Source organism: Manacus candei, unplaced genomic scaffold (assembly GCF_025592945.1).
Source record: "Manacus candei isolate 608988 ecotype Guabito, Panama unplaced genomic scaffold, ASM2559294v1 h1tg000129l, whole genome shotgun sequence".
NCBI lineage: Eukaryota > Metazoa > Chordata > Aves > Passeriformes > Pipridae > Manacus > Manacus candei.
In genome coordinates this window covers 21,693-310,050 of record NW_026138177.1, presented here as the reverse complement: position 1 = coordinate 310,050, position 288,358 = coordinate 21,693, and the positions used below count along the sequence as shown (strand labels likewise).

At 46.9% G+C, this 288,358-nt stretch overlaps 2 protein-coding genes and 1 pseudogene across 2 annotated transcripts; 2 read left to right on the top strand and 1 right to left on the bottom strand.

The window, feature by feature from the left end:
- The first annotated feature begins 80,996 nt into the window (after nt 1-80,996).
- On the top strand, nt 80,997-265,352 carry LOC127462511 (Friend virus susceptibility protein 1-like). The gene is made up of 2 exons (XM_051771157.1): nt 80,997-81,047; nt 263,316-265,352. Exon 2 carries the CDS (start codon nt 263,752-263,754, stop codon nt 265,309-265,311), a length of 1,560 nt encoding a protein of 519 aa, XP_051627117.1. The 5' UTR covers nt 80,997-81,047; nt 263,316-263,751; the 3' UTR covers nt 265,312-265,352.
- LOC127462518 (NADH-ubiquinone oxidoreductase chain 2-like) lies at nt 151,448-152,487 on the bottom strand (annotated as a pseudogene).
- LOC127462516 (uncharacterized) lies at nt 258,717-274,728 on the top strand. Its single transcript, XM_051771169.1, has 2 exons — nt 258,717-260,298; nt 273,812-274,728. Exons 1-2 carry the CDS (start codon nt 259,230-259,232, stop codon nt 273,919-273,921), a joined length of 1,179 nt encoding a protein of 392 aa, XP_051627129.1. The 5' UTR covers nt 258,717-259,229; the 3' UTR covers nt 273,922-274,728.
- Nucleotides 274,729-288,358: the final 13,630 nt, after the last annotated feature.

The window sequence follows — 288,358 nt, the reverse complement described above, 5'->3', positions numbered from 1 at the left end:
TATAGACTTGTAAGCCAAAAGGTTTCTGTCATTTGTTGATTCCAAATAATTCTTGCCACTTGCTGTAACACTACCGGGATGAAACACATACAAATATGAGCACTGCAAAACAATCAGTGTCTGATTTAGAATTCCCAAACCACACCGTTCTGCCTGATCTTCACAAACATCATTGGTGTGGCATGAATAGCACAGAAACAGATCATTCTATACAGTGATGACCATTAGGCTTCAGGATGTTACAAGTTTTATAGTTTTCCATTGTCTTCTTTCCCCCCTTAATGGCACGTCTGCCCCATCCCAGGAGACAAAACCAAGTACAATTGCAGTCCCTCTGCACACGGCATCACATATGTCCTTCACTTCTTGAAGCCAGGGCTTAGCTTTAGCCTTTACCTTTAACACTGCTGCCAGAACAACTTGGCAGCACACTGTTCAGGAATAATATTCCAATTCTGATTGTTGCTTACCAGTAATACAAAACGAAGCATACAGATTGTTGGTGCAACTCATCTAAGAAATATAAAACTTCTTATCTCTGGAGCAGTAGATCCAGGGATCTATTGGGACACGAGACTTGCTATGCAGGAAAGAATAACCAATCCATCTTGTTATTCAAGATACATGACCTGCACTGAATAGGCTAATGCAGGAGTAATCATGGCTTTGGTAGCTATAGCCTCCCAGCCTCTGGCCAGGACATTGACATTGTTCATTACATAAATCACAACATCAGGTGTGGACAAGACACACGAGAGACAGGTACACGATAACTGAGTCATTACACCAGTTAGCAAAAGTTAGTAGACACAATTAATTATATTTAGGATATGTTTTTCTTCCATGTGATATTCGGGCTGGTCTTGTGCTGCTCAGCATTCACTGATCTCTGTCCAGAATTCTTGCCGCTCATGATAAGGTTTCATCAAACATGCTGGAAGCCAGCAGGGTCCTGTGGGAGACAAAACACAAACAACTCCCCCCTTCCAAATACTAACAACTTAATATTTACTTGAGGTATCATATTACCCCTCCTCATTACAACAGTATCAAGTTAAGGTTTTGTTCTGTGGGTGGGAGGCCTGGAAGGTCACCAAGTTGCTGCAACCTCTCTATGATCTCTTCTGTGGGTGCCCCTGAGTTAGACACTAACAGTGGAATAATGTATGGTTTCCAGGGTACAGGACAGCCTTCTAACAATTTGTTTCGCATTACTGGAATTAAAGGCTGTTGCATGTAAAGTTCAGGGCTTTGCAGCTCAATAGCTATTTTCATTTCTTCCCCCTTTAATATTTTGATTGCTTGATGCAGAGTTACCCAGGATGAACTTCCATCCTGCCATGATCCATCATTAGTAAAACGGTCACTGAGACCTTCAGCAATAACTGAAACCAAAGTTCTATCAACTCCTGGTGTTCGTCTTAAACGCCGAAGGGCATTTTGTACGTATACATCATTAGTTAACCCTAAAAACTTCGTGGCATCAACATCGTCTATTATCACAGAGTCAGCCCCTTGCCCTGTGTGCCAACTCATCTGATGTTGATAACTTCTCTGAATTTTCTATAAAATCGTCCTCATCAGAATCATCACTACTACTCTATATGTTACTATCCCACTTCTCTGGATCTCAATCAGGGGAAGTGATTAGAGCTCGCACCCCTGGTCCCCGATCACTTGGGTCTATTTTCCTTTGCCTGTGCCGAACAGTTCTCACAGCATATTTCTCAGCTAAAGTAACACATTTATCTTCTACCCTGTTCTTTTAGGCCTGAAGGTCAAGTAAAGTCTGGCGTTGTACCAGCTGAGTGGCTCTTAGAGCATTCAGCTGCTCCTGCAGTTTTTTGCATTTTTCCACAGTTAACTTGTATGCAGTAAGCAGTGCACCCCCCCATTCGTCCAGCCTGTTCCAGATGACTGCTTGATTTAGTAGTAGGGGTAAACTGCTCCCACTATTGCAATACCTCCATTGGGGTCTGCTGCCCCCAATACTCAAGAGGAATCTTTGTACATGCTTCCCACTTATTCTACAAAGTAATCTATGGCTCCTGCCCCAATTCTATTAATTCACGGGGAGGAGCTTTCTTAGGTTCATTGCCGCCTGCGGCTGACCCTCCTAACCACTTTTTCATCTTAATCTACTAATGTTCTCACTAACAGAACAATGACAAAAGATTCTCAATTTTTAAGCTAAACACAATGAGACACACTAATCCACAAACTATGGCTCTTACATCACAAACAAGCCTAACTACACATACACATCAAATCTAAAATCTTTATATACCAACCACAAAATACACACTCTACAGTAACTCTAAATGAATCCTCAGAAAGACATATCTATGAGTGAAACAACAATAAAACCTAATCCACTGGGTATCTTCTAGGCTTTGATTCGCTCCACACCGAATACAATAAAAATTTAAAGTCCAATCTAGCCTTATCTCCTGGCTGCCTCTACGTCCCAAGATATATTTATTACAATTAATACAACAAAGTCGTACATATAAACAACAGTTGCAAAAAAGGACAAATCTTAATTCTAGGTCTCAAGAAGTGTGGTATACTCACAATTAATTGCTCAGAACTACCTCCCATATGCAAAAAACAAACAAAGCATATAAAACACAAGCATTGCCACCCATATAGTAACTTAATCAACAAGAACAACAAAAACCACTTTAAAACAAAACAATTATAAGATATGAACCCAGACACTGGCACTCACGGCACCCACACAGAGTTCACCACACACACAGGGACGCGGCTTCCCAGGCTATGCTCTCCACCTGAGAATCTCCCTTTTACACAACACACACGGGGACGCGGCTCTCCAGGCTGTGCACTCCACCTGAAGATCTCCCACCAATACACAGGGACACGTCAGCTGAGCACTCCACCAACGAATTCCCTGGGGCACTGCTTATTCCTCCATGTATCCTGCCGACTAAGCCAATTTATGTAGCAGTACGTTCGGATACATGTCCGGAATAAAGACAAGTGCCAAAAATACTCAAGCACACAAAATATCTTTTATTACAGTGAGAATAATAATACTAGTAATAAACTTAACAAGAGGGATTAAAAACTAAAAAGAAAAAGGGATACAAAATAACTATCTTATCGGGTGGCATTAAAACAAATACTACGAACAGCATTTAATACAGTATTAACTAGTGAAAAAGGGATACCAAAGAAGGATCTTAACACAATATTATGGATAACACGATATTGGTTAGTAAAAAGGGAAAACTAAAGGAAAAATACTATAAACATAAAAGGAGAATTAAAGGAACACAAAAAGGATATTAAAAAAGTTTGTTCTCTCAGTTGCTTCCTATCAAAAAACTGTGCTTACCCACACAGACAGGCCAGGGCTGTCAGGATCTGCAGCAGCTGGTCGGTACCCATGCTTAGCGGGCGTCCCCGCGGAGCAACACAGTCTCGGTGGTAGGATGAGTATCGCTCAACTCAGCAACTCCGACACCCCATTTTTATCAGTTCCACATTACACTACGTAGGGCCAGTACGCAGTATAAGGTGATGCCTGAATGGCAGCCAAACACCGCCTGATCATTACCTCATGGCAGCAGTCTGCGTATGCCCTACTTGTAGGGCAAGGGGCGAGCGACCCCTGCCCACATAATCTTCCTCCCATCATCATCTTTCTCACCCCTATGGATGACCTCTACCATTGTGTTTCAAGGGTAGATGTATCTATCTTGCAATATGTAGCAAAACCAAGGAAGAACTCAGCTCTGATAATAGGGGATATCAGGCTGACTTGCTGAAAAGCACAATGGACCTTACAAACTGACTTGTTGAAAAGCACAATGGACCTTACAATTAGCTTGTGCCATGACGTTACATTGTACCATACTCTAGCTGGTTTCACATCCTAATATGATTCCGTTCTCACGCCTCTATGCTCCATTGATCATCTAATTCAAAAGTACCCCCCTTACATACCACCGCGTGATCAATGGTAGCAAGAGGGTGATAACGAACTACTCAAAATTGCAATGCATTTAGCCTGGCGTTTATCATTTGACGTACGCATGTTAGTATACAGGGAATCATACACAATATGCATGTTATTATACATCCAACTATTGACAAGCCTATTAACGCTTTTCGTAACCAGGACCATCCCCATTTCCAATCACCAAAGAGGTTCCATTCATCATGAACATGTAATTGTTGAGTAAGGGCTTTTAATTTCTGGATGCTAGCATGAACAGATTCAGAATGATCACTTAAATTCATGCAGCACATGCCCTCAAAATCTTGACAGCCATGTCCCTGGGCTAACAACAAAAAAAAAAATCAATAGCAGCTCTATTTTGTAAACTTGCATGTCTAACAGAGTCTACATCTGTGAGCAATGCACTCAAAGCAGCAGAAGTAGCATTAGCTTCTTTAGCCAACCAGCATCCTAGTTTATTTAGAGAAGCCAAAGCATGAGCAGTCCCTATCTGAGATATTACACTAGCAGTTATTCTTTCAGCCTTATTCCAAAACTCTACATCAGAGTTACAGTCTGGAGTAAACCGCCGTGTGCTATGTCTGCGTCTTCTTAGTTTAGGCAAGGTTACGCTGCGAGGATGAAAAAAGGTTAATCGTCCAAAGGTACAAGGGCCTCCTACAGCCTTTCCCGGAGTACCTTTCCATGCTCTTTGTCCACAAATGAGAAACAGATCATTTGGGAGACCTATTGCATCGGATCCAGGAATAAATCGTTTTTGCAGAGTCTCATTGCACCAAGCTGATGCGTTCTGGTATATATCTCTAAGAAGAAATGTCAACTCCTGGATATGTGCAGTTTGCTAACATGGTCTCATTATATAGAGTTCCCCACCAGTAGTTATCAATGGGTATTCCAACCAGACAGGTGCGAAAAGGACTCGTGGGAGTTACCATGGACACACATATCATGTCCATCTTCGTCACGTTGGCCAGGGTGGTCCACACATTGACATCTAAAACAGAAGTCAGCAAAGAAGCAAAGTATAGCTGATATCTTTCTGGAAGGTACAGTTGGGTCTGGAAAAGGCCCTGCTGCTCTGCACCCTCAGGGGAGAAACCAGCTCCTGGCGGCTGTTGGATTCCATCCCACCGCGTGGTCCATGGTTGGACCATGACACTGGTGAATGACTCGAACAGTGTATTGATGAAGTGTCATTTCTAAAAATGTAAACAACATAACAACTGAGTAACAGTGGAAATACAGACAATAATATAATCATGTCTATCCCCAGTGAGGAGATCTAAGTGGATTACAGTGGTCATTTACTTGGAGTCAACAGTACTTGAGATAATCTTTTCCCGGTTGGCAGACCTAGTTTCCAAGTTTGGACAGGTGAACAGGTGTGTCCAATCGTATGGGCTCGGACAACGCAATGAATCTCAGGAATTTCTGCAAAATATAAAGTCTAGTACAACAGAACTTCTCATTTCAGAATTTTATAGTCTGGATTCATCTTTAACTCCTTCCCTTACTAATGAATCCCCAAGCTAAACTAATCTCCACAATAAGCTTACTCCTAGGAACCTCAATCACAATTTCGAGTAACCACTGAATAATAGCATGAGTCGGCTTAGAAATTAACACTTTAGCTATTCTTCCATTAATCTCTAAAAGCCACCATCCACGAGCCATTGAAGCCTCTACTAAATACTTTCTAACTCAAGCAGTCGCATCTACGCTACTTTTACTCTCCAGCATGACCAATGCATGATTCTCTGGCCAATGGGACATCACCCAACTAACCCACCCCATATCATGTATACGACTAACTATTGCAATTTCAATTAAACTAGGCTTAGTCCCATTTCATTTCTGATTTCCAGAAGTTCTTCAAGGCTCAACTATAACAACATGCCTCCTACTAGCCACAGTCACAAAATTTCCACCAACCACACTATTCTACCTAACATCCCCCTCACTCAACCCAACTCTCCTATCTTCGATAGCTATTGCTTCAGCAGTCCTAGGTGGCTGAATAGGACTTAACCAAACCCAAACTCGCAAAATTTTAGCTTTCTCATCTATCGCACACCTAGGACGAATAACTATTATTCTCAACTATAACCCCAATCTGACTTTAATTACGTTCTATCTATATACTGTAACAACTTCCGCCATCTTCTTCATCCTTAACACAACCAATACCCTAAAACTATCCACTGTTATATCCACATGAACCAAAATTCCATCACTAACCACAATCCTTATGCTCACTCTCCTCTCCCTTGCAGGTCTTCCTCCCCTAACGGGATTCCTACCCAAATGGTTAATTATTCAAGAACTCACAAAACAAGAACTAACAGTAGTAACCACAGCTATTACCCTACTCTCTTTACTTGGACTTTTCTTCTACCTACGACTGGCCTACTGTGCAACCATCACACTACCCCCAAACTTCACTAACTACATAAAACAATGACAAACTAACAAACCAACTAACACCCTAACCACAACCTTTACCTCCTTATCAATTATACTCCTACCACTATCTCCCATAGTACTCACAATCCCTTAGAAACTTAGGTTATTTAAACCGAAGGCCTTCAAAGCCTTAAACAAGGGCTAATCCCTCTTAGTTTCTGTTAAGGTACACAGGATACTAACCTGCATCTCCTAAATGCAACTCAGATGCTTTAATTAAGCTAGAACCTCCCCCTAGACAGATGGGCTTTGATCCCATAAAATTTTAGTTAACAGCTAAATGCCCCAACCAACAGGCTTCTGTCTACTAGATCCCGGCCCATGTTTAATGCACATCAATGAACTTGCAACTCAACATGAACTTCACTACAGAATCGATAAGAAGAGGAATCAAACCTCTGTAAAAAGGACTACAACCTAACGCTTCTACACTCAGCCATCTTACCTATGACTTTCATCAACCGTTGACTATTTTCCACTAACCACAAAGATATCGGCACACTTTACCTTATTTTTGGCGCATGAGCTGGTATAATCGGCACAACCCTTAGTCTCCTCATTCGAGCAGAACTAGGACAGCCAGGCACCCTTTTAGGCGATGACCAAATTTACAATGTAATCGTCACCGCACATGCCTTCGTTATAATTTTCTTTATAGTAATGCCTATTATAATCGGAGGGTTTGGTAACTGATTAGTACCATTAATAATTGGTGCCCCCGACATAGCATTTCCACGAATAAATAACATGAGCTTCTGACTACTTCCTCCATCCTTCCTACTTCTTCTAGCATCTTCTACAGTAGAAGCCGGGGCCGGAACAGGATGAACAGTATACCCACCCCTAGCCGGAAATCTAGCCCACGCCGGTGCATCAGTAGACCTTGCCATCTTCTCCCTTCACCTGGCAGGTGTCTCATCCATCCTTGGGGCAATCAACTTTATCACCACAGTAATCAATATAAAACCACCTGCTCTCTCACAATACCAAACCCCTCTATTCGTTTGATCCGTCCTAATTACTGCAGTTCTACTTCTCCTCTCCCTACCAGTCCTCGCTGCTGGCATTACAATGCTTCTAACAGATCGAAACCTAAACACTACATTCTTTGACCCCGCAGGAGGCGGAGACCCAATTTTATATCAACACTTATTCTGGTTTTTTGGCCATCCAGAAGTCTACATCCTTATCCTACCAGGGTTCGGAATTATTTCCCATGTTGTAGCCTACTACGCTGGTAAAAAAGAACCCTTTGGCTACATAGGCATAGTCTGAGCCATATTATCCATTGGTTTCTTGGGCTTTATCGTATGAGCTCACCACATATTTACAGTTGGAATGGACGTAGATACCCGAGCTTACTTCACATCCGCCACCATAATTATTGCAATCCCCACTGGCATTAAAGTCTTCAGCTGACTAGCAACCCTACACGGTGGAACAATCAAATGAGACCCGCCCATACTATGAGCCCTAGGCTTTATTTTCCTCTTCACCATTGGTGGACTAACAGGCATCGTTCTTGCCAACTCCTCCCTAGACATCGCCCTGCACGACACCTACTACATAGTTGCACATTTCCACTATGTATTATCTATGGGGGCAGTATTCGCCATTTTTGCTGGCTTCACACATTGATTCCCACTGTTCACTGGCTACACCCTTCACTCTACATGAGCTAAAGCCCACTTTGGAGTAATATTCTTTGGGGTCAACCTAACATTCTTCCCACAACATTTCCTAGGCCTAGCTGGTATACCACGACGATACTCAGACTACCCAGATGCTTATACCCTATGAAACACCCTATCCTCCATCGGCTCCCTCATCTCCATAGTAGCTGTAATTATACTAATGTTCATTATCTGAGAAGCCTTCGCATCCAAACGGAAAGTAGTGCAACCAGAACTTACCTCCACAAACATTGAATGAATTCACGGCTGCCCTCCTCCCTACCATACCTTTGAAGAACCAGCTTTTGTCCAAGTACAAGAAAGGAAGGAATCGAACCCTCATAAGCTGGTTTCAAGCCAACCGCATCAAACCACTCATGCTTCTTTCTTATGGGTTGTTAGTAAAATCATTACATAGTCTTGTCAAGACTAAATCACAGGTGAAAACCCAGTACATCCCATCCCAACTCCATGGCCAACCACTCTCAATTTGGTTTTCAAGACGCTTCATCCCCTATTATAGAAGAACTTATTGAATTTCACGACCACGCCCTAATAGTCGCACTAGCCATTTGTAGCCTAGTCCTGTATTTACTAGCTCTTATACTTATAGAAAAACTATCCTCCAACACCGTCGACGCACAAGAAGTAGAACTTGTCTGAACAATCTTACCTGCCATTGTCCTAATTATACTAGCCCTCCCATCCCTTCAAATCCTCTACATGATAGACGAAATCGATGAGCCTGACCTCACCCTCAAAGCTATTGGCCACCAATGATACTGATCCTACGAATATACAGACTTTAAAGATTTATCTTTTGACTCTTACATACTACCAACTATGGATCTACCACTCGGTCATTTCCACCTCCTAGAAGTTGATAACTGCATCGTCATTCCAATAGAATCCCCGATTCGAATTATTGTTACAGCTGATGACGTTCTCCACTCCTGAGCTGTTCCTAGCCTTGGTGTAAAAACCCATGCAATTCCAGGACGACTGAACCAAACTTCCTTTATCACAACCTGTCCTGGAATCTTCTACGGTCAGTGCTCAGAAATCTGTGGAGCCAACCACAGCTTTATACCTATCGTAGTAGAATCAGCCCCTCTAACACACTTCGAAAACTGATCTTCACTTCTAACATCCTAATCATTAAGAAGCTATGAACCAGCACTAGCCTTTTAAGCTAGAGAAAGAGGATTATTCACCCTCCTTAATGACATGCCCCAACTAAACCCCGCACCTTGACTTTTTATCATACTAACTTCATGATTCACTTTTTCTCTTATCCTTCAACCTAAACTCTTACTATTTACCCCAACTAACTCACCCTCCAACAAAACACTACCCACTATAAAAACCCATTCCTGAAACTGACCATGAACCTAAGCTTCTTTGATCAATTCATAAGCCCAACCCTCCTCGGAATCCCCCTTATCCTCATCTTGCTGTTATTCCCAACCCTATTACTTCCTTCTCCTGGCAATCGATGAGTTACAAATCGTCTTTCAACTCTTCAACTCTGATTTCTCCATTTAATCACAAAACAACTAATAACCCCATTAAACAAAAAAGGCCATAAATGAGCCCTAATCCTATCATCACTCATAATTATACTTCTAACAATTAACCTATTAGGCCTCCTACCTTACACATTCACACCTACTACCCAACTATCAATAAACCTAGCCCTCGCCTTCCCTCTATGACTTGCCACCCTGCTAACAGGCCTACGAAACCAACCTTCAGCTTCCCTTGGACACCTCCTACCAGAAGGCACCCCAACACCTCTAATTCTTGCCCTCATCATAATTGAAACAACAAGCCTTCTCATTCGCCCTTTAGCCTTAGGAGTTCGCCTCACAGCCAACCTCACAGCAGGACACCTGCTCATCCAACTCATTTCAACAGCCACTACCGTCCTCCTTCCCATTATACCTACCATGTCCCTTCTAACTAGAACAATTCTACTCCTCTTAACAATTCTAGAAGTGGCCGTGGCAATAATCCAAGTGTATGTCTTTGTACTTCTTCTAAGCCTTTACTTACAAGAAAACATTTAACCCTTAATGACACACCAAGCCCACTCATTTCACATAGTAGACCCAAGCCCTTGACCCATTTTTGGAGCAGCAGCCGCCCTCCTCACTACCTCTGGGTTAGCCATATGATTTCACCACAACTCTATCCAACTCTTACTCCTAGGCCTACTCTCTATAATCCTAGTGATACTCCAATGATGACGTGACATCGTACGAGAAAGCACATTCCAAGGCTACCATACCCCTACAGTCCAAAAGGGCTTACGTTACGGAATAATTTTATTTATTACATCCGGAGCATTCTTCTTCCTAGGATTCTTCTGAGCATTCTTCCACTCCAGCTTAGTCCCCACTCCAGAACTCGGAGGACAATGACCTCCTATAGGAATCAAACCTCTCAATCCAATAGAAGTCCCCCTACTAAACACTGCTATCCTCCTAGCCTCAGGAGTCACTGTCACATGAGCACATCACAGCATTACAGAGGGCAATCGGAACCAAGCTACCCAAGCCCTACTTATAACCGTCCTATTAGGATTCTACTTTACAGCACTTCAAGCAATAGACTATTATGAAGCTCCATTCTCAATTGCCAACGGAGTCTATGGATCAACCTTTTTCGTCGCCACAGGATTTCATGGTCTCCACGTAATCATTGGATCCTCCTTCCTCTTGATTTGCCTCCTCCGCCTCGTAAAATTCCACTTCACATCCAACCACCACTTTGGCTTTGAAGCAGCGGCCTGATACTGACATTTTGTTGACATTATCTGACTGTTCCTCTACATAACAATCCATTGATGAGGATCTTGCCCTTCTAGTATATTAATTACAATTGACTTCCAATCTCTAAAATCTGGATCAAAACCAGAGAAAGGCAATTAACATCATCCTCTTTATATTCACAATTTCTCTATCACTATGTATTATCTTAACTTCACTAAACCTTTGATTAGCTCAAATAAATCCAGATTCAGAAAAATTATCCCCATACGAATGTGGCTTTGACCCACTGGGCTCTGCCCGCCTCCCATTTTCAATCCGATTCTTCCTTGTCGCAATCTTATTCCTCTTGTTCGACCTAGAAATTGCCCTCCTACTGCCCCTCCCATGGGGTACTCAACTCCTCTCCCCCCTTACTACCTTAACATGAACCTCCACAGTCATTCTCCTCCTCGCACTAGGGCTAATTTATGAATGAATTCAAGGGGGCTTAGAATGAGCAGAATAACTTCAGAAAGTTAGTCTAGCAAAGACAGTTGATTTCGGCTCAACAAACCACAGTCCTACCCCGTGACTTTCTCAATGACCTTTCTGCATTTAAGCTTCTACTCTGCCTTCACCCTAAGTAGTCTAGGACTAGCCTTTCACCGAATCCACCTAATTTCTGCCCTGCTATGCTTAGAAAGTATAATACTATCAATATACATTGCCCTCTCCATATGACCTATTCAAACCCAAACAACATCCCCCACCTTAATGCCCATTCTTATGTTAGCATTCTCAGCCTGTGAAGCAGGCACCAGTCTAGCAGTCCTAGTAGCTTCCACCTGAACTCACGGATCGGATCATTTACACAATCTAAACCTTCTACAATGTTAAAAATTATTCTCCCCACAGTCATATTACTCCCCATAACCCTCCTATCTCCTCCAAAATTCCTATGACTCAATGTCACCTCGCACAGCCTCTTAATTGCAACCGCTAGCTTACAATGACTTCCTTCAACCTATTACCCTAGCAAAAACCTATCACCATGACTTGGAACTGATCAAATTTCATCCCCCTTATTAGTTCTATCTTGTTGACTTCTACCTCTTATAATCCTGGCAAGCCAAAATCACCTTCAACAAGAACCTCCCACACGAAAATATATTTTTACCATAACCATAATCCTCACCCAACCATTCATTATCTTGGCCTTCTCAGCCTTAGAACTGATATTATTTTATATCGCATTCGAAGCTACCCTAATCCCTACCCTAATTCTAATCACACAATGGGGTAGCCAACCAGAACGTTTAAGTGCTGGAATCTACCTCTTATTTTATACACTAATTAGTTCTCTTCCCCTATTAGTAGTGATCCTCTATCTTCACACTCAAAACAGGAACTATACACATCACTATAATAAAACTTTCACACTCATCTCTTACAAACTCCTGAATAGGCCTCATATCAAGTCTAGCCCTATTGCTCGCTTTCATAGTGAAAGCTCCCCTTTACGGACTACACCTATGACTCCCAAAAGCCCACGTAGAGGCACCAATCGCAGGATCCATACTTCTCGCTGCGCTCCTTCTCAAACTTGGGGGATACAGCATTATGCGTACCTCAATAATTACAAACTCCCTATTAGACTACCTCTACTACCCATTTTTAACCCTAGCCTTATGAGGGGCACTAATAACAAGCTCCATCTGCCTACGCCAAATCGACCTTAAGTCATTAATCGCCTACTCCTCAGTAAGCCACATAGGTCTAGTCATTGCCGCAACAATACTCCAAACCCACTGATCCTTTTCAGGGGCCATAATCCTAATGATTTCACATGGAGTCACCTCTTCCATACTATTTTGCCTAGCTAATACAAACTATGAACGCATACATAGTCGTACTCTCCTTCTAACACGAGGCCTACAACCCCTTTTACCTCTAACAGGAATCTGATGGCTCCTAGCCAACCTAACAAACATAGCCCTTCCTCCTACCACTAACCTGATAGCTGAATTAACTATCATAATTGCACTCTTCAACTGATCCACCTTCACCATTATCCTAACCGGAACCACAACTCTACTAACTGCAGCCTATACCCTCTACATACTCCTTATAACCCAACGAGGTCCAACTCCAACCTATATTACAACCACCCAAAATTCAAATACACGAGAACATCTCCTTACAACACTTCATATCCTACCCTCCCTCCTCCTCATCCTAAAACCAGAGCTAATCTCAGGAATTCCCACATGCAAGCATAGTTTTAACCCAAACATTAGACTGTGATCCTAAAAATAGAAGTTAAACTCTTCTTGCCTGCCGAGGGGAGGTTTAACCAACAAGAACTGCTAACTCTTGCATCTGAGCCTAAGACCTCAGCCCCCTTACTTTTAAAGGATAATAGCAATCCACTGGTCTTAGGAGCCATTCATCTTGGTGCAAGTCCAAGTAAAAGTAATGGACTTCCCATTAATCCTCAACACCTCTATATTCTTGACCCTGGCTACCCTCTCTATACCCATCCTACTCCCCCTCCTATCCAAAAACTACCTAAACTCTCCAACAACCATCATACACACTGTTAAAACTTCCTTCATAGTTAGTTTAATTCCCATAATCCTCTCCATCTACTTAAATATGGAAAATACCACTTTCTATTGAGAATGAAAATTTATTGCGAACTTCAAAATCCCTTTTAGCCTTAAAATAGACCAATACTCCTTAACGTTTTTTCCTATTGCACTATTCGTAACATGATCTATTCTTCAATTTACAACATGATATATAGCCTCAGAACCCCACACCACAAAATTCTCTCTTTACCTTCTAATCTTTCTCATTGCAATACTCATCTTAATCATCGCTAATAACATATTCCTCTTATTTATCGGCTGAGAGGGAGTCGGAATTATATCCTTCCTCCTGATTGGATGGTGACACGGTCGAGCAGAAGCCAACACCGCTGCACTTCAAGCCGTACTTTACAACCGTATTGGGGATATTGGACTAATCCTCTGCATAGCATGACTGGCATCCTCAATAAACACTTGAGAAATTCAACAGCAATCCTCCCCAAACCAAATATCCCTTCTCCCTCTCTTAGGGCTCATCCTAGCTGCCACAGGTAAATCCGCCCAATTTGGCCTGCATCCATGACTCCCAGCAGCTATAGAAGGGCCAACCCCTGTATCTGCCCTACTCCATTCCAGCACAATAGTAGTTACCAGAATCTTTCTACTTATTCGCACTCACCACATATTATGTAACAACCAAATTGCCCTAACTATGTGCCTTTGTATAGGTGCCCTATCCACCCTATTTGCCGCTACATGCGCTCTTACCCAAAACGACATCAAAAAAATTATTGCTTTCTCTACATCCAGCCAACTAGGACTAATAATAGTCACTATTGACCTAAATCTACCTCAACTAGCCTTCCTACACATCTCTACGCATGCATTCTTTAAAGCCATACTCTTCCTTTGCTCTGGGTCTATCATTCACAGCCTTAACGGTGAACAAGACATTCGAAAAATAGGAGGATTACAGAAACTACTCCCTACAACTACCTCATGCCTGACAATCGGAAATTTAGCTCTCATAGGAACACCATTTTTAGCAGGGTTTTACTCAAAAGATCTCATTATCCAAAGTCTTAACACCTCCTATCTAAACACCTGAGCACTCCTCCTAACCCTCGTAGCTACAGCTTTTACTGCAACTTACAGCCTACCTATAGCCCTACTAGTACAAACTGACTACACCCGGATTCCCTCCATTACTCCCATCAATGAAAACAACCCAGCAGTCACAAACCCAATTACTCGTCTCGCTCTCAGAAGTATTATAGCTGGTCTATTAATTACCTCTTATATCTCCCCTACAAAAACCCCTCCTATAACCATACCACTGGTCACAAAAACCACTGCTATCATTATTACAACATTAGGCATCATTCTGGCATTAGAACTATCAAAACTCACACATACCTTCTCTGCCCCCAAACAAAATATCACTATAAACTTCTCCAGCACTCTAGGATATTTTAACCCCCTTATACACCGCCTCAGCTCTACTAAACTCCTAAACAGAACATTGCATCCCATTTAATCGACCTATCCTGATATAAAAAAATAGGCCCAGAAGGACTAGCGACCCTTCAACTCAAAGTATCCAAAATCTCAACTACTCTACACTCCGGACTAATCAAAACCTATCTAGGATCCTTCGCTCTATCTATCTTAATTATAATCTTATTTACACGGAACTAAGAATTAATGGCCCCTAACTTACGAAAACATCACCCCCTTCTAAAAATAATCAACAATTCTTTAATTGACCTCCCAACACCACCAAACATTTCCGCCTGATGAAACTTTGGATCTCTTCTTGGCATCTGTCTAACAATCCAAATCACCACTGGCCTCCTACTAGCAATACATTATACAGCGGATATCACCCTGGCATTCACGTCCGTCGCCCATACATGCCGAAATGTTCAATTCGGCTGACTAATCCGAAACCTCCATGCAAACGGCGCCTCCTTCTTCTTCATATGCATTTACCTACACATTGGACGAGGATTCTACTATGGTTCCTACCTATATAAAGAAACCTGAAACACAGGAGTTATTCTCCTCTTAACTCTAATAGCAACTGCCTTCATAGGATATGTCCTCCCATGAGGCCAAATATCATTCTGAGGCGCTACAGTAATTACTAACCTATTCTCAACAATTCCTTACATTGGCCAAACACTTGTAGAATGAGCTTGAGGAGGATTCTCAGTTGACAACCCTACACTTACCCGGTTCTTTGCCCTCCACTTCCTCCTCCCATTCTTAATTGCAGGTCTCACCCTCATCCACTTAACTTTCTTACACAAAACAGGCTCAAACAACCCCCTAGGTATTTATTCAGACTGCGACAAAATCCCATTCCACCCCTATTTCTCAATAAAAGATATTCTAGGCCTTTTGTTCCTCCTCATTCCTCTAATAACACTTGCCATATTCTCACCCAACCTCTTAGGAGATCCAGAAAATTTTACACCTGCAAACCCATTAGTAACACCTCCCCACATTAAACCTGAGTGGTACTTCCTATTTGCATATGCCATCCTACGATCAATCCCCAACAAATTAGGAGGAGTCCTAGCCCTAGCCGCCTCCGTCTTAATTCTATTTCTAGCCCCATTCCTCCACATATCAAAGCAACGAACTATAACCTTCCGACCTCTCTCCCAACTTCTATTCTGAATCCTAGTAACAAATCTTTTAATCCTTACATGAATCGGTAGCCAACCAGTCAAACATCCATTTATTATCATCGGACAACTCGCCTCAGCTACCTACTTCACAATCATTCTCATCTTATTCCCCATTACTAGTCTCCTAGAAAATAAGATACTCAACCTCTAACCACTCTAATAGTTTATAAAAAACGTTGGTCTTGTAAACCAAAGACTGAAGGCCGCCCCCTTCTTAGAGTTTTCCAAAAAATATCCAAGCACCCCCCAACTTTCCAATCAACACGTACATCAAGGGGAGGGGCCCCCTCTCCCCCCATACCCTACGGTATGTATTACTTTGCATAGCATCCTCCACCACATTAGACATAACATGCATGTAGGAAAATCTGACATACTATTATTGCAAAAACCATCCAAATTTCCATACTATCTCCCATACAATCCAAAACTTGTCATTCACAGATCTAGGCACATTCCCACACAAGGACATAACATGTCATGGTCTAGGAATAATCCCGCCAAAGGAACTAAAACCTAAGGCTGCTAATTTTTGCATAAAATCCTTCTCAATACGAGGAACGTCACAGAACCTAAAATCCATGGTCCATGGACCACTCACCACTTAACCTTGCTCTATGTACCAACCAAGAAGTGCTGGGTTATTTATTAGTCGTACTCCTCACGAGAAACCAGCAACCCGGCGCTAGTAATGTTTATCATGTCCAGCTTCAGGTGTATTCTTTCCCTTTCCACCAATAACCCACTCTCATAACTTGCTCTTTGTCGCCTCTGGTTCCTCGGTCAGGGCCATAACTTGCTTAATTTTCCTAAACTTGCGCTCTGTTACTAATGGTTGGGGACGCTCGGCCAACCTGGACCTCATGATCACGGCATTTTCTCTCTTCTAAACTTTTGGGGTTTTTTTTGGGGGTAGATCTCAATAAACCCTTCAGAGTGCTCCGCCAGGGGGCTCCCATATATGGTTGACATGGACCCCTTATGGTCGGCGAGCGGTTTTCTCACTTTCGCGTGAAAATTAATGATATGGTTTCAAGTGTTATTCGGTCTCATACTGTTGCACTGATGCACTGTCACGTGCTGTTGGCTTAGTTTTTCCATTACGTCTCTCATCAAGTTGCAATTTAATTAATGCACGCCAGACATATTTTTTGTCATCAATTTCACAAAAAATGACAAAAATTTTGTCATTTTTTGCAATGATCTAGGGACTTTCCCTCTATTCATCATTAATTTTTGTTTTTAAATTTTTTAACAAAAATTTCAAATTTTACAAACTTTCCATTCCCCTAATTTTCCAATTCAGACATTTGCATCATCAATTTGTTAAATTTTTTTAACACACTTTAATCTACCCCATCATTTCTTTCATCATTCATTTGTTCATTTGTTTGTTTACACTTTAATCTACCCCATCATTTCCTTTCATCATTCATTTGTTCATTTGTTTGTTTACACTTTAATCTACCCCATCATTTCCTTTCATCATTCATTTCTTCATTTGTTTGTTTACACTTTAATCTACCCCATCATTTCCTTTCATCATTCATTTCTTCATTTGTTTGTTTACACTTTAATCTACCCCATCATTTCCTTTCATCATTCATTTCTTCATTTGTTTGTTTACACTTTAATCTACCCCCTCATTTCCTTTCACCCTCTTACCTCCCCAATTAATCGCCCCCACTACTCTAACTAATATTCCACCCACATACACCTTTAACAGTTGGTCCCAAACTTTTTTCCAACCCTTCAGAAAAAAAGGAATCAAACCTTTATCACCAACTCCCAAAGCTGGCATTTTCATTAAACTATTCTCTGAACCACATCTCCTTAAACCGCCCGAATTGCCCCACGAGACAACCCTCGTACAAGTTCTAGCACAACAAACAACGTCAGCAACAGACCGAGCCCGCAATTAAAAATTGTCCCACCCCCCAAGAATAAAACATAGCCGCTCCCTCAAAATCCAACCGAATAGATAAAACACCCCCACTATCCACCGTGTTTATCCCCAACCACTCTAACTCAGATAGCCCTATAATAAACACCCCACTCCCCAACACTAAAACTAACCCAGCACCATACCCAACAACCTGCCAGTCCCCTCAGGTCTCAGGAAATGGATCTGCTGCCAATGAAACCAAATACACAAAAACCACTAACATCCCACCTAAATATACCAGAAATAACACTAGTGATACAAAAGACACCCCCAAACTCATTAACCATCCACACCCTACAATACACGCCAACACTAACCCCACTACTGCATAGTATGGAGAAGGACTGGAAGCAACTGCTAGTCCTCCCAAAATAAAACTAACACTTAAAAATAGTATAAAGTACGTACGTCATAACAATTCCTGCTTGGCCTCTATCCAAGACCTTTGGCCTGAAAAACCATCGTTGTAATTTCAACTACAAGAACATAAAACCTTAACAAACCCGCCCACAACACTACAATCCTGCCCCTTTCTACTCTTCTAACTTCTCAACAACACATTCTTGTTATCCACTAGAACTACTTCTCCAACCACTAAACAAATCCTAAATCAATATCAACTATTACTACAACTAAAACAAGCACAAATAATAATCACTATGCCTATAACAGCCTTAGTCCTTGTAGCTTACAATAAAGCATAACACTGAAGATGTTAAGACGGCTATTACACATACCCAAGGACAAAAAAGACTTAGTCCTAACCTTACAGTTAGTTCTTGCCAAATATATACATGCAAGTATCTGCATCCCAGTGAAAATGCCCTCAGCACCTTAAAAAGACAGCAGGAGCAGGCATCAGGCACACCTCTCCAATTGTAGCCCAAAACGCCTTGCCTAGCCACACCCCCACGGGTTTTCATCAGTAATTAATATTAAGCAATAAGTGTAAACTTGACTTAGTTAAAGCAACTTACCAGGGTTGGTAAATCTTGTGCCAGCCACCGCGGTCACACAAGAAACCCAAATTAACTTTATACGGCGTAAAGAGTGGTTTTTCATTATCACTTCAACTAAGACTGAAATGTAACCAAGCTGTTATAAGCACAAGATGCATCCAATACTCCCATAGAAATGATCTTAGCTTCATGATTAACAAAACTCCATGAAAGCCAGGACACAAACTGGGATTAGATACCCCACTATACCTGGCCCTAAATCCCGATGCTTTCACCACTTAAACATCCGCCTGAGAACTACAAGCACAAACGCTTAAAACTCTAAGGACTTGGCGGTGCTCCAAACCCACCTAGAGGAACCTGTTCTATAACCGAGAACCCACGATACACCCAACCATCCCTTGCCAAATCAGCCTATATACCGCCGTCGTCAGCCCACCCCTAAACTGAGGGTTTAACAGTGGGCACAACAGCAACATCCCACTAATAAGACAGGTCAAGGTATAGCTCATGAGATGGTAGAAATGGGCTACATTTTCTAGCATAGAATACCTCACGACAAGGAGTGTGAAATCACTCCTAAAAGGCGGATTTAGCAGTAAAGCAGGATAATAATGCCTCCTTTAAGCTGGCTCTGAGGCACGTACATACCGCCCGTCACCCTCCTCACAAGCTAGGATTAATTTTATTTATAATAAACCCTTAAGCTAGAGATGAGGCAGGTCGTAACAAGGGAAGTGTACCGGAAGGTGCACTTAGTCTACCAAGACGTAGCTATAACTAAAGCATTCAGCTTACACCTGAAAGATATCTGTTCCATATCAGATCGCCGTGAAGCCTAACTCTAGCTCTTCTACCAGATTACATAGAAACTAAGTTAATACTACCCATTAAATCAAAACATTCTCTCACTCAACCTAGTCTAGGCGATAGAAAGGTAAACTCAAGACGCAATAGAGATCATGTACCGTAAGGGAAGAATGAAATAGTAATGACAAACCAAGCAATAAATAGCAAAGACCAACCCTTGTACCTTTTGCATCATGATTTAGCCAGAACTACCCAAGCAAAACGCCAATTTAAGCTTGCTTCCCCGAAACCCAAGCGAGCTATTTACGAGCAGCTATCTACTGAGCAAACCCATCTCTGTTGCAAAAGAGTGGGAAGACTCGTTAGTAGTGGTGAAAAGCCAATCGAGCTGGGTGATAGCTGGTTGCCTATGAAATGAATCTTAGTTCCCTCTTAATTCACCTCCCAGGACTACACTCAACCCACATGAAGCGAATTAAGGGCTATTTAAAGGAGGTACAGCTCCTTTAAAAAAGAATACACTCTCCCCTAGCGGATAAATTTAATTACAGCTTAATTGTGGGCCTTCAAGCAGCCACCATTAAAGAATGCGTCAAAGCTCCTCACCTAAAAAAATCTAAACTTCCTCATGACTCCCTCTTCCCCAATAGGCCAACTTATATTAAATAAGAGAATTTATGCTAAAATAAGTAACTAGGGATCCCCTCTATGGCGCAAGCTTACATTACAACATTATTAACAATCCACAGGATATTTTTTAACCTTAACAAGACCTTATACTCAAAACTCTGTTAACCCACCTATGGAGCGCCCCCAAAGACGATTAAAATCTGTAAAAGGAACTAGGCAAATCCAAGGCCCGACTGTTTACCAAAAACATAGCCTTTAGCAAACCAAGTATTAAAGGTGAAGCCTGCCCAGTGACAATTCGTTCAACGACCGTGGTATCCTAACCGTGCAAAGGTAGCGCAATCAATTGTCCCATAAATCGGCACTTGTATGAATGGCTTAACGAGGTCTTAGCTGTCTCCTACAGATAATCAGTGAAATTGATCTTCCCGTGCAAAAGCAGGAATAACCCCATAAGACAAGAAGACCCTGTGGAACTTTGAAATCTGCTACCACTCCCATAAACAATACTCACCCACAGGACCTACTCCCCCGGGATTTTGCTGGTGTGCATTTTTTGGTTGGGGCGACCTTGGAGACAAACTTAACCTCCAAATATCAGACAATCCATCTTAACCAAGAACTACCCATCAACGTGTTAATAGTAACCAGACCCAATATAATTGATTAATGAACCTAGCTACCCCAGGGATAACAGCGCAATCTCCTTCAAGAGCCCACATCGACAAGGAGGTTTACGACCTCGATGTTGGATCAGGACATCCTAGTGGTGCAACCGCTACCAAGGGTTCGTTTGTTCAACGATTAACCGTCCTACGTGATCTTAGTTCAGACCGGAGTAATCCAGGTCGGTTTCTATCTATGTTACAACTCCTTCTAGTACGAAAGGATCGAAGAATGAAGGCCTATGCCAGAAGCACGCCTTCGCACCCAGTAATGAACCCAACTAAATTACTAAGAGCTCCACCATAACCCCCTCCTAGAAAAGGACCGCTAGCGTGGCAGAGCTTGGCAAATGCAGAAGGCTTAAGCCCTTTACCCAGAGGTTCAAATCCTCTCCCTAGCTCCAACGCAAACCACATGACAATTCACTTAACCCTCACTTACTTTATTATATCAATATCCTATGCTCTCTCCATCCTCATTGCTGTAGCATTTCTTACCCTAGTTGAACGTAAGATTCTAAGTTATATGCAAACCCGAAAAGGGTCTAATATTGTAGGACCATTTGGTCTCTTACAACCTATAGCAGATGGAGTAAAGCTATTCATTAAAGAACCAATTCGTCCATCAACTTCATCCCCTTACTTATTTATATCTACTCCTATCTTAGCCCTTCTCCTAGCAATTACAATCTGAACACCACTTCCCCTACCCTTTCCCCTTACTGACCTAAACCTTGGCATACTCTTCCTTCTAGTTCTATCTAGCTTGGCAGTCTACTCAATTCTATGATCAGGGTGAGCCTCTAACTCAAAATATGCCTTAATTGGCGCCCTCCGAGCAGTCGCACAAACTATCTCTTACGAAGTTACCCTGGCCATTATTCTCCTATCCGTAATTATCCTTAGTGGTAACTACACCCTCAATACCCTAGCTACAACTCAAGAACCTCTCTACCTCATTTTCTCCTCCTGGCCCTTAGCAATAATATGATATATCTCCACTCTTGCCAAAACAAACCGCCCTCCATTTGACCTGACAGAAGGAGAATCTGAACTAGTCTCAGGGTTCAACGTAGAATATGCTGCAGGGCCATTCGCCTTGTTTTTTCTTGCTGAATATGCTAATATTATACTAATAAATGCACTCACAACCATTCTATTCCTAAACCCCAATTCACCTAATCTCCCTCAAGAACTCATTCCCCCTACTTTAGCTACAAAGCCCCTCCTCCTTTCCGCAGGATTCTTATGAATCCGCGCCTCTTACCCTCGATTCCGATATGATCAACTCATACCCCTAACATATGCCTATGGCATACCAGCCTTCCTATCTCCTATGCAGGCCTACCCCCCTACCTAAGACACTCAAGGAAATGTGCCTGAATCCAAAAGGGTTACTATGATAAAGCAAACATAGTGGTATACCAATCCTCTCATTTCCTAATTTTAGAAAAGTAGGAATCGAACCTACACTAAAGGAATCAAAATCCTCTATACTCCCTCTATATTATTTTCTAGTAAGGTCAGCTAATTAAGCTATTGGGACTATACCCAGAAAATGATGGTTTAACGCTACCTTAAACCCCAAACCGTAAACCCTAAAACCTAAAGCCTAACCCTTGCTAACCTTAACCCTAACCCTAACCCTAACATCTCATAGCAGAGGGAGGGAGGGGCCTGATTCCTCATCAGATATATCAACAGTCAAAAGCCTGTAAGCTCAGCTCTTGCCTTTTCAGGGCTTCACACCGTCAACACTGGAGGGAGGGAGGGGCCCAACTGCTCATCAGAGGTATCATGCAAGTCAAAAGCTTGAAAAGTCTCCTAGAATGCATAAATCATTAACCATTTCAGTCTCTGACAATTGGTCCACACAGTAACTGCAAGCTATGCCCAAAGCCTGTTCCCTAACCTTAGAAGAGAGACTGCAACCCTCGAGATGTTGGAGGCTCGAGGCATGGTCCGTGACACTAATCATGGCTATAACTCATAACTTCTTGGAGTATGGGGACTTCCCTCCTTCACCCCCGGCAGATCAAGGCCACCACTTCAACTGACAGACATGGAAGCTTTGCTGGACCCTGTGGGCGGTGACTATATACATCTGTCCACTCTCAGCTTTTCTTTCTCTTACTCTCCCTTGCTCTTATCCTGCCTTTCTCTCCCCTATGCATTTTCTTTCCCCCCCCAAAGGTTATCTCTGTGTCACATTGTGGTATGACACTACCCAAAGTGCTAGCATGCCTGTTGATACAGAATTGTTAAAATAAACCTTGCCAGTATATGTTTTCAGACACCGATTATTTAGTGTCGTTTCACTTTAATCCACCCCAAGGGAATTATTAATAAAAACCTGAGTTACCCCCTCTCCCCTTTTCCTGGGGCGGGTTGTAACACCAATCAGCACTGACTCCGCCCAGTAGGCGGAGCCAGTGACGCAGAACAATCAACACGGACTCCACCTCTTGACTCCACCCAGTGGGCGGGGCCAGTGCTCTATAGAAGCAGAGTACATACCGGACGGCGGTGGGTATTCTGCCAGACACGCAACAGAACAGCAACAGCAAAAGCAGAGACCCAAGAGAAAAAGCAAAAGATTCTGACAGCAGTGGGCACTCAATCAGGCTTATAGCCCGAGAGGGGTTTACTGGGCAGCACTGCGTTCCTGGAATGGGGTAAACCCGCGATAGCTAGATCGCACATTGAGACAGATTCTGACTAACCCTAACCCTAACCCCAACCCTAACCCCTAACCCTTACCCCAACCCTAACCCTAACCCTAACCCTAAACCCTAACCCCAACCCTAACCCTTACCCTAACCCTAACCCTAACCCTAACCCTAGTAGCTTGCAGTCTCTTTTTTAAAGTTAGGGTTAGGGAACTGGTTTTGTGCATAGCTTGCAGTCTCTTTTTTAAGGTTAAGGTTAGGGAACAGGGTTTGCACATAGCTTGCATTCACTTTTTTAGGATTAGGGTCAGGGAATCGGGTTTGCACATAGCTTGCAGTCTCTTTTTTAAGGTTAGGTTCAGAGAAAAGGGTTTGCGCATAGCTTGCAGTCTCTTTTTTAAGGTTAGGGTTAGGTAACAGGGTTTGCGCATAGTTTGCAGTCTCTTTTTTAAGGTTAGGGTTAGGGAAGAGGGTTTGCGCATAACTTGCAGTCTTGTTTTTAGGGTTAGGGTTAGGGAAAAGGGTTTGCACATAGCTTGCATTCTCACTTTTAAGGTTAGGGTTAGGGAAAAAGGTTTGCGCATAGCTTGCAGTCTCTTGGTTAGGGTTAGGGTTAGGGAACAGGGTTTGCGCATAGCTCCCAGTCTCTCTTTTAATGTTGGGGTTAGGGGACAGTGCTCTATAGAAGTAGAGTACATACTGGACGGCGGTGGGTATTCTGCCAGACACACAACTGAACAGCAACAGCAAAAGCAGAGACCCAAGAGAAAAAGCACAAGATTCTGACAGCAGTGGGCAATGAATCGGGCTTATAGCCTGAGAGGGGCTTATTGGGCACCGCTGCGTGTCCAGAATGGGCTAAAACCGCGATTGTTAGATCGCGCACTTAGACAAATTCTTCCTAACCCTAACCCTTACCCATACCCCTAACCCTAACAGTAACCCTGTCTTTTGCTAACCCTAAACCTAACCCTAACCCTAACTTTTGCTAACTCTAACTCTAACCCTAAATTTCCTAACCCTAACCCTAACCCTTTCTAACCCTAACCCTAACTCAAAACCTAACCCTAACCCTAACCCTAACCCTAACCCTAACCTTAAACCCTAACCCTAACCCTAACACTAAACCCTAAACCAAAAGGAAACTTCCTTTGCTATGCCTACTGGGCGGAGTCAGTGCTGATTGGTGTTACAACCCGCCCCAGGAAAAGGGGAGAGGGGGTAACTCAGGTTTTTATTAATAATTCCCTTGGGGTGGATTAAAGTGAAACGACACTAAATAATCGGTGTCTGAAAACATATACTGGCAAGGTTTATTTTAACAATTCTGTATCAACAGGCATGCTAGCAGTTTGGGAGTTGGGCTATCAGTTGGGAGGCATGGCTGAAAATAGGAAACAACAGCCCTAATTCCCAGGAAAGAAAGCCTGGAAGCTTTGGCTTTGTGGTGCAGTTGGTGGGCCACACTGGGCACTCCATGGGCAGGTAGCAAGAGTTTTCTGGATCTGGGAGTCAATCTGGGGGCCTCGGAGTGTTTGAGGGGAAGTTGGGAGTGTCCTGTGGGACCAGGATGGGATTTGAGGGCTCCTGGAGGGGCTGGGACGGGTGTATACTGCGGGCATCGTCTAGTATTGATGGGGGTAATCAGTGAGCTGACTGTTTCATAATCATCCAAATTTTAACACACAATATGATTATTAGAATAAAAAGCAAAAAGGTAATATCAACAAAACAGTAACAGGGTGAAGCTCTTAGTTGAAGACTGGTTTCTTCTTTTTCTCCAGTGATTTTAATTCTTTTTTGTCTGGGTTTTAATCCCATCTTTGGCATTTTGCTGCGAACATTTTGTCCCCATATCCATTGGAAATTGTATTAACTGTTGATGAGAACAAAGTGGAATCCCAAGGTATGTGATATATTGATAGGATTTCACTGGTTGGCTTTTAATTTGTCCAGGTTTATCGCCATAATGCTTCTGCTCTTTAACCACTTGAATCAGAATGAATTGAGTTGTTTTCTGGGTCGGGTTCTCTTTTTGAGTCCAAGGTTTTTTAGTGGATTCAGTATCAGGCACAAAGGAAATTGAGGGAGGTAAAGAATAATCTTCCCTTTGTTCATTATCACAGGGATCACTCAGTCTATTTTCATTAATGTGAGGAAAGCTGGGAGACTCTAGAAACATCAGTTGAACTTCAAATTCTCCTTGTTTCTTTCTCTCCTGAGACTTAGAATCAGGGTTCTCTGTGGTTTCCCAAGTCTCAATGCCAGGGTAAGACACTGGTTTATGAAGTTGCCTGACCAAACCAGGAGCCTGCTTTTTTAGCAACAGTTTTCTCTCTGCACTCTGGCGCAACAAGACTTTGAAGGTGGTCAACCTCAGTTTGAAGCAGCTCATTTTTAGCAACAAGTTTATCCGATTTTTCTCCTGTTTCCCTCTCAAAGGCTAACGATGACTTCAGCACCACATTTTCTGATTTCAAAACAGTAGATTCAACATCAGAAATCCATTCATGACTTCCCTGTCAGCACTCCATCCAAATGTCTGTGCTCTCACTTTGACCTGAGAGAAACCTCAGGCAGGTGGAAAAGGGCAGATAAAGAAAAAACAGATGGGTCCAGCAGAAGTGATGCTGCTTCTGTCAAAAGCAGAGCAGAGACCAAAAGCATTTTAGGAAGTTGCTTACAGAAGCACTTGTGCATTCCAGGTTACAGCTCAGGAGTCTCAATGACTTGTCCAACATGAGAGTTTCTTTTCCATTTCTCAACCCCCAGATTCCTCAGGAGTAGGAAACTGGAAACACTGACTGAGAAAAGCTCCATTCCTTCTTAATAATTGTGCTTTGTCCTTCCCATTTGACAGTGCTCTTGGAAATGTGCTGGTGTGATCTGGATCTGTGAGCAGCCCTGACCTCCCAGAGCACTCATCCAATGGCAGGAAGACCCCACGTGGCTCCTGCTGGGGTTCTTGCCACCACGACCCAGTATGGGTCAATGGAATGGGGAGCAGGGTGGTGGGACCAGGAAGGACCAGTTAAGGGGGTTGGGGGCACTTCAGCATCTCCATCAAGGTCAGACCATTATAGACCAGTATAGACCAGTGTAGACCAGTATAGACCAGTATAGACCAGTACAGACCAGTAAAAAGCCAGTACGGACCAGTATGGACCAGTATGGACCAGTACAGGTCACTAGAACAGCGAGCAGGGTGGTGGGACCAGTAAGGACCAGTTAAGGGGGTTGGGGGCACTTCAGCATCTCCATCAAGGTCAGACCAGTACAGACCGGTACAAACCAGTATGGACCAGTATAGACCAGTATAAACCAGGGTAGAGCAGTATAAACCGACATAAACCAGTACGGGTCACTGAAACAGGGAATGGGGTGGTGGGATCAGTAAAGACCAGTTAAGGGGGTTGGGGGCGCTTCATCATCTCCGTCAAGGTCAGACCAGTACAGACCAGTATAAACCAGGATAGACCAGTATAAACCAGTATGGACCAGTACGGGTCACTGGAACGCGGAATGGGGTGGTGGGACCAGTAAGGACCAGTTAAGGCAGAACTCAGCTGGGACTTAGTGGTTTGGGGGTGGGCGTGTCCCTTCTTTAGGTGGGCGTGGTCTCTCCCTGGTGGGCGTGTCCCATCCCAAGGTGGCCATAGCCTCTGCAAGTGGGCGTGTCTTTTGCATCCTCTCCCCCTCCCTGAACTGGGAGCTCAACTGGGACTTACTGGGGTTTGGGTGGGCGTGTCCCCTCCCAATGATGGACCCACTTTCAGCCCCTCCCCCCACCTTTAAGGGCCCCCCCAAAGCCCCTCTCCCCCTTCCTGCACCTCCCCAACCCTCAGGGTCCCTCCTGTCCCTCCCCCACCCTCAGGGTTTCTTCCTTCCCCTCCCCCCAGTGAACCTGCTACCCCTCCCCCACTCTCAGGAGCCCTCCCTGCCCCTCCCCCACCTTCAGGGGCCCTCAGGACCCCTCCCCCAACCCCAGAGACTCTCCTGCCCCTCCCCCACCCTCGGGGAACTTCCTACCCTTCCCCCACCCTCAGGGACCCTCAGGGCCCCTCCTTCACTTTCGGGGTCCCTCTCTGCCCCTCCCCAACCCTCAGGACCCTCCTGCCCCTCCCCCCACCTCGGGGTCCCTCCTGCCCCTCCCCCACCCTCAGGGAACCTCCTGCCCTTCCCCCACCCTCAGGGACGGTCCTGCCCTTCCCCCACGCTCAAGGACCATCCTGCTCCATCCCCACCCTCAGTGTTCCCTCCTTCCCCTCCCCCCCCCACTGGGGCCATTACTGGTCCCTTACTGGTCTGTACTGGGAAGGGAGAGGGGAGGGGCCGCCCCCTCGAGGCCCCTCCCCCCAGTGACGTCACCGGGTCCCAAAAATAGCCCCGGGGGCCCAAACTGGAGGGGGGACCTGGAGCCGCTCCCAGTGGGACCAGTTCAGGTACTGGGAGGGACTGGGAGGGAACTGGGAGGGACTGAGAGGGACTGGAAGGGGGCAGGGCTTCCCCCCCTCCCCCCCCTCCGTGTCCTTGGGGTGACCTTGGGGAGGGAGGGGGATGGGCCGCTCCCAGTGGCTCCCAGTAGCTCCCAGTAACCCCAGTAATGCCTCCGGTATCTCCAGTGACCCCCCCAGTAACCCCAGTGACCCCCCCAGTAGCTCCTAGTAGCTCCCAGTAACCCCAGTGTCTATCCCAGTAGCTCCCAGTAACTCCCAGTAATCCTAGTGTCCACCCCAGTAACTCCCAGTAACCCCAGTGTCCACCCCAGTAGCTCCCAGTAACTCCCAGTAAGCCCCCCAGTAGCTCCCAGTAACTCCCAGTAACCCCAGTGACCCACCCAGTAGCTCCCAGTAACCCCAGTGTCCATCCCAGTAACCCCAGTGACCCCCCGAGTAGCTTCCAGTAGCTCCCAGTAACTCCCAGTGTCCCCCCCAGTGCCTCCCAGTATGTCCCAGTTTAACCCAGTTCCCCCCCCCGTGGGCCCTGGGCCGGGTGGGGGAGGGGCTGGCTCACATTTCCATGGCAACATCCCTTTCCCTCTGGCCCAGTTTCTCCCAGTTCCTCCCAGTTTAACCCAGTTTTTCCACATTTTTCCCCATTTTTCCACATTTCCCTCATTTTCCCCATTTTTCCCATTTTCCCCCATTTTTCCACATTTTCATGAATTTTTCCCCATTTCCATGAATTTTTCCCCATTTCCCCCCCATTTTCCAGATTTTTCCCAATTTTCCTACATTTTCCCAGATTTTTTCCCATTTTTACCCCATTTTCCCAGATTTTTCCCCATTTTCTCCAGATTTTCCCAGATTTTCCCCCCATTTTCCCACATTTTTCCCCATTTTTTCCACATTTTTCCTACATTTTCACACATTTTCACACATTTTTCTCCAGATTTTCCCAGATTTTTTTTCCCATTTTTTCCACATTTTCCCCGATTTTTTAGCACATTTTTCCCAGATTTGCCCAGATTTCTTCCCCCATTTTCCTGGATTTTTCCCAGAATTTCCCATATTTTCCCCATTTCTCCAAAATTTTTTTTATCTTTCCCCATTTTTCCCCATTTCCTGGATTTTCTCCCATTTTTTCCACATTTTCCCGGATTTTTCCTCATTTTTCCCAGATTTTCCCAGATTTTTCCCCATTTTTCCCAGATTTTCCCCAGATTTTTTCCCATTTTTTTAAATCTTTCCCCATTTTTCCCCATTTTCTGGGATTTTTTCCCATTTTTCTCCATTTCCCCCCATTTTTCACAGAATTTCCAGCATTTCCCCCCCAGTTTGTCCCCATTTTCCCAGATTTCTCCCAGATTTTCCCAGATTTTTCCCTATTTTTTCCCCTTTTTCCCGGATTTTTCCCAGATTTGTCCTCCACTTTTCCCAGAATTTCCCACATTTTCCCAGATTTTTCCCACATTTTTTCCCATTTTTCCCACATTTTCTCAGATTTTTCTCCAGATTTTCTTCCAGATTTTCCCAGATTTTCCCAGATTTCCCCCCATTTTTCTTGATTTTTCCCGATTTTCCCCATTTTTCCGGATTTTTTTCCCATTTTTTCCCATTTTCACACATTTTTCCTCATTTTCCTCCATTTTCACGGATTTCTCCTCATTTCCCCCATTTTCCCACAGTTTTTCCCAATTTTTTCACATTTTCCCAGATTTTTCCCCATTTTCCCCATTTTCCCAAATTTTTTCCCACATTTTCCCAGATTTTCTCCCTATTTCCCCAGATTTTTCCTCATTTTGCCCTTTTTTTCCCAGATTTTTTCCCAATTATTTTCCCCATTTTCCCAGATTTCCCCCCTTTTTTCCCACATTTCCCCGGATTTTTTCCCAATTTCCCCCCATTTTCCATGATTTTTCCCACATTTTTTCCACATTTTCCCAGATTTTTCCTCATTTTCCCCCATTTTTCCCAGATTTTTCCCCATTTTTCTCACATTTTTTTCCCCAGATTTCCAGATTTTCCCAGAATATTCCCCATTTTCCCCCAATTTTTTCCCTATTTTCCCAGATTTTTCCCATTTTTTCCCCTTTCCCCCCCATTTTTTCCACATTTTTCCCAGATTTTCTCCCATTTTCCCCAGAATTTCCCAGGGTTTTTCCCAATTTTTCCCCATTTTCCCAGTTTTTTCCCAATTTTTTCCCCATTTTCCCAGAGTTTTTCTCGATTTCCCCCCATTTTCCCAGATTTTCCCCCCATTTTTCCCACATTTTCCCAGATTTTCACACATTTTTCCCCATTTTCCCCCTTTTTTTCCTCATTTTTCCATATTTTCCCATATTTTCCCCCATTTTCCCCAGAATTTCCCACATTTTCCCCCATTTTTCCCCAGTTCCCCGGATTTTTCTCACATTTTTCCCAGAATTTTCCGCAATTTCCCCATTTGCCCACATTTTCCCAGATTTTTCACCATTTTCCTGATTTGCCCCCCATTTTTCCCACATTTTCACAGATTTTTCTCCAGATTTCCCCCCCATTTTTCCCCCATTTCCCCACATTTTCTTGGATTTTTGGGTCCCCAGTTTTCCAAATTTCCCAAATTTCCCCAGTGGGAAAAAATGGGGGGAAAAAACCAGGAATTTTGGGGAAAATGGGGAAAAATTGGGGAAAAAAGTGGGAAATTTGGTGAACACGAAGGAAAAATTGGGAAAAATGGGGGAAAATTTGAGAAAAAAGTGGGAAATTTGGGGAAAATTGATAAAAATGGGGAAAAATGGGGGGAAATTTAGGAAAACTGGGGGAAAATCTGGGAAAATGTGGACAAACGGGGGAAATTTTGGGGAAAAAGTCAGAAATTTGGGGAAATGGGGGATTTTGAGGGGAAATGGAGGGAAAACTGGGAAAAAAGTAAGAAATTTGGGGAAAATGGGTGAAAAATCAGGAAAAATGGGGGATAATTGGGAAAAATTAGGGGAAATTTAGGAAAAAATTGGGAAAAAATGGTGGAATTAAGGGAAAATGGGGAAATTTGGGAAAAATGGGGTGAATTGGAAAAAAAAAGGGGGAATTTGGGGAAAATTGGATGAAAAATTGGGGAAAGTTGGGAAAAATGGGGGGAAATTTGGGGAAAATGGGAAAAAATGGGGGAAATTTGGGAACAATGGAAGGAATTTGGAAAAAAAATGGGGAAAAATTGAGAAAAATGGGGAAATTTGGGAAAAATGGGGGAACTGGGGGGAAAATTGAGGAAAGAGTGGGATATTTGGGAAAAATGGATGAAAAACTGGGAAAAATGAGGGGAAATTTGGGAAAAACTTGGGTGTCCCCACCAGGTTCGGCCCCGCCATGGCCTCGATAGCCCCGGGATCAGGTGAGACCCCTACCCCATGCCCTGACCCCTCCCCCTCCCCGAGGTCACTGCCCTGGCCCCCCGAGTCCAGGCTGTCACCCCTCCCCCACCCCGTGGCCCCTCCCACACTTTATGGCCCCTTCCCCATTCTGTGGCCCCTACCCCATTCTGTAGCCCCTACCCCACTCTGTGACCCCTCTCCCACTTCATGGCCCCTCCCCCACTCTCTGACCCCTCCCCCACTCTATGGCCCCTCATCCACTTTATGGCCCCTTCCCCACTCTCAGACCCTTCCCCCACTTTATGGCCCCTCCCCCACTCTGTGGCTCCTCCCCCACTCTCTGACCCCTCCCCCATTCTGTGACCCCTCTCCCACTCTGTGGCCCCTCCCCCACTTTACGGCCTCTCCCCCACTCTGTGACCCCTCCCCCACTGACAGCTTCTCCCTGCAGAGAGAACAGCCAACACACTATTTCACTTCTCACTTTAACAAAGCTCTTTTCTCCTTCAAGCCCCTCAAAGGCGACAAGGCCACATAGGAGGCCACACATAAACTGTACCCCTCTTCCCACTTGACTACGCCTTCTCCCTCACTGTTCTACAGGGAACACCAGGAATCTGCTCGCAGAGGCCTCTCCTTTCCCATCAGTAGCTCAGCACAAGGAGTTAAAGGAGCTCAAGCCTTAGGCCACAAGAGCTGACAGCGAGGAAACTTGGGGAGCAAACTAATGCTGCTAACACGGACCCAACTGAATCCAGCACACAATCACAGAATCCAAGAGTCCTTCAGCTTGGAAAAGACCTCCAAGCTCACTGAGTCTTGTGCAGCCCCTCCCCGACCGCCTGCAGGGACTGGATGATGCTTTGCACAAGCACCAAAAGGAATGTTGTGAAAGCCATGACCTGCCGGAGGACACAGAGATAGGCTTGGTTGGGGCTGGGAAGGAGGGAGCTGGCGCTGGGGGAGCGGGGATGGAACCTCGGGGATGTGGCGCAGCAAGGACAGGGGCCCAGGCAGCTGGCAGGCGGCAAGGCCTCACCCCCTGCCCCAGCAGCAGCACCAGGCCCTGCCCAAGGCGCTCCTGCCAGGGGCTGGGCCCTGCAGGCAGGGGCAGAACCCACTCCCTGGGGCGGCCTTGCTGCCCCGGCCCTCGTCCGGCCCAGCCTCTCCCTGTGTGCGTGCTCCCCACAGCACAGGCTGCACTGGGCAGCATCCCCTGATGGGCCCTGCCGAGCTGCCCCACGGGGACACTTCCCTTTTATGTCACAGGTGCCACAGCCTGTCCCAGCCAACCCTGCCCATTGTCCCCACCCCGGCTCAGTGACTCACAGTGGCCCCTGGCAACCAAAGAACCAAAGCCCCACACCCCCAGAGTGCAGCCCTACCCATGTGCCAGATAGAAAACTGGGGGACGTGACCCTTGGATGCTTTTAGTACAGAGGTACAAGCTTTTCTTGAATAATGGAGGGGGGCACTTTTTTATTATTAATATTTACAGTTATCCATTTGGGGACAGGATGTCCTACAGGCTAATGTGGTGTCACATTTGGAGTGAAAAGTACTTTTCAAAGAAACCCAGGGTGCATGGGTGATGCAGAGGAAGCTGCCAAGTCACCCAATGTGAAGCTCAACACTGCTTTGCAACAGCACTGCCCTTTCACACACATCTTTGGCAAAGACAAAGATGTCAGGCTTTAGTTTCTAAATCAGTAACACTTGACAAGACCTCTTTATGAACTGACAGCAAAAGAACTTAGGAGCAGCTTACGGTTGGCAAGAAGAGAAGGGCTGATGGGTATGTCATGAACACTGACAGCTGGGTGGTCGTGGAGCTGACCAAGGACTGCCAGATACAAAAGACATCACCTGCTGGACTTGGTCCAAACACCAGCCCCTCCTCTCCCTTCTCAACCACTCAACCACAGCCTGCACACACCCACACCTGCCAGGGCCAACTGGCTGTTTCTCTTCTCTTTTCTGCTTGGGGGCGAAGGAAGGACAGGGAGGGCATTTGCCTTCGGGCCAGAGGGAAGGGGAAGGAGATCCCCCCAAATCCATCCCTGGCAGGATGGGGGCTGGAGGAGACATTGGGGGACCCCCAAGAATATTTTTGAGGGGAAGAAGGGATGGGGGCACCCACAGGGGGTTGGGGGGGGGGAGGGACCCAGGAATCTCGTGGTGGGACACTGGGGAGTTCCCAGTAGTTTCTTGGGGGGGTGGACCCCCAGCAGTCCGGGGTGGAAAAATGGATGGAGGAATCCGCCGTAAAGAGTTGGTGACACCCAAAAGACTCTAGGAGGGGGTCGGGAGGGGCCCCGGAGTCCTGAAAAGTGTTTGGGGGTCCCCAGGAGGGAGTCTGGGGGTCTGAGGTGGTCCCAGGAGATTTTCAAGGGTTAAGGGGATGCACAGGAGATTTGGGGGAGGAGGGGGAAAGGCGGAGGGTCCCCAGGAGTCTTGGGGGGGATCTGGGCGGTTCCCGAGAGTCTTGGGGGAAATTCGGAGGGGTCACCAGGAGCCCCCGGACCCCCTGAACTCACCCCACACCACCATGGCCTCGTTGGGGCTGCACGTGAAAAACAGCATGGCGGGGGGAGACCCTGGGGCCGGGATCGATCGGGACCAATCGGGTTCAATCCCGATCCTCCCCTCCCCCGCCATCACCGCCCCGCTCCCGGCAGCCCCCGCGGAAGTTTCGACGTTCTATTGGGTGACTCACCGGCACAAGGACAGGGGCCCAGCAGAATTTGGCAATGACGTCATTCCAGCAGAGCCGTTCTATTGGTTGCGACCCACAAGGGAGCCCCAAAACCTGTTCATGGCTTGGGGGGAAAGGACAGCCGGCACGGCCGGGAACGGGGGTGCAGAGGGTGTTCAAGTGCCCAGGAAAGGGGTAAAAAACTTTCTCCTCTCCCTCCCAGTGCCCCCTCAGCCCATCCCAGTGTCTCCCCTCTCTCCCAGCGCCCCCTCAGCCCATCCCAGTGTCTCTCCCAGTGCCCCCTCGACCCATCCCAGTCTCTCCCCTGCTCTCCCAGTGCCCCCTCAGCCCATCCCAGTCTCTCCCCTGCTCTCCCAGTGCCCCCATCCATCGAGGTCCCAGCCCGGCCCTGCCCCTTGCTCTTCTCCGGCCTGGATTTCTCCCCTGCAGGGGCAGCTGAGGTGGCTCCAGGGCGGGCGGGAGCTTTCGGGGCAGGGGGTGGCTCCTGACATGCTGCTGGAACCGCCCCTGTCTGGGCGGACCCGTCAGCCTGGGGCACCTCCTCACCCGAGCCTGGGGGACGGGCCGGCAACTGGGAGGGGCTTTGGGAAGGAATGGGGAGGCTGAGAAGGGGTTGGAGGTCGTGGAGGTAACTGGGAAGGTGTTTGGGGGAGTTTGGGGGTTTGGGAGGGAGGTTGGGGAGATTGGGGCAGCTGTGAGGGGTTTTGGGGAATTGTCGGGGATGTGGGAAGGAACTGGGAGAGAGTTTGGGGGCATACTCAAGGGGAAGGGGGCAACTAGGAGAGGGTTTGAAAGGTCCTGGGAGGGCTGGAGGTAACTGGGAGGGGTTTGGGGGCATCTTGTGGGTTTTTGTGGGTCTGGGAGGCAGTCTGGGGGCCTCGGAGGGTTTAAGGGCAAGTTGGGAGTGTCCTGTGGGACCGGGATGGGATTTGAGGGTTCCTGGAGGGGCTGGGAGGGCTTTATGCCTTTATACTGCGGGCATTGTCTAGTATTGATGGGGGTAATCCGTGAGTTGACTGTTTCATAATCATCCAAATTTTAACAAGACTTTGAAGGTGGTCAACCTCAGTTTGAAGCAGCTCATTTTTAGCAACAAATTTATCCGATTTTTCTCCTGTTTCCCTCTCAAAGGCTAACGATGACTTCAACACCACATTTTCTGATTTCAAAACAGTAGACTCAACATCAGAAATCCATTCATGACTTCCCTGTCACCACTCCATCCGAATGTCTGTGCACTCACTGTGGCCTGAGAGAAACCTGCCTGTTTGCAGCGCACTGACTGGGCAACTTTTCTTTTTGCAGGTGGAAAAGGGCAGATAAAGAAAAAACAGATGGGTCCAGCAGAAGTGATGTTGCTTCTGTCAAAAGCAGAGCAGAGGTCGAAAGCACTTTAGGAAGTTGCTTACAGAAGCAGTTGTGCATTCCAAGTTACAGCTCAGGAGTCTCAGTGACTTGTCCAACATGGGAGCTCCTTTTCCATTTCTCAACCCCCAGATTCCTCAGGAGTAGGAAACTGAAAACACTGACTGAGAAAAGCTCCATTCCTTCCTAATAATTGTGCTTTGTCCTTCCCATTTGACAGTGCTCTTGGAAATGTGCTGGTGTGATCTGGATGTGGGAGCAGCCCTGACCTCCCACAGCCCTGACCACACACACCTCATCCAACGGCAGGAAGAACCTGCCTGGCTCCTGCTGGGGTTCTCACCACCCACCGACAGCTTCTCCCTGCAGAGGGGTGGGTAACTACCCAGGCAGGATGAGACCTGACCCCAGCAGGCAGCAAAGTCCCTGCCCTGGCACAAAGAACCCCGGAGCACAGGGACCCTGCTCTGCAGGACAGCCCCGGGCACCCCTGGCTGCACCCCCACCTTCCCAGCCCGCAGCCATCCCTGGGAGAAGGAGCCCACCTGCGCTGTCCCTCTGACGGTGCTGCAGGGAAGGCCTGCCCTGGAGAACATCCTCCTCCGGCGCAACAGAGAAACTGGGAGAGTCCTGACAGATGTGCAAGGCTGTGGCATGTGGTAGCTTTAGGAGATTCCTCCAGGAACACAAGCGACATTGCCCTGCACCTGTAGACTCACTCTGCAGAGGAGTGTGAAGTTGTGGAAGGAAGTCTCAGCTGAACACCTGCCATCTTTCTGCTGCCTTTAACCTCCCTTTGCCTTTCTTCTCTTCTCTCGTGCCTACAGGCACGACCCTCGGCCCTGCTGGGCTGTGCAGAGGAGCTGCTCCTGGGCAGAGCTGTCTCTCTGCAGTGCTGCCCGCTTGCCAGGATTTCCCTGTGTGCCAGGAGCCCGGCCCAGCTGAGCAGCACAGCAAGAGCCAAAGGCAGCCCTTTCTCTGTCCCTCTGGGTTCCCCGCAGGTGTCCCTGGGGCTCCAGGGGAACCTGCTGTGGAACAGACTGAAGGAAACAATGATGTTCCCTCTTCTCACCTCTTCAGTGACACTTCTTTCCAGCAGTGACACTTCTTTCCAGCAGTGACATTTCTCCTCTTAGAAAATTACCAGGGTATGATGATCACCTTTTCTAGTTTCATCATTACACAGGACACCAGGAGGGTGACAGCAAAGGATCTGGTAACTCCCTGGCACAGCGGGGGTTTTCCTGGAGTCACACAGAGAAATGTGTCAGGGCTCTGAGAGGTGTCCAACCCTGAGCTGGACTGATGCACACACGGGGGTGTTCAGAGACACGAGTCCTTCCCTGGCACACACACAGGCAGTTCATTGCAGCAGGGGCAGTGTCTCCCTGGGCTCCTGCTACCACTCCCAGAGCCTGGAGCCACCTCAGCCCTGTAATGCTCCCACCCTGCCCACTCCTACACTTCAGATGAACATTGGGGTTTTCTACTCACTGGAACTGCCCAGACCAGCCCCTCCCTGGTCCCCCCATCTCCCTGCCCCGCCCCAGCCCAGCAGAGCAACACAGTCGTTTCTGGTCCTGCAGCAAGAAAGGGAGGCAATAGAGGACAGGGACAGTGACTGCATGTCTGGACTGCTCAGGAGATCATCAGCTCAGGCGGCAGCTCCTGCAGCCCCAGGGCCAGACCTGCTTCCCAGTGGCCCAGGCAGCTGCTGCCACGTGGGCACAAGCTCTGCTGCCCAGGAGGGTCCTGTAGTGAAGGGCTTTGCAGATGGCCACGTAGCGGTCATAGGACATGATGGTGAGAAGGGCAAGCTCCACTGTGATCAAGAAGAAAAGCAAAAAACACCTGTGCAGCTCATCCTGAGTAGGACATGCCCCTGGTGTTCCAGAGGGAATTGGCCATGGCTTTGCGGAGAGTGGTGCAGATGCAGCCCGGGTGTGTGAGGGAGAGGTGGAGCAGGAAGAAGTCCCTGGGGGGTGTACAGGTGGTGGTGGCAGGCTACGGCGCTGAGGATGAGGCCGTTGCCCAGGAGGGCAGCCAGGGAGATGCCCAGGAAGAAGCAGAAGTGCAAGAGCTGCAGCCAGGAGGAGGAAGTGGGGGATGGAGCTGCTGTTGGACATGAGCTTCCTCCGGGCATCAGGAAATGTCCAAGGAGGAAAAGGCAGTGAAAACTTTGGGACAGGTTTCCTAGATCAAACCCATGAATTCCTCTGAGCATCTACCCTCATCCCAAGTATCTGCAGTCACACATATATAGATTCTGGACTGTAGAAGACAGGCTTAGCATGACTTTAAGATGATTTCTTCTCAATTTTTTGATTTATTTTTCTACTGCCAGGTCTGAGAGGGGCATCGTGGAACCAAAGGAACCCTGAGACATTTCAGAATCCCACATGTGTTCGGTCTGTCTGAGCTGGAGTTCATTTTCTCACTGCAGGCGTCACAGTGCTGTGCTTTGCATTGGGAGCTACAAAGGGGTTAATCACACCAGTGCTTTGGCAACTGCTGAGCAGGGCTGGTGCAGCATCTGCATTGTCAGCTTCGTCCCCTGAATCGGGGGCAAGATCATGGGAGGCGATACAGACAGGTCAGTTGAGCCAAATGGACCAAAGGGACATTGCAGAATATATGGCATCAGCTCAGCTACAAGAGCTCAGGAAAGGAACAGGAAAGGGGGGAAATCCATTTTTTTACAATACATGCCTTCTGAGCGGCTTCTCTGTGTGGTGAAGCCCTGCTTCCCATGAAGTGGCCAGGTATCGCTGCTGACAGGAAGTAGAGAGAAAATCTTTTTTTTCCCTCTTCACTTTTGCATGCGCAAACTTTGGCTTTTGCTTTAGTAAAGTGCCTGATCTCAAGGTAGAAATAATTTTCCATCTTATTCTGTCTCTTCTGTCTGGCTGGGAAGGGCAGCAATAGAGCAGCTTGGTGGGCACCTGGCATCCAGGTAAGGTCAACCCACTGCAACATTGCAGAGTCTCATGGAACCAAAGGACTGCTGGGAGACTGGGGGAACTCACGGAATCAAGTGGTCGTTGTGGCACTGCCCTGCATCATAGAAGCAAATGTTCCCTGGGAAACTACAGAAACCAGGGACTTAAGGGACATCATTGGGATGTGCGGGACCTCATGGAATTAAACAAACCGTGGGATATCTTTGGAACTTCATGGAATCAAAGGGATAAAACAAAAGAATTAAACCCCATAACCAGAAACCATTGGATCAAACATTTCTTTAATATGCCAGCTGGGGATTCATGGGTGTACTCTGCCATGCATGAATCAAAGAATCAGTATAAATTTCGGAGTATAAATACAGTGATACTTGAAAGACCCTCCCCTTCACAAGCAGTCCAAAATTCTCTTCTGATTTTAGGGTCAAATAGCCTCTTGGATTTTATTCGTGGAGCAAGACTGCCATCTAGCGTCCATTTCTTCTGGGAGGGGCAGTCATTTTCACAGAGTGGTCTTCTCCCTCAGCAGGCCTCGTAGCATCTCTGATTGAATCAAAGAATCAGTATAAATTTCAGAGTATAAATACAGTGATACTTGAAAGACCCTCCCCTTCACAAGCAGTCCAAAATTCTCTTCTGATTTTAGGGTCAAATCGCCTCTTGGATTTTATTCGTGGAGCAAGACTGCCATCTAGCGTCCATTTCTTCTGGGAGGGGCAGTCATTTTCACAGAGTGGTCTTCTCCCTCAGCAGGCCTCGTAGCATCTCTGATTGAATCAAAGAATCAGTATAAATTTCGGAGTATAAATACAGTGATACTTGAAAGACCCTCCCCTTCACAAGCAGTCCAAAATTCTCTTATGGTTTTAGGGTCAAATAACCTCTTGGATTTTATTCGTGGAGCAAGACTGCCATCTAGCGTCCATTTCTTCTGCGAGGGGCAGTCATTTTCACAGAGTGGTCTTCTCCCTTAGCAGGCCTCGTAGCATCTCTGATTGATCTATCCGACCCCTAACTCCTAAACTAAATGCTTTAGGACCACCTAAGACGTGTCTTAGAACTTCCCATTTGCTTAAACAATGTAAGACTTTCTTCTTAACAGAACAATCTCTTATTAAACAAGTTTTCTGAGGCCTGTAAGCTAATTTCTTGAAGATGGGCATATGATACACTCTCTATTAGTTTCCATGTATCATCTACATTCTCTCTCCTACAACTAATTGTAGTCTTAAAAGAAAAGAAAAGACTGCTACCATGCCAAGAAAGCAAACCCCTTTGTTGATTAGGATTTTTATCTAAGAAAAACTTCTGATTTACGAAGCCATTAAGGATGGAGATCCTCTCTCATTTCAGTGCCATTGTGACAATATGGGGCCTCATGTAACACATGGAACACAGAACACTGCACATTCCCAAGCAATCAAGGGGCCATTGTAACACTCCAGGGCCTCATGGAAGACGGAGGCCCCGCAGAGAGACCTCAAATCAGAGGTTTGGGCAATCCTCAACCAGAGGAAGTTCAACAAGGGGAAGTGCCAGATTCTGTCCCTGTGATGGGGCAACCCCGAATGTCCGGACAGACTGGGAATGATATTCTGCATAGCAGCGCTGGAAAATGACCTCTGGGGTCCTGGTGGATGGCCAGTTGGCCAAGAGTCAGTGGTGCTCTAGCGGGGGCTCACTGCTCGGTCACAGGAGGGTTTTCAGACACACGAGTCCTTTGCTTGCACACAGACACAGACAGTTCATGGCAGCAGGGGGGTATCCCCTGGGTTTCCTGCTGCCACGCCAGGAGCCTGGATGCGCCTAAGCCCTTGTGGGGTGCCACCTACTCTGCCACTATCTGAGATGCCCCACCGCCTGAGAGACGGAAACGCGGAGCTCTGTCCAAGAGAAGCACATCCCAGAGCTGCACGCATGGGCTTTGCCAGGATTTAGAACCGTAAATGCAATGTGACACCGAGACACTCTTTGTCCCACATAACTTCAAGGTCTCCCCAGGAGGTTGATGGCAATTGTTCTTGCTCAGGGTCATCTCCCCACACCAACAGCAGGTGTGTGCTCAAGACTTGTCTGTGCAATGCAAACAGATACACCCTGTCTAGTTCTTCTGGTCTCTCCAAGGAAGGCAAAAGAATCTCTGTGTGCCGGGTGAGTTGTGGTTCTATTGTGTGTACCAAGAGCGGATGGCAGGTCTGTGATGAATGCCCTGAGGAGATGACCTGGGTTTTCCAGTGCACATGGCAATAGATCACACCCTGTTTTGGTGGTCATTTATGTCCTACGGAGGTGACAGAGATGAGAAAGAGAATGAAATTTTTGAATGTGCCTCTGAGTGCCCCTCAACTTGCTGCAAATGTGCAGATTCCAGTACATCCAGTTCAGGTGTGAGAGGCTGTTCCCTGGTCCTCTGAGCAAGAAGAGCTGGACGAGGGACACAGCAGAACTCGCTTACTGAGCCTGTATCTCCATGAATCCCAAAGCAAGTGCGAGGGGTTATGCCACGTCCGAGTTTTCTCAGGGGAAGGTGTTTCTCCCATGCACTGCCTCCCCGTGGCACTGGTGCCACAGACCCCGACAAAACCACAAGTGGTCTTTGTCCCTAGCAATAGTGCTCCTGCTGCTAGCCTGGATGATCCACTGGAAAGGTCAGGAGAGGTTGAGTCCGGAGGGCACTGAGCCCGGAGGGATGTTCTGCCTCTCGTGCCCCTCGACCATTCTCGCAAGCCCAGCCCGGCCCCGCCGGTTCTACGGTGCTGAACACGGACAGCTGCCGCGCTGCCGCCGCTCTCTCCTGGCCTCCGCCTCCAGCCAGCACCCGAGGAGAGCCCGAGAGGCGCCGGCTCCTGTCCCAGCCCCGGGGCGGATTTGTCGGAGGAGGACAGGGGAGGAGGGAGAGGAAGGTAGAGGAGGCGGAGGCGAATTGCTAGGAGCAGAGAGTCGGGGCTCGCGGGGGCAGCGGGGCGCCGGGAAGCGGATCGGCGGCTGCGGCGTTGTCGGGGAGCGGGGCTGGCGGCGCTGGTCGCGGTTTTGTTCTGTGCGCAGGGCCGGTGGCCGGAGACCGTATCCATTCCTACCGGCAACTCCCGGGTCACAGCTCCGATCTCCTCGTACGCGCTGCTAAATGGTCCAGAGAGCTGCGGACGCCAACGGTGTGGCTGTTGGTGACGGGAGACGGTCTTTCCGCCGTCCTCTGGCTCTTCGGACCCCATCATGGGAAGCGGCTCTGTATTCCTGGGCCCTGGCGGGCACGGACTCATTGACACTGTCGTCTTCAGAGATTTCAGGGGATTCTCTTAGAAACAAAACTCGGTTAATTGGTTCTACGGCAGAGCAAATTAGCACCCTTATGAAAACATGGCTTTTCATTCCTATACAGAGCGCAGGCTTGCGACAGAATGCCTGAGTGCAAAGTGATTTATACAGCACAGGGCAGTGCAAATCTGGGCATCCTGCAGTAAGTTGTCAGGTGTGTCCCTACCTTCTCTTGAGGCATCGTCTCCTGGTTACTTTGATCCACTCCAGGTAGGAACCGCGATTCCCTGGTTCATGAAGATCTTTCTCTTTGGATAGGAGGAGGGGTTCTTGCCTTGCCTGGAGTGTGGAAAAGACAGAGAGAAAGGGTCCGCAAGATTTGGAGTGTCACTCGTCAAGGATCTGAACACTACATCTCGGACGTGTTCTGAAGTAGCTGTGAAGGCAGACAGTGCGAAAGGATTGAGGTGCAACCAAGCCAGACCAAGCGTTAGATAGAGGTGGTGAGAGAGGAAAGCAAAACAGTAAGAAAGGAGAGACCTCCAACCATATGGCCCTGGCCTCAGGAAGGGTGGTTGCAGGACCATCCTTCATTAGCCTCTCAGTAAAAATGCAGAATTCTCAGCTTCCTCTAAATGTGTTATCTCTCCTCTGATATTTAAGATGGTAGAAAATTTTCAGGAGCACACAGGCATAAGGAGGGTGAACTCGATAATGCTCTTCCACCTGGGAAGCATGTGAAAACCTCTGTTTCCTGTGGTGTGATGGGTGCCTGGGATCCCTCTGGACTTGGTTTAGGGAAGGGGTTGGGTGTAAGGGTCTCCATCTGCCAAGCCCCCAGACCTTCAACTGCCCTGGGTGGGCCAGGGCTCTCCTAGCCCCACCACTCGCAAGCAGCACTCTGGTAGTTGCCCCATGTGCTCCCTGCATGTGCGTCAGGGTCTTCATCCTGTTCCCTGCTCATCCCTCAGTACATTCCCTAGGGCATATGCTCTCCTTGCCATCGCTGGAGCTGGGATATCCAGCAGCCCTGCTGGAGCCACGTTCCTCTCAGACTTTGCGTTTTCGCAGAAGAGAAAGGCAAATCTAGAGACACTGGGCTGCTGCCCAGCAGGGCTCATCTCCCTTTCCCGGGGAGCTGGGAGAGAGGCATTCTTCCCAGGCAGATGAAGAAGGACAGGAGAAAAGCCACAGAAGCGGAGGAGACACGTGTTCTCCGAGGAAGCTGCAAGCAGCCCAGAGAGCTGAGGACAGCACGGGAAGATGTGAAAGGTGCAGAAGGGTAGAAGCCGGGAGCTCCCAAAAGCACATCAGCGGGTGTGCAGCAGAGCAGGTGATTGTAACTGGGGATGGGAGGACTGCACTGCGAGCTGACCGGGAACAATCTCTGCTCATGAGTGAGACCCCAGAGCCAGGCAATGCTCAGAATGCCATCGGCTGGGGGAGCCAGACGGGCTGTTGCTTGGGGAGTGAGAAACCCAAAGAGAGCATTTGAGGTACTGAAAGTACAGTTCATTTCTCGACCCTCCTGCTTCCTTTGCTCCCCCTCTAAGAGATTCGTTTCTGGCAGCTCTCTTCTCTCGGCACAGGGTGGAGATTTCTGACACTCTCGGCAAACAGGCAGGTTCGTCTCAGCATGAATTTTGGCTACCTCGACGTCACTTTCTACCTGGTACACCTCCTCTCTATATCCCAGCTTTTCATAAATGCATTCTTTTTCCTCCCAGGAAATAGTCAACTGCCTTTTCAGGCCCCGTGGGGGAATACAACTGAATAGAGAAACATCGCTGCAGATCATGTACTTGCTGTCCTTCATGTGTTCACTCCAGGCGATCTTACTTCTCTAAAGAAATAAAGAGGGAAAGAAGTGAAAGCTCAGGCCTCCTTCTATCTCTGCTCGCCACTTCAACTTCACTATCCCTCTCCGTCTGTCCTCTCCTCCACATGCTACCACCAAAAGATATCTCGGCTCTCTCTGCAGTCACACATTTCTCCTTTTCTAAAGAAAATGAGATCATTCCAAAGCTGCTCCCGGTCTATCAAACTCTCATCTCACTAACTTTATTAATGCATCCCTTTCAACCTGTAGGCTGCCTCTGGCACGACTTCCAGTTTTCCCCGGCTGGCAACATATTCAAATCTCTCTGTTTGCAGTGGGCCATGGCTTACGGGGACTGCGATACACCGGGAGACCGATCGACGTCTGTGGGGAGCGGAGCTGTCAGCAGGAGCATTTCTGCTGGAGACAAATAGCACCTTAGTTTTAGACTTGGGCTGTGGCACCAATTCTACACTGAAGTAGTGAATGGGTGAAGCACCTGCCCATGAGAAATCATGGCATGGCATCTCCCAGCCGCTTTGGACCAATGGAGATACAGTCTCCGTGATGAGATCCCAGTTGTGTCACTTCTCCGACTCAGAAGACTAGGGAACACCTGAAATATGTATGCTTGTCCTGAAAACAGAGAGCTCTAACTATTTGGGCAGCCTGGAGAAAACTGGAGGTCGTGCCAGAGGCAGCCTGGAAGCAGAATCTGACGCATTATTAAGTTTAGTGAGATGAGGATTTGATAGGCCAGGGCTAAATTCAGTGTTCTAGCACTGGTGCCTCTTGCACTGCGCTGTGCTTTTTACGTCACTTGGCACCCAGGTACTCAAACCTGTTCTCTTTGTATGGCTGAAAACCCTGTTTTAATAGAAGCGCTAATACCCAACTCGTCTCCATGACGGTGCCCGGAGAGCCAGAGGATGGTGGAAAGACCATCACCCGTCACCCACAGCCGCCCCGTTGGCGCCCGCAGCTCTCTGGACCATTTAGCACCGAGAAACTCGGGGCTGTGACCCGGGAGCTGCCGGTAGGAATGGATAAATTCACCGTTTCGTATGTTGGCGTGTGAGCACTTGGTGATTTCACTGCTCCCGCTGGTCTCTACCAATGGGTCCTGCTGCACCTGGGCTCTACCTGCAGACACGGGCAGGGAGCTGAAGAAAAGCCGTCGGAAGTTGTTTTGCACTGGATGTTTTTGCCCAAAACAGAGGGCACAGCAGCAGTCAAGCCAATACGGAGAAGAATTTTAAGAGGATATAAAGGTGTGTAGTAGTTGAAATGTCCATTAATATTTGCTGGAGAGAGGTGAGCGGAAAAGAGAAGTGGATTGGTGAAGTCACTGAAGAATGGAAAGCTGTGGGATTAAGCCAAGCGAAGAGAGGAAGAGAAGAAGGAAAGGGGAAGGACGGACTGCACGAATTCACTGAAGGACAGAGAGTAAAGCAAGGAAAGAATAACGAACGGCTCTACAAAGAAAAAAGCGATGAGTGTTCCCAGGGAATACTTTATGGACCAGAGGGAGGGAGGGCTGGGAAGATAGTTCGGGAGAAGAACTTTGTGAAGAACCTACCAGACAGGAGGGCAACCTCGAGGAATATGCACGTCCACCCCAGGAGGCTGCCCCCGCCCTTACGGTCTCCGGCGCCAGCCCTGCGCACAGATCAAAACTGCGGCCAGCGCCACCAGCCCCGCTCTCCGACAACGCCGCAGCCGCCGATCCGCTTTCCGGCGCCCCGCTGCCCCCACGAGCCCCGACTCTCTGCTCCTAGCGGGTCGCCTCCGCCTCCTCTGCCTTCCTCTCCCTCCTCCCCTGTCCTCCTCCGACAAATCCGCCCCTAGGCTGGGACAGGCGCCGGCGCCTCTCGGGTTCTCCTCGGGTGCTGGTTGGAGGCGGAGGCCAGGCGACAGCGGCGGCAGCGCAGCGGCGGTCCATGCTCCGCACCGTAGAACCGGCGGGGCCGGACTGGGTGGCAGGGGTGGTGTTTGGTATCGAGGATCTTCAGATTGACAGACCATGTGCTTCTTACACCGCCAGCGTCTCTTCCCTCACATCTCTCTTTTGGCACGTAGAGACTCCTGAATTGTCCTACAGGTTAAGCGCTTGCCGGAATGGTCGAGGGGCACGAGAGGCAGAACATCCCTCCGGGCTCAGTGCCCTCCGGGTTCAACCTCTCCTGGCCTTTCCCGTGGAACATCCCGGCTAGCAGCAAGAATACTTTTGCTAGGGACAAAGACCACTTGTGGTTTTGTCGGGGTCTGTGGCACCAGTGCCACGGGGAGGCAGTGCATGGGAGAAACACCTTCCCCTGAGAAAACTCGGACGTGGCATAACCCCTCGCACTTGCTTTGGGATTCATGGAGATACAGGCTCAGTAAGCGAGTTCTGCTGTGTCCCTCGTCCAGCTCTTCTTGCTCAGAGGACCAGGGAACCGCCTCTCACACCTGAACTGGATGTGCTGAAATCTGCACATTTGCAGCAGGTTGAGGGGCACTCAGAGGCACATTCAAAAATTTCATTCTCTTTCTCATCTCTGTCACCTCCGTAGGACATAAATGACCACCAAAACAGGGTGTGATCTATTGCCATGTGCACTGGAAAACCCAGGTCATCTCCTCAGGGCATTCATCACAGACCTGCAAGCAAAGGACTCGTGTGTCTGAAAACCCTCCTGTGACCGAGCAGTGAGCCCCCGCCAGAGCACCACTGACTCTTGGCCAACTGGCCATCCACCAGGACCCCAGAGGCCATTTTCCAGCGCTGCTATGCAGAATATCATTCCCAGTCTGTCCGGACATTCGGGGTTGCCCCATCACAGGGACAGAATCTGGCACTTCCCCTTGTTGAACTTCCTCTGGTTGAGGATTGCCCAAACCTCTGATTTGAGGTCTCTCTGCGAGGCCTCCGTCTTCCAGGAGGCCCTGGAGTGTTACAATGGCCCCTTGATTGCTTGGGAATGTGCAGTGTTCTGTGTTCCATGTGTTACATGAGGCCCCATATTGTCACAATGGCACTGAAATGAGAGAGGATCTCCATCCTTAATGGCTTCGTAAATCAGAAGTTTTTCTTAGATAAAAATCCTAATCAACAAAGGGGTTTGCTTTCTTGGCATGGTAGCAGTCTTTTCTTTTCTTTTAAGACTACAATTAGTTGTAGGAGAGAGAATGTAGATGATACATGGAAACTAATAGAGAGTGTATCATATGCCCATCTTCAAGAAATTAGCTTACAGGCCTCAGAAAACTTGTTTAATAAGAGATTGTTCTGTTAAGAAGAAAGTCTTACATTGTTTAAGCAAATGGGAAGTTCTAAGACACGTCTTAGCTGGTCCTAAAGCATTTAGTTTAGGGGTCGGATAGATCAATCAGAGATGCTACGAGGCCTGCTAAGGGAGAAGACCACTCTGTGAAAATGACTGCCCCTCGCAGAAGAAATGGACGCTAGATGGCAGTCTTGCTCCACGAATAAAATCCAAGAGGTTATTTGACCCTAAAACCATAAGAGAATTTTGGACTGCTTGTGAAGGGGAGGGTCTTTCAAGTATCACTGTATTTATACTCTGAAATTTATACTGATTCTTTGATTCAATCAGAGATACTACGAGGCCTGCTAAGGGAGAAGACCACTCTGTGAAAATGACTGCCCCTCCCAGAAGAAATGGACGCTAGATGGCAGTCTTGCTCCACGAATAAAATCCAAGAGGCTATTTGACCCTAAAATCAGAAGAGAATTTTGGACTGCTTGTGAAGGGGAGGGTCTTTCAAGTATCACTGTATTTATACTCCGAAATTTATACTGATTCTTTGATTCATGCATGGCAGAGTACACCCATGAATCCCCAACTGGCATATTAAAGAAATGTTCGATCCAATGGTTTCTGGTTATGGGGTTTAATTCTTTTGTTTTATCCCTTTGATTCCATGAAATTCCAAAGATATCCCACGGTTTGTTTAATTCCATGAGGTCCCGCACATCCCAATGATGTCCCTTAAGTCCCTGGTTTCTGTAGTTTCCCAGGGAACATTTGCTTCTATGATGCAGGGCAGTGCCACAACGGCCACTTGATTCCGTGAGTTCCCCCAGTCTCCCAGCAGTCCTTTGGTTCCATGAGACCCTACAATGTTGCAGTGGGTTGACCTTACCTGGATGCCAGGTGCCCACCAAGCTGCTCTATTGCTGCCCTTCCCAGCCAGACAGAAGAGACAGAATAAGATGGAAAATTATTTCTACCTTGAGATCAGGCACTTTACTAAAGCAAAAGCCAAAGTTTGCGCATGCATAAGTGAAGAGGGAAAAAAAAGATTTTCTCTCTACTTCCTGTCAGCAGTGATACCTGGCCACTTCATGGGAAGCAGGGCTTCACCACACAGAGAAGCCGCTCAGAAGGCATGTATTGTAAAAAAATGGATTTCCCCCCTTTCCTGTTCCTTTCCTGAGCTCTTGTAGCTGAGCTGACGCCATATATTCTGCAATGTCCCTTTGGTCCATTTGGCTCAACTGACCTGTCTGTATCGCCTCCCATGATCTTGCCCCCGATTCAGGGGACGAAGCCGACAATGCAGATGCTGCACCAGCCCTGCTCAGCAGTTGCCAAAGCACTGGTGTGATTAACCCCTTTGTAACTCCCAATGCAAAGCACAGCACTGTGACGCCTGCAGTGAGAAAATGAACTCCAGCTCAGACAGACCGAACACATGTGGGATTCTGAAATGTCTCAGGGTTCCTTTGGTTCCACGATGCCCCTCTCAGACCTGGCAGTAGAAAAATAAATCAAAAAATTGAGAAGAAATCATCTTAAAGTCATGCTAAGCCTGTCTTCTACAGTCCAGAATCTATATATGTGTGACTGCAGATACTTGGGATGAGGGTAGATGCTCAGAGGAATTCATGGGTTTGATCTAGGAAACCTGTCCCAAAGTTTTCACTGCCTTTTCCTCCTTGGACATTTCCTGATGCCCGGAGGAAGCTCATGTCCAACAGCAGCTCCATCCCCCACTTCCTCCTCCTGGCTGCAGCTCTTGCACTTCTGCTTCTTCCTGGGCATCTCCCTGGCTGCCCTCCTGGGCAACGGCCTCATCCTCAGTGCCGTAGCCTGCCACCACCACCTGTACACCCCCCAGGGACTTCTTCCTGCTCCACCTCTCCCTCACACACCCGGGCTGCATCTGCACCACTCTCCGCAAAGCCATGGCCAATTCCCTCTGGAACACCAGGGGCATGTCCTACTCAGGATGAGCTGCACAGGTGTTTTTTGCTTTTCTTCTTGATCACAGTGGAGCTTGCCCTTCTCACCATCATGTCCTATGACCGCTACGTGGCCATCTGCAAAGCCCTTCACTACAGGACCCTCCTGGGCAGCAGAGCTTGTGCCCACGTGGCAGCAGCTGCCTGGGCCACTGGGAAGCAGGTCTGGCCCTGGGGCTGCAGGAGCTGCCGCCTGAGCTGATGATCTCCTGAGCAGTCCAGACATGCAGTCACTGTCCCTGTCCTCTATTGCCTCCCTTTCTTGCTGCAGGACCAGAAACGACTGTGTTGCTCTGCTGGGCTGGGGCGGGGCAGGGAGATGGGGGGACCAGGGAGGGGCTGGTCTGGGCAGTTCCAGTGAGTAGAAAACCCCAATGTTCATCTGAAGTGTAGGAGTGGGCAGGGTGGGAGCATTACAGGGCTGAGGTGGCTCCAGGCTCTGGGAGTGGTAGCAGGAGCCCAGGGAGACACTGCCCCTGCTGCAATGAACTGCCTGTGTGTGTGCCAGGGAAGGACTCGTGTCTCTGAACACCCCCGTGTGTGCATCAGTCCAGCTCAGGGTTGGACACCTCTCAGAGCCCTGACACATTTCTCTGTGTGACTCCAGGAAAACCCCCGCTGTGCCAGGGAGTTACCAGATCCTTTGCTGTCACCCTCCTGGTGTCCTGTGTAGTGATGAAACTAGAAAAGGTGATCATCATACCCTGGTAATTTTCTAAGAGGAGAAATGTCACTGCTGGAAAGAAGTGTCACTGCTGGAAAGAAGTGTCACTGAAGAGGTGAGAAGAGGGAACATCATTGTTTCCTTCAGTCTGTTCCACAGCAGGTTCCCCTGGAGCCCCAGGGACACCTGCGGGGAACCCAGAGGGGCAGAGAAAGGGCTGCCTTTGGCTCTTGCTGTGCTGCTCAGCTGGGCCGGGCTCCTGGCACACAGGGAAATCCTGGCAAGCGGGCAGCACTGCAGAGAGACAGCTCTGCCCAGGAGCAGCTCCTCTGCACAGCCCAGCAGGGCCGAGGGCACTGCCTGTAGGCACGAGAGAAGAGAAGAAAGGCAAAGGGAGGTTAAAGGCAGCAGAAAGATGGCAGGTGTTCAGCTGAGACTTCCTTCCACAACTTCACACTCCTCTGCAGAGTGAGTCTACAGGTGCAGGGCAATGTCGCTTGTGTTCCTGGAGGAATCTCCTAAAGCTACCACATGCCACAGCCTTGCACATCTGTCAGGACTCTCCCAGTTTCTCTGTTGCGCCGGAGGAGGATGTTTTCCAGGGCAGGCCTTCCCTGCAGCACCGTCAGAGGGACAGCGCAGGTGGGCTCCTTCTCCCAGGGATGGCTGCGGGCTGGGAAGGTGGGGGTGCAGCCAGGGATGCCCGGGGCTGTCCTGCAGAGCAGGGTCCCTGTGCTCCGGGGTTCTTTGTGCCAGGGCAGGGACTTTGCTGCCTGCTGGGGTCAGGTCTCATCCTGCCTGGGTAGTTGCCCACCCCTCTGCAGGGAGAAGCTGTCGGTGGGTGGTGAGAACCCCAGCAGGAGCCAGGCAGGTTCTTCCTGCCGTTGGATGAGGTGTGTGTGGCCAGGGCTGTGGGAGGTCAGGGCTGCTCCCAGATCCAGATCACAGCAGCACATTTCCAAGAGCACTGTCAAATGGGAAGGACAAAGCACAATTATTAGGAAGGAATGGAGCTTTTCTGAGTCAGTGTTTTCAGTTTCCTACTCCTGAGGAATCTGGGGGTTGAGAAATGGAAAAGGAGCTCCCATGTTGGACAAGTCACTGAGACTCCTGAGCTGTAACTTGGAATGCACAAGTGCTTCTGTAAACAACTTCCTAAAGTGCTTTCGGTCTCTGCTCTGCTTTTGACAGAAGCAGCATCACTTCTGCTGGACCCATCTGTTTTTTCTTTATCTGCCCTTTTCCACCTGCAAAAAGAAAAGTTGCCCAGTCAGTGCGCTGCAAACAGGCAGGTTTCTCTCAGGCCACAGTGAGTGCACAGACATTCGGATGGAGTGGTGACAGGGAAGTCATGAATGGATTTCTGATGTTGAGTCTACTGTTTTGAAATCAGAAAATGTGGTGTTGAAGTCATCGTTAGCCTTTGAGAGGGAAACAGGAGAAAAATCGGATAAATTTGTTGCTAAAAATGAGCTGCTTCAAACTGAGGTTGACCACCTTCAAAGTCTTGTTAAAATTTGGATGATTATGAAACAGTCAACTCACGGATTACCCCCATCAATACTAGACAATGCCCGCAGTATAAAGGCATAAAGCCCTCCCAGCCCCTCCAGGAACCCTCAAATCCCATCCCGGTCCCACAGGACACTCCCAACTTCCCCTTAAACCCTCCGAGGCCCCCAGACTGCCTCCCAGACCCACAAAAACCCACAAGATGCCCCCAAACCCCTCCCAGTTACCTCCAGCCCTCCCAGGACCTTTCAAACCCTCTCCTAGTTGCCCCCTTCCCCTTGAGTATGCCCCCAAACTCTCTCCCAGTTCCTTCCCACATTCCCGACGATTTCCCAAAACCCCTCACAGCTGCCCCAATCTCCCCAACCTCCCTCCCAAACCCCCAAACTCCCCCAAATACCTTCCCAGTTACCTCCACGACCCCCAAGCCCTTCTCAGCCTCCCCATTCCTTCCCAAAGCCCCTCCCAGTTGCCGGCCCGTCCCCCAGGCTCGGGTGAGGAGGTGCCCCAGGCTGACGGGCCCGCCCAGACAGGGGCGGTTCCAGCAGCATGTCAGGAGCCACCCCCTGCCCCGAAAGCTCCCGCCCGCCCTGGAGCCACCTCAGCTGCCCCTGCAGGGGAGAAATCCAGGCCGGAGAAGAGCAGGGGGCAGGGCTGGGCTGGGACCTCGATGGACGGGGGCACTGGGAGAGCAGGGGAGAGACTGGGATGGGCTGAGGGGGCACTGGGAGAGCAGGGGAGAGACTGGGATGGGTCGAGGGGGCACTGGGAGAGACACTGGGATGGGCTGAGGGGGCACTGGGAGGGAGAGGAGAAAGTTTTTTACCCCTTTCCTGGGCACTTGAACACCCTCTGAACCCCCGTTCCCGACCGTGCCGGCTGTCCTTTCCCCCCAAGCCATGAACAGGTTTTGGGGCTCCCTTGTGGGTCGCAACCAATAGAACGGCTCTGCTGGAATGACGTCATTGCCAAATTCTGCTGGGCCCCTGTCCTTGTGCCGGTGAGTCACCCAATAGAACGTCGAAACTTCCGCGGGGGCTGCCGGGAGGGGGGCGGTGATGGCGGGGGAGGGGAGGATCGGGATTGAACCCGATTGGTCCCGATCGATCCCGGCCCCAGGGTCTCCCCCCGCTGCGCTGTTTTTCACGTGCGGCCCCAACGAGGCCATGGTGGTGTGGGGTGAGTTCAGGGGGTCCGGGGGCTCCTGGTGACCCCTCCGAATTTCCCCCAAGACTCTCGGGAACTGCCCAGATCCCCCCCGAGACTCCTGGGGACCCTCCGCCTTTCCCCCTCCTCCCCCAAATCTCCTGTGCATCCCCTTAACCCTTGAAAATCTCCTGGGACCACCTCAGACCCCCAGACTCCCTCCTGGGGACCCCCAAACACTCTTCAGGACTCCGGGGCCCCTCCCGACCCCCTCCTAGAGTCTTTTGGGTGTCACCAACTCTTTACGGCGGATTCCTCCGTCCATTTTTCCACCCCGGACTGCTGGGGGTCCACCCCCCCAAGAAACTACTGGGAACTCCCCAGTGTCCCACCACGAGATTCCTGGGTCCCTCCCCCCCCCAACCCCCTGTGGGTGCCCCCATCCTTTCTTCCCCTTGAAAATATTCTTGGGGGTCCCCCAATGTCTCCTCCAGCCCCCATCCTGCCAGGGATGGATTTGGGGGGATCTCCTTCCCCTTCCCTCTGGCCCGAAGGCAAATGCCCTCCCTGTCCTTCCTTCGCCCCCAGGCAGAAAAGAGAAGAGAAACAGCCAGTTGGCCCTGGCAGGTGTGGGTGTGTTCAGGCTGTGGTTGAGTGGTTGAGAAGGGAGAGGAGGGGCTGGTGTTTGGACCAAGTCCAGCAGGTGATGTCTTTTGTATCTGGCAGTCCTTGGTCAGCTCCACGACCACCCAGCTGTCAGTGTTCATGACATACCCATCAGCCCTTCTCTTCTTGCCAACCGTAAGCTGCTCCTAAGTTCTTTTGCTGTCAGTTCATAAAGAGGTCTTGTCAAGTGTTACTGATTTAGAAACTAAAGCCTGACATCTTTGTCTTTGCCAAAGATGTGTGTGAAAGGGCAGTGCTGTTGCAAAGCAGTGTTGAGCTTCACATTGGGTGACTTGGCAGCTTCCTCTGCATCACCCATGCACCCTGGGTTTCTTTGAAAAGTACTTTTCACTCCAAATGTGACACCACATTAGCCTGTAGGACATCCTGTCCCCAAATGGATAACTGTAAATAGCTTGTATCTCTGTACTAAAAGCATCCAAGGGTCACGTCCCCCAGTTTTCTATCTGGCACATGGGTAGGGCTGCACTCTGGAGGTGTGGGGCTTTGGTTCTTTGGTTGCCAGGGGCCACTGTGAGTCACTGAGCCGGGGTGGGGACAATGGGCAGGGCTGGCTGGGACAGGCTGTGGCACCTGTGACATAAAAGGGAAGTGTCCCCGTGGGGCAGCTCGGCAGGGCCCATCAGGGGATGCTGCCCAGTGCAGCCTGTGCTGTGGGGAGCACGCACACAGGGAGAGGCTGGGCCAGACGACGGCCAGGGCAGCAAGGCCGCCCCAGGGAGTGGGTTCTGCCCCTGCCTGCAGGGCCCAGCCCCTGGCAGGAGCGCCTTGGGCAGGGCCCGGTGCTGCTGCTGGGGCAGGGGGTGAGGCCTTGCCGCCTGTCAGCTGCCTGGGCCCCTGTCCTTGCTGCGCCACATCCCCGAGGCTCCATCCCCGCTCCCCCAGCGCCAGCTCCCTCCTTCCCAGCCCCAACCAAGCCCTTCTCTGTGTCCTCCTGCAGGCCATGGTTTTCACAACATTCCTTTTGGTGCTTGTGCAAAGCATCATCCAGTCCCTGCAGGCGGTCGGGGAGGGGTTGCACAAGACTCAGTGAGCTTGGAGGTCTTTTCCAAGCTGAAGGACTCTTGGATTCTGTGATTGTGTGCTGGATTCAGCTGGGTCCGTGTTAGCAGCATTAGTTTGCTCCCAAAGTTTCCTCGCTGTCAGCTCTTGTGGCCTAAGGCTTGAGTTCCTTTAACTCCTTGTGCTGAGCTACTGATGGGAAAGGAGAGGCCTCTGCGAGCAGATTCCTGGTGTTCCCTGTAGAACAGTGAGGGAGAAGGTGTAGTCAAGTGGGAAGAGGAGTACTGTTTGTGTGTGGCCTCCTATGTGGCCTTGGCGCCTTTGAGGGGCTTGAAGGAGAAAAGAGCTTTGTTAAAGTGAGAAGTGAAATAGTGTGTTGGCTGTTCTCTCTGCAGGGAGAAGGTGTCGGTGGGGGAGGGGTCACAGAGTGGGGGAGAGGCCGTAAAGTGGGGGAGGGGCCCCAGAGTGGGAGAGGGGTCACAGAATCGGGGAGGGGTCACAGAGTGGGGGAGGAACCACAGAGTGGGGGAGGGGCCATAAAGTGGGGGAAGGGTCTGAGAGTGGGGGAGGGGCCATAAAGTGGATGAGGGGCCATAGAGTGGGGGAGGGGTCAGAGAGTGGGGGAGGGGTCATGAAGTGGGAGAGGGGTCACAGAGTGGGGTAGGGGCTACAGAATGGGGTAGGGGCCACAGAATGGGGAAGGGGCCATAAAGTGTGGGAGGGGCCACGGGGTTGGGGAGGGGTCACAGCCTGGACTCGGGGGGTCAGGGCAGTGACCTCGGGGAGGGGGAGGGGTCAGGGCATGGGGTAGGGGTCTCACCTGATCCCGGGGCTATCGGGGCCATGGCGGGGCCGAACCTGGTGGGGACACCCAAGTTTTTCCCAAATTTCCCCTCATTTTTCCCAGTTTTTCATCCATTTCTCCCAAATTTCCCACTCTTTCCCCAATTTTCCCCCCATTTCCCCCATTTTTCCCAAATTTCCCCATTTTTCTCAATTTTTCCCCATTTTTTTTCCAAATTCCTTCCATTGTTCCCAAATTTCCCCCATTTTTTCCCATTTTCCCCAAATTTCCCCCCATTTTTCCCAATTATCCCCCATTTTTCCTGATTTTTCACCCCTTTTCCCCAAATTTCTTACTTTTTTCCCAGTTTTCCCTCCATTTCCCCTCAAAATCCCCCATTTCCCCAAATTTCTGACTTTTTCCCCAAAATTTCCCCCGTTTTTCCACATTTTCCCAGATTTTCCCCCAGTTTTCCTAAATTTCCCCCCATTTTTCCCCATTTTTATCAATTTTCCCCAAATTTCCCACTTTTTTCTCAAATTTTCCCCCATTTTTCCCAATTTTTCCTTCGTGTTCACCAAATTTCCCACTTTTTTCCCCAATTTTTCCCCATTTTCCCCAAAATTCCTGGTTTTTTCCCCCCATTTTTTCCCACTGGGGAAATTTGGGAAATTTGGAAAACTGGGGACCCAAAAATCCAAGAAAATGTGGGGAAATGGGGGAAAAATGGGGGGGAAATCTGGAGAAAAATCTGTGAAAATGTGGGAAAAATGGGGGGCAAATCAGGAAAATGGTGAAAAATCTGGGAAAATGTGGGCAAATGGGGAAATTGCGGAAAATTCTGGGAAAAATGTGAGAAAAATCCGGGGAACTGGGGAAAAATGGGGGAAAATGTGGGAAATTCTGGGGAAAATGGGGGAAAATATGGGAAAATATGGAAAAATGAGGAAAAAAAGGGGGAAAATGGGGAAAAATGTGTGAAAATCTGGGAAAATGTGGGAAAAATGGGGGGAAAATCTGGGAAAATGGGGGGAAATCGAGAAAAACTCTGGGAAAATGGGGAAAAAATTGGGAAAAAACTGGGAAAATGGGGAAAAATTGGGAAAAACCCTGGGAAATTCTGGGGAAAATGGGAGAAAATCTGGGAAAAATGTGGAAAAAATGGGGGGGAAAGGGGAAAAAATGGGAAAAATCTGGGAAAATAGGGAAAAAATTGGGGGAAAATGGGGAATATTCTGGGAAAATCTGGAAATCTGGGGAAAAAAATGTGAGAAAAATGGGGAAAAATCTGGGAAAAATGGGGGAAAATGAGGAAAAATCTGGGAAAATGTGGAAAAAATGTGGGAAAAATCATGGAAAATGGGGGGAAATTGGGAAAAAATCCGGGGAAATGTGGGAAAAAAGGGGGGAAATCTGGGAAAATGGGGAAAATAATTGGGAAAAAATCTGGGAAAAAAAGGGCAAAATGAGGAAAAATCTGGGGAAATAGGGAGAAAATCTGGGAAAATGTGGGAAAAAATTTGGGAAAATGGGGAAAATGGGGAAAAATCTGGGAAAATGTGAAAAAATTGGGAAAAACTGTGGGAAAATGGGGGAAATGAGGAGAAATCCGTGAAAATGGAGGAAAATGAGGAAAAATGTGTGAAAATGGGAAAAAATGGGAAAAAAATCCGGAAAAATGGGGAAAATCGGGAAAAATCAAGAAAAATGGGGGGAAATCTGGGAAAATCTGGGAAAATCTGGAAGAAAATCTGGAGAAAAATCTGAGAAAATGTGGGAAAAATGGGAAAAAATGTGGGAAAAATCTGGGAAAATGTGGGAAATTCTGGGAAAAGTGGAGGACAAATCTGGGAAAAATCCGGGAAAAAGGGGAAAAAATAGGGAAAAATCTGGGAAAATCTGGGAGAAATCTGGGAAAATGGGGACAAACTGGGGGGGAAATGCTGGAAATTCTGTGAAAAATGGGGGGAAATGGAGAAAAATGGGAAAAAATCCCAGAAAATGGGGAAAAATGGGGAAAGATTTAAAAAAATGGGAAAAAATCTGGGGAAAATCTGGGAAAAATGGGGAAAAATCTGGGAAAATCTGGGAAAAATGAGGAAAAATCCGGGAAAATGTGGAAAAAATGGGAGAAAATCCAGGAAATGGGGAAAAATGGGGAAAGATAAAAAAAATTTTGGAGAAATGGGGAAAATATGGGAAATTCTGGGAAAAATCCAGGAAAATGGGGGAAGAAATCTGGGCAAATCTGGGAAAAATGTGCTAAAAAATCGGGGAAAATGTGGAAAAAATGGGAAAAAAAATCTGGGAAAATCTGGAGAAAAATGTGTGAAAATGTGTGAAAATGTAGGAAAAATGTGGAAAAAATGGGGAAAAATGTGGGAAAATGGGGGGAAAATCTGGGAAAATCTGGAGAAAATGGGGAAAAATCTGGGAAAATGGGGTAAAAATGGGAAAAAATCTGGGAAAATGTAGGAAAATTGGGAAAAATCTGGAAAATGGGGGGGAAATGGGGAAAAATTCATGGAAATGGGGAAAAATTCATGAAAATGTGGAAAAATGGGGGAAAATGGGAAAAATGGGGAAAATGAGGGAAATGTGGAAAAATGGGGAAAAATGTGGAAAAACTGGGTTAAACTGGGAGGAACTGGGAGAAACTGGGCCAGAGGGAAAGGGATGTTGCCATGGAAATGTGAGCCAGCCCCTCCCCCACCCGGCCCAGGGCCCACGGGGGGGGGAACTGGGTTAAACTGGGACATACTGGGAGGCACTGGGGGGGACACTGGGAGTTACTGGGAGCTACTGGAAGCTACTCGGGGGGTCACTGGGGTTACTGGGATGGACACTGGGGTTACTGGGAGCTACTGGGTGGGTCACTGGGGTTACTGGGAGTTACTGGGAGCTACTGGGGGGCTTACTGGGAGTTACTGGGAGCTACTGGGGTGGACACTGGGGTTACTGGGAGTTACTGGGGTGGACACTAGGATTACTGGGAGTTACTGGGAGCTACTGGGATAGACACTGGGGTTACTGGGAGCTACTAGGAGCTACTGGGGGGGTCACTGGGGTTACTGGGGGGGTCACTGGAGATACCGGAGGCATTACTGGGGTTACTGGGAGCTACTGGGAGCCACTGGGAGCGGCCCATCCCCCTCCCTCCCCAAGGTCACCCCAAGGACACGGAGGGGGGGGAGGGGGGGAAGCCCTGCCCCCTTCCAGTCCCTCTCAGTCCCTCCCAGTTCCCTCCCAGTCCCTCCCAGTACCTGAACTGGTCCCACTGGGAGCGGCTCCAGGTCCCCCCTCCAGTTTGGGCCCCCGGGGCTATTTTTGGGACCCGGTGACGTCACTGGGGGGAGGGGCCTCGAGGGGGCGGCCCCTCCCCTCTCCCTTCCCAGTACAGACCAGTAAGGGACCAGTAATGGCCCCAGTGGGGGGGGGAGGGGAAGGAGGGAACACTGAGGGTGGGGATGGAGCAGGATGGTCCTTGAGCGTGGGGGAAGGGCAGGACCGTCCCTGAGGGTGGGGGAAGGGCAGGAGGTTCCCTGAGGGTGGGGGAGGGGCAGGAGGGACCCCGAGGTGGGGGGAGGGGCAGGAGGGTCCTGAGGGTTGGGGAGGGGCAGAGAGGGACCCCGAAAGTGAAGGAGGGGCCCTGAGGGTCCCTGAGGGTGGGGGAAGGGTAGGAAGTTCCCCGAGGGTGGGGGAGGGGCAGGAGAGTCTCTGGGGTTGGGGGAGGGGTCCTGAGGGCCCCTGAAGGTGGGGGAGGGGCAGGGAGGGCTCCTGAGAGTGGGGGAGGGGTAGCAGGTTCACTGGGGGGAGGGGAAGGAAGAAACCCTGAGGGTGGGGGAGGGACAGGAGGGACCCTGAGGGTTGGGGAGGTGCAGGAAGGGGGAGAGGGGCTTTGGGGGGGCCCTTAAAGGTGGGGGGAGGGGCTGAAAGTGGGTCCATCATTGGGAGGGGACACGCCCACCCAAACCCCAGTAAGTCCCAGTTGAGCTCCCAGTTCAGGGAGGGGGAGAGGATGCAAAAGACACGCCCACTTGCAGAGGCTATGGCCACCTTGGGATGGGACACGCCCACCAGGGAGAGACCACGCCCACCTAAAGAAGGGACACGCCCACCCCCAAACCACTAAGTCCCAGCTGAGTTCTGCCTTAACTGGTCCTTACTGGTCCCACCACCCCATTCCGCGTTCCAGTGACCCGTACTGGTCCATACTGGTTTATACTGGTCTATCCTGGTTTATACTGGTCTGTACTGGTCTGACCTTGACGGAGATGATGAAGCGCCCCCAACCCCCTTAACTGGTCTTTACTGATCCCACCACCCCATTCCCTGTTTCAGTGACCCGTACTGGTTTATGTCGGTTTATACTGCTCTACCCTGGTTTATACTGGTCTATACTGGTCCATACTGGTTTGTACCGGTCTGTACTGGTCTGACCTTGATGGAGATGCTGAAGTGCCCCCAACCCCCTTAACTGGTCCTTACTGGTCCCACCACCCTGCTCGCTGTTCTAGTGACCTGTACTGGTCCATACTGGTCCATACTGGTCCGTACTGGCTTTTTACTGGTCTGTACTGGTCTATACTGGTCTATACTGGTCTACACTGGTCTATACTGGTCTATAATGGTCTGACCTTGATGGAGATGCTGAAGTGCCCCCAACCCCCTTAACTGGTCCTTCCTGGTCCCACCACCCTGCTCCCCATTCCATTGACCCATACTGGGTTGTGGTGGCAAGAACCCCAGCAGGAGCCACGTGGGGTCTTCCTGCCATTGGATGAGTGCTCTGGGAGGTCAGGGCTGCTCACAGATCCAGATCACACCAGCACATTTCCAAGAGCACTGTCAAATGGGAAGGACAAAGCACAATTATTAAGAAGGAATGGAGCTTTTCTCAGTCAGTGTTTCCAGTTTCCTACTCCTGAGGAATCTGGGGGTTGAGAAATGGAAAAGAAACTCTCATGTTGGACAAGTCATTGAGACTCCTGAGCTGTAACCTGGAATGCACAAGTGCTTCTGTAAGCAACTTCCTAAAATGCTTTTGGTCTCTGCTCTGCTTTTGACAGAAGCAGCATCACTTCTGCTGGACCCATCTGTTTTTTCTTTATCTGCCCTTTTCCACCTGCCTGAGGTTTCTCTCAGGTCAAAGTGAGAGCACAGACATTTGGATGGAGTGCTGACAGGGAAGTCATGAATGGATTTCTGATGTTGAATCTACTGTTTTGAAATCAGAAAATGTGGTGCTGAAGTCATCGTTAGCCTTTGAGAGGGAAACAGGAGAAAAATCGGATAAACTTGTTGCTAAAAATGAGCTGGACATGATAAACATTACTAACGCCAGGTTGCTGGTTTCTCGTGAGGAGTACGACTAATAAATAACCCAGCACTTCTTGGTTGGTACATAGAGCAAGGTTAAATGGTGAGTGGTCCATGGACCATGGATTTTAGGTTCTGTGATGTTCCTCGTATTGAGAAGGATTTTATGCGAAAATTAGCAGCCTTAGGTTTTAGTTCGTTTGGCGGGATTATTCCTAGACCATGACATGTTATGTCCTTGTGTGGGAATGTGCCTAGATCTGTGAATGACAAGTTTTGGATTGTATGGGAGATAGTATGGAAATTTGGATGGTTTTTGCAATAATAGTATGTCAGATTTTCCTACATGCATGTTATGTCTAATGTGGTGGAGGATGCTATGCAAAGTAATACATACCGTAGGGTATGGGGGGAGGAGGGGACCCCTCCCCTTGATGTACGTGTTGATTGGAAAGTTGGGGGGTACTTGGATATTTTTTGGAAAACTCTAAGAAGGGGCGGCCTTCAGTCTTTGGTTTACAAGACCAACGTTTTTTATAAACTATTAGAGTGGTTATAGGTTGAGTATCTTATTTTCTAGGAGACTAGTAATGGGGAATAAGATGAGAATGATTGTGAAGTAGGTAGCTGAGGCGAGTTGTCCGATGATAATAAATGGATGTTCGACTGGTTGGCTACCGATTCATGTAAGGATTAAAAGATTTGTTACTAGGATTGTCCTAGTTAGGACAGCTGGGATCAGTTCATCATGGTGGGTGTAACCCAAAACTGTATTCTATAGCCTTCCATGTCATTTCCCAGAAACTAGACTATTGTTGTCAATAGACTATTCGCACCCTCTGCCCATAGAGCCTGACTCCTCAGGCTATAAACTAGGTGTTAAGAGGCCTGTGAGATAGGAGGATGTTTCTGTCCTCACACCCTTTGTGGAACTCCCCGCCCTGAGGGGAGCACTGAACATTCCTGCCTGAACTGGAGGATATATAATCTTGGAGTTCTGGAACATTTTTCAACCCACTCGTGGGATCCAGAGGACGGCTGCATCTCATCGCTCTCAACCAGACTTAGACCACCACTGGACTGCGATCACCAGTTCTGGCCAGACTGCAGCAGCTCTCCCACCAGCAGGTTCTTCCCTTCTCCCTTTACTTTGGACTCAAACAGGGCCCAAGGAACACCACTTTGTTCAGGCCCCAGGGTACTGGGTTATACATTTGGGTTTTTGTGGGTTGAGACCAATTGTTTGTTTGTATTATTGTACTTACTGTATTATTTTAATAAATTGTTATTCTGACTTATAATCTCTCCTTTGAGTTGGGTTCATTCCCCCTGCTGGTTAACTTTTAAACCAGCACATTTTGGCGCCCAAACGTCGGGCAGAGAGAGAGAAGTCAGAATCACAATTTCATTTGAAGCATTTGTCTATTTGAATATAGAAACTCCCTGATCACCATGTTGTTTGACGCACTCACATGGATGTTGTATTTGAGCCTGTTCATATTTCCACAGATGGGGTATTATTTGCCTGTTTTGATGCTCTCTTTAAGACCAGGGAGAGGGATCCAAATTGCTTTATTAGTATATTATGTTTATGTCATTCTAACATCAGAAGCAATGAGTTTCATTGTAAATGTGTATTCAGTCCTGTTTGCCTGTCCTGGTTTGGGTTGCTACCTCTGGGGCCTCATTAAAAATCGTACCCAGCTTTTTGGGGGAACAGGGGTGGATGGTTTCCAGCCTCCCACCTCCTTCTTCCCCTTCAGACCTGTTACAACAGTTTTTGAAAATATTGAGTTCCCTTTTGATGTTAAGGACAGCATAATGTTATTGTTAGTGTTGCTCTGTCTGCTCTGTACTGTGTACACCATGTTTAGGGTCAGAAAAGTGCCTTTTAGGGAGGTTGTTTGGACACCTGCCCTGGGAGCAGATAATGCTGAGTGGCACGGGAAGTGGGAGGACATCAGCCAGTATTTGGAAAAGTTTTCTCCTCCAATGATCTGGAAATTCACCCCTGAACAACTGCAGGATCCTGTTAGCATGATAAGACTGGTGAAGGAAAAATGCTCTGGCAGCTCCAGAGATGGCCAGCTCACAGCAACCTGCTGGGCCCTGGCCACTGCCTACCGGGCACTGCTTGACATGGTACAGCACTGTCAGGGCGAGGAGAGAAGGAGCAAATCCGCAGACACCACGTCCACCCAAACCACAGCTGAGTCAGAGGGAGAAAGAAATAAACCAACCGGCACCGTGTCCACACAAACCATCGAGGAGCCAGAAGAACAAACAAAACCAATAGCAGTTGCCCCTGTCCAGAAAAGGAAATCAAAGACTAAATCAGTTCGCATAGCAAATGATGACGAAGAGGCGGGACCTTCACATCCACCGGAGGAGACAGAGCCAGAAATAATCACTCGGTCCCTATCCCTGGGTGAACTACGTGAGCTCCGGAGAGAGTTCACACGACAGGCAAATGAGTCCATTCTGACCTGGCTGCTCCGAATCTGGGATGCCGCAGCTAACGATACGATCCTAGATGGGAGTGAAGCCAGACAGCTGGGATCCCTGTCTCGAGATGTAGTCATTGATCAGGGGATTGGAAGGAGGCAGGAAACTCTCAGCCTCTGGCGGCGACTGTTGTCCAGTGTGAGGGAGAGATACCTTTGCAAGGAGGACCTCCACGTACAGCAAGGACAGTGGAACACGATGGAACAAGGTATCCGGTGCTTAAGGGAGTTAGCTGTACTGGAGATAATCTTTTCAGAGGATGAAAGATTCCCTAAGAGTCCAGATGCCGTACAGTGTACCTCCCAAATGTGGTTAAAGTTTGCACGACTCGGGCCAGAAATGTATTCCCGCTACTTAGCAACGCTGCAATGGAGGGAGGGAGAGGACAAGGTGGGAGCATTGGTTAGCAAACTCAGGATTTATGAAGACACTGTCACCGCCCCATTACGAGCCCACGTCTCATCTGTGGAAACCAAACTGGCTGAACATGTCCGAAGCCTGGAAGAGAAAATTGAAGAGGGACACCAGAAGCTAAGAGAAGAGATTAAGGAAGGGATTTTCCATATCTCGCCAGGACAAACAAGAGTCTCTGCTATCAGGAGCCAGCGCCCCCCAGCTAAGGAGAGAAGGTACACTCCACGTAGCGATCTATGGTTTTACCTCCGTGAGCATGGAGAAGATATGAGGAAGTGGGATGGGAAACCCACCTCTTCCTTAGCAGCCCGGGTACGTGAACTGAAAAGAGGAACAAATACCATAAAGAACTCTTCAAGGGTAAACGTTGCTCCAGTCTCTCGTGGGCAAGACTCCAGACGGTACAGGAATGATGATACGTCTGATCCTCTTGAAGGGACCTCCAGGTCATACCCACAAGAAGAGCACAATGAGTACCATGACCAGGACTAGGGGTGCCCTGCCTCTAGCCAGGTAGAGGAGAGGGACAATCGAGTCTATTGGACTGTGTGGATTCAGTGGCCTGGCACATCAGAGCCACAAAGATATAAGGCTTTAGTGGACACTGGCGCACAATGTACATTAATGCCATCAAGATACGTAGGGGCAGAATCCATCTCCATTTCTGGGGTGACAGGGGGATCCCAACAGCTGACTGTACTGGAAGCTGAAGTGAGCCTGACTGGGAAGGAATGGCACAGACACCCCATCGTGACTGGTCCAGAGGCCCCGTGTATCCTTGGCATAGATTACCTGAGGAGTGGGTATTTCAAAGACCCAAAAGGACTTTGTTGGGCTTTTGGCATAGCTGCTGTGGAGACGGAGGAAATTAGACAGTTGAACACCTTGCCTGGTCTCTCAGAGGACCCCTCTGCTGTGGGACTGCTGAAGGTTGAAGAACAATTGGTACCGATAGCCACAGCAACAGTGCACCGTCGGCAATACCGCACCGACCGAGACTCTGTGACCCCTATACATAAGATGATCCGTGAACTGGAGACCCAGGGGGTGGTCAGCAAGACTCGCTCACCCTTTAATAGCCCTATATGGCCAGTGCGTAAGTCCAGCGGAGAGTGGAGGCTGACGGTGGATTACCGTGGACTCAATGAAGTCACACCACCCCTGAGTGCTGCTGTGCCGGACATGTTGGAGCTCCAGTACGAGCTGGAGTCCAAGGAAGCCAAGTGGTATGCCACCATTGACATAGCCAATGCTTTTTTCTCCATTCCTTTGGCAGCGGAGTGCAGGCCACAATTTGCTTTCACTTGGAGAGGTGTGCAGTACACCTGGAATCGACTGCCTCAGGGGTGGAAACACAGTCCCAGCATTTGCCATGGGCTGATCCAGACTGCACTGGAAAAGGGTGAGGCTCCAGAGCACCTACAGTACATTGATGACATCATTGTATGGGGGAACACAGCGGGCGAAGTCTTCGAGAAAGGAGAGAAGATAATCCAGATTCTCCTAAGAGCCGGTTTTGCCATTAAACGGAGTAAGGTCAAGGGACCTGCTCAGGAAATTCAGTTCCTAGGAGTGAAGTGGCAAGATGGACGCCGCCTAATTCCAATGGAGGTGATTAACAAAATAGCAGCCATGTCCCCACCAACCAGCAAGAAGGAAACACAGGCTTTCCTAGGCGCTGTGGGCTTTTGGAGGATGCATATCCCCGAGTATAGTCAGATTGTAAGCCCTCTCTACCTTGTGACACGGAAGAAAAATGATTTCCAGTGGGGCCCCGAACAACAACAAGCCTTTGAACAAATTAAACAGGAGATTGCCCATGCGGTAGCCCTTGGGCCAGTAAGGACAGGACAGGACGTGAAGAACGTGCTCTACACCGCAGCCGGGGAGAATGGCCCTTCTTGGAGCCTCTGGCAGAAAGTGCCTGGGGAGACCCGAGGACGACCGCTGGGATTCTGGAGTCGGGGATACAAAGGATCTGAAGCCAGCTATACACCAACTGAGAAAGAGATCCTGGCTGCCTATGAAGGAGTTCGAGCTGCCTCAGAAGTAATCGGCACCGAAGCGCAGCTCCTCCTGGCACCCCGACTACCAGTGCTGGGCTGGATGTTCAAGGGAAGAGTTCCTTCCACACATCATGCCACCGATGCCACGTGGAGTAAGTGGATCGCTCTGATCATGCAGTGAACCCGGATAGGGAATCCTAATCGCCCTGGGATTCTGGAAATTATCACCAATTGGCCCGAAGGTGAGAGTTTTGGACTATCCTCTGAAGAAGAGGAGGAGAAGGTGACACGAGCTGAGGAGGCCCCACCATATGACAAGCTACCCGCAGATGAAAGGCGATATGTGCTCTTCACGGATGGCTCCTGCCGCATTGTAGGGACAAACCGAAAATGGAAGGCAGCTGTATGGAGTCCCACACGGCGAGTTGCAGAAGCGACCGAAGGACAAGGTGGGTCAAGTCAGTTTGCAGAGCTTAAAGCCGTTCAGTTGGCTTTGGATATAGCTGAACGAGAGAAGTGGCCAAGACTCTATCTCTACACTGACTCATGGATGGTGGCCAATGCTCTGTGGGGATGGCTGGAGCGATGGAAAAAGGTCAACTGACAGCGCCAAGGGAAACCCATCTGGGCGGCGGAGATGTGGCAGGACATCGCTGGCCGGGTAGAGAAGTTGAGTGTGAAGGTCCGTCACGTGGACGCTCATGTAGGCAAGAAACGGGCTAATGAGGAGCATCGTAACAACGAGCAGGCAGACCGAGCTGCCAGGATTAAAGTCTCTCAGGTAGATCTGGATTGGCAGCACAAAGGAGAATTATTTCTGGCTCGATGGGCCCATGACGCCTCCGGTCACCAGGGGAGAGATGCAACATACAGATGGGCTCGTGACCGAGGGGTGGACTTAACCAAGGACATTGTCTCACAGGTCATCCATGACTGTGAGACGTGCTGCCATCAAGCAGGCCAAGCGGGTGAAGCCTCTATGGTATGGTGGACGGTGGTCGAAGTACAGGTATGGGGAAGCCTGGCAAGTTGACTACATCACGCTCCCCAAAACCCGCCAAGGCAAGCACTACGTACTGACCATGGTAGAAGGAAGCACTGGATGGTTGGAGACATACCCCGTGCCTCATGCCACTGCCCGGAATACCATCCTGGGCCTTGAAAAACAAGTCCTGTGGCGACACGGCACCCCGGAGAGAATTGAGTCTGATAATGGGACCCATTTCAAGAATGGCCTCGTAGACACCTGGGCCAAAGAGCACGGCATTGAGTGGGTGTATCATATCCCCTACCATGCACCAGCTGCTGGAAAAGTTGAGCGGTGCAACGGACTGCTGAAAACCACCCTGAAGGCACTGTGTGGGGAGACTCTCAAACACTGGGAGCTGCATTTAGCAAAGGCCACCTGGTTGGTCAACACCCGAGGTTCCATCAATCGAGCTGGCCCTGCCCAATCAGAACTTTTGCATACTGTAGATGGAGATAAAGTCCCCGTGGTACATATGAGAGGAATGTTAGGGAAGACTGTTTGGATTAGTCCCACCTCAAGCAAAGGCAAACCCATCCGAGGGATTGTTTTTGCTCAAGGACCTGGTTCCACCTGGTGGGTAATGCAAAAAGATGGGGAGACACGTTGTGTACCACAAGGGGACCTAATTTTGAGTGAGAATGGTCTGTAATGTTTCATTGTATATATATATATAGATAGATAGATAGATGTATATAGTTTTAAAGGGATATAGTTTTTAAAGGGGGTTAATTTGGGCATGACATGGATGGCATAGAATAAGGGGTGGATAATGTCCTAGTTAGGACAGCTGGGATCAGTTCATCATGGTGGGTGTAACCCAAAACTGTATTCTATAGCCTTCCATGTCATTTCCCAGAAACTAGACTATTGTTGTCAATAGACTATTCGCACCCTCTGCCCATAGAGCCTGACTCCTCAGGCTATAAACTAGGTGTTAAGAGGCCTGTGAGATAGGAGGATGTTTCTGTCCTCACACCCTTTGTGGAACTCCCCGCCCTGAGGGGAGCACTGAACATTCCTGCCTGAACTGGAGGATATATAATCTTGGAGTTCTGGAACATTTTTCAACCCACTCGTGGGATCCAGAGGAAGGCTGCATCTCATCGCTCTCAACCAGACTTAGACCACCACTGGACTGCGATCACCAGTTCTGGCCAGACTGCAGCAGCTCTCCCACCAGCAGGTTCTTCCCTTCTCCCTTTACTTTGGACTCAAACAGGGCCCAAGGAACACCACTTTGTTCAGGCCCCAGGGTACTGGGTTATACATTTGGGTTTTTGTGGGTTGAGACCAATTGTTTGTTTGTATTATTGTACTTACTGTATTATTTTAATAAATTGTTATTCTGACTTATAATCTCTCCTTTGAGTTGGGTTCATTCCCCCTGCTGGTTAACTTTTAAACCAGCACAAGGATTCAGAATAGAAGTTGGGAGAGAGGTGGGAAGGTTATAGTTCGTTGCTTTGATATGTGGAGGAATGGGGCTAGAAATAGAATTAAGACGGAGGCGGCTAGGGCTAGGACTCCTCCTAATTTGTTGGGGATTGATCGTAGGATGGCATATGCAAATAGGAAGTACTACTCAGGTTTAATGTGGGGAGGTGTTACTAATGGGTTTGCAGGTGTAAAATTTTCTGGATCTCCTAAGAGGTTGGGTGAGAATATGGCAAGTGTTATTAGAGGAATGAGGAGGAACAAAAGGCCTAGAATATCTTTTATTGAGAAATAGGGGTGGAATGGGATTTTGTCGCAGTCTGAATAAATACCTAGGGGGTTATTTGAGCCTGTTTCGTGTAAGAAAGTTAAGTGGATGAGGGTGAGACCTGCAATTAAGAATGGGAGGAGGAAGTGGAGGGCAAAGAACCGGGTAAGTGTAGGGTTGTCAACTGAGAATCCTCCTCAAGCTCATTCTACAAGTGTTTGGCCAATGTAAGGAATTGCTGAGAATAGGTTAGTAATTACTGTAGCGCCTCAGAATGATATTTGGCCTCATGGGAGGACATATCCTACGAAGGCAGTTGCTATTAGAGGAGAATAACTCCTGTGTTTCAGGTTTCTTTATATAGGTAGGCACCATAGTAGAATCCTCGTCCAATGTGTAGGTAAATGCATATGAAGAAGAAGGAGGCGCCGTTTGCATGGAGGTTTCGGATTAGTCAGCCGAATTGAACATTTCGGCATGTATGGGCGACGGACGTGAATGCCAGGGTGATATCCGCTGTATAATGTATCGCTAGTAGGAGGCCAGTGGTGATTTGGATTGTTAGACAGATGCCAAGATCCAAAGTTTCATCAGGCGGAAATGTTTGGTGGTGTTGGGAGGTCAATTAAAGAATTGTTGATTATTTTTAGAAGGGGGTGATGTTTTCGTAAGTTAGGGGTCATTAATTCTTAATTCTGTGTAAATAAGATTATAATTAAGATAGATAGAGCGAAGAATCCTAGATAGGTTTTGATTAGTCCAGAGTGTAGAGTAGTTGAGATTTTGGATACTTTGAGTTGAAGGGTCGCTAGTCCTTCTGGGCCTATTTTTTTATATCAGGATAGGTCGATTAAATGGGATGCAATGTTCTGGCCGTTGTTTAGGAGTTTAGTAGAGCTGAGGCGGTGTATAAGGGGGTTAAAATATCCTAGAGTGCTGGAGAAGTTTATAGTGATATTTTGTTTGGGGGCAGAGAAGGTATGTGTGAGTTTTGATAGTTCTAATGCCAGAATGATGCCTAATGTTGTAATAATGATAGCAGTGGTTTTTGTGACCAGTGGTATGGTTATAGGAGGGGTTTTTGTAGGGGAGATATAAGAGGTAATTAATAGACCAGCTATAATACTTCCGAGAGCGAGACGAGTAATTGGGTTTGTGACTGCTGGGTTGTTTTCATTGATGGGAGTAATGGAGGGAATCCGGGTGTAGTCAGTTTGTACTAGTAGGGCTATAGGTAGGTTGTAAGTTGCAGTAAAAGCTGTAGCTACGAGGGTTAGGAGGAGTGCTCAGGTGTTTAGATAGGAGGTGTTAAGACTTTGGATAATGAGATCTTTTGAGTAAAACCCTGCTAAAAATGGTGTTCCTATGAGAGCTAAATTTCCGATTGTCAGGCATGAGGTAGTTGTAGGGAGTAGTTTCTGTAATCCTCCTATTTTTCGAATGTCTTGTTCACCGTTAAGGCTGTGAATGATAGACCCAGAGCAAAGGAAGAGTATGGCTTTAAAGAATGCATGCGTAGAGATGTGTAGGAAGGCTAGTTGAGGTAGATTTAGGCCAATAGTGACTATTATTAGTCCTAGTTGGCTGGATGTAGAGAAAGCAATAATTTTTTTGATGTCGTTTTGGGTAAGAGCACATGTAGCGGCAAATAGGGTGGATAGGGCACCTATACAAAGGCCCATAGTTAGGGCAATTTGGTTGTTACATAATATGTGGTGAGTGCGAATAAGTAGAAAGATTCCGGCAACTACTATTGTGCTGGAATGGAGTAGGGCAGATACAGGGGTTGGCCCTTCTATAGCTGCTGGGAGTCATGGATGCAGGCCAAATTGGGCGGATTTACCTGTGGTGGCTAGGATGAGCCCTAAGAGAGGGAGAAGGGATATTTGGTTTGGGGAGGATTGCTGTTGAATTTCTCAAGTGTTTATTGAGGATGCCAGTCATGCTATGCAGAGGATTAGTCCAATATCCCCAATACGGTTGTAAAGTACGGCTTGAAGTGCAGCGGTGTTGGCTTCTGCTCGACCGTGTCACCATCCAATCAGGAGGAAGGATATAATTCCGACTCCCTCTCGGCCGATAAATAAGAGGAATATGTTATTAGCGATGATTGAGTATTGCAATGAGAGAGATTAGAAGGTAAAGAGAGAATTTTGTGGTGTGGGGTTCTGAGGCTATATATCATGTTGTAAATTGAAGAATAGATCATGTTACGAATAGTGCAATAGGAAAAAACGTTAAGGAGTATTGGTCTATTTTAAGGCTAAAAGGGATTTTGAAGTTCGCAATAAATTTTCATTCTCAATAGAAAGTGGTATTTTCCATATTTAAGTAGATGGAGAGGATTATGGGAATTAAACTAACTATGAAGGAAGTTTTAACAGTGTGTATGATGGTTGTTGGAGAGTTTAGGTAGTTTTTGGATAGGAGGGGGAGTAGGATGGGTATAGAGAGGGTAGCCAGGGTCAAGAATATAGAGGTGTTGAGGATTAATGGGAAGTCCATTACTTTTACTTGGACTTGCACCAAGATGAATGGCTCCTAAGACCAGTGGATTGCTATTATCCTTTAAAAGTAAGGGGGCTGAGGTCTTAGGCTCAGATGCAAGAGTTAGCAGTTCTTGTTGGTTAAACCTCCCCTCGGCAGGCAAGAAGAGTTTAACTTCTATTTTTAGGATCACAGTCTAATGTTTGGTTTAAAACTATGCTTGCATGTGGGAATTCCTGAGATTAGCTCTGGTTTTAGGATGAGGAGGAGGGAGGGTAGGATATGAAGTGTTGTAAGGAGATGTTCTCGTGTATTTGAATTTTGGGTGGTTGTAATATAGGTTGGAGTTGGACCTCGTTGGGTTATAAGGAGTATGTAGAGGGTATAGGCTGCAGTTAGTAGAGTTGCGGCTCCGGTTAGGATAATGGTGAAGGTGGATCAGTTGAAGAGTGCAATTATGATAGTTAATTCAGCTATCAGGTTAGTGGTATGTTTGTTAGGTTGGGGAGGGCTATGTTTGTTAGGTTGACTAGGAGCCATCAGATTCCTGTTAGAGGTAAAAGGGGTTGTAGGCCTCGTGTTAGAAGGAGAGTACGACTATGTATGCGTTCCTAGTTTGTATTAGCTAGGCAAAATAGTATGGAAGAGGTGAGTCCATGTGAAATCATTAGGATTATGGCCCCTGAAAAGGATCAGTGGGTTTGGATTATTGTTGCGGCAATGACTAGACCTATGTGGCTTACTGAGGAGTAGGCGATTAATGACTTAAGGTCGATTTGGCGTAGGCAGATGGAGCTTGTCATTAGTGCCCCTCATAAGGCTAGGGTTAAAAATGGGTAGTAGAGGTAGTCTAATAGGGAGTTTGTAATTATTGAGGTACGCATAATGCCGTATCCCCCAAGTTTGAGGAGGAGCGCAGCTAGGAGTATGGATCCTGCGATTGGTGCCTCTACATGGGCTTTTGGGAGTCATAGGTGTAGTCCGTAAAGGGGAGCTTTCACTATGAAAGCGAGCAATAGGGCTAGACTTGATATGAGGCCTGTTCAGGAGTTTGTAAGAGATGAGTGTGAAAGTTTTATTATAGTGATGTGTATAGTTCCTGTTTGGGTGTGAAGATAGAGGATCACTACTAATAGGGGAAGAGAACTAATTAGTGTATAAAATAAGAGGTAGATTCCAGCACTTAAACGTTCTGGTTGGCTACCCCATCGTGTGATTAGAATTAGGGTAGGGATTAGGGTAGCTTCGAATGCGATATAAAATAATATCAGTTCTAAGGCTGAGAAGGCCAAGATAATGAATGGTTGGGTGAGGATTATGGTTATGGTAAAAATATATTTTCGTGTGGGAGGTTCTTGTTGAAGGTGATTTTGGCTTGCCAGGATTATAAGAGGTAGAAGTCAACAAGATAGAACTAATAATGGGGATGAAATTTGATCAGTTCCAAGTCATGGTGATAGGTTTTTGCTAGGGTAATAGGTTGAAGGAAGTCATTGTAAGCTAGCGGTTGCAATTAAGAGGCCGTGCGAGGTGACATTGAGTCATAGGAATTTTGGAGGAGATAGGAGGGTCATGGGGAGTAATATGACTGTGGGGAGAATAATTTTTAACATTGTAGAAGGTTTAGATTGTGTAAATGATCCGATCCGTGAGTTCGGGTGGAAGCTACTAGGACTGCTAGACCGGTGCCTGCTTCACAGGCTGAGAATGCTAACATAAGAATGGGCATTAAGGTGGGGGATGTTGTTTGGGTTTGAATAGGTCATATGGAGAGGGCAATGTATATTGATAGTATTATACTTTCTAAACATAGCAGGGTAGAAATTAGGTGGATTCGGTGAAAGGCTAGTCCTAGACTACTTAGGGTGAAGGCAGAGTAGAAGCTTAAATGCAGAAAGGTCATTGAGAAAGTCACGGGGTAGGACTGTGGTTTGTTGAGCCGAAATCAACTGTCTTTGCTAGACTAACTTTCTGAAGTTATTCTGCTCATTCTAAGCCCCCTTGAATTCATTCATAAATTAGCCCTAGTGCGAGGAGGAGAATGACTGTGGAGGTTCATGTTAAGGTAGTGAGGGGGGAGAGGAGTTGAGTAGCCCATGGGAGGGGCAGTAGGAGGGCAATTTCTAGGTCGAACAAGAGGAATAAGATTGCGACAAGGAAGAATCGGATTGAAAATGGGAGGCGGGCAGAGCCCAGTGGGTCAAAGCCACATTCGTATGGGGATAATTTTTCTGAATCTGGATTTATTTGAGCTAATCAAAGGTTTAGTGAAGTTAAGATAATACATAGTGATAGAGAAATTGTGAATATAAAGAGGATGATGTTAATTGCCTTTCTCTGGTTTTGATCCAGATTTTAGAGATTGGAAGTCAATTGTAATTAATATACTAGAAGGGCAAGATCCTCATCAATGGATTGTTATGTAGAGGAACAGTCAGATAATGTCAACAAAATGTCAGTATCAGGCCGCTGCTTCAAAGCCAAAGTGGTGGTTGGATGTGAAGTGGAATTTTACGAGGCGGAGGAGGCAAATCAAGAGGAAGGAGGATCCAATGATTACGTGGAGACCATGAAATCCTGTGGCGACGAAAAAGGTTGATCCATAGACTCCGTTGGCAATTGAGAATGGAGCTTCATAATATTCTATTGCTTGAAGTGCTGTAAAGTAGAATCCTAATAGGACGGTTATAAGTAGGGCTTGGGTAGCTTGGTTCCGATTGCCCTCTGTAATGCTGTGATGTGCTCATGTGACAGTGACTCCTGAGGCTAGGAGGATAGCAGTGTTTAGTAGGGGGACTTCTATTGGATTGAGAGGTTTGATTCCTATAGGAGGTCATTGTCCTCCGAGTTCTGGAGTGGGGACTAAGCTGGAGTGGAAGAATGCTCAGAAGAATCCTAGGAAGAAGAATGCTTCAGATGTAATAAATAAAATTATTCCGTAACGTAAGCCCTTTTGGACTGTAGGGGTATGGTGGCCTTGGAATGTGCTTTCTTGTACGATGTCACGCCATCATTGGAGTATCACTAGGATTATAGAGAGTAGGCCTAGGAGTAAGAGTTGAATAGAGTTGTGGTGAAATCATATGGCTAACCCAGAGGTAGTGAGGAGGGCGGCTGCTGCTCCAAAAATGGGTCAAGGGCTTGGGTCTACTATGTGAAATGAGTGGACTTGGTGTGTCATTAAGGGTTAAATGTTTTCTTGTAAGTAAAGGCTTAGAAGAAGTACAAAGACATACGCTTGGATTATTGCCACGACCACTTCTAGAATTGTTAAGAGGAGTAGAATTGTTCTAGTTAGAAGGGACACGGTAGGTATAATGGGAAGGAGGACGGTAGTGGCTGTTGAAATGAGTTGGATGAGCAGGTGTCCTGCTGTGAGGTTGGCTGTGAGGCGAACTCCTAAGGTTAAAGGGCGAATGAGAAGGCTTGTTGTTTCAATTATGATGAGGGCAGGAATTAGAGGTGTTGGGGTGCCTTCTGGTAGGAGGTGTCCAAGGGAAGCTGAAGGTTGGTTTCGTAGGCCTGTTAGCAGGGTGGCAAGTCATAGAGGGAAGGCGAGGGCTAGGTTTATTGATAGTTGGGTAGTAGGTGTGAGTGTGAAAGGTAGGAGGCCTAATAGGTTAATTGTTAGAAGTATAATTATGAGTGATGATAGGATTAGGGCTCATTTATGGCCTTTTTTGTTTAATGGGGTTATTAGTTGTTTTGTGATTAAATGGAGAAATCAGAGTTGAAGAGTTGAAAGACGATTTGTAACTCATCGATTGCCAGGAGAAGGAAGTAATAGGGTTGGGAATAACAGCGAGATGAGGATAAGGGGGATTCCGAGGAGGGTTGGGCTTATGAATTGATCAAAGAAGCTTAGGTTCATGGTCAGTTTCAGGAATGGGTTTTTATAGTGGGTAGTGTTTTGTTGGAGGGTGAGTTAGTTGGGGTAAATAGTAAGAGTTTAGGTTGAAGGATAAGAGAAAAAGTGAATCATGAAGTTAGTATGATAAAAAGTCAAGGTGCGGGGTTTAGTTGGGGCATGTCATTAAGGAGGGTGAATAATCCTCTTTCTCTAGCTTAAAAGGCTAGTGCTGGTTCATAGCTTCTTAATGATTAGGATGTTAGAAGTGAAGATCAGTTTTCGAAGTGTGTTAGAGGGGCTGATTCTACTACGATAGGTATGAAGCTGTGGTTGGCTCCACAGATTTCTGAGCACTGACCGTAGAAGATTCCAGGACGGGTTGTGATAAAGGAAGTTTGGTTCAGTCGTCCTGGAATTGCATGGGTTTTTACACCAAGGCTAGGAACAGCTCAGGAGTGGAGAACGTCATCAGCTGTAACAATAATTCGAATCGGGGATTCTATTGGAATGACGATGCAGTTATCAACTTCTAGGAGGCGGAAATGACCGAGTGGTAGATCCATAGTTGGTAGTATGTAAGAGTCAAAAGATAAATCTTTAAAGTCTGTATATTCGTAGGATCAGTATCATTGGTGGCCAATAGCTTTGAGGGTGAGGTCAGGCTCATCGATTTCGTCTATCATGTAGAGGATTTGAAGGGATGGGAGGGCTAGTATAATTAGGACAATGGCAGGTAAGATTGTTCAGACAAGTTCTACTTCTTGTGCGTCGACGGTGTTGGAGGATAGTTTTTCTATAAGTATAAGAGCTAGTAAATACAGGACTAGGCTACAAATGGCTAGTGCGACTATTAGGGAGTGGTCATGAAATTCAATAAGTTCTTCTATAATAGGGGATGAAGTGTCTTGAAAACCAAATTGAGAGTGGTTGGCCATGGAGTTGGGATGGGAGGTGCTGGGTTTTCACCTGTGATTTAGTCTTGACAAGACTATGTAATGATTTTACTAACAACCCATAAGAAAGAAGCATGAGTGGTTTGATGCGGTTGGCTTGAAACCAGCTTATGAGGGTTCGATTCCTTCCTTTCTTGTACTTGGACAAAAGCTGGTTCTTCAAAGGTATGGTAGGGAGGAGGGCAGCCGTGAATTCATTCAATGTTTGTGGAGGTAAGTTCTGGTTGCACTACTTTCTGTTTGGATGCGAAGGCTTCTCAGATAATGAACATTAGTATAATTACAGCTACTATGGAGATGAGGGAGCCGATGGAGGATAGGGTGTTTCATAGGGTATAAGCATCTGGGTAGTCTGAGTATCGTCGTGGTATACCAGCTAGGTCTAGGAAATGTTGTGGGAAGAATGTTAGGTTGACCCCAAAGAATATTACTCCAAAGTGGGCTTTAGCTCATGTAGAGTGAAGGGTGTAGCCAGTGAACAGTGGGAATCAATGTGTGAAGCCAGCAAAAATGGCGAATACTACCCCCATAGATAATACATAGTGGAAATGTGCAACTACGTAGTAGGTGTCGTGCAGGACGATGTCTAGGGAGGAGTTGGCAAGAACGATGCCTGTTAGTCCACCAATGGTGAAGAGGAAAATAAAGCCTAGGGCTCATAGTATGGGCGGGTCTCATTTGATTGTTCCACCGTGTAGGGTTGCTAGTCAGCTGAAGACTTTAATGCCAGTGGGGATTGCAATAATTATGGTGGCGGATGTGAAGTAAGCTCGGGTATCTACGTCCATTCCAACTGTAAATATGTGGTGAGCTCATACGATAAAGCCCAAGAAACCAATGGATAATATGGCTCAGACTATGCCTATGTAGCCAAAGGGTTCTTTTTTACCGGCGTAGTAGGCTACAACATGGGAAATAATTCCGAATCCTGGTAGGATAAGGATGTAGACTTCTGGATGGCCAAAAAACCAGAATAAGTGTTGATATAAAATTGGGTCTCCGCCTCCTGCGGGGTCAAAGAATGTAGTGTTTAGGTTTCAATCTGTTAGAAGCATTGTAATGCCAGCAGCGAGGACTGGTAGGGAGAGGAGAAGTAGAACTGCACTAATTAGGATGGATCAAACGAATAGAGGGGTTTGGTATTGTGAGAGAGCAGGTGGTTTTATATTGATTACTGTGGTGATAAAGTTGATTGCCCCAAGGATGGATGAGACACCTGCCAGGTGAAGGGAGAAGATGGCAAGGTCTACTGATGCACCGGCGTGGGCTAGATTTCCGGCTAGGGGTGGGTATACTGTTCATCCTGTTCCGGCCCCGGCTTCTACTGTAGAAGATGCTAGAAGAAGTAGGAAGGATGGAGGAAGTAGTCAGAAGCTCATGTTATTTATTCGTGGAAATGCTATGTCGGGGGCACCAATTATTAATGGTACTAATCAGTTACCAAACCCTCCGATTATAATAGGCATTACTATAAAGAAAATTATAACGAAGGCATGTGCGGTGACGATTACATTGTAAATTTGGTCATCGCCTAAAAGGGTGCCTGGCTGTCCTAGTTCTGCTCGAATGAGGAGACTAAGGGCTGTGCCGATTATACCAGCTCATGCGCCAAAAATAAGGTAAAGTGTGCCGATATCTTTGTGGTTAGTGGAAAATAGTCAACGGTTGATGAAAGTCATAGGTAAGATGGCTGAGTGTAGAAGCGTTAGGCTGTAGTCCTTTTTACAGAGGTTTGATTCCTCTTCTTATCGATTCTGTAGTGAAGTTCATGTTGAGTTGCAAGTTCATTGATGTGCATTAAACATGGGCCGGGATCTAGTAGACAGAAGCCTGTTGGTTGGGGCATTTAGCTGTTAACTAAAATTTTATGGGATCAAAGCCCATCTGTCCAGGGGGAGGTTCTAGTTTAATTAAAGCATCTGAGTTGCATTCAGGAGATGCAGGTTAGTATCCTGTGTACCTTAACAGAAACTAAGAGGGATTAGCCCTTGTTTAAGGCTTTGAAGGTCTTTGGTTTAAATAACCTAAGTTTCTAAGGGATTGCGAGTACTATGGGAGATAGTGGTAGGAGTATAATTGATAAGGAGGTAAAGGTTGTGGTTAGGGTGTTAGTTGGTTTGTTAGTTTGTCATTGTTTTATGTAGTTAGTGAAGTTTGGGGGTAGTGTGATGGTTGCACAGTAGGCCAGTCGTAGGTAGAAGAAAAGTCCAAGTAAAGAGAGTAGGGTAATAGCTGTGGCTACTACTGTTAGTTCTTGTTTTGTGAGCTCTTGAATAATTAACCATTTGGGTAGGAATCCCGTTAGGGGAGGAAGACCTGCAAGGGAGAGGAGAGTGAGCATAAGGATTGTGGTTAGTGATGGAATTTTGGTTCATGTGGATATAACAGTGGATAGTTTTAGGGTATTGGTTGTGTTAAGGATGAAGAAGATGGCGGAAGTTGTTACAGTATATAGATAGAACGTAATTAAAGTCAGATTGGGGTTATAGTTGGGAATAATAGTTATTCGTCCTAGGTGTGCGATAGATGAGAAAGCTAAAATTTTGCGAGTTTGGGTTTGGTTAAGTCCTATTCAGCCACCTAGGACTGCGGAAGCAATAACTATTGAAGATAGGAGAGTTGGGTTGAGTGAGGGGGATGTTAGGTAGAATAGTGTGGTTGGTGGAAATTTTGTGACTGTGGCTAGTAGGAGGCATGTTGTTATAGTTGAGCCTTGAAGAACTTCTGGAAATCAGAAATGAAATGGGACTAAGCCTAGTTTAATTGAAATTGCAATAGTTAGTCGTATACATGATATGGGGTGGGTTAGTTGGGTGATGTCCCATTGGCCAGAGAATCATGCATTGGTCATGCTGGAGAGTAAAAGTAGCGTAGATGCGACTGCTTGAGTTAGAAAGTATTTAGTAGAGGCTTCAATGGCTCGTGGATGGTGGCTTTTAGAGATTAATGGAAGAATAGCTAAAGTGTTAATTTCTAAGCCGACTCATGCTATTATTACTCGAAATTGTGATTGAGGTTCCTAGGAGTAAGCTTATTGTGGAGATTAGTTTAGCTTGGGGATTCATTACTAAGGGAAGGAGTTAAAGATGAATCCAGACAATAAAATTCTGAAATGAGAAGTTCTGTTGTACTAGACTTTCTATTTTGCAGAAATTCCTGAGATTCATTGCGTTGTCCGAGCCCATACGATTGGACACACCTGTTCACCTGTCCAAACTTGGAAACTAGGTCTGCCAACCGGGAAAAGATTATCTCAAGTACTGTTGACTCCAAGTAAATGACCACTGTAATCCACTTAGATCTCCTCACTGGGGATAGACATGATTATATTATTGTCTGTATTTCCACTGTTACTCAGTTGTTATGTTGTTTACATTTTTAGAAATGACACTTCATCAATACACTGTTCGAGTCATTCACCAGTGTCATGGTCCAACCATGGACCACGCGGTGGGATGGAATCCAACAGCCGCCAGGAGCTGGTTTCTCCCCTGAGGGTGCAGAGCAGCAGGGCCTTTTCCAGACCCAACTGTACCTTCCAGAAAGATATCAGCTATACTTTGCTTCTTTGCTGACTTCTGTTTTAGATGTCAATGTGTGGACCACCCTGGCCAACGTGACGAAGATGGACGTGATATGTGTGTCCATGGTAACTCCCACGAGTCTTTTTCGCACCTGTCTGGTTGGAATACCCATTGATAACTACTGGTGGGGAACTCTATATAATGAGACCGTGTTAGGAAACTGCACATATCCAGGAGTTGACATTTCTTCTTAGAGATATATACCACAACGCATCAGCTTGGTGCAATGAGACTCTGCAAAAACGATTTATTCCTGGATCTGATGTGATAGGTCTCCCAAATGATCTGTTTCTCATTTGTGGACAAAGAGCATGGAAAGGTATTCCGGGAAAGGCTGTAGGAGGCCCTTGTACCTTTGGACGATTAACCTTTTTTCATCCTCGCAGCGTAACCTTGCCTAAACTAAGAAGACGCAGACGTAGCACACGGTGATTTATTCCAGACTGTAACTCTGATGTAGAGTTTTGGAATAAGGCTGAAAGAATAACTGCTAGTGTAATATCTCAGATAGGGACTGCTCATGCTTTGGCTTCTCTAAATAAACTAGGATGCTGGTTGGCTAAAGAAGCTAATGCTACTTCTGCTGCTTTGAGTGCATTGCTCACAGATGTAGACTCTGTTAGACATGCAAGTTTACAAAATAGAGCTGCTATTGATTTTTTGTTGTTAGCCCAGGGACATGGCTGTCAAGATTTTGAGGGCATGTGCTGCATGAATTTAAGTGATCATTCTGAATCTGTTCATGCTAGCATCCAGAAATTAAAAGCCCTTACTCAACAATTACATGTTCATGATGAATGGAACCTCTTTGGTGATTGGAAATGGGGATGACCCTGGTTACGAAAAGCGTTAATAGGTTTGTCAATAGTTGGATGTATAATAACATGCATATTGTGTATGATTCCCTGTATACTAACATGTGTACGTCGAATGATAAACACCAAGCTAAATGCATTACAATCTCGAGTAGTTCGTTATCACCCTCTTGCTACCATTGATCACGCGGTGGTATGTAAGGGGGGTACTTTTGAATTAGATGATCAATGGAGCATAGAGGCGTGAGAACAAAGTCATATTAGAATGTGAAACCAGCTAGAGTATGGTACAATGTAACTTCATGGCAGAAGCTAATTGTAAGGTCAATTGTGCTTTTCAACAAGTCAGCTTGTAAGGTCCATTGTGCTTTTTAGCAAGTCAGCTTGATATTCCCTATTATCAGAGCTGAGTTTTTCCTTGGTTTTGCTACATATTGCAAGATAGATACATCTACCCTTGAAACACAATGGTAGAGGTCATCCATAGGGGTGAGAAAGATGATGATGGGAGGAAGATTATGTGGGCAGGGGTCGCTCGCCCCTTGCCCCACAAGTAGGGCATGCGCAGACTGTTGCCATTAGGTAATGATTAGGCGGTGTTTGGCTGCCATTCAGGCATCACCTTATACTGCGTACTGGCCCTACGTAGTGTAATGTGGAACTGATAAAAATGGGGTGTCGGAGTTGCTGAGTTGAGCGATACTCATCCTACCACCGAGACTGTGTTGCTCCACGGGGACGCCCGCTAAGCATGGGTACCGACCAGCTGCTGCAGATCCTGACAGCCCTGGTCTGTCTGTGTGGGTAAGCACAGTTTTTTGATAGGAAGCAACTGAGAGAACAAACTTTTTAAATATCCTTTTTGTGTTCCTTTAATTCCCCTTTTATGTTTATAGTATTTTTCCTTTAGTTTTCCCTTTTTACTAACCAATATCGTGTTATCCATAATATTGTGTTAAGATCCTTCTTTGGTATCCTTTTTTCACTAGTTAATACTGTATTAAATGCTGTTCGTAGTATTTGTTTTAATGCCACCCGATAAGATAGTTATTTTGTATCCCTTTTTCTTTTTAGTTTTTAATCCCTCTTGTTAAGTTTATTACTAGTATTATTATTCTCACTGTAATAAAAGATATTTTGTGTGCTTGAGTATTTTTGGCACTTGTCTTTATTCCGGACATGTATCCGAACGTACTGCTACATAAATTGGCGTAGTCGGCAGGATACATGGAGGAATAAGCAGTGCCCCCGGGAATTCGTTGGTGGAGTGCTCAGCTGACGTGTCCCTGTGTATTGGTGGGAGATCTTCAGGTGGAGTGCACAGCCTGGAGAGCCGCGTCCCCGTGTGTGTTGTGTAAAAGGGAGATTCTCAGGTGGAGAGCATAGTCTGGGAAGCCACGTCCCTGTGTGTGTGGTGAACTCTGTGTGGGTGCCGTGAGTGCCAGTGTCTGGGTTCATATCTTATAATTGTTTTGTTTTAAAGTGGTTTTTGTTGTTCTTGTTGATTAAGTTACTATATGGGTGGCAATGCTTGTGTTTTATATGGTTTGTTTTTTGCATATGGGAGGTAGTTCTGAGCAATTAATTGTGAGTATACCACACTTCTTGAGACCTAGAATTAAGATTTGTCCTTTTTTGCAACTGTTGTTTATATGTACGACTTTGTTGTATTAATTGTAATAAATATATCTTGGGACGTAGAGGCAGCCAGGAGATAAGGCTAGATCGGACTTTAAATTTTTATTGTATTCGGTGTGGAGCGAATCAAAGCCTAGAAGATACCCAGTGGATTAGGTTTTATTGTTGTTTCACTCATAGATATGTCTTTCTGAGGATTCATTTAGAGTTACTGTAGAGTGTGTATTTTGTGGTTGGTATATAAAGATTTTAGATTTGATGTGTATGTGTAGTTAGGCTTGTTTGTGATGTAAGAGCCATAGTTTGTGGATTAGTGTGTCTCATTGTGTTTAGCTTAAAAATTGAGAATCTTTTGTCATTGTTCTGTTAGTGAGAACATTAGTAGATTAAGATGAAAAAGTGGTTAGGAGGGTCAGCCGCAGGCGGCAATGAACCTAAGAAAGCTCCTCCCCGTGAATTAATAGAATTGGGGCAGGAGCCATAGATTACTTTGTAGAATAAGTGGGAAGCATGTACAAAGATTCCTCTTGAGTATTGGGGGCAGCAGACCCCAATGGAGGTATTGCAATACTGGGAGCAGTTTACCCCTACTACTAAATCAAGCAGTCATCTGGAACAGGCTGGACGAATGGGGGGGTGCACTGCTTACTGCATACAAGTTAACTGTGGAAAAATGCAAAAAACTGCAGGAGCAGCTGAATGCTCTAAGAGCCACTCAGCTGGTACAACGCCAGACTTTACTTGACCTTCAGGCCTAAAAGAACAGGGTAGAAGATAAATGTGTTACTTTAGCTGAGAAATATGCTGTGAGAACTGTTCGGCACAGGCAAAGGAAAATAGACCCAAGTGATCGGGGACCAGGGGTGCGAGCTATAATCACTTCCCCTGATTGAGATCCAGAGAAGTGGGATATAACATATAGAGTAGTAGTGATGATTCTGATGAGGACGATTTTATAGAAAATTCAGAGAAGTTATCAACATCAGATGAGTTGGCACACAGAGCAAGGGGCTGACTCTGTGATAATAGACGATGTCGATGCCACGAAGTTTTTAGGGTTAACTAATGATGTATATGTACAAAATGCCCTTCGGTGTTTAAGACGAACACCCGGAGTTGATAGAACTTTGGTTTCAGTTATTGCTGAAGGTCTCAGTGACCGTTTTACTAATGATGGATCATGGCAGGACGGAAGTTCATCCTGGGTAACTCTGCATCAAGCAATCAAAATATTAAAGGGGGAAGAAATGAAAATAGCTATTGAGCTGCAAAGCCCTGAACTTTACATGCAACAGCCTTTAATTCCAGTAATGCGAAACAAATTGTTAGAAGGCTGTCCTGTACCCTGGAAACCATACATTATTCCACTGTTAGTGTCTAACTCAGGGGCACCCATAGAAGAGATCATAGAGAGGTTGCAGCAACTTGGTGACCTTCCAGGCCTCCCACCCACAGAACAAAACCTTAACTTGATACTGTTGTAATGAGGAGGGGTAATATGATACCTCAAGTAAATATTAAGTTGTTAGTATTTGGAAGGGGGGAGTTGTTTGTGTTTTGTCTCCCACAGGACCCTGCTGGCTTCCAGCATGTTTGATGAAACCTTATCATGAGCGGCAAGAATTCTGGACAGAGATCAGTGAATGCTGAGCAGCACAAGACCAGCCCGAATATCACATGGAAGAAAAACATATCCTAAATGTAATTAATTGTGTCTACTAACTTTTGCTAACTGGTGTAATGACTCAGTTATCGTGTACCTGTCTCTCGTGTGTCTTGTCCACACCTGATGCTGTGATTTATGTAATGAACAATGTCCTGGCCAGAGGCTGGGAGGCTATAGCTACCAAAGCCATGATTACTCCTGCATTAGCCTATTCAGTGCAGGTCATGTATCTTGAATAACAAGATGGATTGGTTATTCTTTCCTGCATAGCAAGTCTCGTGTCCCAGTAGATCCCTGGATCTACTGCTCCAGAGATAAGAAGGTTTATATTTCTTAGATGAGTTGCACCAACAATCTGTATGCTTCGTTTTGTATTACTGGTAAGCAACAATCAGAATTGGAATATTATTCCTGAACAGTGTGCTGCCAAGTTGTTCTGGCAGCAGTGTTAAAGGTAAAGGCTAAAGCTAAGCCCTGGCTTCAAGAAGTGAAGGACATATGTGATGCCGTGTGCAGAGGGACTGCAATTGTACTTGGTTTTGTCTCCTGGGATGGGGCAGACGTGCCATTAAGGGGGGAAAGAAGACAATAGAAAACTGTAAAACTTGTAACATCCTGAAGCCTAATGGTCATCACTGTATAGAATGATCTGTTTCTGTGCTATTCATGTCACACCAGTGATGTTTGTGAAGATCAGGCAGAACGGTGTGGTTTGGGAATTCTAAATCAGACACTGATTGTTTTGCAGTGCTCATATTTGTATGTGTTTCATCCCGGTAGTGTTACAGCAAGTGACAAGAATTATTTGGAATCAACAAATGACAGAAACCTTTTGGCTTATGAGTCTATACAAGAATATATGTGATTGTGAAATAACCATGTGTGAGGTGCTGGGCCTGTCAGAAGAAAAGCTTATGTTGAAAAGCTGGTTGGTAAGACTGCAAATGAAGGACTGATGTTTGTGGACCTCCCTATGGGCTCTGGCTCGCATCATGTTTACAATTTTCTTATGATGAACTGGTAATATTCTAGTTAAGTACAGAAATGATTTCACACTCAATGGTATAGTTAATATGAAGATGGATAAAATTCTTTTATAGCATGGAGGCAAGAGATAACCTGTACTATCACTCCATGAGGTGAAGGGGGATTGACTGCAGTCAGGGGTAAACTGGGGCAGGACGGTTTGCTCCCGATGAGGCCTGGAATCTGTACAGAGAGTGCAAGCTTTCTGTGGGAGCGGTTGGTGAGACCAGGATGTTGTCTGGTGTTGCATCAAACTCCAGATAAACATTGCCTGTGATAGCGCCTAACAGACCTATAAACGTGTGACTGGCAGTCAACCACTTCATACTATAAAAGATGAATCCAGACTATAAAATTCTGAAATGAGAAGTTCTGTTGTACTAGACTTTATATTTTGCAGAAATTCCTGAGATTCATTGTGTTGTCCGGGCCCATACGATTGGACACACCTGTTCACCTGTCCAAACTTGGAAACTAGGTCTGCCAACCGGGAAAAGATTATCTCAAGTACTGTTGACTCCAAGTAAATGACCACTGTAATCCACTTAGATCTCCTCACTGGGGATGGACATGATTATATTATTGTCTGTATTTCCACTGTTACTCAGTTGTTATGTTGTTTACATTTTTAGAAATGACACTTCATCAATACACTGTTCGAGTCATTCACCAGTGTCATGGTCCAACCATGGACCACGCGGTGGGATGGAATCCAACAGCCGCCAGGAGCTGGTTTCTCCCCTGAGGGTGCAGAGCAGCAGGGCCTTTTCCAGACCCAACTGTACCTTCCAGAAAGATATCAGCTATACTTTGCTTCTTTGCTGACTTCTGTTTTAGATGTCAATGTGTGGACCACCCTGGCCAACGTGACGAAGATGGACGTGATATGTGTGTCCATGGTAACTCCCACGAGTCCTTTTCGCACCTGTCTGGTTGGAGTACCCATTGATAACTACTGGTGGGGAACTCTATATAATGAGACCGTGTTAGCAAACTGCACATATCCAGGAGTTGACAGTTTTTCTTAGAGATATTTACCAGAACGCATCAGCTTGGTGCAATGAGACTCTGCAAAAACAATTTATTCCTGGATCTGATGCAATAGGTCTCCCACATGATCTGTTTCTCATTTGTGGACAAAGAGCATGGAAAGGTATTCCGGGAAAGGCTGTAGGAGGCCCTTGTACCTTTGGACGATTAACCTTTTTTCATCCTCGCAGTGTAACCTTGCCTAAACTAAGAAGACGCAGACGTAGCACACGGCGATTTATTCCAGACTGTAACTCTGATAGTGCACGGAAGAAGAAAGAGTTAAGGAAGAAACCGAGAGGTCAAAGCAGCCACTGGAGAGAGTGGAGAGGGTCAACGCAACATCGAAAGCGGTGAGTGACTGGGACACACCCCGCACGTCTAAGACTGCTCTCTGGGCGAAAGCCTGCCTGCAGCTCGGAGAACGAGCCGCGGAGCACCTTAAGATCGCCTGTTAGTCCCCTGAGTGTCGGTCATCCGGTAAAGCGACTCTTCGCTACCGACTGTGTGGACCATGTGCAAGGAGCTTGCCGCTGCCGCGTCCTAGTAACCCCAGCCACCGCTGACCCCCGCGGAGCCCCCGCTCCAGTTTTCTGTCCAGCAGAAACTGGCCGTGGCTCCCCGCCTGCTCACCGCTGCTGACTGACCCTGCGGCGTGCTTAAAAAGCACTGCCAGCAAAAAGCCCCTGCACCGTATTCAGACCGCGCGGGTTTCACCGAGGCGCCGCGCCGCGCCTTCCGACACAGCGCGCCCCCGACCCCCGCGCCGCCCAGCGAACCGCGGGAACCCCTGGAGCCGCCGCTGCCGCCGCTGCGAACGCCGCGCTCAGCGGAGACGGAGCCGGGACCACGCCGAGCCGCCGCCACGTGACTGAGACGCCGCCGTCAGCGCCGCCGCTTCGTTCACCGCTTTGCAACCCGCACACGCCGATCCCTGCAGCCCCAAGCCGCCGCCTCTACAACCAGCCCCCGCGTCCGTCGCTACAGCTGCCCGTGCCTGCCGCCGCCGCTTGCCGCTTGCCGCCTGCACCGGGACATCAGCCGCCGCCGACGGGACGCTACAGCCCAACCGAGAGTGAGCCAACACAAATCAACAAACCGACAGACCCTCTTCAGCAACGCACCCCAGCAGCGCCGAGACACAAAGGTACCATGGGAAATTTTTTCCCTACCGAAGTATCACGGGACACAGAAGCACTGGCTGCTCTGCTGAATCCTTACTATGTTCAGGTTACAAGGGTTGAATTATCAGAGTTGGTGCGGCTCATTAAAGCAGCCGTACCAGAACTACCTCTGGTTGAAGCCCTCAACATTCACATATGGGACAAAATAGGCAATCTTATCAAACTCAAGGCTCAGAGAGGGGATTCCCAAGCAAACAATGCTTACCCAGCCTGGCAAGCTATAATGACTGCATTAAGCAGATCCCACCAAAGAACGACGAACACATACACCCCCACTCAGGTTGCAAGCAGCAGCCCCACTTTTACGCGCCGCAGTTTGAACTCACAAAGCTCCGCGGGGGGAGGGGGTGGAGCCGTTCACAATTCAACTCTGGGGAAGGGAACCGGGAGCCCAAGGGACACGGACCGGCGGGAGGGAGCGGGGCCCCAGATGCGAGGTTCCAGTCAGTGGGACAGCAGCAGGGGGTCCCGTGACGGGAGTGGGGGGGCTAGCCCAGCTTACTCGCCAACCCATCCCGCGCATGAACGCCGAGTACGCGCCCAGGAGCGGGCACCACCATCTCGCCTGCCACGCGGTTCGGACACCGACCCGTCCTTCCCCGCCCCCGCGCCGTACTCCCCAACCACCACCACCACCCACCCACAGACAGCCGCTTTCGCCGGAGCTGCAGGGGGGGGGAATGGGAGGAATGGGGGGAGGAGGAGGGGGATTTCGGGATAGCTCCGCCGGCAAGGGATGAAGCAACATACCGAGAAGGTACAATTGATAGGTGGGCTTTATGCAGAGAAGAGGCATTGCGTACTGGGGACTTACAAGTTATACAAGCATGTCCAGTAATTATTGGTCCACGTCAAAGCCGCAGGTTCCAACCATTACCACATGAACTAACCAAAGAACTAAGACAGTTAATGAGAGAAACTGGTGTATCATCCCCTAACACGCTTGCATTTTTAGAGTCACTAAGTTCCACATACATCTTCATGCCTCATGACTGGAGAACCTTGTTACAAATAAGCCTTTCTAACACACAATACAATGTATTGCTGAACGATTTTAGAGAAATCTGTTCTGCTTATGCTAATGACCCACAAGCAGGGGTATCAGCACACCAACTCACAGGGGATGGGAACTATCGTTCCATAGATGCTCAAACCGGTTACAATAGAGAGGTATACGAGGTAATAGCAAAACATGCCATGCAGGCAATAAGAAAATTACCTACATCAGACAGAGATGCAAACTTGTCATTTACCAAAATAATACAGGGCCCAACAGAACCTTACACAAAATTCCTAGATCGGCTGCAATCTGCTCTGGATAAGCAGATTGAAAATGAGGAAGCCAGGGAAATCCTTAGTAGAAGACTGGCTTTCAAAAATGCTAATGTGGATTGTAAAAGAGTTCTGCAAACCCTTCCTAAGAGGGAAACTTGCAGTATCTCAGAATTAGTTCGTGCCTGCCAAGAGGTGGGTTCTTTAACACATCAATCAGATTTGCTAGCAGTAGCACTGAGTACTCAGTTAAGGACACAGCAGGGGGCCAGACCCAAAGATGGTTGTTTCATTTGTGGGGCCCCTGACCATTTCCAAAGGGACTGCCCTCAGAAACCTCTAGCATTGGCACCTCGAAAGCAACCCAAAGCAAGGAGGATGCCAAAAAACTGGAGGTGAGGGGCGCTGTCGCACGCCCCGGTACAGCAATCACATGCGACACAGGGGAACAGGCTGGCGATTTGTGCCCCCCCAGCTCAACCAGCGCTCTGTACCCCTGCACCCCAGCCAGCGATCTGTGCCCCGCCACATCAGCCAGCACTGGGCTGGACTTATCCAACAGGGACACAGTCCTCATAACTTCCACTGAGGTGGTGCTAATCCCGACTGGACATCGGGATCCCCTTAATCCAGGGGTACATGCACTGCTGATTGGAAGGTCCTCTACCACCAGAATGGGTTTGTTTGTGCTGCCAGGTGTAATAGACTCGGATTCTCATAGCGAGATTCTGATAATGGCATGGACCCCTTCACCCCCCTGCTTCATCCCGAAAGGACAGAAGCTTGCTCAGTTAATCCCCTTCTACAGTACGTTGCCTGCAGGGGAGGGGGGGAGAGAGCGGGGTTCAGGGGCCTTTGGCAGCACAGGACAACCACAAGTTTACTGGGCAGCAGCCATCACAGCAGCACAGCCGCTCATGACGTGCCAGGTTAATGGGCACCGATTTACAGGCCTTTTGGATTTGGGAGCCGATGTTTCCATCATAAAGGACTCCGAATGGCCACTTGACTGGCCTACTGTTTGCCCAGCTGCAACCATTCAAGGGGTGGGAGGCACACAAAGACCCAGACAGAGTGCTCAAGTACTCACTGTCTTGGGACCAGAGGGGCAAGTAGCAAAGGTAGTTCCATTCATAGCCCCGATCCCTTGCTCTCTGTGGGGACGTGATATACTTTCACAGTTTGGCACAGTAATGCAAATTCCTCCTGCAAGCAGCCAGGTTTTTCAATAGGGGCCATTGGTCAGCCGTCCCAAGCACCGATTAAGCTGGTCTGGAAAAGTGACCAGCCGGTCTGGGTAGACCAATGGCCCATGAAAAAAGAAAGGCTTGAACATTTAAAGATGTTTGTAGAGGAACAATTGGAAGCAGGACACATTGTGCCAACAAATAGTCCCTGGAACACTCCTGTATTTTGCATTCCCAAAAAAACTGGCAAATGGAGGATGATTCAGGATCTCAGAGCAGTAAACGCAGTCATTGAGTCTATGGGGGCATTGCAACCAGGATTACCCTCACCTGCTATGCTCCCAGCGAACTGGCCTCTGACAATAATTGATTTAAAGGACTGCTTTTTCACCATATTCCTGCACCCCGAGGATGCCCCAAGGTTTGCATTTTCTATTCCAGCATTAAACAACTCACAGCCTATGCAAAGGTATCACTGGGTTGTTCTCCCTCAGGGGATGAAGAACAGTCCAACCTTATGCCAAACAGTAGTTGCAAATGCTATTCAACCCGTCAGAAAACGTTTTCCTTCTGCAATAATCTACCAATACATGGATGATATTTTAATAAGCATGGCCACAGAAAATGAACTGCAAATTGTTGTTACTGCTTTAACTGATGCTGTCCAAGAAGCAGGCTTACAGGTTGCAGAAGAGAAAATCCAGAGATCGCAGCCCTGGAGCTATCTTGGATGGAGAGTCACGCAACAACAGATTTCCCCACAGCCGCTGCAGCTCGAGGTAAAAGACACTTTAACCTTACATGAGTTGCAAAAACTCCTGGGAGCTATTAATTGGTTAAGGCCTGTTCTAGGCTTAACCACAGAGGAGCTACACCCTCTCTTTGGTTACTAAAGGGGGACTCTGATCTGACGTCTAATAGGGCTCTGACAGCAGAGGCCAAACAGGCGTTAGACATCTGTGCCAAGGCGATCGAATCTAGGCAGAGCAGAAGGAGAGATCCTGAACTGCAAATCTGCCTGGCCTTAATTCCCAGCAGGTACCAGCCATTTGCAGTCTTATTCCAGTGGGACCAGACTGAAAAGGACCCACTGCTGGTTCTAGAATGGCTATTTCTGCCCCACACCCCACCTAAAACTGTATGGACAATTAATGAAATGTTTGCTAAGCTTGTTATTAAAGGCAGAGTTCGATTACAGGAACTAGATGGAAGGGATCCAGCGGTCATTACATTCCAGCCACGAAAGACAATTTAGCTTGGATGCTAGCTGAGGACACCGAGTTCCAAGCTACCTTAGCAGGTTTTGATGGTAACATTTCAGTTAATCTCCCTAAGCACAAACTTTGGGCAGAAATCGGTAATTTACCTTTAAGAACCACGACTAGATGCAGAAGTGAGCCAGTAAAAGGCCTCACAGTTTTTACAGATGCATCTGGGCGATCACAGAAAGCTGCAGTGACTTGGATAAATCCTGATACCGGACAATGGGAACAAAAAGTACAGACCATGAACCAATGCTCTGTGCAGGTTCTGGAACTGGTTGCCATTTGTATTGCCTTGGAAAAGTTTTCTGAACAACCTGTTAATATTGTCACTGATTCTTGTTATGCTGCAGGGCTAGTTTCACGTCTAGAATGTTCATTTCTTCGGGATGTTTCTAACCCTCATTTGTTGTTTGAAATGCGTTGTATTTGGTTCCTTGTCAATCACAGAAGGTTTGCTTTTTATATAATGCACATCAGGTCTCACACTGACATGCCAGGGCCAATAGCTGAAGGGAACCGAGAAGCTGACAAAGCAGCAATGTTCAACACAGTACCTAGGACCCTTGAGCAAGCAAAATTGTCCCATTCATTTTTCCACCAGAATGCACGCTCTCTAAAGAGACAATTCAAAATTACTATCAATCAGGCCCGAGATATCATATTGACTTGTCCAGACTGTCAAAAAATTACCCCCATGCCATCTCAGGAAGGTGTTAACCCCAGAGGGTTAATATCCAATCAGATATGGCAAACAGATGTTACACACATCCCAGAATTTGGCCCCTTGAAATATGTACATGTAACTGTAGACACACATTCACAGTACATCACTGCTACAGCACACACAGGTGAGAAAGCCAAGGATGTAATAAGACACTGGCTAAGCTGTTTTGCTACCCTTGGCACTCCACAACAGATTAAGACCGATAACGGACCAGCATACGTCTCTGAAAAGGTAAGGAATTTCCTATCAGAATGGGGAATTTCACATAGTACAGGAATTCCACACTCACCTACGGGACAAGCAATTGTAGAAAGGGCACACCGCACACTGAAAGAGATGCTAATAAAACAAAGAGGGGGGGAGAAGCTATACAGTCCGCAAGAACGTTTGTGGAAAGCCACATATGTTATCAATTTTTTAAATTGTGACAGTGCTGAAAGAAGCAGATATGAGAAGCAGCACAAATCTCAGGCGTTTGCCTCTCCCAGGCCATTAGTCATGGTAAAAGATTTGATCTCGGGACAATGGACAGGACCTTTAGATCTTCTGACTTGGGGGAGAGGTTACGCTTGTGTGGCAACAGGAAAAGAACTGAAGTGGATTCCCTCCAGGTGTGTAAAGCCCTATTTGGATACACAATCACAGCTGCAGGAACCAGATAACTCAGGAGTTTAAAAACAGTTATGTTATGTTTCAGTTTATATTAATGACCAATGTGGTGACAAGCAAACTGCAAATATTGGTGTGTGTATGTGTATGCGTGAATGATGACGGCCGTGGTGTGTGAGATGAGTGAATGAATAAGAGAGTTGTGTGACTGGAAAACATAAAAACACAGAATACCTCACAAGACCACATTACCTACACCACAAGGTCACCTTGAAAGAATTGAGTTTTGATATGCTTACCCTGTTTCTTGAATAAAGTTTGAAATCCCCAGTTATTAAAAAACCCTCAGATTAATAAAAGTTATAGTTTACACACAGTTGGGCTAAAGGCCCCAAGTTAATAAAATAATTATCCAAGTTGCACTACCCTAAAGGAATATAAGGTTTTAAAAGGTTTATATTAGAGTTAAGAAGCTAAGCGAAGCAATGCGCTGGGTCGCTGCGAAGCTTGGTAGTTTACAATGTTCTGGTTGTTTGCACTGTTTTTTGCACTGCTTTTTGTGACTTCTTTAAGATATTAGAGAGAGGGGATATGTGGGAGGCGTGTCTGGATGCACAGGGGATGTGCCAGGGCGATGGGCCCGAGGGGACATGCGCAGTCACGTATAACTCTATTGGCTGAAGAAGTCACATGGTACACAGGGATTTAAGAGTGGGAATTTTGAATAAACTTCTCTTTGTCTCACCACCGCACGAGGAGCATCATTCATTCCTTGTTATACAAGGGTCGCCTGCTGCTGTTGGACATGAGCTTCCTCCGGGCATCAGGAAATGTCCAAGGAGGAAAAGGCAGTGAAAACTTTGGGACAGGTTTCCTAGATCAAACCCATGAATTCCTCTGAGCATCTACCCTCATCCCAAGTATCTGCAGTCACACATATATAGATTCTGGACTGTAGAAGACAGGCTTAGCATGACTTTAAGATGATTTCTTCTCAATTTTTTGATTTATTTTTCTACTGCCAGGTCTGAGAGGGGCATCGTGGAACCAAAGGAACCCTGAGACATTTCAGAATCCCACATGTGTTGGGTCTGTCTGAGCTGGAGTTCATTTTCTCACTGCAGGCGTCACAGTGCTGTGCTTTGCATTGGGAGTTACAAAGGGGTTAATCACACCAGTGCTTTGGCAACTGCTGAGCAGGGCTGGTGCAGCATCTGCATTGTCAGCTTCGTCCCCTGAATCGGGGGCAAGATCATGGGAGGCGATACAGACAGGTCAGTTGAGCCAAATGGACCAAAGGGACATTGCAGAATATATGGCATCAGCTCAGCTACAAGAACTCAGGAAAGGAACAGGAAAGGGGGAAAATCCATTTTTTTACAATACATGCCTTCTGAGCGGCTTCTCTGTGTGGTGAAGCCCTGCTTCCCATGAAGTGGTCAGGAAGTAGAGAGAAAATCTTTTTATTTCTCATCTATCGTACACCTAGGATGAATAACTATTATTCTCAACTATAACCCCAATCTGACTTTAATTACGTTCTATCTATATACTGTAACAACTTCCGCCATCTTCTTCATCCTTAACACAACCAATACCCTAAAACTATCCACTGTTATATCCACATGAACCAAAATTCCATCACTAACCACAATCCTTATGCTCACTCTCCTCTCCCTTGCAGGTCTTCCTCCCCTAACGGGATTCCTACCCAAATGGTTAATTATTCAAGAGCTCACAAAACAAGAACTAACAGTAGTAGCCACAGCTATTACCCTACTCTCTTTACTTGGACTTTTCTTCTACCTACGACTGGCCTACTGTGCAACCATCACACTACCCCCAAACTTCACTAACTACATAAAACAATGACAAACTAACAAACCAACTAACACCCTAACCACAACCTTTACCTCCTTATCAATTATACTCCTACCACTATCTCCCATAGTACTCGCAATCCCTTAGAAACTTAGGTTATTTAAACCAAAGGCCTTCAAAGCCTTAAACAAGGGCTAATCCCTCTTAGTTTCTGTTAAGGTACACAGGATACTAACCTGCATCTCCTGAATGCAACTCAGATGCTTTAATTAAGCTAGAACCTCCCCCTAGACAGATGGGCTTTGATCCCATAAAATTTTAGTTAACAGCTAAATGCCCCAACCAACAGGCTTCTGTCTACTAGATCCCGGCGCATGTTTAATGCACATCAATGAACTTGCAACTCAACATGAACTTCACTACAGAATCGATAAGAAGAGGAATCAAACCTCTGTAAAAAGGACTACAACCTAACGCTTCTACACTCAGCCATCTTACCTATGACTTTCATCAACCGTTGACTATTTTCCACTAACCACAAAGATATCGGCACACTTTACCTTATTTTTGGCGCATGAGCTGGTATAATCGGCACAACCCTTAGTCTCCTCATTCGAGCAGAACTAGGACAGCCAGGCACCCTTTTAGGCGATGACCAAATTTACAATGTAATCGTCACCGCACATGCCTTCGTTATAATTTTCTTTATAGTAATGCCTATTATAATCGGAGGGTTTGGTAACTGATTAGTACCATTAATAATTGGTGCCCCCGACATAGCATTTCCACGAATAAATAACATGAGCTTCTGACTACTTCCTCCATCCTTCCTACTTCTTCTAGCATCTTCTACAGTAGAAGCCGGGGCCGGAACAGGATGAACAGTATACCCACCCCTAGCCGGAAATCTAGCCCACGCCGGTGCATCAGTAGACCTTGCCATCTTCTCCCTTCACCTGGCAGGTGTCTCATCCATCCTTGGGGCAATCAACTTTATCACCACAGTAATCAATATAAAACCACCTGCTCTCTCACAATACCAAACCCCTCTATTCGTTTGATCCGTCCTAATTACTGCAGTTCTACTTCTCCTCTCCCTACCAGTCCTCGCTGCTGGCATTACAATGCTTCTAACAGATCGAAACCTAAACACTACATTCTTTGACCCCACAGGAGGCGGAGACCCAATTTTATATCAACACTTATTCTGGTTTTTTGGCCATCCAGAAGTCTACATCCTTATCCTACCAGGGTTCGGAATTATTTCCCATGTTGTAGCCTACTACGCCGGTAAAAAAGAACCCTTTGGCTACATAGGCATAGTCTGAGCCATATTATCCATTGGTTTCTTGGGCTTTATCGTATGAGCTCACCACATATTTACAGTTGGAATGGACGTAGATACCCGAGCTTACTTCACATCCGCCACCATAATTATTGCAATCCCCACTGGCATTAAAGTCTTCAGCTGACTAGCAACCCTACACGGTGGAACAATCAAATGAGACCCGCCCATACTATGAGCCCTAGGCTTTATTTTCCTCTTCACCATTGGTGGACTAACAGGCATCGTTCTTGCCAACTCCTCCCTAGACATCGCCCTGCACGACACCTACTACATAGTTGCACATTTCCACTATGTATTATCTATGGGGGCAGTATTCGCCATTTTTGCTGGCTTCACACATTGATTCCCACTGTTCACTGGCTACACCCTTCACTCTACATGAGCTAAAGCCCACTTTGGAGTAATATTCTTTGGGGTCAACCTAACATTCTTCCCACAACATTTCCTAGGCCTAGCTGGTATACCACGACGATACTCAGACTACCCAGATGCTTATACCCTATGAAACACCCTATCCTCCATCGGCTCCCTCATCTCCATAGTAGCTGTAATTATACTAATGTTCATTATCTGAGAAGCCTTCGCATCCAAACGGAAAGTAGTGCAACCAGAACTTACCTCCACAAACATTGAATGAATTCACGGCTGCCCTCCTCCCTACCATACCTTTGAAGAACCAGCTTTTGTCCAAGTACAAGAAAGGAAGGAATCGAACCCTCATAAGCTGGTTTCAAGCCAACCGCATCAAACCACTCATGCTTCTTTCTTATGGGTTGTTAGTAAAATCATTACATAGTCTTGTCAAGACTAAATCACAGGTGAAAACCCAGTACATCCCATCCCAACTCCATGGCCAACCACTCTCAATTTGGTTTTCAAGACGCTTCATCCCCTATTATAGAAGAACTTATTGAATTTCACGACCACGCCCTAATAGTCGCACTAGCCATTTGTAGCCTAGTCCTGTATTTACTAGCTCTTATACTTATAGAAAAACTATCCTCCAACACCGTCGACGCACAAGAAGTAGAACTTGTCTGAACAATCTTACCTGCCATTGTCCTAATTATACTAGCCCTCCCATCCCTTCAAATCCTCTACATGATAGACGAAATCGATGAGCCTGACCTCACCCTCAAAGCTATTGGCCACCAATGATACTGATCCTACGAATATACAGACTTTAAAGATTTATCTTTTGACTCTTACATACTACCAACTATGGATCTACCACTCGGTCATTTCCGCCTCCTAGAAGTTGATAACTGCATCGTCATTCCAATAGAATCCCCGATTCGAATTATTGTTACAGCTGATGACGTTCTCCACTCCTGAGCTGTTCCTAGCCTTGGTGTAAAAACCCATGCAATTCCAGGACGACTGAACCAAACTTCCTTTATCACAACCTGTCCTGGAATCTTCTACGGTCAGTGCTCAGAAATCTGTGGAGCCAACCACAGCTTTATACCTATCGTAGTAGAATCAGCCCCTCTAACACACTTCGAAAACTGATCTTCACTTCTAACATCCTAATCATTAAGAAGCTATGAACCAGCACTAGCCTTTTAAGCTAGAGAAAGAGGATTATTCACCCTCCTTAATGACATGCCCCAACTAAACCCCGCACCTTGACTTTTTATCATACTAACTTCATGATTCACTTTTTCTCTTATCCTTCAACCTAAACTCTTACTATTTACCCCAACTAACTCACCCTCCAACAAAACACTACCCACTATAAAAACCCATTCCTGAAACTGACCATGAACCTAAGCTTCTTTGATCAATTCATAAGCCCAACCCTCCTCGGAATCCCCCTTATCCTCATCTTGCTGTTATTCCCAACCCTATTACTTCCTTCTCCTGGCAATCGATGAGTTACAAATCGTCTTTCAACTCTTCAACTCTGATTTCTCCATTTAATCACAAAACAACTAATAACCCCATTAAACAAAAAAGGCCATAAATGAGCCCTAATCCTATCATCACTCATAATTATACTTCTAACAATTAACCTATTAGGCCTCCTACCTTACACATTCACACCTACTACCCAACTATCAATAAACCTAGCCCTCGCCTTCCCTCTATGACTTGCCACCCTGCTAACAGGCCTACGAAACCAACCTTCAGCTTCCCTTGGACACCTCCTACCAGAAGGCACCCCAACACCTCTAATTCTTGCCCTCATCATAATTGAAACAACAAGCCTTCTCATTCGCCCTTTAGCCTTAGGAGTTCGCCTCACAGCCAACCTCACAGCAGGACACCTGCTCATCCAACTCATTTCAACAGCCACTACCGTCCTCCTTCCCATTATACCTACCGTGTCCCTTCTAACTAGAACAATTCTACTCCTCTTAACAATTCTAGAAGTGGCCGTGGCAATAATCCAAGCGTATGTCTTTGTACTTCTTCTAAGCCTTTACTTACAAGAAAACATTTAACCCTTAATGACACACCAAGCCCACTCATTTCACATAGTAGACTCAAGCCCTTGACCCATTTTTGGAGCAGCAGCCGCCCTCCTCACTACCTCTGGGTTAGCCATATGATTTCACCACAACTCTATCCAACTCTTACTCCTAGGCCTACTCTCTATAATCCTAGTGATACTCCAATGATGACGTGACATCGTACGAGAAAGCACATTCCAAGGCTACCATACCCCTACAGTCCAAAAGGGCTTACGTTACGGAATAATTTTATTTATTACATCCGGAGCATTCTTCTTCCTAGGATTCTTCTGAGCATTCTTCCACTCCAGCTTAGTCCCCACTCCAGAACTCGGAGGACAATGACCTCCTATAGGAATCAAACCTCTCAATCCAATAGAAGTCCCCCTACTAAACACTGCTATCCTCCTAGCCTCAGGAGTCACTGTCACATGAGCACATCACAGCATTACAGAGGGCAATCGGAACCAAGCTACCCAAGCCCTACTTATAACCGTCCTATTAGGATTCTACTTTACAGCACTTCAAGCAATAGACTATTATGAAGCTCCATTCTCAATTGCCAACGGAGTCTATGGATCAACCTTTTTCGTCGCCACAGGATTTCATGGTCTCCACGTAATCATTGGATCCTCCTTCCTCTTGATTTGCCTCCTCCGCCTCGTAAAATTCCACTTCACATCCAACCACCACTTTGGCTTTGAAGCAGCGGCCTGATACTGACATTTTGTTGACATTATCTGACTGTTCCTCTACATAACAATCCATTGATGAGGATCTTGCCCTTCTAGTATATTAATTACAATTGACTTCCAATCTCTAAAATCTGGATCAAAACCAGAGAAAGGCAATTAACATCATCCTCTTTATATTCACAATTTCTCTATCACTATGTATTATCTTAACTTCACTAAACCTTTGATTAGCTCAAATAAATCCAGATTCAGAAAAATTATCCCCATACGAATGTGGCTTTGACCCACTGGGCTCTGCCCGCCTCCCATTTTCAATCCGATTCTTCCTTGTCGCAATCTTATTCCTCTTGTTCGACCTAGAAATTGCCCCCCTACTGCCCCTCCCATGGGCTACTCAACTCCTCTCCCCCCTTACTACCTTAACATGAACCTCCACAGTCATTCTCCTCCTCGCACTAGGGCTAATTTATGAATGAATTCAAGGGGGCTTAGAATGAGCAGAATAACTTCAGAAAGTTAGTCTAGCAAAGACAGTTGATTTCGGCTCAACAAACCACAGTCCTACCCCGTGACTTTCTCAATGACCTTTCTGCATTTAAGCTTCTACTCTGCCTTCACCCTAAGTAGTCTAGGACTAGCCTTTCACCGAATCCACCTAATTTCTGCCCTGCTATGCTTAGAAAGTATAATACTATCAATATACATTGCCCTCTCCATATGACCTATTCAAACCCAAACAACATCCCCCACCATAATGCCCATTCTTATGTTAGCATTCTCAGCCTGTGAAGCAGGCACCGGTCTAGCAGTCCTAGTAGCTTCCACCCGAACTCACGGATCGGATCATTTACACAATCTAAACCTTCTACAATGTTAAAAATTATTCTCCCCACAGTCATATTACTCCCCATAACCCTCCTATCTCCTCCAAAATTCCTATGACTCAATGTCACCTCGCACAGCCTCTTAATTGCAACCGCTAGCTTACAATGACTTCCTTCAACCTATTACCCTAGCAAAAACCTATCACCATGACTTGGAACTGATCAAATTTCATCCCCCTTATTAGTTCTATCTTGTTGACTTCTACCTCTTATAATCCTGGCAAGCCAAAATCACCTTCAACAAGAACCTCCCACACGAAAATATATTTTTACCATAACCATAATCCTCACCCAACCATTCATTATCTTGGCCTTCTCAGCCTTAGAACTGATATTATTTTATATCGCATTCGAAGCTACCCTAATCCCTACCCTAATTCTAATCACACAATGGGGTAGCCAACCAGAACGTTTAAGTGCTGGAATCTACCTCTTATTTTATACACTAATTAGTTCTCTTCCCCTATTAGTAGTGATCCTCTATCTTCACACCCAAACAGGAACTATACACATCACTATAATAAAACTTTCACACTCATCTCTTACAAACTCCTGAACAGGCCTCATATCAAGTCTAGCCCTATTGCTCGCTTTCATAGTGAAAGCTCCCCTTTACGGACTACACCTATGACTCCCAAAAGCCCACGTAGAGGCACCAATCGCAGGATCCATACTCCTAGCTGCGCTCCTCCTCAGACTTGGGGGATACGGCATTATGCGTACCTCAATAATTACAAACTCCCTATTAGACTTCCTCTACTACCCATTTTTAACCCTAGCCTTATGAGGGGCACTAATGACAAGCTCCATCTGCCTACGCCAAATCGACCTTAAGTCATTAATCGCCTACTCCTCAGTAAGCCACATAGGTCTAGTCATTGCCGCAACAATAATCCAAACCCACTGATCCTTTTCAGGGGCCATAATCCTAATGATTTCACATGGACTCACCTCTTCCATACTATTTTGCCTAGCTAATACAAACTATGAACGCATACATAGTCGTACTCTCCTTCTAACACGAGGCCTACAACCCCTTTTACCTCTAACAGGAATCTGATGGCTCCTAACCAACCTAACAAACATAGCCCTTCCTCCTACCACTAACCTGATAGCTGAATTAACTATCATAATTGCACTCTTCAACTGATCCACCTTCACCATTATCCTAACCGGAGCCGCAACTCTACTAACTGCAGCCTATACCCTCTACATACTCCTTATAACCCAACGAGGTCCAACTCCAACCTATATTACAACCACCCAAAATTCAAATACACGAGAACATCTCCTTACAACACTTCATATCCTACCCTCCCTCCTCCTCATCCTAAAACCAGAGCTAATCTCAGGAATTCCCACATGCAAGCATAGTTTTAAACCAAACATTAGACTGTGATCCTAAAAATAGAAGTTAAACTCTTCTTGCCTGCCGAGGGGAGGTTTAACCAACAAGAACTGCTAACTCTTGCATCTGAGCCTAAGACCTCAGCCCCCTTACTTTTAAAGGATAATAGCAATCCACTGGTCTTAGGAGCCATTCATCTTGGTGCAAGTCCAAGTAAAAGTAATGGACTTCCCATTAATCCTCAACACCTCTATATTCTTGACCCTGGCTACCCTCTCTATACCCATCCTACTCCCCCTCCTATCCAAAAACTACCTAAACTCTCCAACAACCATCATACACACTGTTAAAACTTCCTTCATAGTTAGTTTAATTCCCATAATCCTCTCCATCTACTTAAATATGGAAAATACCACTTTCTATTGAGAATGAAAATTTATTGCGAACTTCAAAATCCCTTTTAGCCTTAAAATAGACCAATACTCCTTAACGTTTTTTCCTATTGCACTATTCGTAACATGATCTATTCTTCAATTTACAACATGATATATAGCCTCAGAACCCCACACCACAAAATTCTCTCTTTACCTTCTAATCTCTCTCATTGCAATACTCAATCATCGCTAATAACATATTCCTCTTATTTATCGGCCGAGAGGGAGTCGGAATTATATCCTTCCTCCTGATTGGATGGTGACACGGTCGAGCAGAAGCCAACACCGCTGCACTTCAAGCCGTACTTTACAACCGTATTGGGGATATTGGACTAATCCTCTGCATAGCATGACTGGCATCCTCAATAAACACTTGAGAAATTCAACAGCAATCCTCCCCAAACCAAATATCCCTTCTCCCTCTCTTAGGGCTCATCCTAGCTGCCACAGGTAAATCCGCCCAATTTGGCCTGCATCCATGACTCCCAGCAGCTATAGAAGGGCCAACCCCTGTATCTGCCCTACTCCATTCCAGCACAATAGTAGTTACCAGAATCTTTCTACTTATTCGCACTCACCACATATTATGTAACAACCAAATTGCCCTAACTATGTGCCTTTGTATAGGTGCCCTATCCACCCTATTTGCCGCTACATGCGCTCTTACCCAAAACGACATCAAAAAAATTATTGCTTTCTCTACATCCAGCCAACTAGGACTAATAATAGTCACTATTGACCTAAATCTACCTCAACTAGCCTTCCTACACATCTCTACGCATGCATTCTTTAAAGCCATACTCTTCCTTTGCTCTGGGTCTATCATTCACAGCCTTAACGGTGAACAAGACATTCGAAAAATAGGAGGATTACAGAAACTACTCCCTACAACTACCTCATGCCTGACAATCGGAAATTTAGCTCTCATAGGAACACCATTTTTAGCAGGGTTTTACTCAAAAGATCTCATTATCCAAAGTCTTAACACCTCCTATCTAAACACCTGAGCACTCCTCCTAACCCTCGTAGCTACAGCTTTTACTGCAACTTACAGCCTACCTATAGCCCTACTAGTACAAACTGACTACACCCGGATTCCCTCCATTACTCCCATCAATGAAAACAACCCAGCAGTCACAAACCCAATTACTCGTCTCGCTCTCAGAAGTATTATAGCTGGTCTATTAATTACCTCTTATATCTCCCCTACAAAAACCCCTCCTATAACCATACCACTGGTCACAAAAACCACTGCTATCATTATTACAACATTAGGCATCATTCTGGCATTAGAACTATCAAAACTCACACATACCTTCTCTGCCCCCAAACAAAATATCACTATAAACTTCTCCAGCACTCTAGGATATTTTAACCCCCTTATACACCGCCTCAGCTCTACTAAACTCCTAAACAGAACATTGCATCCCATTTAATCGACCTATCCTGATATAAAAAAATAGGCCCAGAAGGACTAGCGACCCTTCAACTCAAAGTATCCAAAATCTCAACTACTCTACACTCCGGACTAATCAAAACCTATCTAGGATCCTTCACTCTATCTATCTTAATTATAATCTTATTTACACGGAACTAAGAATTAATGGCCCCTAACTTACGAAAACATCACCCCCTTCTAAAAATAATCAACAATTCTTTAATTGACCTCCCAACACCACCAAACATTTCCGCCTGATGAAACTTTGGATCTCTTCTTGGCATCTGTCTAACAATCCAAATCACCACTGGCCTCCTACTAGCAATACATTATACAGCGGATATCACCCTGGCATTCACGTCCGTCGCCCATACATGCCGAAATGTTCAATTCGGCTGACTCATCCAAAACCTCCATGCAAACGGCGCCTCCTTCTTCTTCATATGCATTTACCTACACATTGGACGAGGATTCTACTATGGTGCCTACCTATATAAAGAAACCTGAAACACAGGAGTTATTCTCCTCTTAACTCTAATAGCAACTGCCTTCATAGGATATGTCCTCCCATGAGGCCAAATATCATTCTGAGGCGCTACAGTAATTACTAACCTATTCTCAACAATTCCTTACATTGGCCAAACACTTGTAGAATGAGCTTGAGGAGGATTCTCAGTTGACAACCCTACACTTACCCGGTTCTTTGCCCTCCACTTCCTCCTCCCATTCTTAATTGCAGGTCTCACCCTCATCCACTTAACTTTCTTACACAAAACAGGCTCAAACAACCCCCTAGGTATTTATTCAGACTGCGACAAAATCCCATTCCACCCCTATTTCTCAATAAAAGATATTCTAGGCCTTTTGTTCCTCCTCATTCCTCTAATAACACTTGCCATATTCTCACCCAACCTCTTAGGAGATCCAGAAAATTTTACACCTGCAAACCCATTAGTAACACCTCCCCACATTAAACCTGAGTGGTACTTCCTATTTGCATATGCCATCCTACGATCAATCCCCAACAAATTAGGAGGAGTCCTAGCCCTAGCCGCCTCCGTCTTAATTCTATTTCTAGCCCCATTCCTCCACATATCAAAGCAACGAACTATAACCTTCCGACCTCTCTCCCAACTTCTATTCTGAATCCTAGTAACAAATCTTTTAATCCTTACATGAATCGGTAGCCAACCAGTCAAACATCCATTTATTATCATCGGACAACTCGCCTCAGCTACCTACTTCACAATCATTCTCATCTTATTCCCCATTACTAGTCTCCTAGAAAATAAGATACTCAACCTCTAACCACTCTAATAGTTTATAAAAAACGTTGGTCTTGTAAACCAAAGACTGAAGGCCGCCCCCTTCTTAGAGTTTTCCAAAAAATATCCAAGCACCCCCCAACTTTCCAATCAACACGTACATCAAGGGGAGGGCCCCCCCTCCCCCCATACCCTACGGTATGTATTACTTTGCATAGCATCCTCCACCACATTAGACATAACATGCATGTAGGAAAATCTGACATACTATTATTGCAAAAACCATCCAAATTTCCATACTATCTCCCATACAATCCAAAACTTGTCATTCACAGATCTAGGCACATTCCCACACAAGGACATAACATGTCATGGTCTAGGAATAATCCCGCCAAAGGAACTAAAACCTAAGGCTGCTAATTTTTGCATAAAATCCTTCTCAATACGAGGAACGTCACAGAACCTAAAATCCATGGTCCATGGACCACTCACCACTTAACCTTGCTCTATGTACCAACCAAGAAGTGCTGGGTTATTTATTAGTCGTACTCCTCACGAGAAACCAGCAACCCGGCGCTAGTAATGTTTATCATGTCCAGCTTCAGGTGTATTCTTTCCCTTTCCACCAATAACCCACTCTCATAACTTGCTCTTTGTCGCCTCTGGTTCCTCGGTCAGGGCCATAACTTGCTTAATTTTCCTAAACTTGCGCTCTGTTACTAATGGTTGGGGACGCTCGGCCAACCTGGACCTCATGATCACGGCATTTTCTCTCTTCTAAACTTTTGGGGTTTTTTTTGGGGGTAGATCTCAATAAACCCTTCAGAGTGCTCCGCCAGGGGGCTCCCATATATGGTTGACATGGACCCCTTATGGTCGGCGAGCGGTTTTCTCACTTTCGCGTGAAAATTAATGATATGGTTTCAAGTGTTATTCGGTCTCATACTGTTGCACTGATGCACTGTCACGTGCTGTTGGCTTAGTTTTTCCATTACGTCTCTCATCAAGTTGCAATTTAATTAATGCACGCCAGACATATTTTTTGTCATCAATTTCACAAAAAATGACAAAAATTTTGTCATTTTTTGCAATGATCTAGGGACTTTCCCTCTATTCATCATTAATTTTTGTTTTTAAATTTTTTAACAAAAATTTCAAATTTTACAAACTTTCCATTCCCCTAATTTTCCAATTCAGACATTTGCATCATCAATTTGTTAAATTTTTTTAACACACTTTAATCTACCCCATCATTTCTTTCATCATTCATTTGTTCATTTGTTTGTTTACACTTTAATCTACCCCATCATTTCCTTTCATCATTCATTTGTTCATTTGTTTGTTTACACTTTAATCTACCCCATCATTTCCTTTCATCATTCATTTCTTCATTTGTTTGTTTACACTTTAATCTACCCCATCATTTCCTTTCATCATTCATTTCTTCATTTGTTTGTTTACACTTTAATCTACCCCATCATTTCCTTTCATCATTCATTTCTTCATTTGTTTGTTTACACTTTAATCTACCCCATCATTTCCTTTCATCATTCATTTCTTCATTTGTTTGTTTACACTTTAATCTACCCCATCATTTCCTTTCACCCTCTTACCTCCCCAATTAATCGCCCCCACTACTCTAACTAATATTCCACCCACATACACCTTTAACAGTTGGTCCCAAACTTTTTTCCAACCCTTCAGAAAAAAAGGAATCAAACCTTTATCACCAACTCCCAAAGCTGGCATTTTCATTAAACTATTCTCTGAACCACACCTCCTTAAACCGCCCGAATTGCCCCATGAGACAACCCTCGTACAAGTTCTAGCACAACAAACAACGTCAGCAACAGACCGAGCCCGCAATTAAAAATTGTCCCCCCCCCCAAGAATAAAACATAGCCGCTCCCTCAAAATCCAACCGAATAGATAAAACACCCCCACTATCCACCGTGTTTATCCCCAACCACTCTAACTCAGATAGCCCTATAATAAACACCCCACCCCCCAACACTAAAACTAACCCAGCACCATACCCAACAACCTGCCAGTCCCCTCAGGTCTCAGGAAATGGATCTGCTGCCAATGAAACCAAATACACAAAAACCACTAACATCCCACCTAAATATACCAGAAATAACACTAGTGATACAAAAGACACCCCCAAACTCATTAACCATCCACACCCTACAATAGACGCCAACACTAACCCCACTACTGCATAGTATGGAGAAGGATTGGAAGCAACTGCTAGTCCTCCCAAAATAAAACTAACACTTAAAAATAGTATAAAGTACGTACGTCATAACAATTCCTGCTTGGCCTCTATCCAAGACCTTTGGCCTGAAAAACCATTGTTGTAATTTCAACTACAAGAACATAAAACCTTAACAAACCCGCCCACAACACTACAATCCTGCCCCTTTCTACTCTTCTAACTTCTCAACAACACATTCTTGTTATCCACTAGAACTACTTCTCCAACCACTAAACAAATCCTAAATCAATATCAACTATTACTACAACTAAAACAAGCACAAATAATAATCACTATGCCTATAACAGCCTTAGTCCTTGTAACTTACAATAAAGCATAACACGGAAGATGTTAAGACGGCTATTACACATACCCAAGGACAAAAAAGACTTAGTCCTAACCTTACAGTTAGTTCTTGCCAAATATATACATGCAAGTATCCGCATCCCAGTGAAAATGCCCTCAGCACCTTAAAAAGACAGCAGGAGCAGGCATCAGGCACACCACTCCAATTGTAGCCCAAAACGCCTTGCCTAGCCACACCCCCACGGGTTTTCATCAGTAATTAATATTAAGCAATAAGTGTAAACTTGACTTAGTTAAAGCAACTTACCAGGGTTGGTAAATCTTGTGCCAGCCACCGCGGTCACACAAGAAACCCAAATTAACTTTATACGGCGTAAAGAGTGGTTTTTCATTATCACTTCAACTAAGACTGAAATGTAACCAAGCTGTTATAAGCACAAGATGCATCCAATACTCCCATAGAAATGATCTTAGCTTCATGATCAACAAAACTCCACGAAAGCCAGGACACAAACTGGGATTAGATACCCCACTATACCTGGCCCTAAATCCCGATGCTTTCACCACTTAAGCATCCGCCTGAGAACTACGAGCACAAACGCTTAAAACTCTAAGGACTTGGCGGTGCTCCAAACCCACCTAGAGGAACCTGTTCTATAACCGAGAACCCACGATACACCCAACCATCCCTTGCCAAATCAGCCTATATACCGCCGTCGTCAGCCCACCCCTAAACTGAGGGTTTAACAGTGGGCACAACAGCAACATCCCACTAATAAGACAGGTCAAGGTATAGCTCATGAGATGGTAGAAATGGGTTACATTTTCTAGCATAGAATACCTCACGACAAGGAGTGTGAAATCACTCCTAAAAGGCGGATTTAGCAGTAAAGCAGGATAATAATGCCTCCTTTAAGCTGGCTCTGAAGCACGTACATACCGCCCGTCACCCTCCTCACAAGCTATGATTAATTTTATTTATAATAAGCCCCTAAGCTAGAGATGAGGCAAGTCATAACAAGGTAAGTGTACCGGAAGGTGCACTTAGTCTACCAAGACGTAGCTATAACTAAAGCATTCAGCTTACACCTGAAAGATATCTGTTCCATATCAGATCGCCTTGAAGCCTAACTCTAGCTCTTCTACCAGATTACATAGAAACTAAGTTAATACTACCCATTAAATCAAAACATTCTCTCACTCAACCTAGTCTAGGCGATAGAAAGGTAAACTCAAGACGCAATAGAGATCATGTACCGTAAGGGAAGAATGAAATAGTAATGACAAACCAAGCAATAAATAGCAAAGACCAACCCTTGTACCTTTTGCATCATGATTTAGTGAGAACTACCCAAGCAAAACGTCAATTTAAGCTTGCTTCCCCAAAACCCAAGCAAGCTACTTATGAGCAGCTATCTACTGAGCAAACCCGTCTCTGTTGCAAAAGAGTGGGAAGACTCGTTAGTAGTGGTGAAAAGCCAATCGAGCTGGGTGATAGCTGGTTACCTATGAAATGAATCTTAGTTCCCTCTTAATTTACCTCCCAGGACTACACTCAACCCACATGAAGCGAATTAAGGGCTATTTAAAGGAGGTACAGCTCCTTTAAAAAAGAATACACTCTCCCCTAGCGGATAAATTTAATTACAGCTTAATTGTGGGCCTTCAAGCAGCCACCATTAAAGAATGCGTCAAAGCTCCTCACCTAAAAAAATCTAAACTTCCTCATGACTCCCTCTTCCCCAATAGGCCAACTTATATTAAATAAGAGAATTTATGCTAAAATAAGTAACTAGGGATCCCCTCTATGGCGCAAGCTTACATTACAACATTATTAACAATCCACAGGATATTTTTTAACCTTAACAAGACCTTATACCCAAAACTCTGTTAACCCACCTATGGAGCGCCCCCAAAGACGATTAAAATCTGTAAAAGGAACTAGGCAAATCCAAGGCCTGACTGTTTACCAAAAACATAGCCTTTAGCAAACCAAGTATTAAAGGTGAAGCCTGCCCAGTGACAATTCGTTCAACGGCCGCGGTATCCTAACCGTGCAAAGGTAGTGCAATCAATTGTCCCATAAATCGGCACTTGTATGAATGGCTTAACGAGGTCTTAGCTGTCTCCTACAGATAATCAGTGAAATTGATCTTCCCGTGCAAAAGCAGGAATAACCCCATAAGACAAGAAGACCCTGTGGAACTTTGAAATCTGCTACCACTCCCATAAACAATACTCACCCACAGGGCCTACTCCCCCGGGATTTTGCTGGTGTGCATTTTTTGGTTGGGGTGACCTTGGAGACAAACTTAACCTCCAAATATCAGACAATCCATCTTAACCAAGAACTACCCATCAACGTGCTAATAGTAACCAGACCCAATATAATTGATTAATGAACCTAGCTACCCCAGGCATAACAGCCCAATCTCCTTCAAGAGCCCACATCGACAAGGAGGTTTACGACCTCGATGTTGGATCAGGACATCCTAGTGGTGCAACCGCTACCAAGGGTTCGTTTGTTCAACGATTAACCGTCCTACGTGATCTGAGTTCAGACCGCAGTAATCCAGGTCGGTTTCTATCTATGTTACAACTCCTTCTAGTACGAAAGGATCGAAGAAGTAAGGCCTATGCCAGAAGCACTCCTTCGCACCCAGTAATGAACCCAACTAAATTACTAAGAGCTCCACCATAACCCCCTCCTAGAAAAGGACCGCTAGCGTGGCAGAGCTTGGCAAATGCAGAAGGCTTAAGCCCTTTACCCAGAGGTTCAAATCCTCTCCCTAGCTCCAACGCAAACCACATGACAATTCACTTAACCCTCACTTACTTTATTATATCAATATCCTATGCTCTCTCCATCCTCATCGCCGTAGCATTTCTTACCCTAGTTGAACGTAAGATTCTAAGTTATATGCAAGCCCAAAAAGGGTCTAATATTGTAGGACCATTTGGCCTCTTACAACCTATAGCAGATGGAGTAAAGCTATTCATTAAAGAACCAATTCGTCCATCAACTTCATCCCCTTACTTATTTATATCTACTCCTATCTTAGCCCTTCTCCTAGCAATTACAATCTGAACACCACTTCCCCTACCCTTTCCCCTTACTGACCTAAACCTTGGCATACTCTTCCTTCTAGCTCTATCTAGCTTGGCAGTCTACTCAATTCTATGATCAGGGTGAGCCTCTAACTCAAAATATGCCTTAATCGGTGCCCTCCGAGCAGTCGCACAAACTATCTCTTACGAAGTTACCCTAGCCATTATTCTCCTATCCGTAATTATCCTTAGTGGTAACTACACCCTCAATACCCTAGCTACAACTCAAGAACCTCTCTACCTCATTTTCTCCTCCTGGCCCTTAGCAATAATATGATATATCTCCACTCTTGCCGAAACAAACCGCGCTCCATTTGACCTGACAGAAGGAGAATCTGAACTAGTCTCAGGGTTCAACGTAGAATATGCTGCAGGGCCATTCGCCTTGGTTTTTCTTGCCGAATATGCTAATATTATACTAATAAATGCACTCACAACCATTCTATTCCTAAACCCCAGCTCACTTAATCTCCCTCAAGAACTCATTCCCCCTACTTTAGCTACAAAAACCCTCCTCCTTTCCGCAGGATTCTTATGAATCCGTGCCTCTTACCCTCGATTTCGATATGATCAACTCATACATTTGCTTTGAAAAAACTTCTTACCCCTAACATTAGCCTTATGCCTATGGCATACCAGCCTTCCTATCTCCTCTGCAGGCCTACCCCCCTACCTAAGACACTCAAGGAAATGTGCCTGAATCCAAAAGGGTTACTATGATAAAGTAAACATAGAGGTATACCAATCCTCTCATTTCCTAATTTTAGAAAAGTAGGAATCGAACCTACACTAAAGGAATCAAAATCCTCTATACTCCCTCTATATTATTTTCTAGTAAGGTCAGCTAATTAAGCAATAGGGCCCATACCCTTAAAATGATGGTTTAACATTACCTTAAACCCCAAACCGTAAACCCTAAAACCTAAACCCTAACCCTTGCTAACCTTAACCCTAACCCTAACATCTCATAGCAGAGGGAGGGAGGGGCCTGATTCCTCATCAGATATATCAACATTCAAAAGCCTGTAAGCTCAGCTCTTGCCTTTTCAGGGCTTCACACTGTCAGCACTGGAGGGAGGGAGGGGCCCGACTGCTCATCACAGGTATCATGCAAGTCAAAAGCCTGAAAAGTCTCCTAGAATGCATAAATCATTAACCATTTCAGTCTCTGACAATTGGTCCACACAGTAAGTGCAAGCTATGCCCAAAGCCTGTTCCCTAACCTTAGAAGAGAGACTGCAACCCTCGAGATGTTGGAGGCTCGAGGCATGGTCCGTGACACTAATCATGGCTATAACTCATAACTTCTTGGAATATGGGGACTTCCCTCCTTCACCCCCGGCAGATCAAGGCCACCACTTCAACTGACAGACATGGAAGCATTGTTGGACCCTGTGGGCGGTGACTATATACATCTGTCCACTCTCAGCTTTTCTTTCTCTTACTCTCCCTTGCTCTTATCCTGCCTTTCTCTCCCCTATGCATTTTCTTTCCCCCCCCCAAAGGTTATCTCTGTGTCACATTGTGGTATGACAGTACCCAAAGTGCTAGCATGCCTGTTGATTCAGAATTGTTAAAATAAACCTTGCCAGTATATGTTTTCAGACACCGATTATTTAGTGTCGTTTCACTTTAATCCACCCCAAGGGAATTATTAATAAAAACCGGAGTTACCCCCTCTCCCCTTTTCCTGGGGCGGGTTGTAACACCAATCAGCACTGACTCTGCCCAGTAGGCGGAGCCAGTGACGCAGAACAATCAACACGGACTCCACCTCTTGACTCCACCCAGTGGGCGGGGGCAGTGCTCTATAGAAGCAGAGTACATACCGGACGGCGGTGGGTATTCTGCCAGACACGCAACAGAACAGCAACAGCAAAAGCAGAGACCCAAGAGAAAAAGCAAAAGATTCTGACAGCGGTGGGCACTGAATCAGGCTTATAGCCCGAGAGGGGTTTACTGGGCACCACTGCATTCCTGGAATGGGGTAAACCCGCGATTGTTAGATCGCACATTGAGACAGATTCTGACTAACCCTAACCCTAACCCTAAACCCTAACCCCTAACCATTACCCCAACCCTAACCCTAACCCTAACCCTAAACCCTAACCCCAACCCTAACCCTTACCCTAACCCTAACCCTAACCCTAGTAGCTTGCAGTCTCTTTTTTAAAGTTAGGGTTAGGGAACTGGTTTTGTGCATAGCTTGCAGTCTCTTTTTTAAGGTTAAGGTTAGGGAACAGGGTTTGCACATAGCTTGCATTCGCTTTTTTAGGATTAGGGTCAGGGAATCGGGTTTGCGCATAGCTTGCAGTCTCTTTTTTAAGGTTAGGTTCAGAGAAAAGGGTTTGCGTATAGCTTGCATTCGCTTTTTTAGGATTAGGGTCAGGGAATCGGGTTTGCGCATAGCTTGCAGTCTCTTTTTTAAGGTTAGGTTCAGAGAAAAGGGTTTGCGTATAGCTTGCAGTCCCTTTTTTAAGGTTAGGGTTAGGTAACAGGGTTTGCGCATAGTTTGCAGTCTCTTTTTAAGGTTAGGGTTAGGGAAAAGGGTTTGCGCATAGCTTGCATTCTCACTTTTAAGGTTAGGGTTAGGGTAAAAGGTTTGCACATAGCTTGCAGTCTCTTGGTTAGGGTTAGGGTTAGGGAACAGGGTTTGCGCATAGCTTCCAGTCTCTCTTTTAATGTTGGGGTTAGGGGACAGTGCTCTATAGAAGTAGAGTACATACTGGACGGCGGTGGGTATTCTGCCAGACACGCAACTGAACAGCAACAGCAAAAGCAGAGACCCAAGAGAAAAAGCACAAGATTCTGACAGCGGTGGGCAATGAATCGGGCTTATAGCCTGAGAGGGGCTTATTGGGCACCGCTGCGTGTCCAGAATGGGCTAAAACCGCGATTGTTAGATCGCGCACTTAGACAAATTCTTCCTAACCCTAACCCTTACCCATACCCCTAACCCTAACCCTAACCCTAACAGTAACCCTGTCTTTTGCTAACCCTAAACCTAACCCTAACCCTAACCCTAACTTTGGTTAACTCTAACTCTAACCCTAAATTTCCTAACCCTAACCCTAACCCTTTCTAACCCTAACCCTAACTCAAAACCTAACCCTAACCCTAACCCTAACCCTAACCCTAACCCTAACCCTAAACCCTAACCCTAATCCTAACCCTAAACCAAAAGGAAACTTCCTTTGCTATGCCTACTGGGCGGAGTCAGTGCTGATTGGTGTTACAACCCGCCCCAGGAAAAGGGGAGAGGGGGTAACTCAGGTTTTTATTAATAATTCCCTTGGGGTGGATTAAAGTGAAACGACACTAAATAATCGGTGTCTGAAAACATATACTGGCAAGGTTTATTTTAACGATTCTGTATCAACAGGCATGCTAGCAGTTGGGGAGTTGGGCTATCAGTTGGGAGGCATGGCTGAAAATAGGAAACAACAGCCCTAATTCCCAGGAAAGAAAGCCTGGAAGCTTTGGCTTTGTGGTGCAGTTGGTGGGCCACACTGGGCACTCCATGGGCAGGTAGCAAGAGTTTTCTGGATCTGGGAGTCAATCTGGGGGCCTCGGAGTGTTTGAGGGGAAGTTGGGAGTGTCCTGTGGGACCAGGATGGGATTTGAGGGCTCCTGGAGGGGCTGGGACGGGTGTATACTGCGGGCATCGTCTAGTATTGATGGGGGTAATCAGTGAGCTGACTGTTTCATAATCATCCAAATTTTAACACACAATATGATTATTAGAATAAAAAGCAAAAAGGTAATATCAACAAAACAGTAACAGGGTGAAGCTCTTAGTTGAAGAGTGGTTTCTTCTTTTTCTCCAGTGATTTTAATTCTTTTTCGTCTGGGTTTTAATCCCATCTTTGGCATTTTGCTGCGAACATTTTGTCCCCATATCCATTGGAAATTGTATTAACTGTTGATGAGAACAAAGTGGAATCCCAAGGTATGTGATATATTGATAGGATTTCACTGGTTGGCTTTTAATTTGTCCAGGTTTATCGCCATAATGCTTCTGCTCTTTAACCACTTGAATCAGAATGAATTGAGTTGTTTTCTGGGTCAGGTTCTCTTTTTGAGTCCAAGGTTTTTTAGTGGATTCAGTATCAGGTACAAAGGAAATTGAGGGAGGTAAAGAATAATCTTCCCTTTGTTCATTATCACAGGGATCACTCAGTCTATTTTCATTAATGTGAGGAAAGCTGGGAGACTCTAGAAACATCAGTTGAACTTCAAATTCTCCTTGTTTCTTTCTCTCCTGAGACTTAGAATCAGGGTTCTCTGTGGTTTCCCAAGTCTCAATGCCAGGGTATGACACTGGTTTATGAAGTTGCCTGACCAAACCAGGAGCCTGCTTTTTTAGCAACAGTTTTCTCTCTGCACTCTGGCGCAACAAGACTTTGAAGGTGGTCAACCTCAGTTTGAAGCAGCTCATTTTTAGCAACAAGTTTATCCGATTTTTCTCCTGTTTCCCTCTCAAAGGCTAACGATGACTTCAGCACCACATTTTCTGATTTCAAAACAGGAGATTCAACATCACAAATCCATTCATGACTTCCCTGTCAGCACTCCATCCAAATGTCTGTGCTCTCACTTTGACCTGAGAGAAACCTCAGGCAGGTGGAAAAGGGCAGATAAAGAAAAAACAGATGGGTCCAGCAGAAGTGATGCTGCTTCTGTCAAAAGCAGAGCAGAGACCGAAAGCACTTTAGGAAGTTGCTTACAGAAGCACTTGTGCATTCCAAGTTACAGCTCAGGAGTCTCAGTGACTTGTCCAACATGAGAGTTTCTTTTCCATTTCTCAACCCCCAGATTCCTCAGGAGTAGGAAACTGGAAACACTGACTGAGAAAAGCTCCATTCCTTCCTAATAATTGTGCTTTGTCCTTCCCATTTGACAGTGCTCTTGGAAATGTTCTGGTGTGATCTGGATCTGGGAGCAGCCCTGACCTCCCAGAGCACTCATCCAATGGCAGGAAGACCCCACCTGGCTCCTGCTGGGGTTCTTGCCACCACGACCCAGTATGGGTCAATGGAATGGGGAGCAGGGCGGTGGGACCAGTAAGGACCAGTTAAGGGGGTTGGGGAACTTCAGCATCTCCATCAAGGTCAGACCATTATAGACCAGTATAGACCAGTGTAGACCAGTATAGACCAGTATAGACCAGTATAGACCAGTAAAAAACCAGTATGGACCAGTATGGACCAGTATGGACCAGTACAGGTCACTAGAACAGCGAGCAGGGTGGTGGGACCAGTAAGGACCAGTTAAGGGGGTTGGGGGCACTTCAGCATCTCCATCAAGGTCAGACCAGTACAGACCGGTACAAACCAGTATGGACCAGTATAGACCAGTATAAACCAGGGTAGAGCAGTATAAACCGACATAAACCAGTACGGGTCACTGAAACAGGGAATGGGGTGGTGGGATCAGTAAAGACCAGTTAAGGGGGTTGGGGGCACTTCATCATCTCCGTCAAGGTCAGACCAGTACAGACCAGTATAAACCAGGATAGACCAGTATAAACCAGTATGGACCAGTACGGGTCACTGGAACGTGGAATGGGGTGGTGGGACCAGTAAGGACCAGTTAAGGCAGAACTCAGCTGGGACTTAGTGGTTTGCGGGTGGGCGTGTCCCTTCTTTAGGTGGGCGTGGTCTCTCCCTGGTGGGCATGTCCCATCCCAAGGTGGCCATAGCCTCTGCAAGTGGGCATGTCTTTTGCACCCTCTCCCCCTCCCTGAACTGGGAGCTCAACTGGGACTTACTGGGGTTTGGGTGGGCGTGTCCCCTCCCAATGATGGACCCACTTTCAACCCCTCCCCCCACCTTTAAGGGCCCCCCCAAAGCCCCTCCCCCCCTTCCTGCACTTCCCCAACCCTCAGGGTCCCTCCTGTCCTACCCCCACCCTCAGGGTTTCTTCCTTCCCCTCCCCCCAGTGAACCTGCTACCCCTCCCCCACTCTCAGGAGCCCTCCCTGCCCCTCCCCCACCTTCAGGGGCCCTCAGGACCCCTCCCCCAACCTCAGAGACTCTCCTGCCCCTCCCCCACCCTCGGGGAACTTCCTACCCTTCCCCTACCCTCAGGGACCCTCAGGGCCCCTCCTTCACTTTCGGGGTCCCTCCCTGCCCCTCCCCAACCCTCAGGACCCTCCTGCCCCTCCCCCCACCTCGGGGTCCCTCCTGCCCCTCCCCCACCCTCAGGGAACCTCCTGCCCTTCCCCCACCCTCAGGGACGGTCCTGCCCTTCCCCCACTCTCAAGGACCATCCTGCTCCATCCCCACCCTCAGTGTTCCCTCCTTCCCCTCCACCCCCTACTGGGGCCGTTACTGGTCCCTTACTGGTCTGTACTGGGAAGGGAGAGGGGAGGGGCTGCCCCCTCGAGGCCCCTCCCCCCCAGTGACGTCACCGGGTCCCAAAAATAACCCCGGGGGCCCAAACTGGAGGGGGGACCTGGAGCCGCTCCCACTGGGACCAGTTCAGGTACTGGGAGGGACTGGGAGGGAACTGGGAGGGACTGGGAGGGACTGGGAGGGGGCTGGGCTCCCCCCCTCCCCCCCCTCCGTGTCCTTGGGGTGACCTTGGGGAGGGAGGGGGATGGGCCGCTCCCAGTGGCTCCCAGTAGCTCCCAGTAACCCCAGTAATGCCTCCGGTATCTCCAGTGACCCCCCCAGTAACCCCAGTGACCACCCCAGTAGCTCCTAGTAGCTCCCAGTAACCCCAGTGTCTATCCCAGTAGCTCCCAGTAACTCCCAGTAAGCCCTCCAGTAGTTCCCAGTAACTCCCAGTAACCCCAGTGACCCCCCCAGTAGCTCCCAGTAACCCCAGTGTCCATCCCAGTAACCCCAGTGACCCCCCCAGTAGCTTCCAGTAGCTCCCAGTAACTCCCAGTGTCCCCCCCAGTGCCTCCCAGTATGTTTCAGTTTAACCCAGTTCCCCCCCCCGTGGGCCCTGGGCCGGGTGGGGGAGGGGCTGGCTCACATTTCCATGGCAACATCCCTTTCCCTCTGGACCAGTTTCTCCCAGTTCCTCCCAGTTTAACCCAGTTTTTCCACATTTTTCCCCATTTTTCCACATTTCCCCCCATTTTCCCCATTTTTCCCAGATTTTCCCCCATTTTTCCACATTTTCCTGAATTTTTCCCCATTTCCCCCCCATTTTCCAGATTTTTCCCAATTTTCCTACATTTTCCCAGATTTTTTCCCATTTTTACCCCATTTTCCCAGATTTTTCCCCATTTTCTCCAGATTTTCCCAGATTTTCCCCCCATTTTCCCCGATTTTTCCCCATTTTTTCCACATTTTTCCCACATTTTCACACATTTTCACACATTTTTCTCCAGATTTTCCCAGATTCTTTTTCCCATTTTTTCCACATTTTTCCGATTTTTTATCACATTTTTCCCAGATTTGCCCAGATTTCTTCCCCCATTTTCCTGGATTTTTCCCAGAATTTCCCATATTTTCCCCATTTCTCCAAAATTTTTTTTATCTTTCCCCATTTTTCCCCATTTCCTGGATTTTCTCCCATTTTTTCCACATTTTCCCAGATTTTTCCTCATTTTTCCCAGATTTTCCCAGATTTTTCCCCATTTTTCCCAGATTTTCCCCAGATTTTTTCCCATTTTTTTAAATCTTTCCCCATTTTTCCCCATTTTCTGGGATTTTTTCCCATTTTTCTCCATTTCCCCCCATTTTCCCCAGAATTTCCAGCATTTCCCCCCCAGTTTGTCCCCATTTTCCCAGATTTCTCCCAGATTTTCCCAGATTTTTCCCTATTTTTTCCCCATTTTCCCGGATTTTCCCCAGATTTTTCCTCCACTTTTCCCAGAATTTCCCACATTTTCCCAGATTTTTCCTCCACTTTTCCAAGAATTTCCCACATTTTCCCAGATTTTTCCCACATTTTTTCCCATTTTTCCCACATTTTCTCAGATTTTTCTCCAGATTTTCTTCCAGATTTTCCCACATTTTCCCAGATTTCCCCTCATTTTTCTTGATTTTTCCCGATTTTCCCCATTTTTCCGGATTTTTTCCCATTTTTTCCCATTTTCACACATTTTTCTTCATTTTCCCCCATTTTCACGGATTTCTCCTCATTTCCCCCATTTTCCCACAGTTTTTCCCAATTTTTTCACATTTTCCCAGATTTTTCCCCATTTTCCCCATTTTCCCCAGATTTTTCCCCATTTCACCCCCATTTTCTCGAATTTTTCCCCATTTTCACACATTTTCCCAATTTTTTTCCCACATTTTCCCAGATTTTCTCCCTATTTCCCCAGATTTTTCCTCATTTTGCCCATTTTTTCCCAGATTTTTTCCCAATTATTTTCCCCATTTTCCCAGATTTCCCCCCTTTTTTCCCCCACATTTCCCCAGATTTTTTCCCAATTTCCCCCCATTTTCCATGATTTTTCCCACATTTTTTCCACATTTTCCCAGATTTTTCCTCATTTTCCCCCATTTTTCCCATTTTTTCCCCATTTTTCTCACATTTTTTTCCCCATATTTCCAGATTTTCCCAGAATATTCCCCATTTTCCCCCCATTTTTTCCCTATTTTCCCAGATTTTTCCCATTTTTTCCCCTTTCCCCCCCATTTTTTCCACATTTTTCCCAGATTTTCTCCCATTTTCCCCAGTATTTCCCAGGGTTTTTCCCAATTTTTCCCCATTTTCCCAGTTTTTTCCCAATTTTTTCCCCATTTTCCCGGAGTTTTTCTCGATTTCCCCCCATTTTCCCAGATTTTCCCCCCATTTTTCCCACATTTTCCCAGATTTTCACACATTTTTCCCCATTTTCCCCCTTTTTTTCCTCATTTTTCCATATTTTCCCATATTTTCCCCATTTTCCCCAGAATTTCCCACATTTTCCCCCATTTTTCCCCAGTTCCCCGGATTTTTCTCACATTTTTCCCAGAATTTTCCGCAATTTCCCCATTTGCCCACATTTTCCCAGATTTTTCACCATTTTCCTGATTTGCCCCCCATTTTTCCCACATTTTCACAGATTTTTCTCCAGATTTCCCCCCCATTTTTCCCCCATTTCCCCACATTTTCTTGGATTTTTGGGTCCCCAGTTTTCCAAATTTCCCAAATTTCCCCAGTGGGAAAAAATGGGGGGAAAAAAACAGGAATTTTGGGGAAAATGGGGAAAAATTGGGGAAAAAAGTGGGAAATTTGGTGAACACGAATGAAAAATTGGGAAAAATGGGGGAAAATTTGAGAAAAAAGTGGGAAATTTGGGGAAAATTGATAAAAATGGGGAAAAATGGGGGGAAATTTAGGAAAACTGGGGGAAAATCCGGGAAAATGTGGACAAACAAGGGAAATTTTGGGGAAAAAGTAAGAAATTTGGGGAAAACGGGTGAAAAATCAGGAAAAATGGGGGATAATTGGGAAAAATTAGGGGAAATTTAGGAAAAAATTGGGAAAAAATGGCGGAATTTGGGGAAAATGGGGAAATTTGGGAAAAATGGGGTGAATTGAAAAAAAAAAGGGGGAATTTGGGGAAAATTGGATGAAAAATTGGGGAAAGTTGGGAAAAATGGGGGGAAATTTGGGGAAAATGGGAAAAAATGGGGGAAATTTGGGAACAATGGAAGGAATTTGGAAAAAAATGGGGAAAAATTGAGAAAAATGGGGAAATTTGGGAAAAAAATGGGGAAGTGGGGGGAAAATTGGGGAAAGAGTGGGAAATTTGGGAGAAATGGATGAAAAACTGGGAAAAATGAGGGGAAATTTGGGAAAAACTTGGGTGTCCCCACCAGGTTCGGCCCCGCCATGGCCCCGATAGCCCCGGGATCAGGTGAGACCCCTACCCCATGCCCTGACCCCTCCCCCTCCCCGAGGTCACTGCCCTGACCCCCCGAGTCCAGGCTGTGACCCCTCCCCCACCCCATGGCCCCTCCCACACTTTATGGCCCCTTCCCCATTCTGTGGCCCCTACCCCATTCTGTAGCCCCTACCCCACTCTGTGACCCCTCTCCCACTTCATGGCCCCTCCCCCACTCTCTGACCCCTCCCCCACTCTATGGCCCCTCATCCACTTTATGGCCCCTTCCCCACTCTCAGACCTTTCCCCCACTTTATGGCCCCTCCCCCACTCTGTGACTCCTCCCCCACTCTGTGACCCCTCCCCCACCGACACCTTCTCCCTGCAGAGAGAACAGCCAACACACTATTTCACTTCTCACTTTAACAAAGCTCTTTTCTCCTTCAAGCCCCTCAAAGGCGACAAGGCCACATAGGAGGCCACACACAAACAGTACTCCTCTTCCCACTTGACTACACCTTCTCCCTCACTGTTCTACAGGGAACACCAGGAATCTGCTCGCAGAGGCCTCTCCTTTCCCATCAGTAGCTCAGCACAAGGAGTTAAAGGAGCTCAAGCCTTAGGCCACAAGAGCTGACAGCGAGGAAACTTTGGGAGCAAACTAATGTTGCTAACACGGACCCAGCTGAATCCAGCACACAATCACAGAATCCAAGAGTCCTTCAGCTTGGAAAAGACCTCCAAGCTCACTGAGTCTTGTGCAACCCCTCCCCGACCGCCTGCAGGGACTGGATGATGCTTTGCACAAGCACCAAAAGGAATGTTGTGAAAGCCATGGCCTGCAGGAGGACACAGAGAAGGGCTTGGTTGGGGCTGGGAAGGAGGGAGCTGGCGCTGGGGGAGCGGGGATGGAGCCTCGGGGATGTGGCGCAGCAAGGACAGGGGCCCAGGCAGCTGGCAGGCAGCAAGGCCTCACCCCCTGCCCCAGCAGCAGCACCAGGCCCTGCCCAAGTCGCTCCTGCCAGGGACTGGGCCCTGCAGGCAGGGGCAGAACCCACTCCCTGGGGCGGCCTTGCTGCCCTGGCCGTCGTCTGGCCCAGCCTCTCCCTGTGTGCGTGCTCCCCACAGCACAGGCTGCACTGGGCAGCATCCCCTGATGGGCCCTGCAGAGCTGCCCCACGGGGACACTTCCCTTTTATGTCACAGGTGCCACAGCCTGTCCCAGCCAGCCCTGCCCATTGTCCCCACCCCGGCTCAGTGACTCACAGTGGCCCCTGGCAACCAAAGAACCAAAGCCCCACACCCCCAGAGTGCAACCCTACCCATGTGCAAGGGGCCCCCAAAGGGTTCCCTGCACAAAGCAGCCCCTCCAAACCCTTGTCAGATAGAAAACTGGGGGACGTGACCCTTGGATGCTTTTAGTACAGAGATACAAGCTTTTCTTGAATAATGGAGGGGCTCACTTTTTAATTATTAATATTTACAGTTATCCATTTGGGGACAGGATGTCCTACAGGCTAATGTGGTGTCACATTTGGAGTGAAAAGTACTTTTCAAAGAAACCCAGGGTGCGTGGGTGATGCAGAGGAAGCTGCCAAGTCACCCAATGTGAAGCTCAACACTGCTTTGCAACAGCACTGCCCTTTCACACACATCTTTGGCAAAGACAAAGATATCAGGGTTTAGTTTCTAAATCAGTAACACTTGACAAGACCTCTTTATGAACTGACAGCAAAAGAACTTAGGAGCAGCTTAGGGTTGGCAAGAAGAGAAGGGCTGATGGGTATGTCATGAACACTGACAGCTGGGTGATTGTGGAGCTGACCAAGGACTGCCAGATACAAAAGACATCACCTGCTGGACTTGGTCCAAACACCAGCCCCTCCTCTCCCTTCTCAACCACTCAACCACAGCCTGCACACACCCACACCTGCCAGGGCCAACTGGTTGTTTCTCTTCTCTTTTCTGCCTGGGGGCAAAGGAAGGACAGGGAGGGCATTTGCCTTCGGGCCAGAGGGAAGGGGAAGGAGATCCCCCCAAATCCATCCCTGGCAGGATGGGGGCTGGAGGAGACATTGAGGGACCCCCAAGAATATTTTTGAGGGGAAGAAAGGATGGGGGCACCCACAGGGGGTTGGGGGGGGGGAGGGACCCAGGAATCTCGTGGTGGGACACTGGGGAGTTCCCAGTAGTTTCTTGGGGGGGTGGACCCCCAGCAGTCCGGGGTGGAAAAATGGACGGAGGAATCCGCCGTAAAGAGTTGGTGACACCCAAAAGACTCTAGGAGGGGGTCGGGAGGGGCCCCGGAGTCCTGAAGAGTGTTTGGGGGTCCCCAGGAGGGAGTCTGGGGGTCTGAGGTGGTCCCAGGAGATTTTCAAGGGTTAAGGGGATGCACAGGAGATTTGGGGGAGGAGGGGGAAAGGCGGAGGGTCCCCAGGAGTCTTGGGGGGGATCTGGGCGGTTCCCGAGAGTCTTGGGGGAAATTCGGAGGGGTCACCAGGAGCCCCCGGACCCCCTGAACTCACCCCACACCACCATGGCCTCGTTGGGGCCGCACGTGAAAAACAGCGCGGCGGGGGGAGACCCTGGGGCCGGGATTGATCGGGACCAATCGGGTTCAATCCCGATCCTCCCTTCCCCCGCCATCACCGCCCCGCTCCCGGCAGCCCCCGCGGAAGTTTCGACGTTCTATTGGGTGACTCACCGGCACAAGGACAGGGGCCCAGTAGAATTTGGCAATGACGTCATTCCAGCAGAGCCGTTCTATTGGCTGCGACCCACGAGGGAGCCCCAAAACCTGTTCGTGGCTTGGGGGGGAAGGACAGCCGGCACGGTCGGGAACGGGGGTGCAGAGGGTCTTCAAGTGCCCAGGAAAGGGGTAAAAAACTTTCCCCTCTCCCTCCCAGTGCCCCCTCAGCCCATCCCAGTGTCTCCCCTCTCTCCCAGTGCCCCCTCAGCCCATCCCAGTCTCTCCCCTGCTCTCCCAGTGCCCCTGTCCATCGAGGTCCCAGCCCGGCCCTGCCCCCTGCTCTGCTCCGGCCTGGATTTCTCCCCTGCAGGGGCAGCTGAGGTGGCTCCAGGGCGGGCGGGAGCTTTCGGGGCAGGGGGTGGCTCCTGACATGCTGCTGGAACCGCCCCTGTCTGGGCGGGCCCGTCAGCCTGGGGCACCTCCTCACCCGAGCCTGGGGGACGGGCCGGCAACTGGGAGGGGCTTTGGGAAGGAATGGGGAGGCTGAGAAGGGGTTGGAGGTCGTGGAGGTAACTGGGAAGGTGTTTGGGGGAGTTTGGGGGTTTGGGAGGGAGGTTGGGGAGATTGGGGCAGCTGTGTTGGGTTTTGGGGAATCGTCGGGGATGTGGGAAGGAACTGGGAGAGAGTTTGGGGGCATACTCAAGGGGAAGGGGGCAACTAGGAGAGGGTTTGAAAGGTCCTGGGAGGGCTGGAGGTAACTGGGAGGGGTTTGGGGGCATCTTGTGGGTTTTTGTGGGTCTGGGAGGCAGTCTGGGGGCCTCGGAGGGTTTAAGGGGAAGTTGGGAGTGTCCTGTGGGACCGGGATGGGATTTGAGGGTTCCTGGAGGGGCTGGGAGGGCTTTATGCCTTTATACTGCGGGCATTGTCTAGTATTGATGGGGGTAATCCGTGAGTTGACTGTTTCATAATCATCCAAATTTTAACAAGACTTTGAAGGTGGTCAACCTCAGTTTGAAGCAGCTCATTTTTAGCAACAAATTTATCCGATTTTTCTCCTGTTTCCCTCTCAAAGGCTAACGATGACTTCAACACCACATTTTCTGATTTCAAAACAGTAGACTCAACATCAGAAATCCATTCATGACTTCCCTGTCACCACTCCATCCGAATGCGCACTGACTGGGCAACTTTTCTTTTTGCAGGTGGAAAAGGGCAGATAAAGAAAAAACAGATGGGTCCAGCAGAAGTGATGCTGCTTCTGTCAAAAGCAGAGCAGAGACCGAAAGCACTTTAGGAAGTTGCTTACAGAAGCACTTGTGCATTCCAAGTTACAGCTCAGGAGTCTCAGTGACTTGTCCAACATGGGAGCTCCTTTTCCATTTCTCAACCCCCAGATTCCTCAGGAGTAGGAAACTGAAAACACTGACTCAGAAAAGCTCCATTCCTTCCTAATAATTGTGCTTTGTCCTTCCCATTTGACAGTGCTCTTGGAAATGTGCTGCTGTGATCTGGATCTGGGAGCAGCCCTGACCTCCCACAGCCCTGGCCACACACACCTCATCCAATGGCAGGAAGAACCTGCCTGGCTCCTGCTGGGGTTCTCACCACCCACCGACAGCTTCTCCCTGCAGAGGGGTGGGCAACTACCCAGGCAGGATGAGACCTGACCCCAGCAGGCAGCAAAGTCCCTGCCCTGGCACAAAGAACCCCGGAGCACAGGGACCCTGCTCTGCAGGACAGCCCCAGGCATCCCTGGCTGCACCCCCACCTTCCCACCCCGCAGCCATCCCTGGGAGAAGGAGCCCACCTGTGCTGTCCCTCTGACGGTGCTGCAGGGAAGGCCTGCCCTGGAGAACATCCTCCTCCGGAGCAACAGAGAAACTGGGAGAGTCCTGACAGATGTGCAAGGCTGTGGGATGTGGTAGCTTTAGGAGATTCCTCCAGGAACACAAGCGACATTGCCCTGCACCTGTAGACTCACTCTGCAGAGGAGTGTGAAGTTGTGGAAGGAAGTCGCAGCTGAACACCTGCCATCTTTCTGCTGCCTTTAACCTCCCTTTGCCTTTCTTCTCTTCTCTCGTGCCTACAGGCAGTGCCCTCGGCCCTGCTGGGCTGTGCAGAGGAGCTGCTCCTGGGCAGAGCTGTCTCTCTGCAGTGCTGCCCGCTTGCCAGGATTTCCCTGTGTGCCAGGAGCCCGGCCCAGCTGAGCAGCACAGCAAGAGCCAAAGGCAGCCCTTTCTCTGCCCCTCTGGGTTCCCCGCAGGTGTCCCTGGGGCTCCAGGGGAACCTGTTGTGGAACAGACTGAAGGAAACAATGATGTTCCCTCTTCTCACCTCTTCAGTGACACTTCTTTCCAGCAGTGACACTTCTTTCCAGCAGTGACATTTCTCCTCTTAGAAAATTACCAGGGTATGATGATCACCTTTTCTAGTTTCATCACTACACAGGACACCAGGAGGGTGACAGCAAAGGATCTGGTAACTCCCTGGCACAGCGGGGGTTTTCCTGGAGTCACACAGAGAAATGTGTCAGGGCTCTGAGAGGTGTCCAACCCTGAGCTGGACTGATGCACACACGGGGGTGTTCAGAGACACGAGTCCTTCCCTGGCACACACACAGGCAGTTCATTGCAGCAGGGGCAGTGTCTCCCTGGGCTCCTGCTACCACTCCCAGAGCCTGGAGCCACCTCAGCCCTGTAATGCTCCCACCCTGCCCACTCCTACACTTCAGATGAACATTGGGGTTTTCTAGTCACTGGAACTGCCCAGACCAGCCCCTTCCTGGTCCCCCCATCTCCCTGCCCCGCCCCAGCCCAGCAGAGCAGCACAGTCGTTTCTGGTCCTGCAGCAAGAAAGGGAGGCAATAGAGGACAGGGACAGTGACTGCATGTCTGGACTGCTCAGGAGATCATCAGCTCAGGCGGCAGCTCCTGCAGCCCCAGGGCCAGACCCGCTTCCCAGTGGCCCAGGCAGCTGCTGCCACGTGGGCACAAGCTCTGCTGCCCAGGAGGGTCCTGTAGTGAAGGACTTTGCAGATGGCCACGTAGCGGTCATAGGACATGATGGTGAGAAGGGTAAGCTCCGCTGTGATCAAGAAGAAAAGCAAAAAACACCTGTGCAGCTCATCCTGAGTAGGACATGCCCCTGGTGTTCCAGAGGGAATTGGCCATGGCTTTGGGGAGAGTGGTGCAGATGCAACCCGGGTGTGTGAGGGAGAGGTGGAGCAGGAAGAAGTCCCTGGGGGGTGTGCAGGTGGTGGAGGCAGGCTACGGCGCTGAGGATGAGGCCGTTGCCCAGGAGGGCAGCCAGGGAGATGCCCAGGAAGAAGCAGAAGTGCAAGAGCTGCAGCCAGGAGGAGGAAGTGGGGGATGGAGCTGCTGTTGGACATGAGCTTCCTCCGGGCATCAGGAAATGTCCAAGGAGGAAAAGGCAGTGAAAACTTTGGGACAGGTTTCCTAGATCAAACCCATGAATTCCTCTGAGCATCTACCCTCATCCCAAGTATCTGCAGTCACACATATATAGATTCTGGACTGTAGAAGACAGGCTTAGCATGACTTTAAGATGATTTCTTCTCAATTTTTTGATTTATTTTTCTACTGCCAGGTCTGAGAGGGGCATCGTGGAACCAAAGGAACCCTGAGACATTTCAGAATCCCACATGTGTTGGGTCTGTCTGAGTTGGAGTTCATTTTCTCACTGCAGGCGTCACAGCGCTGTGCTTTGCATTGGGAGCTACAAAGGGGTTAATCACACCAGTGCTTTAGCAACTGCTGAGCAGGGCTGGTGCAGCATCTGCATTGTCAGCTTCGTCCCCTGAATCGGGGGCAAGATCATGGGAGGCGATACAGACAGGTCAGTTGAGCCAAATGGACCAAAGGGACATTGCAGAATATATGGCGTCAGCTCAGCTACAAGAGCTCAGGAAAGGAACAGGAAAGGGGGGAAATCCATTTTTTTACAATACATGCCTTCTGAGCGGCTTCTCTGTGTGGTGAAGCCCTGCTTCCCATGAAGTGGCCAGGTATCGCTGCTGACAGGAAGTAGAGAGAAAATCTTTTTTTTCCCTCTTCACTTATGCATGCACAAACTTTGGCTTTTGCTTTAGTAAAGTGCCTGATCTCAAGGTAGAAATAATTTTCCATCTTATTCTGTCTCTTCTGTCTGACTGGGAAGGGCAACAATAGAGCAGCTTGGTGGGCACCATTGGATCGAACATTTCTTTAATATGCCAGTTGGGGATTCATGGGGGTACTCTGCCATGCATGAATCAAAGAATCAGTATAAATTTCAGAGTATAAATACAGTGATACTTGAAAGACCCTCCCCTTCACAAGCAGTCCAAAATTCTCTTCTGATTTTAGGGTCAAATAGCCTCTTGGATTTTATTCGTGGAGCAAGACTGCCATCTAGCGTCCATTTCTTCTAGGAGGGGCGGTCTTTTTCACAGAGTGGTCTTCTCCCTTAGCAGGCCTCGTAGTATCTCTGATTGAATCAAAGAATCAGTATAAATTTCGGAGTATAAATACAGTGATACTTGAAAGACCCTCCCCTTCACAAGCAGTCCAAAATTCTCTTAGGATTTTATGGTCAAATCGCCTCTTGGATTTTATTTGTGGAGCAAGACTGCCATCTAGCGTCCATTTCTTCTGGGAGGGGCAGTCATTTTCACAGAGTGACCTTCTCCCTTAGCAGGCCTCGTAGCATCTCTGATTGATCTATCTGACCCCTAACCCCTAAACTAAATGCTTTAGGACCAGCTAAGACGTGTCTTAGAACTTCCCATTTGCTTAAACAATGTATAATTGACTTTCTTCTTAACAGAACAATCTCTTATTAAACAAGTTTTCTGAGGCCTGTAAGCTAATTTCTTGAAGATGGGCATATGATACACTCTCTATTAGTTTCCATGTATCATCTACATTCTCTCTCCTACAACTAATTGTAGTCTTAAAAGAAAAGAAAAGACTGCTACCATGCCAAGAAAGCAAACCCCTTTGTTGATTAGGATTTTTATCTAAGAAAAACTTGTGATTTACGAAGCCATTAAGGATGGAGATCCTCTCTCAATTCAGTGCCATTGTGACAATATGGGGCCTCATGTAACACATGGAACACAGAACACTGCACATTCCCAAGCAATCAAGGGGCCATTGTAACACTCCAGGGCCTCATGGAAGACGGAGGCCCCGCAGAGAGACCTCAAATCAGAGGTTTGGGCAATCCTCAACCAGAGGAAGTTCAACAAGGGGAAGTGCCAGATTCTGTCCCTGTGATGGGGCAACCCCGAATGTCCGGACAGACTGGGAATGATATTCTGCATAGCAGCGCTGGAAAATGACCTCTGGGGTCCTGGTGGATGGCCAGTTGGCCAAGAGTCAGTGGTGCTCTAGCGGGGGCTCACTGCTCAGTCACAGGAGGGTTTTCAGACACACGAGTCCTTTGCTTGCACACAGACACAGACAGTTCCCCATTTTTTTCTCAATTCACCCCATTTTTCCCAAATTTCCCCATTTTCCCCAAATTCCGCTATTTTTTCCCAATTTTTTCCTAAATTTCCCCTAATTTTTCCCAATTATCCCCCATTTTTCCTGATTTTTCACCCATTTCCCCCAAATTTCTTACTTTTTTCCCAGTTTTCCCTCCATTTCCCCTCAAAATCCCCCATTTCCCCAAATTTCTGACTTTTTCCCCAAAATTTCCCCCGTTTGTCCACATTTTCCCGGATTTTCCCCCACTTTTCCTAAATTTCCCCCCATTTTTCCCCATTTTTATCAATTTTCCCCAAATTTCCCACTTTTTTCTCAAATTTTCCCCCATTTTTCCCAATTTTTCATTCGTGTTCACCAAATTTCTCACTTTTTTCCCCAATTTTTCCCCATTTTCCCCAAAATTCCTGTTTTTTTCCCCCCATTTTTTCCCACTGGGGAAATTTGGGAAATTTGGAAAACTGGGGACCCAAAAATCCAAGAAAATGTGGGGAAATGGGGGAAAAATGGGGGGGAAATCTGGAGAAAAATCTGTGAAAATGTGGGAAAAATGGGGGGCAAATCAGGAAAATGGTGAAAAATCTGGGAAAATGTGGGCAAATGGGGAAATTGCGGAAAATTCTGGGAAAAATGTGAGAAAAATCCGGGGAACTAGGGAAAAATGGGGGAAAATGTGGGAAATTCTGGGGAAAATGGGGGAAAATATGGGAAAATATGGAAAAATGAGGAAAAAAAGGGGGAAAATGGGGAAAAATGTGTGAAAATCTGGGAAAATGTGGGAAAAATGGGGGGAAAATCAGGAAAATGGTGAAAAATCTGGGAAAATGTGGGCAAATGGGGAAATTGCGGAAAATTCTGGGAAAAATGTGAGAAAAATCCGGGGAACTAGGGAAAAATGGGGGAAAATGTGGGAAATTCTGGGGAAAATGGGGGAAAATATGGGAAAATATGGAAAAATGAGGAAAAAAAGGGGGAAAATGGGGAAAAATGTGTGAAAATCTGGGAAAATGTGGGAAAAATGGGGGGAAATCTGGGAAAATGGGTGGAAATCGAGAAAAACTCCGGGAAAATGGGGAAAAAATTGAGAAAAAACTGGGAAAATGGGGAAAAATTGGGAAAAACCCTGGGAAATTCTGGGAAAAATGTGGAAAAAATGGGGGGGAAAGGGGAAAAAATGGGAAAAATCTGGGAAAATAGGGAAAAAATGGGGGGAAAATGGGGAATATTCTGGGAAAATCTGGAAATCTGGGGAAAAAAATGTGAGAAAAATGGGGAAAAAATGGGAAAAATGGGGGAAAATGAGGAAAAATCTGGGAAAATGTGGAAAAAATGTGGGAAAAATCATGGAAAATGGGGGGAAATTGGGAAAAAATCCGGGGAAATGTGGGAAAAAAAGGGGGGAAATCTGGGAAAATGGGGAAAATAATTGGGAAAAAATCTGGGAAAAAATGGGCAAAATGAGGAAAAATCTGGGGAAATAGGGAGAAAATCTGGGAAAATGTGGGAAAAAATTTGGGAAAATGTGGGAAAATGGGGAAAAATCCGAGAAAATGGGGGTGAAATGGGGAAAAATCTGGGGAAAATGGGGAAAAATCTGGGAAAATGTGAAAAAATTGGGAAAAACTGTGGGAAAATGGGGGAAATGAGGAGAAATCCGTGAAAATGGGGGAAAATGAAGAAAAATGTGTGAAAATGGGAAAAAATGGGAAAAAATCCGGAAAAATGGGGAAAATCGGGAAAAATCAAGAAAAATGGGGGGAAATCTGGGAAAATCTGGGAAAATCTGGAAGAAAATCTGGAGAAAAATCTGAGAAAATGTGGGAAAAATGGGAAAAAATGTGGGAAAAATCTGGGAAAATGTGGGAAATTCTGGGAAAAGTGGAGGAAAAATCTGGGGAAAATCCGGGAAAATGGGGAAAAAATAGGGAAAAATCTGGGAAAATCTGGGAGAAATCTGGGAAAATGGGGACAAACTGAGGGGGAAATGCTGGAAATTCTGGGGAAAATGGGGGGAAATGGAGAAAAATGGGAAAAAATCCCAGAAAATGGGGAAAAATGGGGAAAGATTTAAAAAAATGGGAAAAAATCTGGGGAAAATCTGGGAAAAATGGGGAAAAATCTGGGAAAATCTGGGAAAAATGAGGAAAAATCTGGGAAAATGTGGAAAAAATGGGAGAAAATCCAGGAAATGGGGAAAAATGGGGAAAGATAAAAAAAATTTTGGAGAAATGGGGAAAATATGGGAAATTCTGGGAAAAATCCAGGAAAATGGGGGAAGAAATCTGGGCAAATCTGGGAAAAATGTGATAAAAAATCGGAAAAATGTGGAAAAAATGGGAAAAAGAATCTGGGAAAATCTGGAGAAAAATGTGTGAAAATGTGTGAAAATGTGGGAAAAATGTGGAAAAAATGGGGAAAAATCGGGGAAAATGGGGGGAAAATCTGGGAAAATCTGGAGAAAATGGGGAAAAATCTGGGAAAATGGGGGAAAAATGGGAAAAAATCTGGGAAAATGTAGGAAAATTGGGAAAAATCTGGAAAATGGGGGGGAAATGGGGAAAAATTCAGGAAAATGTGGAAAAATGGTGGAAAATCTGGGAAAAATGGGGAAAATGGGGGGAAATGTGGAAAAATGGGGAAAAATGTGGAAAAACTGGGTTAAACTGGGAGGAACTGGGAGAAACTGGGCCAGAGGGAAAGGGATGTTGCCATGGAAATGTGAGCCAGCCCCTCCCCCACCCGGCCCAGGGCCCACAGGGGGGGAACAGGGTTAAACTGGGACATACTGGGAGGCACTGGGGGGGACACAGGGAGTTACTGGGAGCTACTGGAAGCTACTGGGGGGGTCACTGGGGTTACTGGGATGGACACTGGGGTTACTGGGAGCTACTGGGGGGGTCACTGGGGTTACTGGGAGTTACTGGGAGCTACTGGGGGGCTTACTGGGAGTTACTGGGAGCTACTGGGGTGGACACTGGGGTTACTGGGAGTTACTGGGGTGGACACTAGGATTACTGGGAGTTACTGGGAGCTACTGGGATAGACACTGGGGTTACTGGGAGCTACTAGGAGCTACTGGGGGGGTCACTGGGGTTACTGGGGGGGTCACTGGAGATACCGGAGGCATTACTGGGGTTACTGGGAGCTACTGGGAGCCACTGGGAGCGGCCCATCGCCCTCCCTCCCCAAGGTCACCCCAAGGACACGGAGGGGGGGAAGGGGGGGAAGCCCTGCCCCCTCCCAGTCCCTCCCAGTCCCTCCCAGTTCCCTCCCAGTCCCTCCCAGTACCTGAACTGGTCACACTGGGAGCGGCTCCAGGTCCCCCCTCCAGTTTGGGCCCCCGGGGTTATTTTTGGGACCCGGTGACGTCACTGGGGGAGAGGGGCCTCGAGGGGGCGGCCCCTCCCCTCTCCCTTCCCAGTACAGACCAGTAAGGGACCAGTAACGGCCCCAGTGGGGGGGGGAGGGGAAGGAGGGAACACTGAGGGTGGGGATGGAGCAGGATGGTCCTTGAGCATGGGGGAAGGGCAGGAGGTTCCCTGAGGGTGGGGGAAGGGCAGGACCATCCCTGAGGGTGGGGGAGGGGTAGGCGGGTCCCTGAGGGTGGGGGAGGGGCAGGAAGGACCCCAAGGTGGGGGGAGGGGCAGGAGGGTCCTGAGGGTTGGGGAGGGGCAGGGAGGGTCCCCAAAAGTGAAGGAGGGGCCCTGAGGGTCCCTGAGGATGGGGGAAGGGTAGGAAGTTCCCCGAGGGTGGGGGAGGGGCAGGAGAGTCTCTGAGGTTGGGGGAGGGGTCCTGAGGGCCCCTGAAGGTGGGGGAGGGGCAGGGAGGGCTCCTGAGAGTGGGGGAGGGGTAGCAGGTTCACTGGGGGGAGGGGAAGGAAGGGACCCTGAGGGTGGGGGAGGGACAGGAGAGACCCTGAGGGTTGGGGAGGTACAGGAAGGGGGGGAGGGGCTTTGGGGGGGCCCTTAAAGGTGGGGGGTGTGACTGAAAGTGGGTCCATCATTGGGAGGGGACACGCCCACCCAAACCCCAGTAAGTCCCAGTTGAGCTCCCAGTTCAGGGAGGGGGAGAGGATGCAAAAGACACGCCCACTTGCAGAGGCTATGGCCACCTTGGGATGGGACATGCCCACCAGGGAGAGACCACGCCCACCTAAAGAAGGGACACGCCCACCCGCAAACCACTAAGTCCCAGCTGAGTTCTGCCTTAACTGGTCCTTACTGGTCCCACCACCCCATTCCGCGTTCCAGTGACCCGTACTGGTCCATACTGGTTTATACTGGTCTATACCGGTCTATACCAGTCCATACTGGTCTATACTGGTTTATACTGGTCTGTACTGGTCTGACCTTGACGGAGATGATGAAGCGCCCCCAACCCCCTTAACTGGTCCTTACTGATCCCACCACCCCATTCCCTGTTTCAGTGACCCGTACTGGTTTATATCGGTTTATACTGCTCTACCCTGGTTTATACTGGTCTATACTGGTCCATACTGGTTTGTACCGGTCTGTACTGGTCTGACCTTGATGGAGATGCTGAAGTGCCTCCAACCCCCTTAACTGGTCCTTACTGGTCCCACCACCCTGCTTGCTGTTCTAGTGACCTGTACTGGTCCATACTGGTCCATGCTGGTCTACACTGGTCTATACTGGTCTATAATGGTCTGACCTTTATGGAGATACTGAAGTGCCCCCAAGCCCCTTAACTGGTCCTTATCGGTCCCACTGCCCCATTCCCCATACCAGTGACCCATATTGGTCTATACTGGTTGATACTGGTTTATACTGGTCTATACCGATCTATACTGGTCTATGCTGCTCTGTACTGGTCTGACCTTGATGGAGATGCTGAAGTGCCCCCAACCCCCTTAACTGGTCCTTACTGGTCCCACCGCCCTGCTCCCCATTCCATTGACCCATACTGGGTCGTGGTGGCAAGAACCCCAGCAGGAGCCAGGTGGGGTCTTCCTGCCATTGGATGAGTGCTCTGGGAGGTCAGGGCTGCTCCCAGATCCAGATCACACCAGCACATTTCCAAGAGCACTGTCAAATGGGAAGGACAAAGCACAATTATTAGGAAGGAATGGAGCTTTTCTCAGTCAGTGTTTTCAGTTTCCTACTCCTGAGGAATCTGGGGGTTGAGAAATGGAAAAGGAGCTCCCATGTTGGACAAGTCACTGAGACTGCTGAGCTGTAACTTGGAATGCACAAGTGCTTCTGTAAGCAACTTCCTAAAGTGCTTTCGGCCTCTGCTCTGCTTTTGACAGAAGCAGCATCACTTCTGCTGGACCCATCTGTTTTTTCTTTATCTGCCCTTTTCCACCTGCCTGAGGTTTCTCTCAGGTCAAAGTGAGAGCACAGACATTTGGATGGAGTGCTGACAGTGAAGTCATGAATGGATTTGTGATGTTGAATCTACTGTTTTGAAATCAGAAAATGTAGTGCTGAAGTCATCGTTAGCCTTTGAGAGGGAAACAGGAGAAAAATCGGATAAACTTGTTGCTAAAAATGAGCTGCTTCAAACTGAGGTTGACCACCTTCAAAGTCTTGTTGCGCCAGAGTGCAGAGAGAAAACTGTTGCTAAAAAAACGGGCTCCTGGTTTGGTCAGGCAACTTCATAAACCAGTGTCATACCCTGGCATTGAGACTTGGGAAACCATAGAGAACCCTGATTCTAAGTCTCAGGGGAGAAAGAAACAAGGAGAATTTGAAGTTCAACTGATGTTTCTAGAGTCTCCCAGCTTTCCTCACCTTAATGAAAATAGACTGAGTGATCCCTGTGATAATGAACAAAGGGAAGATTATTCTTTACCTCCCTCAATTTCCTTTGTACCTGATACTGAATCCACTAAAAAACCTTGGACTCAAAAAGAGAACCTGACCCAGAAAACAACTCAATTCATTCTGATTCAAGTGGTTAAAGAGCAGAAGCATTATGGCGATAAACCTGGACAAATTAAAAGCCAACCAGTGAGATCCTATCAATATATCACATACCTTGGGATTCCACTTTGTTCTCATCAACAGTTAATACAATTTCCAATGGATAGGGCGACAAAATGTTTGCAGCAAAATGCCAAAGATGGGATTAAAACCCAGACGAAAAAGAATTAAAATCACTGGAGAAAAAGAAGAAACCAGTCTTCAACCAAGAGCTTCACCCTGTTACTGTTTTGTTGATATTACCTTTTTGCTTTTTATTCTAATAATCATATTGTGTGTTAAAATTTGGATGATTGTGAAACAGTCAGCTCACTGATTACCCCCATCAATACTAGACGATGCCCGCAGTATACACCCGTCCCAGCCCCTCCAGGAGCCCTCAAATCCCATCCTGGTCCCACAGGACACTCTCAACTTCCCCTCAAACACTCCGAGGCCCCCAGATTGACTCCCAGATCCAGAAAACTCTTGCTGCCTGCCCATGGAGTGCCCAGTGTGGCCCACCAACTGCACCACAAAGCCAAAGCTTCCAGGCTTAATTTCCTGGGAATTTGGGCTGTTGTTTCCTATTTTCAGCCATGCCTCCCAACTGATAGCCCAACTCCCAAACTGCTAACATGCCTGTTGATACAGAATTGTTAAAATAAACCTTGCCAGTATATGTTTTCAGACACCGATAATTTAGTGTCGTTTCACTTTAATCCACCCCAAGGGAATTATTAATAAAAACCTGAGTTACCCCCTCTCCCCTTTTCCGGGGCGGGTTGTAACACGAATCAGCACTGACTCCGCCCAGTAGGCATAGCAAAGGAAGTTTCCTTTTGGTTTAGGGTTTAGTGTTAGGGTTAGGGTTAGGGTTAGGGTTAGGGTTTAAGGTTAGGGTTAGGGTTAGGGTTAGGGTTAGGCTTAGGGTTAGGGTTAGGTTTTGAGTTAGGGTTAGGGTTAGAAAGGGTTAGGGTTAGGGTTAAGAAATTTAGGGTTAGAGTTAGAGTTAGCAAAAGTTAGGGTTAGGGTTAGGGTTAGGTTTAGGGTTAGCAAAAGACAGGGTTACTGTTAGGGTTAGGGTTAGGGTTAGGGTTAGGGTTAGGGTTAGGGTTAGGGTTAGGGTTAGGGTTAGGGTTAGGGTTAGGGTTAGGGTTAGGGGTATGGGTAAGGGTTAGGGTTAGGAAGAATTTGTCTAAGTGCGCGATCTAACAATCGCGGTTTTAGCCCATTCTGGACACGCAGCGGTGCCCAATAAGCCCCTCTCAGGCTATAAGCCCGATTCATTGCCCACTGCTGTCAGAATCTTGTGCTTTTTCTCTTGGGTCTCTGCTTTTGCTGTTGCTGTTCTGTTGCGTGTCTGGCAGAATACCCACCGCCGTCCGGTATGTACTCTGCTTCTATAGAGCACTGGCCCCGCCCACAGGGTGGAGTCAAGAGGTGGAGTCCGTGTTGATTGTTCTGCGTCACTGGTTCCGCCTACTGGGCGGAGTCAGTGCTGATTGGTGTTGCAACTCGCCCCAGGAAAAGGGGAGAGGGGGTAATTCAGGTTTTTATTAATAATTCCCTTGGGGTGGATTAAAGTGAAACGACACTAAATAATCGGTGTCTGAAAACATATACTGGCAAAGTTTATTTTAACAATTCTGTATCAACAGGCATGCTAGCACTTTGGGTGCTGTCATACCACAATGTGACACAGAGATAACCTTTGGGGGGGGGGAAGAAAATGCATAGGGGAGAGAAAGGCAGGATAAGAGCAAGGGAGAGTAAGAGAAAGAAAAGCTGAGAGCGGACAGATGTATATAGTCACCGCCCACGGGGTCCAGCGATGCTTCCATGTCTGTCAGTTGAAGTGGTGGCCTTGATCTGCCGGGGGTGAAGGAGGGAAGTCCCCATACTCCAAGAAGTTATGAGTTATAGCCATGATTAGTGTCACGGACCATGCCTCGAGCCTCCAACATCTCGAGGGTTGCAGTCTCTCTTCTAAGGTTAGGGAACAGGCTTTGGGCATAGCTTGCAGTTACTGTGTGGACCAATTGTCAGAGACTGAACTGGTTAATGATTTATGCATTCTAGGAGACTTTTCAGGCTTTTGACTTGCATGATACCTCTGATGAGCAGTCGGGCCCCTCCCTCCCTCCAGTGCTGACAGTGTGAAGCCCTGAAAAGGCAAGAGCTGAGTTTACAGGCTTTTGACTGTTGATATATCTGATGAGGAATCAGGCCCCTCCCTCCCTCTGCTATGAGATGTTAGGGTTAGGGTTAGGGTTAAGGTTAGCAAGGGTTAGGGTTTAGGTTTTAGGGTTTACGGTTTGGGGTTTAAGGTAGCGTTAAACCATCATTTTCTGGGTATAGGCCCGATTACTTAATTAGCTGACCTTACTAGAAAATAATATAGAGGGAGTATAGAGGATTTTGATTCCTTTAGTGTAGGTTCGATTCCTACTTTTCTAAAATTAGGAAATGAGAGGATTGGTATACCTCTATGTTTACTTTATCATAGTAACCCTTTTGGATTCAGGCACATTTCCTTGAGTGTCTTAGGTAGGGGGGTAGGCCTGCAGAGGAGATAGGAAGGCTGGTATGCCATAGGCATAAGGCTAATGTTAGGGGTAAGAAGTTTTTTCAAAGCAAATGTATGAGTTGATCATATCGGAATCGAGGGTAAGAGGCGCGGATTCATAAGAATCCTGTGGAAAGGAGGAGGGTTTTTGTAGCTAAAGTAGGGGGAATGAGTTCTTGAGGGAGATTAAGTGAGCTGGGGTTTAGGAATAGAATGGTTGTGAGTGCATTTATTAGTATAATATTAGCATATTCGGCAAGAAAAACCAAGGCGAATGGCCCTGCAGCATATTCTACGTTGAACCCTGAGACTAGTTCAGATTCTCCTTCTGTCAGGTCAAATGGAGCGCGGTTTGTTTCGGCAAGAGTGGAGATATATCATATTATTGCTAAGGGCCAGGAGGAGAAAATGAGGTAGAGAGGTTCTTGAGTTGTAGCTAGGGTATTGAGGGTGTAGTTACCACTAAGGATAATTACGGATAGGAGAATAATGGCTAGGGTAACTTCGTAAGAGATAGTTTGTGCGACTGCTCGGAGGGCGCCGATTAAGGCATATTTTGAGTTAGAGGCTCACCCTGATCATAGAATTGAGTAGACTGCCAAGCCAGATAGAGCTAGAAGGAAGAGTATGCCAAGGTTTAGGTCAGTAAGGGGAAAGGGTAGGGGAAGTGGTGTTCAGATTGTAATTGCTAGGAGAAGGGCTAAGATAGGAGTAGATATAAATAAGTAAGGGGATGAAGTTGATGGACGAATTGGTTCTTTAATGAATAGCTTTACTCCATCTGTTATAGGTTGTAAGAGGCCAAATGGTCCTACAATATTAGACCCTTTTCGGGCTTGCATATAACTTAGAATCTTACGTTCAACTAGGGTAAGAAATGCTACGGCGATGAGGATGGAGAGAGCATAGGATATTGATATAATAAAGTAAGTGAGGGTTAAGTGAATTGTCATGTGGTTTGCGTTGGAGCTAGGGAGAGGATTTGAACCTCTGGGTAAAGGGCTTAAGCCTTCTGCATTTGCCAAGCTCTGCCACGCTAGCGGTCCTTTTCTAGGAGGGGGTTATGGTGGAGCTCTTAGTAATTTAGTTGGGTTCATTACTGGGTGCGAAGGCGTGCTTGTGGCATAGGCCTTACTTCTTCGATCCTTTCGTACTAGAAGGAGTTGTAACATAGATAGAAACCGACCTGGATTACTCCGGTCTGAACTCAGATCACGTAGGACGGTTAATCGTTGAACAAACGAACCCTTGGTAGCGGTTGCACCACTAGGATGTCCTGATCCAACATCGAGGTCGTAAACCTCCTTGTCGATGTGGGCTCTTGAAGGAGATTGGGCTGTCATGCCTGGGGTAGCTAGGTTCATTAATCAATTATATTGGGTCTGGTTACTATTAGCACGTTGATGGGTAGTTCTTGGTTAAGATGGATTGTCTGATATTTGGAGGTTAAGTTTGTCTCCAAGGTCGCCCCAACCCAAGAATGCACACCAGCAAAATCCCGGGGGAGTAGGCCCTGTGGGTGAGTATTGTTTATGGGAGTGGTAGCAGATTTTAAAGTTCCACAGGGTCTTCTTGTCTTGTGGGGTTATTCCTGCTTTTGCACGGGAAGATCAATTTCACTGATTATCTGTAGGAGACAGCTAAGACCTTGTTAAGCCATTCATACAAGTGCCGATTTATGGGACAATTGATTGCGCTACCTTTGCACGGTTAGGATACCGCGACCGTTGAACAAATTGTCACTGGGCAGGCTTCACCTTTAATACTTGGTTTGCTAAAGGCTATGTTTTTGGTAAACAGTCGGGCCTTGGATTTGCCTAGTTCCTTTTACAGATTTTAATCGTCTTTGGGGGCGCTCCATAGGTGGGTTAACAGAGTTTTGGGTATAAGGTCTTGTTAAGGTTAAAAAATATCCTGTGGATTGTTAATAATGTTGTAATGTAAGCTTGCGCCATAGAGGGGATCCCTAGTTACTTATTTTAGCATAAATTCTCTTATTTAATATAAGTTGGCCTATTGGGGAAGAGGGAGTCATGAGGAAGTTTAGATTTTTTTAGGTGAGGAGCTTTGACGCATTCTTTAATGGTGGCTGCTTGAAGGCCCACAATTAAGCTGTAATTAAATTTATCTGCTAGGGGAGAGTGTATTCTTTTTTAAAGGAGCTGTACCTCCTTTAAATAGCCCTTAATTCGCTTCATGTGGGTTGAGTGTAGTCCTGGGAGGTGAATTAAGAGGGAACTAAGATTCATTTCATAGGCAACCAGCTATCACCCAGCTTGATTGGCTTTTCGCCAGTACTAACGAGTCTTCCCACTCTTTTGCAACAGAGACGGGTTTGCTCAGTAGATAGCTGCTCGTAAGTAGCTCGCTTGGGTTTCGGGGAAGCAAACTTAAATTGGCGTTTTGCTTGGGTAGTTCTCGCTAAATCATGATGCAAAAGGTACAAGGGTTGGTCTTTGCTATTTATTGCTTGGTTTGTCATTACTATTTCATTCTTCCCTTACGGTACATGATCTCTATTGCGTCTTGAGTTTACCTTTCTATCGCCTAGACTAGGTTGAGTGAGAGAATGTTTTGATTTAATGGGTAGTATTAACTTAGTTTCTATGTAATCTGGTAGAAGAGCTAGAGTTAGGCTTCAAGGCGATCTGATATGGAACAGATATCTTTCAGGTGTAAGCTGAATGCTTTAGTTATAGCTACGTCTTGGTAGACTAAGTGCACCTTCCGGTACACTTCCCTTGTTGCGACCTGCCTCATCTCTAGCTTAGGGGTTTATTATAAATAAAATTAATCCTAGCTTGTGAGGAGGGTGACGGGCGGTTTGTACGTGCTTCAGAGCCAGCTTAAAGGAGGCATTATTATCCTGCTTTACTGCTAAATCCGCCTTTTAGGAGTGATTTCACACTCCTTGTCGTGAGGTATTCTATGCTAGAAAATGTAGCCCATTTCTACCATCTCATGAGCTATACCTTGACCTGTCTTATTAGTGGGATGTTGCTGTTGTGCCCACTGTTAAACCCTCAGTTTAGGGGTGGGCTGACGACGGCGGTATATAGGCTGATTTGGCAAGGGATGGTTGGGTGTATCGTGGGTTCTCGGTTATAGAACAGGCTCCTCTAGGTGGGTTTGGAGCACCGTCAAGTCCTTAGAGTTTTAAGCGTTTGTGCTCGTAGTTCTCAGGCGGATGTTTAAGTGGTGAAAGCATCGGGATTTAGGGCCAGGCATAGTGGGGTATCTAATCCCAGTTTGTGTCCTGGCTTTCGTGGAGTTTTGTTGATCATGAAGCTAAGATCATTTCTATGGGAGTATTGGATGCATCTTGTGCTTATAACAGCTTGGTTACATTTCAGTCTTAGTTGAAGTGATAATGAAAAACCACTCTTTATGCCGTATAAAGTTAATTTGGGTTTCTTGTGTGACCGCGGTGGCTGGCACAAGATTTACCAACCCTGGTAAGTTGCTTTAACTAAGTCAAGTTTACACTTATTGCTTAATATTAATTACTGATGAAAACCCGTGGGGGTGTGGCTAGGCAAGGCGTTTTGGGCTACAATTGGAGTGGTGTGCCTGATGCCTGCTCCTGCTGTCTTTTTAAGGTGCTGAGGGCATTTTCACTGGGATGCGGATACTTGCATGTATATATTTGACAAGAACTAACTGTAAGGTTAGGACTAAGTCTTTTTTGTCCTTGGGTATGTGTAATAGCCATCTTAACATCTTCAGTGTTATGCTTTATTGTAAGCTACAAGGACTAAGGCTGTTATAGGCATAGTGATTATTATTTGTGCTTGTTTTAGTTGTAGTAGTAGTTGATATTGATTTAGGATTTGTTTAGTGGTTGGAGAAGTAGTTCTAGTGGATAACAAAAATGTGTTGTTGAGAAGTTAGAAGAGTAGAAAGGGGCAGGATTGTAGTGTTGTGGGCGGGTTTGTTAAGGTTTATGTTCTTGTAGTTGAAATTACAACGATGGTTTTTCAGGCCAAAGGTCTTGGATAGAGGCCAAGCAGGAATTGTTATGACGTACTTTATACTATTTTTAAGTGTTAGTTTTATTTTGGGAGGACTAGCAGTTGCTTCCAATCCTTCTCCATACTATGCAGTAGTGGGGTTAGTGTTGGCGTCTATTGTAGGGTGTGGATGGTTAATGAGTTTGGGGGTGTCTTTTGTATCACTAGTGTTATTTCTGGTATATTTAGGTGGGATGTTAGTGGGTTTTGTGTATTCGGTTTCATTGGCAGCAGATCCATTTCCTGAGACCTGAGGGGACTGGCAGGTTGTTGGGTATGGTGCTGGGTTAGTTTTAGTGTTGGGGGGTGGGGTGTTTATTATAGGGCTATCTGAGTTAGAGTGGTTGGGGATAAACACAGTGGATAGTGGGGGTGTTTTATCTATTTGGTTGGATTTTGAGGGAGCGGCTATGTTTTATTCTTGGGGGGGGGGACAATTTTTAATTGCGGGCTGGGGTCTGTTGCTGACGTTGTTTGTTGTGCTAGAACTTGTACGAGGGTTGCCTCGTGGGGCAATTCGGGCGGTTTAAGGAGGTGTGGTTCAGAGAATAGTTTAATGAAAATGCCAGCTTTGGGAGTTGGTGATAAAGGTTTGATTCCTTTTTTTCTGAAGGGTTGGAAAAAAGTTTGGGACCAACTGTTAAAGGTATATGTGAGTGGAATATTAGTTAGAGTAGTGGGGGCGATTAATTGGGGAGGTAAGAGGGTGAAAGGAAATGATGGGGTAGATTAAAGTGTAAACAAAAAAATGAAGAAATGAATGATGAAAGGAAATGATGGGGTAGATTAAAGTGTAAACAAATGAAGAAATGAATGATGAAAGGAAATGATGGGGTAGATTAAAGTGTAAACAAACAAATGAACAAATGAATGATGAAAGGAAATGATGGGGTAGATTAAAGTGTAAACAAACAAATGAACAAATGAATGATGAAAGGAAATGATGGGGTAGATTAGTGTGTTAAAAAAATTTAACAAATTGATGATGCAAATGTCTTAATTGGAAAATTAGGGGAATGGAAAGTTTGTAAAATTTGAAATTTTTGTTAAAAAATTTAAAAACAAAAATTAATGATGAATAGAGGGAAAGTCCCTAGATCATTGCAAAAAATGACAAAATTTTTGTCATTTTTTGTGAAATTGACGACAAAAAATATGTCTGGCGTACATTAATTAAATTGCAACTTGATGAGAGATGTAATGGAAAAACCAAGCCAACAGCACTTGACAGTGCATCAGTGCAACAGTATGAGACCGAATAACACTTGAAACCATATCATTAATTTTCACGCGAAAGTGAGAAAACCGCTCGCCGACCATAAGGGGTCCATGTCAACCATATATGGGAGCCCCCTGGCGGAGCACTCTGAAGGGTTTATTGAGATCTACCCCCAAAAAAAACCCCAAAAGTTTAGAAGAGAGAAAATGCCGTGATCATGAGGTCCAGGTTGGCCGAGCGTCCCCAACCATTAGTAACAGAGCGCAAGTTTAGGAAAATTAAGCAAGTTATGGCCCTGACCGAGGAACCAGAGGCGACAAAGAGCAAGTTATGAGAGTGGGTTATTGGTGGAAAGGGAAAGAATACACCTGAAGCTGGACATGATAAACATTACTAGCGCCGGGTTGCTGGTTTCTCGTGAGGAGTACGACTAATAAATAACCCAGCACTTCTTGGTTGGTACATAGAACAAGGTTAAGTGGTGAGTGGTCCATGGACCATGGATTTTAGGTTCTGTGACGTTCCTCGTATTGAGAAGGATTTTATGCAAAAATTAGCAGCCTTAGGTTTTAGTTCGTTTGGCGGGATTATTCCTAGAACATGACATGTTATGTCCTTGTGTGGGAATGTGCCTAGATCTGTGAATGAGAAGTTTTGGATTGTATGGGAGATAGTATGGAAATTCGGATGGTTTTTGCAATAATAGTATGTCAGATTTTCCTACATGCATGTTATGTCTAATGTGGTGGAGGATGCTATGCAAAGTAATACATACCGTAGGGTATGGGGGGGGGGGGGCCCTCCCCTTGATGTACGTGTTGATTGGAAAGTTGGGGGGTGCTTGGATATTTTTTGGAAAACTCTAAGAAGGGGGCGGCCTTCAGTCTTTGGTTTACAAGACCAACGTTTTTTATAAACTATTAGAGTGGTTAGAGGTTGAGTATCTTATTTTCTAGGAGACTAGTAATGGGGAATAAGATGAGAATGATTGTGAAGTAGGTAGCTGAGGCGAGTTGTCCGATGATAATAAATGGATGTTCGACTGGTTGGCTACCGATTCATGTAAGGATTAAAAGATTTGTTACTAGGATTCAGAATAGAAGTTGGGAGAGAGGTCGGAAGGTTATAGTTCGTTGCTTTGATATGTGGAGGAATGGGGCTAGAAATAGAATTAAGACGGAGGCGGCTAGGGCTAGGACTCCTCCTAATTTGTTGGGGATTGATCGTAGGATGGCATATGCAAATAGGAAGTACTACTCAGGTTTAATGTGGGGAGGTGTTACTAATGGGTTTGCAGGTGTAAAATTTTCTGGATCTCCTAAGAGGTTGGGTGAGAATATGGCAAGTGTTATTATTAGAGGAATGAGGAGGAACAAAAGGCCTAGAATATCTTTTATTGAGAAATAGGGGTGGAATGGGATTTTGTCGCAGTCTGAATAAATACCTAGGGGGTTGTTTGAGCCTGTTTCGTGTAAGAAAGTTAAGTGGATGAGGGTGAGACCTGCAATTAAGAATGGGAGGAGGAAGTGGAGGGCAAAGAACCGGGTAAGTGTAGGGTTGTCAACTGAGAATCCTCCTCAAGCTCATTCTACAAGTGTTTGGCCAATGTAAGGAATTGCTGAGAATAGGTTAGTAATTACTGTAGCGCCTCAGAATGATATTTGGCCTCATGGGAGGACATATCCTACGAAGGCAGTTGCTATTAGAGTTAAGAGGAGAATAACTCCTGTGTTTCAGGTTTCTTTATATAGGTAGGCACCATAGTAGAATCCTCGTCCAATGTGTAGGTAAATGCATATGAAGAAGAAGGAGGCGCCGTTTGCATGGAGGTTTTGGATGAGTCAGCCGAATTGAACATTTCGGCATGTATGGGCGACGGACGTGAATGCCAGGGTGATATCCGCTGTATAATGTATTGCTAGTAGGAGGCCAGTGGTGATTTGGATTGTTAGACAGATGCCAAGAAGAGATCCAAAGTTTCATCAGGCGGAAATGTTTGGTGGTGTTGGGAGGTCAATTAAAGAATTGTTGATTATTTTTAGAAGGGGGTGATGTTTTCGTAAGTTAGGGGCCATTAATCCTTAGTTCTGTGTAAATAAGATTATAATTAAGATAGATAGAGCGAAGGATCCTAGATAGGTTTTGATTAGTCCGGAGTGTAGAGTAGTTGAGATTTTGGATACTTTGAGTTGAAGGGTCGCTAGTCCTTCTGGGCCTATTTTTTTATATCAGGATAGGTCGATTAAATGGGATGCAATGTTCTGGCCGTTGTTTAGGAGTTTAGTAGAGCTGAGGCGGCGTATAAGGGGGTTAAAATATCCTAGAGTGCTGGAGAAGTTTATAGTGATATTTTGTTTGGGGACAGAGAAGGTATGTGTGAGTTTTGATAGTTCTAATGCCAGAATGATGCCTAATGTTGTAATAATGATAGCAGTGGTTTTTGTGACCAGTGGTATGGTTATAGGAGGGGTTTTTGTGGGGGAGATATAAGAGGTAATTAATAGACCAGCTATAATACTTCTGAGAGCGAGACGAGTAATTGGGTTTGTGACTGCTGGGTTGTTTTCATTGATGGGAGTAATGGAGGGAATCCGGGTGTAGTCAGTTTGTACTAGTAGGGCTGTAGGTAGGCTGTAAGTTGCAGTAAAAGCTGTAGCTACGAGGGTTAGGAGGAGTGCTCAGGTGTTTAGATAGGAGGTGTTAAGACTTTGGATAATGAGATCTTTTGAGTAAAACCCTGCTAAAAATGGTGTTCCTATGAGAGCTAAATTTCCGATTGTCAGGCATGAGGTAGTTGTAGGGAGTAGTTTCTGTAATCCTCCTATTTTTCGAATGTCTTGTTCACCGTTAAGGCTGTGAATGATAGACCCAGAGCAAAGGAAGAGTATGGCTTTGAAGAATGCATGCGTAGAGATGTGTAGAAAGGCTAGTTGAGGTAGATTTAGGCCAATAGTGACTATTATTAGTCCTAGTTGGCTGGATGTAGAGAAAGCAATAATTTTTTTGATGTCGTTTTGGGTAAGAGCGCATGTAGCGGCAAATAGGGTGGATAGGGCACCTATACAAAGGCACATAGTTAGGGCAATTTGGTTGTTACATAATATGTGGTGAGTGCGAATAAGTAGAAAGATTCTGGCAACTACTATTGTGCTGGAATGGAGTAGGGCAGATACAGGGGTTGGCCCTTCTATAGCTGCTGGGAGTCATGGATGCAGGCCAAATTGGGCGGATTTACCTGTGGCGGCTAGGATGAGCCCTAAGAGAGGGAGAAGGGATATTTGGTTTGGGGAGGATTGCTGTTGAATTTCTCAAGTGTTTATTGAGGATGTTAGTCATGCTATGCAGAGGATTAGTCCAATATCCCCAATACGGTTGTAAAGTACGGCTTGAAGTGCAGCGGTGTTGGCTTCTGCTCGACCGTGTCACCATCCAATCAGGAGGAAGGATATAATTCCGACTCCCTCTCAGCCGATAAATAAGAGGAATATGTTATTAGCGATGATTAGGATGAGTATTGCAATGAGAAAGATTAGAAGGTAAAGAGAGAATTTTGTGGTGTGGGGTTCTGAGGCTATATATCATGTTGTAAATTGAAGAATAGATCATGTTACGAATAGTGCAATAGGAAAAAACGTTAAGGAGTATTGGTCTATTTTAAGGCTAAAAGGGATTTTGAAGTTCGCAATAAATTTTCATTCTCAATAGAAAGTGGTATTTTCCATATTTAAGTAGATGGAGAGGATTATGGGAATTAAACTAACTATGAAGGAAGTTTTAACAGTGTGTATGATGGTTGTTGGAGAGTTTAGGTAGTTTTTGGATAGGAGGGGGAGTAGGATGGGTATAGAGAGGGTAGCCAGGGTCAAGAATATAGAGGTGTTGAGGATTAATGGGAAGTCCATTACTTTTACTTGGACTTGCACCAAGATGAATGGCTCCTAAGACCAGTGGATTGCTATTATCCTTTAAAAGTAAGGGGGCTGAGGTCTTAGGCTCAGATGCAAGAGTTAGCAGTTCTTGTTGGTTAAACCTCCCCTCGGCAGGCAAGAAGAGTTTAACTTCTATTTTTAGGATCACAGTCTAATGTTTGGTTTAAAACTATGCTTGCATGTGGGAATTCCTGAGATTAGCTCTGGTTTTAGGATGAGGAGGAGGGAGGGTAGGATATGAAGTGTTATAAGGAGATGTTCTCATGTATTTGAATTTTGGGTGGTTGTAATATAGGTTGGAGTTGGACCTCGTTGGGTTATAAGGAGTATGTAGAGGGTATAGGCTGCAGTTAGTAGAGTTGCGGCTCCGGTTAGGATAATGGTGAAGGTGGATCAGTTGAAGAGTGCAATTATGATAGTTAATTCAGCTATCAGGTTAGTGGTAGGAGGAAGGGCTATGTTTGTTAGGTTGGCTAGGAGCCATCAGATTCCTGTTAGAGGTAAAAGGGGTTGTAGGCCTCGTGTTAGAAGGAGAGTACGACTATGTATGCGTTCATAGTTTGTATTAGCTAGGCAAAATAGTATGGAAGAGGTGAGTCCATGTGAAATCATTAGGATTATGGCCCCTGAAAAGGATCAGTGGGTTTGGATTATTGTTGCGGCAATGACTAGACCTATGTGGCTTACTGAGGAGTAGGCAATTAATGACTTAAGGTCGATTTGGCGTAGGCAGATGGAGCTTGTTATTAGTGCCCCTCATAAGGCTAGGGTTAAAAATGGGTAGTAGAGGTAGTCTAATAGGGAGTTTGTAATTATTGAGGTACGCATAATGCCGTATCCCCCAAGTTTGAGGAGGAGCGCAGCTAGGAGTATGGATCCTGCGATTGGTGCCTCTACGTGGGCTTTTGGGAGTCATAGGTGTAGTCCGTAAAGGGGAGCTTTCACTATGAAAGCGAGCAATAGGGCTAGACTTGATATGAGGCCTGTTCAGGAGTTTGTAAGAGATGAGTGTGAAAGTTTTATTATAGTGATGTGTATAGTTCCTGTTTGGGTGTGAAGATAGAGGATCACTACTAATAGGGGAAGAGAACTAATTAGTGTCTAAAATAAGAGGTAGATTCCAGCACTTAAACGTTCTGGTTGGCTACCCCATCGTGTGATTAGAATTAGGGTAGGGATTAGGGTAGCTTCGAATGCGATATAAAATAATATCAGTTCTAAGGCTGAGAAGGCCAAGATAATGAATGGTTGGGTGAGGATTATGGTTATGGTAAAAATATATTTTCGTGTGGGAGGTTCTTGTTGAAGGTGATTTTGGCTTGCCAGGATTATAAGAGGTAGAAGTCAACAAGATAGAACTAATAAGGGGGATGAAATTTGATCAGTTCCAAGTCATGGTGATAGGTTTTTGCTAGGGTAATAGGTTGAAAGAAGTCATTGTAAGCTAGCGGTTGCAATTAAGAGGCTGTGCGAGGTGACATTGAGTCATAGGAATTTTGGAGGAGATCAGAGGGTCATGGGGAGTAATATGACTGTGGGGAGAATAATTTTTAACATTGTAGAAGGTTTAGATTGTGTAAATGATCCGATCCGTGAGTTCGGGTGGAAGCTACTAGGACTGCTAGACCGGCGCCTGCTTCACAGGCTGAGAATGCTAACATAAGAATGGGCATTAAGGTGGGGGATGTTGTTTGGGTTTGAATAGGTCATATGGAGAGGACAATGTATATTGATAGTATTATACTTTCTAAGCATAGCAGGGCAGAAATTAGGTGTATTCGGTGAAAGGCTAGTCCTAGACTACTTAGGGTGAAGGCAGAGTAGAAGCTTAAATGCAGAAAGGTCATTGAGAAAGTCACGGGGTAGGACTGTGGTTTGTTGAGCCGAAATCAACTGTCTTTGCTAGACTAACTTTCTGAAGTTATTCTGCTCATTCTAAGCCCCCTTGAATTCATTCATAAATTAGCCCTAGTGCGAGGAGGCGAATGACTGTGGAGGTTCATGTTAAGGTAGTGAGGGGGGAGAGGAGTTGAGTAGCCCATGGGAGGGGCAGTAGGAGGGCAATTTCTAGGTCGAACAAGAGGAATAAGATTGCGACAAGGAAGAATCGGATTGAAAATGGGAGGCGGGCAGAGTCCAGTGGGTCAAAGCCACATTCGTATGGGGATAATTTTTCTGAATCTGGATTTATTTGAGCTAATCAAAGGTTTAGTGAAGTTAAGATAATACATAGTGATAGAGAAATTGTGAATATAAAGAGGATGATGTTAATTGCCTTTCTCTGGTTTTGATCCAGATTTTAGAGATTGGAAGTCAATTGTAATTAATATACTAGAAGGGCAAGATCCTCATCAATGGATTGTTATGTAGAGGAACAGTCAGATAATGTCAACAAAATGTCAGTATCAGGCCGCTGCTTCAAAGCCAAAGTGGTGGTTGGATGTGAAGTGGAATTTTATGAGGCGGAGGAGGCAAATCAAGAGGAAGGAGGATCCAATGATTACGTGGAGACCATGAAATCCTGTGGCGACGAAAAAGGTTGATCCATAGACTCCGTCGGCAATTGAGAATGGAGCTTCATAATATTCTATTGCTTGAAGTGCTGTAAAGTAGAATCCTAATAGGACGGTTATAAGTAGGGCTTGGGTAGCTTGGTTCCGATTGCCCTCTGTAATGCTGTGATGTGCTCATGTGACAGTGACTCCTGAGGCTAGGAGGATAGCAGTGTTTAGTAGGGGGACTTCTATTGGATTGAGAGGTTTGATTCCTATAGGAGGTCATTGTCCTCCAAGTTCTGGAGTGGGGACTAAGCTGGAGTGGAAGAATGCTCAGAAGAATCCTAGGAAGAAGAATGCTTCAGATGTAATAAATAAAATTATTCCGTAACGTAAGCCCTTTTGGACTGTAGGGGTATGGTAGCCTTGGAATGTGCTTTCTCGTACGATGTCACGTCATCATTGGAGTATCACTAGGATTATAGAGAGTAGGCCTAGGAGTAAGAGTTGGATAGAGTTGTGGTGAAATCATATGGCTAACCCAGAGGTAGTGAGGAGGGCGGCTGCTGCTCCAAAAATGGGTCAAGGGCTTGGGTCTACTATGTGAAATGAGTGGGCTTGGTGTGTCATTAAGGGTTAAATGTTTTCTTGTAAGTAAAGGCTTAGAAGAAGTACAAAGACATACGCTTGGACTATTGCCACGGCCACTTCTAGAATTGTTAAGAGGAGTAGAATTGTTCTAGTTAGAAGGGACACGGTAGGTATAATGGGAAGGAGGACGGTAGTGGCTGTTGAAATGAGTTGGATGAGCAGGTGTCCTGCTGTGAGGTTGGCTGTGAGGCGAACTCCTAAGGCTAAAGGGCGAATGAGAAGGCTTGTTGTTTCAATTATGATGAGGGCAGGAATTAGAGGTGTTGGGGTGCCTTCTGGTAGGAGGTGTCTGTCCTAGTTAGGACAGCTGAGATCAGTTCATCATGGTGGGTGTAACCCAAAACTGTATTCTATAGCCTTCCATGTCATTTCCCAGAAACTAGACTATTGTTGTCAATAGACTATTCGCACCCTCTGCCCATAGAGCCTGACTCCTCAGGCTATAAACTAGGTGTTAAGAGGCCTGTGAGATAGGAGGATGTTTCTGTCCTCACACCCTTTGTGGAACTCCCCGCCCTGAGGGGAGCACTGAACATTCCTGCCTGAACTGGAGGATATATAATCTTGGAGTTTTGGAACATTTTTCAACCCACTCGTGGGATCCAGAGGCCGGCTGCATCTCATCGCTCTCAACCAGACTTAGACCACCACTGGACTGCGATCACCAGTTCTGGCCAGACTGCAGCAGCTCTCCCACCAGCAGGTTCTTCCCCTCTCCCTTTACTTTGGACTCAAACAGGGCCCAAGGAACACCACTTTGTTCATGCCCCAGGGTACTGGGTTATACATTTGGGTTTTTGTGGGTTGAGACCAATTGTTTGTTTGTATTATTGTACTTACTGTATTATTTTAATAAATTGTTATTCTGATTTATAATCTCTCCTTTGAGTTGAGTTCATTCCCCCTGCTGGTTAACTTTTAAACCAGCACAGTGTCCAAGGGAAGCTGAAGGTTGGTTTCGTAGGCCTGTTAGCAGGGTGGCAAGTCATAGAGGGAAGGCGAGGGCTAGGTTTATTGATAGTTGGGTAGTAGGTGTGAATGTGTAAGGTAGGAGGCCTAATAGGTTAATTGTTAGAAGTATAATTATGAGTGATGATAGGATTAGGGCTCATTTATGGCCTTTTTTGTTTAATGGGGTTATTAGTTGTTTTGTGATTAAATGGAGAAATCAGAGTTGAAGAGTTGAAAGACGATTTGTAACTCATCGATTGCCAGGAGAAGGAAGTAATAGGGTTGGGAATAACAGCGAGATGAGGATAAGGGGGATTCCGAGGAGGGTTGGGCTTATGAATTGATCAAAGAAGCTTAGGTTCATGGTCAGTTTCAGGAATGGGTTTTTATAGTGGGTAGTGTTTTGTTGGAGGGTGAGTTAGTTGGGGTAAATAGTAAGAGTTTAGGTTGAAGGATAAGAGAAAAAGTGAATCATGAAGTTAGTATGATAAAAAGTCAAGGTGCAGGGTTTAGTTGGGGCATGTCATTAAGGAGGGTGAATAATCCTCTTTCTCTAGCTTAAAAGGCTAGTGCTGGTTCATAGCTTCTTAATGATTAGGATGTTAGAAGTGAAGATCAGTTTTCGAAGTGTGTTAGAGGGGCTGATTCTACTACGATAGGTATGAAGCTGTGGTTGGCTCCACAGATTTCTGAGCACTGACCGTAGAAGATTCCAGGACGGGTTGTGATAAAGGAAGTTTGGTTCAGTTGTCCTGGAATTGCATGGGTTTTTACACCAAGGCTAGGAACAGCTCAGGAGTGGAGAACGTCATCAGCTGTAACAATAATTCGAATCGGGGATTCTATTGGAATGACGATGCGGTTATCAACTTCTAGGAGGCGGAAATGACCGAGTGGTAGATCCATAGTTGGTAGTATGTAAGAGTCAAAAGATAAATCTTTAAAGTCTGTATATTCGTAGGATCAGTATCATTGGGGGCCAATAGCTTTGAGGTTGAGGTCAGGTTCATGGATTTCGTCTATCATGTAGAGGATTTGAAGGGATGGGAGGGCTAGTATAATTAGGACAATGGCAGGTAAGATTGTTCAGACAAGTTCTACTTCTTGTGCGTCGACGGTGTTGGAGGATAGTTTTTCTATAAGTATAAGAGCTAGTAAATACAGGACTAGGCTACAAATGGTTAGTGCGACTATTAGGGCGTGGTCGTGAAATTCAATAAGTTCTTCTATAATAGGGGATGAAGCGTCTTGAAAACCAAATTGAGAGTGGTTGGCCATGGAGTTGGGATGGGATGTACTGGGTTTTCACCTGTGATTTAGTCTTGACAAGACTATGTAATGATTTTACTAACAACCCATAAGAAAGAAGCATGAGTGGTTTGATGCGGTTGGCTTGAAACCAGTTTATGAGGGTTCGATTCCTTCCTTTCTTGTACTTGGACAAAAGCTGGTTCTTCAAAGGTATGGTAGGGAGGAGGGCAGCCGTGAATTCATTCAATGTTTGTGGAGGTAAGTTCTGGTTGCACTACTTTCCGTTTGGATGCGAAGGCTTCTCAGATAATGAACATTAGTATAATTACAGCTACTATGGAGATGAGGGAGCCGATGGAGGATAGGGTGTTTCATAGGGTATAAGCATCTGGGTAGTCTGAGTATCGTCGTGGTATACCAGCTAGGCCTAGGAAATGTTGTGGGAAGAATGTTAGGTTGACCCCAAAGAATATTACTCCAAAGTGGGCTTTAGCTCATGTAGAGTGAAGGGTGTAGCCAGTGAACAGTGGGAATCAATGTGTGAAGCCAGCAAAAATGGCGAATACTGCCCCCATAGATAATACATAGTGGAAATGTGCAACTATGTAGTAGGTGTCGTGCAGGGCGATGTCTAGGGAGGAGTTGGCAAGAACGATGCCTGTTAGTCCACCAATGGTGAAGAGGAAAATAAAGCCTAGGGCTCATAGTATGGGCGGGTCTCATTTGATTGTTCCACCGTGTAGGGTTGCTAGTCAGCTGAAGACTTTAATGCCAGTGGGGATTGCAATAATTATGGTGGCGGATGTGAAGTAAGCTCGGGTATCTACGTCCATTCCAACTGTAAATATGTGGTGAGCTCATACGATAAAGCCCAAGAAACCAATGGATAATATGGCTCAGACTATGCCTATGTAGCCAAAGGGTTCTTTTTTGCCGGTGTAGTAGGCTACAACATGGGAAATAATTCCGAATCCGGTAGGATAAGGATGTAGACTTCTGGATGGCCAAAAAACCAGAATAAGTGTTGATATAAAATTGGGTCTCCGCCTCCTGCGGGGTCAAAGAATGTAGTGTTTAGGTTTCGATCTGTTAGAAGCATTGTAATGCCAGCAGCGAGGACTGGTAGGGAGAGGAGAAGTAGAACTGCAGTAATTAGGACGGATCAAACGAATAGAGGGGTTTGGTATTGTGAGAGAGCAGGTGGTTTTATATTGATTACTGTGGTGATAAAGTTGATTGCCCCAAGGATGGATGAGACACCTGCCAGGTGAAGGGAGAAGATGGCAAGGTCTACTGCTGCACCGGCGTGGGCTAGATTTCCGGCTAGGGGTGGGTATACTGTTCATCCTGTTCCGGCCCCGGCTTCTACTGTAGAAGATGCTAGAAGAAGTAGGAAGGATGGAGGAAGTAGTCAGAAGCTCATGTTATTTATTCGTGGAAATGCTATGTCGGGGGCACCAATTATTAATGGTACTAATCAGTTACCAAACCCTCCGATTATAATAGGCATTACTATAAAGAAAATTATAACGAAGGCATGTGCGGTGACGATTACATTGTAAATTTGGTCATCGCCTAAAAGGGTGCCTGGCTGTCCTAGTTCTGCTCGAATGAGGAGACTAAGGGCTGTGCCGATTATACCAGCTCATGCGCCAAAAATAAGGTAAAGTGTGCCGATATCTTTGTGGTTAGTGGAAAATAGTCAACGGTTGATGAAAGTCATAGGTAAGATGGCTGAGTGTAGAAGCGTTAGGCTGTAGTCCTTTTTACAGAGGTTTGATTCCTCTTCTTATCGATTCTGTAGTGAAGTTCATGTTGAGTTGCAAGTTCATTGATGTGCATTAAACATGGGCCGGGATCTAGTAGACAGAAGCCTGTTGGTTGGGGCATTTAGCTGTTAACTAAAATTTTATGGGATCAAAGCCCATCTGTCTAGGGGGAGGTTCTAGTTTAATTAAAGCATCTGAGTTGCATTCAGGAGATGCAGGTTAGTATCCTGTGTACCTTAACAGAAACTAAGAGGGATTAGCCCTTGTTTAAGGCTTTGAAGGCCTTCGGTTTAAATAACCTAAGTTTCTAAGGGATTGTGAGTACTATGGGAGATAGTGGTAGGAGTATAATTGATAAGGAGGTAAAGGTTGTGGTTAGGGTGTTAGTTGGTTTGTTAGTTTGTCATTGTTTTATGTAGTTAGTGAAGTTTGGGGGTAGTGTGATGGTTGCACAGTAGGCCAGTCGTAGGTAGAAGAAAAGTCCAAGTAAAGAGAGTAGGGTAATAGCTGTGGCTACTACTGTTAGTTCTTGTTTTGTGAGCTCTTGAATAATTAACCATTTGGGTAGGAATCCCGTTAGGGGAGGAAGACCTGCAAGGGAGAGGAGAGTGAGCATAAGGATTGTGGTTAGTGATGGAATTTTGGTTCATGTGGATATAACAGTGGATAGTTTTAGGGTATTGGTTGTGTTAAGGATGAAGAAGATGGCGGAAGTTGTTACAGTATATAGATAGAACGTAATTAAAGTCAGATTGGGGTTATAGTTGGGAATAATAGTTATTCGTCCTAGGTGTGCGATAGATGAGAAAGCTAAAATTTTGCGAGTTTGGGTTTGGTTAAGTCCTATTCAGCCACCTAGGACTGCGGAAGCAATAACTATTGAAGATAGGAGAGTTTGGTTGAGTGAGGGGGATGTTAGGTAGAATAGTGTGGTTGGTGGAAATTTTGTGACTGTGGCTAGTAGGAGGCATGTTGTTATAGTTGAGCCTTGAAGAACTTCTGGAAATCAGAAATGAAATGGGACTAAGCCTAGTTTAATTGAAATTGCAATAGTTAGTCGTATACATGATATGGGGTGGGTTAGTTGGGTGATGTCCCATTGGCCAGAGAATCATGCATTGGTCATGCTGGAGAGTAAAAGTAGCGTAGATGCGACTGCTTGAGTTAGAAAGTATTTAGTAGAGGCTTCAATGGCTCGTGGATGGTGGCTTTTAGAGATTAATGGAAGAATAGCTAAAGTGTTAATTTCTAAGCCGACTCATGCTATTATTCAGTGGTTACTCGAAATTGTGATTGAGGTTCTAGGAGTAAGCTTATTGTGGAGATAAGTTTAGCTTGGGGATTCATTAGTAAGGGAAGGAGTTAAAGATGAATCCAGACTATAAAATTCTGAAATGAGAAGTTCTGTTGTACTAGACTTTATATTTTGCAGAAATTCCTGAGATTCATTGCGTTGTCCGAGCCCATACGATTGGACACACCTGTTCACCTGTCCAAACTTGGAAACTAGGTCTGCCAACCGGGAAAAGATTATCTCAAGTACTGTTGACTCCAAGTAAATGATCACTGTAATCCACTTAGATCTCCTCACTGGGGATAGACATGATTATATTATTGTCTGTATTTCCACTGTTACTCAGTTGTTATGTTGTTTACATTTTTAGAAATGACACTTCATCAATACACTGTTCAAGTCATTCACCAGTGTCATGGTCCAACCATGGACCACGCGGTGGGATGGAATCCAACAGCCGCCAGGAGCTGGTTTCTCCCCTGAGGGTGCAGAGCAGCAGGGCCTTTTCCAGACCCAACTGTACCTTCCAGAAAGATATCAGCTATACTTTGCTTCTTTGCTGACTTCTGTTTTAGATGTCAATGTGTGGACCACCCTGGCCAACGTGACGAAGATGGACGTGATATGTGTGTCCATGGTAACTCCCACGAGTCCTTTTCGCACCTGTCTGGTTGGAATACCCATTGATAACTACTGGTGGGGAACTCTATATAATGAGACCGTGTTAGGAAACTGCACATATCCAGGAGTTGACATTTCTTCTTAGAGATATATACCAGAACGCATCAGCTTGGTGCAATGAGACTCTGCAAAAACGATTTATTCCTGGATCCGATGTGATAGGTCTCCCAAATGATCTGTTTCTCATTTGTGGACAAAGAGCATGGAAAGGTATTCCGGGAAAGGCTGTAGGAGGCCCTTGTACCTTTGGACGATTAACCTTTTTTCATCCTCGCAACGTAACCTTGCCTAAACTAAGAAGTCGCAGACGTAGCACACGGCGGTTTACTCCGGACTGTAACTCTGATGTAGAGTTTTGGAATAAGGCTGAAAGAATAACTGCTAGTGTAATATCTCAGATAGGGACTGCTCATGCTTTGGCTTCTCTAAATAAACTAGGATGCTGGTTGGTTAAAGAAGCTAATGCTACTTCTGCTGCTTTGAGTGCATTGCTCACAGATGTAGACTCAGTTAGACATGCAAGTTTACAAAATAGAGCTGCTATTGATTTTTTGTTGTTAGCCCAGGGACATGGCTGTCAAGATTTTGAGGGCATGTGCTGCATGAATTTAAGTGATCATTCTGAATCTGTTCATGCTAGCATCCAGAAATTAAAAGCCCTTACTCAACAATTACATGTTCATGATGAATGGAACCTCTTTGGTGATTGGAAATGGGGATGGCCCTGGTTACGAAAAGCGTTAATAGGTTTGTCAATAGTTGGATGTATAATAACATGCATATTGTGTATGATTCCCTGTATACTAACATGTGTACGTCGAATGATAAACACCAAGCTAAATGCATTACAATCACGAGTAGTTCGTTATCACCCTCTTGCTACCATTGATCACGCAGTGGTATGTAAGGGGGGTACTTTTGAATTAGATGATCAATGGAGCATAGAGGCGTGAGAACAAAGTCATATTAGGATGTGAAACCAGCTAGAGTATGGTACAATGTAACGTCATGGCAGAAGCTAATTGTAAGGTAAATTGTGCTTTTCAACAAGTCAGCTTGTAAGGTCCATTGTGCTTTTTAGCAAGTCAGCTTGATATTCCCTATTATCAGAGCTGAGTTTTTCCTTGGTTTTGCTACATATTGCAAGATAGATACATCTACCCTTGAAACACAATGGTAGAGGTCATACATAGGGGTGAGAAAGATGACGATGGGAGGAAGATTATGTGGGCAGGGGTCGCTCGCCCCTTGCCCTACAAGTAGGGCATGCGCAGACTGCTACCATGAGGTAATGATCAGGCGGTGTTTGGCTGCCATTCAGGCATCACCTTATACTGTGTACTGGCCCTACGTAGTGTAATGTGGAACTGATAAAAATGGGGTGTCGGAGTTGCTGAGTTGAGTGATACTCATCCTACCACCGAGACTGTGTTGCTCCACGGGGACGCCCGCTAAGCATGGGTACCGACCAGCTGCTGCAGATCCTGACAGCCCTGGCCTGTCTGTGTGGGTAAGCACAGTTTTTTGATAGGAAGCAACTGAGAGAACAAACTTTTTTAATATCCTTTTAGTGTTCCTTTAATACTCCTTTTATGTTTATACTATTTTTCCTTTAGTTTCCCCTTTTACTAATATCCTTTTTTTTTTTGGTGTCCCTTTTCACTAGTTAATACGGTATTAAATGCTGTTCGTAGTATTTGTTTTAATGCCACCCGATAAGATAGTTACTTTGTATCCTTTTTTAGTTTTTAATTCCTCTTGCTAAGTTTATTACTATTCTTATTATTCTCACTGTAATAAAAGATATTTTGTGTGCTTGAGTATTTTTTGGCACTTGTCTTTATTCTGGACATGTATCCGAACGTACTGCTATACACAGAGATAACCTTTGGGGGGGGGAAAGAAAATGCATAGGGGAGAGAAAGGAACGATAAGAGCAAGGGAGAGTAAGAGAAAGAAAAGCTGAGAGTGGACAGATGTATATAGTCACCGCCCACAGGGTCCAGCAAAGCTTCCATGTCTGTCAGTTGAAGTGGTGGCCTTGATCTGCCGGGGGTGAAGGAGGGAAGTCCCCATACTCCAAGAAGTTATGAGTTATAGCCATGATTAGTGTCACGGACCATGCCTCGAGCCTCCAACATCTCGAGGGTTGCAGTCTCTCTTCTAAGGTTAGGGAACAGGCTTTGGGCATAGCTTGCAGTTACTGTGTGGACCAGTTGTCAGAGACTGAAATGGTTAATGATTTATGCATTCTAGGAGACTTTTCAGGCTTTTGACTTGCATGATACCTCTGATGAGCAGACGGGCCCCTCCCTCCCTCCAGTGTTGACGGTGTGAAGCCCTGAAAAGGCAAGAGCTGAGCTTACAGGCTTTTGACTGTTGATATATCTGATGAGGAATCAGGCCCCTCCCTCCCTCTGCTATGAGATGTTAGGGTTAGGGTTAGGATTAGGGTTAGGGTTAGGGTTAGAAAGGGTTAGGGTTAGGTTTTGAGTTAGGGTTAGGGTTAGAAAGGGTTAGGGTTAGGAAATTTAGGGTTAGGGTTAGCAAATTTAGGGTTAGGGTTAGGGTTAGGTTTAGGGTTAGTAAAAGACAGGGTTAGGGTAAGGGTTAGGGTTAGGAAGAATTTGTCTCAGTGCGCGATCTAACAATCGCGGTTTTAGCACATTCCGGACACGCAGCGGTGCCCAGTAAGCCCCTCTCAGGCTATAAGTCTGATTCACTGCCCACCGCTGTCAGAATCTTTTGCTTTTTCTCTTGGGTCTCTGCTTTTGCTGTTGCTGTTCAGTTGTGTGTCTGGTAGAATACCCACCGCCGTCCAGTATGTACTCTGCTTCTATAGAGCACTGGCCCCTAACCCCAACATTAAGAGAGAGACTGGAAGCTATGCGCAAACCCTGTTCCCTAACCCTAACCCTAACCAAGAGACTGCAAGCTATGTGCAAACCTTTTTTCCTAACCCTAACCTTAAAAGTGAGAATGCAAGCTATGCGCAAACCCTGTTCGCTAACCCTAATCCTAACCAAGAGACTGCAAGCTATGCGCAAACCTTTTTTCCTAACCCTAACCTTAAAAGTGAGAATGCAAGCTATGCGCAAACCCTGTTCCCTAACCCTAACCCTAACCAAGAGACTGCAAGCTATGCGCAAACCTTTTCCCTAACCCTAACCCTAAAAACGAGACTGCGAGTTATGTGCAAACCCTGTTCCCTAACCTTAACCTTAAAAAAGAGACTGCAAACTATGCGCAAACCCTGTTACCTAACCCTAACCTTAAAAAAGAGACTGCAAGCTATACGCAAATCCTTTTCTCTGAACCTAACCTTAAAAAAGAGACTGCAAGCTATGTGCAAACCCGATTCCCTGACCCTAATCCTAAAAAAGCGAATGCAAGCTATGTGCAAACCCTGTTCCCTAAACTTAACCTTAAAAAAGAGACTGCAAACTATGCACAAAACCAGTTCCCTAACCCTAACTTTAAAAAAGAGACTGCAAGCTACTAGGGTTAGGGTTAGGGTTAGGGTAAGGGTTAGGGTTAGGGTTAGGGTTAGTCAGAATCTGTCTCAATGCGCGATCTAACTATCGTTGGTTTACCCCATTCCAGGAATGCAGTGGTGCCCAGTAAACCCCTCTCGGGCTATAAGACCGATTCAGTGCCCATCGCTGTCAGAATCTTTTACTTTTTCTCTTGGGTCTCTGCTTTTGCTGTTGCTGTTCTGTTGCGTGTCTGGCAGAATACCCACCGCCGTCCGGTATGTACTCTGCTTCTATAGAGCACTAGCCCCGCCCACTGGGTGGAGTCAAGAGCTGGAGTCCGTGTTGATTGTTCTGCGTCACTGGCTCCGCCTACTGGGCAGAGTCAGTGCTGATTGGTGTTACAACCCGCCCTAGGAAAAGGGGAGAGGGGGTAACTCAGGTTTTTATTAATAATTCCCTTGGGGTGGATTAAAGTGAAACGACACTAAATAATCGGTGTCTGAAAACATATACTGGCAAGGTTTATTTTAACAATTCTGTATCAACAGGCATGCTAGCAGTTTGGGTGCTGTCATACCACAATGTGACACAGAGCTAACCTTTGGGGGAAGGAAAGAAAATGCATAGGGGAGAGAAAGGAACGATAAGAGCAAGGGAGAGTAAGAGAAAGAAAAGCTGAGAGTGGACAGATGTATATAGTCACCGCCCACGGGGTCCAGCGATGCTTCCATGTCTGTCAGTTGAAGTGGTGGCCTTGATCTGCCGGGGGTGAAGGAGGGAAGTCCCCATACTCCAAGAAGTTATGAGTTATAGCCATGATTAGTGTCACGGACCATGCCTCGAGCCTCCAACATCTCGAGGGTTGCAGTCTCTCTTCTAAGGTTAGGGAACAGGCTTTGGGCATAGCTTGCAGTTACTGTGTGGACCAGTTGTCAGAGACTGAAATGGTTAATGATTTATGCATTCTAGGAGACTTTTCAGGCTTTTGACTTGCATGATACCTCTGATGAGCAGACGGGCCCCTCCCTCCCTCCAGTGTTGACGGTGTGAAGCCCTGAAAAGGCAAGAGCTGAGTTTACAGGCTTTTGACTGTTGATATATCTGATGAGGAATCAGGCCCCTCCCTCCCTCTGCTATGAGATGTTAGGGTTAGGGTTAGGGTTAAGGTTAGCAAGGGTTAGGGTTTAGGTTTTAGGGTTTACGGTTTGCATTCCTGGAATGGGGTAAACCCACGATAGTTAGATCGCGCATTGAGACAGATTCTGACTAACCCTAACCCTAACCCCAACCCTAACCCCTAACCCTTACCCTAACCCTAACCTTAACCCTAACCCGAACCCTAACCCTAACCCTAACCCTAAACCCTAACCCCAACCCTAACCCTTACCCTAACCCTAACCCTAACCCTAGTAGCTTGTAGTCTCTTTTTTAAAGTTAGGGTTAGGGAACTGGTTTGGTGCATAGCTTGTAGTCTCTTTTTTAAGGTTAAGGTTAGGGAACAGGGTTTGCACATAGCTTGCATTCACTTTTTTAGGATTAGGGTCAGGGAATCGGGTTTGCGCATAGCAACACTAACCCTAAAAAAAGAGACTGCAAGCTATGCGCAAACCCGGTTCCCTAACCCTAAAAAAAAAACTAACCCTAACCCTAACCCTAACCCTAAACCCTAACCCTAACCCTAAACCTAACCCTAACCCTAACCCTAACCCTGATTCTAAGTCTGAGGAGAGACAGAAACCAGGAGACTTTGAAGTTCAACTGATGTTTCTACAGTCTCTCAGCTTTCCTCACATTAATGAAAATTGACTCATTGAGGATAATGAGGATGCAGCTTCAGCTATGGGGAATTCTAAGCATTCTGGGGTCGGTAAGACAACCTGGTAAGTAACACTTGAGTGAATGGGGAGTTGTCTTGGGGGCTTGTTTCCCTTCTCTTTTCTGTCTCTCGGTTTCTCATTTTGTTTGCTACTTTCTTTGGAATAAATGTTGTTTTGTTCAGCTTTCAACTGTGTACTGGTTTCAGTTTTGGCAATCTCCCTGCTGCCACGGTCCAGGGGGATGGGAAATAGGACTGAGCACTGCAATAACGGTTCTTGGCACAGTTGAGGGTTCGTGCAGCAATGCCACTTTATTCAGGGACAACAGGGGTTTAAATAAGGGGTTTAAAGTCTGAGGGGAGGATTCTGAACTGGGGAGGAGCATGGGACTGACAAGTCAGGGAAAAGTGTGATAGGGAGACAGGGAAAAGGTGGGTGGAACTTCGGAGTTCCTCTTTACCTCTTTACTCCTGACGGGGTACTGCGATCCCTCTACACCGTTGACTCTGATGTTAGTGGTCTGGGTTGGCCAGCCGTACGGCCAGTCCTTGGAGGCAATTATGGTGACATCCACCCCCATGTCGAGTAACCCTTCCACCTTGACTTTCTGAGGGTGCCTAGGTTGAGAAAAGTAGATGAGACATGTTAGAAGAGGGCGAGAGGTCTTCACCGAGGTTGTCCAGTGGACTTCCCTCAGTGATCCCTCCCTCCGCTCCTCATCTGGGGACACCACGCAGAGCAGCTCGTCGGTGGAGACCATCTTCGCCACGGGGAAGCGGTCCTCCAACTGCACGGGAGGGAGATGCACAGTTAGGCATATAGCTATATTTGTGTTCGTCAGTCCCGTCAGGAGAGTAAGCACTACAATTATTCCCTTAGCCACTGCTGAAAAGTGCGATATCATCAGGTAAGTCTTATCTGGATCGACCGGGGCAGATGGTCTAACCCTGGCCTGCTCATAGGAGCTTAGGTGAGTAGACGGGTGAGTAACGGAAAGGATTATCCAATTTAGGGGAACACACTGGTTTTTAACTGAGATAGGGTCTGCTGAATTTAAAGGATCACACTGAACGGGAATGAGGTCTGTCAGAGGCTCTTGGGTAATGGGGTAGCTGGGCGCGGTGTTGGGCGCAGGATGGAGCGGAGAGCAGGGGTTATTTGTGTCGTCGCGCCCCCCTGGGCACTCTGCTCCCCGTTTCCCTGATGTTCACAGGAGCAAGGGCGAAGATCGGGCAAAGATTGGAAGGTTACCCTTTTCCTCAGCTCTGGGGACCTCCTGGGGGGAAGGGGCTCACCATTGATATTGGTCATTGACCTAAAACTAGAAGACCAATGGCGGCCCTTCCCACACCTCCGACATAGGGTCTTAGGTAAATTTGGTTCGGGGACTAACTTAGGACAATGTTTTTTGAAGCGTCCCTTTTCACCACAATTGAAACATGATTGGGGACCCATGAAAGTGGCAGCCAATAGACGCGCTTTATGGGAATTAGAACCTATATTTTTACAAGCGTCTATCATTTCGAGTAGGGAGGGATCCTTTAACATCTTCAAAGCTTTCTGACAGTCCTCATTCGCCTTTTTAAAAACCAATTTATTGAATAAAATTTCCTGGCTCTCTTTTTGGTGGACCTGCCTGCTGATCGCCTCTTTTAGCCTGGGTATGAATTCTACAAAAGGTTCTTTTGGGCCTTGGTTAATAAGTGTGAAAGAAGGCGTCTGCACATAGGCATCTGTCACCCTTTTCATGGCCTCTAATGCCAATTCTTTAGTCGCTTCTAAAAATTTGGGGTGAATTCGAGCTTGATCCCCCCTACTCGAATAGTTCCCCTCCCCATAGAGCATGTCTATTGCCTGCTGAATTGGGATTCCCCTTCTTTCCATTTTGTCATTGACATATGCAGTGATTAATTTTTTCCATTCTGCCTCAAATACTGAGGACTGTACTGTTGTAAAGAGTCCTCCTATCACTGCTCTTATGTTGTAACGTATCAACTTATAGGCCAGGAAGAAGGATTCTAGCAACTCGATGGTGAAGGGTGCCCCCAACCCATACTCGACGATGGCCTTTTTCATATCTTTTAGCATGGGGTACAATATTGGTCGCCACTTGTCGTGACGAGGGAAGAATGAGACGCTCAATATGAGAATCAGCAAGCTTCGTTTATTGATCATTGCTAACAGCTTAATATATGCTTTATAATTAGTTCATACATACTGCAAAAGCTAAGCTCATTATTGGTTCTGCTCAAATGTTGATCTCACCTCTTACTCATTTCTTTGTTGACACAGGTGGTACTCAGTTGCTTTTTGTTTTGCTAATCACAATGTCCTGTTTACCAGCCAGCTAACAGGGTACAAGGGCACTGTAACCTCGCTATCTAAGATGTTCCCACGGCCTAGGCAAGCCGTGTTCTATAGCCAATTCCCTACAGCCACTCTGGGGTCCTTCCTTCCTCTACATAGATGGGAAATGCTTTTAGGAATTCAGTGTCTTTAGCGCTAGCAACCTCCTCCCTGAAGGCTCTCCAGATATCTGGTAGCTTAAGCTGCCATTCAGGGGAGTGCTGCATTAAGTCTATGTCCGGTTCAGGGTGGCGGCAGGCGGGGTAGGCCTCGGTGGTGTGAGGCCTACGGGCGCAGCCATCTTGCCGGAAGGAGGCCCTGACCTTTGCCTTGACCCTGTCCTTTGCCACCCTTCCACCCCTTGAAGGTGATGTATCCGGGGAAGAGGCGGGGCTGGAGGAAGTGGGTGTGCTCGTGGGCATGCCGGGGGAGGGATCTCTGATGCAATCAGGTGGAGGCGGAGGTGGCCTGGAGGGTGGTGCTAAGGGAACCCGCCTCCTCCTTTCCTGCGCTGATTTTTCCCCCGGTGTCCCTTCCCACCTTTTCTCCGTGTGGTCCCTGGGCCCCTCCTCCTCGACGCCATTTTGAATTCGGCGCGATGGTTTCTTCCCCCTCCCGCCATCTTGTGTGTCTGTCTGCTCAGTGTCCGTCTCTGTCTGCTCAGTGTCCCTCTCTATCCGCTCAGTGTCTGTCTTGGGGAGGTTGATATTCTTGTTCATCATCTGGTGCTGTAGCACCATCAGAACTAACCTCCATGCGATGAGCACCTCTTTAGCTATACGGTCCCCCTTATCGCTGTCCCGCCAGAGGCTGTAGCCTATGGCTTGCCACTGCTCTACGCTGGTGTCCTCGGCAAGCTGGTGACCCTTGTGGTCGAGCCATCTGGTGAGTGATTTTGCCAATTTTTTATCTAAGGGGTGACCGTGTTCTATTACAAAGTCTTTTAGGCGCCTGTATACAAATTTTTGGGAGGTTGAGAGTGTGAGTCCCATGTTGATGTTAGTCGGGTCTCAACAACAGTCTCTTGATGGAAAGTCCTCCCTTTGGTGTTCTACCGGGCTGTGGGTGTTAGGGTAGGGTGAGGAATGTCCTCAGCAGTTCACCTGTCTGGTGCGTCGACCCGTGCAGCTACCGCTGAGCCCACAGCCGTCCGCTCTGCTGAGGAGGACCAGCGGGGACGATCGCCTCTCCTGGCGTCGCCTGAACCCAGGTGAGGACACAGGAGTTCTCTCAATATGAGAGTCCTCAACTGTGCCCCACATTGGGCGCCACTTGCCATGGTCCGGGGGGATGGGAAATAGGACTGAGCACTGCAATAACGGTTCTTGGCACAGTCGAGGGTTCGTGCAGCAATGCCACTTTATTCAGGGACAACAGGGGTTTAAATAAGGTAAGTCTGAGGGGAGGATTCTGAACTGGGGAGGAGCATGGAACTGACAACTCAGGGAAAAGTGTGATAGGGAGACAGGGAAAAGGCGGGTGGAACTTCGGAGTCTCCAGGAGAAAGGGTCAATGGGAGCTCTCTTTGCACTGCAGCAAACTGTAGCCAATCAGTGGCAAAGGAGCGGGAAAGCAGGGGCGGACAGGGTGACAAACAACTTTGGGCAGGAAAATCTGAGGGAGAAAGGGGAACAATATGGAGGTACAACAAACTTCATAAAAATTGAACAGTAAACTGGGGTACATAAAACTCCATGACAATACAGCAATAAACTGGGGTAAAACTGGGGAACAACTGTCAGTCCGGTGGATGAATTGTCCAGTGTATAAAAGTCCATCTAGTTCCCATAGATGCTTCTCCATGCCACATATCTTTCCCAATTGGTTTTTTCTTCCACCACACCCTGCTACATGCAAACATAACAAACGACAGCATCAGCAGATGTCTTTCCATTCCTTTTTCCCTTCCCATTCTCCGTTCCTCTTCCCTTCCCATTCCCACAGCCAACACACTATTTCACTTCTCACTTTAACAAAGCTCTTTTCTCCTTCAAGCCCCTCAAAGGCGCCAAGGCCACATAGGAGGCCACACACAAACAGTACTCCTCTTCCCACTTGACTACACCTTCTCCCTCACTGTTCTACAGGGAACACCAGGAATCTGCTCGCAGAGGCCTCTCCTTTCCCATCAGTAGCTCAGCACAAGGAGTTAAAGGAACTCAAGCCTTAGGCCACAAGAGCTGACAGCGAGGAAACTTTGGGAGCAAACTAATGCTGCTAACACGGACCCAGCTGAATCCAGCACACAATCACAGAATCCAAGAGTCCTTCAGCTTGGAAAAGACCTCCAAGCTCACTGAGTCTTGTGCAGCCCCTCCCCGACCGCCTGCAGGGACTGGATGATGCTTTGCACAGGGGCAGAACCCACTCCCTGGGGCGGCCTTGCTGCCCCGGCCCTCGTCTGGCCCAGCCTCTCCCTGTGTGCGTGCTCCCCACAGCACAGGCTGCACTGGGCAGCATCCCCTGATGGGCCCTGCCGAGCTGCCCCACGGGGACACTTCCCTTTTATGTCACAGGTGCCACAGCCTGTCCCAGCCAACCCTGCCCATTGTCCCCACCCCGGCTCAGTGACTCACAGTGGCCCCTGGCAACCAAAGAACCAAAGCCCCACACCCCCAGAGTGCAACCCTACCCATGTGCAAGGGCCCCCCAAAGGGTTCCCTGCACAAAGCAGCCCCTCCAAACCCTTGTCAGATAGAAAACTGGGGGATGTGACCCTTGGATGCTTTTAGTACAGAGATACAAGCTTTTCTTGAATAATGGAGGGGGGCACTTTTTAATTATTAATATTTACAGTTATCCATTTGGGGACAGGATGTCCTACAGGCTAATGTGGTGTCACATTTGGAGTGAAAAGTACTTTTCAAAGAAACCCAGGGTGCATGGGTGATGCAGAGGAAGCTGCCAAGTCACCCAATGTGAAGCTCAACACTGCTTTGCAACAGCACTGCCCTTTCACACACATCTTTGGCAAAGACAAAGATGTCAGGCTTTAGTTTCTAAATCAGTAACACTTGACAAGACCTCTTTATGAACTGACAGCAAGAGAACTTAGGAGCAGCTTAGGGTTGGCAAGTGTAGGAGCCAAGAAGAGAAGGGCTGATGGGTATGTCATGAACACTGACAGCTGGATGGTCGTGGAGCCGACCAAGGACTGCCAGACACAAAAGACATCACCTGCTGGACTTGGCCCAAACACCAGCCCCCTCCTCTCCCTTCTCAACCACTCAACCACAGCCGGCACACACCCACACCTGCCAGGGCCAACTGGCTGTTTCTCTTCTCTTTTCTGCCTGGGGGCGAAGGAAGAAGGACAGCGAGGGCATTTGCCTTCGGGCCAGAGGGAAGGGGAAGGAGATCCCCTCAAATCCATCCCTGGCAGGATGGGGGCTGGCGGAGACATTGGGGGACCCCCAAGAATATTTTCAAGGGGAAGAAAGGATGGGGGCACCCACAGGGGGTTGGGGGGGGGAGGGACCCAGGAATCTCATGGTGGGACACTGGGGAGTTCCCAGTAGTTTCTTGGGGGGGTGGACCCCCAGCAGTCCGGGGTGGAAAAATGGACGGAGGAATCCGCCGTAAAGGGTGGGTGACACCCAAAAGACTCAAAGAGGGGGTCGGGAGGGGCCCCGGAGTCCTGGAGAGTGTTTGGGGGTCCCCAGGAGAGAGTCTGGGGGTCTGAGGTGGTCCCAGGAGATTTTCAAGGGTTAAGGGGATGCACAGGAGATTTGGGGGAGGAGGGGGAAAGGCGGAGGGTCCCCAGGAGTCTTGGGGGGGATCTGGGCGGTTCCCGAGAGTCTTGGGGGAGATTCGGAGGGGTCACCAGGAGCCCCCGGACCCCCTGAACTCACCCCACACCACCATGGCCTCGTTGGGGCCGCATGTGAAAAACAGCGCGGCGGGGGGAGACCCTGGGGCCGGGATTGATCGGGACCAATCGGGTTCAATCCCGATCCTCCCTTCCCCCGCCATCCCCGCCCTGCTCCCGGCAGCCCCCGTGGAAGTTTCGACGTTCTATTGGGTGACTCACCGCCACAAGGACAGGGGCCCAGCAGAATTTGGCAATGTCATTCCAGCAGAGCCGTTCTATTGGCTGCGACCCACGAGGGAGTCCCAAAACCTGTTCATGGCTTGGGGGGGAAGGACAGCCGGCACGGTCGGGAACGGGGGTGCAGAGGGTCTTCAAGTGCCCAGGAAAGGGGCAAAAAACTTTCCCCTCTCCCTCCCAGTGCCCCCTCAGCCCATCCCAGTGTCTCCCCTGCTCTCCCAGTGCCCCCTCAGCCCATCCTGGTCTCTCCCCTGCTCTCCCAGTGCCCCCGTCCATCGAGGTCCCAGCCCGGCCCTGCCCCCTGCTCTGCTCCGGCCTGGATTTCTCCCCTGCAGGGGCAGCTGAGGTGGCTCCAGGGCGGGCGGGAGCTTTCGGGGCAGGGGGTGGCTCCTGACATGCTGCTGGAACCGCCCCTGTCTGGGCGGGCCTGTCAGCCTGGGGCACCTCCTCACCTGAACCTGGGGGATGGGCCGGCAACTGGGAGGGGCTTTGGGAAGGAATGGGGAGGCTGAGAAGGGGTTGGAGGTTGTGGGGGTAACTGGGAAAGTGTTTGGGGGAGTTTGGGGGTTTGGGAGGGAGGTTGGAGAGATGGGGGCAGCTGTGAGGGGTTTTGGGGAATCGTCGGGGATGTGGGAAGGAACTGGGAGAGAGTTTGGGGGCATACTCAAGGGGAAGGGGGCAACTAGGAGAGGGTTTGAAAAGTCCTGGGAGGGCTGGAGGTAACTGGGAGGGGTTTGGGGGCATCTTGTGGGTTTTTGTGGGTCTGGGAGGCAGTCTGGGGGCCTCGGAGGGTTTAAGGGCAAGTTGGGAGTGTCCTGTGGGACCGGGATGGGATTTGAGGGTTCCTGGAGGGGCTGGGAGGGCTTTATGCCTTTATACTGCGGGCATTGTCTAGTATTGATGGGGGTAATCCGTGAGTTGACTGTTTCATAATCATCCAAATTTTAACAAGACTTTGAAGGTGGTCAACCTCAGTTTGAAGCAGCTCATTTTTAGCAACAAATTTATCCGATTTTTCTCCTGTTTCCCTCTCAAAGGCTAACGATGACTTCAACACCACATTTTCTGATTTCAAAACAGTAGACTCAACAACAGAAATCCATTCATGACTTCCCTGTCATCACTCCATCCGAATGTCTGTGCACTCACTGTGGCCTGAGAGAAACCTGCCTGTTTGCAGCGCACTGACTGGGCAACTTTTCTTTTTGCAGGTGGAAAAGGGCAGATAAAGAAAAAACAGATGAGTCCAGCAGAAGTGATGCTGCTTCTGTCAGAAGCAGAGCAGAGGCCGAAAGCACTTTAGGAAGTTGCTTACAGAAACACTTGTGCATTCCAAGTTACAACTCAGGAGTCTCAGTGACTTGTCCAACATGGGAGCTCCTTTTCCATTTCTCAACCCCCAGATTCCTCAGGAGTAGAAAACTGAAAACACTGACTCAGAAAAGTTCCATTCCTTCCTAATAATTGTGCTTTGTCCTTCCCATTTGACAGTGCTCTTGGAAATGTGCTGGTGTGATCTGGATCTGGGAGCAGCCCTGACCTCCCACAGCCCTGACCACACACACCTCATCCAACGGCAGGAAGAACCTGCCTGGCTCCTGCTGGGGTTCTCACCACCCACCGACAGCTTCTCCCTGCAGAGGGGTGGGCAACTACCCAGGCAGGATGAGACCTGACCCCAGCAGGCAGCAAAGTCCCTGCCCTGGCACAAAGAAGCCCGGAGCACAGGGACCCTGCTCTGCAGGACAGCCCCGGGCATCCCTGGCTGCACCCCCACCTTCCCACCCCGCAGCCATCCCTGGGAGAAGGAGCCCACCTGTGCTGTCCCTCTGACGGTGCTGCTGGGAAGGCCTGCCCTGGAGAACATCCTCCTCCAGCGCAACAGAGAAACTGGGAGAGTCCTGACAGATGTGCAAGGCTGTGGGATGTGGTAGCTTTAGGAGATTCCTCCAGGAACACAAGCAACATTGCCCTGCACCTGTAGACTCACTCTGCAGAGGAGTGTGAAGTTGTGTCCCCAAGTTGTGTCTCAGCTGAACACCTGCCATCTTTCTGCTGCCTTTAACCTCCCTTTGCCTTTCTTCTCTTCTCTCGTGCCTACAGGCAGTGCCCTCGGCCCTGCTGGGCTGTGCAGAGGAGCTGCTCCTGGGCAGAGTTGTCTCTCTGCAGTGCTGCCCGCTTGCCAGGATTTCCCTGTGTGCCAGGAGCCCGGCCCAGCTGAGCAGCACAGCAAGAGCCAAAGGCAGCCCTTTCTCTGCCCCTCTGGGTTCCCCGCAGGTGTCCCTGGGGCTCCAGGGGAACCTGCTGTGGAACAGACTGAAGGAAACAATAATGTTCTCTCTTCTCACCTCTTCAGTGACACTTCTTTCCAGCAGTGACATTTCTCCTCTTAGAAAATTACCAGGGTATGATGATCACCTTTTCTAGTTTCATCATTACACTGGACACCAGGAGGGTGACAGCAAAGGATCTGGTAACTCCCTGGCACAGTGGGGGTTTTCCTGGAGTCACACAGAGAAATGTGTCAGGGCTCTGAGAGGTGTCCAATCCTGAGCTGGACTGATGCACACACGGGGGTGTTCAGAGACACGAGTCCTTCCCTGGCACACACACAGGCAGTTCATTGCAGCAGGAGCAGTGTCTCCCTGGGCTCCTGCTAGCACTCCCAGCGCCTGGAGCCACCTCAGCCCTGTAATGCTCCCACCCTGCCCACTCCTACACTTCAGATGAACATTGGGGTTTTCTAGTCACTGGAACTGCCCAGACCAGCCCCTCCCTGGTCCCCCCATCTCCCTGCCCCGCCCCAGCCCAGCAGAGCAACACAGTCTTTTCTGGTCCTGCAGCAAGAAAGGGAGGCAATAGAGGACAGGGAGAGTGACTGCATGTCTGGACTGCTCAGGAGATCATCGGCTCAGGCGGCAGCTCCTGCAGCCCCAGGGCCAGACCCGCTTCCCAATGGCCCAGGCAGCTGCTGCCATGTGGGCACAAGCTCTGCTGCCCAGGAGGGTCCTGTAGTGAAGGACTTTGCAGATGGCCACGTAGCGGTCATAGGACATGATGGTGAGAAGGGCAAGCTCCGCTGTGATCAAGAAGAAAAGCAAAAAACACCGGTGCAGCTCATCCTGAGTAGGACATGCCCCTGGTGTTCCAGAGGGAATTGGCCATGGCTTTGGGGAGCGTGGTGCAGATGCAGCCCGGGTGTGTGAGGGAGAGGTGGAGCAGGAAGAAGTCCCTGGGGGGTGTGCAGGTGGTGGTGGCAGGCTACGGTGCTGAGGATGAGGCCGTTGCCCAGGAGGGCAGCCAGGGAGATGCCCAGGAAGAAGCAGAAGTGCAAGAGCTGCAGCCAGGAGGAGGAAGTGAGGGATGGAGCTGTGTGGGAGGCGTGTCTGGATGCACAGGGGATGTGCCAGGGCGATGGGCCCAAGGGGACATGCGCAGTCACATATAACTCTATTGGCTGAAGAAGTCACATGGTACGCAGGGATTTAAGAGTGGGAATTTTGAATAAACTTCTCTTTGTCTCACCACCGCACGAGGAGCATCATTCATTCCTTGTTATACAAGGGTCGCCTGCTACATGTGTCGCCCGAACAGGGACATCTTTAGCTTATATTAAGTGAGATATCTATCCTGGATCAGGAGATCAGCTGGTGTCTCCGGGATCGTCTTAATTTTCAGAGACGGGAGACTTCACCAGAAAAAACCCTGACGTCAATAAACCCCGTGCTCTTAGTGGCTTCTAAGAGACGGACAGTTAGTTTAGCGAGCTCAATAATAGTAAGATAGTGCACGGAAGAAGAGAAGAAAGAGTTAAGGAAGAAACCGAGAGGTCAAAGCAGGCACCGGAGAGAGCGGAGAGGGTCAACGCAACATCGAAAGCGGTGAGTGACTGGGACGCACCCCGCACGTCTAAGACTGCTCCCTGTGCGAAAGCGTGCCTGCAGCTCAGAGAACGAGCCGCGGAGCACCCTAAGATCGTCAGGGAAAGGCCTGTTAGTCCCCTGAGTGTCGGTCATCTGGTAAAGCGACTCTTCGCTACCGACTGTGTGGACCACGTGCAAGAAGCGGCTTGCCGCTGCCGCGTCCTAGCAACCCCAGCCACTGCTGACCCCCGCGGAGCCCCCGCTCCAGTTTTCTGTCCAGCAGAAACTGACCGCGGCTCCCCGCCTGCTCACCGCTGCTGACTGACCCTGCGGCGTGCTTAAAAAGCACTGCCAGCAAAAAGCCCCTGTGCCGTATTCAGACCGCGCGGGCTTCACCGACACAGCGCGCCCTCGACCCCCGCGCCGCCCAGTGAACCGCGGGAACCCCTGGAGCCGCCGCTGCCGACGCTGCGAACGCCGCGCTCACCGGAGACAGAGCCGGGACCACGCCGAGCCGCTGCCACGTGACTGAGACGCCGCCGTCAGCGCCGCCGCTTCGTTCGCCGCTTTGCAACCCGCACACGCCGATCCCTGAAGTCCCAAGTCGCCGCCTCTACAACCAGCCACCGCGTCCGTCGCTACAGCTGCCCGTGCCTGCCGCCGCCGCTTGCTGCTTGCCGCCTGCACCGGGACATCAGCCGCCGCCGCCGCCGGGATGCCACAACCCAACCGACAGTGAGCCAACACAAATCAACAAACCGACAGACCCTCTTCAACAGCGCACCCCAACAGCGCCGAGACACAAAGGTAACATGGGAAACTTTTTCCCTACCGAAGTATCACGGGACACAGAAGCACTGGCTGCTCTGCTGAATCCTTACTATGTTCAGGTTACAAGGGTTGAATTATCAGAGTTGGTGCGGCTCATTAAAGCAGTCGTACCAGAACTACCTCTGGTTGAAGCCCTCAACATTCACATATGGGACAAAATAGGCAATCTTATCAAACTCAAGGCTCAGAGAGGGGATTCCCAAGCAAACAATGCTTACCCAGCCTGGTAAACTATAATGACTGCATTAAGCAGATCCCACCAAAGAACGACGAACACATACACCCCCACTCAGGCTGCAAGCAGCAGCCCCACTTTTACACGCCGCAGTTTGAACTCACAAAGCTCCGCGGGGGGAGGGGGTGGACCCGTTCACAATTCAACTCCGGGGAAGGGAACCGGGAGCCCAAGGGACACGGACCGGCGGGAGGGAACGGGACCCCAGATGCGAGGTTCCAGTCAGTGGGACAGCAGCAGGGGGTCCCGTGACGGGAGTGGGGGGGCTAGCCCAGCTTACTCGCCAACCCATCCCGCGCATGAACGCCGAGTACGCGCCCAGGAGTGGGTACCACCATCTCACCTGCCACGCGGTTCGGACACCGACCCGTCCTTCCCCGCCCCCGCACCGTACTCCCCAACCACCACCACCACCCACCCACAGACAGTCGCTTTCGCCGGAGCTGCAGGGGGGGGGGAATGGGAGGAATGGGGGGAGGAGGAGGGGGATTTCGGGATAGCTCCGCTGGCAAGGGATGAAGCAACATACCGAGAAGGTACAATTGATAGGTGGGCTTTATGCAGAGAAGAGGCATTGCGTACTGGGGACTTACAAGTTATACAAGCATGTCCAGTAATTATCGGTCCACGTCAAAGTCGCAGGTTCCAACCATTACCACATGAACTAACCAAAGAACTAAAACAGTTAATGAGAGAAACTGGTCTATCATCCCCTAACACGCTTGCATTTTTAGAGTCACTAAGTTCCACATACATCTTCATGCCTCATGACTGGAGAACCTTGTTACAAATAAGCCTTTCTAACACACAATACAATGTATTGCTGAACGATTTTAGAGAAATCTGTTCTGCTTATGCTAATGACCCGCAAGCAGGGGTATCAGCACACCAACTCACAGGGGATGGGAACTATCATTCCATAGATGCTCAAACCGGTTACAATAGAGAGGTATACGAGGTAATAGCAAAACATGCCATGCGGGCAATAAGAAAATTACCTACATCAGACAGAGATGCAAACTTGTCATTTACCAAAATAATACAGGGCCCAACAGAACCTTACACAAAATTCCTAGATCGGCTGCAATCTGCTCTGGATAGGCAGATTGAAAATGAGGAAGCCAGGGAAATCCTTAGTAGAAGACTGGCTTTCGAAAATGCTAATGTGGATTGTAAAAGAGTTCTGCAAACCCTTCCTAAGAGGGAAACTTGCAGTATCTCAGAATTAGTTCGTGCCTGCCAAGAAGTGGGTTCTTTAACACATCAATCAGATTTGCTAGCAGTAGCACTGAGTACTCAGTTAAGGACACAACAGGGGGCCAGACCCAAAGATGGTTGTTTCATTTGTGGGGCCCCTGACCATTTCCAAAGGGACTGCCCTCAGAAACCTCTAGCATTGGCACCTCGAAAGCAACCCAAAGCAAGGAGGATGCCAAAAAACTGGAGGCGAGGGGCGCTGTCGCATGCCCCGGTACAGCAATCACATGTGACACAGGGGAACAGGCTGGCGATTTGTGCCCCCCCAGCTCAACCAGTGCTCTGTGCCCCTGCACCCCAGCCAGCGATCTGTGCCCCGCCACATCAACCAGCACTGGGCTGGACTTATCCAACAGGGACACAGTCCTCATAACTTCCACTGAGGTGGTGCTAATCCCGACTGGACATCGGGGTCCCCTTAATCCAGGGGTACATGCACTGCTGATTGGAAGGTCCTCTACCACCAGAATGGGTTTGTTTGTGTTGTCAGGTGTAATAGACTCGGATTCTCATAGCGAGATTCTGATAATGGCATGGACCCCTTCACCCCCCTGCTTCATCCCGAAAGGACAGAAGCTTGCTCAGTTAATCCCCTTCTACAGTATGTCGCCTGCAGGGGAGGGGGGGAGGGAGCAGGGTTCAGGGGCCTTTGGCAGCACGGGACAACCACAAGTTTACTGGGCAGCAACCATCACAGCAGCACAGCTGCTCATGACGTGCCAGGTTAATGGGCACCGATTTACAGGCCTTTTGGATTCGGGAGCCGATGTTTCCATCATAAAGGACTCCGAATGGCCACTTGACTGGCCTACTGTTTGCCCAGCTGCAACCATTCAAGGGGTGGGAGGCACACAAAGACCCAGACAGAGTGCTCAAGTACTCACTGTCTTGGGACCAGAGGGGCAAGTAGCAAAGGTAGCTCCATTCATAGCCCCGATCCCTTGCTCTCAGTGGGGACGTGATATACTTTCACAGTTTGGCACAGTAATGCAAATTCCTCCTGCAAGCAACCAGGTTTTTCAATAGGGGCCATTGGTCAGCCGTCCCAAGCACCGATTAAGCTGGTCTGGAAAAGTGACCAGCCGGTCTGGGTAGACCAATGGCCCATGAAAAAAGAAAGGCTTGAACATTTAAAGATGTTTGTAGAGGAACAATTGGAAGCAGGACACATTGTGCCAACAAATAGTCCCTGGAACACTCCTGTATTTTGCATTCCCAAAAAAACTGGCAAATGGAGGATGATTCGGGATCTCAGAGCAGTAAACGCAGTCATTGAGTCTATGGGGGCATTGCAACCAGGATTACCCTCACCTGCTATGCTCCCAGCGAACTGACCTCTGACAATAATTGATTTAAAGGACTGCTTTTTCACCATATTCCTGCACCCCGAGGATGCCCCAAGGTTTGCATTTTCTATTCCAGCATTAAACAACTCACAGCCTATGCAAAGGTATCACTGGGTTGTTCTCCCTCAGGGGATGAAGAACAGTCCAACCTTATGCCAAACAGTAGTTGCAAATGCTATTCAACCCATCAGAAAACGTTTTCCTTCTGCAATAATCTACCAATACATGGATGATATTTTAATAAGCATGGCCACAGAAAATGAACTGCAAATTGTTGTTACTGCTTTAACTGATGCTGTCCAAGAAGCAGGCTTACAGGTTGCAGAAGAGAAAATCCAGCGATCGCAGCCCTGGAGCTATCTTGGATGGAGAATCACGCAACAACAGATTTCCCCACAGCCGCTGCAGCTCGAGGTAAAAGACACTTTAACCTTACATGAGTTGCAAAAACTCCTGGGAGCTATTAATTGGCTAAGGCCTGTTCTAGGCTTAACCACAGAGGAGTTACACCCTCTCTTTGTGTTACTAAAGGGGGACTCTGATCTGACGTCTAATAGGGCTCTGACAGCAGAGGCCAAACAGGCGTTAGACATCTGTGCCAAGGCGATCGAATCTAGGCAGAGCAGAAGGAGAGATCCTGAACTGCAAATCTGCCTGGCCTTAATTCCCAGCAGGTACCAGCCATTTGCAGTCTTATTCCAGTGGGACCAGACTGAAAAGGACCCACTGCTGGTTCTAGAATGGCTATTTCTGCCCCACACCCCACCTAAAACTGTATGGACAATTAATGAAATGTTTGCTAAGCTTGTTATTAAAGGCAGAGTTCGATTACAGGAACTAGATGGAAGGGATCCAGCGGTCATTACATTCCAGCCACGAAGGACAATTTAGCTTGGATGATAGCTGAGGACACCGAGTTCCAAGCTACCTTAGCAGGTTTTGATGGTAACATTTCAGTTAATCTCCCTAAGCACAAACTTTGGGCAGAAATCGGTAATTTGCCTTTAAGAACCACGACTAGATGCAGAAGTGAGCCAGTAAAAGGCCTCACAGTTTTTACAGATGCATCTGGGCGATCACAGAAAGCTGCAGTGACTTGGATAAATCCTGATACCGGACAATGGGAACAAAAAGTACAGACCATGAACCAATGCTCTGTGCAGGTTCTGGAACTGGCTGCCATTTGTATTGCCTTGGAAAAGTTTTCTGAACAACCTGTTAATATTGTCACTGATTCTTGTTATGCTGCAGGGCTAGTTTCACGTCTAGAATGTTCATTTCTTCGGGATGTTTCTAACCCTCATTTGTTGTTTGAAATGCGTTGTATTTGGTTCCTTGTCAATCACAGAAGGTTTGATTTTTATATAATGCACATCAGGTCTCACACTGACATGCCAGGGCCAATAGCTGAAGGGAACCGAGAAGCTGACAAAGCAGCAATGTTCAACACAGTACCTAGGACGCTTGAGCATGCAAAATTGTCCCATTCATTTTTCCACCAGAATGCACGCTCTCTAAAGAGACAATTCAAAATTACTATCAATCAGGCCCAAGATATCATATTGACTTGTCCAGACTGTCAAAAAATTACCCCCATGCCATCTCAGGAAGGTGTTAACCCCAGAGGGTTAATATCCAATCAGATATGGCAAACAGATGTTACACACATCCCAGAATTTGGCCCCTTGAAATATGTACATGTAACTGTAGACACACCTTCACAGTACATCACTGCTACAGCACACACAGGTGAGAAAGCCAAGGATGTAATAAGACACTGGCTAAGCTGTTTTGCTACCCTTGGCACTCCACAACAGATTAAGACCGATAACGGACCAGCATACGTCTCTGAAAAGGTAAGGAATTTCCTATCAGAATGGGGAATTTCACATAGTACAGGAATTCCACACTCACCTACGGGACAAGCAATTGTAGAAAGGGCACACCGCACACTGAAAGAGATGCTAATAAAACAAAGAGGGGGGGAGAAGCTATACAGTCCGCAAGAACGTTTGTGGAAAGCCACATATGTTATCAATTTTTTAAATTGTGACAGTGTTGAAAGAAGCAGATATGAGAAGCAGCACAAATCTCAGGCATTTGCCTCTCCCAGGCCATTAGTCATGGTAAAAGATTTGATCTCGGGACAATGGACAGGACCTTTAGATCTTCTGACTTGGGGGAGAGGTTACGCTTGTGTGGCAACAGGAAAAGAACTGAAGTGGATTCCCTCCAGGTGTGTAAAGCCCTATTTGGATACACAATCACAGCTGCAGGAACCAGATAACTCAGGAGTTTAAAAACAGTTATGTTATGTTTCAGTTTATATTAATGACCAATGTGGTGACAAGCAAACTGCAAATATTGGTGTGTGTATGTGTATGCGTGAATGATGACGGCCGTGGTGTGTGAGATGAGTGAATGAATAAGAGAGTTGTGTGACTGGAAAACATAAAAACACAGAATACCTCACAAGACCACATTACCTACACCACAAGGTCACCTTGAAAGAATTGAGTTTTGATATGCTTACCCTGTTTCTTGAATAAAGTTTGAAATCCCCAGTTATTAAAAAACCCTCAGATTAATAAAAGTTATAGTTTACACACAGTTGGGCTAAAGGCCCCAAGTTAATAAAATAATTATCCAAGTTGCACTACCCTATAGGAATATAAGGTTTTAAAAGGTTTATATTAGAGTTAAGAAGCTAAGCGAAGCTTGGTAGTTTACAATGTTCTGGTTGTTTGCACTGTTTTTTGCACTGCTTTTTGTGACTTCTTTAAGATATTAGAGAGAGGGGATATGTGGGAGGCGTGTCTGGATGCACAGGGGATGTGCCAGGGCGATGGGCCCGAGGGGACATGCGCAGTCACATATAACTCTATTGGCTGAAGAAGTCACATGGTACGCAGGGATTTAAGAGTGGGAATTTTGAATAAACTTCTCTTTGTCTCACCACCGCACGAGGAGCATCATTCATTCCTTGTTATACAAGGGTCGCCTGCTGCTGTTGGACATGAGCTTCCTCCGGGCATCAGGAAATGTCCAAGGAGGAAAAGGCAGTGAAAACTTTGGGACAGGTTTCCTAGATCAAACCCATGAATTCCTCTGAGCATCTACCCTCATCCCAAGTATCTGCAGTCACACATATATAGATTCTGGACTGTAGAAGACAGGCTTAGCATGACTTTAAGATGATTTCTTCTCAATTTTTTGATTTATTTTTCTACTGCCAGGTCTGAGAGGGGCATCATGGAACAAAAGGAACCCTGAGACATTTCAGAATCCCACATGTATTGGGTCTGTCTGAGCTGGAGTTCATTTTCTCACTGCAGGCGTCACAGGGCTGTGCTTTGCATTGGGAGTTACAAAGGGGTTAATCACACCAGTGCTTTGGCAACTGCTGAGCAGGGCTGGTGCAGCATCTGCATTGTCAGCTTCGTCCCCTGAATCGGGGGCAAGATCATGGGAGGCGATACAGACAGGTCAGTTGAGCCAAATGGACCAAAGGGACATTGCAGAATATATGGCATCAGCTCAGCTACAAGAACTCAGGAAAGGAACAGGAAAGGGGGAAAATCCATTTTTTTACAATACATGCCTTCTGAGCGGCTTCTCTGTGTGGTGAAGCCCTGCTTCCCATGAAGTGGTCAGGAAGTAGAGAGAAAATCTTTTTATTTCTCATCTATCTCACACCTAGGATGAATAACTATTATTCTCAACTATAACCCCAATCTGACTTTAATTACATTCTATCTATATACTGTAACAACTTCCGCCATCTTCTTCATCCTTAACACAACCAATACCCTAAAACTATCCACTGTTATATCCACATGAACCAAAATTCCATCACTAACCACAATCCTTATGCTCACTCTCCTCTCCCTTGCAGGTCTTCCTCCCCTAACGGGATTCCTACCCAAATGGTTAATTATTCAAGAGCTCACAAAACAAGAACTAACAGTAGTAGCCACAGCTATTACCCTACTCTCTTTACTTGGACTTTTCTTCTACCTACGACTGGCCTACTGTGCAACCATCACACTACCCCCAAACTTCACTAACTACATAAAACAATGACAAACTAACAAACCAACTAACACCCTAACCACAACCTTTACCTCCTTATCAGTTATACTCCTACCACTATCTCCCATAGTACTCGCAATCCCTTAGAAACTTAGGTTATTTAAACCGAAGGCCTTCACAGCCTTAAACAAGGGCTAATCCCTCTTAGTTTCTGTTAAGGTACACAGGATACTAACCTGCATCTCCTGAATGCAACTCAGATGCTTTAATTAAGCTAGAACCTCCCCCTAGACAGATGGGCTTTGATCCCATAAAATTTTAGTTAACAGCTAAATGCCCCAACCAACAGGCTTCTGTCTACTAGATCCCGGCGCATGTTTAATGCACATCAATGAGCTTGCAACTCAACATGAACTTCACTACAGAATCGATAAGAAGAGGAATCAAACCTCTGTAAAAAGGACTACAGCCTAACGCTTCTACACTCAGCCATCTTACCTATGACTTTCATCAACCGTTGACTATTTTCCACTAACCACAAAGATATCGGCACACTTTACCTTATTTTTGGCGCATGAGCTGGTATAATCGGCACAGCCCTTAGTCTCCTCATTCGAGCAGAACTAGGACAGCCAGGCACCCTTTTAGGCGATGACCAAATTTACAATGTAATCGTCACCGCACATGCCTTCGGTATAATTTTCTTTATAGTAATGCCTATTATAATCGGAGGGTTTGGTAACTGATTAGTACCATTAATAATTGGTGCCCCCGACATAGCATTTCCACGAATAAATAACATGAGCTTCTGACTACTTCCTCCATCCTTCCTACTTCTTCTAGCATCTTCTACAGTAGAAGCCGGAGCCGGAACAGGATGAACAGTATACCCACCCCTAGCCGGAAATCTAACCCACGCCGGTGCAGCAGTAGACCTTGCCATCTTCTCCCTTCACCTGGCAGGTGTCTCATCCATCCTTGGGGCAATCAACTTTATCACCACAGTAATCAATATAAAACCACCTGCTCTCTCACAATACCAAACCCCTCTATTCGTTTGATCCGTCCTAATTAGTGCAGTTCTACTTCTCCTCTCCCTACCAGTCCTCGCTGCTGGCATTACAATGCTTCTAACAGATCGAAACCTAAACACTACATTCTTTGACCCCGCAGGAGGCAGAGACCCAATTTTATATCAACACTTATTCTGGTTTTTTGGCCATCCAGAAGTCTACATCCTTATCCTACCGGATTCGGAATTATTTCCCATGTTGTAGCCTACTACACCGGCAAAAAAGAACCCTTTGGCTACATAGGCATAGTCTGAGCCATATTATCCATTGGTTTCTTGGGCTTTATCGTATGAGCTCACCACATATTTACAGTTGGAATGGACGTAGATACCCGAGCTTACTTCACATCCGCCACCATAATTATTGCAATCCCCACTGGCATTAAAGTCTTCAGCTGACTAGCAACCCTACACGGTGGAACAATCAAATGAGACCCGCCCATACTATGAACCCTAGGCTTTATTTTCCTCTTCACCATTGGTGGACTAACAGGCATCGTTCTTGCCAACTCCTCCCTAGACATCGCCCTGCACGACACCTACTACATAGTTGCACATTTCCACTATGTATTATCTATGGGGGCAGTATTCGCCATTTTTGCTGGCTTCACACATTGATTCCCACTGTTCACTGGCTACACCCTTCACTCTACATGAGCTAAAGACCACTTTGGAGTAATATTCTTTGGGGTCAACCTAACATTCTTCCCCACAACATTTCCTAGGCCTAGCTGGTATACCACGACGATACTCAGACTACCCAGATGCTTATACCCTATGAAACACCCTATCCTCCATCGGCTCCCTCATCTCCATAGTAGCTGTAATTATACTAATGTTCATTACCTGAGAAGCCTTCGCATCCAAACGGAAAGTAGTGCAACCAGAACTTACCTCCACAAACATTGAATGAATTCACGGCTGCCCTCCTCCCTACCATACCTTTGAAGAACCAGCTTTTGTCCAAGTACAAGAAAGGAAGGAATCGAACCCTCATAAACTGGTTTCAAGCCAACCGCATCAAACCACTCATGCTTCTTTCTTATGGGTTGTTAGTAAAATCATTACATAGTCTTGTCAAGACTAAATCACAGGTGAAAACCCAGTACCAACTCCATGGCCAACCACTCTCAATTTGGTTTTCAAGACGCTTCAACCCCTATTATAGAAGAACTTATTGAATTTCACGACCACGCCCTAATAGTCGCACTAACCATTTGTAGCCTAGTCCTGTATTTACTAGCTCTTATACTTATAGAAAAACTATCCTCCAACACCGTCGACGCACAAGAAGTAGAACTTGTCTGAACAATCTTACCTGCCATTGTCCTAATTATACTAGCCCTCCCATCCCTTCAAATCCTCTACATGATAGACGAAATCCATGAACCTGACCTCAACCTCAAAGCTATTGGCCCCCAATGATACTGATCCTACGAATATACAGACTTTAAAGATTTATCTTTTGACTCTTACATACTACCAACTATGGATCTACCACTCGGTCATTTCCGCCTCCTAGAAGTTGATAACCGCATCGTCATTCCAATAGAATCCCCGATTCGAATTATTGTTACAGCTGATGACGTTCTCCACTCCTGAGCTGTTCCTAGCCTTGGTGTAAAAACCGATGCAATTCCAGGACGACTGAACCAAACTTCCTTTATCACAACCTGTCCTGGAATCTTCTACGGTCAGTGCTCAGAAATCTGTGGAGCCAACCACAGCTTCATACCTATCGTAGTAGAATCAGCCCCTCTAACACACTTCGAAAACTGATCTTCACTTCTAACATCCTAATCATTAAGAAACTATGAACCAGCACTAGCCTTTTAAACTAGAGAAAGAGGATTATTCACCCTCCTTAATGACATGCCCCAACTAAACCCCGCACCTTGACTTTTTATCATACTAACTTCATGATTCACTTTTTCTCTTATCCTTCAACCTAAACTCTTACTATTTACCCCAACTAACTCACCCTCCAACAAAACACTACCCACTATAAAAACCCATTCCTGAAACTGACCATGAACCTAAGCTTCTTTGATCAATTCATAAGCCCAACCCTCCTCGGAATCCCCCTTATCCTCATCTCGCTGTTATTCCCAACCCTATTACTTCCTTCTCCTGGCAATCGATGAGTTACAAATCATCTTTCAACTCTTCAACTCTGATTTCTCCATTTAATCACAAAACAACTAATAACCCCATTAAACAAAAAAGGCCATAAATGAGCCCTAATCCTATCATCACTCATAATTATACTTCTAACAATTAACCTATTAGGCCTCCTACCTTACACATTCACACCTACTACCCAACTATCAATAAACCTAGCCCTCGCCTTCCCTCTATGACTTGCCACCCTGCTAACAGGCCTACGAAACCAACCTTCAGCTTCCCTTGGACACTGTGCTGGTTTAAAAGTTAACCAGCAGGGGGAATGAACTCAACTCAAAGGAGAGATTATAAATCAGAATAACAATTTATTAAAATAATACAGTAAGTACAATAATACAAACAAACAATTGGTCTCAACCCACAAAAACCCAAATGTATAACCCAGTACCCTGGGGCATGAACAAAGTGGTGTTCCTTGGGCCCTGTTTGAGTCCAAAGTAAAGGGAGAGGGGAAGAACCTGCTGGTGGGAGAGCTGCTGCAGTCTGGCCAGAACTGGTGATCGCAGTCCAGTGGTGGTCTAAGTCTGGTTGAGAGCGATGAGATGCAGCCGGCCTCTGGATCCCATGAGTGGGTTGAAAAATGTTCCAAAACTCCAAGATTATATATCCTCCAGTTCAGGCAGGAATGTTCAGTGCTCCCCTCAGGGCGGGGAGTTCCACAAAGGGTGTGAGGACAGAAACATCCTCCTATCTCACAGGCCTCTTAACACCTAGTTTATAGCCTGAGGAGTCAGGCTCTATGGGCAGAGGGTGCGAATAGTCTATTGACAACAATAGTCTAGTTTCTGGGAAATGACATGGAAGGCTATAGAATACAGTTTTGGGTTACACCCACCATGATGAACTGATCTCAGCTGTCCTAACTAGGACAGACACCTCCTACCAGAAGGCACCCCAACACCTCTAATTCCTGCCCTCATCATAATTGAAACAACAAGCCTTCTCATTCGCCCTTTAGCCTTAGGAGTTCGCCTCACAGCCAACCTCACAGCAGGACACCTGCTCATCCAACTCATTTCAACAGCCACTACCGTCCTCCTTCCCATTATACCTACCGTGTCCCTTCTAACTAGAACAATTCTACTCCTCTTAACAATTCTAGAAGTGGCCGTGGCAATAGTCCAAGCGTATGTCTTTGTACTTCTTCTAAGCCTTTACTTACAAGAAAACATTTAACCCTTAATGACACACCAAGCCCACTCATTTCACATAGTAGACCCAAGCCCTTGACCCATTTTTGGAGCAGCAGCCGCCCTCCTCACTACCTCTGGGTTAGCCATATGATTTCACCACAACTCTATCCAACTCTTACTCCTAGGCCTACTCTCTATAATCCTAGTGATACTCCAATGATGACGTGACATCGTACGAGAAAGCACATTCCAAGGCTACCATACCCCTACAGTCCAAAAGGGCTTACGTTACGGAATAATTTTATTTATTACATCTGAAGCATTCTTCTTCCTAGGATTCTTCTGAGCATTCTTCCACTCCAGCTTAGTCCCCACTCCAGAACTTGGAGGACAATGACCTCCTATAGGAATCAAACCTCTCAATCCAATAGAAGTCCCCCTACTAAACACTGCTATCCTCCTAGCCTCAGGAGTCACTGTCACATGAGCACATCACAGCATTACAGAGGGCAATCGGAACCAAGCTACCCAAGCCCTACTTATAACCGTCCTATTAGGATTCTACTTTACAGTACTTCAAGCAATAGAATATTATGAAGCTCCATTCTCAATTGCCAACGGAGTCTATGGATCAACCTTTTTCGTCGCCACAGGATTTCATGGTCTCCACGTAATCATTGGATCCTCCTTCCTCTTGATTTGCCTCCTCCGCCTCGTAAAATTCCACTTCACATCCAACCACCACTTTGGCTTTGAAGCAGCGGCCTGATACTGACATTTTGTTGACATTATCTGACTGTTCCTCTACATAACAATCCATTGATGAGGATCTTGCCCTTCTAGTATATTAATTACAATTGACTTCCAATCTCTAAAATCTGGATCAAAACCAGAGAAAGGCAATTAACATCATCCTCTTTATATTCACAATTTCTCTATCACTATGTATTATCTTAACTTCACTAAACCTTTGATTAGCTCAAATAAATCCAGATTCAGAAAAATTATCCCCATACGAATGTGGCTTTGACCCACTGGGCTCTGCCCGCCTCCCATTTTCAATCCGATTCTTCCTTGTCGCAATCTTATTCCTCTTGTTCGACCTAGAAATTGCCCTCCTACTGCCCCTCCCATGGGCTACTCAACTCCTCTCCCCCCTCACTACCTTAACATGAACCTCCACAGTCATTCGCCTCCTCGCACTAGGGCTAATTTATGAATGAATTCAAGGGGGCTTAGAATGAGCAGAATAACTTCAGAAAGTTAGTCTAGCAAAGACAGTTGATTTCGGCTCAACAAACCACAGTCCTACCCCGTGACTTTCTCAATGACCTTTCTGCATTTAAGCTTCTACTCTGCCTTCACCCTAAGTAGTCTAGGACTAGCCTTTCACCGAATACACCTAATTTCTGCCCTGCTATGCTTAGAAAGTATAATACTATCAATATACATTGCCCTCTCCATATGACCTATTCAAACCCAAATAACATCCCCCACCTTAATGCCCATTCTTATGTTAGCATTCTCAGCCTGTGAAGCAGGCGCCGGTCTAGCAGTCCTAGTAGCTTCCACCCGAACTCACGGATCGGATCATTTACACAATCTAAACCTTCTACAATGTTAAAAATTATTCTCCCCACAGTCATATTACTCCCCATGACCCTCTTATCTCCTCCAAAATTCCTATGACTCAATGTCACCTCGCACGGCCTCTTATTTGCAACCGCTAGCTTACAATGACTTCCTTCAACCTATTACCTTAGCAAAAAACTATCACCATGACTTGGAACTGATCAAATTTCATCCCCCTTATTAGTTCTATCTTGTTGACTTCTACCTCTTATAATCCTGGCAAGCCAAAATCACCTTCAACAAGAACCTCCCACACGAAAATATATTTTTACCATAACCATAATCCTCACCCAACCATTCATTATCTTGGCCTTCTCAGCCTTAGAACTGATATTATTTTATATCGCATTCGAAGCTACCCTAATCCCTACCCTAATTCTAATCACACGATGGGGTAGCCAACCAGAACGTTTAAGTGCTGGAATCTGCCTCTTATTTTAGACACTAATTAGTTCTCTTCCCCTATTAGTAGTGATCCTCTATCTTCACACCCAAACAGGAACTATACACATCACTATAATAAAACTTTCACACTCATCTCTTACAAACTCCTGAACAGGCCTCATATCAAGTCTAGCCCTATTGCTCGCTTTCATAGTGAAAGCTCCCCTTTACGGACTACACCTATGACTCCCAAAAGCCCACGTAGAGGCACCAATCGCAGGATCCATACTCCTAGCTGCGCTCCTCCTCAAACTTGGGGGATACGGCATTATGCGTACCTCAATAATTACAAACTCCCTATTAGACTACCTCTACTACCCATTTTTAACCCTAGCCTTATGAGGGGCACTAATAACAAGCTCCATCTCCCTACGCCAAATCGACCTTAAGTCATTAATTGCCTACTCCTCAGTAAGCCACATAGGTCTAGTCATTGCCGCAACAATAATCCAAACCCACTGATCCTTTTCAGGGGCCATAATCCTAATGATTTCACATGGACTCACCTCTTCCATACTATTTTGCCTAGCTAATACAAACTATGAACGCATACATAGTCGTACTCTCCTTCTAACACGAGGCCTACAACCCCTTTTACCTTAAACAGGAATCTGATGGCTCCTAGCCAACCTAACAAACATAGCCCTTCCTCCTACCACTAACCTGATAGCTGAATTAACTATCATAATTGCACTCTTCAACTGATCCACCTTCACCATTATCCTAACCGGAGCCGCAACTCTACTAACTGCAGCCTATACCCTCTACATACTCCTTATAACCCAACGAAGTCCAACTCCAACCTATATTACAACCACCCAAAATTCAAATACACGAGAACATCTCCTTATAACACTTCATATCCTACCCTCCCTCCTCCTCATCCTAAAACCAGAGCTAATCTCAGGAATTCCCACATGCAAGCATAGTTTTAAACCAAACATTAGACTGTGATCCTAAAAATAGAAGTTAAACTCTTCTTGCCTGCCGAGGGGAGGTTTAACCAACAAGAACTGCTAACTCTTGCATCTGAGCCTAAGACCTCAGCCCCCTTACTTTTAAAGGATAATAGCAATCCACTGGTCTTAGGAGCCATTCATCTTGGTGCAAGTCCAAGTAAAAGTAATGGACTTCCCATTAATCCTCAACACCTCTATATTCTTGACCCTGGCTACCCTCTCTATACCCATCCTACTCCCCCTCCTATCCAAAAACTACCTAAACTCTCCAACAACCATCATACACACTGTTAAAACTTCCTTCATAGTTAGTTTAATTCCCATAATCCTCTCCATCTACTTAAATATGGAAAATACCACTTTCTATTGAGAATGAAAATTTATTGCGAACTTCAAAATCCCTTTTAGCCTTAAAATAGACCAATACTCCTTAACGTTTTTTCCTATTGCACTATTCGTAACATGATCTATTCTTCAATTTACAACATGATATATAGCCTCAGAACCCCACACCACAAAATTCTCTCTTTACCTTCTAATCTTTCTCATTGCAATACTCATCTTAATCATCGCTAATAACATATTCCTCTTATTTATCGGCTGAGAGGGAGTCGGAATTATATCCTTCCTCCTGATTGGATGGTGACACGGTCGAGCAGAAGCCAACACCGCTGCACTTCAAGCCGTACTTTACAACCGTATTGGGGATATTGGACTAATCCTCTGCATAGCATGACTAACATCCTCAATAAACACTTGAGAAATTCAACAGCAATCCTCCCCAAACCAAATATCCCTTCTCCCTCTCTTAGGGCTCATCCTAGCCGCCACAGGTAAATCCGCCCAATTTGGCCTGCATCCATGACTCCCAGCAGCTATAGAAGGGCCAACCCCTGTATCTGCCCTACTCCATTCCAGCACAATAGTAGTTGCCAGAATCTTTCTACTTATTCGCACTCACCACATATTATGTAACAACCAAATTGCCCTAACTATGTGCCTTTGTATAGGTGCCCTATCCACCCTATTTGCCGCTACATGCGCTCTTACCCAAAACAACATCAAAAAAATTATTGCTTTCTCTACATCCAGCCAACTAGGACTAATAATAGTCACTATTGGCCTAAATCTACCTCAACTAGCCTTTCTACACATCTCTACGCATGCATTCTTCAAAGCCATACTCTTCCTTTGCTCTGGGTCTATCATTCACAGCCTTAACGGTGAACAAGACATTCGAAAAATAGGAGGATTACAGAAACTACTCCCTACAACTACCTCATGCCTGACAATCGGAAATTTAGCTCTCATAGGAACACCATTTTTAGCAGGGTTTTACTCAAAAGATCTCATTATCCAAAGTCTTAACACCTCCTATCTAAACACCTGAGCACTCCTCCTAACCCTCGTAGCTACAGCTTTTACTGCAACTTACAGCCTACCTATAGCCCTACTAGTACAAACTGACTACACCCGGATTCCCTCCATTACTCCCATCAATGAAAACAACCCAGCAGTCACAAACCCAATTACTCGTCTCGCTCTCGGAAGTATTATAGCTGGTCTATTAACTACCTCTTATATCTCCCCTACAAAAACCCCTCCTATAACCATACCACTGGTCACAAAAACCACTGCTATCATTATTACAACATTAGGCATCATTCTGGCATTAGAACTATCAAAACTCACACATACCTTCTCTGCCCCCAAACAAAATATCACTATAAACTTCTCCAGCACTCTAGGATATTTTAACCCCCTTATACACCGCCTCAGCTCTACTAAACTCCTAAACAACGGCCAGAACATTGCATCCCATTTAATCGACCTATCCTGATATAAAAAAATAGGCCCAGAAGGACTAGCGACCCTTCAACTCAAAGTATCCAAAATCTCAACTACTCTACACTCCGGACTAATCAAAACCTATCTAGGATCCTTCGCTCTATCTATCTTAATTATAATCTTATTTACACAGAACTAAGGATTAATGGCCCCTAACTTACGAAAACATCACCCCCTTCTAAAAATAATCAACAATTCTTTAATTGACCTCCCAACACCACCAAACATTTCCGCCTGATGAAACTTTGGATCTCTTCTTGGCATCTGTCTAACAATCCAAATCACCACTGGCCTCCTACTAGCAATACATTATACAGTGGATATTACCCTGGCATTCACGTCCGTCGCCCATACATGCCGAAATGTTCAATTCGGCTGACTCATCCAAAACCTCCATGCAAACGGCGCCTCCTTCTTCTTCATATGCATTTACCTACACATTGGACGAGGATTCTACTATGGTGCCTACCTATATAAAGAAACCTGAAACACAGGAGTTATTCTCCTCTTAACTCTAATAGCAACTGCCTTCGTAGGATATGTCCTCCCATGAGGCCAAATATCATTCTGAGGCGCTACAGTAATTACTAACCTATTCTCGGCAATTCCTTACATTGGCCAAACACTTGTAGAATGGGATTGAGGAGGATTCTCAGTTGACAACCCTACACTTACCCGGTTCTTTGCCCTCCACTTCCTCCTCCCATTCTTAATTGCAGGTCTCACCCTCATCCACTTAACTTTCTTACACGAAACAGGCTCAAACAACCCCCTAGGTATTTATTCAGACTGCGACAAAATCCCATTCCACCCCTATTTCTCAATAAAAGATATTCTAGGCCTTTTGTTCCTCCTCATTCCTCTAATAATAACACTTGCCATATTCTCACCCAACCTCTTAGGAGATCCAGAAAATTTTACACCTGCAAACCCATTAGTAACACCTCCCCACATTAAACCTGAGTGGCACTTCCTATTTGCATATGCCATCCTTATGATCAATCCCCAACAAATTAGGAGTCCTAGCCCTAGCCGCCTCCGTCTTAATTCTATTTCTAGCCCCATTCCTCCACATGTCAAAGCAACGAACTATAACCTTCCGACCTCTCTCCCAACTTCTATTCTGAATCCTAGTAACAAATCTTTTAATCCTTACATGAATCGGTAGCCAACCAGTCGAACATCCATTTATTATCATCGGACAACTCGCCTCAACTACCTACTTCACAATCATTCTCATCTTATTCCCCATTACTAGTCTCCTAGAAAATAAGATACTCAACCTCTAACCACTCTAATAGTTTATAAAAAACGTTGGTCTTGTAAACCAAAGACTGAAGGCCGCCCCTTCTCAGAGTTTTCCAAAAAATATCCAAGTACCCCCCAACTTTCCAATCAACACGTACATCAAGGGGAGGGCCCCTCCCCTCCCCCCATACCCTACGGTATGTATTACTTTGCATAGCATCCTCCACCACATTAGACATAACATGCATGTAGGAAAATCTGACATACTATTATTGCAAAAACCATCCATATTTCCATACTATCTCCCATACAATCCAAAACTTGTCATTCACAGATCTAGGCACATTCCCACACAAGGACATAACATGTCATGGTCTAGGAATAATCCCGCCAAAGGAACTAAAACCTAAGGCTGCTAATTTTTGCATAAAATCCTTCTCAATACGAGGAACGTCACAGAACCTAAAATCCATGGTCCATGGACCACTCACCACTTAACCTTGCTCTATGTACCAACCAAGAAGTGCTGGGTTATTTATTAGTCGTACTCCTCACGAGAAACCAGCAACCCGGCGTTAGTAATGTTTATCATGTCCAGCTTCAGGTGTATTCTTTCCCTTTCCACCAATAACCCACTCTCATAACTTGCTCTTTGTCGCCTCTGGTTCCTCGGTCAGGGCCATAACTTGCTTAATTTTCCTAAACTTGCGCTCCGTTACTAATGGTTGGGGATGTTCGGCCAACCTGGACCTCGTGATCGCGGCATTTTCTCTCTTCTAAACTTTTAGGTTTTTTTTTTGGGGGTAGATCTCAATAAACCCTTCAGAGTGCTCCGCCAGGGGGCTCCCATATATGGTTGACATGTACCCCTTATGGTCGGCGAGCGGTTTTCTCACTTTCGCGTGAAAATTAATGATATGGTTTCAAGTGTTATTCGGTCTCATACTGTTGCACTGATACAGTGTCACGTGCTGTTGGCTTGGTTTTTCCATTACATCTCTCATCAAGTTGCAATTTAATTAATGTACGCCAGACATATTTTTTGTCGTCAATTTCACAAAAAATGACAAAAATTTTGTCATTTTTTGCAATGATCTAGGGACTTTCCCTCTATTCATCATTAATTTTTGTTTTTAAATTTTTTAACAAAAATTTCAAATTTTACAAACTTTCCATTCCCCTAATTTTCCAATTAAGACATTTGCATCATCAATTTGCTAAATTTTTTTAACACACTTTAATCTACCCCATCATTTCCTTTCATCATTCATTTGTTCATTTGTTTGTTTACACTTTAATCTACCCCATCATTTCCTTTCATCATTCATTTCTTCATTTGTTTGTTTACACTTTAATCTACCCCATCATTTCCTTTCATCATTCATTTCTTCATTTGTTTGTTTACACTTTAATCTACCCCATCATTTCCTTTCATCATTCATTTGTTCGTTTGTTTACACTTTAATCTACCCCATCATTTCCTTTCATCATTCATTTGTTCATTTCTTTGTTTACACTTTAATCTACCCCATCATTTCCTTTCACCCTCTTACCTCCCCAATTTATCGCCCCCACTACTCTAACTAATATTCCACCCACATACACCTTTAACAGTTGGTCCCAAACTTTTTTCCAAACCTTCAGAAAAACAGGAATCAAACCTTTATCACCAACTCCCAAAGCTGGCATTTTCATTAAACTATTCTCTGAACCACACCTCCTTAAACCGCCCGAATTGCCCCACGAGACAACCCTCGTACAAGTTCTAGCACAACAAACAACGTCAGCAACAGACCCCAGCCCGCAATTAAAAATTGTCCCACCCCCCAAGAATAAAACATAGTCGCTCCCTCAAAATCCAACCGAATAGATAAAACACCCCCACTATCCACCGTGTTTATCCCTAACCACTCTAACTCAGATAGCCCTATAATAAACACCCCACCCCCCAACACTAAAACTAACCCAGCACCATACCCAACAACCTGCCAGTCCCCTCAGGTCTCAGGAAATGGATCTGCTGCCAATGAAACCGAATACACAAAAACCACTAACATCCCACCTAAATATACCAGAAATAACACTAATGATACAAAAGACACCCCCAAACTCATTAACCATCCACACCCTACAATAGACGCCAACACTAACCCCACTACTGCATAGTATGGAGAAGGATTGAAAGCAACTGCTAGTCCTCCCAAAATAAAACACTTAAAAATAGTATAAAGTACGTCATAACAATTCCTGCTTGGCCTCTATCCAAGACCTTTGGCCTGAAAAACCATCGTTGTAATTTCAACTACAAGAACATAAAACCTTAACAAACCCGCCCACAACACTACAATCCTGCCCCTTTCTACTCTTCTAACTTCTCAACAACACATTTTTGTTATCCACTAGAACTACTTCTCCAACCACTAAACAAATCCTAAATCAATATCAACTATTACTACAACTAAAACAAGCACAAATAATAATCACTATGCCTATAACAGCCTTAGTCCTTGTAGCTTACAATAAAGCATAACACTGATGATGTTAAGACGGCTATTACACATACCCAAGGACAAAAAAGACTTAGTCCTAACCTTACAGTTAGTTCTTGCCAAATATATACATGCAAGTATCCGCATCCCAGTGAAAATGCCCTCAGCACCTTAAAAAGACAGCAGGAGCAGGCATCAGGCACACCACTCCAATTGTAACCCAAAACGCCTTGCCTAGCCACACCCCCACGGGTTTTCATCAGTAATTAATATTAAGCAATAAGTGTAAACTTGACTTAGTTAAAGCAACTTACCAGGGTTGGTAAATCTTGTGCCAGCCACCGCGGTCACACAAGAAACCCAAATTAACTTTATACGGCGTAAAGAGTGGTTTTTCATTATCACTTCAACTAAGACTGAAATGTAACCAAGCTGTTATAAGCACAAGATGCATCCAATACTCCCATAGAAATGATCTTAGCTTCATGATCAACAAAACTCCACGAAAGCCAGGACACAAACTGGGATTAGATACCCCACTATGCCTGGCCCTAAATCCCGATGCTTTTACCACTTAAGCATCCGCCTGAGAACTACGAGCACAAACGCTTAAAACTCTAAGGACTTGGCGGTGCTCCAAACCCACCTAGAGGAACCTGTTCTATAACCGAGAACCCACGATACACCCAACCATCCCTTGCCAAATCAGCCTATATACCGCCGTCGTCAGCCCACCCCTAAACTGAGGGTTTAACAGTGGGCACAACAGCAACATCCCACTAATAAGACAGGTCAAGGTATAGCTCATGAGGTGGTAGAAATGGACTACATTTTCTAGCATAGAATACCTCACGACAAGGAGTGTGAAATCACTCCTAAAAGGCGGATTTAGCAGTAAAGCAGGATAATAATGCCTCCTTTAAGCTGGCTCTGAAGCACGTACATACCGCCCGTCACCCTCCTCACAAGCTAGGATTAATTTTATTTATAATAAACCCCTAAGCTAGAGATAAGGCAAGTCGTAACAAGGGAAGTGTACCGGAAGGTGCACTTAGTCTACCAAGACGTAGCTATAACTAAAGCATTCAGCTTACACCTGAAAGATATCAGTTCCATATCAGATCGCCTTGAAGCCTAACTCTAGCTCTTCTACCAGATTACATAGAAACTAAGTTAATACTACCCATTAAATCAAAACATTCTCTCACTCAACCTAGTCTAGGCGATAGAAAAGTAAACTCAAGACGCAATAGAGATCATGTACCGTAAGGGAAGAATGAAATAGTAATGACAAACCAAGCAATAAATAGCAAAGACCAACCCTTGTACCTTTTGCATCATGATTTAGCGAGAACTACCCAAGCAAAACGCCAATTTAAGCTTGCTTCCCCGAAACCCAAGCGAGCTACTTACGAGCAGCTATCTACTGAGCAAACCCGTCTCTGTTGCAAAAGACTGGGAAGACTCGTTAGTAGTGGTGAAAAGCCAATCGAGCTGGGTGATAGCTGGTTGCCTATGAAATGAATCAGTTCCCTCTTAATTCACCTCCCAGGACTACACTCAACCCACATGAAGCGAATTAAGGGCTATTTAAAGGAGGTACAGCTCCTTTAAAAAAGAATACACTCTCCCCTAGCAGATAAATTTAATTACAGCTTAATTGTGGGCCTTCAAGCAGCCACCATTAAAGAATGCGTCAAAGCTCCTCACCTAAAAAAATCTAAACTTCCTCATGACTCCCTCTTCCCCAATAGGCCAACTTACATTAAATAAGAGAATTTATGCTAAAATAAGTAACTAGGGATCCCCTCTATGGCGCAAGCTTACATTACAACATTATTAACAATCCACAGGATATTTTTTAACCTTAACAAGACCTTATACCCAAAACTCTGTTAACCCACCTATGGAGCGCCCCCAAAGACGATTAAAATCTGTAAAAGGAACTAGGCAAATCCAAGACCCGACTGTTTACCAAAAACATAGCCTTTAGCAAACCAAGTATTAAAGGTGAAGCCTGCCCAGTGACAATTCGTTCAACGGCCGCGGTATCCTAACCGTGCCAAGGTAGCGCAATCAATTGTCCCATAAATCGGCACTTGTATGAATGGCTTAATGAGGTCTTAGCTGTCTCCTACAGATAATCAGTGAAATTGATCTTCCCGTGCAAAAGCAGGAATAACCCCATAAGACAAGAAGACCCTGTGGAACTTTAAAATCTGCTACCACTCCCATAAACAAAACTCACCCACAGGGTCTACTCCCCCGGGATTTTGCTGGTGTGCATTTTTTGGTTGGGGCGACCTTGGAGACAAACTTAACCTCCAAATATCAGACAATCCATCTTAACCAAGAACTACCCATCAACGTGCTAATAGTAACCAGACCCAATATAATTGATTAATGAACCTAGCTACCCCAGGCATAACAGCCCAATCTCCTTCAAGAGCCCACATCGACAAGGAGGTTTACGACCTCGATGTTGGATCAGGACATCCTAGTGGTGCAACCGCTACCAAGGGTTCGTTTGTTCAATGATTAACAGTCCTACGTGATCTGAGTTCAGACTGGAGTAATCCAGGTCGGTTTCTATCTATGTTACAACTCCTTCTAGTACGAAAGGATCGAAGAAGTAAGGCCTATGCCACAAGCACGCCTTCGCACCCAGTAATGAACCCAACTAAATTACTAAGAGCTCCACCATAACCCCCTCCTAGAAAAGGACCGCTAGCGTGGCAGAGCTTGGCAAATGCAGAAGGCTTAAGCCCTTTACCCAGAGGTTCAAATCCTCTCCCTAGCTCCAACACAAACCACATGACAATTCACTTAACCCTCACTTACTTTATTATATCAATATCCTATGCTCTCTCCATCCTCATCGCCGTAGCATTTCTTACCCTAGTTGAACGTAAGATTCTAAGTTATATGCAAGCCCGAAAAGGGCCTAATATTGTAGGACCATTTGGCCTCTTACAACCTATAGCAGATGGAGTAAAGCTATTCATTAAAGAACCAATTCGTCCATCAACTTCATCCCCTTACTTATTTATATCTACTCCTATCTTAGCCCTTCTCCTAGCAATTACAATCTGAACACCACTTCCCCTACCCTTTCCCCTTACTGACCTAAACCTTGGCATACTCTTCCTTCTAGCTCTATCTAGCTTGGCAGTCTACTCAATTCTATGATCAGGGTGAGCCTCTAACTCAAAATATGCCTTAATCGGCGCCCTCCGAGCAGTCGCACAAACTATCTCTTACGAAGTCACCCTAGCCATTATCCTCCTATCCGTAATTAGCCTTAGTGGTAACTACACCCTCAATACCCTAGCTACAACTCAAGAACCTCTCTACCTCATTTTCTCCTCCTGACCCTTAGCAATAATATGATATATCTCCACTCTTGCCGAAACAAACCGCGCTCCATTTGACCTGACAGAAGGAGAATCTGAACTAGTCTCAGGGTTCAACGTAGAATATGCTGCAGGGCCATTCGCCTTGGTTTTTCTTGCCGAATATGCTAATATTATACTAATAAATGCACTCACAACCATTCTATTCCTAAACCCCAGCTCACTTAATCTCCCTCAAGAACTCATTCCCCCTACTTTAGCTACAAAAACCCTCCTCCTTTCCGCAGGATTCTTATAAATCCGCGCCTCTTACCCTCGATTCCGATATGATCAACTCACATTTGCTTTGAAAAAACTTCTTACCCCTAACATATGCCTATGGCATACCAGCCTTCCTATCTCCTATGCAGGCCTACCCCCCTGCCTAAGACACTCAAGGAAATGTGCCTGAATCCAAAAGGGTTACTATGATAAAGTAAACATAGAGGTATACCAATCCTCTCATTTCCTAATTTTAGAAAAGTAGGAATCGAACCTACACTAAAGGAATCAAAATCCTCTATACTCCCTCTATATTATTTTCTAGTAAGGTCAGCTAATTAAGCTATCGGGCCCATACCCCGAAAATGATGGTTTAACGCTACCTTAAACCCCAAACCGTAAACCCTAAAACCTAAACCCTAACCCTTGCTAACCTTAACCCTAACCCTAACCCTAACATCTCATAGCAGAGGGAGGGAGGGGCCTGATTCCTCATCAGATATATCAACAGTCAAAAGCCTGTAAGCTCAGCGCTTGCCTTTTCAGGGCTTCACACCGTCAGCACTGGAGGGAGGGAGGGGCCCGACTGCTCATCAGAGGTATCATGCAAGTCAAAAGCCTGAAAAGTCTCCTAGAATGCATAAATCATTAACCATTTCAGTCTCTGACAATTGGTCCACACAGTAACTGCAAGCTATGCCCAAAGCCTGTTTCCTAACCGTAGAAGAGAGACTGCAACCCTCGAGATGTTGGAGGCTCGAGGCATGGTCCGTGACACTAATCATGGCTATAACTCATAACTTCTTGGAGTATGGGGACTTCCCTCCTTCACCCCCGGCAGATCAAGGCCACCACTTCAACTGACAGACATGGAAGCATCGCTGGACCCCGTGGGCGGTGACTATATACATCTGTCCACTCTCAGCTTTTCTTTCTCTTACTCTCCCTTGCTCTTATCCTGCCTTTCTCTCCCCTATGCATTTTCTTTCCCCCCCGCAAAGGTCATCTCTGTGTCACATTGTGGTATGACAGCACCCAAACTGCTAGCATGCCTGTTGATACAGAATTGTTAAAATAAACCTTACCATTATATGTTTTCAGACACCGATTATTTAGTGTCGTTTCACTTTAATCCACCCCAAGGGAATTATTAATAAAAACCTGAGTTACCCCCTCTCCCCTTTTCCTGGGGCAGGTTGTAACACCAATCAGCACTGACTCCGCCCAGTAGGCGGAGCCAGTGACGCAGAACAATCAACAAGGACTCCACCTCTTGACTCCACCCAGTGGGCGGGGCCAGTGTTTTATAGAAGCAGAGTACATACCGGACGGTGGTGGGTATTCTGCCAGACACGCAACAGAATAGCAACAGCAAAAGCAGAGACCCAAGAGAAAAAGCAAAAGATTCTGACAGCGGTGGGCACTGAATCGGTCTTATAGCCCAAGAGGGGTTTACTGGGCACCACTGCGTTCCTGGAATGGGGTAAACCCGCGATAGTTAGATCGCGCATTGAAACAGATTATGACTAACCCTAACCCCAATCCTAACCCCTAACCCTTACCCTAACCCGAACCCTAACCCGAACCCTAACCCTAACCCTAACCCCAACCCTAACCCTTACCCTAACCCTAACCCTAACCCTAGTAGCTTGTAGTCTCTTATTTAAAGTTAGGGTTAGGGAACTGGTTTTGTGCATAGCTTGCAGTCTCTTTTTTAAGGTTAAGGTTAGGGAACAGGGTTTGCACATAGCTTGCATTCGCTTTTTTAGGATTAGGGTCAGGGAATCGGGTTTGCGTATAGCTTGCAGTCTCTTTTTTAAGGTTAGGGTTAGGGAAGAGGGTTTGCGCATAACTTGCAGTCTGGTTTTTAAGGTTAGGGTTAGGGAAAAGGGTTTGTGCATAGCTTGCATTCTCACTTTTAAGGTTAGGGTTAGGGAAAAGGTTTGCGCATAGCTTGCAGTCTCTTGGTTAGGGTTAGGGTTAGGGAACAGGGTTTGCGCATAGCTTCCAGTCTCTCTTTTAATGTTGGGGTTAGGGGACAGTGCTCTATAGAAGTAGAGTACATACTGGACGGCGGTGGGTATTCTGCCAGACACGCAACTGAACAGCAACAGCAAAAGCAGAGACCCAAAAAGCAAAAGATTCTGACAGCGGTGGGCAATGAATCGGACTTATAGCCTGAGAGGGGCTTATTGGGCACCACTGCGTATCCAGAATGGGCTAAAACCGCGATTGTTAGATCGCGCACTGAGACAAATTCTTCCTAACCCTAACCCTTACCCATGCCCCTAACCCTAACCCTAACCCTAACAGTAACCCTGTCTTTTGCTAACTGAAAACCTAACCCTAACCCTAACCCTAACTTTTGCTAACTCTAACTCTAACCCTAAATTTCCTAACCCTAACCCTAACCCTTTCTAACCCTAACCCTAACTCAAAACCTAACCCTAACCCTAACCCTAACCCTAACCCTAAACCCTAACCCTAACCCTAACCGTAACACTAAACCCTAAAACAAAAGGAAACTTCCTTTGCTATGCCTACTGGGCGGAGTCAGTGCTGATTGGTGTTACAACCCACCCAAGGAAAAGGGGAGAGGGGGTAACTCAGGTTTTTATTAATAATTCCCTTGGGGTGGATTAAAGTGAAACGACACTAAATAATCGGTGTCTGAAAACATATACTGGCAAGGTTTATTTTAACAATTCTGTATCAACAGGCATGTTAGCAGTTTGGGAGTTGGGCTATCAGTTGGGAGGCATGGCTGAAAATAGGAAACAACAGCCCTAATTCCCAGGAAAGAAAGCCTGGAAGCTTTGGCTTTGTGGTGCAGTTGGTGGGCCACACTGGGCACTCCATGGGCAGGCAGCAAGAGTTTTCTGGATCTGGGAGTCAATCTGGGGGCCTCGGAGTGTTTGAGGGGAAGTTGGGAGTGTCCTGTGGGACCAGGATGGGATTTGAGGGCTCCTGGAGGGCCTGGGACGGGTGTATACTGCGGGCATCGTCTAGTATTGATGGGGGTAATCAGTGAGCTGACTGTTTCACAATCATCCAAATTTTAACACACAATATGATTATTAGAATAAAAAGCAAAAAGGTAATATCAACAAAACAGTAACAGGGTGAAGCTCTTGGTTGAAGACTGGTTTCTTCTTTTTCTCCAGTGATTTTAATTCTTTTTCGTCTGGGTTTTAATCCCATCTTTGGCATTTTGCTGCAAACATTTTGTCGCCCTATCCATTGGAAATTGTATTAACTGTTGATGAGAACAAAGTGGAATCCCAAGGTATGTGATATATTGATAGGATTTCACTGGTTGGCTTTTAATTTGTCCAGGTTTATCGCCATAATGCTTCTGCTCTTTAACCACTTGAATCAGAATGAATTGAGTTGTTTTCTGGGTCGGGTTCTCTTTTTGAGTCCAAGGTTTTTTAGTGGATTCAGTGTCAGGTACAAAGGAAATTGAGGGAGGTAAAGAATAATCTTCCCTTTGTTCATTATCACAGGGATCACTCAGTCTATTTTCATTAATGTGAGGAAAGCTGGGAGACTCTAGAAACATCAGTTGAACTTCAAATTCTCCTTGTTTCTTTCTCCCCTGAGACTTAGAATCAGGGTTCTCTGTGGTTTCCCAAGTCTCAATGCCAGGGTAAGACACTGGCTTATGAAGTTGCCTGACCAAACCAGGAGCCTGTTTTTTTAGCAACAGTTTTCTCTCTGCACTCTGGCGCAACAAGACTTTGAAGGTGGTCAACCTCAGTTTGAAGCAGCTCATTTTTAGCAACAAGTTTATCCGATTTTTCTCCTGTTTCCCTCTCAAAGGCTAACGATGACTTCAGCACCACATTTTCTGATTTCAAAACAGTAGATTCAACATCAGAAATCCATTCATGACTTCCCTGTCAGCACTCCATCCAAATGTCTGTGCTCTCACTTTGACCTGAGAGAAACCTCAGGCAGGTGGAAAAGGGCAGATAAAGAAAAAACAGATGGGTCCAGCAGAAGTGATGCTGCTTCTGTCAAAAGCAGAGCAGAGACCGAAAGCACTTTAGGAAGTTGCTTACAGAAGCACTTGTGCATTCCAAGTTACAGCTCAGGAGTCTCAGTGACTTGTCCAACATGAGAGTTTCTTTTCCATTTCTCAACCCCCAGATTCCTCAGGAGTAGGAAACTGAAAACACTGACTGAGAAAAGCTCCATTCCTTCCTAATAATTGTGCTTTGTCCTTCCCATTTGACAGCGCTCTTGGAAATGTGCTGCTGTGATCTGGATCTGTGAGCAGCCCTGACCTCCCAGAGCACTCATCCAATGGCAGGAAGACCCCACCTGGCTCCTGCTGGGGTTCTTGCCACCACGACCCAGTATGGGTCAATGGAATGGGGAGCAGGGTGGTGGGACCAGGAAGGACCAGTTAAGGGGGTTGGGGGACTTCAGCATCTCCATCAAGGTCAGACCATTATAGACCAGTATAGACCAGTGTAGACCGGTATAGACCAGTATAGACCTGTATAGACCAGTAAAAAACCAGTACGGACCAGTATGGACCAGTATGGACCAGTACAGGTCACTAGAACAGCGAGCAGGGTGGTGGGACCAGTAAGGACCAGTTAAGGGGCTTGGGGGCACTTCAGCATCTCCATCAAGGTCAGACCAGTACAGACCGGTACAAACCAGTATGGACCAGTATAGACCAGTATAAACCAGGGAAGAGCAGTATAAACCGATATAAACCAGTACGGGTCACTGAAACAGGGAATGGGGTGGTGGGATCAGTAAGGACCAGTTAAGGGGGTTGGGGGCACTTCAGCATCTCCATCAAGGTCAGACCAGTACAGACCAGTATAAACCAGGGTAGAGCAGTATTAACCAGTATAAACCAGTACGGGTCCCTGGAACGGGGAATGGGGTGGTGGGACCAGTAAGAACCAGTTAAGGGGGTTGGGGGCACTTCAGCATCTCCATCAAGGTCAGGTCAGTATAAACCGGTATAGACCCGTATAGACCAGTATGGGCCAGTATAAACCGGTATAAACCAGTATAAACCAGTACAAACCAGTACAGGTGACTGGAACGGGGAATGGGGCGGTGGGACCAGTAAGGACCAGTTAAGGGGGTTGGGGGCACTTCAACATCTCCATCAAGGTCAGACCAGTACAGAGCAGCATAGACCAGTATAGATCGGTATAGACCAGTATAAACCAGTATGGACAAGCATAGACCAATATGTGTCACTGGAATGGGGAATGGGGCAGTGGGACCGATAAGGACCAGTTAAGGGGGTTGGGAGCACTTCAGCATCTCCATCAAGGTCAGACCATTATAGACCAGTATAGACCAGTGTAGACCGGTATAGACCAGTATAGACCAGTAAAAAACCAGTACGGACCAGTATGGACCAGTATGGACCAGTACAGGTCACTAGAACAGCGAGCAGGGTGGTGGGACCAGTAAGGACCAGTTAAGGGGGTTGGGGGCACTTCAGCATCTCCATCAAGGTCAGACCAGTACAGACTGGTACAAACCAGTATGGACCAGTATAGACCAGTATAAACCAGGGTAGAGCAGTATAAACCGATATAAACCAGTACGGGTCACTGAAACAGGGAATGGGGTGGTGGGATCAGTAAAGACCAGTTAAGGGGGTTGGGGGAGCTTCATCATCTCCGTCAAGGTCAGACCAGTACAGACCAGTATAAACCAGGATAGACCAGTATAAACCAGTATGGACCAGTACGGGTCACTGGAACGCGGAATGGGGTGGTGGGACCAGTAAGGACCAGTTAAGGCAGAACTCAGCTGGGACTTAGTGGTTTGGGGGTGGGCGTGTCCCTTCTTTAGGTGGGCGTGGTCTCTCCCTGGTGGGCGTGTCCCATCCCAAGGTGGCCATAGCCTCTGCAAGTGGGCATGTCTTTTGCATCCTCTCCCCCTCCCTGAACTGGGAGCTCAACTGGGACTTACTGGGTTTTGGGTGGGCGTGTCCCCTCCCAATGATGGACCCACTTTCAGCCCCTCCCCCCACCTTTAAGGGCCCCCCCAAAGCCCCTCCCCCCCTTCCTGCACCTCCCCAACCCTCAGGGTCCCTCCTGTCCCTCCCCCACCCTCAGGGTCCCTTCCTTCCCATCCCCCCAGTGAACCTGCTACCCCTCCCCCACTCTCAGGAGCCCTCCCTGCCCCTCCCCCACCTTCAGGGGCCCTCAGGACCCCTCGGCCAACCTCAGAGACTCTCCTGCCCCTCCCCCACCCTCGGGGAACTTCCTACCCTTCCCCCATCCTCAGGGACCCTCAGGGCCCCTCCTTCACTTTCGGGGTCCCTCCCTGCCCCTCCCCAACCCTCAGGACCCTCCTGCCCCTCCCCCCACCTCGGGGTCCCTCCTGCCCTTCCCCCACGCTCAAGGACCATCCTGCTCCATCCCCACCCTCAGTTTTCCCTCCTTCCCCTCCCCCCCCCACTGGGGCCGTTACTGGTCCCTTACTGGTCTGTACTGGGAAGGGAGAGGGGAGGGGCCGCCCCCTCGAGGCCCCTCCCCCCCAGTGACGTCACCGGGTCCCAAAAATAGCCCCAGGGGCCCAAACTGGAGGGGGGACCTGGAGCTGCTCCCAGTGGGACCAGTTCAGGTACCGGGAGGGACTGGGAGGGAACTGGGAGGGACTGGGAGGGACTGGGAGGGGGCAGGGCTTCCCCCCCTCCCCCCCTCCGTGTCCTTGGGGTGACCTTGGGGAGGGAGGGCGATGGGCCGCTCCCAGTGGCTCCCAGTAGCTCCCAGTAACCCCAGTAATGCCTCCGGTATCTCCAGTGACCCCCCCAGTAACACCAGTGACCCCCCCAGTAGCTCCTAGTAGCTCCCAGTAACCCCAGTGTCTATCCCAGTAGCTCCCAGTAACTCCCAGTAATCCCAGTGTCCATCCCAGTAACTCCCAGTAACCCCAGTGACCCCCCCAGTAGCTCCCAGTAACCCCAGTGTCCATCCCAGTAACCCCAGTGACCCCCCCAGTAGCTTCCAGTAGCTCCCAGTAACTCCCAGTGTCCCCCCCAGTGCCTCCCAGTATGTCCCAGTTTAACCCAGTTCCCCCCAGGTGGGCCCTGGGCCGGGTGGGGGAGGGGCTGGCTCACATTTCCATGGTGACATCCCTTTCCCTCTGGACCAGTTTCTCCTAGTTCCTCCCAGTTTAACCCAGTTTTTCCACATTTTTCCCCATTTTTCCACATTTCCCCCCATGTTCCCCATTTTTCCCAGATTTTCCCCCATTTTTCCACATTTTCCTGAATTTTTCCCCATTTCCCCCCATTTTCCAGATTTTTCCCAATTTTCCTACATTTTCCCAGATTTTTTCCCATTTTTACCCCATTTTCCCAGATTTTTCCCCATTTTCTCCAGATTTTCCCAGATTTCCCCCCCATTTTCCCAGATTTTCCCCCATTTTTCCACATTTTTCCCACATTTTCACACATTTTCACACATTTTTCTCCAGATTTTCCCAGATTCTTTTTCCCATTTTTTCCACATTTTCCCGATTTTTTATCACATTTTTCCCAGATTTGCCCAGATTTCTTCCCCCATTTTCCTGGATTTTTCCCAGAATTTCCCATATTTTCCCCATTTCTCCAAAATTTTTTTTATCTTTCCCCATTTTCCCCCATTTTCTGGATTTTCTCCCATTTTTTCCACATTTTCACAGATTTTTCCTCATTTTTCCCAGATTTTCCCAGATTTTTCCCCATTTTTCCCAGATTTTCCCCAAGATTTTTTCCCATTTTTTTAAATCTTTCCCCATTTTCCCCATTTTCTGGGATTTTTTCCCATTTTTCTCCATTTCCCCCCATTTTCCCCAGAATTTCCAGCATTTCCCCCCCAGTTTGTCCCCATTTTCCCAGATTTCTCCCACATTTTCCCAGATTTTTCCCTATTTTTTCCCCATTTTCCCGGATTTTTCCCAGATTTTTCCTCCACTTTTCCCAGAATTTCCCACATTTTCCCACATTTTTCCCACATTTTTTCCCATTTTTCCCACATTTTCTCAGATTTTTCTCCAGATTTCCTTCCAGATTTTCCCACATTTTCCCACATTTTCCCACATTTTCCCCCATTTTTCTTGATTTTTCCCGATTTTCCCCAGATTTCCTTCCAGATTTTCCCACATTTTCCCACATTTTCCCACATTTTCCCCCATTTTTCTTGATTTTTCCCGATTTTCCCCATTTTTCCGGATTTTTTTCCCATTTTTTCCCATTTTCACACATTTTTCCTCATTTTCCCCCATTTTCACGGATTTCTCCTCATTTCCCCCATTTTCCCACAGTTTTTCCCAATTTTTTCACATTTTCCCAGATTTTCCCCCATTTTCCCCAGATTTTTCCCCATTTTGCCGCCATTTTCTCGCATTTTTCCTCATTTTCACACATTTTCCCAATTTTTTTCCCACATTTTCCCAGATTTTCTCCCTATTTCCCCAGATTTTTCCTCATTTTGCCCATTTTTTCCCAGATTTTTTCCCAATTATTTTCCCCATTTTCCCAGATTTGCCCCCTTTTTTTCCCACATTTCCCCGGATTTTTTCCCAATTTCCCCCCATTTTCCATGATTTTTCCCACATTTTTTCCACATTTTCCCAGATTTTTCCTCATTTTCCCCCTTTTTCCCAGATTTTTCCCCATTTTTCTCACATTTTTTTCCCCAGATTTCCAGATTTTCCCAGACTATTCCCCATTTTCCCCCCATTTTTTCCCTATTTTCCCAGATTTTTCCCATTTTTTCCCCTTTCCCCCCCATTTTTTCCACATTTTTCCCAGATTTTCTCCCAATTTCCCCAGAATTTCCCAGGGTTTTTCCCCAATTTTTCCCCATTTTCCCAGTTTTTTCCCAATTTTTTCCCCATTTTCCCGGAGTTTTTCTCGATTTCCCCCCATTTTCCCAGATTTCCCCCCCATTTTTCCCACATTTTCCCAGATTTTCACACATTTTTCCCCATTTTCCCCCTTTTTTTCCTCATTTTTCCATATTTTCCCATATTTTTCCCACATTTTCCCCAGAATTTCCCACATTTTCCCCCATTTTTCCCCAGTTCCCCGGATTTTTCTCACATTTTTCCCAGAATTTTCCGCAATTTCCCCATTTGCCCACATTTTCCCAGATTTTTCACCATTTTCCTGATTTCCCCCCCATTTTTCCCACATTTTCACAGATTTTTCTCCAGATTTCCCCCACATTTTTCCCCCATTTCCCCACATTTTCTTGGATTTTTGGGTCCCCAGTTTTCCAAATTTCCCAAATTTTCCCAGTGGGAAAAAATGGGGGAAAAAACCAGGAATTTGGGGTAAAATGGGGGAAAATTGGGGGAAAAAGTGGGAAATTTGGTGAACACGAAGGAAAAATTGGGAAAAATGGGGGAAAATTTGAGAAAAAAGTGGGAAATTTGGGGAAAATTGATAAAAATGGGGAAAAATGGGGGGAAATTTAGGAAAAGTGGGGGAAAATCCAAGAAAATGTGGACAAACGGGGGAAATTTTGGGGAAAAAGTCAGAAATTTGGGGAAATGGGGGATTTTGAGGGGAAATGGAGGGAAAACTGGGAAAAAAGTAAGAAATTTGGGGAAAAGGGGTGAAAAATCAGGAAAAATGGGGGATAATTGGGAAAAATTAGGGGAAATTTAGGAAAAACTTGGGAAAAAATGGCGGAATTTGGGGAAAATGGGGAAATTTGGGAAAAATGGGGTGAATTGAGAAAAAAATGGGGGAATTTGGGTAAAATTGGATGAAAAATTGGGGAAAGTTGGGAAAAATGGGGGGAAATTTGGGGAAAATGGGAAAAAATGGGGGAAATTTGGGAACAATGGAAGGAATTTGGAAAAAAAATGGGGAAAAATTGAGAAAAATGGGGAAATTTGGGAAAAATGGGGGAAATGGGGGGAAAATTGGGGAAAGAGTGGGAAATTTGGGAGAAATGGATGAAAAACTGGGAAAAATGAGGGGAAATTTGGGAAAAACTTGGGTGCCCCCACCAGGTTCGGCCCCGCCATGGCCCCGATAGCCCCGGGATCAGGTGAAACCCCTACCCCATGCCCTGACCCCTCCCCCTCCCCGAGGTCACTGCCCTGACCCCCCCAGTTCCAGGCTGTCACCCCTCCCCCACCCCGTGGCCCCTCCCCCACTTTACGGCCTCTCCCCCACTCTATGACCCCTCCCCCACCGACACCTTCTCCCTGCAGAGAGAACAGCCAACACACTATTTCACTTCTCACTTTAACAAAGCTCTTTTCTCCTTCAAGTCCCTCAAAGGCGCCAAGGCCACATAGGAGGTCACACACAAACAGTACTCCTCTTCCCACTTGACTACACCTTCTCCCTCACTGTTCTACAGGGAACACCAGGAATCTGCTCGCAGAGGCCTCTCCTTTCCCATCAGTAGCTCAGCACAAGGAGTTAAAGGAGCTCAAGCCTTAGGCCACAAGAGCTGACCGCGAGGAAACTTTGGGAGCAAACTAATGCTGCTAACACGGACCCAGCTGAATCCAGCACACAATCACAGAATCCAAGAGTCCTTCAGCTTGGAAAAGACCTCCAAGCTCACTGAGTCTTGTGCAGCCCCTCCCCGACCGCCTGCAGGGACTGGATGATGCTTTGCACAAGCACCAAAAGGAATGTTGTGAAAACCATGGCCTGCAGGAGGACACAGAGAAGGGCTTGGTTGGGGCTGGGAAGGAGGGAGCTGGCGCTGGGGGAGGGGGGATGGAGCCTCGGGGATGTGGCGCAGCAAGGACAGGGGCCCAGGCAGCTGGCAGGCGGCAAGGCCTCACCCCCTGCCCCAGCAGCAGCACCGGGCCCTGCCCAAGGCGCTCCTGCCAGGGGCTGGGCCCTGCAGGCAGGGGTAGAACCCACTCCCTGGGGCGGCCTTGCTGCCCTGGCCCTCGTCCGGCCCAGCCTCTCCCTGTGTGCGTGCTCCCCGCAGCACAGGCTGCACTGGACAGCATCCCCTGATGGGCCCTGCAGAGCTGCCCCACGGGGACACTTCCCTTTTATGTCACAGGTGCCACAGCCTGTCCCAGCCAGCCCTGCCCATTGTCCCCACCCCGGCTCAGTGACTCACAGTGGCCCCTGGCAACCAAAGAACCAAAGCCCCACACCCCCAGAGTGCAGCCCTACCCATGTGTCAGATAGAAAACTGGGGGACATGACCCTTGGATGCTTTTAGTACAGAGATACAAGCTTTTCTTGAATAATGGAGGGGGTCACTTTTTAATTATTAATATTTACAGTTATCCATTTGGGGACAGGATGTCCTACAGGCTAATGTGGTGTCACATTTGGAGTGAAAAGTACTTTTCAAAGAAACCCAGGGTGCATGGGTGATGCAGAGGAAGCTGCCAAGTCACCCAATGTGAAACTCAACACTGCTTTGCAACAGCACTGCCCTTTCACACACATCTTTGGCAAAGACAAAGATGTCAGGCTTTAGTTTCTAAATCAGTAACACTTGACAAGACCTCTTTATGAACTGACAGCAAGAGAACTTAGGAGCAGCTTAGGGTTGGCAAGTGTAGGAGCCAAGAAGAGAAGGGCTGATGGGTATGTCATGAACACTGACAGCTGGATGGTCGTGAAACTGACCAAGGACTGCCAGATACAAAAGACATCACCTGCTGGACTTGGCCCAAACACCAACCCCCTCCTCTCCCTTCTCAACCACTCAACCACAGCCTGCACACACCCACACCTGCCAGGACCAACTGGCTGTTTCTCTTCTCTTTTCTGCCTGGGGGCGAAGGAAGAAGGACAGCGAGGGCATTTGCCTTCGGGCCAGAGGGAAGGGGAAGGAGATCCCCCCAAATCCATCCCTGGCAGGATGGGGGCTGGAGGAGACATTGGGGGACCCCCAAGAATATTTTCAAGGGGAAGAAAGGATGGGGGCACCCACTGGGGGTTGGGGGGGGGGAGGGACCCAGGAATCTCGTGGTGGGACACTGGGGAGTTCCCAGTAGTTTCTTGGGGGGGTGGACCCCCAGCAGTCCGGGGTGGAAAAATGGACGGAGGAATCCGCCGTAAAGGGTTGGTGACACCCAAAAGACTCTAGGAGGGGGTCGGGAGGGGCCCCGGAGTCCTGGAGAGTGTTTGGGGGTCCCCAGGAGGGAGTCTTGGGGTCTGAGGTGGTCCCAGGAGATTTTCAAGGGTTAAGGGGATGCACAGGAGATTTGGGGGAGGAGGGGGAAAGGCAGAGGGTCCCTAGGAGTCTTGGGGGGGATCTGGGCGGTTCCCGAGAGTCTTGGGGGAGATTCGGAGGGGTCACCAGGAGCCCCCGGACCCCCTGAACTCACCCCACACCACCATGGCCTCGTTGGGGCCGCACGTGAAAAACAGCACAGCGGGGGGAGACCCTGGGGCCGGGATCGATCGGGACCAATCGGGTTCAATCCCGAACCTCCCCTCCCCCGCCATCACCGCCCCGCTCCCGGCAGCCCCCGCGGAAGTTTCGACGTTCTATTGGGTGACTCACCGGCACAAGGACAGGGGCCCAGCAGAATTTGGCAATGACGTCATTCCAGCAGAGCCGTTCTATTGGCTGCGACCCACGAGGGAGCCCCAAAACCTGTTCATGGCTTGGGGGGAAAGGACAGTCGGCACGGCCGGGAACGGAGGTGCAGAGGGTGTTCAAGTGCCCAGGAAAGGGGCAAAAAACTTTCCCCTCTCCCTCCCAGTGCCCCCTCAGCCCATCCCAGTGTCTCCCCTCTATCCCAGTGCCCCCTCAGACCATCCCGGTCTCTCCCCTGCTCTCCCAGTGCCCCCGTCCATCGAGGTCCCAGCCCGGCCCTGCCCCCTGCTCTGCTCCGGCCTGGATTTCTCCCCTGCAGGGGCAGCTGAGGTGGCTCCAGGGCGGGCGGGAACTTTCGGGGCAGGGGGTGGCTCCTGACATGCTGCTGGAACCGCCCCTGTCTGGGCGGGCCCGTCAGCCTGGGCCACCTCCTCACCCGAGCCTGGGGGACGGGCCAGCAACTGGGAGGGGCTTTGGGAAGGAATGGGGAGGCTGAGAAGGGGTTGGAGGTTGTGGAGGTAACTGGGAAGGTGTTTGGGGGAGTTTGGGGGTTTGGGAGGGAGGTTGGGGAGATTGGGGCAGCTGTGAGGGGTTTTGGGGAATCGTCGGGGATGTGGGAAGGAACTGGGAGAGAGTTTGGGGGCATACTCAAGGGGAAGGGGGCAACTAGGAGAGGGTTTGAAAGGTCCTGGGAGGGCTGGAGGTAACTGGGAGGGGTTTGTGGGCATCTTGTGGGTTTTTGTGGGTCTGGCAGGTAGTCTGGGGGAATCGGAGGGTTTAAGGGAAAGTTGGGAGTGTCCTGTGGGACCGGGATGGGATTTGAGGGTTCCTGGAGGGGCTGGGAGGGCTTTATGCCTTTATACTGCGGGCATTGTCTAGTATTGATGGGGGTAATCCATGAGTTGACTGTTTCATAATCATCCAAATTTTAACAAGACTTTTAAGGTGGTCAACCTCAGTTTGAAGCAGCTCATTTTTAGCAACAAATTTATCCAATTTTTCTCCTGTTTCCCTCTCAAAGGCTAACGATGACTTCAACACCACATTTTCTGATTTCAAAACAGTAGACTCAACATCAGAAATCCATTCATGACTTCCCTGTCACCACTCCATCCGAATGTCTGTGCACTCACTGTGACCTGAGAGAAACCTGCCTGTTTGCAGCGCACTGACTGGGCAACTTTTCTTTTTGCAGGTGGAAAAGGGCAGATAAAGAAAAAACAGATGGGTCCAGCAGAAGTGATGCTGCTTCTGTCAAAAGAAGAGCAGAGGCCGAAAGCACTTTAGGAAGTTGCTTACAGAAGCACTTGTGCATTCCAAGTTACAGCTCAGCAGTCTCAGTGACTTGTCCAACATGGGAGCTCCTTTTCCATTTCTCAACCCCCAGATTCCTCAGGAGTAGGAAACTGGAAACACTGACTGAGAAAAGCTCCATTCCTTCCTAATAATTGTGCTTTGTCCTTCCCATTTGACAGTGCTCTTGGAAATGTGCTGGTGTGATCTGGATCTGGGAGCAGCCCTGACCTCCCACAGCCCTGACCACACACACCTCATCCAACGGCAGGAAGAACCTGCCTGGCTCCTGCTGGGGTTCTCACCACCCACCGACAGCTTCTCCCTGCAGAGGGGTGGGCAACTACCCAGGCAGGATGAGACCTGACCCCAGCAGGCAGCAAAGTCCCTGCCCTGGCACAAAGAACCCCGGAGCACAGGGACCCTGCTCTGCAGGACAGCCCCGGGCATCCCTGGCTGCACCCCCACCTTCCCACCCCGCAGCCATCCCTGGGAGAAGGAACCCACCTACGCTGTCCCTCTGACGGTGCTGCAGGGAAGGCCTGCCCTGGAGAACATCCTCCTCCAACGCAACAGAGAAACTGGGAGAATCCTGACAGATGTGCAAGGCTGTGGGATGTGGTAGCTTTAGGAGATTCCTCCAGGAACACAAGCGACATTGCCCTGCACCTGTAGACTCACTGTGCAGAGGAGTGTGAAGTTGTGTCCCCAAGTTGTGTCTCAGCTGAACACCTCCCATCTTCCTGCTGCCTTTAAACTCCCTTTGCGTCTCTTCTCTTCTCTTCTCTCGTGCCTACAGGCAGTGCCCTCGGCCCTACTGGGCTGTGCAGAGGAGCTGCTCCTGGGCAGAGCTGTCTCTCTGCAGTGCTGCCCGCTTGCCAGGATTTCCCTGTGTGCCAGGAGCCCGGCCCAGCTGAGCAGCACAGCAAGAGCCAAAGGCAACGCTTTCTCTGCCCCTCTGGGTTCCCCACAGGTGTCCCTGGGGCTCCAGGGGAACCTGCTGTGGAACAGACTGAAGGAAACAATGATGTTCCCTCTTCTCACCTCTTCAGTGACACTTCTTTCCAGCAGTGACACTTCTTTCCGGCAGTGACATTTCTCCTCTTAGAAAATTACCAGGGTATGATGATCACCTTTTCTAGTTTCATCAGTACACAGGACACCAGGAGGGTGACAGCAAAGGATCTGGTAACTCCCTGGCACAGCGGGGGTTTTCCTGGAGTCACACAGAGAAATGTGTCAGGGCTCTGAGAGGTGTCCAACCGTGAGCTGGACTGATGCACACACGGGGGTGTTCAGAGACACGAGTCCTTCCCTGGCACACACACAGGCAGTTCATTGCAGCAGGGGCAGTGTCTCCCTGGGCTCCTGCTAGCACTCCCAGAGCCTGGAGCCACCTCAGCCCTGTAATGCTCCCACCCTGCCCACTCCTACACTTCAGATGAACATTGGGGTTTTCTAGTCACTGGAACTGCCCAGACCAGCCCCTCCCTGGTCCCCCCATCTCCCTGCCCCGCCCCAGCCCAGCAGAACAGCACAGTCGTTTCTGGTCCTGCAGCAAGAAAGGGAGGCAATAGAGGACAGGGACAGTGACTGCATGTCTGGACTGCTCAGGAGATCATCAGCTCAGGCGGCAGCTCCTGCAGCCCCAGGGCCAGACCCGCTTCCCAGTGGCCCAGGCAGCTGCTGCCACGTGGGCACAAGCTCTGCTGCCCAGGAGGGTCCTCTAGTGAAGGGCTTTGCAGATGGCCACGTAGCGGTCATAGGACATGATGGTGAGAAGGGCAAGCTCCTCTGTGATCAAGAAGAAAAGCAAAAAACACCTGTGCAGCTCATCCTGAGTAGGACATGCCCCTGGTGTTCCAGAGGGAATTGGCCATGGCTTTGGGGAGCGTGGTGCAGATGCAGCCCGGGTGTGTGAGGGAGAGGTGGAGCAGGAAGAAGTCCCTGGGGGGTGTGCAGGTGGTGGTGGCAGGCTACGGCGCTGAGGATGAGGCCGTTGCCCAGGAGGGCAGCCAGGGAGATGCCCAGGAAGAAGCAGAAGTACAAGAGCTGCAGCCAGGAGGAGGAAGTGGGGGATGGAGCTGCTGTTGGACATGAGCTTCCTCCGGGCATCAGGAAATGTCCAAGGAGGAAAAGGCAGTGAAAACTTTGGGACAGGTTTCCTAGATCAAACCCATGAATTCCTCTGAGCATCTACCCTCATCCCAAGTATCTGCAGTCACACATATATAGATTCTGGACTGTAGAAGACAGGCTTAGCATGACTTTAAGATGATTTCTTCTCAATTTTTTGATTTATTTTTCTACTGCCAGGTCTGAGAGGGGCATCGTGGAACCAAAGGAACCCTGAGACATTTCAGAATCCCACATGTGTTGGGTCTGTCTGAGCTGGAGTTCATTTTCTCACTGCAGGCGTCACAGTGCTGTGCTTTGCATTGGGAGCTACAAAGGGGTTAATCACACCAGTGCTTTGGCAACTGCTGAACAGGGCTGGTGCAGCATCTGCATTGTCAGCTTCGTCCCCTGAATCGGGGGCAAGATCATGGGAGGCGATACAGACAGGTCAGTTGAGCCAAATGGACCAAAGGGACATTGCAGAATATATGGCGTCAGCTCAGCTACAAGAGCTCAGGAAAGGAACAGGAAAGGGGGAAAATCCATTTTTTTACAATACATGCCTTCTGAGCGGCTTCTCTGTGTGGTGAAGCCCTGCTTCCCATGAAGTGGCCAGGTATCGCTGCTGACAGGAAGTAGAGAGAACACAGGAAGTGCTAGAACACTGAATTTAGCCCTGGCCTATCAAATCCTCATCTCACTTATTATGCGTTAGATTCTGCTTCCAGGTTGCCTCTGGCACGACCTCCAGTTTTCTCCAGGCTGCCCAAATAGTTAGAGCTCTCTGTTTTCAGGACAAGCATACATATTTCAGGTGTTCCCTAGTCTTCTGAGCAGAAGTGACACAACTGGGATCTCATCACGGAGACTGTATCTCCATTGGTCCAAAGCGGCTGGGAGATGCCATGCCGTGATTTCTCATGGGCAGGTGCTTCACCCATGCACTGCTTCAGCGTAGAACTGGTCCACAGCCCAAGTCTAAAACTAAGGTGCTATTTGTCTCCAGCAGAAATGCTCCTGCTGACAGCTCCGCTCCCCACAGACGTCGATCGGTCTCCCGGTGTATCGCAGCCCCCGTAAACCATGGCCCACTGCAAACAGAGAGATTTGAATATGTTGCCAGCCGGGGAAAACTGGAAGTCATGCCAGAGGCAGCCTGCAGGTTGAAAGGGATGCAATAATAAAGTTAGTGAGATGAGAGTTTGATAGACCGGGAGCAGCTTTGGAATGATCTCCTGATTTTCTTTAGAAAAGGAGAAATGTGTGACTGCAGAGAGAGCCGAGATATCTTTTGGTGGCAGCATGTGGAGGAGAGGACAGACGGAGAGGGATAGCGAAGCTGAAGTGGAGAGCAGAGAGAGAGAAGGAGGTCTGAACTTTCACTTCTTTCCCTCTTTATTTCTTTAGAGAAGTAAGATCGCCTGGAGTGAACACATGAAGGACAGCAAGTACATGATCTGCAGCGATGTTTCTCTATTCAGTTGTATTCCCCACGGGGCCTGAAAAGGCAGTTGACTATTTCCTGGGAGGAAAAAGAATGCATTTATGAAAAGCTGGGATATAGAGAGGAGGTGTACCAGGCAGAAAGTGACGACGAGGTAGCCAAAATTCATGCTGAGACAAACCTGCCTGTTTGCCGAGAGTGTCAGAAATCTCCACCCTGTGCCGAGAGAAGAGAGCTGCCAGAAACGAATCTCTTAGAGGGGGAGCAAAGGAAGCAGGAGGGTCGAGAAATGAACTGTACTTTCAGTACCTCAAATGCTCTCTTTGGGTTTCTCCCTCCCCAAGCAACAGCCCATCTGGCTCCCCCAGCCGATGGCATTCTGAGCATTGCCTGGCTCTGGGGTCTCACTCATGGGCAGAGATTGTTCCCGGTCAGCTCGCAGTGCAGTCCTCCCATCCCCAGTTGCAATCGCCTGCTCTGCTGCACACCCGCTGATGTGCTTTTGGGAGCTCCGGGCTTCTACCCTTCTGCACCTTTCACATCTTCCCGTGCTATCCTCAGCTCTCTGGGCTGCTTGCAGCTTCCTCAGAGAACACGTGTCTCCTCCGCTTCTGTGGCTTTTCCCCTGTCCTTCTTCATCTGCCTGGGAAGAATGCCTCTCTCCCAGCTCCCCGGGAAAGGGAGATGAGCCCTGTTGGGCAGCAGCCCAGTGTCTCTAGATTTGCCTTTCTCTTCTGCGAAAACGCAAAGTCTGAGAGGAACGTGGCTCCAGCATGGCTGCTGGATATCCCAGCTCCAGCGATGGCAAGGAGAGCATATGCCCTAGGGAATGTACTGAGGGATGAGCAGGGATCAGGATGAAGACCCTGACGCACATGCAGGGAGCACATGGGGCAACTGCCAGAGTGCTGCTTGCGAGTGGTGGGACTAGGAGAGCCCTGGCCCACCCAGGGCAGTTGAAGGTCTGGGGGCTTGGCAGATGGAGACCCTTACACCCAGCCCCTTCCCTAAACCAAGTCCAGAGGGATCCCAGGCACCCATCACACCACAGGAAAAAGAGTCTTTCACATGCTTCCCAGGTGGAAGAGCATTATCGAGTTCACCCTCCTTATGCCTGTGTGCTCCTGAAAATTTTCTACCATCTTAAGTATCAGAGGAGAGATAACACATTTAGAGGAAGCTGAGAATTCTGCATTTTTACTGAGAGGCTAATGAAGGATGGTCCTGCAACCATCCTTCCTGAGGCCAGGGTCACATGGCTGGAGGTCTCTCCTTTCTCACTGCTTTGCTTTCCTCTCTCGCCAACTCTAACGCTTGGTCTGGCTTGGTTGCACCTCGCTCCTTCGCACTGTCTACCTTCACAGCTTCTTCACAACACGTCCGAGATGTAGTGTTCAGATCCTTGACGAGTGACACTCCAAATCTTGCGGACCCTTACTCTCTGTCTTTTCCACACTCCAGGCAAGGCAAGAACCCCTCCTCCTATCCAAAGAGAAAGATCTTCATGAACCAGAGAATCGCGGTTCCTGCCTGGAGTGGATCAGAGTAACCAGGAGACGATGCCTCAAGAGAAGCTAGGGACACACATGGCAACTGACTGCAGGATGCCCAGATTTGCGCTGACCTGTGCTGTATAAATCACTTTGCACTCAGGCATTCTGTCGCAAGCCTGCGCTCTGTGTAGGAATGAAAAGCCATGTTTTCATAAAGGTGCTAATTTGCTCTGCTGTAGAACCAATTAACCGAGTTTTGTGTCTAAGAGAATCCCCTGGAATCTCTGAAGGCGACAGTGTAAATGAGTCCGTGTCCGCCAGGACCCAGGAATACAGAGCCGCTTCCCATGATGGGGTCCGGAGAGCCAGAGGACGGCAGAAAGACCGTCTCCCGTCACCAACAGCCACCCCGTTGGCGTCCGCAGCTCTCTGGACCATTTAGCAGCGCGTACGAGGAGCTCGGGGCTGTGACCCGGGAGCTGCCGGTAGGAATGGATATGGTCTCCGGCCGCCAGCCCTGTGCACAGATCAAAACCGCGACCAGCGCCACCAACCCCGCTCGCTGAGAGCGCCGCAGCCGCCGATCCGCTTCCCGGCGCCTCGCTGCCCCCGCCAGCCCCGACTCTCTGTTCCCGGTGGGCCGCCTCCTCTCCGCCTCCTCTGCCTTCCTCTCCCTCCTGCTAGCAGCAGGAGCACTTTTGCTAGGGACAAAGACCACTTGTGGTTTTGTCGGGGGCTGTGGCACCAGTGCCACGGGATGGCAGTGCATGGGAGAAACACCTTCCCCTGAGAAAACTCGGACGTGGCATAACCCCTCGCACTTGCTTTGGGATTCATGGAGATGCAGGCTCAGTAAGCGAGTTCTGCTGTGTCCCTCGTCCAACTCTTCTTGCTCAGAGGACCAGGGAACCGCCTCTCACACCTGAACTGGATGTACTGGAATCTGCACATTTGCAGCAGGTTGAGGGGCACTCAGAGGCACATTCAAAAATTTCATTCTCTTTCCCATCTCTGTCACCTCCGTAGGACATAAATGACCACCAAAGCAGGGTGTGATCTATTACCATGTGCACTGGAAAACCCAGGTCATCTCCTCAGGGCATTCATCACAGACCTGCCATCCGCTCTTGGCACTCACAATAGAACCACAACTTCCAGCACTGGCTTCTCACCCGGCACACAGAGATTCTTTTGCCTTCCTTGGAGAGACCGGAAGAACTAGACAGGGTGTATCTGTTTGCATTGCCCAGACAAGTCTTGAGCACACACCTGCTGTTGGTGTGCGGAGATGACCCTGAGCAAGAACAATTGCCATCAACCTCCTGGGGAGACCTTGAAGTTATGTGGGACAAAGAGTGTCTCGGTGTCACATTGCATTTACGGTTCTAAATCCTGGCAAAGCCCATGCGTGCAGCTCTGGGATGTGCTTCTCTTGGACAGAGCTCCGCGTTTCCATCTCTCAGGCAGTGGGGCATCTCAGATAGTGGCAGAGCAGGTGGCACCCCACAAGGGCTTAGGTGCATCCAGGCTCCTGGCGTGGCAGCAGGAAACCCAGGAGATACTGCCCCTGCTGCCATGAACTGTCTGTGTCTGTGTGCAAGCGAAGGACTCGTGTGTCTGAAAACCCTCCTGTGACCGAGCAGTGAGCCCCCGCCAGAGCACCACTGACTCTTGGCCAACTGGCCATCCACCAGGACCCCAGAGGCCATTTTCCAGCACTGCTATGCAGAATATCATTCCCAGTCTGTCCGGACATTCGGGGTTGCCCCATCACAGGGACAGAATCTGGCACTTGCCCTTGTTGAACTTTCTCTGGTTGAGGATTGCCCAAACCTCTGATTTGAGGTCTCTCTGCGGGGCCTCCGTCTTCCATGAGGCCCTGGAGTGTTACAATGGCCCCTTGATTGTTTGGGAATGTGCAGTGTTCTGTGTTCCATGTGTTACATGAGGCCCCATATTGTCACAATGGCACTGAAATGAGAGAGGATCTCCATCCTTAATGGCTTCGTAAATCACAAGTTTTTCTTAGATAAAAATCCTAATCAACAAAGGGGTTTGCTTTCTTGGCATGGTAGCAGTCTTTTCTTTTCCTTTAAGACTACAATTAGTTGTAGGAGAGAGAATGTAGATGATACATGGAAACTAATAGAGAGTGTATCATATGCCCATCTTCAAGAAATTAGCTTACAGGCCTCAGAAAACTTGTTTAATAAGAGATTGTTCTTTTAAGAAGAAAGTCAATTATACATTGTTTAAGCAAATGGGAAGTTCTAAGACACGTCTTAGCTGGTCCTAAAGCATTTAGTTTAGGGGTTAGGGGTCAGATAGATCAATCAGAGATGCTACGAGGCCTGCTAAGGGAGAAGGCCACTCTGTGAAAATGACTGCCCCTCCCAGAAGAAATGGACGCTAGATGGCAGTCTTGCTCCACGAATAAAATCCAAGAGGCGATTTGACCCTAAAATAATAAGAGAATTTTGGACTGCTTGTGAAGGGGAGGGTCTTTCAAGTATCACTGTATTTATACTCCGAAATTTATACTGATTCTTTGATTCATGCATGGCAGAGTACCCCCATGAATCCCCAGCTGGCATATTAAAGAAATGTTCGATCCAATGGTTTCTGGTCATGGGGTTTAATTCTTTTGTTTTATCCCCTTGATTCCATGAAGTTCCAAAGATAGTCCACGGTTTGTTTAATTCCATGAGGTCCCGCACATCCCAATGATGTCCCTTAAGTCCCTGGTTTCTGTAGTTTCCCAGGGAACATTTGCTTCTATGATGCAGGGCAGTGCCACGACGGCCACTTGATTCCGTGAGTTCCCCCAGTCTCCCAGCAGTCCTTTGGTTCCATGAGACCCTGCAATGTTGCAGTGGGTTGACCTTACCTGGATGCCAGGTGCCCACCAAGCTGCTCTATTGCTGCCCTTCCCAGCCAGACAGAAGAGACAGAATAAGATGGAAAATTATTTCTACCTTGAGATCAGGCACTTTACTAAAGCAAAAGCCAAAGTTTGCGCATGCATAAGTGAAGAGGAAAATATAAAGATTTTCTCTCCACTTCCTGTCAGCAGCGATACCTGGCCACTTCATGGGAAGCAGGGCTTCGCCACACAGAGAAGCCGCTCAGAAGGCATGTATTGTAAAAAAATGGATTTTCCCCCTTTCCTGTTCCTTTCCTGAGCTCTTGTAGCTGAGCTGACGCCATATATTCTGCAATGTCCCTTTGGTCCATTTGGCTCAACTGACCTGTCTGTATCGCCTCCCATGATCTTGCCCCCGATTCAGGGGACGAAGCTGACAATGCAGATGCTGCACCAGCCCTGCTCAGCAGTTGCCAAAGCACTGGTGTGATTAACCCCTTTGTAGCTCCCAATGCAAAGCACAGCACTGTGACGCCTGCAGTGAGAAAATGAACTCCAGCTCAGACAGACCCAACACATGTGGGATTCTGAAATGTCTCAGGGTTCCTTTGGTTCCATGATGCCCCTCTCAGACCTGGCAGTAGAAAAATAAATCAAAAAATTGAGAAGAAATCATCTTAAAGTCATGCTAAGCCTGTCTTCTACAGTCCAGAATCTATATATGTGTGACTGCAGATACTTGGGATGAGGGTAGATGCTCAGAGGAATTCATGGGTTTGATCTAGGAAACCTGTCCCAAAGTTTTCACTGCCTTTTCCTCCTTGGACATTTCCTGATGCCCGGAGGAAGCTCATGTCCAACAGCAGCTCCATCCCCCACTTCCTCCTCCTGGCTGCAGCTCTTGTACTTCTGCTTCTTCCTGGGCATCTCCCTGGCTGCCCTCCTGGGCAACGGCCTCATCCTCAGCGCCGTAGCCTGCCACCACCACCTGCACACCCCCCAGGGACTTCTTCCTGTTCCACCTCTCCCTCACACACCCGGGCTGCATCTGCGCCACGCTCCCCAAAGCCATGACCAATTCCCTCTGGAACACCAGGGGCATGTCCTACTCAGGATGAGCTGCACAGGTGTTTTTTGCTTTTCTACTTGATCACAGCGGAGCTTGCCCTTCTCACCATCATGTCCTATGACTGCTACGTGGTCATCTGCAAAGCCCTTCACTAGAGGACCCTCCTGGGCAGCAGAGCTTGTGCCCACGTGGCAGCAGCTGCCTGGGCCACTGGGAAGCGGGTCTGGCCCTGGGGCTGCAGGAGCTGCCGCCTGAGCTGATGATCTCCTGAGCAGTCCAGACATGCAGTCACTGTCCCTGTCCTCTATTGCCTCCCTTTCTTGCTGCAGGACCAGAAACGACTGTGCTGTTCTGCTGGGCTGGGGCGGGGCAGGGAGATGGGGGGACCAGGGAGGGGCTGGTCTGGGCAGTTCCAGTGACTAGAAAACCCCAATGTTCATCTGAAGTGTAGGAGTGGGCAGGGTGGGAGCATTACAGGGCTGAGGTGGCTCCAGGCTCTGGGAGTGGCAGCAGGAGCCCAGGGAGACACTGCCCCTGCTGCAATGAACTGCCTGTGTGTGTGCCAGGGAAGGACTCGTGCCTCTGAACACCCCCGTGTGTGCATCAGTCCAGCTCAGGATTGGACACCTCTCAGAGCCCTGACACATTTCTCTGTGTGACTCCAGGAAAACCCCCGCTGTGCCAGGGAGTTACCAGATCCTTTGCTGTCACCCTCCTGGTGTCCAGTGTAATGATGAAACTAGAAAAGGTGATCATCATACCCTGGTAATTTTCTAAGAGGAGAAATGTCACTGCCGGAAAGAAGTGTCACTGCTGGAAAGAAGTGTCACTGAAGAGGTGAGAAGAGGGAACATCATTGTTTCCTTCAGTCTGTTCCACAGCAGGTTCCCCTGGAGCCCCAGGGACACCTGTGGGGAACCCAGAGGGGCAGAGAAAGCGTTGCCTTTGGCTCTTGTTGTGCTGCTCAGCTGGGCCGGGCTCCTGGCACACAGGGAAATCCTGGCAAGCGGGCAGCACTGCAGAGCGACAGCTCTGCCCAGGAGCAGCTCCTCTGCACAGCCCAGCAGGGCCGAGGGCACTGCCTGTAGGCACGAGAGAAGAGAAGAAAGGCAAAGGGAGGTTAAAGGCAGCAGAAAGATGGGAGGTGTTCAGCTGAGACAACTTGGGGACACAACTTCACACTCCTCTGCACAGTGAGTCTACAAGTGCAGGGCAATGTCGCTTGTGTTCCTGGAGGAATCTCCTAAAGCTACCACATGCCACAGCCTTGCACATCTGTCAGGACTCTCCCAGTTTCTCTGTTGCGCCGGAGGAGGATGTTCTCCAGGGCAGGCCTTCCCTGCAGCATCGTCAGAGAGGCAGCGCAGGTGGGCTCCTTCTCCCAGGGATGGCTGCGGGGTGGGAAGGTGGGGGTGCAGCCAGGGATGCCCGGGGCTGTCCTGCAGAGCAGGGTCCCTGTGCTCCGGGGTTCTTTGTGCCAGGGCAGGGACTTTGCTGCCTGCTGGGGTCAGGTCTCATCCTGCCTGGGTAGTTACCCACCCCTCTGCAGGGAGAAGCTGTCGGTGGGTGGTGAGAACCCCAGCAAGAGCCAGGCAGGTTCTTCCTGCCATTGGATGAGGTGTGTGTGGTCAGGGCTGTGGGAGGTCAGGGCTGCTCCCAGATCCAGATCACACCAGTACATTTCCAAGAGCACTGTCAAATGGGAAGGACAAAGCACAATTATTAGGAAGGAATGGAGCTTTTCTCAGTCAGTGTTTCCAGTTTCCTACTCCTGAGGAATCTGGGGGTTGAGAAATGGAAAAGGAGCTCCCATGTTGGACAAGTCACTGAGACTGCTGAGCTGTAACTTGGAATGCACAAGTGCTTCTGTAAGCAACTTCCTAAAGTGCTTTCAGCCTCTGCTCTGCTTTTGACAGAAGCAGCATCACTTCTGCTGGACCCATCTGTTTTTTCTTTATCTGCCCTTTTCCACCTGCAAAAAGAAAAGTTACCCAGTCAGTGCGCTGCAAACAGGCAGGTTTCTCTCAGGCCACAGTGAGTGCACCGACATTCGGATGGAGTGGTGACAGGGAAGTCATGAATGGATTTCTGATGTTGAGTCTACTGTTTTGAAATCAGAAAATGTAGTGTTGAAGTCATCATTAGCCTTTGAGAGGGAAACAGGAGAAAAATCGGATAAATTTGTTGCTAAAAATGAGCTGCTTCAAACTGAGGTTGACCACCTTAAAAGTCTTGTTAAAATTTGGATGATTATGAAACAGTCAACTCACGGATTACCCCCATCAATACTAGACAATGCCCGCAGTATAAAGGCATAAAGCCCTCCCAGCCCCTCCAGGAACCCTCAAATCCCATCCCGGTCCCACAGGACACTCCCAACTTCCCCTTAAACCCTCCGAGGCCCCCAGACTGCCTCCCAGACCCACAAAAACCCACAAGATGCCCACAAACCCCTCCCAGTTACCTCCAGCCCTCCCAGGACCTTTCAAACCCTCTCCTAGTTGCCCCCTTCCCCTTGAGTATGCCCCCAAACTCTCTCCCAGTTCCTTCCCACATCCCCGACGATTCCCCAAAACCCCTCACAGCTGCCCCAATCTCCCCAACCTCCCTCCCAAACCCCCAAACTCCCCCAAACACCTTCCCAGTTACCTCCACGACCTCCAACCCCTTCTCAGCCTCCCCATTCCTTCCCAAAGCCCCTCCCAGTTGCTGACCCGTTCCCCCAGGCTCGGGTGAGGAGGTGGCCCAGGCTGACGGGCCCGCCCAGACAGGGGCGGTTCCAGCAGCATGTCAGGAGCCACCCCCTGCCCCGAAAGTTCCCGCCCGCCCTGAAACCACCTCAGCTGCCCCTGCAGGGGAGAAATCCAGGCCGGAGCAGAGCAGGGGGCAGGGCCGGGCTGGGACCTCGATGGACGGGGGCACTGGGAGAGCAGGGGAGAGACCGGGATGGTCTGAGGGGGCACTGGGATAGAGGGGAGACACTGGGATGGGCTGAGGGGGCACTGGGAGGGAGAGGGGAAAGTTTTTTGCCCCTTTCCTGGGCACTTGAACACCCTCTGCACCCCCGTTCCCGACCGTGCTGACTGTCCTTTGCCCCCAAGCCATGAACAGGTTTTGGGGCTCCCTCGTGGGTCGCAGCCAATAGAACGGCTCTGCTGGAATGACGTCATTGCCAAATTCTGCTGGGCCCCTGTCCTTGTGCCGGTGAGTCACCCAATAGAACGTCGAAACTTCTGCGGGGGCTGCCGGGAGCGGGGTGGTGATGGCGGGGGAGGGGAGGATCGGCATTGAACCCGATCGGTCCCGATCAATCCCGGTCCCAGGGTCTCCCCCTGCCGCACTGTTTTTCACGTGCGGCCCCAACGAGGCCATGGTGGTGTGGGGTGAGTTCAGGGGGTCCGGGGGCTCCTGGTGACCCCTCCGAATCTCCCCCAAGACTTTCGGGAACCGCCCAGATCCCCCCCAAGACTCCTGGGGACCCTCCGCCTTTCCCCCTCCTCCCCCAAATCTCCTGTGCATCCCCTTAACCCTTGAAAATCTCCTGGGACCACCTCAGACCCCCAGACTCCCTCCTTGGGACCCCCAAACACTCTTCAGGACTCCGGGGCCCCTCCCGACCCCCTCCTAGAGTCTTTTGGGTGTCACCAACCCTTTACGGCGGATTCCTCCATCCATTTTTCCACCCCGGACTGCTGGGGGTCCACCCCCCCAAGAAACTACTGGGAACTCCCCAGTGTCCCACCACAAGATTCCTGGGTCCCTCCCCCCCCCAGCCCCCTGTGGGTGCCCTCATCCTTTCTTCCCCTCGAAAATATTCTTGGGGGTCCCCCAATGTCCCCTCCAGCCCCCATCCTGCCAGGGATGGATCTGGGGGCATCTCCTTCCCCTTCCCTCTGGCCCGAAGGCAAATACCCTCCCTGTCCTTCTTCCTTCGCCCCCAGGCAGAAGAGAAGAGAAACAACCAGTTGGCCCTGGCAGGTGTGGGTGTGTGCAGGCTGTGGTTGAGTGGTTGAGAAGGGAGAGGAGGGGGCTGGTGTTTGGGCCAAGTCCAGCAGGTGATGTCTTTTGTGTCTGGCAGTCCTTGGTCGGCTCCACAACCATCCAGTTGTCAGTGTTCATGACATACCCATCAGCCCTTCTCTTCTTGGCTCCTACACTTGCCAACCCTAAGCTGCTCCTAAGTTCTCTTGCTGTCAGTTCATAAAGAGGTCTTGTCAAGTGTTACTGATTTAGAAACTAAACCCTGACATCTTTGCCAAAGATGTGTGTGAAAGGGCAGTGCTGTTGCAAAGCAGTGTTGAGCTTCACATTGGGTGACTTGGCAGCTTCCTCTGCATCACCCGTGCACCCTGGGTTTCTTTGAAAAGTACTTTTCACTCCAAATGTGACACCACATTAGCCTGTAGGACATCCTGTCCCCAAATGGATAACTGTAAATATTAATAATTAAAAAGTACCCCCCTCCATTATTCAAGAAAAGCTTGTATCTCTGTACTAAAAGCATCCAAGGGTCACGTCCCCCAGTTTTCTATCTGACAAGGGTTTGGAGGGGCTGCTTTGTGCAGGGAACCCTTTGAGGACCCCTTGCACATGGGTAGGGCTGCACTCTGGGGGTGTGGGGCTTTGGTTCTTTGGTTGCCAGGGGCCACTGTGAGTCACTGAGCCGGGGTGGGGACAATGGGCAGGACTGGCTGGGACAGGCTGTGGCACCTGTGACATAAAAGGGAAGTGTCCCCGTGGGGCAGCTCTGCAGGGCCCATCAGGGGATGCTGCCCAGTGCAGCCTGTGCTGTGGGGAGCACGCACACAGGGAGAGGCTGGGCCGGACGAGGGCCGGGGCAGCAAGACCGCCCCAGGGAGTGGGTTCTGCCCCTGCCTGCAGGGCCCAGCCCCTGGCAGGAGCACCTTGGGCAGGGCCCGGTGCTGCTGCTGGGGCAGGGGGTGAGGCCTTGCCGCCTGCCAGCTGCCTGGGCCCCTGTCCTTGCTGCGCCACATCCCCGAGGCTCCATCCCCCCTCCCCCAGCGCCAGCTCCCTCCTTCCCAGCCCCAACCAAGCCCTTCTCTGTGTCCTCCTGCAGACCATGGCTTTCACAACATTCCTTTTGGTGCTTGTGCAAAGCATCATCCAGTCCCTGCAGGCGGTCGGGGAGGGGCTGCACAAGACTCAGTGAGCTTGGAGGTCTTTTCCAAGCTGAAGGACTCTTGGATTCTGTGATTGTGTGCTGGATTCAGCTGGGTCCGTGTTAGCAGCATTAGTTTGCTCCCAAAGTTTCCTCGCTGTCAGCTCTTGTGGCCTAAGGCTTGAGCTCCTTTAGCTCCTTGTGCTGAGCTACTGATGGGAAACGAGAGGCCTCTGCGAGCAGATTCCTGGTGTTCCCTGTAGAACAGTGAGGGAGAAGGTGTAGTCAAGTGGGAAGAGGAGTACAGATTGTGTGTGGCCTCCTATGTGGCCTTGGCGCCTTTGAGGGGCTTGAAGGAGAAAAGAGCTTTGTTAAAGTGAGAAGTGAAATAGTGTGTTGGCTGTGGGAATGGGAAGAGAAGAGGAACGGAGAATGGGAAGGGAAAGAGGAATGGAAAGACATCTGCTGATGCTGTCGTTTGTTATGTTTGCATGTAGCAGGGTGTGGTGGAAGAAAAAACCAATTGGGAAAGATATGTGGCATGGAGAAGCATCTATGGGAACTAGATGGACTTTTATACAGTGGACAATTCATCCACCGGACTGACAGTTGTTCCCCAGTTTTACCCCAGTTTATTTCTGTATTGTCATGGAGTTTTATGTACCCCAGTTTACTGTTCAATTTTTATGAAGTTTGTTATACCTCCATATTGTTCCCCTTTTGTAGCAGGCGGCCCTTGTATAACAAGGAATGAATGATGCTCCTCGTGCGGTGGTGAGACAAAGAGACCCTTTATTCAAAATTCCCACTCTTAAATCCCTGTGTATCATGTGACTTCTTCAGCCAATAGAGTTATATGTGACTGCGCATGTCCCCTCGGGCCCATCGCCCTGGCACATCCCCTGTGCATCCAGACACGCCTCCCACATATCCCCTCTCTCTAATATCTAAAAGAAGTCACAAAAGACAGTGCAAAAAACAGTGCAAACAACCAGAACATTGTAAACTACCAAGCTTCGCAGCGACCCAGCGCATTGCTTCGCTTAGCTTCTTAACTCTAACATAAACCTTTTAAAACCTTATATTCCTATAGGGTAGTGGCAACTTGGATAATTATTTTATTAACTTGGGGTCTTTAGCCCAACTGTGTGTAAACTATAACTTTTATTAATCTGAGGGTTTTTTAATAACTGGGGATTTCAAACTTTATTCAAGAAACAGGGTAAGCATATCAAAACTCAATTCTTTCAAGGTGACCTTGTGGTGTAGGTAATGTGGTCTTGTGAGGTATTCTGTGTTTTTATGTTTTCCAGTCACACAACTCTCTTATTCATTCACTCATCTCACACACCACGGCCGTCATCATTCACGCATACACATACACACACCAATATTTGCAGTTTGCTTGTCACCACATTGGTCATTAATATAAACCGAAACATAACATAACTGTTTTTAAACTCCTGAGTTATCTGGTTCCTGCAGCTGTGATTGTGTATCCAAATAGGGCTTTACACACCTGGAGGGAATCCACTTCAGTTCTGTTCCTGTTGCCACACAAGCGTAACCTCTCCCCCAGGTCAGAAGATCTAAAGGTCCTGTCCATTGTCCTGAGATCAAATCTTTTACCACGACTAATGGCCTGGGAGAGGCAAACGCCTGAGATTTGTGCTGCTTCTCATATCTGCTTCTTTCAGCACTGTCACAATTTAAAAAATTGATAACATATGTGGCTTTCCACAAACGTTCTTGCGGACTGTATAGCTTCTCCCCCCCTCTTTGTTTTATTAGCATCTCTTTCAGTGTGCGGTGTGCCCTTTCTACAATTGCTTGTCCCGTAGGTGAGTGTGGAATTCCTGTACTATGTGAAATTCCCCATTCTGATAGGAAATTCCTTACCTTTTCAGAGACGTATGCTGGTCCGTTATCGGTCTTAATCTGTTGTGGAGTGCCAAGGGTAGCAAAACAGCTTAGCCAGTGTCTTATTACATCCTTGGCTTTCTCACCTGTGTGTGCTGTAGCAGTGATGTACTGTGAATGTGTGTCTACAGTTACATGTACATATTTCAAGGGGCCAAATTCTGGGATGTGTGTAACATCTGTTTGCCATATCTGATTGGATATTAACCCTCTGGGGTTAACACCTTCCTGAGATGGCATGGGGGTAATTTTTTGACAGTCTGGACAAGTCAATATGATATCTCGGGCCTGATTGATAGTAATTTTGAATTGTCTCTTTAGAGAGTGTGCATTCTGGTGGAAAAATGAATGGGACAATTTTGCTTGCTCAAGCGTCCTAGGTACTGTGTTGAACATTGCTGCTTTGTCAGCTTCCCGGTTCCCTTCAGCTATTGGCCCTGGCATGTCAGTGTGAGACCTGATGTGCATTATATAAAAATCAAACCTTCTGTGATTGACAAGGAACCAAATACAACGCATTTCAAACAACAAATGAGGGTTAGAAACATCCCGAAGAAATGAACATTCTAGACGTGAAACTAGCCCTGCAGCATAACAAGAATCAGTGACAATATTAACAGGTTGTTCAGAAAACTTTTCCAAGGCAATACAAATGGCAGCCAGTTCCAGAACCTGCACAGAGCATTGGTTCATGGTCTGTACTTTTTGTTCCCATTGTCCGGTATCAGGATTTATCCAAGTCACTGCAGCTTTCTGTGATCGTCCAGATGCATCTGTAAAAGCTGTGAGGCCTTTTACTGGCTCACTTCTGCATCTAGTCGTGGTTCTTAAAGGCAAATTACCGATTTCTGCCCAAAGTTTGTGCTTAGGGAGATTAACTGAAATGTTACCATCAAAACCTGCTAAGGCAGCTTGGAACTCGGTGTCCTCAGCTAGCATCCAAGCTAAATTGTCTTTCGTGGCTGGAATGTAATGACCGTTGGATCCCTTCCATCTAGTTCCTGTAATCGAACTCTGCCTTTAATAACAAGCTTAGCAAACATTTCATTAATTGTCCATACAGTTTTAGGTGGGGTGTGGGGCAGAAATAGCCATTCTAGAACCAGCAGTGGGTCCTTTTCAGTCTGGTCCCACTGGAATAAGACTGCAAATGGCTGGTACCTGCTGGGAATTAAGGCCAGGCAGATTTGCAGTTCAGGATCTCTCCTTCTGCTCTGCCTAGATTCGATCGCCTTGGCACAGATGTCTAACGCCTGTTTGGCCTCTGCTGTCAGAGCCCTATTAGACGTCAGATCAGAGTCCCCCTTTAGTAACCAAAGAGAGGGTGTAGCTCCTCTGTGGTTAAGCCTAGAACAGGCCTTAACCAATTAATAGCTCCCAGGAGTTTTTGCAACTCATGTAAGGTTAAAGTGTCTTTTACCTCGAGCTGCAGTGGCTGTGGGGAAATCTGTTGTTGCGTGATTCTCCATCCAAGATAGCTCCAGGGCTGCGATCGCTGGATTTTCTCTTCTGCAACCTGTAAGCCTGCTTCTTGGACAGCATCAGTTAAAGCAGTAACAACAATTTGCAGTTCATTTTCTGTGGCCATGCTTATTAAAATATTATCCATGTATTGGTAGATTATTGCAGAAGGAAAACGTTTTCTGATGGGTTGAATAGCATTTGCGACTACTGTTTGGCATATGGCTGGACTGTTCTTCATCCCCTGAGGGAGAACAACCCAGTGATACCTTTGCATAGGCTGTGAGTTGTTTAATGCTGGAATAGAAAATGCAAACCTTGGGGCATCCTCGGGGTGCCGGAATATGGTGAAAAAACAATCCTTTAAATCAATTATTGTCAGAGGCCAGTTCGCTGGGAGCATAGCAGGTGAGGGTAATCCTGGTTGCAATGCCCCCATAGACTCAATGACTGCGTTTACTGCTCTGAGATCCCAAATCATCCTCCATTTGCCAGTTTTTTTGGGAATGCAAAATACAGGAGTGTTCCAGGGATTATTTGTTGGCACAATGTGTCCTGCTTCCAATTGTTCCTCTACAAGCATCTTTAAATGTTCAAGCCTTTCTTTTTTCATGGGCCATTGGTCTACCCAGACCGGCTGGTCACTTTTCCAGACCAGCTTAATCGGTGCTTGGGACGGCTGACCAATGGCCCCTATTGAAAAACCTGACTGCTTGCAGGAGGAATTTGCATTACTGTGCCAAACTGGGAAAGTATATCACGTCCCCACAGAGAGCAAGGGATCGGGGCTATGAATGGAGCTACCTTTGCTACTTGCCCCTCTGGTCCCAAGACAGTGAGTACTTGAGCACTCTGTCTGGGTCTTTGTGTGCCTCCCACCCCTTGAATGGTTGCAGTTGGGCAAACAGTAGGCCAGTCAAGTGGCCATTCGGAGTCCTTTATGATGGAAACATCGACTCCCGAATCCAAAAGGCTTGTAAATCGGTGCCCATTAACTTGGCACGTCATGAGTGGCTGTGTTGTTGTGATGGTTGCTGCCCAGTAAACTTGTGGTTGTCCCGTGCTGCCAAAGGCCCCTGAACCCCGCTCCCTCTCCCCCTCCCCTGCAGGCGACGCACTGTAGAAGGGGATTAACTGAGCAAGCTTCTGTCCTTTCGGGATGAAGCAGGGGGGTGAAGGGGTCCATGCCATTATCAGAATCTCGCTATGAGAATCCGAGTCTATTACACCTGGCAGCACAAACAAACCCATTCTGGTGGTAGAGGACCTTCCAATCAGCAGTGCATGTACCCCTGGATTAAGGGGACCCCGATGTCCAGTCGGGATTAGCACCACCTCAGTGGAAGTTATGAGGACTGTGTCCCTGTTGGATAAGTCCAGCCCAGCGCTGGTTGATGTGGCGGGGCACAGATCGCTGGTTGGGGTGCAGGGGCACAGAGTGCTGGCTGAGCTGGGGGGGCACAAATCACCAGCCTGTTCCCCTGTGTCGCATGTGATTGCTGTACCGGGGCGTGCCACAGCGCCCCTCGCCTCCAGTTTTTTGGCATCCTCCTTGCTTTGGGTTGCTTTCGAGGTGCCAATGCTAGAGGTTTCTGAGGGCAGTCCCTTTGGAAATGGTCAGGGGCCCCACAAATGAAACAACCATCTTTGAGTCTGGCCCCCTGTTGTGTCCTTAACTGAGTACTCAGTGCTACTGCTAGCAAATCTGATTGATGTGTTAAAGAACCCACCTCTTGGCAGGCAAGAACTAATTCTGAGATACTGCAAGTTTCCCTCTTAGGAAGGGTTTGCAGAACTCTTTTACAATCCACATTAGCATTTTCGAAAGCCAGTCTTCTGCTAAGGATTTCCCTGGCTTCCTCATTTTCAATCTGCCTATCCAGAGCAGATTGCAGCCGATCTAAGAATTTTGTGTAAGGTTCTGTTGGGCCCTGTATTATTTTGGTAAATGACAAGTTTGCATCTCTGTCCGATGTAGGTAATTTTCTTATTGCCCGCATGACATGTTTTGCTATTACCTCGTATACCTCTCTATTGTAACCGGTTTGAGCATCTATGGAACGATAGTTCCCATCCCCTGTGAGTTGGTGTGCTGATACCCCTGTTTGCGGGTCATTAGCGTAAGCAGAACAGATTTCTCTAAAATCGTTCAACCATACATTGTATTGTGTGTTAGAAAGGCTTATTTGTAACAAGGTTCTCCAGTCATGAGGCATGAAGATGTATGTGGAACTTAGTGACTCTAAAAATGCAAGCGTGTTAGGGGATGATACACCAGTTTCTCTCATTAACTGTCTTAGTTCTTTGGTTAGTTCATGTGGTAATGGTTGGAACCTGCGGCTTTGACATGGACCGATAACTACTGGACATGCTTGTATAACTTGTAAGTCCCCAGTACGCAATGCCTCTTCTCTGCATAAAGCCCACTTATCAATTGTACCTTCTCGGTATGTTGCTTCATCCCTTGCCGGCGGAGCTATCCCAAAATCCCCCTCCTCCTCCCCCCATTCCTCCCATTCCCCCCCCCCTGCAGCTCCGGCGAAAGCGGCTGTCTGTGGGTGGGTGGTGGTGGTTGGGGAGTACGGCGCGGGGGCGGGGAAGGACAGGTCGGTGTCTGAACCGCGTGGCAGGCGAGATGGTGGTGCCCGCTCCTGGGCGCGTACTCGGTGTTCATGCGCGGGATGGGTTGGCGAGTAAGCTGGGCTAGCCCCCCCACTCCCGTCACGGGACCCCCTGCTGCTGTCCTACTGACTGGAACCTCGCATCTGGGGCCCCGCTCCCTCCCGCCGGTCCGTGTCCCTTAGGCTCCCGGTTCCCTTCCCCATATTAGAATTGTGAACGGCTCCACCCCCTCCCCCCGCCGAGCTTTGTGAGTTCAAACTGCGGCGCGTAAAAGTGAGGCTGCTGCTTGCAGCCTGAGTGGGGGTGTATGTGTTCGTCGTTCTTTGGTGGGATCTGCTTAATGTAGTCATTATAGCTTGCCAGGCTGGGTAAGCATTGTTTGCTTGGGAATCCCCTCTCTGAGCCTTGAGTTTGATAAGATTGCCTATTTTGTCTCATATGTGAATGTTGAGGGCTTCAACCAGAGGTAGTTCTGGTACGGCTGCTTTAATGAGCCGCACCAACTCTGATAATTCAGCCCTTGTAACCTGAACATAGTAAGGATTCAGCAGAGCAGCCAGTGCTTCTGTGTCCCGTGATACTTCGGTAGGGAAAAAGTTTCCCATGTTACCTTTGTGTCTCGGCGCTGCTAGGGTGCGCTGCTGAAGAGGGTCTGTCGGTTTGTTGATTTGTGTTGGCTCACTGTCGGTTGGGCTGTGGCGTCCCGGCGGCGGCGGCTGATGTCCCGGTGCAGGCGGCAAGCGGTAAGCGGCGGCGGCAGGCACGGGCAGCTGTAGCAACGGACGCGGGGGCTGGCTGTAGAGGTGGCGGCTTGGGGCTGCGGCGATCGGCGTGTGCGGGCTGCAAAGCGGCGAACGAAGTGGCGGGGCTGGCGGCAGCGTCTCAGTCATGTGGCGGCGGCTTGGCGTGGTCCCGGCTCCGTCTCCGGTGAGCGCGGCGTTCGCAGCGGTGGCTCCGGGGCTCCCGCGCGGTCTGAATACGGCGCAGGGGCTTTTTGCTGGCAGTGCTTTTTAAGCATGCCGCAGGGTCAGTCAGCAGCGGTGAGCAGGCGGGGAGCCACGGTCAGTTTCTGCTGGACAGAAAACTGGAACGGGGGCTCCGCGGGGGTCAGCGGTGGCTGGGGTTGCTAGGACGTGGCAGCGGCAAGCCGCTTCTTGCACATGGTCCACACAGTCGGTAGCAAAGAGTCGCTTTACCAGATGACCGACACTCAGGGGACTAACAGTCCTTTCCCTGACGATCTTAAGGTGCTCCGCTGCTCGTTCTCCGAGCTGCAGGCACGCTTTCGCCCAGGGAGCAATCTTAGACGTGCGGGGTGCGTCCCAGTCACTCACCGCTTTTGATGTTGCGTTGACCCTCTCCGCTCTCTCCAGTGGCTGCTTTGACCTCTCGGTTTCTTCCTTAACTCTTTCTTCTCTTCTTCCGTGCACTATCTTACTATTATTGAGCTCACTAAACTAACTGTCCGTCTCTTAGAAGCCGCTAAGAGCACGGGGTTTATTGATGTCAGGGTTTTTTCTGGTGAAGTCTCTTGTCTTCGAAAATTAAGACGATCCCGGAGACACTAGGTGATCTCCTGATCCAGGATAGATATCTCACTTAATATAAGTTAAAGATGTCCCGTTCGGGCGCCACATGTAGCAGGCGGCCCTTGTATAACAAGGAATGAATGATGCTCCTCGTGCGGTGGTGAGACAAAGAGACCCTTTATTCAAAATTCCCACTCTTAAATCCCTGTGTACCATGTGACTTCTTCAGTCAATAGAGTTATATGTGACTGCGCATGTCCCCTCGGGCCCATCGCCCTGGCACATCCCCTGTGCATCCAGACACACCTCCCACACCCTTTCTCCCTCAGATTTTCCCGCCCAAAGTTGTTTGTCACCCTGTCCTCCCCCGCTTTCCCGCTCCTCTGCCACTGACTGGCTACAGTTTGCTGCAGTGCAAAGAGAGCTCCCATTGGCCCTTTCTCCTGGAGACTCCGAAGTTCCACCCGCCTTTTCCCTGTCTCCCTATCACACTTTTCCCTGAGTTGTCAGTTCCATGCTCCTCCCCAGTTCAGAATCCTCCCCTCAGACTTACCTTATTTAAACCCCTGTTGTCCCTGAATAAAGTGGCATTGCTGCACGAACCCTCAACTGTGCCAAGAACCGTTATTGCAGTGCTCAGTCCTATTTCCCATCCCCCTGGACCGTGGCAGCAGGGAGATTGCCAAAACTGAAACCAGTACACAGTTGAAAGCTGAACAAAACAACATTTATTCCAAAGAAAGTAGCAAACAAAATGAGAAACCGAGAGACAGAAAAGAGAAGGGAAAAAAGCCCCCAAGACAACCCCCCATTCACTCAAGTGTTACTTACCAGGTTGTCTTACCAACCCCAGAATGCTTAGAATTCCCCATAGCAGAAGCTGCATCCTCATTATCCTCAATGAGTCAATTTTCATTAATGTGAGGAAAGCTGAGAGACTGTAGAAACATCAGTTGAACTTCAAAGTCTCCTGGTTTCTGTCTCTCCTCAGACTTAGAATCAGGGTTAGGGTTAGGGTTAGGGTTAGGTTTAGGGTTGGGGTTAGGGTTTAGGGTTAGGGTTAGGGTTAGGGTTAGGGGTTTTTTTAGGGTTAGGGAACCGGGTTTGTGCATAGCTTGCAGTCTCTATTTTAGGGTTAGGGTTGCTATGCGCAAACCCGATTCCCTGACCCTAATCCTAAAAAAGTGAATGCAAGCTATGTGCAAACCCTGTTCCCTAACCTTAACCTTAAAAAAGGGACTGCAAGCTATGCACAAAATCAGTTCCCTAACCCTAACTTTAAAAAAGAGACTACAAGCTACTAGGGTTAGGGTTAGGGTTAGGGTTAGGGTTAGGGTTGGGGTTAGGGTTTAGGGTTAGGGTTAGGGTTAGGGTTAGGGTAAGGGTTCGGGTTAGGGTTAAGGTTAGGGTTAGGGTAAGGGTTAGGGGTTAGAGTTGAGGTTAGGTTTAGGGTTAGTCAGAATCTGTCTCAATGCGCGATCTAACTATCGTGGGTTTACCCCATTCCAGGAACGCAAACCCTAAACCCTAAAACCTAAACCCTAACCCTTGCTAACCTTAACCCTAACCCTAACCCTAACATCTCATAGCAGAGGGAGGGAGGGGCCTGATTCCTCATCAGATATATCAACAGTCAAAAGCCTGTAAGCTCAGCTCTTGCCTTTGCAGGGCTTCACACCGTCAGCACTGGAGGGAGGGAGGGGCCCGACTGCTCATCACAGGTATCATGCAAGTCAAAAGCCTGAAAAGTCTCCTAGAATGCATAAATCATTAACCATTTCAGTCTCTGACAATTGGTCCACACAGTAACTGCAAGCTATGCCCAAAGCCTGTTCCCTAACCTTAGAAGAGAGACTGCAACCCTCGAGATGTTGGAGGCTCGAGGCATGGTCCGTGACACTAATCATGGCTATAACTCATAACTTCTTGGAGTATGGGGACTTCCCTCCTTCACCCCCGGCAGATCAAGGCCACCACTTCAACTGACAGACATGGAAGCATCGCTGGACCCCGTGGGCGGTGACTATATACATCTGTCCACTCTCAGCTTTTCTTTCTCTTACTCTCCCTTGCTCTTATCCTGCCTTTCTCTCCCCTATGCATTTTCTTTCCCCCCCCCAAAGGTTATCTCTGTGTCACATTGTGGTATGACAGCACCCAAACTGCTAGCATGCCTGTTGATACAGAATTGTTAAAATAAACCTTGCCAGTATATGTTTTCAGACACCGATTATTTAGTGTCGTTTCACTTTAATCCACCCCAAGGGAATTCTTAATAAAAACCTGAGTTACCCCCTCTCCCCTTTTCCTGGGGCGGGTTGTAACACCAATCAGCACTGACTCTGCCCAGTAGGCGGAGCCAGTGACGCAGAACAATCAACACGGACTCCAGCTCTTGACTCCACCCAGTGGGCGGGGCCAGTGTTTTATAGAAGCAGAGTACATACCGGACGGCAGTGGGTATTCTGCCAGACACGCAACAGAACAGCAACAGCAAAAGCAGAGACCCAAGAGAAAAAGCAAAAGATTCTGACAGCAGTGGGCACTGAATCGGGCTTATAGCCGGGGAGGAAGGACTCTTGGATTCTGTGATTGTGTGCTGGATTCAGCTGGGTCCGTGTTAGCAGCATTAGTTTGCTCCCAAAGTTTCCTCGCGGTCAGCTCTTGTGGCCTAAGGCTTGAGCTCCTTTAGCTCCTTGTGCTGAGCTACTGATGGGAAACGAGAGGCCTCTGCGAGCAGATTCCTGGTGTTCCCTGTAGAACAGTGAGGGAGAAGGTGTAGTCAAGTGGGAAGAGTACAGTTTGTGTGTGACCTCCTATGTGGCCTTGGCGCCTTTGAGGGGCTTGAAGGAGAAAAGAGCTTTGTTAAAGTGAGAAGTGAAATAGTGTGTTGGCTGTTCTCTCTGCAGGGAGAAGCTGTCGGTGGAGGAGGGGTCACAGAGTGGGGGAGAGGCCGTAAAGTGGGGGAGGGGCCACAGAGTGGGAGAGGGGTCACAGAATGGGGGAGGGGTCACAGAGTGGGGAAGGAGCCACAGAGTGGGGGAGGGGCCATAAAGTGGGGGAAGGGTCTGAGAGTGGGGGAGGGGCCATAAAGTGGATGAGGGGCTATAGAGTGGGGGAGGGGTCAGAGAGTGGGGGAGGGGCCATGAAGTGGGAGAGGGGTCACAGAGTGGGGCAGGGGCTACAGAATGGGGTAGGGGCCACAGAATGGGGAAGGGGCCATAAAGTGTGGGAGGGGACACGGGGTGGGGGAGGGGTCACAGCCTGGACTCGGGGGGTCAGGGCAGTGACCTCGGGGAGGGGGAGGGGTCAGGGCATGGGGTAGGGGTCTCACCTGATCCCGGGGCTATCGAGGCCATGGCGGGGCCGAACCTGGTGGGGACACCCAAGTTTTTCCCAAATTTCCCCTCATTTTTCCCAGTTTTTCATCCATTTCTCCCAAATTTCCCACTCTTTCCCCAATTTTCCCCCCATTTCCCCCATTTTTCCCAAATTTCCCCATTTTTCTCAATTTTTCCCCATTTTTTTTCCAAATTCCTTCCATTGTTCCCAAATTTCCCCCATTTTTTCCCATTTTCCCCAAATTTCCCCCCATTTTTCCCAACTTTCCCCAATTTTTCATCCAATTTTACCCAAATTCCCCCATTTTTTTCTCAATTCACCCCATTTTTCCCAAATTTCCCCATTTTCCCCAAATTCCGCCATTTTTTCCCAAGTTTTTCCTAAATTTCCCCTAATTTTTCCCAATTATCCCCCATTTTTCCTGATTTTTCACCCCTTTTCCCCAAATTTCTTACTTTTTTCCCAGTTTTCCCTCCATTTCCCCTCAAAATCCCCCATTTCCCCAAACTTCTGACTTTTCCCCCAAAATTTCCCCCGTTTGTCCACATTTTCCCGGATTTTCCCCCACTTTTCCTAAATTTCCCCCCATTTTTCCCCATTTTTATCAATTTTCCCCAAATTTCCCACTTTTTTCTCAAATTTCCCCCCATTTTTCCCAATTTTTCATTCCTGTTCACCAAATTTCCCACTTTTTCCCCCAATTTTCCCCCATTTTACCCAAATTCCTGGTTTTTTCCCCCATTTTTTCCCACTGGGAAAATTTGGGAAATTTGGAAAACTGGGGACCCAAAAATCCAAGAAAATGTGGGGAAATGGGGGAAAAATGTGGGGGAAATCTGGAGAAAAATCTGTGAAAATGTGGGAAAAATGGGGGGGAAATCAGGAAAATGGTGAAAAATCTGGGAAAATGTGGGCAAATGGGGAAATTGCGGAAAATTCTGGGAAAAATGTGAGAAAAATCCGGGGAACTGGGGAAAAATGGGGGAAAATGTGGGAAATTCTGGGGAAAATGTGGGAAAATATGGGAAAATATGGAAAAATGAGGAAAAAAAGGGGGAAAATGGGGAAAAATGTGTGAAAATCTGGGAAAATGTGGGAAAAATGGGGGGAAAATCTGGGAAAATGGGGGGAAATCGAGAAAAACTCCGGGAAAATGGGGAAAAAATTGGGAAAAAACTGGGAAAATGGGGAAAAATTGGGAAAAACCCTGGGAAATTCTGGGGAAAATGGGAGAAAATCTGGGAAAAATGTGGAAAAAATGGGGGGGAAAGGGGAAAAAATGGGAAAAATCTGGGAAAATAGGGAGAAAATGGGGGGAAAATGGGGAATAGTCTGGGAAAATCTGGAAATCTGGGGAAAAAAATGTGAGAAAAATGGGGAAAAATCTGGGAAAAATGGGGGAAAATGAGGAAAAATCTGGGAAAATGTGGAAAAAATGTGGGAAAAATCATGGAAAATGGGGGGAAATTGGGAAAAAATCCGGGGAAATGTGGGGGAAAAAAGGGGGGAAATCTGGGAAAATAGGGAAAATAATTGGGAAAAAATCTGGGAAAAAATGGGCAAAATGAGGAAAAATCTGGGGAAATAGGGAGAAAATCTGGGAAAATGTGGGAAAAAAATTGGGAAAATGTGTGAAAATGGGGAAAAATGCGAGAAAATGGGGGCAAAATGGGGAAAAATCTGGGGAAAATGGGGGAAAATCTGGGAAAATGTGAAAAATTTGGGAAAAACTGTGGGAAAATGGGGGAAATGAGGAGAAATCCGTGAAAATGGGGGAAAATGAGGAAAAATGTGTGAAAATGGGAAAAATTGGGAAAAAAATCCGGAAAAATGGGGAAAATCGGGAAAAATCAAGAAAAATGGGGGAAAATGTGGGAAAATGTGGGAAAATGTGGGAAAATCTGGAAGGAAATCTGGAGAAAAATCTGAGAAAATGTGGGAAAAATGGGAAAAAATGTGGGAAAAATGTGGGAAAATGTGGGAAATTCTGGGAAAAGTGGAGGAAAAATCTGGGAAAAATCCGGGAAAATGGGGAAAAATAGGGAAAAATCTGGGAAAATCTGGGAAAATGGGGACAAACTGGGGGGGAAATGTTGGAAATTCTGGGGAAAATGGGGGGAAATGGAGAAAAATGGGAAAAAATCCCAGAAAATGGGGAAAAATGGGGAAAGATTTAAAAAAATGGGAAAAAATCTTGGGGAAAATCTGGGAAAAATGAGGAAAAATCTGGGAAAATGTGGAAAAAATGGGAGAAAATCCAGGAAATGGGGAAAAATGGGGAAAGATAAAAAAAATTTTGGAGAAATGGGGAAAATATGAGAAATTCTGGGAAAAATCCAGGAAAATGGGGGAAGAAATCTGGGCAAATCTGGGAAAAATGTGATAAAAAATCGGGGAAAATGTGGAAAAAATGGGAAAAAAAATCTGGGAAAATCTGGAGAAAAATGTGTGAAAATGTGTGAAAATGTGGGAAAAATGTGGAAAAATGGGGAAAAATCTGGGAAAATGGGGGGGAAATCTGGGAAAATCTGGAGAAAATGGGGAAAAATCTGGGAAAATGGGGGAAAAATGGGAAAAAATCTGGGAAAATGTAGGAAAATTGGGAAAAATCTGGAAAATGGGGGGAAATGGGGAAAAATTCAGGAAAATGTGGAAAAATGGGGGAAAATCTGGGAAAAATGGGGAAAATGGGGGGAAATGTGGAAAAATGGGGAAAAATGTGGAAAAACTGGGTTAAACTGGGAGGAACTGGGAGAAACTGGTCCAGAGGGAAAGGGATGTCACCATGGAAATGTGAGCCAGCCCCTCCCCCACCCGGCCCAGGGCCCACGGGGGGGGAACTGGGTTAAACTGGGACATACTGGGAGGCACTGGGGGGGACACTGGGAGTTACTGGGAGCTACTGGAAGCTACTGGGGGGGTCACTGGGGTTACTGGGATGGACACTGGGGTTACTGGGAGCTACTGGGGGGGGTCACTGGGGTTACTGGGAGTTACTGGGATGGACACTGGGATTACTGGGAGTTACTGGGAGCTACTGGGATAGACACTGGGGTTACTGGGAGCTACTAGGAGCTACTGGGGGGGTCACTGGGGTTACTGGGGGGGTCACTGGAGATACCGGAGGCATTACTGGGGTTACTGGGAGCTACTGGGAGCCACTGGGAGCGGCCCATCGCCCTCCCTCCCCAAGGTCACCCCAAGGACACGGAGGGGGGGAGGGGGGGAAGCCCTGCCCCCTCCCAGTCCCTCCCAGTCCCTCCCAGTTCCCTCCCAGTCCCTCCCAGTACCTGAACTGGTCCCACTGGGAGCAGCTCAAGGTCCCCCCTCCAGTTTGGGCCCCCGGGGCTATTTTTGGGACCCGGTGACGTCACTGGGGGGGAGGGGCCTCGAGGGGGCGGCCCCTCCCCTCTCCCTTCCCAGTACAGACCAGTAAGGGACCAGTAACGGCCCCAGTGGGGGGGGGAGGGGAAGGAGGGAACACTGAGGGTGGGGATGGAGCAGGATGGTCCTTGAGCGTGGGGGAAGGGCAGGAGGTTCCCTGAGGGTGGGGGAAGGGCAGGACCGTCCCTGAGGGTGGGGGAGGGGCAGGAGGGACCCCGAGGTGGGGGGAGGGGCAGGAGGGTCCTGAGGGTTGGGGAGGGGCAGGGAGGGACCCCGAAAGTGAAGGAGGGGCCCTGAGGGTCCCTGAGGATGGGGGAAGGGTAGGAAGTTCCCCGAGGGTGGGAGAGGGGCAGGAGAGTCTCTGAGGTTGGGGGAGGGGTCCTGAGGGCCCCTGAAGGTGGGGGAGGGGCAGGGAGGGCTCCTGAGAGTGGGGGAGGGGTAGCAGGTTCACTGGGGGGATGGGAAGGAAGGGACCCTGAGGGTGGGGGAGGGACAGGAGGGACCCTGAGGGTTGGGGAGGTGCAGGAAGGGGGGGAGGGGCTTTGGGGGGGCCCTTAAAGGTGGGGGGAGGGGCTGAAAGTGGGTCCATCATTGGGAGGGGACACGCCCACCCAAAACCCAGTAAGTCCCAGTTGAGCTCCCAGTTCAGGGAGGGGGAGAGGATGCAAAAGACATGCCCACTTGCAGAGGCTATGGCCACCAGGGAGAGACCACGCCCACCTAAAGAAGGGACACGCCCACCCCCAAACCACTAAGTCCCAGCTGAGTTCTGCCTTAACTGGTCCTTACTGGTCCCACCACCCCATTCCGCGTTCCAGTGACCCGTACTGGTCCATACTGGTTTATACTGGTCTATCCTGGTTTATACTGGTCTGTACTGGTCTGACCTTGACGGAGATGATGAAGCTCCCCCAACCCCCTTAACTGGTCTTTACTGATCCCACCACCCCATTCCCTGTTTCAGTGACCCGTACTGGTTTATATCGGTTTATACTGCTCTACCCTGGTTTATATTGGTCTATACTGGTCCATACTGGTTTGTACCGGTCTGTACTGGTCTGACCTTGATGGAGATGCTGAAGTGCCCCCAACCCCCTTAACTGGTCCTTACTGGTCCCACCACCCTGCTCGCTGTTCTAGTGACCTGTACTGGTCCATACTGGTCCATACTGGTCCGTACTGGTTTTTTACTGGTCTATACTGGTCTATACTGGTCTACACTGGTCTATACTGGTCTATAATGGTCTGACCTTGATGGAGATGCTGAAGTGCCCCCAAGCCCCTTAACTGGTCCTTATCGGTCCCACTGCCCCATTCCCCATTCCAGTGACACATATTGGTCTATGCTGGTCCATACTGGTTTGTACTAGTCTATACCGATCTATACTGGTCTATGCTGCTCTGTACTGGTCTGACCTTGATGGAGATGTTGAAGTGCCCCCAACCCCCTTAACTGGTCCTTACTGGTCCCACCGCCCATTCCCCGTTCCAGTCACCTGTACTGGTTTGTACTGGTTTATACTGGTTTATACCGGTTTATACTGGCCCATACTGGTCTATACGGGTCTATACCGGTTTATACTGACCTGACCTTGATGGAGATGCTGAAGTGCCCCCAACCCCCTTAACTGGTTCTTACTGGTCCCACCACCCCATTCCCCGTTCCAGGGACCCGTACTGTTTTTTTACTGGTTAATACTGCTCTACCCTGGTTTATACTGGTCTGTACTGGTCTGACCTTGATGGAGATGCTGAAGTGCCCCCAACCCCCTTAACTGGTCCTTACTGCTCCCACTGCCCCATTCCCCATTCCAATGACCCGTACTGGTCTGTACTGGTTTATACTGGTCTGTACTGGTCTGACCTTGACGGAGATGATGAAGTGCCCCCAACCCCCTTAACTGGTCCTTACTGATCCCACCACCCCATTCCCTGTTTCAGTGACCCGTACTGGTTTATATCGGTTTATACTGCTCTACCCTGGTTTCTACTGGTCTATACCGGTCCATACTGGTTTGTACCGGTCTGTACTGGTCTGACCTTGATGGAGATGCTGAAGTGCCCCCAAGCCCCTTAACTGGTCCTTACTGGTCCCACCACCCTGCTCGCTGTTCTAGTGACCTGTACTGGTCCATACTGGTCCATACTGGTCCGTACTGGTTTTTTACTGGTCTATACTGGTCTATACCGGTCTATACCGGTCTACACTGGTCTATACTGGTCTATAATGGTCTGACCTTGATGGAGATGCTGAAGTGCCCCCAACCCCCTTAACTGGTCCTTACTGGTCCCACCGCCCTGCTCCCCATTCCATTGACCCATACTGGGTCGTGGTGGCAAGAACCCCAGCAGGAGCCAGGTGGGGTCTTCCTGCCATTGGATGAGTGCTCTGGGAGGTCAGGGCTGCTCACAGATCCAGATCACACCAGCACATTTCCAAGAGCACTGTCAAATGGGAAGGACAAAGCACAATTATTAGGAAGGAATGGAGCTTTTCTCAGTCAGTGTTTCCAGTTTCCTACTCCTGAGGAATCTGGGGGTTGAGAAATGGAAAAGAAACTCTCATGTTGGACAAGTCACTGAGACTCCTGAACTGTAACTTGGAATGCACAAGTGCTTCTGTAAGCAACTTCCTAAAGTGCTTTCGGTCTCTGCTCTGCTTTTGACAGAAGCAGCATCACTTCTGCTGGACCCATCTGTTTTTTCTTTATCTGCCCTTTTCCACCTGCCTGAGGTTTCTCTCAGGTCAAAGTGAGAGCACAGACATTTGGATGGAGTGCTGACAGGGAAGTCATGAATGGATTTCTGATGTTGAATCTACTGTTTTGAAATCAGAAAATGTGGTGCTGAAGTCATCGTTAGCCTTTGAGAGGGAAACAGGAGAAAAATCGGATAAACTTGTTGCTAAAAATGAGCTGCTTCAAACTGAGGTTGACCACCTTCAAAGTCTTGTTACGCCAGAGTGCAGAGAGAAAAGTGTTGCTAAAAAAACAGGCTCCTGGTTTGGTCAGGCAACTTCATAAACCAGTGTCTTACCCTGGCATTGAGACTTGGGAAACCGCAGAGAACCCTGATTCTAAGTCTCAGGAGAGAAAGAAACAAGGAGAATTTGAAGTTCAACTGATGTTTCTAGAGTCTCCCAGCTTTCCTCACATTAATGAAAATAGACTGAGTGATCCCTGTGATAATGAACAAAGGGAAGATTATTCTTTACCTCCCTCAATTTCCTTTGTACCTGACACTGAATCCACTAAAAAACCTTGGACTCAAAAAGAGAACCCGACCCAGAAAACAACTCAATTCATTCTGATTCAAGTGGTTAAAGAGCAGAAGCATTATGGCGATAAACCTGGACAAATTAAAAGCCAACCAGTGAAATCCTATCAATATATCACATACCTTGGGATTCCACTTTGTTCTCATCAACAGTTAATACAATTTCCAATGGATAGGGCGACAAAATGTTTGCAGCAAAATGCCAAAGATGGGATTAAAACCCAGACGAAAAAGAATTAAAATCACTGGAGAAAAAGAAGAAACCAGTCTTCAACCAAGAGCTTCACCCTGTTACTGTTTTGTTGATATTACCTTTTTGCTTTTTATTCTAATAATCATATTGTATGTTAAAATTTGGATGATTATGAAACAGTCAGCTCACTGATTACCCCCATCAATACTAGACAATGCCCGCAGTATACACCCGTCCCAGCCCCTCCAGGAGCCCTCAAATCCCATCCTGGTCCCACAGGACACTCCCAACTTCTCCTCAAACACTCCGAGGCCCCCAGATTGACTCCCAGATCCAGAAAACTCTTGCTGCCTGCCCATGGAGTGCCCAGTGTGGCCCACCAACTGCACCACAAAGCCAAAGCTTCCAGGCTTTCTTTCCTGGGAATTAGGGCTGTTCTTTCCTATTTTCAGCCATGCCTCCCAACTGATAGCCCAACTCCCAAACTGCTAACATGCCTGTTGATACAGAATTGTTAAAATAAACCTTGCCAGTATATGTTTTCAGACACCGATTATTTAGTGTCGTTTCACTTTAATCCACCCCAAGGGAATTATTAATAAAAACCTGAGTTACCCCCTCTCCCCTTTTCCTGGGGTGGGTTGTAACACCAATCAGCACTGACTCCGCCCAGTAGGCATAGCAAAGGAAGTTTCCTTTTGGTTTAGGGTTTAGTGTTAGGGTTAGGGTTAGGGTTAGGGTTAGGGTTAGGGTTAGGTTTTGAGTTAGGGTTAGGGTTAGAAAGGATTAAGGTTAGGGTTAGGAAATTTAGGGTTAGTGTTAGGGTTAGCAAAAGTTAGGGTTAGGGTTAGGGTTAGGTTTAGGGTTAGCAAAAGACAGGGTTACTGTTAGGGTTAGGGTTAGGGTTAGGGTTAGGGTTAGGGTTAGGGTTAGGGTTAGGGTTAGGGTTAGGGTTAGGGGTATGGGTAAGGGTTAGGGTTAGGAAGAATTTGTCTCAATGCGCGATCTAACAATCGCGGTTTTAGCCCATTCTGGACACGCAGCGGTGCCCAATAAGCCCCTCTCAGGCTATAAGCCCGATTCATTTCCCACCGCTGTCAGAATCTTTTGCTTTTTCTCTTGGGTCTCTGCTTTTGCTGTTGCTGTTCTGTTGCGTGTCTGGCAGAATACCCACCACCGTCCAGTATGTACTCTACTTCTATAGAGCACTGTCCCCTAACCCCAACATTAAAAGAGAGACTGGAAGCTATGCGCAAACCCTGTTCCCTAACCCTAACCCTAACCAAGAGACTGCAAGCTATGCGCAAACCTTTTTCCCTAACCCTAACCTTAAAAGTGAGAATGCAAGCTATGCGCAAACCCTTTTCCCTAACCCTAACCCTAAAAACGAGACTGCAAGTTATGCGCAAACCCTCTTCCCTAACCCTAACCTTAAAAAAGAGACTGCAAACTTTGCGCAAACCCTGTTACCTAACCCTAACCTTAAAAAAGAGACTGCAAGCTATACGCAAACCCTTTTCTCTGAACCTAACCTTAAAAAAGAGACTGCAAGCTATGCGCAAACCCGATTCCCTGACCCTAATCCTAAAAAAGCGAATGCTTTAGGGTTCGGGTTAGGGTTAAGGTTAGGGTTAGGGTAAAGGTTAGGGCTTAGGGTTGGGGTTAGCGTTAGGGTTAGTCAGAATCTGTCTCAATGCGCGATCTAACAATCGCAGGTTTACCCCATTCCAGGAACGCAGTGGTGCCCAGTAAACCCCTCTCGGGCTATAAGCCCGATTCAGTGCCCACCGCTGTCAGAATCTTTTGCTTTTTCTCTTGGGTCTCTGCTTTTGCTGTTGCTGTTCTGTTGCGTGTCTGGCAGAATACCCACCGCCGTCCGGTATGTACTCTGCTTCTATAGAGCACTGGCCCCGCCCACTGGGTGGAGTCAAGAGCTGGAGTCCGTGTTGATTGTTCTGCGTCACTGGCTCTGCCTACTGGGTGGAGTCAGTGCTGATTGGTGTTACAACCCGCCCCAGGAAAAGGGGAGAGGGGGTAACTCAGGTTTTTATTAATAATTCCCTTGGGGTGGATTAAAGTGAAACGACACTAAATAATCGGTGTCTGAAAACATATACTGGTAAGGTTTATTTTAACAATTCTGTATCAACAGGCATGCTAGCAGTTTGGGTGCTGTCATACCACAATGTGACACAGAGATGACCTTTGCGGGGGGGAAAGAAAATGCATAGGGGAGAGAAAGGCAGGATAAGAGCAAGGGAGAGTAAGAGAAAGAAAAGCTGAGAGTGGACAGATGTATATAGTCACCGCCCATGGGGTCCAGCGATGCTTCCATGTCTGTCAGTTGAAGTGGTGGCCTTGATCTGCCGGGGGTGAAGGAGGGAAGTCCCCATACTCCAAGAAGTTATGAGTTATAGCCATGATTAGTGTCACGGACCATGCCTCGAGCCTCCAACATCTCGAGGGTTGCAGTCTCTCTTCTAAGGTTAGGGAACAGGCTTTGGGCATAGCTTGCACTTACTGTGTGGACCAATTGTCAGAGACTGAAATGGTTAATGATTTATGCATTCTAGGAGACTTTTCAGGCTTTTGACTTGCATGATACCTGTGATGAGCAGTCGGGCCCCTCCCTCCCTCCAGTGCTGACGGTGTGAAGCCCTGAAAAGGCAAGAGCTGAGCTTACAGGCTTTTGACTGTTGATATATCTGATGAGGAATCAGGCCCCTTCCTCCCTCTGCTATGAGATGTTAGGGTTAGGGTTAGGGTTAAGGTTAGCAAGGGTTAGGGTTTAGGTTTTAGGGTTTACGGTTTGGGGTTTAAGGTAGCGTTAAACCATCATTTTCGGGGTATGGGCCCGATAGCTTAATTAGCTGACCTTACTAGAAAATAATATAGAGGGAGTATAGAGGATTTTGATTCCTTTAGTGTAGGTTTGATTCCTACTTTTCTAAAATTAGGAAATGAGAGGATTGGTATACCTCTATGTTTACTTTATCATAGTAACCCTTTTGGATTCAGGCACATTTCCTTGAGTGTCTTAGGTAGGGGGGTAGGCCTGCATAGGAGATAGGAAGGCTGGTATGCCATAGGCATAAGGCTAATGTTAGGGGTAAGAAGTTTTTTCAAAGCTAATGTATGAGTTGATCATATTGGAATCGAGGGTAAGAGGCTCGGATTCATAAGAATCCTGCGGAAAGGAGGAGGGTTTTTGTAGCTAAAGTAGGGGGAATGAGTTCTTGAGGGAGATTAAGTGAGTTGGGGTTTAGGAATAGAATGGTTTTGAGTGCATTTATTAGTATAATATTAGCATATTCGGCAAGAAAAAACAAGGTGAATGGCCCTGCAGCATATTCTACGTTGAACCCTGAGACTAGTTCAGATTCTCCTTCTGTCAGGTCAAATGGAGCGCGGTTTGTTTCGGCAAGAGTGGAGATATATCATATTATTGCTAAGGGCCAGGAGGAGAAAATGAGGTAGAGAGGTTCTTGAGTTGTAGCTAGGGTATTGAGGGTGTAGTTACCACTAAGGATAATTACGGATAGGAGAATAATGGCTAGGGTAACTTCGTAAGAGATAGTTTGTGCGACTGCTCGGAGGGCGCCGATTAAAGCATATTTTGAGTTAGAGGTTCACCCTGATCATAGAATTGAGTAGACTGCCAAGCTAGATAGAGCTAGAAGGAAGAGTATGCCAAGGTTTAGGTCAGTAAGGGGAAAGGGTAGGGGAAGTGGTGTTCAGATTGTAATTGCTAGGAGAAGGGCTAAGATAGGAGTAGATATAAATAAGTAAGGGGATGAAGTTGATGGACGAATTGGTTCTTTAATGAATAGCTTTACTCCTTCTGCTATAGGTTGTAAGAGGCCAAATGGTCCTACAATATTAGACCCTTTTCGGGCTTGCATATAACTTAGAATCTTACGTTCAACTAGGGTAAGAAATGCTGCGGCGATGAGGATGGAGAGAGCATAGGATATTGATATAATAAAGTAAGTGAGGGTTAAGTGAATTGTCATGTGGTTTGTGTTGGAGCTAGGGAGAGGATTTGAACCGCTGGGTAAAGGGCTTAAGCCTTCTGCATTTGCCAAACTCCGCCACGCTAGCGGTCCTTTTCTAGGAGGGGGTTATGGTGGAGCTCTTAGTAATTTAGTTGGGTTCATTACTGGGTGCGAAGGCGTGCTTGTGGCATAGGCCTTACTTCTTCGATCCTTTCGTACTAGAAGGAGTTGTAACATAGATAGAAACCGACCTGGATTACTCCGGTCTGAACTCAGATCACGTAGGACGGTTAATCGTTGAACAAACGAACCCTTGGTAGCGGTTGCACCACTAGGATGTCCTGATCCAACATCGAGGTCGTAAACCTCCTTGTCGATGTGGGCTCTTGAAGGAGATTGCGCTGTTATCCCTGGGGTAGCTAGGTTCATTAATCAATTGTATTGGGTCTGGTTACTATTAGCACGTTGATGGGTAGTTCTTGGTTAAGATGGATTGTCTGATATTTGGAGGTTAAGTTTGTCTCCAAGGTCGCCCCAACCAAAAAATGCACACCAGCAAAATCCCGGGGGAGTAGGCCCTGTGGGTGAGTTTTGTTTATGGGAGTGGTAGCAGATTTTAAAGTTCCACAGGGTCTTCTTGTCTTATGGGGTTATTCCTGCTTTTGCACGGGAAGATCAATTTCACTGATTATCTGTAGGAGACAGCTAAGACCTCGTTAAGCCATTCATACAAGTGCCGATTTATGGGACAACTGATTGCGCTACTTTTGCATGGTTAGGATACCGCGGCCGTTGAACGAATTGTCACTGGGCAGGCTTCACCTTTAATACTTGGTTTGCTAAAGGCTATGTTTTTGGTAAACAGTCAGGCCTTGGATTTGCCTAGTTCCTTTTACAGATTTTAATCGTCTTTCGGGGCGCTCCATAGGTGGGTGTGCAAGTTTCGAGCTGGCTTCCCGCCAAGTCCCCGAAACTCGACAACAAGGACCCGCCTCCCAGAGAGGGAAAAGAAAACCAAGCAGCCAAAGCTATAGCAAATATATATATATATATATATATATATTACATATGAGACAGATACACAAAAGGAGAATACTACACACAGAAGGGGGGGGGGGGGGGGAAGGGGAAGGGAGAAGGACAAAAAGGGGCAAGGACCGAACAAGCCAACCAGCCGACCGAAGGCAAACTAGCAAAAAATCTCACCACTTCCCTTCGAACAGGCAGGATGGCTAGACACGGCCCAAGGCTCTCCCCTCACGCGTGGCAGATAACGGTAGTCACTGTAGGCCTCGGCTCCAGATAAACCAGACCAAAACAGGGACCCGCCGTTCTCGAACCTCGCCGGAAAGGAAGAGAGCGAGATGCCTCCCGCTGGCCTTATTTATACCTCAAGTTACGTAAAGGAATAGCATGGAATACTTCCGTGATCACTTTTCTAGTTCCTTCCTGGTTACAAGTTGGTCTCCAGGAAGGCCTAGAGTGAAACCACCACATTCTCCACCCCTTATTCCATACTATTTCTTTACGCAACACCTATGTCTCACGTTCGTCTACATCCCGCGCATATATATACACATTTGCATATATATATATATATATAGTTCTTGTTGGTCTCTCGGCACAGTTGTCTCGTCGTTGGAAAATCAATACCGATGTCAGTTCAGTCCAGATCTTTGGTCTCCTCAGTCACCATTACAGTTCTGATTTATGGCTGTTTCATCACTGGACTGTCTCATCACCGGATACCAGCAACAGCTTAGTTCAGGTCTCTCTCTCATCTGGTGACTGGCTTCCTGTAAAAACACAACTTAGGACATACAATTAGTTTTTCCCCAAGGCTAAGTTTCCTTGAGGCACACACTGGATGACTCCATCCTTCCTCATTACCCACCACGTATGTCCTGGCCCTTGAGCAAAGACAATCCCACGAATGGGTTTGTCTTGGCCTGAGGCAGGGGTAACCCAAACAGCTTTCCCTAGCATTCCCCTCAAATGGATTGCTGGAACTTTATCTCCATCAACAATGTGAAGGGATTCTGCCTGTGCAGGGCCAGCTCGATTGACAGAACCCCTGGTGTTAACTAGCCAGGTAGCCTTGGCTAAGTTCTTGTCCCAGTTTTTATAAGTCCCCTCACCTAATAACTTTAGAGTGGTCTTCAATAATCCGTTATATCTCTCAACCTTCCCAGCAGCTGGTGCATGGTATGGAATGTGGTATACCCATTCGATACCATGTTCCCTCGCCCAAGTGGTGACTAATTCATTTTTGAAATGAGTCCCGTTGTCTGACTCGATACGTTCTGGGGTCCCATGTCTCCACAAAACTTGCTTTTCAAGGCCTAGAATGGTATTTCGGGCCGTTGCGTGGGGCACTGAAAAAGTCTCTAGCCATCCGGTTGTTGCTTCCACCATGGTAAGTACATAGCACTTACCTTGGCGGGTCTGTGGCAGTTTGATATAATCAACCTGCCATGCCTCTCCATACTTATACTTATCCCATCGTCCACCATACCACAGGGGCTTCAGTCTTTTTGCCTGCTTAATAGCGGCACAAGTTTCACAATCATGGATAACTTCAGAAATTACATCCATGCTTAAATCCACCCCTCGGTCTCGTGCCCATCTGTGGGTGGCATCTCGGCCCTGATGACCGGAAGCATCATGGGCCCATCGAGCTAGAAACAATTCTCCTTTCTGCTGCCAGTCTAGGTCTACTTGTGACACTCCTATCTGTGCAGCTCGGTCTGCTTCTCTGTTGTTATTGTGTTCTTCATTAGCTCGCTTCTTGGGCATGTGGGCATCTACATGGTGGACTCTCACATTCAGATTCTTCGCTCTGGTAGCGATGTCCTGCCACAAGTCAGCAGCCCAGATGGGTTTTCCTCCACGCCTCCAGTTCATCTTCTTCCATCGATCCAACCATCCCCATAAGGCATTGGCTATCATCCACGAGTCAGTGTAGAGGTAGAGCCTTGGCCATCCTTCTCGTTCAGCAATGTCCAGGGCCAATTGGACAGCTTTGAGCTCTGCAAATTGACTTGACTCGCCTTGACCTTCAGCAGCTTCTGCCACTCGTCGGGTGGGACTCCAAACGGCCGCTTTCCACTTCCGGTTCCTTCCTACAATTCGGCAAGAACCATCAGTGAAAAGGGCATAATGCCTTTCTTCATCTGGCAGCTGATCAAATGGCGGAGTTTCTTCAGCTCGGCTCACTGGTTCTTCCTCTTCTTCTGCCAGGCTGAAGTTCCCACCTTCAGGCCAATTTGTGATAACCTCCAGAATTCCAGGGCGATTTGAGCTTCCCAATCGTACACGCTGCGTAATCAAGGCTATCCACTTGCTCCATGTAGCATCCGTGGCATGATGCGTAGGGGGCACCTTCCCTTTGAACATCCAGCTCAAGACGGGTAATCGGGGTGCCAGGAAGAGCTGTGCTTCGGTACCAATTACCTCTGAAGCTGCTCGTATACCTTCATACGCCGCTAAGATTTCCTTTTCCACAGGGGTGTAATTGGCCTCAGAACCTCTGTAGCTTCGGCTCCAGAAACCCAGTGGTCGCCCTCGCGTCTCGCCAGGCACCTTTTGCCAGAGGCTCCAGGAGGGACCTTTATCTCCAGCTGCAGAGTAGAGCACATTCTTTACATCTGGTCCCATTCTAACTGGTCCAAGAGCCACGGCATGTGCAATTTCTTGCTTGATCTGCCTGAAAGCTTGTTGTTGCTCAGGACCCCACTGGAAATTGTTCTTTTTACGGGTCACAAAGTAAAGAGGGCTCACAATCTGACTGTATTCTGGGATATGCATCCTCCAGAAGCCTATGGCTCCCAGAAAAGCTTGGGTTTCTTTCTTGTTTGTGGGGGGAGCCATTGCTACAATCTTGTTGATTATGTCTGTTGGTATCTGGCGTCGTCCATCTTGCCATTTCACCCCTAGGAATTGGATCTCTCGGGCAGGTCCCTTGACTTTGCTCTTCTTGATAGCGAAACCGACCTCGAGGAGAATCTGGATGATCGTCTGTCCTTTTTTGAAAACTTCTTCTGCTGTATCCCCCCATACAATGATGTCATCGATGTACTGGATGTGTTCGGGAGCCTTACCCTTCTCTAGTGTGACCTGGATCAGTCCATGACAGATGGTTGGACTGTGTTTCCACCCCTGGGGCAGTCGATTCCAGGTGTATTGAACGCCCCTCCAGGTGAAAGCAAACTGTGGCCTGCACTCTGCCGCTAAAGGAATGGAGAAAAACGCGTTGGCTATGTCGATGGTGGCGTACCACTTTGCTGTCTTGGACTCCAACTCATATTGGAGCTCCAACATATCTGGTACGGCAGCACTCAACGGTGGCGTAACTTCATTTAAGCCACGATAGTCCACAGTCAGTCTCCACTCTCCATCGGATTTACGCACAGGCCAGATGGGGCTGTTGAAGGGTGAATGGGTTCTGCTGACCACCCCTTGGCTCTCCAACTTTCGGATCATTTTGTGGATAGGGATCACAGCATCTCGGTTTGTCCGATACTGTCGTCTGTGTACAGTTGTTGTGGCTATTGGCACTTCTTGATCTTTAACTCGTAGTAATCCTACAATGGAAGGGTCTTCTGAAAGGCCAGGAAGGGCAGACAATTGCTTGGACCCCTCTTCAATCACCGTGGCTACACCAAAAGCCCACCGGTACCCTTTCGGGTCCTTGAAGTATCCTCTTCTTAGGTAGTCCATACCAAGGATGCAAGGGGCTTCTGGCCCCGTCACAATGGGACGCTTTTCCCATTGGTCTCCCGTCAAGCTCATGTCCGCCTCTACTACTGACAATTCTTGAGACCCTCCTGTCACTCCAGAAATAGTAACAGTCTCGGTACTCTTATACTCCGAAGGCATTACAGTACACTGGGCTCCAGTATCTATCAAGGCCTGGTATCTCTGAGGATCCGATGTGCCAGGCCATCGGACCCACACAGCCCAGTTAACCCGGTTATCTTCTTGGTCCCTCTCCTTCTCCTGGCAGAAGGCAGGGCCCCTCTACTGGTCTTGATCAGAGCATTCGTCGTCAGAGTTTGACTTTGACTTCTTAGACTTTTTGCCATTGTCGAAGTGGACCTCCATCTTCTCGTGTTTCGGCGATCGCAGTTTCTCTTCTAAGAAATCTCCATCTACTACATAGACAACTTTCTTGTCAGTCTTCTTTCGCTTCAGCTCCCTCACTCTAGCTTCAAGCTTAGAAGTGGGTTCACCATCCCACTTCTTCATGTTTTCTCCTTTACTACGAAGGTATGCCCATAGTTGGTTACGTGACCCACGCTTAGAGTTCTCTTTCCTTCGACGTGTGAATGACAGGGATCGTGAGCAAGATCGAGACCAGGATCGAGGTCTAGGCCGAGGTCGTCTTTGTCGGTCCCGCCGTGATCTTCCCATTGGCCTTTCTTGGTAATCTCTATACCTTCTGTCCTCTCTGTCTCTAAGGTCGTCCTCATATCTGGAATATTCATAATCTCTCTCCGTTCTTTCCCTATCGTAGGTGCGTCGGTACAGGGGATTGAAGGAGTCTTCCATATTTTCCTCGATGGTTCTTATCCAAGCACACATAGTGTCCACGCTTGGTTCATCCATCTTTGGATTATATACGGGTATCAAGCAGGAAATATATGGTTTAGGGGCACCTTGAATTACCTTTTTCCACATTGGTTGCGTGCAGGGAACATTCTCAGGAACTTGGATATCATAATAATCTGGATCAGAATAGATGATCTCCAGCATGGCCAATTCCCGTAGGTATTGGATGCCTTCTTCCGCAGTCCTCCACCTTCTTGAAGAACTCTTCAGGGACTCCTTAAATGGGTATTTCACTCTCACCGCGTGGAGTATTCGGAGCCAAAGACTGGACGCCATTTTCTCCCTCCCCATTTCTTGCTCTATCACAGGGTCTCGAGCAATGGATCCCAACTGTCGTGCTTCATCACCTTCAATTACATGACTATCAGCTCCCTTGTCCCAGCATCGCACCAGCCAGGTGAGGACTTCTTCACCAGGCAAGCGCATATAATCTCTCCGTAAATCTCGAAGCTCTCTTGTGGTCAGTGATTGTGTAATTTCGCTTTCTCGCATAATTTCTTGTCCATCTCTCCCACGTAGAATCTTTTCCACCTCTCTCTTTACTCTTCCACTCCTACGTGGGACTGCTCCCACTTCCTCCCTATATCTCTCATGTGGAGGTGGAGACTGAGCATGCCGTGGGGATAAGCTTCTATATTGTTCACGCCGCGGAGATGGTTTCCTATGCCGTTCATACCGTGGGGATGGACTCCTATGCCGTTCACGCCGCGGAGATGGACTTCCACGTCGTTCATACCGTGGGGATGGACTCCTACGCTGTTCGCGCCGCGGAGATGGACTTCTGCGTCGTTCACGCCGTGGAGATGGACTTCTATGCCATTCACGCCGTGGGGATGGACTCCTGCGTCGTTCGCGATACCCAGCGGGTGGAGGTAGTGAGTAATCTTTCACGTGGTGAGATAAGGGCCTCTTCCTCCAATCATTCACACCTCCAAGAGAAGGTTGGGTCTGGAGGGGTAGGGATAATTCCCCCTCCAATTGGGGGGGATGCTTTGGCTCCTTCTTTGCGTCTTTTGTAACACTGAATGTGTAGTCAGGATATAAATCATCAAGCGACAATATACCACCGGCCGTTTGTACTGTTGCTTTCTTTTCTCTTGATGCTGTTCTGTATTCCTTTGGGCGTGCCCCTAGTTCTCTTGGACGTGCTCCTTCCCGTGTAACCGTTTCTTCCTCTCTGGTACCTGCTTCTTCTCTTCCAATCGCTCCTTCCTCAGTCACAACCACTACTTCCTCTCTCGCAGTCGCGCCTTCATCACTTGCTGTTGCTCCTTCTCCCATTGCTGCCGCTCCTTCGTCCACTACATCTTGAGTGAATTGGATAGGTTCTTCTGTTCCTTCTTCTTCTTCTTCTTCTTCTCTTTCTTCTGTGCGTTCTGGTTGGGGAGATGAGTCTGTAAGTTCCTTGATCTCTCTTACCCACGTCTTCTTCTTCTTCATAGGGGCAATGATGACCTTCCGGTTCTTAGCTTGAGTCCCGGTTCTAGTGGGCTTAGTAGAAATGGCATTGACTTCAAGTTGTGTTTGGACCCCAACTTCTGTGGACCTAATAGGGACATCACTGGTTTCAAGTGGCGTGGTTTGGGTTTCTGTGTCGACCTTACCCCTTTGAAGGTGGTCTATGGCAGCTCGATAAGCATTAGCCAGGCCCCAGCACAAAGCGGAGAATTGCATATTCGGATCTTTGTAGGAAAAACACCCTTCTGCCAAACAGTGGGCCATCTCACCAGAATCAAACATTTGTTCTGGTGTGAACTCCCAATTAATGGGGGGTGACACATGTCCTACTAATCTACCGAAATCTTCCCAAGCTCCATGCCACCCGGGGACTGGCCTGTCTGCAGCCCTTTCCAAAGTTCCAGCGAGTCCCTTTGAGGTGTGATCTTTCCTACAAGAGGGAAGGCAACGGAACCCCATTCTTCCAAGTTTAAGTAGCACTTCCAGTACCTTTATCAATGACAGTACTGTTGCAATAAGATTTATATAGTAATTAGAGCCAATTTTAACCATGGGGATTTCCTTTACCAAACCTTCGATGTCAAAATTAAAGGATGGAAGCAATTCGTTCCATCCATCCTCAAGGTCTGGACGTCTCCCTATACGGTAGCCTAACACAGGTGTAAAGGTGGCTAGAATTATAAGACAAATTAATGAAATAGCCATTGTTTTTTGTTATTATTTCTTCTTGATCCCAAAACAAACCTTTGTTTATATAAACAAAGTTTCCTTGGCTGCTTTCCCAGACTCTGGCAGTGTTCCCAGACCTGTTCCCAAAACAATAGATTGGTTTTGCAAAACAACACCGAGCTTGGCTGTCTTCCTGGAAAAACGTTTATCAAAACAAGCCAAACTTAACCAAAATATCCCACTTCTGACACCAAAAATGTTGTGCAAGTTTCGAGCTGGCTTCCCGCCAAGTCCCCGAAACTCGACAACAAGGACCCGCCTCCCAGAGAGGGAAAAGAAAACCAAGCAGCCAAAGCTATAGCAAATATATATATATATATATATATATATTACATATGAGACAGATACACAAAAGGAGAATACCACACACAGAAGGGGGGGGGGGGGGGGGAAGGGGAAGGGAGAAGGACAAAAAGGGGCAAGGACCGAACAAGCCAACCAGCCGACCGAAGGCAAACTAGCAAAAAATCTCACCACTTCCCTTCGAACAGGCAGGATGGCTAGACACGGCCCAAGGCTCTCCCCTCACGCGTGGCAGATAACGGTAGTCACTGTAGGCCTCGGCTCCAGATAAACCAGACCAAAACAGGGACCCGCCGTTCTCGAACCTCGCCGGAAAGGAAGAGAGCGAGATGCCTCCCGCTGGCCTTATTTATACCTCAAGTTACGTAAAGGAATAGCATGGAATACTTCCGTGATCACTTTTCTAGTTCCTTCCTGGTTACAAGTTGGTCTCCAGGAAGGCCTAGAGTGAAACCACCACAGTGGGTTAACAGAGTTTTGGGTATAAGGTCTTGTTAAGGTTAAAAAATATCCTGTGGATTGTTAATAATGTTGTAATGTAAGCTTGCGCCATAGAGGGGATCCCTAGTTACTTATTTTAGCATAAATTCTCTTATTTAATATAAGTTGGCCTATTGGGGAAGAGGGAGTCATGAGGAAGTTTAGATTTTTTTAGGTGAGGAGCTTTGACGCATTCTTTAATGGTGGCTGCTTGAAGGCCCACAATTAAGCTGTAATTAAATTTATCCGCTAGGGGAGAGTGTATTCTTTTTTAAAGGAGCTGTACCTCCTTTAAATAGCCCTTAATTCGCTTCATGTGGGTTGAGTGTAGTCCTGGGAGGTGAATTAAGAGGGAACTAAGATTCATTTCATAGGCAACCAGCTATCACCCAGCTCGATTGGCTTTTCGCCACTACTAACGAGTCTTCCCAGTCTTTTGCAACAGAGACGGGTTTGCTCAGTAGATAGCTGCTCGTAAGTAGCTCGCTTGGGTTTCGGGGAAGCAAGCTTAAATTGGCGTTTTGTTTGGGTAGTTCTCGCTAAATCCTGATGCAAAAGGTACAAGGGTTGGTCTTTGCTATTTATTGCTTGGTTTGTCATTACTATTTCATTCTTCCCTTACGGTACATGATCTCTATTGCGTCTTGAGTTTACCTTTCTATCGCCTAGACTAGGTTGAGTGAGAGAATGTTTTGATTTAATGGGTAGTATTAACTTAGTTTCTATGTAATCTGGTAGAAGAGCTAGAGTTAGGCTTCAAGGCGATCTGATATGGAACAGATATCTTTCAGGTGTAAGCTGAATGCTTTAGTTATAGCTACGTCTTGGTAGACTAAGTGCACCTTCCGGTACACTTCCCTTGTTACGACTTGCCTTATCTCTAGCTTAGGGGTTTATTATAAATAAAATTAATCCTAGCTTGTGAGGAGGGTGACGGGCGGTATGTACGTGCTTCAGAGCCAGCTTAAAGGAGGCATTATTATCCTGCTTTACTGCTAAATCCGCCTTTTAGGAGTGATTTCACACTCCTTGTCGTGAGGTATTCTATGCTAGAAAATGTAGTCCATTTCTACCACCTCATGAGCTATACCTTGACCTGTCTTATTAGTGGGATGTTGCTGTTGTGCCCACTGTTAAACCCTCAGTTTAGGGGTGGGCTGACGACGGCAGTATATAGGCTGATTTGGCAAGGGATGGTTGGGTGTATCGTGGGTTATCGGTTATAGAACAGGCTCCTCTAGGTGGGTTTGGAGCACCGCCAAGTCCTTAGAGTTTTAAGCGTTTGTGCTCGTAGTTCTCAGGCGGATGCTTAAGTGGTGAAAGCATCGGGATTTAGGGCCAGGCATAGTGGGGTATCTAATCCCAGTTTGTGTCCTGGCTTTCGTGGAGTTTTGTTGATCATGAAGCTAAGATCATTTCTATGGGAGTATTGGATGCATCTTGTGCTTATAACAGCTTGGTTACATTTCAGTCTTAGTTGAAGTGATAATGAAAAACCACTCTTTATGCCGTATAAAGTTAATTTGGGTTTCTTGTGTGACCGCGGTGGTTGGCACAAGATTTACCAACCCTGGTAAGTTGCTTTAACTAAGTCAAGTTTACACTTATTGCTTAATATTAATTACTGATGAAAACCCGTGGGGGTGTGGCTAGGCAAGGCGTTTTGGGTTACAATTGGAGTGGTGTGCCTGATGCCTGCTCCTGCTGTCTTTTTAAGGTGCTGAGGGCATTTTCACTGGGATGCGGATACTTGCATGTATATATTTGGCAAGAACTAACTGTAAGGTTAGGACTAAGTCTTTTTTGTCCTTGGGTATGTGTAATAGCCGTCTTAACATCTTCAGTGTTATGCTTTATTGTAAGCTACAAGGACTAAGGCTGTTATAGGCATAGTGATTATTATTTGTGCTTGTTTTAGTTGTAGTAATAGTTGATATTGATTTAGGATTTGTTTAGTGGTTGGAGAAGTAGTTCTAGTGGATAACAAAAATGTGTTGTTGAGAAGTTAGAAGAGTAGAAAGGGGCAGGATTGTAGTGTTGTGGGCGGGTTTGTTGAGGTTTTATGTTCTTGTAGTTGAAATTACAATGATGGTTTTTCAGGCCAAAGGTCTTGGATAGAGGCCAAGCAGGAATTGTTATGACGTACTTTATACTATTTTTAAGTGTTAGTTTTATTTTGGGAGGACTAGCAGTTGCTTCCAATCCTTCTCCATACTATGCAGTAGTGGGGTTAGTGTTGGCGTCTATTGTAGGGTGTGGATGGTTAATGAGTTTGGGGGTGTCTTTTGTATCACTAGTGTTATTTCTGGTATATTTAGATGGGATGTTAGTGGTTTTTGTGTATTCGGTTTCATTGGCAGCAGATCCATTTCCTGAGACCTGAGGGGACTGGCAGGTTGTTGGGTATGGTGCTGGGTTAGTTTTAGTGTTGGGGGGTGGGGTGTTTATTATAGGGCTATCTGAGTTAGAATGGTTAGGGATAAACACAGTGGATAGTGGGGGTGTTTTATCTATTCGGTTGGATTTTGAGGGAGCGACTATGTTTTATTCTTGGGGGGTGGGACAATTTTTAATTGCGGGCTGGGGTCTGTTGCTGACGTTGTTTGTTGTGCTAGAACTTGTACGAGGGCTGTCTCGTGGAGCAATTCGGGCGGTTTAAGGAGGTGTGGTTCAGAGAATAGTTTAATGAAAATGCCAGCTTTGGGAGTTGGTGATAAAGGTTTGATTCCTGTTTTTCTGAAGGTTTGGAAAAAAGTTTGGGACCAACTGTTAAAGGTGTATGTGGGTGGAATATTAGTTAGAGTAGTGGGGGCGATTAATTGGGGAGGTAAGAGGGTGAAAGGAAATGATGGGGTAGATTAAAGTGTAAACAAACAACTGAAGAAATGAATGATGAAAGGAAATGATGGGGTAGATTAAAGTGTAAACAAACAAATGAAGAAATGAATGATGAAAGGAAATGATGGGGTAGATTAAAGTGTGTTAAAAAAATTTAACAAATTGATGATGCAAATGTCTGAATTGGAAAATTAGGGGAATGGAAAGTTTGTAAAATTTGAAATTTTTGTTAAAAAATTTAAAAACAAAAATTAATGATGAATAGAGGGAAAGTCCCTAGATCATTGCAAAAATGACAAAATTTTTGTAAGTTTTTGTGAAATTGACGACAAAAAATATGTCTGGCGTACATTAATTAAATTGCAACTTTATGAGAGACGTAATGGAAAAACCAAACCAACAGTACGTGACAGTGCATCAGTGCAACAGTATGAGACTGAATAACACTTGAAACCATATCATTAATTTTCACGCGAAAGTGAGAAAACCCCATAAGGGGTACATGTCAACCATATATGGGAGCCCCCTGGTGGAGCATTCTGAAGGGCTTATTGAGATCTACCCCGAAAAAAAACCCCAAAAGTTTAGAAGAGAGAAAATGCCGCGATCACGAGGTCCAGGTCGGCCGAACATCCCCAACCATTAGTAATGGAGCGCAAGTTTAGGAAAATTAAGCAAGTTATGGCCCTGACCGAGGAACCAGAGGCGACAAAGAGCAAGTTATGAGAGTGGGTTATTGGTGGAAAGGGAAAGAATACACCTGAAGCTGGACATGATAAACATTACTAACGCCGGGTTGCTGGTTTCTCGTGAGGAGTACGACTAATAAATAACCCAGCACTTCTTGGTTGGAACATAGAGCAAGGTTAAGTGGTGAGTGGTCCATGGACCATGGATTTTAGGTTCTGTGACGTTCCTCGTATTGAGAAGGATTTTATGCAAAACTTAGCAGCCTTAGGTTTTAGTTCCTTTGGCGGGATTATTCCTAGAACATGACATGTTATGTCCTTGTGTGGGAATGTGCCTAGATCTGTGAATGAGAAGTTTTGGATTGTATGGGAGATAGTATGGAAATATGGATGGTTTTTGCAATAATAGTATGTCAGATTTTCCTACATGCATGTTATGTCTAATGTGGTGGAGGATGCTATGCAAAGTAATACATACCGTAGGGTATGGGGGGAGGGGAGGGGCCCTCCCCTTGATGTACGTGTTGATTGGAAAGTTGGGGGGTACTTGGATATTTTTTGGAAAACTCTGAGAAGGGGCGGCCTTCAGTCTTTGGTTTACAAGACCAACGTTTTTTATAAACTATTAGAGTGGTTAGAGGTTGAGTATCTTATTTTCTAGGAGACTAGTAATGGGGAATAAGATGAGAATGATTGTGAAGTAGGTAGTTGAGGCGAGTTGTCCGATGATAATAAATGGATGTTCGACTGGTTGGCTACCGATTCATGTAAGGATTAAAAGATTTGTTACTAGGATTCAGAATAGAAGTTGGGAGAGAGGTCGGAAGGTTATAGTTCGTTGCTTTGACATGTGGAGGAATGGGACTAGAAATAGAATTAAGACGGAGGCGGCTAGGGCTAGGACTCCTAATTTGTTGGGGATTGATCATAAGGATGGCATATGCAAATAGGAAGTGCCACTCAGGTTTAATGTGGGGAGGTGTTACTAATGGGTTTGCAGGTGTAAAATTTTCTGGATCTCCTAAGAGGTTGGGTGAGAATATGGCAAGTGTTATTAGAGGAATGAGGAGGAACAAAAGGCCTAGAATATCTTTTATTGAGAAATAGGGGTGGAATGGGATTTTGTCGCAGTCTGAATAAATACCTAGGGGGTTGTTTGAGCCTGTTTCATGTAAGAAAGTTAAGTGGATGAGGGTGAGACCTGCAATTAAGAATGGGAGGAGGAAGTGGAGGGCAAAGAACCGGGTAAGTGTAGGGTTGTCAACTGAGAATCCTCCTCAAGCTCATTCTACAAGTGTTTGGCCAATGTAAGGAATTGCTGAGAATAGGTTAGTAATTACTGTAGCGCCTCAGAATGATATTTGGCCTCATGGGAGGACATATCCTACGAAGGCAGTTGCTATTAGAGTTAAGAGGAGAATAACTCCTGTGTTTCAGGTTTCTTTATATAGGTAGGCACCATAGTAGAATCCTCGTCCAATGTGTAGGTAAATGCATATGAAGAAGAAGGAGGCGCCGTTTGCATGGAGGTTTCAGATTAGTCAGCCGAATTGAACATTTTGGCATGTATGGGCGACGGACGTGAATGCCAGGGTAATATCCGCTGTATAATGTATTGCTAGTAGGAGGCCAGTGGTGATTTGGATTGTTAGACAGATGCCAAGAAGAGATCCAAAGTTTCATCAGGCGGAAATGTTTGGTGGTGTTGGGAGGTCAATTAAAGAATTGTTGATTATTTTTAGAAGGGGGTGATGTTTTCGTAAGTTAGGGGCCATTAATTCTTAGTTCTGTGTAAATAAGATTATAATTAAGATAGATAGAGTGAAGGATCCTAGATAGGTTTTGATTAGTCCAGAGTGTAGAGTAGTTGAGATTTTGGATACTTTGAGTTGAAGGGTCGCTAGTCCTTCTGGGCCTATTTTTTTATATCAGGATAGGTCGATTAAATGGGATGCAATGTTCTGGCCGTTGTTTAGGAGTTTAGTAGAGCTGAGGCGGTGTATAAGGGGGTTAAAATATCCTAGAGTGCTGGAGAAGTTTATAGTGATATTTTGTTTGGGGGCAGAGAAGGTATGTGTGAGTTTTGATAGTTCTAATGCCAGAATGATGCCTAATGTTGTAATAATGATAACAGTGGTTTTTGTGACCAGTGGTATGGTTATAGGAGGGGTTTTTGTAGGGGAGATATAAGAGGTAGTTAATAGACCAGCTATAATACTTCCGAGAGCGAGACGAGTAATTGGGTTTGTGACTGCTGGGTTGTTTTCATTGATGGGAGTAATGGAGGGAATCCGGGTGTAGTCAGTTTGTACTAGTAGGGCTATAGGTAGGCTGTAAGTTGCAGTAAAAGCTGTAGCTACAAGGGTTAGGAGGAGTGCTCAGGTGTTTAGATAGGAGGTGTTAAGACTTTGGATAATGAGATCTTTTGAGTAAAACCCTGCTAAAAATGGTGTTCCTATGAGAACTAAATTTCCGATTGTCAGGCATGAGGTAGTTGTAGGGAACAGTTTCTGTAATCCTCCTATTTTTCGAATGTCTTGTTCACCGTTAAGGCTGTGAATGATAGACCCAGAGCAAAGGAAGAGTATGGCTTTAAAGAATGCATGCGTAGAGGTGTGTAGGAAGGCTAGTTGAGGTAGATTTAGGCCAATAGTGACTATTATTAGTCCTAGTTGGCTGGATGTAGAGAAAGCAATAATTTTTTTGATGTTGTTTTGGGTAAGAGCGCATGTAGCGGCAAATAGGGTGGATAGGGCACCTATACAAAGGCACATAGTTAGGGCAATTTGGTTGTTACATAATATGTGGTGAGTGCGAATAAGTAGAAAGATTCTGGCAACTACTATTGTGCTGGAATGGAGTAGGGCAGATACAGGGGTTGGCCCTTCTATAGCTGCTGGGAGTCATGGATGCAGGCCAAATTGGGCGGATTTACCTGTGGCGGCTAGGATGAGCCCTAAGAGAGGGAGAAGGGATATTTGGTTTGGGGAGGATTGCTGTTGAATTTCTCAAGTGTTTATTGAGGATGTTAGTAATGCTATGCAGAGGATTAGTCCAATATCCCCAATACGGTTGTAAAGTACGGCTTGAAGTGCAGCGGTGTTGGCTTCTGCTCGACCGTGTCACCATCCAATCAGGAGGAAGGATATAATTCCGACTCCCTCTCAGCCGATAAATAAGAGGAATATGTTATTAGCGATGATTAGGATGAGTATTGCAATGAGAAAGATTAGAAGGTGAAGAGAGAATTTTGTGGTGTGGGGTTCTGAGGCTATATATCATGTTGTAAATTGAAGAATAGATCATGTTACGAATAGTGCAATAGGAAAAAACGTTAAGGAGTATTGGTCTACTTTAAGGCTAAAAGGGATTTTGAAGTTCGCAATAAATTTTCATTCTCAATAGAAAGTGGTATTTTCCATATTTAAGTAGATGGAGAGGATTATGGGAATTAAACTAACTATGAAGGAAGTTTTAACAGTGTGTATGATGGTTGTTGGAGAGTTTAGGTAGTTTTTGGATAGGAGGGGGAGTAGGATGGGTATAGAGAGGGTAGCCAGGGTCAAGAATATAGAGGTGTTGAGGATTAATGGGAAGTCCATTACTTTTACTTGGACTTGCACCAAGATGAATGGCTCCTAAGACCAGTGGATTGCTATTATCCTTTAAAAGTAAGGGGGCTGAGGTCTTAGGCTCAGATGCAAGAGTTAGCAGTTCTTGTTGGTTAAACCTCCCCTCGGCAGGCAAGAAGAGTTTAACTTCTATTTTTAGGATCACAGTCTAATGTTTGGTTTAAAACTATGCTTGCATGTGGGAATTCCTGAGATTAGCTCTGGTTTTAGGATGAGGAGGAGGGAGGGTAGGATATGAAGTGTTGTAAGGAGATGTTCTCGTGTATTTGAATTTTGGGTGGTTGTAATATAGGTTGGAGTTGGACCTCGTTGGGTTATAAGGAGTATGTAGAGGGTATAGGCAGCAGTTAGTGTAGGGGGCCGGAGATTGAGAACAGTTGAAAGTGTATACAGTCGTGTATAAGATGAGAAGGTCATGTCTGACCACAAAGGACAAAAGGAGAAAAACAGGATGTCAGGTTGGGCAGTAAAAACAGGAACTTGTAACCGCAGAAGCATTAATGACGCCAATATAAGTAACCAATGAAGAGAACCCCTTGCTCGCATGTATTGCGCGTGGACAAGGTGACTCAGCCAATAAGCTTATGCGTGATCGCGTGTACGGAAGTGAAACAAACATAAATGTAGTCATAGAAGCTTCAATAAACGGAGTTCTGCTTTACCCACATCGTGTCGGTGTTCTTGCTCCCCTCCACCTGGCCGCTGCACTGTGGTGACCCCGACGTGATACTGCACGGACGCTGCGGACGAGAGAAGGTGGAGACATCCCGGCTGCTAGGAAAGCAGGCTGCTCGAGAAGCAGGATCCTTGTTGTGGCCACGGCTGACCGGTGAGTCAGGCAGACTGCGGTCTGGACGGGATGGGTGCCGCTGTATCAGCGATAGAACGAGCTACAGTCGACGGGTTGCTCAGTGTAGTGAAAAGGACTGGGCACACGCTCCCTCGAGCTGAGCTCGTGGACTTCTTGTATTGGTGTCGGAGGCGTGGTCTCTTGACTTCTTCTGATCAATTGTTTGATATCGAACATTGGGAAAAGATTGGGTCTGAATTATGGCAAAGTGTGCAGAACGGCCAAAAGGGGAGCAAGCAGATGGCGCAGATCTTCCGAATAGTTCGGGAGATGATTCAACAAGTCCATGCTGATGCTGAAATCGCCACTGCTTTGCAAAAAGCCCTCGATTGTTCTACACAGCCGAAGGAAAAGGGAAAAGACGAGGAGGGAAAGGACAGTTGTTCGACGTTGATAGACTGGGAGGCAAAATCTGATCCTCCCCCATCGTACCCCCCACTAGCAGCGCCTATGTTCCGGGGAGAGTTTGAGGATCTCATTCCCCCTTGGACCCCTAACGAGATTTCTGCTGGGACAGCTGCTGCGCCTTCTGCGCCCCCTCCCCCGGAGGCTATGGAGGTTGATCCAGCTAAAGTACCGTTACCGGAGGACGGGAAAACGTCCCCTCAGAATCCTCTTGTCGACGAGCTACGGTTGCAACGAGAGCAGATGGCTAAGTTGCTGGGGGCAATGCAAGAAATAGACTCTAAAGGGGGGAAGGGCAAAATGTGGGAGTTATATGAGAAAGCGGCTAAAGCGGTACAACAAGGGATACAGAACATAGAAGAGCAGCTTAATAGACATGAGGTGGCTGAATGGGGAGGCAGAGAAGGAATCAAACAAGCCATCCTGCAGCGTAGGTTGACAATAGCGGAAGGACAGCAGTTGATACAGCGACTTCTAGGGGCACACGAAGGGCTTACGACGGGAGAGAAAGAACAACTACAAAGGGCAGTAGACGAAGGCAGAGAAGAGATAGATGTCCGTAGGAGACTGCCTTTTGATAAGCGTGGGACAGATCCTTTTGACAGGCGTGGGGCAGACGGGGCCCGGGGGCCTCCGCGAGATGATTCTTTTGATCCGACCAGGCGCTGGAAGGGTATATTGAGTCAAGCAGATTTAAAGGGAACAGTGGTCTTTGAACCCATTGTTGCCGCTCCAGTACAGGTCCACTCTAATGGTCGTAGAGAGTGGGTTCCCTTAGATTGGGCGATGATTTCTAAATTACAGCAAAGCGTTATGGCATATGGACCCCACAATTCCGCTGTGAGGCGACAATTGAGTGCCTTTTTGAAATATCAGGAGCTTACTCCTGCCGATATTAGGATGATCATGGAAATTCTACTTGGTGCCACCGCGTATACAATTTTTTTGGTGAAATGGCAAGAGCGCATAGAGGCATATCAGCTACAAAATCTTAATTTACACGATGATGACCCCCTAAAGGTAACCACGCTGGAGATGATGATGGGGTCCGGTCCATTTAGAGATCCGCAACGCCAAGCAGCCTTGCACCCTAGAATTTTAGGACAAGCTAAGGCTGCTGCTCTAGAAGCTTTTCATGCCCTGCCGCAGATAGGGAAACCGAACCCTCCTTATCTTCAAATACGGCAGGGAGAAAACGAATCCTTTTTAGGATTTGTTGACAGGATTCGTGAAGCGATTGACGCTGTGCCCGATATAGATGCAACCATTAAAACAACATTACTTAAAGAAGTTGCATCCCAAAACGCAAATCGTACTTGTAAACGCTTGTTGCAGTCGCTTCCGCAGGGTTCCACCTTAGTACAGATGATCGATCGCTGTTCGCGTGCACCTTGGGAAGAAGAGAAACAGCGCGCTAACATACATGCAGTCGCTCTTGCCGCCGCTTTGAAACAAAGCGGACTTGGGGCCGGTGATAGGGGCCCCGGAGGATGTTTTATTTGCGGTCAGTTGGGACACCTTAAGCGTGACTGCCCAAAGAAAGGCAAACAAAAAGTGGGTAAAGATGAAGGAATAGTTGGGAGTACTATTTGTCGCCGATGTGATAAGTTAGGACACAAAGCTACAGAATGTAGGTCTCGTTTTAAGAGAGATGGAACCCCTTTGTCGGTAAACTCCCAGCGCCGCGGGTTGGGCGCGGCTGCAAAGTACCCAACAATTCGACCTCTGGTAGCAGCCATGGGCCAATCCACTCCAGCTATAGACCCGCTGACTGCCCCCTTGAATTCACCGCAGTCACAGCAGGAGGAGCGGGAGTCGATCTGGCCCTGGCAAGAACAGTAACTGTATCTGATTCTTCTGTAACATTGCTTGATTCTACTATGTCAGGACCGCTTAGAGATGGATTAAGTGCAGTACTCCTTGGTCTCTCCTCAGCAAGCAGACAAGGCATATTTGTTCTCCCTAGTGTAATTGCTGCTGATTATACCGGTCCCATCAAAATAATGGTCAAGGTGTTTGCACCCCCTGTCACTCTCCATCAAGGAAGTAAAATTGCGAAATTGATCCCTTTTAAGGCTCAAGTACCAGGGGACCGAAGGCTTGGCAGTACTGGCAGTACATCCGAGCCCACGGTTTTCTTTACCACCGTGCTTACTGAGGAACGACCGACACGTCCTGTCATTATTAGCCTACGGGAAGAATCTCTTCATCCTGCGCCTGTTAATATGCTGCTCGACACGGGGGCTGATGTTACTATTATACCCTTTGACTGTTGGCCATCTGTAAGGGGGATATTTTTGAATTAGATGATCAATGGAGCATAGAGGCGTGAGAACGAAGTCATATTAGGATGTGAAACTAGCTAGAGTATGGTACAATGTAACTTATGGCAGAAGCTAATTGTAAGGTCCATTGTGCTTTTCAACAAGTCAGCTTGTAAGGTCCATTGTGCTTTTTAGCAAGTCAACCTGATATCCCCTATTATCAGAGCTGAGTTCTTCCTTGGTTTTGCTACATATTGCAAGATAGATACATCTACCCTTGAAACACAATGGTAGAGGTCATACATAGGGGTGAGAAAGATGATGATGGGAGGAAGATTATGTGGGCAGGGGTCGCTCGCCCCTTGCCCTACAAGTAGGGCATGCGCAGACTGTTGCCATTAGGTAATGATCAGGCGGTGTTTGGCTGCCACTCAGGCATCACCTTATACTGCGTACTGGCCCTACGTAGTGTAATGTGGAACTGATAAAAATGGGGTGTCGGAGCTGCTGAGTCGAGCGATACTCATCCTACCACCGAGACTGTGTTGCTCCGCGGGGACGCCCGCTAAGCATGGGTACCGACCAGCTGCTGCAGATCCTGACAGCCCTGGCCTGTCTGTGTGGGTAAGCACAGTTTATTAATAGGAAGCAACTGAGAGAACAAACTTTTTAATATCCTTTTAGTGTTCCTTTAATTCTCCTTTTATGTTTATAGTATTTTTTCCTTTAGTTTCCCTTTTTACTAACCAATACCGTGTTATCCATAATATTGTGTTAAGATCCTTTTTTGGTATCCCTTTTTCACTAGTTAATACTGTATTAAATGCTGTTCGTAGTATTTGTTTTAATGCCACCCGATAAGATAGTTATTTTGTATCCTTTTTTTTTTTTCTTTTTAGTTTTTAATTCCTCTTGCTAAGTTTATTACTATTATTATTATTCTCACTGTAATAAAAGATATTTTGTGTGTTTGAGTATTTTTTGGCACTTGTCTTTATTCCGGACATGTATCCGAACGTACTGCTACATAAATTGGCGTAGTCGGCAGGATACATGGAGGAATAAGCAGTGCCCCAGAGAATTCGTTGGTGGAGTGCTCAGCTGACGTTTCTCTGTGTATTGGTGGGAGATCTTCAGGTGGAGTGCACAGCCTGGAGAGCCGCGTCCCCGTGTGTGTTGTGTTAAAAGGGAGATTCTCAGGTGGGGAGCATAGCCTGGGAAGCCGCGTCCCTGTGTGTGGTGAACTCTGTGTGGGTGCCGTGAGTGCCAGTGTCTGGGTTCATATCTTCTGCTAGTTTTACTTTGTTTTGAACTGGTTTCTGTTGTTCTTGTTGATTAAGTTACTATATGGGTGGCAGTGTTTGTGTTTTATATGCTTTGTTTGTTTTTTGCATATGGGAGGTAGTTCTGAGCAATTAACTGTGAGTATACCACACTTCTTGAGAGCTAGAATTAAGATTTGTCCTTTTTGCAACTGTTGTTTATATGTACGACTTCGTTGTATTAATTGTAATAAATATATCCTGGGACCTAGAGGCAGCCAGGAGATAAGGCTAGATCGGACTTTAAATTTTTATTGTATTCGGTGTGGAGCGAATCAAAGCCTAGAAGATACCCGGTGGATTAGGTTTTATTGTTGTTTCACTCATAGGTATGTCTTTCTGAGGATTTATTCAGAGTTACTATAGAGTGTGTATTTTGTGGTTGGTATATAGAGATTTTAGATTTGATGTGTATGTGTAGTTAGGCTTGTTTGTGATGTAAGAGCCATAGTTTGTGGATTAGTGTGTCTCGTTGTGTTTAGCTTAAAAATTGAGAATCTTTTGTCATTGTTTTGTTAGTGAGAACGTTAGTAGATTAAGATGAAAAAGTGGTTAGGAGGGTCAGCCGCAGGCGGCAATGAACCCAAGAGAGCTCCTCCCCGTGAATTAATAGAACTGGGGCAGGAGCCATGGATTACTTTGTGGAGTAAGTGGGAAGCATGTACAAAGATTCCTCTTGAGTATTGGGGGCAGCAGACCCCGATGGAGGTATTGCGATACTGGGAGCAGTTTACCCCTACTACTAAATCGAGCAGTCGTCTAGAACAGGCTGGACGAATGGGGGGTGCACTGCTTACTGCATATAAGTTAACTGTGGAAAAATGCACAAAACTGCAGGAGCAGCTGAATGCTGTAAGAGCTACTCAGTTGGTACAACGCCAGACTTTACTTGACCTTCAGGCCGAAAAGAACAGGGTAGAAGATAAATGTGTTACTTTAGCTGAGAAATATGCTGTGAGAACTGTTCGGCGCAGACAAAAGAAAATAGACCGAAATGATCGGGGGCCACGGGTGCGAGCTATAGTCACTTCCCCTGATTGGGATCCAGAGAAGTGGGATGGTAACATATGGAGTAGTAGTGATGATTCTGATGAGGACAATTTTATAGAAAATTCAGAGAAATTATCAACAGCAGATAAACTGGCACATAGAATAAGGGCAGCCCCTGTTGTACGGCGGAAGGCTGTGATAGATAACCAGGGTAATCGAGTGAGGCAGGATGAAGTTGCTGATTTCTCCCCAGAGGATATTAAAAATCTTTTATCCAAATATTCTCAGCAACCTGGAGAACGAGCACAAATGTGGATGGTTAGGCTAATGGAGCAAGGGGCTGATTCTGTGATAATAGATGAAGTTGATGCCACGAAGTTTTTAGGGTTAACTAATGATGTATATGTACAAAATGCCCTTCGGCGTTTAAGACGAACACCAGGAGTTGATAGAACTTTGGTTTCAGTTATTGCTGAAGGTCTCAGTGACCGTTTTACTAATGATGGATCATGGCAGGATGGAAGTTCATCCTGGGTAACTCTGCATCAAGCAATAAAAATATTAAAGGGGGAAGGGATGAAAGTAGCTATTGAGCTGCAAAGCCCTGAACTTTATATGCAACAGCCTCTAATTCCAGTAATGAGAAACAAATTGTTAGAAGGCTGTCCTGTACCCTGGAAACCATACATTATCCCACTGTTAGTGTCTAATGCGGGGGCTCCCATTGAAGAGATCATAGAGAGATTGCAGCAACTTGGTGACCTTCCAGGCCTTCCCCCCACCGATAAGCCAGCTGATCATGAAAATAGGCGGGACAATAATGAGAGCCGGAGAGGACGGGAAGGGGGAAAAGGGGAACGAAGTAAGTTATTTCAGGATTTACTTAAGAAAGGTGTTCCCAAAGAGGATATTGATGGGCAGCCAACAGAAACCTTACGTAGGTTAGCCCGAAAACACCAAATCAGAACTGCACAGGAAGAACAGTTGTATCCTTGGGCCGAGGTGCAGGAGACAGTCAGTCGATTCCGAAACCCAAGATCAGAAATTTTAGAAGTTGAGCCAACAAAGGTCAGTGCTCCTCTGTGCGAGGAGCATTATAAACTTGAATAGGGGTGTGGCCAAGCCCCAGTGCAGTCCCCCGCTGTTTGCCGTGTTCGTAAGGATCAACGACCGTATACCACTTGTACAATACATTGGTCCACTAAGAACAAGCAAACTGTGCTAGCATTAGTTGACACTGGGGCGGAGGTCTCTATTATTCACGGCAATCCTAACAAACATAAGGGGGACCCAGCACCTATATGGGGTCTTGGGGAACAAGCAGTTTTGGGACGTATGCTTGAAATAACATTACAGATAGCAGATCATCCACCAAAACCTTACAGAGTAATGGTAGCAAGAATATTTGAATACATCATAGGGATTGATGTTATTAGAGGAATAGACTTATGGATTGACAACACACTGTGGTCATTTGGGTCCACGCGGTGGCGTATTCGAGCAATTCAAGTGGGGAAGATACAGGAAGAGGCAAACATTCCCATTTGTACACAGATTGTTAATCTTAAACAGTACAAAATTCCAGGTGGGGATGAGGAAATTCAGACAACAATCCAAGAATTACTTGAGGCACAAGTAGTGAGGTACACTCATTCTCCATTTAACTCTCCCATATGGCCTGTGAGAAAATCAGATGGGTCATGGCGAATGACCGTAGATTACAGAGGAGTTAACAAAGTCACTCCACCAATTACATCTGCTGTACCCGCTGTTACAGACTTGGTTCATGAAATTCAAAAGCACCCAGGTGATTGGTATGCAGTAATAGATGTGGCTAATGCCTTTTTCACCATTCCTATACCACAAGCAGCACAAGATCAATTTGCTTTTACTTGGAAGGGTATTCAGTACACCTTCACACGACTTCCACAGGGATACAAACACAGTCCAACCTATTGTCATCAGGCCATACATCGAACTCTGAAGCAGCTTCCAAATTTGAACCCCTCAGTCCAAATAGTCCAGTATGTAGATGACATACTAATTCATGGCAATACAGAACATGAGACAGGTGAAGCCCTCGAGAAAGTAGTGGACACACTGAAAAAAGATGGGTGGGCTGTCAACCCTAAAAAGATACAGGGGCCAGCTACAAGTGTAAAGTATCTAGGAATAACCTGGCATGCTGGAAAACAGGAAGTACCAGAACAGATAAGGCAGGCCATAAAGGAATGGCCAGTACCCACAACTAAACGAGAAACACAGCAATTTCTGGGAGCTGTTGGGTTTTGGCGGTCATACTTACCAGGGTTAGCTATTTTATTGAAACCTCTGTACAAAGTTACAAGGAAAAAGGCTGCGTTTGAATGGGGTAGTGAGCAACAGACAGCATTTGAGGGAGCCAAAAATCTGATACAAGAGTACATGGAATTGCACCCCATTCAGGCAGGACCCATTGAATTACAAGTGTCAGTAGAACAAGATGTTGCCCTATGGAGTTTGTGGCAATTACAAGATGGGCGACGCAGGCCACTTGGATTTTGGTCCCGACGATTTCGGGGGGCAGAGGAAAAATATACTCCTTTCGAAAAGCAGTTAGCTGCTGTGTACTGGGGACTGCTAGACACAGAGGATCGGACAGCAGGACATGAGGTAATAGTTAGGACTCCATCTCCAGTAGTATCCTGGGCTCTAGGACCTACGGCAACTAATAAAATTGGTAGAGCACAAGAGCAGACAATAGTAAAAATGAGGTGGTACATTCAGGAACGAGCAAAAGCTGGAACTCGAAGCTTACACACACTGCATGAGCAAGTAAGCAGTAGTGTCGAGGATACCAGTCTTCAAGAAAAACAGCTTATGCAAAACATACAGCTAGGGAGGTGGGGAGTGCCATATGAAAATTTGTCAGATGAACAGAAACACAATGCCTGGTTCACAGATGGTGGTGGTACCCATCAAGGAAAGTGGACTGCAGTTGCAATCAATCCCGTGACAGGTACACGTCTGGTCACTACAGGGGAGTCAGGTGGTAGCCAACTAGCTGAATTAGTTGCAGTATGGCAGGCTTTGGAGGCAACACCTCCAAACACTATATGTTATGTGTACACTGATTCATGGGCCGTAGCTCAGGGGCTAGTTCATTGGTTACCTATTTGGGAAAAAGCGCAGTGGAAAATTGGAAGCAAAATAGTCTGGGGACGACAGTGGTGGGAGAAAATCTATGCCTTGCTGCAAAGCCGGGATGTATGGGTATATCATGTGGATGCTCACACCACTAACATCACTCCCACACATATTGGTAATCAATTAGCAGACAAACTTACTAAACAAGTAAGGACTGTAAACAGCAGTGAAGAAACAGCATTGGCACTGTGGGCCCATGAAAAAGCGGGGCATGGAGGAAGGGATGCTACTATTTACTGGGGAAAACAGAGAGGAGTACATTTATCTGCTACTATTGTGTCTGACGTGATACAGAAATGCTCAGTTTGTCAGACTATCAAACAGCAGGCATTAAAAGTAATTCCCCTAGGATCCTTGAAAAAGGGAACGAATAGTGCAGAGATATGGCAATTAGACTTTATCGGGCCATTACCTGAGCACCGAAGGCAGAGATATGTCTGTACCGCAGTAGATACATACTCTGGAGTTCTTGTAGCTATTCCCAGCCGGTATGCAAATGCATTCACCACTGTTAGAATGTTAGATACCATTGAGACTTATTATGGGACTCCAGTAGAAATACAGACAGATAATGGGTCACACTTTAAAAACCACCTGGTACAGAAATGGGCAGATGAGCGGCAAGTGCATTGGGTGTGGCACCTACCTTATCACCCTCAGGGGGCTGGACTGATTGAGCGTATGAATGGGTTGCTCAAACAACAACTGAAACGACTGGGAGAAGGAAAATTCACGCGGTGGGTGGATCACATAACAGAGGCAGTACGAGTTTTGAATAACCGAGCACTTACCCCCACCACAACTCCCTTGCTCCTAATGAAAAGAGAAACTCCCACAGTGTGTAAAGTAAATATTAATGCAAAGGTATCTTACCAAGCAGGTGATCAGTATGGTATAGTGGGTGGAGCTACAGTTTTGGAGCTCAGCAACAAAACTTCACACAGTTATGGGCCACAAGAAGTTAAGTGGGAGCGACCTGATTGTCAGCTAACGGCTCCATCAGTACCTCTTGTGAAATTACTTACTTTGACTCCACGAGCAGTAACTAAAGGGTTAACATTGTTAAATCCAGTACAAGAGGGTCATAAGCCAGTGTTGCTGGGTATTAAAAACACTGCTAACCATACTGTCGTGTTACACCCTGGCCCACTCTGTTCGTTAGTATATGTTGCATCCATACCTCCAACACCCTCTGTGGCAGTTGGGGGTATAGGACACAGAGTGTGGTATACCCCTCCAGGACAGAGTCCTGTAGCAGCTGAAATTATTGCTACTGACCAGTCACATGCTGTTACTGTTGCAGTGCCTGGAAATCCTGAATGGCTCCGAGTGCCGTTAGAACAGCTGCGACGACGGGACTAAATATTAAAGGGGGGGGGGGGGAGGCCCCCTAACTGTTTCTTTTTCTGTTTTTATTGTAGATATCAGCTATGCTTTGCGTCTTTGCTGACTTCTGTTTCGGATGTCAATGTGTGGACCACCTTGGCCAACGTGACGAAGACGGATGTGATATGTGTGTCCATGGCAACTCCCACGAGTCCTTTTCGCACCTGTCTAGTCGGAGTACCTATTGATAACTACCGGTGGGGAACTCTCTATAATGAGACCGTGTTAGCAAACTGCACACATCCAGGAACTCAGCAGCCTCTTTGGTGGTGCCAGGCATCGTGGCGAGCTAAAAGCGGAAAGGACGTTACTTGGTATATTAAGTCTTTAACATACATGCATGATTTTCCTGCTTTACCCATTCAACCACAAGAGCTGGACATTTTAGGGACATTAACTGCAACTCGATGCTTCTACCTAAACTATACGTCAAGTACCAAGGTTAATGAAGGAGGAGTTGACATTTTTCCTAGAGATATTTACAAGAACGCATCAGCTTGGTGCAATGAGACTCTGCAAAAACAATTTATTCCTGGATCTGATGCAATAGGTCTCCCAAATGATCTGTTTCTCATTTGTGGACAAAGAGCGTGGAAAGGTATTCCGGGAAAGGCTGTAGGAGGTCCTTGTACCTTTGGACAATTAACCTTTTTTCATCCTCGCAGCGTAACCTTGCCTAAACTAAGAAGACGCAGACGTGGCACACGGCGGTTTACTCCGGACTGTAACTCTGATGTAGAGTTTTGGAATAAAGCTGAAAGAATAACTGCTAGTATAATATCTCAGATAGGGACTGCTCATGCTTTAGCTTCTCTAAATAAACTAGGATGCTGGTTGGCTAAAGAAGCTAACGCTATTTCTGCTGCTTTGAGTGCATTGCTCACAGATGTAGACTCTGTTAGACATGCAAGTTTACAAAATAGAGCTGCTATTGATTTTTTGTTGTTAGCCCAGGGACATGGCTGTCAAGATTTTGAGGGCATGTGCTGCATGAATTTAAGTGATCATTCTGAATCTGTTCATGCTAGCATCCAGAAATTAAAAGCCCTTACTCAACAATTACATGTTCATGATGAATGGAACCTCTTTGGTGAATGGAAATGGGGATGGCCCTGGTTACGAAGAGCGTTAATAGGCTTGTCAATAGTTGGATGTATAATAACATGCATATTGTGTATGATTCCCTGTATACTGACATGTGTACGTCGAATGATAAACACCAGGCTAAATGCATTACAATCTCGAGTAGTTCGTTATCACCCTCTTGCTACCATTGATCACGCGGTGGTATGTAAGGGGGATATTTTTGAATTAGATGATCAATGGAGCATAGAGGCGTGAGAACGAAGTCATATTAGGATGTGAAACTAGCTAGAGTATGGTACAATGTAACTTATGGCAGAAGCTAATTGTAAGGTCCATTGTGCTTTTCAACAAGTCAGCTTGTAAGGTCCATTGTGCTTTTTAGCAAGTCAGCCTGATATCCCCTATTATCAGAGCTGAGTTCTTCCTTGGTTTTGCTACATATTGCAAGATAGATACATCTACCCTTGAAACACAATGGTAGAGGTCATACATAGGGGTGAGAAAGATGATGATGGGAGGAAGATTATGTGGGCAGGGGTCGCTCGCCCCTTGCCCTACAAGTAGGGCATGCGCAGACTGTTGCCATTAGGTAATGATCAGGCGGTGTTTGGCTGCCACTCAGGCATCACCTTATACTGCGTACTGGCCCTACGTAGTGTAATGTGGAACTGATAAAAATGGGGTGTCGGAGCTGCTGAGTCGAGCGATACTCATCCTACCACCGAGACTGTGTTGCTCCGCGGGGACGCCCGCTAAGCATGGGTACCGACCAGCTGCTGCAGATCCTGACAGCCCTGGCCTGTCTGTGTGGGTAAGCACAGTTTATTAATAGGAAGCAACTGAGAGAACAAACTTTTTAATATCCTTTTAGTGTTCCTTTAATTCTCCTTTTATGTTTATAGTATTTTTTCCTTTAGTTTCCCTTTTTACTAACCAATACCGTGTTATCCATAATATTGTGTTAAGATCCTTTTTTGGTATCCCTTTTTCACTAGTTAATACTGTATTAAATGCTGTTCGTAGTATTTGTTTTAATGCCACCCGATAAGATAGTTATTTTGTATCCTTTTTTTTTTTTTCTTTTTAGTTTTTAATTCCTCTTGCTAAGTTTATTACTATTATTATTATTCTCACTGTAATAAAAGATATTTTGTCTGTTTGAGTATTTTTTGGCACTTGTCTTTATTCCGGACATGTATCCGAACGTACTGCTACACCATCACATTGGCCACTAAAACCTGTGGCCATCACAGTTAATGGGGTTGGAGGAGATTCAAGATCTATGCAAAGTCAAGAGTTTGTCTGTTTTAAGGATGAGGTAGAAGGCCGAAAAGCTTGGGTAAAACCTTATGTTATGCATACCCCTCTTTGGATTCTGGGCAGAGATGCTATGAGTCAATGGAACATAACGCTGAGTACTCAAAATTTACGGTAGTGGCCATTGAGGAGCAGAGGCCACCCATATTAAAAATTCAATGGGTATCTGACAATCCTGTATGGGTGCCTCAATGGCCTTTATCAGAAGAGAAGTTGCGAGCAATAGAAGCTCTGGTTGCAGAGCAATTAGAGCTGGGACATATTAAGCCCTCTGTTAGTGAATGGAATACTCCTATTTTTACTATCAGAAAAAAATCTGGGAAGTGGCGCTTATTACATGATCTCAGAGCTGTTAACGCCATAATGAAGCCCATGGGGGCTTTACAACCTGGCCTCCCTTCCCCAGCTGCACTGCCACAACAGTGGCAACTGTTAATTATAGATTTGAAAGATTGCTTTTTCTCTATTCCACTGCATCCCGAAGATACTGAAAGATTTGCATTTACAGTCCCTCAAAAAAATGCTGGGAGACCCTCAAAACGATACGAATGGGTTGTCTTGCCACAAGGAATGCGAAATAGTCCTACAATTTGTCAATGGTATGTGGATTTAGCCTTAGATGCCTGGGTAAAAGAACATTCTGAATACATTACATATCACTATATGGACGACATTTTAATCGCATCTCCTAAGCCCATGCCAGAAAAAGCTGAAAAAGACTTAATTCATAGGCTACAACAATTTGGACTTACTATTGCCCCCGAAAAGGTTCAACGACGACCCCCATGGCAATATTTAGGAATGCTTGTGACCGAAACGCGAGTTCGGCCAGGAAAATTACAATTACAGCGTTCAGTTTCTACTATAAATGATGTTCAAAAGCTAGTTGGCGATATACAATGGATTAGGATATGGTGTGGTATCACAAATGAAGATTTAGCCCCTCTTTTTTCTTTACTGAGGGGTTCCCAAGAACCATGGGAACCTAAAATGTTGACTCCAGAAGCGCTGCATGCGCTCACAATAATCGAACAAAAAATAGACCGACAACAAGCTTATCGCTATAACCCCTCTTACCCCATCTGTGTTATAATCTATGGTTCCTTTTCTAGCAGGTCAGCTCTCATTGCTCAAATTCAGGAAAAGAGTCTAACCATTTTAGAATGGGTATTTCCCCCTTTTTTACCCCCTACTACCATACTGACTCCCCAGGAATATGTAGGCCTGTTACTATTGAAAGCTAAAGAAAGAGTTCGTCTAGTGTTTGGGAAAGATCCTGACTCGTTCATTGTCCCCTGGAAAACCACACAATTGGTGCATGAATGGTCACAACAAAGTTACTCTTTTGCCTTGGCTACGGCTGGCATCGCACTCAGTACTACTTATCCTCCCCATCCTTTATTTAAGACCACATCTATTATCACACGAGGCCCAGTAGTTGTTTTGAAACCTATCCCCCATGCTCTTACTGTTTTTACAGATGCGAGCGGTCGTTCGCACAAATTTGGGTATGCTTGGAAAAAGCATGGGAAGTGGAATACCAAGGTATGGGAAGATAAAGATACTCATTCTGTACAGGTTCTTGAGCTAAAAACTGTAGTCTATGCCCTACACGATTATCCCAAACAAGCCCTCAATATTATTTCTGATTCAGTGTATGTTGTAGGATTGGTTAATCGCATAGATTATGCCAAGTTTGGGAAAATTAGTAACCCTTCAATTGCTATGTTACTTGTTTCTTTACGTGGGTTGATCCTTGAAAGAGCCGACCCCCTCTGGTGTACTCACATGCGCAGTCATACGACTCTCCCTGGTATCTTTGCGGAAGGCAACGCTGCCATAGATGCAACTGTGGCTAGTGGACTGGTCCTCCGCGGTTTTTCGGCCGCCCAGCAGGCGCATGCGTTTTATCACCAGTCTGCCCGAGGTTTGCAAATGGAATTTGGCATCCCTCGGGCCCAGGCGCGTGCTATCGTCGCTGCCTGCCCGGACTGCGCTCGTATCTTGCCCCTCCAGGCAGGGGGGGTAAATCCTCGCGGATTAGGGGCTCGAGGTGTCTGGCAAACTGATATTACTGAATTTGCTCCTTTTGGACGCTTTCGGTACATTCATGTGTCCGTAGACACGTTTAGTCATGCTGTTTGGGCTACAGCCGCTACAACTACTGCCTTTCGCGCTGTGAAATACCACTGGTTACAAGCTTTTGCGGCCCTTGGACTCCCCGGCACCATCAAGACCGACAATGGTCCCAGTTATACGGGGAAATGGGCCGCCTCATTTTTGCACCTTTGGGGAGTCAAGCATATCACTGGAGTGCCCTATAATAGCACGGGTCAGAGTATCGTAGAACGCAGACATCAAGACATTAAGCGTTTACTCCGCGTTTTGAAAAAAGAGGGGGAGCTGCTGCTCTCTCCCCAGGACAGACTGATGAAAGCCTGCTACGTACTAAATTGGAAAAATCCAGTACAGCTTTACGACAACCGTTACGTGATACCCACGGACATTCATTTTTCTAAAGAAAATCCAGTGCTGCACGTCCCCGTACAAACGTGGGACCCTCGGAGCCAACAATGGGGAACTGTACCCGATACATTACTAACCTGGGGTCGGGGTTATGCTTGTGTATCCACAGGACAGGAACAGCCTCGGTGGATACCGGCTCGGTGGGTGAAACCCTGGCTCTCCAAGGTGGATGCAGCAGCAGCCGAGAATAGCGATACAGGAAGCGCTCCGACAGCTTGACGAAACATCACGACAGCGAATACAACAAAAGGTTGCTTTAGTACAACAAAGACTGCTGCGCTCGGCGGTAGCGAAGGAGGCCAGTGGCTGGTATTACCACCAGAAACCGTCATTGAATAATTACTTGGGCATCCTTGAATTATTATCAGTAACTGCTCGCAAAGGGTGGGACGAACAGCCTTGTTTGGTATGTCAAAGTGAGCTCTGTTTTTCCTGGGTTGCTCTAAGGTGTGGGGGTTGTAATCACAAAATTTGGTGGAATCAGAGATTACTTAATAAGAGGTGGTGTCCAAGGTGTGAGTATAGCTATTCAACCACAACGTGGGAGCAAGAACTTTTTCGCATTCAACAGCGACGTCTACACTTTGAATCGCTAGAGCAGAAAATATTAGCATACTGTAGGTGGGCATTGGAGAAGGAGGTATATCGCCTAGAAAGTCAGGGGAAAACATACATACTTCAAACACGGTGCAGTCGGAAGGTACCCCTGAGATTTTTTACATTAGTAGGGCCCTTTAGAGGAAGCCCTGATAAAGCGTTAGCAGAAGCAGTTGAAAGGCTGCGCAGAAATGAAGGATATCATAGCGCTGCTCACACTGTTCGCCTCTGGCGTCACCTCTTGGCTAACGAAAGTTGACCAGAGGCAAAACATGTGGATTACATGGGCTAATCAGACTAATCTAACATCCTTTTGCCTCTCCTTAGCCACACCTTCCGATCCATTTCGCACTTGTCTATTAGGCATACCCTTTCAGTCATACACCGACCTTTTGGTTATGCGAGGATGGACAAAGCCCAAGGCTCCAATGCCCCACAACGAAAGGCAATTCAGAATTCAAGTCTGCAAAGCTACAGCAAGCCTTAGCAATAACAAAAGCACTTGGGGTAATACGACATGGTGTCAGATACAGATTACAAGAAGAAGCGAAAATGGTTTAGCCTTATACCAATGGGGGCTTGCATGGTGGACACGTAAAATATTACTGAATTTAAATCATACTGGTCTAGAACCACAAGAGTTAGAATTGCTGGGCTCCAAGCCAGGAAATTATTGTGTTGTTTTCGGAGACATTTACAATAACCCAGAACACAAGCGCCCAGTCAATGACAGTGTAATAGTAACCCCCTCTAATGTTGAGATCTATAATTACAGCATGGGAAGCCCCTATTGCCTAAACGGAGTAGACTTTATTGAGACGCTTAACAAATCCCCACGGCGTTTACCCCCTGCTACGTTTCTAGTCTGTGGAGATAGGGCATGGAACGGCATTCCAGCTAGCCCATGGGGAGGCCCCTGTTGGTTAGGCAAATTGACTTTGTTCTCCCCACAACTAAGAGACCTGCAGAATGTTACCCGATCACCCAAACGACAAAAAAGGAGTATAGCCATGATGAATCAAAACTGCAACTCTCACATAGTTTTGTGGAGTTCCCCTATCCAAATCTTAGCTTCTATCTTTGCTCCTCGTGTTTCAGCAGCCCATGCGTTGAAACAAATAACACGGCTAGCATGTTGGGCTGGGAAGCAAATCAACATCACCTCTGACATTATAGGGCAACTTACTCTTGATGTTGATTCTGTAAGACATGCGGTACTACAGAATCGAGCAGCTATTGACTTTTTGCTTTTAGCGCATGGGCATGGGTGTGCAGAATTTGAAGGCATGTGTTGTTTTAATTTATCTGATCACTCTGCGTCAATACATAAGAAGTTACAACAGTTACAAGACGGCATGCACGATTTAACGATCAATAGCAAGTTAGTAGAGTTGTGGCTCCGGTTAGGATAATGGTGAAGGTGGATCAGTTGAAGAGTACAATTATGATAGTTAATTCAGCTATCAGGTTAGTGGTAGGAGGAAGGGCTATGTTTGTTAGGTTGGCTAGGAGCCATCAGATTCCTGTTAGAGGTAAAAGGGGTTGTAGGCCTCGTGTTAGAAGGAGAGTACGACTATGTATGCGTTCATAGTTTGTATTAGCTAGGCAAAATAGTATGGAAGAGGTGAGTCCATGTGAAATCATTAGGATTATGGCCCCTGAAAAGGATCAGTGGGTTTGGATTATTGTTGCGGCAATGACTAGACCTATGTGGCTTACTGCGGAGTAGGCGATTAATGACTTAAGGTCGATTTAGCGTAGGCAGATGGAGCTTGTCATTAGTGCCCCTCATAAGGCTAGGGTTAAAAATGGGTAGTAGAGGTAGTCTAATAGAGAGTTTGTAATTATTGAGGTACGCATAATGCCGTATCCCCCAAGTTTGAGGAGGAGCGCAGCTAGGAGTATGGATCCTGCGATTGGTGCCTCTACGTGGGCTTTTGGGAGTCATAGGTGTAGTCCGTAAAGGGGAGCTTTCACTATGAAAGCGAGCAATAGGGCTAGACTTGATATGAGGCCTGTTCAGGAGTTTGTAAGAGATGAGTGTGAAAGTTTTATTATTGTGATGTGTATAGTTCCTGTTTGAGTGTGAAGATAGAGGATCACTACTAATAGGAGAAGAGAACTAATTAGTGTCTAAAATAAGAGGTAGATTCCAGCACTTAAACGTTCTGGTTGGCTACCCCATCGTGTGATTAGAATTAGGGTAGGGATTAGGGTAGCTTCGAATGCGATATAAAATAATATCAGTTCTAAGGCTGAGAAGGCCAAGATAATGAATGGTTGGGTGAGGATTATGGTTATGGTAAAAATATATTTTCGTGTGGGAGGTTCTTGTTGAAGGTGATTTTGGCTTGCCAGGATTATAAGAGGTAGAAGTCAACAAGATAGAACTAATAAGGGGGATGAAATTTGATCAGTTCCAAGTCATGGTGATAGGTTTTTGCTAGGGTAATAGGTTGAAGGAAGTCATTGTAAGCTAGCGGTTGCAATTAAGAGGCTGTGCGAGGTGACATTGAGTCATAGGAATTTTGGAGGAGATAGGAGGGTTATGGGGAGTAATATGATTGTAGGGAGAATAATTTTTAACATTGTAGAAGGTTTAGATTGTGTAAATGATCCGATCCGTGAGTTCGGGTGGAAGCTACTAGGACTGCTAGACCGGCGCCTGCTTCACAGGCTGAGAATGCTAACATAAGAATGGGCATTAAGGTGGGGGATGTTGTTTGGGTTTGAATAGGTCATATGGAGAGGGCAATGTATATTGATAGTATTATACTTTCTAAGCATAGCAGGGCAGAAATTAGGTGTATTCGGTGAAAGGCTAGTCCTAGACTACTTAGGGTGAAGGCAGAGTAGAAGCTTAAATGCAGAAAGGTGTAGCAGTACGTTCGGATACATGTCCGGAATAAAGACAAGTGCCAAAAAATACTCAAGCACACAAAATATCTTTTATTACAGTGAGAATAATAATAATAGTAATAAACTTAGCAAGAGGAATTAAAAACTAAAAAAAAAAAAAAGGATACAAAATAACTATCTTATCGGGTGGCATTAAAACAAATACTACGAACAGCATTTAATACAGTATTAACTAGTGAAAAAGGGATACCAAAAAAGGATCTTAACACAATATTATGGATAACACGGTATTGGTTAGTAAAAAGGGAAACTAAAGGAAAAAATACTATAAACATAAAAGGAGAATTAAAGGAACACTAAAAGGATATTAAAAAGTTTGTTCTCTCAGTTGCTTCCTATTAATAAACTGTGCTTACCCACACAGACAGGCCAGGGCTGTCAGGATCTGCAGCAGCTGGTCGGTACCCATGCTTAGCGGGCGTCCCCGCGGAACAACACAGTCTCGGTGGTAGGATGAGTATCGCTCAACTCAGCAGCTCCGACACCCCATTTTTATCAGTTCCACATTACACTACGTAGGGCCAGTACGCAGTATAAGGTGATGCCTGAGTGGCAGCCAAACACCGCCTGATCATTACCTAATGGCAACAGTCTGCGCATGCCCTACTTGTAGGGCAAGGGGCGAGCGACCCCTGCCCACATAATCTTCCTCCCATCATCATCTTTCTCACCCCTATGTATGACCTCTACCATTGTGTTTCAAGGGTAGATGTATCTATCTTGCAATATGTAGCAAAACCAAGGAAGAACTCAGCTCTGATAATAGGGGATATCAGGCTGACTTGCTAAAAAGCACAATGGACCTTACAATTAGCTTCTGCCATAAGTTACATTGTACCATACTCTAGCTAGTTTCACATCCTAATATGACTTCGTTCTCACGCCTCTATGCTCCATTGATCATCTAATTCAAAAATATCCCCCTTACATACCACCGCGTGATCAATGGTAGCAAGAGGGTGATAACGAACTACTCGAGATTGTAATGCATTTAGCCTGGTGTTTATCATTCGACGTACACATGTCAGTATACAGGGAATCATACACAATATGCATGTTATTATACATCCAACTATTGACAAGCCTATTAACGCTCTTCGTAACCAGGGCCATCCCCATTTCCATTCACCAAAGAGGTTCCATTCATCATGAACATGTAATTGTTGAGTAAGGGCTTTTAATTTCTGGATGCTAGCATGAACAGATTCAGAATGATCACTTAAATTCATGCAGCACATGCCCTCAAAATCTTGACAGCCATGTCCCTGGGCTAACAACAAAAAATCAATAGCAGCTCTATTTTGTAAACTTGCATGTCTAACAGAGTCTACATCTGTGAGCAATGCACTCAAAGCAGCAGAAGTAGCGTTAGCTTCTTTAGCCAACCAGCATCCTAGTTTATTTAGAGAAGCTAAAGCATGAGCAGTCCCTATCTGAGATATTATACTAGCAGTTATTCTTTCAGCTTTATTCCAAAACTCTACATCAGAGTTACAGTCCGGAGTAAACCGCCGTGTGCCACGTCTGCGTCTTCTTAGTTTAGGCAAGGTTACGCTGCGAGGATGAAAAAAGGTTAATTGTCCAAAGGTACAAGGGCCTCCTACAGCCTTTCCCGGAATACCTTTCCACGCTCTTTGTCCACAAATGAGAAACAGATCATTTGGGAGACCTATTGCATCAGATCCAGGAATAAATTGTTTTTGCAGAGTCTCATTGCACCAAGCTGATGCGTTCTTGTAAATATCTCTAGGAAAAATGTCAACTCCTCCTTCATTAACCTTGGTACTTGACGTATAGTTTAGGTAGAAGCATCGAGTTGCAGTTAATGTCCCTAAAATGTCCAGCTCTTGTGGTTGAATGGGTAAAGCAGGAAAATCATGCATGTATGTTAAAGACTTAATATACCAAGTAGCGTCCTTTCCGCTTTTAGCTCGCCACGATGCCTGGCACCACCAAAGAGGCTGCTGAGTTCCTGGATGTGTGCAGTTTGCTAACACGGTCTCATTATAGAGAGTTCCCCACCGGTAGTTATCAATAGGTACTCCGACTAGACAGGTGCGAAAAGGACTCGTGGGAGTTGCCATGGACACACATATCACATCCGTCTTCGTCACGTTGGCCAAGGTGGTCCACACATTGACATCCGAAACAGAAGTCAGCAAAGACGCAAAGCATAGCTGATATCTACAATAAAAACAGAAAAAGAAACAGTTAGGGGGCCTCCCCCCCCCCCCCTTTAATATTTAGTCCCGTCGTCGCAGCTGTTCTAACGGCACTCGGAGCCATTCAGGATTTCCAGGCACTGCAACAGTAACAGCATGTGACTGGTCAGTAGCAATAATTTCAGCTGCTACAGGACTCTGTCCTGGAGGGGTATACCACACTCTGTGTCCTATACCCCCAACTGCCACAGAGGGTGTTGGAGGTATGGATGCAACATATACTAACGAACAGAGTGGGCCAGGGTGTAACACGACAGTATGGTTAGCAGTGTTTTTAATACCCAGCAACACTGGCTTATGACCCTCTTGTACTGGATTTAACAATGTTAACCCTTTAGTTACTGCTCGTGGAGTCAAGGCAAGTAATTTCACAAGAGGTACTGATGGAGCCGTTAGCTGACAATCAGGTCGCTCCCACTTAACTTCTTGTGGCCCATAACTGTGTGAAGTTTTGTTGCTGAGCTCCAAAACTGTAGCTCCACCCACTATACCATACTGATCACCTGCTTGGTAAGATACCTTTGCATTAATATTTACTTTACACACTGTGGGAGTTTCTCTTTTCATTAGGAGCAAGGGAGTTGTGGTGGGGGTAAGTGCTCGGTTATTCAAAACTCGTACTGCCTCTGTTATGTGATCCACCCACCGCGTGAATTTTCCTTCTCCCAGTCGTTTCAGTTGTTGTTTGAGCAACCCATTCATACGCTCAATCAGTCCAGCCCCCTGAGGGTGATAAGGTAGGTGCCACACCCAATGCACTTGCCGCTCATCTGCCCATTTCTGTACCAGGTGGTTTTTAAAGTGTGACCCATTATCTGTCTGTATTTCTACTGGAGTCCCATAATAAGTCTCAATGGTATCTAACATTCTAACAGTGGTGAATGCATTTGCATACCGGCTGGGAATAGCTACAAGAACTCCAGAGTATGTATCTACTGCGGTACAGACATATCTCTGCCTTCGGTGCTCAGGTAATGGCCCGATAAAGTCTAATTGCCATATCTCTGCACTATTCGTTCCCTTTTTCAAGGATCCTAGGGGAATTACTTTTAATGCCTGCTGTTTGATAGTCTGACAAACTGAGCATTTCTGTATCACGTCAGACACAATAGTAGCAGATAAATGTACTCCTCTCTGTTTTCCCCAGTAAATAGTAGCATCCCTTCCTCCATGCCCCGCTTTTTCATGGGCCCACAGTGCCAATGCTGTTTCTTCACTGCTGTTTACAGTCCTTACTTGTTTAGTAAGTTTGTCTGCTAATTGATTACCAATATGTGTGGGAGTGATGTTAGTGGTGTGAGCATCCACATGATATACCCATACATCCCGGCTTTGCAGCAAGGCATAGATTTTCTCCCACCACTGTCGTCCCCAGACTATTTTGCTTCCAATTTTCCACTGCGCTTTTTCCCAAATAGGTAACCAATGAACTAGCCCCTGAGCTACGGCCCATGAATCAGTGTACACATAACATATAGTGTTTGGAGGTGTTGCCTCCAAAGCCTGCCATACTGCAACTAATTCAGCTAGTTGGCTACCACCTGACTCCCCTGTAGTGACCAGACGTGTACCTGTCACGGGATTGATTGCAACTGCAGTCCACTTTCCTTGATGGGTACCACCACCATCTGTGAACCAGGCATTGTGTTTCTGTTCATCTGACAAATTTTCATATGGCACTCCCCACCTCCCTAGCTGTATGTTTTGCATAAGCTGTTTTTCTTGAAGACTGGTATCCTCGACACTACTGCTTACTTGCTCATGCAGTGTGTGTAAGCTTCGAGTTCCAGCTTTTGCTCGTTCCTGAATGTACCACCTCATTTTTACTATTGTCTGCTCTTGTGCTCTACCAATTTTATTAGTTGCCGTAGGTCCTAGAGCCCAGGATACTACTGGAGATGGAGTCCTAACTATTACCTCATGTCCTGCTGTCCGATCCTCTGTGTCTAGCAGTCCCCAGTACACAGCAGCTAACTGCTTTTCGAAAGGAGTATATTTTTCCTCTGCCCCCCGAAATCGTCGGGACCAAAATCCAAGTGGCCTGCGTCGCCCATCTTGTAATTGCCACAAACTCCATAGGGCAACATCTTGTTCTACTGACACTTGTAATTCAATGGGTCCTGCCTGAATGGGGTGCAATTCCATGTACTCTTGTATCAGATTTTTGGCTCCCTCAAATGCTGTCTGTTGCTCACTACCCCATTCAAACGCAGCCTTTTTCCTTGTAACTTTGTACAGAGGTTTCAATAAAATAGCTAACCCTGGTAAGTATGACCGCCAAAACCCAACAGCTCCCAGAAATTGCTGTGTTTCTCGTTTAGTTGTGGGTACTGGCCATTCCTTTATGGCCTGCCTTATCTGTTCTGGTACTTCCTGTTTTCCAGCATGCCAGGTTATTCCTAGATACTTTACACTTGTAGCTGGCCCCTGTATCTTTTTAGGGTTGACAGCCCACCCATCTTTTTTCAGTGTGTCCACTACTTTCTCGAGGGCTTCACCTGTCTCATGTTCTGTATTGCCATGAATTAGTATGTCATCTACATACTGGACTATTTGGACTGAGGGGTTCAAATTTGGAAGCTGCTTCAGAGTTCGATATATGGCCTGATGACAATAGGTTGGACTGTGTTTGTATCCCTGTGGAAGTCGTGTGAAGGTGTACTGAATACCCTTCCAAGTAAAAGCAAATTGATCTTGTGCTGCTTGTGGTATAGGAATGGTGAAAAAGGCATTAGCCACATCTATTACTGCATACCAATCACCTGGGTGCTTTTGAATTTCATGAACCAAGTCTGTAACAGCGGGTACAGCAGATGTAATTGGTGGAGTGACTTTGTTAACTCCTCTGTAATCTACGGTCATTCGCCATGACCCATCTGATTTTCTCACAGGCCATATGGGAGAGTTAAATGGAGAATGAGTGTACCTCACTACTTGTGCCTCAAGTAATTCTTGGATTGTTGTCTGAATTTCCTCATCCCCACCTGGAATTTTGTACTGTTTAAGATTAACAATCTGTGTACAAATGGGAATGTTTGCCTCTTCCTGTATCTTCCCCACTTGAATTGCTCGAATACGCCACCGCGTGGACCCAAATGACCACAGTGTGTTGTCAATCCATAAGTCTATTCCTCTAATAACATCAATCCCTATGATGTATTCAAATATTCTTGCTACCATTACTCTGTAAGGTTTTGGTGGATGATCTGCTATCTGTAATGTTATTTCAAGCATACGTCCCAAAACTGCTTGTTCCCCAAGACCCCATATAGGTGCTGGGTCCCCCTTATGTTTGTTAGGATTGCCGTGAATAATAGAGACCTCCGCCCCAGTGTCAACTAATGCTAGCACAGTTTGCTTGTTCTTAGTGGACCAATGTATTGTACAAGTGGTATACGGTCGTTGATCCTTACGAACACGGCAAACAGCGGGGGACTGCACTGGGGCTTGGCCACACCCCTATTCAAGTTTATAATGCTCCTCGCACAGAGGAGCACTGACCTTTGTTGGCTCAACTTCTAAAATTTCTGATCTTGGGTTTCGGAATCGACTGACTGTCTCCTGCACCTCGGCCCAAGGATACAACTGTTCTTCCTGTGCAGTTCTGATTTGGTGTTTTCGGGCTAACCTACGTAAGGTTTCTGTTGGCTGCCCATCAATATCCTCTTTGGGAACACCTTTCTTAAGTAAATCCTGAAATAACTTACTTCGTTCCCCTTTTCCCCCTTCCCGTCCTCTCCGGCTCTCATTATTGTCCCGCCTATTTTCATGATCAGCTGGCTTATCGGTGGGGGGAAGGCCTGGAAGGTCACCAAGTTGCTGCAATCTCTCTATGATCTCTTCAATGGGAGCCCCCGCATTAGACACTAACAGTGGGATAATGTATGGTTTCCAGGGTACAGGACAGCCTTCTAACAATTTGTTTCTCATTACTGGAATTAGAGGCTGTTGCATATAAAGTTCAGGGCTTTGCAGCTCAATAGCTACTTTCATCCCTTCCCCCTTTAATATTTTTATTGCTTGATGCAGAGTTACCCAGGATGAACTTCCATCCTGCCATGATCCATCATTAGTAAAACGGTCACTGAGACCTTCAGCAATAACTGAAACCAAAGTTCTATCAACTCCTGGTGTTCGTCTTAAACGCCGAAGGGCATTTTGTACATATACATCATTAGTTAACCCTAAAAACTTCGTGGCATCAACTTCATCTATTATCACAGAATCAGCCCCTTGCTCCATTAGCCTAACCATCCACATTTGTGCTCGTTCTCCAGGTTGCTGAGAATATTTGGATAAAAGATTTTTAATATCCTCTGGGGAGAAATCAGCAACTTCATCCTGCCTCACTCGATTACCCTGGTTATCTATCACAGCCTTCCGCCGTACAACAGGGGCTGCCCTTATTCTATGTGCCAGTTTATCTGCTGTTGATAATTTCTCTGAATTTTCTATAAAATTGTCCTCATCAGAATCATCACTACTACTCCATATGTTACCATCCCACTTCTCTGGATCCCAATCAGGGGAAGTGACTATAGCTCGCACCCGTGGCCCCCGATCATTTCGGTCTATTTTCTTTTGTCTGCGCCGAACAGTTCTCACAGCATATTTCTCAGCTAAAGTAACACATTTATCTTCTACCCTGTTCTTTTCGGCCTGAAGGTCAAGTAAAGTCTGGCGTTGTACCAACTGAGTAGCTCTTACAGCATTCAGCTGCTCCTGCAGTTTTGTGCATTTTTCCACAGTTAACTTATATGCAGTAAGCAGTGCACCCCCCATTCGTCCAGCCTGTTCTAGACGACTGCTCGATTTAGTAGTAGGGGTAAACTGCTCCCAGTATCGCAATACCTCCATCGGGGTCTGCTGCCCCCAATACTCAAGAGGAATCTTTGTACATGCTTCCCACTTACTCCACAAAGTAATCCATGGCTCCTGCCCCAGTTCTATTAATTCACGGGGAGGAGCTCTCTTGGGTTCATTGCCGCCTGCGGCTGACCCTCCTAACCACTTTTTCATCTTAATCTACTAACGTTCTCACTAACAAAACAATGACAAAAGATTCTCAATTTTTAAGCTAAACACAACGAGACACACTAATCCACAAACTATGGCTCTTACATCACAAACAAGCCTAACTACACATACATATCAAATCTAAAATCTCTATATACCAACCACAAAATACACACTCTATAGTAACTCTGAATAAATCCTCAGAAAGACATACCTATGAGTGAAACAACAATAAAACCTAATCCACCGGGTATCTTCTAGGCTTTGATTCGCTCCACACCGAATACAATAAAAATTTAAAGTCCGATCTAGCCTTATCTCCTGGCTGCCTCTAGGTCCCAGGATATATTTATTACAATTAATACAACGAAGTCGTACATATAAACAACAGTTGCAAAAAGGACAAATCTTAATTCTAGCTCTCAAGAAGTGTGGTATACTCACAGTTAATTGCTCAGAACTACCTCCCATATGCAAAAAACAAACAAAGCATATAAAACACAAACACTGCCACCCATATAGTAACTTAATCAACAAGAACAACAGAAACCAGTTCAAAACAAAGTAAAACTAGCAGAAGATATGAACCCAGACACTGGCACTCACGGCACCCACACAGAGTTCACCACACACAGGGACGCGGCTTCCCAGGCTATGCTCCCCACCTGAGAATCTCCCTTTTAACACAACACACACGGGGACACGGCTCTCCAGGCTGTGCACTCCACCTGAAGATCTCCCACCAATACACAGAGAAACGTCAGCTGAGCACTCCACCAACGAATTCTCTGGGGCACTGCTTATTCCTCCATGTATCCTGCCGACTACGCCAATTTATGTAGCAGTACGTTCGGATACATGTCCGGAATAAAGACAAGTGCCAAAAAATACTCAAGCACACAAAATATCTTTTATTACAGTGAGAATAATAATAATAGTAATAAACTTAGCAAGAGGAATTAAAAACTAAAAAGAAAAAAAAAGGATACAAAATAACTATCTTATCGGGTGGCATTAAAACAAATACTACGAACAGCATTTAATACAGTATTAACTAGTGAAAAAGGGATACCAAAAAAGGATCTTAACACAATATTATGGATAACACGATATTGGTTAGTAAAAAGGGAAACTAAAGGAAAAAATACTATAAACATAAAAGGGGAATTAAAGGAACACTAAAAGGATATTAAAAAGTTTGTTCTCTCAGTTGCTTCCTATCAATAAACTGTGCTTACCCACACAGACAGGCCAGGGCTGTCAGGATCTGCAGCAGCTGGTCGGTACCCATGCTTAGCGGGCGTCCCCGCGGAGCAACACAGTCTCGGTGGTAGGATGAGTATCGCTCGACTCAGCAGCTCCGACACCCCATTTTTATCAGTTCCACATTACACTACGTAGGGCCAGTACGCAGTATAAGGTGATGCCTGAGTGGCAGCCAAACACCGCCTGATCATTACCTAATGGCAACAGTCTGCGCATGCCCTACTTGTAGGGCAAGGGGCGAGCGACCCCTGCCCACATAATCTTCCTCCCATCATCATCTTTCTCACCCCTATGTATGACCTCTACCATTGTGTTTCAAGGGTAGATGTATCTATCTTGCAATATGTAGCAAAACCAAGGAAGAACTCAGCTCTGATAATAGGGGATATCAGGCTGACTTGCTAAAAAGCACAATGGACCTTACAATTAGCTTCTGCCATAAGTTACATTGTACCATACTCTAGCTAGTTTCACATCCTAATATGACTTCGTTCTCACGCCTCTATGCTCCATTGATCATCTAATTCAAAAATATCCCCCTTACAAAAGGTCATTGAGAAAGTCATGGGGTAGGACTGTGGTTTGTTGAGCCGAAATCAACTGTCTTTGCTAGACTAACTTTCTGAAGTTATTCTGCTCATTCTAAGACCCCTTGAATTCATTCATAAATTAGCCCTAGTGCGAGGAGGAGAATGACTGTGGAGGTTCATGTTAAGGTAGTGAGGGGGGAGAGGAGTTGAGTAGCCCATGGGAGGGGCAGTAGGAGGGCAATTTCTAGGTCGAACAAGAGGAATAAGATTGCGACAAGGAAGAATCGGATTGAAAATGGGAGGCAGGCAGAGCCCAGTGGGTCAAAGCCACATTCGTATGGGGATAATTTTTCTGAATCTGGATTTATTTGAGCTAATCAAAGGTTTAGTGAAGTTAAGATAATACATAGTGATAGAGAAATTGTGAATATAAAGAGGATGATGTTAATTGCCTTTCTCTGGTTTTGATCCAGATTTTAGAGATTGGAAGTCAATTGTAATTAATATACTAGAAGGGCAAGATCCTCATCAATAGATTGTTATGTAGAGGAACAGTCAGATAATGTCAACAAAATGTCAGTATCAGGCCGCTGCTTCAAAACCAAAGTGGTGGTTGGATGTGAAGTGGAATTTTACGAGGCGGAGGAGGCAAATCAAGAGGAAGGAGGATCCAATGATTACGTGGAGACCATGAAATCCTGTGGCGACAAAAAAGGTTGATCCATAGACTCCGTCGGCAATTGAGAATGGAGTTTCATAATATTCTATTGCTTGAAGTGCTGTAAAGTAGAATCCTAATAGGACGGTTATAAGTAGGGCTTGGGTAGCTTGGTTCCGATTGCCCTCTGTAATGCTGTGATGTGCTCATGTGACAGTGACTCCTGAGGCTAGGAGGATAGCAGTGTTTAGTAGGGGGACTTCTATTGGATTGAGAGGTTTGATTCCTATAGGAGGTCATTGTCCTCCGAGTTCTGGAGTGGGGACTAAGCTGGAGTGGAAGAATGCTCAGAAGAATCCTAGGAAGAAGAATACTTCGGATGTAATAAATAAAATTATTCCGTAACGTAAGCCCTTTTGGACTGTAGGGGTATGGTAGCCTTGGAATGTGCTTTCTCGTACGATGTCACGTCATCATTTGAGTATCACTAGGATTATAGAGAGTAGGCCTAGGAGTAAGAGTTGGATAGAGTTGTGGTGAAATCATATGGCTAACCCAGAGGTAGTGAGGAGGGCAGCTGCTGCTCCAAAAATGGGTCAAGGGCTTGGGTCTACTATGTGAAATGAGTGGGCTTGGTGTGTCATTAAGGGTTAAATGTTTTCTTGTAAGTAAAGGCTTAGAAGAAGTACAAAGACATACGCTTGGATTATTGCCACGGCCACTTCTAGAATTGTTAAGAGGAGTAGAATTGTTCTAGTTAGAAGGGACACGGTAGGTATAATGGGAAGGAGGACGGTAGTGGCTGTTGAAATGAGTTGGATGAGCAGGTGTCCTGCTGTGAGGTTGGCTGTGAGGCGAACTCCTAAGGCTAAAGGGTGAATGAGAAGGCTTGTTGTTTCAATTATGATGAGGGCAGGAATTAGAGGTGTTGGGGTGCCTTCTGGTAGGAGGTGTCCAAGGGAAGCTGAAGGTTGGTTTCGTAGGCCTGTTAGCAGGGTGGCAAGTCATAGAGGGAAGGCGAGGGCTAGGTTTATTGATAGTTGGGTAGTAGGTGTGAATGTGTAAGGTAGGAGGCCTAATAGGTTAATTGTTAGAAGTATAATTATGAGTAATGATAGGATTAGGGTTCATTTATGGCCTTTTTTGTTTAATGGGGTTATTAGTTGTTTTGTGATTAAATGGAGAAATCAGAGTTGAAGAGTTGAAAGACGATTTGTAACTCATCGATTGCCAGGAGAAGGAAGTAATAGGGTTGGGAATAACAGCGAGATGAGGATAAGGGGGATTCCGAGGAGGGTTGGGCTTATGAATTGATCAAAGAAGCTTAGGTTCATGGTCAGTTTCAGGAATGGGTTTTTATAGTGGGTAGTGTTTTGTTGGAGGGTGAGTTAGTTGGGGTAAATAGTAAGAGTTTAGGTTGAAGGATAAGAGAAAAAGTGAATCATGAA

What these genes read in the sequence shown, in the direction of transcription:
- LOC127462516 (XM_051771169.1), top strand. Translation starts at nt 259,230, where the DNA reads ATGGGTGCCGCTGTATCAGCGATAGAACGAGCTACAGTCGACGGGTTG. An exon ending in TCCGACCAGGCGCTGGAAGG is followed by an intron (nt 260,299 to 273,811) that starts GTATATTGAGTC and finishes GTGTATCCACAG; the next exon opens with GACAGGAACAGCCTCGGTGG.
- LOC127462511 (XM_051771157.1), top strand. Translation starts at nt 263,752, where the DNA reads ATGAAAAAGTGGTTAGGAGGGTCAGCCGCAGGCGGCAATGAACCCAAG.